This window comes from Pristis pectinata, chromosome 1, assembly GCF_009764475.1.
Source record: "Pristis pectinata isolate sPriPec2 chromosome 1, sPriPec2.1.pri, whole genome shotgun sequence".
NCBI lineage: Eukaryota > Metazoa > Chordata > Chondrichthyes > Rhinopristiformes > Pristidae > Pristis > Pristis pectinata.
Window position 1 is genome coordinate 54,345,418 of NC_067405.1, and position 288,358 is coordinate 54,633,775.

General features: G+C 39.2%; 7 protein-coding genes across 13 annotated transcripts; 4 read left to right on the forward strand and 3 right to left on the reverse strand.

The window, feature by feature from the left end:
• Positions 1 to 9,625: 9,625 nt before the first annotated feature.
• Positions 9,626 to 25,837, forward strand: asnsd1 (asparagine synthetase domain containing 1). Of its 2 annotated transcripts, XM_052015788.1 has the most exons (6): positions 9,626 to 9,733; positions 13,717 to 13,770; positions 18,745 to 18,820; positions 19,800 to 21,363; positions 22,575 to 22,756; positions 23,748 to 25,837. In XM_052015788.1, exons 4-6 carry the CDS (start codon positions 19,927 to 19,929, stop codon positions 24,001 to 24,003), a joined length of 1,875 nt encoding a protein of 624 aa, XP_051871748.1. In that variant the 5' UTR covers positions 9,626 to 9,733; positions 13,717 to 13,770; positions 18,745 to 18,820; positions 19,800 to 19,926; the 3' UTR covers positions 24,004 to 25,837. The 2 variants fall into 2 exon arrangements, with proteins under 2 accessions (XP_051871748.1, XP_051871759.1); XM_052015799.1 differs by lacking the exon at positions 18,745 to 18,820.
• Positions 25,838 to 33,390: 7,553 nt separating this feature from the next.
• On the reverse strand, positions 33,391 to 42,144 carry zgc:136439 (uncharacterized protein LOC678627 homolog). 3 transcript variants are annotated; one of them, XM_052017831.1, is made up of 9 exons: positions 42,084 to 42,144; positions 41,064 to 41,277; positions 39,328 to 39,417; positions 38,172 to 38,251; positions 36,895 to 37,010; positions 36,714 to 36,811; positions 36,411 to 36,479; positions 34,533 to 34,591; positions 33,391 to 34,462 (listed from the first exon to the last, which is right to left on the reverse strand). In XM_052017831.1, the coding sequence occupies exons 2-9, from the start codon at positions 41,253 to 41,255 to the stop codon at positions 34,360 to 34,362; spliced, it is 807 nt and encodes a 268-aa protein (XP_051873791.1). In that variant the 5' UTR covers positions 41,256 to 41,277; positions 42,084 to 42,144; the 3' UTR covers positions 33,391 to 34,359. The 3 variants fall into 3 exon arrangements, with proteins under 3 accessions (XP_051873791.1, XP_051873780.1, XP_051873801.1); XM_052017820.1 differs by having other exon boundaries at positions 41,064 to 41,274; positions 42,084 to 42,114; XM_052017841.1 differs by lacking the exon at positions 42,084 to 42,144 and adding an exon at positions 40,204 to 40,286 and having other exon boundaries at positions 41,064 to 41,212.
• On the forward strand, positions 41,747 to 107,422 carry ankar (ankyrin and armadillo repeat containing). The gene is made up of 22 exons (XM_052029995.1): positions 41,747 to 42,014; positions 43,580 to 43,659; positions 48,060 to 48,672; positions 52,859 to 53,296; positions 55,960 to 56,123; positions 57,662 to 57,777; positions 63,807 to 63,987; positions 66,927 to 67,149; positions 69,275 to 69,476; positions 71,074 to 71,282; positions 73,975 to 74,079; positions 79,785 to 80,029; positions 81,971 to 82,139; positions 86,545 to 86,786; positions 90,921 to 91,074; positions 92,678 to 92,839; positions 97,954 to 98,060; positions 99,790 to 99,912; positions 100,881 to 101,045; positions 102,674 to 102,791; positions 103,981 to 104,090; positions 107,019 to 107,422. Exons 2-22 carry the CDS (start codon positions 43,657 to 43,659, stop codon positions 107,250 to 107,252), a joined length of 4,083 nt encoding a protein of 1,360 aa, XP_051885955.1. The 5' UTR covers positions 41,747 to 42,014; positions 43,580 to 43,656; the 3' UTR covers positions 107,253 to 107,422.
• Positions 107,423 to 108,345: 923 nt separating this feature from the next.
• On the reverse strand, positions 108,346 to 121,075 carry osgepl1 (O-sialoglycoprotein endopeptidase-like 1). Of its 2 annotated transcripts, none has more exons than XM_052019326.1 (7): positions 120,671 to 121,075; positions 119,273 to 119,660; positions 113,937 to 114,141; positions 113,691 to 113,842; positions 112,310 to 112,440; positions 110,795 to 110,866; positions 108,346 to 110,568 (listed from the first exon to the last, which is right to left on the reverse strand). In XM_052019326.1, the coding sequence occupies exons 1-7, from the start codon at positions 120,862 to 120,864 to the stop codon at positions 110,490 to 110,492; spliced, it is 1,221 nt and encodes a 406-aa protein (XP_051875286.1). In that variant the 5' UTR covers positions 120,865 to 121,075; the 3' UTR covers positions 108,346 to 110,489. The 2 variants fall into 2 exon arrangements, with proteins under 2 accessions (XP_051875286.1, XP_051875293.1); XM_052019333.1 differs by having other exon boundaries at positions 108,352 to 110,568; positions 113,691 to 113,839.
• A 2,542-nt stretch (positions 121,076 to 123,617) lies between these two features.
• Positions 123,618 to 125,211, forward strand: adat3 (adenosine deaminase tRNA specific 3). The gene has a single exon (XM_052023582.1). It carries the CDS (start codon positions 124,035 to 124,037, stop codon positions 125,142 to 125,144), a length of 1,110 nt encoding a protein of 369 aa, XP_051879542.1. The 5' UTR covers positions 123,618 to 124,034; the 3' UTR covers positions 125,145 to 125,211.
• Positions 125,212 to 127,528: 2,317 nt separating this feature from the next.
• Positions 127,529 to 135,545, reverse strand: ormdl1 (ORMDL sphingolipid biosynthesis regulator 1). 2 transcript variants are annotated; one of them, XM_052016559.1, is made up of 4 exons: positions 135,462 to 135,545; positions 131,938 to 132,119; positions 130,549 to 130,700; positions 127,529 to 129,130 (listed from the first exon to the last, which is right to left on the reverse strand). In XM_052016559.1, the coding sequence occupies exons 2-4, from the start codon at positions 132,109 to 132,111 to the stop codon at positions 128,995 to 128,997; spliced, it is 462 nt and encodes a 153-aa protein (XP_051872519.1). In that variant the 5' UTR covers positions 132,112 to 132,119; positions 135,462 to 135,545; the 3' UTR covers positions 127,529 to 128,994. The 2 variants fall into 2 exon arrangements, with proteins under 2 accessions (XP_051872519.1, XP_051872527.1); XM_052016567.1 differs by having other exon boundaries at positions 135,364 to 135,528.
• A 136-nt stretch (positions 135,546 to 135,681) lies between these two features.
• pms1 (PMS1 homolog 1, mismatch repair system component) lies at positions 135,682 to 201,989 on the forward strand. 2 transcript variants are annotated; one of them, XM_052018360.1, is made up of 13 exons: positions 135,682 to 135,825; positions 139,669 to 139,825; positions 142,821 to 143,003; positions 146,154 to 146,256; positions 148,942 to 149,105; positions 161,265 to 161,381; positions 169,311 to 169,433; positions 170,760 to 170,906; positions 173,296 to 174,131; positions 193,094 to 193,576; positions 194,121 to 194,251; positions 196,800 to 196,960; positions 199,983 to 201,989. In XM_052018360.1, exons 2-13 carry the CDS (start codon positions 139,694 to 139,696, stop codon positions 200,145 to 200,147), a joined length of 2,745 nt encoding a protein of 914 aa, XP_051874320.1. In that variant the 5' UTR covers positions 135,682 to 135,825; positions 139,669 to 139,693; the 3' UTR covers positions 200,148 to 201,989. The 2 variants fall into 2 exon arrangements, with proteins under 2 accessions (XP_051874320.1, XP_051874311.1); XM_052018351.1 differs by having other exon boundaries at positions 135,760 to 135,849; positions 199,983 to 201,961.
• Positions 201,990 to 288,358: the final 86,369 nt, after the last annotated feature.

Genomic DNA, 288,358 nt, shown 5'->3' on the forward strand with positions numbered 1-288,358 from the left:
AAGTGTTTAATCCCTTTTTAATTAGCTGTACAACTCCAATTCACAAAAAAGCTAAACCCCTGCCCTGGGGCTCATTTTGGGTTAGGAACGTGGAATCATGGGATTTCAGGAATGTGTAACTGTATATGAGAAAACCATCACAATCATGCATATAATAGATACGTGTTACTTTGTATTTGTTGCTTTGAAAGAAAAAAGTGTTAAAGAATTAAAATAAGATATTTTGATTCATTGTTATGTGGGAATTGCTGGCAAAGTCATCATTTAGATGCTCATCCCCAGATGCACTTGAGATTTAACTAGTGAGCCACCTTCATGAACCATTCATAGCTAATTGATGCAGAAGTGTACGTAGGGTAGACCTAAGCAGATACACAGCCACCACCACCACACCCAATAATTATTGCACCTTAAGTACACAAGTGTATGAGTATATGTGTGCAATATGTCTGTTTAATATGTGACTCCAAGAGCAATCAAATTTAAATTCCTGGTCAATTCAGTGTCTTCCCAGACCATTTCAAGGGGTGGTTAAGAATAACCCATGTTCCTGTGGGTCTGAAGCTGCATGCAGACCAGACAAGTAAAGATGATCAGTTTTCCTTTGTAAAGGATATTAGTGAGTCAAGTAAATTTTTACAGCATAATACTGGTTGTATGATTACAACACTTATATCAGTATTTCATTCCAGATTTAACTAATTAACTAAATCTAAATTTGTCAGCTGTGAATGGATTTGAACTCTTGTCTCAAAAATTGTTGAACCTGGTTTCTGAATTACTATCCCAGGGACATAAATGCTATCCTACCATACCCTAAGCATAATTGTAAAATACACCTTGATATATTTACTTATTAAATCTGTTGATTTGTCGAGTATTAAATTAATTAAGATTAACTGTACAGCTCCCCACTGATTTAATACGTTTATAAAGTCAGTGACTGAGCTATACATATCAGAAATGTCTCAACATGATTCACTCATTCATGTTAAAAAAGTGGCTCAAGATAGTTTGGCATGGCTGAAAGCTTGATCAAAGAGGTTAATAATTAAAAATCACCACAAATTCTGGCTATTTCTTAGAAGATTATGGGTTCACAGAGGCGCACAAGAATTAGTTGTAAATTGTTTTTGAACATCCTGAAGTTGTACCAAAAGTGTAATCACAATTGTCATATTGTACAATGGTAACATAGTGGTTAGCATAATGCTTTCCAGCGCCAGTGACCCGGGTTCAAATCCGGCCACTGTCTGTAAGGAGTTTGTATGTTCTCCCCGTGTCTGTGCGGGTTTCCTCCGGGTGCTCCGGTTTCCTCCCACATTCCAAAGACGTACAGGTTAGGAAGTTATGGGCATGCAATGTTGGCGCCGGAAGCGTGGCGACACTTGCAGGCTGCCCCCCAAAATCACTAAGCAAAAGATGCATTTCACTGTGTGTTTCAATGTACATGTGACTAATAAAGATCTTATCTTATCTTATCTTATCTTATCTTATCTTATCATGTGCAAATTGCTGCAACAACTTTGTGCTATGTAAACTCCTGCAATAGAAGGATAATAATCAGTTTTGGTAATGTTGATTGAAGATTAAGTATTGACCAGGTCACTGGAGATAATGTCCTTCCTCTTCTTTGAAATTGAGCCATTGGATTTCTTGCACTCACTTAAGCAGGTAAAAGGACCTTGGTTTAAAATCTTATCCAAAAGACTGCAGAGCCAACAGTGCAGTAGCTCTTCAATTTTGCACCAGAGTGTTAATCTAGACTTTTGTGTTTAAGTTAAAGTGATGCTAACTGCACAACAGCTGTAAAATTGAGATACTGGGTAGGAACCAGATGAGTTTAGCTGCATTCCTCATCTTCTTGATTAGTGTGTTGACACTAGTATAAACATAAACCTTTGCATGTGAGCAAGAGCAGTTTCATGTTGTTATAGGTCAGGCTCCACATAACAATGTAAAGACTATGACAATGGTCAGGACTTTCATTGGTTGAGGAACAGCTCCAAGTAAATGTGTAGCCAAGAGGAAGAAATTGTTTTATCAGTTAAAAAAAATTGTGTTGGGGTGGTGTTGCCTGTTTTGGTCAGGGTTGTACAATGGAATGTTCTAGCACACAGACATGCAAAGTGTGCCACACATAAACTGTGTGTGAGTAGAAAGATCTGCCCAAAAGCACAAACATTGCTGTGCAATCTCTTCTCGTGGCAGGAGCTATTAAAGCACCAGTTCTCAAAGGGAGGCTGTGCATGAAACACACAGGGGTAAATTTACCCAGGAATAGCAGAGGAGAAATGAAGAGAAGCTTCATTCATCTCCAGTGATTGCTGGCACATCATATTGTCAGAGGTAGGCTTCTGGGCCAGGCATTTTGGTGGAGGGGGTTTCCCCACAACAAACACAAGAACAAGAACATAAGAAACTAGGAGCAGGAGCAAACTATCTGACTTCTTAAGCCTGCCCTGCCATTCAATATGACTACGGCTGATCTGTGCTGGCCTCAATCCCTCTTCTACACCATTTGCACATAACCCTCAATTCCCCAGTCTTTCAAAAATTTATCAACCTTCACCTTACATACTTCTAAACTGCAAAGGAGCTTGGGACCAGCTGGGGCAAAGGAAGTCATTAGTACCAGATCACCTGACAATCATCCATGAAGGGATGAGTACTTTAACTAATGGAGGGCGAGGTCATCAGGTCATGTCTTGCTCCTACATTCAAGATCCTTGCCACTTGCAGAGTCAAATGCTCGCAGCAGCTTTGTAATGGTGCATCAATCTTACTTGGCACACTGACTAACATCACTGCTGAGTGTCCAAAAGTCTTTATGGATAAGCACATCACATGCACAGAGGTCAGAGTATAGTGTCCCAAAACACGATGATACCAATCACAAACAGATCTGTTTTCAGGTAAAATTCTATTGCATAGCACATAAAAATTTTGTGTTACACAACAGATTTTTTCCCCAATGTCATTATAACAGGAGACAGAGAAAAATGATGGAGAAAGTTGGATTAAATAAATCATTGAATTGAATTCATGTTCTGACTGAAGCCATTGTAACTGAACTCGCAGTTTAAATTGGAAGAATTTACTTCATCCATCAAAACATGACAGCAAGTACCAGTAGGTACCAAAAACAGAAGTTTGTTTAGGTTTCATAAACAGTTTAGTTAAAGTATTCCTTTGATAAGATTGTAGCCATGTTAGCATTTTATGGTTTTGAGGGCATAAAGTTAATCTACCTAGAAGCAACTTATTCACATTTTCATTGAGACACAAAAGCCTATCCAAATCAATTTGGTAAAAAAAGCTGTTACTTTGCCAACAGTTGAGCATTATGTTACCAGCTGGAAGATAGAATTCCAAACCCCACATGCTGAAAATCTGAAATAAAACCAGAAAGTGCTGGAAAAACTCAGCAGGCCAGGCAGCATCCATGGAAAAAAAACAATGAAGACACAAGCGACTGCAGATGCTGGAAACTGGAGCAACACAAAAGGCACTTGAGGAACTCAACGGATCTGGGAGCATCTATGGAGGGAAATAGACTGTCGGGATTTTGAGTTGTGACCCTTCATCTGGATTGGACAGAAAGGGGGAGATAGCCAGTATAAAAAGGTGGAGGGAAGGGGTGGAGCAAGGGCTAGCAGGTGATAGGTGGATCCAGGTGAGGGGGGTGATAGGCAGATGAGGGCAGGAATGATGTCAGAAACTGGGAAGTGATAGGTGGAAGTGACAAAGGGCAGAAGATGATAGAATATGATGGGAGAGGACAGTGGTGGGTGGAATAAAAGGAGGGAGGTGGGGCAGGGAACCAGTGGGACAAATGTGTGAGTGATGGGCAGATGCAGGGAGAGGGAGAGGGAGGGGCGGGGGAGGGGAAAGACATAGAGTGACGGGGACCAGGTGAATCAGGAGGAGAGAGGAAAAGAAAAGAGGAAACAAAAAGAAAAATAGGGGAAAAGGGACAGAGGGTGAGTGGTTACCAGAAGTTTGAGCATTCGATGTTCATGCTGCCAGGTTGGAGATTGCCCAGGCAGAATACGAGGTGTTGTTCCCCTAATTTTCATTTGGCCACGACCTGGCAGTGGAGGAGGTTGTGGACAGACATGTCAGTGTGGGAATGTGAAGTGGAATTGAAATGGCTGGTCACGAGGAGATCCCGGCTGGCACATCAGAGAGAGCAGAGGTGCTCGGAGGTGCCTGCCCTCATCTGCCTATCACCCCCCCCCCCCACACACCCAGATTCACCTATCACCTGCCATCTTTTATACTGGCCATCTCCCCCTTTCTTTCTAATCCAGATGAAGGGGCTGGACCAGAAACGTCAACTGTTCATTTCCCTCCATTGATGGTGCCTGACCCGCTGAGTTCCTCCAGCACCTTTTGTGTTGCTCCACTAAACAATGAAGGGTCCTGAAAGGTTAACTGTTACTTTTTCTACATATGCTGCTTGACCTGCTGAATTTTCCGGCATCTTCTGTTTTTATTTCAACAACAAGGCACTATTTATTCCAAATATCAGCATCAACGTAGAAGCAAAGTAATTGTGAAAAAATATTTGGATGATCTAATGAGATAAGATAAAATATCTTTATTAGTCACATGAACATTGAAACACACAGTGAAATGCATCTTTTGCGTAGAGTGTTCTGGGGGCAGCCCGCAAGTGTCGCCACGCTTCCGGTGCCAACATAGCATGCCCACAACTTCCTAACCCGTACGTCTTTGGAATGTGGGATGAAACTGGAGCACCCGGAGGAAACCCACACATCTAAACCGGAGACTATCTTAAAATGTTCCAGAAACAAAAATACAAACTGTCTCAGTATCTCCCTCATTCACTTTCTAAGATATTGGAAATAGTTGGCAATTTAAACTGTCAACAGAGGTATTTTATTCACAAAACAACTTCCAGAGAAAGCTGGCATCCTTAAGATGCATTTTGTTTTCAAAGTATTCACCTCCTCAAGTCCTCTGTCTTCATAATCCTTTACAATACTAAGCCAGAGTTGGTGACCTGAATCAATCCTTAAAAGAGTGACTCACATTGAAAGAACATTTATTGTCCATGGGTTGATATCGCATATGATACTTGTTTTATAAAGTCCAAACTCAGGAGTCACAATAAAATAAATGGATAAATTTCTTTCTAGAATTTTTTGAACTGTTAATCTGACAGACTCTTGAACCATGTAAACTATTTTTAAAGGTCATGCAAACATGTTAAGACATGTCTGCCTTGGCTGAGGCAGATCCCAATCCACTCATTTATTTATGTTACAGCAGTGAAATATTCAATTATCAAACTATGTATCAGCTCACAGCAGCTTAATTGCTAAATAAGTTCTATCACATATAACATTTAACACTTATAAAATAGCATGCTACCTGGATTATATTAAATCTCTTTGTTACTACTTCCATTCAATTCATTTTCCATAAACACTGTTAATTTCAAGCAAAAACCTATTCAGGGTTTTTCAATAATCAATTTATTGTAGCATAACATTTTAAACTCCATGGTGTTTCTGTAATGTTTCATTAATATTACAAGATTGACCATAATCCAGGCAGCAAGCTATTTGTATAACATAAAAAAATGAGTGGATTGGAATCTGCATCAGCCAAGACAGGCGTGCCTTAATATGTGTTTTTGTAATGCTCTTTAAAAGTATGTTACATTTTTCAAGAGATTTTGATTTATTCTGTTAGCTTAATTGCAGCTGCTTGGTATTTCTAAAGTATTGCATTAGATTGTCAACCAAGATTGTCTTCTCTAGCCAATGGGCTCAAACGCAATCTGCTTACAAGGAAAATAAGAGAGCTCCCAATTATTTAAAGTTATGCTAATCATTTTGAACTTGACTATTAGCTTCACATTAATTTGTCTTTGGTCTGCAGCACTAAAAGCAAATGTCTGTATCGGCTCCTAGTTGTGTTCACTTCTGCTCATTCACTATTATTGGAGTCAGTAGAACACTAAGTGTGGAGCTGAGTGGAACTGATGGTCTATACTCTTGCATGTATTTAGTGTTAGCATCCAGGGACAAAATTATCCCCCTAAACATTTAGTAGTAGTTACTTGTCTCTCCCAGAAACAATATGTACTTTGGGACAATTTTTTGCAGTTTTAAACTCTTCTATGTTATTTAAATTTATGGAAAGTTTTGAATTTTTTATGAATAGTTATTTCGTAAATAAATAGGACTGGCACGGCCTTTTCTAATTTGACTGGAACGTTTTGCACTACTTAATTTCTAATGCTTCAAGTTCTTTTTCCTTTGAGTATGACCAGGTTAATGCAGCTTTGACCCAAAGACAAACCAATTTGCTTCCTGTTTTTTTCTTGATGATCAAGTGGTTAAGACAATGGATTGAAGCATCATATAGGCGATTCAATTCTAGATTCTGAAGATTGTCTTATTTAGGTGAATTATAACAGAAAATTCTGGAAACAAGTCAGGCAGCATCAGAGGAAAGAGAAATAGAGTTAATGTTCAGGTCAAAGACTGGGAAGCAGAGAATAAAAGAGTATTAAGTTGCAGGGAGGATAGAGGAGGGATGAATAGGATAGAGGGAATATCTATGGTGCTCTGCAGTTCCACTTTATTCTTCATTGCATTTGGTGCTGCAACAAATTACTTTTTTCCTTCCTTTCAAGTAGCAAAGATTGCAAATTCCAACAGCGCTTGAATTCCAGTACCTCTCTGGATCTTTCTCTCTTCTCACTTTCCTCTGACCCCATCTCTCCCCCGTCCCATCCCTTGCTGTATTTTCACTATGCCTTCTGATCACCCCCTCTCTGATCCTGAACAATCAGTTCTCAGCAGAAGCCTTGGCTTCGTTCCACCTCCCTCCTCCCACAGACCCATCCCATCAAAGTGAAATCTGAGTCCAATATGACATTGAACTCTTAAATAAAAACAGAAAATGCTGGAAATATTCAGCAGGTCAGGCCACATCAGTGGGAAGAGAAACAGAGCTAATATTTCAGGTTGAAGACCCTTCGTCAGAACTGGGAAGGAGACAAAAGAAGCTTGTTAAACTGCAGGGAGGGTGGGGGAGAGGATGTCTCTGATAGGGTGAAACTGGGGTGACCCTGACGATAAGCTGTAAACAAGGTTACCTGTTCAGTGAGTGATTGGGAGCAGTTAGAGATTGAGAACACAGACAAGACAACATAGACAAAATAACACAGACAAAAGAATAGAAAATCCTGGAAATACTCACATGTTGGGCTGAATCTGTAGGAACAGAAACAGGGCCAACCTTTCAAGTCAAAGATCCTTCATCCCTTTCCAACCTGAAATGTTGACTCTGCTTCTCTTCCCACAGATGTGGCCTGACCTGCTGAGAATTTCCAGCATTTCCTACTTTTGTTCCAGATTTCCAGTATCTGCAGTTCTTTTTCTACTTTCATTGCCAAAAGAATTTAGGAGTTGCAAAATGCTGAGCGGGAAGCCATGCCCAGCAGAAAAAAAGGGTGGGGGTGATGGGGGGAGGGGGAGGTTGCAGAAAAACAAACAAGCTGAGTCAATATCAAAGATGGGTGATTGATACTGTCAGAGAAATCAAGTTACTTGAAACTGTAGAATTCAATATTAAGTCCTGAAGACTGCAATATGCCCACATGGAAGATGAAGTGCTGTTCCTCAAGCTTGCACTGGGTCTCATTGCAACAGTACAGGAGGCCACAGACTGATGGGTCTGAGTGAGAGTGGGATGGAGTGGCAGGCAATGAGAAGCTCAGGGAGAAACTCCTGAGATCCACAAGAGGGACTGTCTGGGCAGATCCATTGTGTCAGACTGCTCTTGCCCCACCAAACTCATTTGTTCCTACCTGGACTTCATCTTTTCTCCCTGGTCCAGTCCATTCCCACATACATCCATGACATCCCTGATGTCCTCTGCTACTTCAACAGTTTCCAATTCCCTGGTCCCAATCAGCTCATCTTTACCATGGACATACAATCCCTCTACACTTCCATCTCATATCAGCATGATCAGAGGTCCTTCTGCCTCTTCACCAACATACACATTTCACCTGGCTGAACTCGTTCTCACATTGAACAACTTCTCCTTCAACTCCACTCACTTTTTCTTGATCAAAGTTGTAGCAATGGGAACTCACATGGGCTTGAGCTATGTCTGTTTTTCTTATATGGAATACGTGGGACATTTTTTATTTCAGCCCTCCTTGGGCCCCTTCCCTCAATTCTTTTTCTGGTACATTAATAACTGTATTGGTGCTGCTTCCTACACACATATGGAACTCAAAAAGAAAATCAGTCCTGTTGCAGGGTTTCAATCCAAAATGCCAACAATTCCTTTCCTCCCACAGATGACTGACCCGCTGATTTCCTCCAGCAGATTTTTTGTTGTTCCAGTCTCCAGCATCTGCAGTCTCTTGTCTCTCAAAAAAAACTGTTACCTTTGCTGCCAATTTTCACACTGCTTTCACTTTCATGTAGTCCATCTCTGGCTCTTCCCTTCCCTTTCGGGATGTCTCAGATCCATCTCAGGAAAAAGGGCAGCAACAAACATCTATTACAAGCCGGGTCTTCCATCTATGATATGATCTCCGTTTTTCTCTCTCCACTAGCACAGCCTGACTAGTTGAGTATGTCATAGAGCCCTGCACTTCACAACTTTTATATTCCTTTGTCTGTCCAGCTGCCTTTTCTCACAGCCTTTTGTGAACATGGTACTTGTTTTCTATCTTTGACTTTACACATTTAACCCATTCACTGGTTACCACATTTACAGCCTATCCCCAGGGCAACCCTAGTCTCACCCTATCAGTGATATTCCCTTTATCCTAACCATTCCCCCCCCCCCCCCGCCCCCACCCATATTCTCTGCAATTTAAAACCGACTTGTTTTCACTCATTCCCAATTCTGATGCAGGGTCTTCAACCTGAAACATGAACTCTGTTTCTCTTTCCACAGATGTCTGACTTGATAAGCATTTCCAGCATTTTCTGTTTTTATTTCAGATTTCCAGCACCTGTGGTTCTTCTGATTTTTATTTAAGTAATACTTTATATATAAATTTTTGGGTTTTATTCAAATAAAACGGAGATTTATTCAATGAACTTCGTACTTTATATGATATTTTGTATCTTTGACATTAAAAATCTAAGAATGATGAAGAAACAGGCTCAGGTAAAATGATTGACAAGTGTTTCTATAACCAGGATATATATGTATTTATGTGGTTATGTGAATTTTGCAAACCAGAGGCTCTGTCACACTCAAGGGAGCCTGCAGATGCTCGAATCTGGAGAAAAAACGAACCGCTGGATGGTCGAGCAACATCTGTGGAGGCAAAGGGATGATCGATGTTGCACGTCCAGACCCTGCATCTGGACCTGAGGCACAGATGCCGAGTTTTTCCAGCAGTTTGCTTTTATTTTTGCTCTATTGCGCAATTCAGTTTCCATTTCCACAATAAACACGAAATGGTAATCCGGATTGAAATCCGACCCTGCTTCAGTTCGTCACTGCAGCGAGAGCCGTGCATTCCGAGGTAATGCCTCCTCCCGTCCTGCTGACCGCCGAGAGCGCTGTGGAGGTCGGTCTGCCCTCATCGTCTCCACTGCGCTTGCTCGCAGTGGCTGCAAGCACTTCCGGGAGTCTCACATGGGCTCCAGTTGGTGGGAGCGGGGTCTGGTTGTCTGGGGTGATGGAGCCACCTAGGAAGGAAGCGTTAAACAAGCAGGTATGGTTCTCACCCGTGTATCCTGGTCGCCGAAACTAAGGATTGAGACGGAGCACCTGTCCCCTGAGAAGCCTGTCATGGTGCACGGTTGCAAACTGTTTTCGCCAAACAATCTGCTGGAGGAGCTCAGCGGGTCGAGCAGTGTCTGTGGGGGAGGGGAATTGTCAACGTTTCGAGTCGAAACCCTGCATCAGGACCTCTCTCTCTCACTCACTTCCACACACAGATGCTGCTCGACCCGCTGAGTTCCTCCAGCAGACTGATCATTGGTCCAGATTGCAGCATCTGTAGTCTCTTGTGTTTCCATTGCAAACTGTTTTGTCTGACAATCAAAAACTGCAGATGCTGCAAATCTGAGATAAAAACAGCAAATGCTGGAAACAATCAGCAGGTCAGGCAATGTTTGTGGAAAGAGAAACAGGGTTAAAGTTCCAGGTGGAAGAGCCTTGGTCTGTAATTTTTTTGTTGCTCCAGAGTCCAACATCTGCAGTCTCATGTGTCTCTCTTCATCTATAATCAGTTTGAATTGGTTCCTCAGATTTAGCATGTGGTATGACTATTTATTTTTAAAATTTTTCTGGCAAAACATTTAAATCACCAAACGTGGTGGCTTGGATAGTGCACATTATAAGCACAACATGTTGCTGATTCTTACAGCACTTTAGATATCATAAAATACTCTGGTAGTTTGCTAATGATTTTGCAAACAAAATTTGACGTCGAGCAATATAAGGTAAAATTAAGAGAGATGACTAACAGCTTGGTCAGTGAGATTTTTTGTGGAAAGACAACAGTTTTTAAGAAGGGAATTTTGAAAATTGGGACCTGAAATAGCTCCAAGCATATGTAGTAATGGTGTGAAGATCAGGAATGCACCAGAGATTGAGGAATGCGAATGGTTGTAGAAGATTTGAGATTGGAAGAGAAAACCAAGAAAGGATTGGAATACAAAGACGAAAAGTCTAAATTGGAATTGGTTTATTATTGTCACTTGTACTGAGGTACAGTGAAAAACTTGTCTTGCATACTGTTCATTAAGATCAATTCGTTACACAGTGCATTGAGGTAGTACAAGGTAAAACAATACAGAATGCAGAATAAAATGTAACAGCTACAGAGAAAGTGCAGGTAGACAATAAGGTGCAAGGTCGTAATGAGGTAGATTGTGAGGTCAAGAGTCCATCTTATTGTACTAGGGAACTGCTCAATAGTCTTATAAGAGCGGGATAGAAGCTGTCCTTGAGCCTGGATATACATACTTACAGGCTTTTGTATCATCTGCCCGATGGGAGCGCGGAGAAGAGAGAATGGGGTACATGGGGTCTTTGATTATGCTGGCTGCTTTACTGAGGCAGCGAGAAGTATAGACAGAGTCCATGGAGGGGAGGCTGGTTCCCGTGATGTGCTGAGCTGTGTCCCCAACTCTCTGCAGTTTCTTGCATTCCCAGGCAGAGCAATTGCCATACCAAGCTGTGATGCATCTGGATAGGGTGCTTTCTGTGGTGCATTGATAAAAATTGGTGAGTGTCAAAGGGGACATGCCAAATTTCTTCAGCATCCTGAGGGAGTAGAGGCGCTGGTGAGCTTTCATGGCCATGGTGTCTACATGGGTGGACCAGGACAGGCTATTGGTGATGTTCCCTCCAAGGAACTTGAAGCTCTCAACCCTCTTGACCTCGGTACCGTTGATGTAGACAGGAACCTGTGCACCGCCCCCTTCCTGAAATCAATGACCAGCTCTTTTGTTTCGCTGACGTTGAGGGATAGGTTGTTGTCATGACAGCATGTCACTCAGCTCTCTATCTCCTTCCTGTACTCTGACTCATCATTATTTGAGATACGGCCTAGTATGGTGGTATCATCTGCAAACTTGTATGTGGAGTTAGAGCAGAATCTGGCCATGCAGTCTTGAGTGTATAGGGAGTAGAGTAGGTGGCTGAGAACACAGCCTTGTGGGGCACCATTGTTGCCGGAGGTGTTGCTGCCTATCCTTGCTGATTGCGATCTATTGGTCAGGAAGTCAAGGATCCAGTTCCAAAGGGAGGTGTTGAGTCCCAGGTCTTGGTGATGAGTTTGCTCGGAATTATAGTGTTGAAGGTGAAGCTGCAGTCAATAAACAATAGTCTAATGTAGGTGTCTTTGCTGTCCAGATGCTCCAGAGTTGAGTGTAGGGAGATAGCATACGCCATAGACCTGTTTCAACAGTAGGCGAATTGCAGTAGGTCGAGGTTGTCTGGGAGGCTGGAGTTAATGCGTGCCATGACCAGCCTCTAGAGGCACTTCATGATGGTGGATGTCAGAGCCACTGGGATGTAGTCAATAAGGCATGTTACCATGTTTTTCTTGAATACTGGGATGATAGTGGTCTTAAAGCAGGTGGGAACCTCAGATTGAAGCAGGAAGAGGTTAAAAATGTCTGCAAATACCCCTGCCAGCTGATCTGCATAGATGCTTTCCGCGGGTTCACACTCTGGAAGACTGATGTCCTCAACTTACGTCCACAAATTGAAGGTGTTACTGAAGTTTGAATCATAAGCTTTGGTTTTAAAATGGGTGCTTGTATTTTTCTCATCATATGCCTGTGGGGCAATTTTCTGTTTATGAGAATTGTATCAATAGGTAATTTCTAGAAATTTATTGTTTGGATTTTTGATTAAAAGTGCAGGAAGTATTGTTTTAAAGTAATGAATAATTGTATTAGCTTTCATCTTAAAAAGTGGCCTGGATTTTACTGAAAAATGCCACAATCCTACATGAAACTGCTAGCATTTCCCCACATACTCCATAGTCCTGAACTTTCTCATTGCTGATTGCTAGTGATTTCCTTAATGAACTCCTCAAGGAACCCAGTGACAGAACACTTTCCTGAAGCTTTCCAGGAAAATCTGCCCATACAATCTGTGCAGATATTAGATGTGAAGCAAGTACAGCAATTCCGTCATTTCAATGGAGATGAATAGCTTTGGGGAAGAGAGGAACATTTCATGTAACTTACTTTTTTGACAATTCAGTAAAAAATTTAAATATTGTGTCTTCTCATTTTTAACTGTTAAATTGTCTATTGTCTTGGTTTTAACATTTAATAGTATTAATTTTAATGTTTAAATATCTTTGAATCTATCTGCATGCAAGATATATTCAGTTTATGGCCAGAAGGAGTAGGGCTATGCCAAATAGGTTGGAGATGGTTTCCAGGGCCAAGTTGCCTCTGAAAGGTCCACTCAAAGTTAATGTGGACTTAATGCCAATGGGGGAACAGTGACCATAAATGCTGCTGTGAAATTCTGGGCAAATACAGGTAGTTCTGCTATGAAACAATAGTTGTGTTCCTAAGAAACCTTGTGTTACAGAAAATGGTGTTATAAAAACCATTGTGTCAATGGAAAGAAGAGGGTTAGGGACTAAACCGTTGTGGGCTTGCAATAACAAGGTTATTTTCCTGCAGGATTTTCAAATATAAAGGTGTTTCTTAATAGCTCTAAGTTTATTTTGTTACTAGCTAAAAATACTGAAGGCCTTATATTACATTGTTTAATAAAATATCCTTGCACAAGTATCAATAGAAGTGATTGCTTGTTAATTTCCAATGGCTGCCTGCGGTGAAACTAGCAGCCTGTGTCCTTAAGAGACAATGGTGTCTGATTACTGCAGTGAGGTTACATTTAAACAGGTTTTTCTCCCCCAAGAATTTTTTCCAAGACAGCATTTTTTTCTGCTCTTCCAAAGCAGTAATTAAAGTGGTTCTCTAGTTCCTGATTGAAATCGTGTTAGAACCAATTCAGCCTGCATAATATAAATAGTGTTCCCTAATTCATCAGTTGCATTATATCCAATTCCCAAAAAGAAACGCGTGTTATTTGCAGAACTACCTGTATTCTAAAGAGAACTGCTTCCTCTTAAATTAACTAAACTGAATTGCAACATACATGCAATTTTTTTCCCATATGCCTTTCCAGTATCCAATATAACTTTTGTTTTTATAGATAAAAGAACAAATTGTTCTCATTGATGAACTCTCCAACCTGAAGAAAAATCGGGTAAGTTAATAAAATGAAAATCTCAAGTTCAAGTCAAGTTTATTGTCATGTGCACAAGTCCAGTGAGGTACAGGTACAATGAAAAAATTGCTTGCAGCGGCATCACAGGTGCATAGGCACAGACAACACAGAATATATTAGGTTACATTTGTAGAAATTAGATTCTGCGATAACCACAATGATACTTTGTCGTTTTAGATATATGTTATAAATTGAAGTTACCACTCAAAGATGGAATACAATTTAAGAATTAGTGTTAAGTAAATTTTGAACAGATATAAGGAAAATTCTTAAAAGTATTTAATGTTTGGAATGATTTTGCAATTCAGATACGAGGCTAATGCTTTGGACTTTTTCATAAAGAGCATATGATTTTTTCCTTAATCATTACTGCTGAGGATGACAGTTGTTGAGCTACAGGTTTTTTCAGTATCTTTGGGCTTCAGACAAGTAAAAAAATCAGAATTTCAAAAGGTTGTTGTGTGTGTTTTGTTCTGGGCAAAAATTGCAGGGTTCTGAAGGTTATTGCAATCTGGCGTGTTCAAAAATGCATTTCAGAGTGGAATTGTATTCATTCTTAGATGGTTAAAATTTTCAGGTCGTTAGAGAAAGAACATGAGTAAACTGGCTGTCTTCCAAAGATATGGCACAGGATGATAGGCTGAATAGCTTGTTTTTGTGCAATTTCATAAAACTTACTTAAAGCCTGTGATTCTTGAATGGCATTAATGTTGTCATTGAATTTTCTTTTGCTATTCACATGGTGTGATCATTGCTGGCAAGGCTAACAGTTACTACCCGTGGTAGTTTTAGTGAGGTAGATTTCTTGGACCATTGCAATCCTTTTTCAGTGTACTTGGGTAAAGTGTTCAGGGTTTCGACACACTAGCTGTGATGACTTGGAGGGAATCTCAGGAGATAGTGTTCCATTGTGCTTCCCGTCCTCGTCCTTCCAGTTGCTAGAAGCTGCAGGATTTTGGATGCTCTTAAGACTTGCAAAGTGGTAATGTTTTGCATTTTGTAGATGGGACATGCTGCAGCTGCAGTGCACTGTTAGTGGTGAGAATGAATGAATGCATGAAATGAATGCAGCTGTTGGCTCATCTTTTACCTCAGCACTAGTTTCCTCCTCTATCTGTTAATCCTTTGATTCCCTTAAATCTGATAGATTTTTGGATATTGCCTGGAATATACAGAGCCTTCTTGTTAATTTTGTGACTTCCTTATAAGGACCAACACCTATCAATTTCAAACCACTTAAAAATACTCGGCACTTTTATTTTTTTTCCGCCATACTGCATTTCTCCACATGATATTCTTTCTGCCATGTCCTGGCCCAATCACTTAACTTATCTATATTTCCCTGAAGCTCTTTGCATGTTCCTCATATCTTATGCTATCACCCTTCTTTGTATCATCAGCAAACTGGATATATCACACCTGATCCCCTCATCCAAGTAATTAATACATATTGTGAATAGCTTAGAACCTGGCATAACCTCTGCAGCACACCATCGTCACAGTTTCCAGTTCAGAAGCTACCTGTTTATTCCTACTCAGCTTTCTGCCACATTAATCTTCGTGATTCATTTGCTTTCTATGTACTTGTAGAAGCTTTCGTTCTCTTTCCCTCATCAATGCCAATCTCATTTTCCCAGACTTCCCAGTTTTGGCAACATTATCAACCCTTTCACAAGAACACAAGAAATGGTTGCAGGAGTGGGCCGTCTGGCAGGCACAGTAATGTAGCGGTTAGCATAACGCTTTACAGCGCCAGCAACCCGGGTTCAATTCCGGTCGCTGTCTGTAAGGAGTTCGTATGTTCTCCCCGTGTCTGCGTGGGTTTCCTCCGGGTGCTCTGGTTTCCTCCCACATTCCAAAGACATATACGTTAGGAAGTTAGGTGCATGCTATGTTGGCGCCAGAAGCATGTCGACACTTGCGGACTGCCTCCAGAACACTCTACGCAAAAGATGCACTTCACTGTGTGTTTGGATGTACATGTGACTAATCAAGATATCTTATCTGGCTCCTCAAGCATGCTCTGCCATTCAGTATGATCATGGCTTATTTGCTTTGTCTATACATAGGCCTCAAGTGTCCGAGTGCTAAAAAATTTATCCTCCACCTCTTTAAGTACCTCCTGTGATCTAGTCTCCACAACCGTCTTGGGCAGAGAATCACCACTCTGCTAGAAACAATTCCTATGCATCTCTATTTTAAATGACCACCTCCTTGTAATTATGTCGTGGTTTGAGACTGTCCAAAATATCTAAACATATATCCTGTCATATCCCCTTAGCATCTTAATAAGATCACCCCCTTTTCATTAAAGCTACAAAGAATACAGATCCAGTTCTTTTAGCTAATTATGATAGGACAACCTTCTCATTCCAGGAGTTGGCCGAGTGAATATCTTCTCGGCTGCCTCTAGCACTGGTATGTCCTTTCAGAAGGGGACCAAACCCTTATGCAGTACTCCAGGTGTGGCCTTACCAATACCTGTTTTGAAATTCTGACCCCCTTGCAATAGATTATCTTTCCTGTTTTTTTTGCCTTTAAAGGATTGTAAACTGTATTTTAATTACTTAAAATAAAGGTATGACAGCTAATTTCCTGTAATAGCTTTTAAAATAGTTTCCCTATTTACCATAGCCAATTCATGCCTTGTTGCCTTTGTAGCTTTGTCTCAGATTAAACTAAATCACGTTAAATTTTTATGTAAAATTCTATCATTATCATATTAGGCTCCTTAACTCTCAGATCATCAATTAATCCTTTCTTTTTACACAGTACTATTTCTATAAGAGCTTTTTCCCTTGCTAGTTTCTCAATATGTTGAACTAGAAAACCATCTCCAATACTCTCCATGAATTCATCTCCACACTATTATAGCTGATTTGGTCTGGCCATTCTGTATGTAGACTAAAGTCTCCCATGATTACATAGTCCTCTAATTTCCTGATTTAGATTATACCCTGCATTACCATTATACTGTGGGTGCCTTTGTATAACTTCTAGCTCTATTTCAGGCTTTTGCTGTTTCTTATCTTCATCTAAATCAATTCTATTTCACAATTTTTCAGTGCCAAGATTCTTCCTCTCTAAAGCTTTTACCCACTTTTTAATATCAGGGCCACCTTGCCTCCTTTATTTCATTTTGGCCTATCTCTTCTAGAGGTAAAGCATCCTGTAAAATTTAATTCCCAACCTTGGTCGCTTTACAAGCACATCTCTGAAATGGCTATTTATTAAATTATACACACTTATTTCTGTTGTGTTGTTAATCTGCCTATGGTTTTATGAATGCTACGTGAATTCAGTTGCAGACCCTACAATTTTCTTTTTGCATTTTTTTCCCTGCTCTGACTCCAAGTGAAGATTAACTCTTATATTTGTATGCTCTGTCCTACACTGATGGGCTCTGGTTAACATTACCTTTTTTTACCTTGTGCTATAGCTTTGGCCTTTCTCTTTAAATGTTCTAAGTTTCCCATCGCCAGAATCAGCACCTTGCCCACCATCAACTAAAGCCTTAGGGTAGTGTATGATGTGCTTGTCAAGTGAGTTAGTCCTGAATAGTGTCCAGCTACTTGAGTATTTTTGGAAATGCTCTCTTCTCAGCAAGCGGAGAGAATTTCATCACAGCTATAGTTTCTGGATGGTGGAAAGAATTTAGAAAGTCGGGAAGTTGGTCACTTTCTAGAGAATACCCAGCATAGGATCTAGTCTTGTTGTCACAGATTGTATTGTGTTCAATGATGACCCCTAGGAATTTGCTAATCTTGATGCCTTGAATGCAAATACAGGTTGTTAAATTGTCTTATTGGAGATGATTATTACAAGGCACTTGTGTTGTTCAACTGTTTCTTGCCATTTAGTAGCCCAAAGGCTTGCTGCTTGCTGCTTGCAGGGTCGGATTCTAATCCAGTAAGTTGCAAATAGAATTGAACACTCCAAGTTTATTGAATCACCACATGTGATGGTGAAATATGTATTGGCACTTTACATTCAGTTAATGGAATTTCCTTCAGAAATGATGGGGGAGGATTTCACAATAAACCAAATTTCCTTTTTTAAAAAAAGCAGAAAAATAGTTCAAAACAAATGCTTTGATGAAAGTGTGGGGAATAAGATTTAATATAAAGCTTGTCACGAACCAGCAACAAAAGAAACACACTGAGCATGATTTAGTGTTAAAAACTATTTTATTAATCACTACTTATGATAATACGTAAAATAAAAGTAAAAATGTTAGTATGTTAGAATTCAAGAATGTTAAACCTCGAACGTTAACCCCAAAACTAAACTCGTTGTGTGTGTGTGTGACAAAGTCCAAAACTCCCAGTTCCGGAATGGTTCTTAAAGTTCAGTTCCGCAAGCCATAAGGTGAAACATGAGCAAGGGCTTCTTCAACAACCACCGTTGTCTGAAGATAAGATGTAGATGTAGAAAAACATAGAGAGAGTACATACGAAATCCAAATGTTCCACGATGGAACCCAAACGACACTCCAGTGTTTACTCGGTAGTGACTTCCTCACCCCGAAAAGCATCCGAACCGTGGTCGTCCACACACAAATACCTGTTTCCTTCTACAGGTCAGCAACAAAGTGAACTCCACCGGATTACTTCCAACTTCCATACATGGATTTCAGTGGCAAACACAGTTATTGTTTCTCATCCATCGATAGAGAAAACAAGCAGACTGGTGTCTCTCTCCCTTCTCTCTCTCTCTTCTTCTTCTTCTTCAATAACGTCATTACGTCCTTTATCTTCTATTGACGTAAGCACGCCCCACACACACATACACACACACTCTCTATCTTAAAGGGACTTTCACTGAGTCCATAACAAGCTCTTTTAGGGACCAGCTGCATGCATAGAGCCAAATGGCTTGCATTTTTTCATAAAGTGATCCTGTGAATCAGTTTTTGTTTTTTTTAAACAATAATTGTTACCCATTCTATTTCAGAGAGTTTATAAGCAGCAGCCCAATAGCAATATATTTTTTGCGGCAGATCAAACACAGACTCTAAGTGAATGTAAATGTAAGTTATTTGTTTTAAGGATATTTTGTAAAAATGGGGTTGGTGAATGTGATGTATAAGTTAGTAATGTGGAAAATGTGATTCATGTTTTTTTTGTTTCCAAGATTTTTATATTCATTAAAAAGCTCTGTTGTGATATTTTTGTATTATGCATTTCCCTCTTGCATTTTTAATTTCTTTTCTTCCTCACTTCCAAAACAAGTTTTCCCTTTGCTCAGTCCTTTAACTCTCGTTCACTTTTGGTCACCTTCATGAGTGGCCATTGTATCTGCATGGGTGGAATGAGATAATTTAATGATATCCTTGTTCCATCTGAGAGAAGGAAATTACTTTTGCTGGCTGTTTTCTATAACTGAGATGAAGTTTGTGAAATTCACCATCTTGCTACTCAATGGTACTGAATTATAATTTTGACGGGGTCCACCTGATAAATATAGTTGGTTATAACTCCATTTTGTTTGTATCACATGGCTCTAAAACCTGATAAATGTGTCAAATTAAAGTTAATAGCATTTTTTTAACAAAAGATTAACTGTTATAGATATATATTTTAGAAATTATATTGGACACTTAAAAGCTTGAATGTGTTTAATTATCTAAATCTGTGGAACAAACAGAGTACTAAAATATATGGCGCATATAATCCACAAATTAATAAAATTCTTCTCATGATTGGATACTGAATTTATTTATTATTCTATCCAGCCATGGTCCAAGTCTTTTGCCTCTGAGGAGAAAAAAAATTGCTTGTTCTCTGTGTTAATCATAAATTTAATAAGATGGCAGTTTCTATTTTTACAAGAATTTTTTTTAACTGTATGGATGTTTTTAAAAAAAAAACGCATTAGGAAGTTTAAATCAATTTGGTACTACTTTGTATTAAATTTGCTATGAAAATGATAGTTACAGTGTGTTGCTTTGCCACAGAAGGTTAGATGGACTCTCTAAAGAATCTAATTATCAGTGTGTAATTTTACAGGTTCCCTTGATGAGATGAGAAAGGAATACCAGGAATTGGAAAATACTGAGAAAATGAAGAAGTAATCAACAGCAGTGTCAAAATACATGCTATTGATTGATATGGATGGATAAATTAAAAGCACAAAATGTGTGGAATTTGTTGTATGTTAGTTTTAGTTCCCCAAGATGTTCCTGTTATTTTGGGAGAGGAAATGCTCGAAAGCCTTCAACGGAGAGGTCCTAACTGCAGTCAACAATTATCCAAAGTGGTGCCTGAGCTAGGCTATAATTGTTGCTTTTCTGGTCACGTGCTGCACATGAGAGGGTGCCTAAATCCACAGCCCATGCAGGATGCTCAGGGAAATCTCTTCCTTTGGAATGGGGAGGTTTTTGGGGGTATTGAAATTAAACCTGAAGACAATGACACTCAGATTATTCTTCAGCATTTGTCTTCATGTAACAGTGAAGAAGACATTCTATCTGTCTTTTCATCTATTCGAGGACCATGGGCTTTTGTATACTACCAACCATCCACTCATTGTTTGTGGTTTGGTCGAGACTATTTTGGTCGCCGGAGTTTATTATGGCAGTTTAAAAATCCGTGCCTTACTCTTGTATCAGTGAGTGCTTCTCTCCCAAAATGTGTAAGTGCCCCTTGGCATGAGGTACCAGCATGTGGACTTTATAAAATTGACCTACAAAAACAGCCCAATGCCAGCTCACTGGCAATAACATGGTATCCATGGAAACATATGTCTACTGAATATGAATCGGCTTCTCACCTAGAAGCTCAGTTCACTGAAGAACTTCCTGATTTTGTTTCTGTGTTTTTGAATGAATCAAAGAATTTCCTCGTAGCCCCCATCATTCCTATGAATTGCAGTATTCCAGATCCATATACAGATAAAAAATATTCTGCAACAAATTTGACAAATGTTGACATGTATCTTTCAGATGAACACAAGAAAAAAATTGTTCATCAATTTATTGATATTTTGAGTGAATCTGTTAGACAACGAGTGCTTTTTTTACCAAGAAACCAAAATCCATCTGATTGTGCAGCTCATGTAATAAATTCTGAAAAAGCAAAAGTAGCAATTCTTTTTTCTGGGGGTGTTGATTCTATGGTTCTTTCTGCCTTGGCTGACCGACATGTCCCACCAGATGAACCTATTGACTTACTGAATGTAGCCTTTGAGCAGCGAGAAAGGAAAATGCAGAAGATCTCAAAGAAAAAGCAGAGGCAAAGCAATACTTCTGGTGCATCAGAAGAGGAGACTTCAAAAAATGGCAGTGGTGGTATTGAAGAGAGCACTGCTTTTGACGTGCCTGACAGGATCACTGGCCGCTCTGGTTTAAAAGAATTGCAAATTATAAACCCTTCCAGACATTGGAATTTTATAGAAATCAATATCACATTAGAAGAGCTGAAAGAAATGAGACAGTACCGGATTAGCCATCTGGTACAACCCCTGGACACTGTTTTGGATGACAGCATTGGCTGTGCAGTATGGTTTGCTGCAAGAGGCATTGGTATCAACACCAGTAATGGAGAAGTCCAGCCGTACATCAGCACTGCAAAGGTGAGGAGTTACATTTTTTAAAAAAATTATTTTGCACTCTCCATTTCAAATACAAACATTCATCAGATGCATATTTTAATGGAGGAGTCGTGGCACATATCTTGCGTGGTCCCTTAACTCAGCATTTAAAGACAACGTAACAGTAAAACAAGACACTTTCCTGGAAAGCAGATTCTAAGTATTCTGCATCACTTGCTGGAATTCCAGTTCTCCTGACTTTAAAATAATCCTAATCTCAAATGGGGCCTGATGTACGAATAGAATTGGAATAAATTGGTCGAGTATTTTTGCACTTAGAACACAAACAGGTTTCCCTTTGGTCTATCTTGTGAAGGTTTTAAGTGTTTTTAAGCCTTGGGCATTTAAACTTTACATTCTGTAAGGTTAAGTTGTTCTACTGCTATCTCCTGACTATGTTGTTGGAGACCTACCCTGCATTCATTTGTCAGTGATCTTCTCTGGTCAATTATCCTTATTGTGGTTTTTTTTTGCTTCCATCTCTTACTGTATACCCATATATCCTTAAAGCAAATGCTGCTTGGATGAAATACTTTTATTTTCTATTTATTAGATCTTTAACCAAATTCTGCTCTCTATTTATTTTCCAAATGCCTCAGCTACTGATCCACATTGATATTTGCCCATAACACAGACCACAAAATATTACAGATGATAGAAATATGAAATAAATACAGAAAATAATGTAAACATTAATGAGGTCAGGTATCACATGATCCAGTTATGCTACAATTAACTTTTGGTTGAAATGTGATATTTTGTAAACTTAAATTTTATTAGCCAAAATTAGCATTGCTCTTTTTGTCCCAAGTGCATATAGTATGGTTAAATGAGAATTACCTTGATTGTCCAAAGTACAGTAAAATTCCATTAATCAGGCACACTTGGAACTTTGGTACTGGACTGGCAGGTTTTAGGTATTTTATTCCAATTAATATTTCAACACACTTTGAATTAACTTTCTTTTAAATGTTACACAGTAGTATAAATTTCCAGTGAACCTGACATATTAATGGGAGAATGGGAATTGGTGTCCCGAATGAGTTAGATGCTAAACCATCAGGATTTCCAAACATCAGGTAGCAGATTATTAGAGTTTTACTATTAAATAGGACAGGGCAGTGCAGTGCAGTTTCATTTAACTGGCATTATCAGACTTGGGAATGAAAAGCTCTATGAATGTTTGCTTTTAGGTGGTGTTGACTGGGATAGGTGCTGATGAACAACTTGCAGGTTATTCCCGTCACCGCATCCGCTACAAAACATCAGGATTTGTAGGCCTGGTCAAAGAACTGGAGATGGAACTTGGTCGCATCTCCTCGCGTAACCTTGGAAGAGATGACAGAGTCATCGGTGACCACGGAAAAGAAGCAAGGTGAGTTTTGCCAACTTTTTGTAAGTGCTTAGGTATTAAAATGTAATGAACATGCTGGAACAACTCAGTAGGTCAAGCAAGATCTGTGGAAAAAGAAACAGTTCAGGTTGATTTATCAGACTGGGAAAAAGAAAACGGGTTAGTTTTGAGCTGCAGATAAGGTGGGGAGAAGATGCACAGGACAAAGGGAGTATTTGATTGAGTGAGGTCAGGGTTGTCATGGGGATAAGTTGTGCTATCTGGTCAAATGGGCAGGCGGAGAGTGATAATACAAACAAAGAAGCTTAATGTGTTGCAAACAGCAGGGATGTGGCATATGCATAGCAAGTCAGATTGTGCTATTGGAGAAAGAAAAACTAAGCCAATGTCACACACACATGGGTGACTTACGGCATAAATAGCCAATTCTGATGTAGACAGAGAAAGTGAGTTACCTGAAAATTAAAAAAAACTGCAGATGCTGGAAATCTTAAATTAATTACTTGAAGCCAGAGAATTCAATATTAAGTCCAGAAGGCTACATTGTGCCCAGATGGGTGCTGTTCCTCAGGCTTCCATTGGGCCTAGTTATGTCAGTGCAGTGAAAGGCAACTTTAATTCTCCATCCCACTCTGGTATATCAATCTGGAACTCAAACTTCTCACAGTTTTTGTACTTGATTGATTAATTCAAATTACCATTATGTAATGTTGTAAACAAATACTTGATAGCATAATTAGTAGCATAGATGGGAGTGGATTGGCATAAGATCAGACTGCTGAATCCAATATTATTAAGAAGAAAAACTGGATGGGACTGTCACTCAGGAACTCAACTGGCATTGCCTGGTGAATAATGACAGGCTTTTGTTAGGGCCAGTGATATTTCATATTTAACACTGGCTCAGATAAGCATGGGGAAAAGATGTACAAGTTACATAGGTGACCAGGAAATTCTATGTGATGATTGGAGTAAAAGTACTAAAATCATTTTTATATTTTTATCATTTCAGGTTTCCATTTTTGGATGAAGCTGTTGTTTCTTTTCTAAACTCGCTTCCTGTGTGTGATAAAGCAGATTTGACTCTGCCTCGTGGGATTGGCGAAAAGCTACTTTTACGAATGGCTGCAAAAGAATTGGGTCTCTCAGCATCTGCTATTCTACCAAAGAGAGCAATGCAGTTTGGGTCTAGAATCTCAAAGATGGAAAACCATAAAGAAAAGGCCTCTGACAAATGTAGCAGATTATTGCAAAACATGGTAGATTAGTTGTCTTTGTTGTTTAACGTAAAAGTTTTAGGGAAGGTAAAGAGCTACAATAATTACAATATTTAATTATTCCATTAATTCAAAACAACAACAAAAATTGGAGCAGTAGTTACTTTTGCTCGAGACTCCCATATAGTATATAATTATGCAGTTTAAACAGGTGATGAGACATTCTGGAATACTTAATTGTTGAAAAAAGAGTTATAGTTGCATTTTTATGTTTCATTAATTTTTCTTTCTCCAGTCAAGCAACCAGAAAATATTAACTGCCCTCTAAAATAGCTACTTCAAACCAATTTTGACAAAAAGTAATTAAATGTGCTAAGGTTAACTTTATGGCTATCTAAGGAAATCAATTAGTCTTACATTACAATAATTAATGTAATATCTGTACCTTTAATTTGTGCCTTTAATCTGTACATTTAATTTGTGTAACTGGGAAGTCTAGCACTTAGTTTTAAGATATGGTCAAGGTACTTCAACATTTTAATACATTAGTGACACGGATATCCCACTGAACTCCCAGTAGAACTTGAATATAATTTTGGTATCACTATTGAAAGCAGGCAATGTTATCTTCTAACATTAACATTAAACAGTTTCATATTTCCACTGTTTAACAGTACTGAAGATATTTCCTGGTACGCAATTTGTGCTGGGAAATAAATGAAGGTAAGATTATCAGCATTTACTGTTCTAACTAGTGTGGCAAATAGTGTTAAACTACTGAATTTATTTTACAGCTATCAACTAGTTTGCTTAACAGTATCAATACAAATACTAATTTACAAAACTAGCCGTGCATGAAATGTTGGTTCAGATATTGCAGTGGTGTTTGCCATTATTACACTGTGAAACTGACAAACTGGTATTTTTGCACATGCATACTTTAATGCAGAAATACCAAATTAGTTGTCGTAATTCAGCATGCCTTCACAGGCCACACTCTTTGCAACTTTCATTGAAGTGAGCTAAAACCAATACCTGTGACATGAATTTAAGCTCCTTATGAACATATCCCACTGTAACATATCTGAAAATCTTATGTTTAGTTACATGAAGTCTGAGTGAATTTTAGTGGAATACCGATTGTTTTAAACTGCTGTTTAGCAAACCATTGAACCCTAAAAATAGATTTTCTTTTGTGTATTGTTAATTTCCTGAAATGTTTCACATGCACAATTTAAAATTAAAATATTTATTTTAGCTTCTGTTTTAAATGAGTGTCTGTTTCTGTTTATATGTACCTGAAACTTTCTGATCTCCTGTCCATGAGAATTATTTAATGAAATTGGTTACTCAGCCAGCTCAATATCACAGCTGCCTGGTCCTGAAGTTCAATAAAGCTAATGCCAGCAGCAGGCATTGGAGTACAGGAAGTTTTTGTCTCAGAGATTGCTGGATCGCTGTAGAGTTTTTTTTCTGAGATCTATGACAAGTATTATCACATTGCTGATTGTAATTTCTGACCAGTAAAGATGAAATTAGGTTGTAAGTCTGTGCAACAATTCATGCAGCATTTTCCTTTCTTCACATAATTCATAGCTTCCACAAAATAGGATCCAGTACATTTAATAGTAGTGATTCCATGAAGCTGTGTTCAGAGAAGGTGAACCAGAGATGGAGATACAAGATTGTAACCTCCACCTTTCAAGTTCTTAATCCATCAAAAAATGAAAATGCTGTGACTATGGAATCTCTTCTGTATGTCATTTCAGAATAAGGTAGAATATTTGAGTAGGGTGCTTAGATATAAGAAAAGCATTTTCAGTAGTCGGGGTTTTATATCTGGTAGTTTAAAAAAAACTGTAGGTAATATGGTGTCAATAGCACATTATTAGCAAAGGAGCTGCAGTAGGAATTGCTTGCTGACTCATGCTATTACTATTTGTAAAATTTATAAAATAATTAAAATATCTCAACAATAATGGTCTGGAGTTTTGGAAATGAAAATATTGAACTTGTAGCGACTCACCGTCCGGGCAAGCAAACCGGCTCGGCAGTCGGGTCGCATGGCGTCGGAGCAGCGAGGTCCAAGATGGCGGTGGGCCTTCGTCTTCCCCGAGCGACGGGGAGAACCCGCACGCGGGAAAGACTTGATGATGTAGTACATACGTCATTGCCGTTGGGATTGGGCGGGAACAGTCTCTCTTAAAAGGCCCGCGCAAGGCGGGAAAATAAACCAGTTCTGTTCTGAAACTCTACGACTAGCATCTTGTGTTCATTCCGCGGTAGTGACTGCTACAGTGGTGACTCTGACAGTCGAAACGGATTTTGGACCTGCACAATGGACGGCAACGCAGCATCCAATGCGGTGGCACTCAAGCTGCCCACCTTTTGGACGCTTTGTCCCAGCGTCTGGTTTCACCAGGCCGAAGCGCAATTCCACCTTCGGCGGATCACCTCCGACTCCACTAAGTACTACCATGTAGTCAGCTCTCTGGACCAGGAGACAGCTGCCCAGGTCAGTGATTTCATCCAGTCCCCTCCGGAGGAACATAAGTACCCGGCTTTCAAAGACCTTCTGATTCGGACCTTCGGCCTCTCCCGTCGTGAGCGTGCCACCCGCCTGCTTCATCTCGATGGCCTGGGGGACAGATCCCCATCCGCGCTAATGAATGAGATGCTGGCATTGGCTGAGGGGCACAAGCCCTGCCTAATGTTCAAACAGGCCTTCCTCGAACGACTACCCGATAACATTCACCTGCTGTTGGCCGACGCTGATTTCAGCAACCCTTGTGAGGTGGCTGCCCGGGCAGACGTCCTGTGGAAGGTCAAACGCGAGCGCGGTTCGTCCGTCGGCCAAATCGCCAGGCCGCGAGCCCAATGCCCGCCTGAACCAGTCCTAGCAACCAGGCGACCACACCCCAGAAACACAGACAACGACACTGCCAACCAACTGTGTTTCTACCATCAGAGGTGGGGCGCGGAGGCCTGTCGATGCTGCCCACCCTGCAAGTCAGGGAAACGCCAGCGCCAGCCGCCATTAACAGCTACAGCGGCTGGCCACCGACAAAGCCTCCTATTCGTTCGGGACAAGCAGTCCGGGCAGCGTTTCCTTGTCGATACTGGAGCAGAGGTCAGTATTTTGCCCCCGACCGGCCGCGACACTCGTAACAGGCAACAAGGTCCGGCACTCAATGCCGCAAACAGCACAACGATACGGACTTTCGGTACCCATACGCTTCAGTTACAATTCGGCGGCAGCCGTTTCACCTGGACCTTCACCCTTGCCACAGTCGCCCGACCACTCCTAGGAGCCGATTTCCTTCAGGCCCACAACCTGTTAGTCGACCTGCGAGGGAAACGGCTAGTCCACTCCACAACCTTCCAGACCTACCTCCTGGGAGAAACCAGCCTACCAGCCCCGCGCTTGGACTCCATTTTCCTGTCCGGCAACGAGTTCACCAAGCTCCTAGCCGAATTCCCATCAGTTTTGGCACCTCAGTTTACGAATTCTATGCCCAAACACGGGGTCCAACACCACATCACTACCACAGGGCCACTACTTCATGCCCGAGCTCGACGACTACCTCCAGACAAGCTCCGCCTGGCAAAGGAAGGAACTGGGGATTGTTCGCAGGTCAGACAGCCCCTGGGCCTCCCCCCTGCACATGGTCCCCAAAGCCACCAGCGGGTGGAGGCCCTGCGGCAACTACTGCAGGCTGAATGACGCCACCACCCCGGACCGCTATCCCATCCCTCACATCCAGGACTTTGCAGCGAACCCACATGGGGCCCGCATCTTTTCCAAAGTGGACCTCGTCCGGGGATACCACCAAATCCCGGTCCAACCAGATGACGTCCCCAAAACTGCAATTATCACCCCATTCGGCCTTTTCGAATTCCTTCGAATGCCATTTGGCCTTAAGAACGCCGCGCAGACCTTCCAGCGGCTGATGGACGCGGTAGGCCGAGACCTGGACTTCGTGTTCATTTACTTAGATGACATACTAATCGCCAGCCGTGACCGCCAAGAACACCTTTCCCACCTCCGTCAGCTGTATTCCCATCTCCATGATTTCGGCCTCACAATCAACCCGGCCAAGTGCTAATTCAGGCTTGACTCTATCAATTTCCTCAGCCACAGAATCACCAGCGACAGAGCAACACCCCTATCTGCCAAGGTGGACGCTATCCGCCATTTTGCCTGCCCCAGCACGGTCAAAGGCCTACAGGAATTCCTGGGGATGGTCAACTTTAACCATCGGTTCATCCCTGCAGCAGTCCGTATCCTGCGCCCTTTGTTCACGCTGATGGCTGGTAAGGGCAAAGACATCGCCTGGAACGATGAGGCTGCGGCTGCCTTTGTTAAGGCCAAGGACGCCCTAGCAAACGCCACGATGCTTGTACACCCTAGGACAGACGTCCCAACCGCCCTCACGGTGGACGCATCCAACACCGCGGTTGGTGGGGTACTGGAACAACTAATCAAAGGCAGTTGGCAACCCTTAGCATTTTTCAGCAGGCACCTTAGACCACCCAAACTGAAATACAGCGCTTTTAATAGGGAACTTCTAGCGCTGTACCTGGCGGTCCAGCATTTCCGGTACTTTTTGGAAGGCAGGCCTTTTACCGCCTTCACTGACCATAAGTCTTTCTCCTTCGCCTTCTCCAAAGCCTCTGATCCCTGGTCAGCTTGTCAGCAGAGACATTTGTCCTATATTTCCGAATTCACAACGGATGTCCAACATGTCTCTGGGAAGGACAATGTCGTTGCTTACGCACTTTCCAGACCAATCATCCACAGGTTGTCCCTGGGTATCGACTACAAGGCCCTGGCTGCCGCACAGCAAGCCGACGACGAACTCCAAGATTTCTTGGTTGGTCCTGGTCAGCAGACCCTCCTTTGCGACATCGCAATAGGTCAACCCCGCCCTATAGTTCCTGCGGCCTGGCGGAAACACGTTTTCGATTCGATACATGGGTTGGCGCACCCGTCCATCAGATCCACTGTCCGGCTGGTCGCCAGCAAGTTCATCTGGCATGGCCTGCGCAAACAGGTCAGTGAGTGGGCCAGGAATTGTCAGCACTGCCAGACATCGAAAATCCAACGACACACCAAGGTTCCGCCACAGCAGTTCGAGCCTACCCGTAGAAGGTTCGACCACATCCACGTCGACCTCGTTGGTCCTCTGCCGGTTTCAGGAGGGGCTCGGTACCTCCTCACCATCGTGGACCGGTTCACGAGGTGGCCAGAGGCAACCCCTCTATCTGACATCACGACTCATTCCTGTGCCCGGGCGCTGCTCACAACTTGGATCTCATGTTTTGGTGTTCCAGCTCACATCACTTCAGACAGAGGCACACAATTTACCTCCAGCCTCTGGTCCGCATTAGCGAACATGCTGGGGAAGCAGCTGCACACCACCACGGCCTACCACCCTCAATCAAACGGGTTAGTGGAACGTTTCCACCGCCATCTGAAATCAGCCCTGATGGCCCACCTGCAGGGTCCTAACTGGGTTGACGAACTGCCTTGGGTCCTGCTCGGCATACGCACTGCCCCCAAAGAAGACCTCCACGCTTCGTCAGCTGAACTCGTGTACGGAGCACCCCTGGTTGTCCCAGGGGATTTCATACCCTCCTTTCAGGACCAAGGGGAACAACCCACGGCAGTCCTGCAAAGACTGCGCGAGAGGCTCGGCAACTTGGCCCCGATTCCCACTTCGCGGCATGGCCAAGCCCCGTCCTGTAAACCCAAAGACCTACGAGACTGTCGGTTTGTTTTCGTTCGCAGGGGCACACCTCAGGCACCATAGAACCATACAGCACAAAACAGGCCCTTCGGCCCACCGTGTCGTGCCATCCATCAGACCACCCTCACACTACCTAACCCCTTCCTCCCGCATATCCCTCTATCTCACGTTCCTCCATATGCCTATCCAACAAGCTCTTGAACCTGTTCAATGTATCTGCCTCCACCACCACCCCAGGCAGTGCATTCCATGCACCAACCACTCTCTGGGTGAAAAACCTCCCTCTGACATCTCCCCTGAACCTCCCACCCATAACCTTAAAGCCATGACCTCTCGTCTTGAGCATTGGTGCCCTGGGAAGGAGGCGCTGACTGTCTACTCTATCTATTCCTCTCAATATTTTATATACCTCTATCATGTCTCCTCTCATCCTCCTCCTTTCCAGTGAATAAAGCCCTAGCACCTTAAGCCTCTCCTCATATTCAATACCCTCCAATCCAGGCAGCATCCTGGTAAATCTCCTCTGCACCCTCTCCAATGCCTCCACAACCTTCCTATAATGAGGCGACCAGAACTGAACACAGTACTCTAAGTGTGGCCTAACTAGAGTTTTGTAAAGCTGCATCATAACCTCGCGGCTCTTAAACTCAATCCCGCGATTTATGAAAGCCAACATCCCATTGGCCTTCTTAACTGCTCTTTCCACCTGTGAGGCAACTTTCAACGAACTGTGAATATGAACCCCCAGATCCCTCTGCTCCTCCACACTGCCAAGTACCTTGCCGTTTACCCTGTACTCTGCCCTGGAGTTTGTCCTTCCAAAGTGTACCACCTCACACTTCTCCGGATTGAACTCCATCTGCCACTTGTCAGCCCAGCTCTGCATCCTATCAATATCCCTCTGTAAGCTCCGACAGCCCTCCACACTATCCACAACACCGCCTATCTTAGTGTCGTCTGCAAACTTACTAACCCAGCCCTCCACCCCCTCATCTAAGTCATCTATAAATATCACAAAAAGTAGAGGTCCCAGAACCGATCCCTGCGGGACACCACTAGTCACTGCCTTCCAATCCGAGGGCACTCCTTCCACCACAACCCTCTGCTTTCTACATGCAAGCCAATTCCTAATCCACACAGCCAAGCTTCCTTGGATCCCTCGGCCTCTGACCTTCTGAAGAAGCCTACCATGAGGAACCTTATCAAATGCCTTACTAAAATCCATGTAAACCACATCCACCACACTGCCCTCATCAATCTTCCTGGTCACCTCCTCAAAGAACTCTATCAGGCTTATGAGGCAAGATCTTCCCTTCACAAAGCCATGCTGGCTGTCCCTAATCAGTCCATGATTCTCCAGGTGTTCATAAATCCTATCCCTTAGAATCCTTTCTAACAGCTTACCCACCACAGACGTGAGACTCACCGGTCTATAATTCCCTGGCCTATCCCTATTACCTTTTTTGAACAAGGGGACCACATTCGCAATCCTCCAATCCTCCGGCACCACCCCCGTAGACAACGAGGACTCAAAGATCCTTACCAGCGGTTCAGCAATCTCCTCCCTAGCCTCTCGAAGCAGCCTGGGGAAAATCCCGTCAGGCCCCGGAGATTTATCTGTCTTAATATTATTTAACAACTTCAACACATCCTCTCTCTTGATATCAACAACCTCGAGAACATTACCCCTACCAGCACTCCCTTCCGCATCATCAAGACCCCTCTCCCTGGTGAATACCGAAGAGAAGTACTCATTGAGAACTTCTCCCACTTCCGCCGCCTCCAGGCAAATTCTCCCACCTTTGTCCTTAATCGGACCTACCTTCACCCTAGCCATCCTCCTACCCTTCACGTACTTGAAAAAGGCCTTGGGATTTTCCTTAACCCTACTAGCCAAAGCCTTTTCATGTCCCCTTCTAGCTCTCCTCAGCCCTTTCTTAAGTTCCTTCCTCGCTACCTTATATTCCTCACGGGCCCTGTCTGAACCTTGCTGCTTATACCTCACGTATGCTACCTTCTTCTCCCTAACAAGTCGTTCCACCTCTCTCGTCACCCACGGTTCCTTCACCCCGCCATTCCTTCTCTGCCTCACCCGGACATATTTATGCCTAACATCCTGCATAAGATCCCTGAATATCGACCACATCCCCATGGTACATTTTCCTTCAAAAAGGACATCCCAATTTACACTCCCAAGTTCTCTCCTTATAGCCTCGTAGTTAGCCCTTCCCCAATTGAAAAACCTCTTGTCCTCTCTGCACCTGTCCCTGTCCATGACAATTTTAAAGGTTATGGAGCAATGGTCACTGTCCCCCAAATGCTCACCCACCAATAGATCCTTCACCTGTCCCGGTTCATTTCCTAAAACTAGATCTAACATGGCATTCCCTCTAATCGGCCTGTCAACATACTGCATCAGGAATCCCTCCTGGACACATTTAACAAATTCTGTCCCATCTAAACCTTTGGCACTAAGCAGGTTCCAGTCTATATTTGGGAAGTTGAAGTCTCCCATTATAACAACCCTGTTATTTCTGCTTCTCTCCAAACACTGCCTGCCAATCTGCTCCTCTATATCTCTACTGCTACCGGGGGGCCTATAGAATACTCCTAGTAGAGTAACTGCTCCTTTCTTGTTCCTTAACTCCACCCATACGGACTCTAGAGATGATCCTTCTACAACATCCATCTTTTCCACAGCTGTAACAGTGTCCCTGACCAGTATCGCCACCCCCCCACCTCTTCTCCCCCCTTCCCTATCCCTCTTAAAACACCGAAAACCTGGAATATTCAATATCCACTCCTCTCCTGATGTCATCCACGTCTCAGTAATAGCCACGATATCATAGTCCCCCATACTTATCCAAGCCCTCAGTTCATCCCCCTTATTCCTGACACTTCTTGCATTTAAGTAAACACACTTCAGTCCATCTACCTTACTACTTTTACAGCCTGTATTCTGCTTCTCCTTCCCCAAAGCCTCTCTGCCTATTTGATCTAACTTTTCCCCATTCCCTTCTTCCTCTGACCTACTCCTCCGGTTCCCTTCCCCCTCACAAACTAGTTGCAACGACCATATGAGGGGCCGTTCCGAGTCATCAGGAATAATGGGTCCACCTTTATTTTGGACGCTGGGGGCAGGGAACAGGTCTTCGCAACGGACCGTCTCAAACCGGCCTATTTGGATCTGCAACGACCGGTCGAGGTTTCAGCACCGCGACGCAGAGGCCGACCTCCTAAGCGGCAGCTAACGCAGCCCGCAGACCTTGGGGACCGTCTCACCGGTTCTAGGGGGCGGTTGTGTAGCAACTCACTGCCCGGGCAAGCGAACCGGCTCAGCAGTCGGGTCGCATGGCGTCGGAGCGGCGAGGTCCAAGATGGCGGTGGGCCTTCGTCTTTCCCGAGCGACGGGGAGAACCCGTGCGTGGGAAAGACTTGATGACGTAGCACATACATCATTGCCGTTGGGATTGGGCGGGAACAGTCTCTCTTAAAAGGCCCGCGCAAGGCGGGAAAATAAACCAGTTCTGTTCTGAAACTCTACGACTAGCATCTTGTGTCATTCTGCGGTAGCAACCGCTACAAACTATCCCTTTAAGATCTTTTGCATCCCTTGGTTTCCTCTCAATTTCAAATGTATACTAAAGGATAAGAGAGCAGACATCATGAATGTTGTGCTACTATTTTATTTGATCCAAACATTTTTGCATGAAATTTGGCACCTCTAAGGTTGGCCTAATCATATTAAGCATCCCCACAAACTGGCAGTACTCTATGCAGTTGTAAAATAGATTTCATTTAATAAAAATACTGATGATAGTCAAGCATGTTTAATTTAGCTATATACAGTTCGCTTCCAGCAGAATTTAAATGTAGCTTTTACTGGTTTGATACAAAAGGTTTGTTGAAATTGTATCAATAAACCTCAAATTTAGAAGTCTTCCAGTCAATTCTGCCTAAAGAATTTGAAAATAAGTATTCTGAATTTCATTCAAAAAAAACTATCATTGATAATATACAAACATGAAATCTTTCCAAAGTAATCTCAGCAATTAAGTAACAATTTCAAAACAAATTACATATTGTTGCTGTTATAAGCTTATGCATAATGGAAAGTACACCTCAGAGGAAGACCATTCAGGGTTTTACAGGAATGATACAGATTAACTGACTGGTGTTTTCTTCCAACATGAGCCCTATATTTTTTGACTGTAAAGGCAGAAAAACTGCCTTGTATCACTTCATGTTCTCCAAAGAAATTGTCTTATAAAGTGATGTAATTTACAAACACCCTTTCGTTGCATCATTCAAAAAGCATAAGGATTATACAATCACTTCAGAAATGTTATTTTAAAAGCTGAGGATATCTCATCATCGTTTGACATTCTGTCACTGGTCAGCTGAATAAGAAATGCATTATTTTCAAGTTAACTAAGATGAGAAATCTACGACTGTGCATTTCTGGTTTGTATTTGCTCAATGCTGCAATAATAACATCTATTTTAAACCATAATGTCAGAACTTGTAATCAGAAGGTTTCATTAAATGTATGGTGTCAAACCATTTTCTTTGTTTCCACTATTAGACAGTTCTATTTAAAATATTAACAAAATAAATGGTCACCACAAGTTTAAAAAAAAAATTAATTGGAATCGGATTACGTATCACAAGATTTCTGGAAGTATTTGGTACATTCAATGTATGATGGAAGGTTTCCAACATCAAATCGGCCACATACATGATAGACATACACTGGTTTCCTGCAATACAAAAAACAAAAGTAGTAAAATGGCATAAAGTTTAAAAATAATTTAAAATAAACACTCTTACCTTGAGTAGACCCAAAGTAAAAAATTTCCAGGCGCATCTCTCTCTTCCAAGGGTGAATTCTATTGAAGATAAATATTTTAAAGAAATGTTTTTATATAAATTGCTGAAATTAACAATTCTTATATTTTGCCAAGAAATTATAAATTGGTAAATTAAATGAAAAGAAAGTTGGGTCATTTATATAGGTATAGATGTAATCAGCATATTTGATTCAAGCACATCATTTCAATATAGTCTTCCCCATTTACAGTGGCATGCAAAAGTTTGGGCACCCCTAGTTAAAATTTCTGTTACTGTGAATAGCTAAGCGAGTAAAAGATGACCTGATTTCCAAAAAGCATAACATTAAAGATGACACATTTCTTTAATATTTTAAGCAAGATTACTTCTTTATTTCCATCTTTTACAGTTTCAAAATAACAAAAAAGGAAAAGGGCCTGAAGCAAAAGTTTGGGAACCCTGCATGGTCAGTACTGAGTAACACCCCCTTTGGCAAGTATCACAGCTTGTAAACGCTTTCTGTAGCCAGCTAAGAATCTTTCAATTCTTGTTTGGGGGATTTTCACCCATTCTTCCTTGCAAAAGGCTTCTAGTTCTGTGAGATTCTTGGGCTGTCTTGCATGCACTGCTCTTGAGGTCTATCCACAGATTCTCGATGATGTTTAGGTCGGGGGACTGTGAGGGCCATGGCAAAACCTTCAGCTTGTGCCTCTTGAGGTAGTCCATTGTGGATTTTGAGGTGTGTTTAGGATTGTTATCCTTTTGTAGAAGCAATCCTCTCTTTTCATTTTCAGCTTTTTTACAGACGGTGTGATGTTTGCTTCCAGAATTTACTGGTATTTAATTGAATTCATTCTTCCCTCTACCAGTGAAATGTTCTCCGTGCCACTGGCTGCAACACAAGCCCAAAGCATGATCGATCCACCCCCGTGCTTAACAGTTGGAGAGGTGTTCTTTTCTTGAAGTTCTGCACCCTTTTTTCTCCAAACATAGCTTTGCTCATTGCGGCCAAAAAGTTCTATTTTAACTTCATCAGTCCATAGGACTTGTTTCCAAAATGCATCAGGCTTGTTTAGATGTTCCTTTGCAAACTTCTGACACTGAATTTTGTGGTGAGGACGCAAAAAAGGTTTTCTTCGGATGACTCTTCCATGAAGGTCATATTTGTGCAGGTGTCACTGCACAGTAGAACGGTGCACCACCACTCCAGAGTCTGCTAAATCTTCCTGAAGGTCCTTTGCAGTCAAATGGGAGTTTTGATTTGCCTTTCTAGCAATCCTACGAGCAGTTCTCTCAGAAAGTTTCCTTGGTCTTCCAGACCTCAACTTGACCTCCACCGTTCCTGTTAACTGCCATTTCTTAATTACATTACGAACTGAGGAAACGGCCACCTGAAAATGCTTTGCTATCTTCTTATAGCCTTCTGCTTTGTGGGCATCATTTATTTTAATTTTCAGAGTGCTAGGCAGCTGCTTAGAGGAGCCCATGGCTGCTGATTGTTGGGACAAGGTTTGAGGAGTCAGGGTATTTATAAAGCTTTGAAATTTGCATCACCTGGCCTTTCCTAACGATGACTGTGAACAAGCCATAGCCCTAACAAGCTAATGAAGGTCTGAGACCTTGGTAAAAGTTATCTGACAGCTCAAATCTCTTGGGGTGCCCAAACTTTTGCATGGTGCTCCTTTCCTTTTTTCACTCTAAAATTGTACAAAACAAAAATAATACACTAATCTTGCTTAAAATGTTGGAAAGAATGTTTCATCTTTAACTTTATGACTTTTGGAGATCAGTTCATCTTCTACTCACTTAACTATTCACAATAACAAATTTTTTTTTAAAAAATAGATTTAACTTAATCTTATTAATGCCAACACTTGCCTGTTTGTCTTGAAGAAATTTTGCAATTAATGGAACTGTATTTTTTGAGTATATGTAAAAGCATGGGCACTGGAAGACAGAAAATTGTCGATAAAGAACTCGGGTCAATATTCAACAAGACAAGTAGTATTGAATCTGCTAATTCTTAACTGAGAGAAATCAAAGATGAGAATGTTTATTTAGCTCTACAAGAATGCATTAGCATGAAGTGATGTTTTCAAAGTAACTTTTTCCAAAGAGGCTTTTTAAAGAAAAATTATACGTGGTCAAGAAATGTCAGGTCAAGAAAGAGAAAAATCTTACTGCTCTGCGAGATGTTGTTTCAGTGAAGCTGGGTTTTTCTTTAAATCCAGTGACTTGGAATTTTTCATTTATTTCCAATATGCCAAACTTTGCAGTTTCTGCTGAAAGAAGATATTATGTTAGTTTTCTCAAAGATCGGTTCAAGAAAGAAACCATCTTTGTAATAAATTTTTGAATTGACCTTCATCTTTGCATAGGTATGACAAAACCAAACTGCTTTCGCAGTTAATATTCTGAAGCTCATCAAATTTTGCAAGGATATCCGAAAGACTGAAGTCCTCGTAGAACAATGTATCCCTGAGAAAAATAAGTTGTCAAAGTGAAAGCCAGAACAATTTATTAAACATGTAGTGGGTTAAATTTATTGCAGTTTTTTTTGTCATCTCCAAGTTTAACTATTCCAAAATTCTACTCTTCTCCACCTTCTGTGAATTTCAGTTCAAGTTAAATTCTGAAGTCCATGTCCTGACATGGACCAAGTTCTGTTAGCAATGGCCTAAATTGGTTCTAGGTTCCCTTGAGGCTCCAAATGAAAGCTCTCATGCCTCCATGTAAAATCTTATCTGGCTCTATCTCCAATCTGCCCTTTTTTTTCCAACTCCACCCCCTCCAAACTTTTCTCTGACTCTGCTCTGAAACTCATGCTTCAAAATTCATTTGCTTAATCCTTCCTCTCTATTTCTGTCATTTCACCTCCCTCTCCATTTTTAAAACTTATCTTCGACTAAGCTTTTAGTGACATCCAATGCCCCCTTAAATAAATACTTCCACGCATATTGTTGAAATTTTCAAAACATGCTTCATTTTAATCATTTTTCAGAATGTGGTATCACTGACAGGGTCAGCATGTATTGCTCCTCCATAACTGCTCTTGAGAAAGTGGTGGTGAGCTACTATCTTGAACCATAGGCAATCCTCTAATTCCAGTCTATTTTTAGGTGGGGGGGGGGTGGGGGGGAATTCCAGAATTTAGATCAGGGACAATGACAGCCCACTGATATGTTTCCAAGGAGGGTTAGAACTAGCAAAGGAAAATGGACGGTAATGTGGTAATGAAGCAGAAAGGCAGATTATGATAGTAATGGATATCAGACTTTAAGTGATATTTGCATAGGTTAAGCAGACTCTGCCTGTGCTTTCTTGAGTTTAGAAATATGAGAGATTACCTTATTTAAAGATACATTAAAGGTTAAATTAGGAAGAAATAATACAATACAAAAACTGCAATTTGATGACTAACATTTTGTTTTTCAAATTGTTTATCACAGGGTACTACTGTTATTAGCTAATGCTACAGAATAATAGCAGCTACAGAATAATTGATTTTAAATATCAATATATTCTGTAAAAAGTTTATATGATAAATTAAAATCAATGTTAAACATTGCATATTTTAAGTGATTTACCTTGTTTTTAAACCTTTAATAGCCATTTAATGTATTCTTTATTATTGCTTACCCGCCTAGAACCAATATATGATCATTGATGTTAAATTGAGTAATGGCAAGCTGAAGACAAGCAATTGCACCCAAACGTTCCTATGAAGAGAACAAGCTTATTTTTAAAATAAGGCAAGATAACTTTTCCATAAATTTGTAAGATGTATGTACAATGTAACATTTTAATCACAATTTGTTCAATACTTATATGTTCATAAATGAAAATCCTGTAAAGATGGGGACACCCCTTTTATTTCTCTCCTTGGCACTTTGAGAAAAGGTTACTTGGATAATAGAGATTTGCAAAATTCCTTTTGTATTTAAAATTTACAGATATTCAATACGTGTGATGGACTGAACCCAAGACTTGTGTCAGATGTCAGCACTATTACTTTTGTTACAATGATAATCTCCAATCAAAAAATATAGTTAACAAGTTCATAACTACTGCATTTGCTAAGGTGGATACAGAGTCTATACTCCCCTGGTTTAAGTATCTAGAATCAGAGTCCTGTCTCAATATAAGGGGATGATGGGACAAGAGATGAAACTACTTTGAGGGTAGCAAGTCTTTGAAGGGCCCAGAAAACTTAGTTGCTGAACACTTAAGATTTTATCATTGTATAGAACTGGATATATTTTTAGATAACAAACAGAACTGGTTAGTGCAGAAAAGTGGCACTGAAGTAGAAAAGCAACCGTGATCTTATTGAATGGTGGACCAGGCACAAGGAGCTAAACTCTTATTTTATATGTATATATTTAGATATTGGTTGAAGTTCTAGCATTTAGAATCAGCTCAAAGACATCAGAAAGTTGTAACAGATCTACATGTATAAATTAGGTCACAATTAAAATTGATCCTTAGCTAAATTATTGATGTTCTATCCAAGCATTACCTGTATACTAACAGGGAAAAAAATGGGAAACAAATTAATAATTGCATTAACCAGGCATTAATAAATGCATTTATCACCATCATTGCTGATAAATACTTATTTTCTGAACGTATTTCTCACTTTTACGAAGGAATTAAAGAGAAACAATAATTAGTTTAAGCTTAATTGTATCCAGAAAAAGTGTTTGTAATTTCCATGGTGATCCAATGTTTTTGAAAGTCAGCAGTTCCAAATCATTGATTGAAAATCCTGGATATAGCAGAGAAGAATACCCACCTCATTGCTTCTTGTTCCATCATTTAGGACTTTAACTAGTTGGAACTCCTTTGCCCAATCTTCAAATTTTGCATAATAGAGATCGTTGGTCTGCAAAGATCATTAGCAAACAGTGATATAGTTAGAAGGATGATATTTTTGCATTATTCAATAGGTTATAAGAATCAAAAGAAACTTTTAATTAACCCCAATTATAAATGTAAAAATTGAAAATGATTCAATTTTCTAGCACATGATTTCTGCAGACTAAAAAAGATGAACTATACTGGGAATTAAAATGGTGAGTTTGCATTTGGAATAGTTGAACAAAGCACAAGAAAAAAATAGATCAATTACTTCCACGTAATCCCTTATATAATTAAAAATACAAAGTTACCATGAATAGCATCAATTTCCAATTCAGTGCCAAAAATCGTACAATGATAAAATTTTAAGCATTTACAAAAAATTCTCCTTATAAACTTTAGTACAACAATTTAGTACTGCTCTGTGTCATTGTACTTTTGGAAACAATTATTTTAGGCTGGTACCGCTAAATAATTAAGCTCCTGGGCTGGCATCACTGTTAATGTGGAAATCTTTGGTTTTACTTTTAAAAAGGCTCACATACCTTTTTCAAAAAAAAAAGTAGGCACCGATGGTCCATTTTCTATTCATTTTAAATAAGTGCAAAATTATTTCAGTAACAAGTCAAAAACCAATGAAAATTTCAGCCCAACTTTATTCTTGATCTATATCAATCTGAAATTTATAAAATAGGAAAGAGGTATATTTAATAATCTTGGATTTCAGGAGAATTAAAACTTAAACAGCACAGGAGGTAACCCTTTGGTCCATCATGCCTGTGTCAACACGGAGTTAATTTCTCCAACTCACTTTCAGGCCTGCATTTTTTTTCTGTTTCAGTTGTCTATCCATTTCTCTTTCAGAAGTTATTGAATTTGCTTCCAACACCCTTTCTGAAATTGTAACAATTCAGAACATAAATTCTATGTTGTCACATCTGATTTTACAGTTACCTTGTATCTATTTATAAAATGCAAAAAATTCTCCTCCGACATCTCGCCACCGTTATCACACTGCATGGAAATCATCCTGCTTCAGGTGACATTCCAGTTTCTTTTACAGTTACCTTATATCTAACTACCAAATCTGCTATTTATCACAGGTCTTCTTCATTTAGTTCATCAAAAATCTTCACAAAACTCCCCTTAACTTTCTCAGCGTGAACGAGAAAAATCCCATTTTTTCCACCCTTCCTTGATATCCTTTTTAAGGTCTGGCATCCAAAATGGAACTATATTCAGGTGAGGCCGAACTTGTGTTTAATATTTTGTATAAACCTTACTTTGTGTTCTATTCATATTATTTATCGAACCAAAGAACATTTTAGTGGTTCTTTTCAACAATCTACCACCTTCAAAGGCTTTGTATACACACAGGGTTCATGTTGCTACACCTCTCAAAATTGTTCCATTCTGTTTATATTGTCTCTTTTATTAACATGCATCAATTTACACTTTTCTGCAATAAATTTAATCTATCTACCAATATCAAGTCTCGTTCTACATCCATATGATGCATGTTATTATGTTCCTTGATGTTTACTACATTTCCAAGTTTTGTGTCATCTGCAAATGTTGAAGTTATGCCTTGTGTAGTCATAATTTTAGCTGGACTTTTGTAGTCCAAACAGATAAATTTTCTTCAGAAAAAAAATCAAAATGTAGACGTACAATAACATAAACTGCATCAATAGACTTAATCTTATTTATTGTTGTCATCCAATGACTGATGAGTGGCTGATCTCCTACTGGTAAAAGGGGTTTAGGGATGCCATGGAGATGCTTGAAATCTCCACTGTTATCGTTCTGTAGATCACGACTGAACCTTGTGCCATAGCCAGCGGCTAGAATAATGGCCTTCATAGTATCTGTGCAATATATCCTGCTGGAGAAATTAAAGCACAGTGGTTATGCGATGTCACCAATATTTTAAGCAATGTGCTTACTTGCTATAAAAGTTCGCGGATTTTTATTCTAAAAAGGCTTTTCCTATTTATCTTATGTATAAAATGCAAAAGATAATTCCTTAAATCCTCCTCCGGCATCTCGCCACCTTTATCACACTGCGCAGAAATCGTCCTGCTTCGGGTGACATTCTAGGACCACAGCTGGGAAGAGGTGTTTTTGTGCCAGCATCGCTGCCACATTCACAGCATGTCACTTTCACCAAATAGGCCAATCCAACTGGTAGGGTCACAGATTACCCAGAGCAAGATTTACTTCCCTAAAATACGTTAGTGATCTAGATGGGTTTATATCAAGGGTAGAGTACTGGTGACGTTCGCAGGGTATTGCCGAACTTGGTACAACGTCAATGAGTATGAAGAAATCCTGAAGTTAGGAGAATTTTAGCATAGCTGCTGGGCTACTACTGAGATTGATGGTATAATTGAAGCTGAAGGAGTGTTACAATTGTTAGTGTCAATAAGGACAGATGAGTTCTTATGATCAATGCTGCAGAGCCGAACTTTTTTTAATGCAAGTTCGCCCGCTGCTCTGGTGGGAACCGAACTCGTGTCTCCCGCAGGAAAGAGGCAGCAGCCTAGTCTGGGGCGAGATACGGGTTTGCATTGGGAGGAAGCAGCCACGACCAACAGGAAGACGTCGACTTAGAGCCGCCCGGTGGGTAAAGGAGGGGGGGGGGGGGGGGGGAGGAAGCCTGGAACCCAACAGCCCCGACACCGCTTTTACCTTCCACCGGCTGCTCGACGGCGGCCGTGGAGGCGCCAGACACCGGAAGCAGAAGAAGAAGCGGCGGCTTGGCGCGCAGGGGCTCATGGTCGGCCGGCTGCGTTGTCAAGGAGACGGCGCCCGTTAGTAACGGACGGGCGAGAGGAGAGGCGACAGTGGGTGTGGCCGGAGATGCCGGGGCACCGGCTCCGCAGCAGGGTCGGCTCCAGCATTACTGCAAGTTCGGGAGACAGACGGCTGGCTCCTGGGACTTGATCCCCCAGCTCCTGGGTTATTAACCTCAGTGTAACTCTACTCACCTCAGTGTGCTGGTTTCAGCAACGCTCTATCAGCCTCGGACTCCCTCACAGTATAACTACTAATTTCATCTCTAGCAGGCTTGCTCTGCCTGTCTCAAAGACAACTCTACACCCCCACCCCCTTTCCCTCAATGACAAACGTCTGACTTCAGCGACAGTCTGACAGCTACAGGGACAACCTCACCAGTATAATTATACCAATTTCACTGATGGTCTTGTGCAACTCCACTAATTTTTAATTACAGTTTCCTCACCTCAAAGGCAGCCTAACAACTTCACTACCAGCTGCAGAAACAGTCTGTCAAATTCGGTTAACAGTCCACCAACTTAAGTGGCAGTCTGCTAATCTTGGTGATAGACTACTCATTTCAGTATATCTACCAATCCTCTCTGTTTACATCTTCGTGGCATTCTACTAACCTTGGTATAATTCTACCAAACCAACAATATTCTAACTTCAATTGATCTCTACCAATCTTAGTGACAGTCTTCGTTTCTTAACCGTCAGCACCAACTCACCATTTTCAATAACACTTTACTTTCAACAGAATTCCACCAATCTTCAGTTTTACTAAAATCATTGACATTCTCCAGTAATGTTCTACTAACCTTAGCAATTCTCCTACAAATCTCAGTATTGCTCCGTCAGCTTCATTATACACCATCATTCTAAACAGAATTGTGCCAACTGCAGTAATACAACTAACCTCAGCAGAACTCCTCTGTCCTTATTGACACTAACAATTTTAACACTCCTTCAGCTTCAATTATACTATCAATCTCAGTAGTAACACAACAGCTAATTCTCCTAACTTCAGGATTTCTTCATCCTCATTGACATTGTACCAAGTTCAGCAATACTCTGCCAACGTCACCAGTACTTACCCTTGACTGAAATCTGTCAGTCACAGGAAAATGTTGCCAACCTCAACATCACTCTATCAATAGTACAATTTTAGTAACTGCTCCAATAATATTGGTGCTGTATCCAAGAACACCGTTTAGAAGGGCGTTATATCCTACATAATTTCAGCAATCAGGTTGAAAGGGCTTTGGCTGCTCTTAAAGTTAATGAGCACTGGGAATGAGCAAAGATGTTTCGTTTTATCTTCATATTAATACACTTATAATTTGTTATCTTCTGAGTGCTCCTTTTATACCATACTAATTAATCTATCCTGGTATATTGACTCTTAGTGTATGCATAACAAAGTAACTTTCATTGTCAAGTCTGAAGAAGATATCAATTGGAGAACCATTTCTTAAGAGCTTCAATGGTATGTATTTTTGTACAATGTGAGAAACAATATTTATGAACAACACTGGCATACTCTGAGTGAGCCAGATGGCTTCCTGTGTTGTAACAATTCTCGGATTTGGAGTGCAGTTTGATAAATTAGCTGGTTTATTCTGTTGATGATAGGATGTTTCTTTTTCTGTCAGTGAAAACCAAGTTTTTATATATGCTGATGTAGATTTAATTAGCTGACATAGTTTAACAAAATTTATTTTTACTGTAGATAGTCGTGTTTTCACATACAGAATTGGTAGTTTAATATGTGAAGATTTTTGAATTTATGGGATGCAATCATAGATGAGGAACATCTATTACAAGAAAGGGAATGCTGGAAGCACACAGCAGGTCAAGCAGTATCAACGAGGAGAGAAACAGAAATCAGAACTGGAAAAGTGTGAAAAAAAAAGCAAGTGTGTTAAGTTGCAGAGATGGGGAGGAGTGGAGAGAACATTGTCTGTGAGAGGATGCAAACCAAAGTAATCACACTAACAAGCCAAAGTTATCAAGGTAACAATTACTTTAAAAACTGGCAGTTGAGGATAGAGAAAAGAAACAAATTGACACAGGGAGGTACAGCCACATCTGTGAAATGAGAAAAAGAGTGGTTATCTGAAATTGTTTAATTCAATATTAATTATCAAGGTCTTCAATGGAAGATGAGATGCTATACCTCAAATTTACATTGGGCATTGTTGGAGCAATGTAGGAGGTTGAAGACAGAGAGGACAGAGCACGGGTGGAGTGGAGGATTAAAGTGACAGGCGACTGGAAGCTCTGGGTCATCCATGCAGACTATTATAATACAACTTTAAACATTTGCATTCAATTAATGTGAGACCAACTCAAATTGATCATAAAATCAAATTTAAAATCAGGTAATGTATCAAGAGCAGGACGGAGTCATCTGTGGCCTTTCAAAATCTTTCCTCCATTGTATAGGAAGTGTCATGAAGTAATTGCTGTTCATCTGAATGGGTGCAACCATAACTACGTGAAGAGATTTAACACCATCTAAAATAGAGTACCCCACTTTATCATTTCTGGTACGAAACTTGTTATTCATCATTCCCCCAACAAATGCATATTGAATACTGAATGATATTCACTACTGCCACTCACCCAAATATAGAGATACAGGAGACTGCAGATGCTGGAATCTGGAGCAACAAACAATCTCCTGGATGAACTCAGCAGGTCAAGCAGTATCTGTGGGAGGAAAGGAATTGATGCAGCGTTTTGACCTGAAATGGCAACAATTCCTTTCCTCCCACAACTGCTGCTTGACCTGCTGAGTTCCTCCAGCAGATTTCTTGTTGCTCATCCAGGTATGTTTTGATAGCATCTCCCAAATCTGCAAACGTAGCACCATGGACAAGAATGTAATGGTGTGGGAATGCTAGTCCATCCCTTCCCAGATCAACTCCAAATCACAAGCTATTCTGGCTGACACATGGCATTCCTTCATTACTGTTGGTCAATATCCTGAAATTCACTATCTTAGCCCACCATAGAAACTACATGCTCATAAGAACTGTAGTAATTCAAGAAAGAGTCTATTGCTTTCACAAAGCAGCTAGAGGTCAGGGTTAGGTAATAAAAATGCAGTACTGTTTTCATCTGGAACAATTATTTTGAAATGGATAGAAAAGTAAAGATATTTAAGGTCCCAGTGTATTTGTTGATATTATTCCATATTTTAATTAAGGATACCTATCTGCAATGCACTATGTAAGAGTTCCCTAACTTTTTTCACAATATGCCTTGAGAAATGGAAGAATTTTTATATCCCATCTGAAAATGGTTTAATTCCTTGTTAGGGAGTTGAAAGAAAAATGCTAAAACCATTAAATCTCTCTGCTTCAAGCATATCTCTTCCAACTCCATGTAATTATTTTTTAAAATATATAGGTATTTAATATTTCCTTAAATATCTGAAGAGGCAATTTAGGCCATTGAGTCTATGCTGGTTTACAGAGCAGTCCCATCAATCTCATTCCCCCACTTTTTTCCCTGTAACCTATTCTTTCACACACATGCCCATTAATACCCCCAGAATCTCCTATCAACTACCTATACCAAGGGTATTTTTCAGTAGCCAATTAATCAAAGAACCATCATGTCTTCAAGATATGGGGGGACCCCCATATGGCCACAGGAACAACAGGTACATAAAACCAGAAGTCACAATTGAACCTAGCTCGGAGTTGTAAGACTGCTGCACTTCCTGAAACACCACTACACCACCTTAAGTGTAATTTGTTTTTGTCCAGAAGTTTATGCTGGAACATCACTAATTTTCTCTATCTCTTTTCCTTTTGCTACATCAGACTCTTAAGTCCTAAGTTGACCTTGCGGCATTGGCCTTGTGGCTTTTCCTGGCTCTCTCCATAAATCAATATTTTTTGATGGTACAGAACAATTTTTTAACTTAAATGTTTCAAAATGTTCTGTTTGCTTGTCCAATGGATTTTATTAGTTTCTCATGACTTCAAAGTTGCATTGAATATGCACATTCCTCTTTTTCCAAGTCATACATGTAAAAAGGACAAGGAAGATATGTATTATATATACAATTTTGTATATATAGGCTCCAGCTTAAGTATTTCCATGTGTGATTTTTCACATCCTCTCTCATCTAAAAGGTCAAGTGAACTTGATCACAGACCTGCACTAATAATTTCTGAAAGCAGTCATCATGAAATGTATTAGGAGCCCACAGTGAATCAATCTTACCCATTGACATCCCCATCATCCCTTTATCTCACTGCCTTAACTGTTGCATATGGTTTACAAATGTCCCCATATCTGCTCCCACCCCATACCCTTCAACATGTTCCACCCTTGGACTTTTATCATTTGACATGCCCAAGAAATACCATCTGTAGAGTCTTTAGCAACAGAGCTGTATGTGGTGAGACAACAGGCAAGAGTGGACTATAACTAGATGAAGTGAAACTAGATGAGTGGCTTATATACCAGTTCAGCTTAAAGCAAAAACATATACAAGTTCTGTTTTAGAGACTAAGGTGAGAATATAAATGGGCAGTTTATAAGCAAAAGCAGATGAACTTCCACACAATGCGTGGGACATTGTCTAGACTGCACAAAAGTTCAGAGGAGATGTCTAGAAGCATGGAATGGGTAGGCAGATCAGGTTCATCCTTGCACATGGATTTAAGCAGACCCTAGAGCCAATCCTTCCCAGCATGAAAGTGATGACCAGCTCCATGTTAACACTTGTGGACCTATCATGGTGTAGTATTCAAAAGCATAAGTCATGTCCCACTTTGCAACTTAAACAGAAACCTATCAGTATGTAAGTACTGTACTGGTAGCTCTGATTTCTATCATCATGGCTTTGGATTCGATGCAGAGGCTTTGAGGATGTCGGGGTGCTCTAGCTGTGTGCCTTGCAGACATTTGCTAAGCTGGTTGCCCTATGGAGGACAAGTCAATTGACCATTCTCATTTCTGCCAATCTGGCAATGCCCTCTTAACTGCTCAACATGCAACTGAACCAAACTCTGCATAGCACAAGCCAGAAAGCAAAGTTGATGATTAGGTGGTAGTTTGCAAGAATAGAAGGGCCAAAGATGTTCTATTTTAATCTGAAGAGAATGTAATGATGGCAGAGTTGAAATGAAGGGTAACAGTACTAAGGGAGAGGTAACCATTTACAGTATCAGCTGGTATGAGGGCTAGGAAGGATAGTTGTTGGGATAGCAATTGAGTGGGAAGAGGGTCAAGATAGTAGGGGGTAGGTGTTGTGCTAAAAATGATTTTAGAAAGGCTATGAGGGGACATAGGTGAGAATCTATTGACAGTACTAATAGAGATACCTAGGGAAACCATGGGTAGAAGGGAAAATAGTGAATGGGGTGGGCAAGGATACAGCTAAATTGACAAAGAATTCTATAGGAACTCATTACATCTGTTGAAGGTAACAATGATAAGAGCAGAGCAAAATGATGTAAAAAAAAGACAGTGAATGGTGAGGAAAAGAAGCTGAAAGTTAGTTTTGTATTCAATGGGGGTGAGCAGTTTTGGCAGAAGAGAGTTGGATTTAGTGAAATCCAACCAGATATGCTGATGTTAAAGTTGTTATCTGCCACATAAATTCCACAATATTTGTACATAATTGATTAAACATGATGGTCACACTAGGAGAAGTGAAGGAAAAAACTATAAATAAACCTATCAATATTTTTAATTGGCAATAAGTAAACTTTTAAAATATTTATCCTTTTTTTCATAAAGGCCTGTTACAATCTACAGTAAATAGCAAAATAGTGGTTGAGGAAATGTATGGGCATTATGGACACACATTCATTTTAAGCAATGTGTTAATCCAGTGCACTAAAGTGGTACCTTTTCTTGCAGGAAGAAACTCGTAGAAAGAAGAACCGTGGCGAGCTGGATTCCTCTAAGTTAAAAGTGGGCAAGCAAAATAGTGAGGAAGCCAATTTGGAAGTGCTAATGAATGCAAGTGCTAACCTTGGAAAATATAATCTGAATGATCTGCAGGAATTACTTGCCACAGCCACCTGCAGCTGGCTTCAGCCCACTGAAGAATTTCAGTATCCAGTGGACTTCCCCACTGGATTGTCAAGCCAAATGAAAGACTTCAATTATTCCAATGCTATTATTCTTGCTCCAGTGGTACCAGATGCTCCATTTAATTATAAAGAATTCCAACAAATTCTGAGGGAATTAGTTTTGGGTATTTATGTTATGAATCAAGTTCCATCTATTTATATAGATGGCAACTTTGATCACAGTTCCTCGTGCCTTCTGTCACCTGCTTACCATGATACACTAACTGGGCAAATCTTGATAAATGTGGACTACACAATGAAAGCACTTTGGCATGGAGCCTACATGTCAAAGGAAAAAAGGATGCGCTTTTCAGAATACTGGCGCTCCAATGTCAATATAGGTTTTAATGGAACTTCCAAGACAAAGGAAGATATACTTTCCGAATTTCTTAAAGCAGGTAATGAACGTTTGCAGTTGTTGAATATAATATTTTGCCAAATACTGAAAAATGTGCAGCAGTAAATATGGAAAAATCTATTGCTCGGGATAATCTTTAAAGCATGCATACAATTGTGCAATTAATATTTTAGAAAATACAGAAACATTTTGGTTTACACATCTTTCATTTTTAGACAGACTGGAATTCAGATGAATGTGTGCCCTGGAAAATGGTTTTGAGGGGCATTAACTCTGAGTTCATAGCACATTTACCCAAAATAAAAATTCTCACTAAGGCAGATCACAAGAAAGTTAGTGTGGAAAACCACAGAGAGTGATTATGAAAAATTGGGGTTCACAACAGACAGAAAGTTGTGGACTCTCTTATCACAATAAAATATGAATATATCAAAATGCATTAATATATAGAGACATTAAATATTTTACACAGTGCATTAATAAATAAAACCTAGCATGCAATGTCAAATTTTACCACACACATCTGAATAAAACAACTACTGCAGGAAGATAATTCAGATGCATGAGTATTTTTTAATACGTATTTTACAATATACCTACATCACGGCAAATGGTGATAAGAAAAATATAGGCAATACTTATAGCCTCAAGCTCAAGTCTTGATCTTAGCTCCACCTTCCTGCTATTCCCTATTGCCCTTGATTCCCCTATAAACTAAAAATCTGTTTACGTCAGCCTAAATATATCCAGTGATTCAACCATTACAGTTCTTTGGCATAAACAATTCCAAAGATTCAACATCCTTTGAGAAAAGAAATTATTTTGCCCTCTAAATTTCCCCCACGTTGGAAACATCCTTTTGGTATCTACTTTTTCAGCCTCCCTCAGAATCTTACATTTTTCAATATGTAAGATTCAATCCTATCAACTCCAATGAGTAGAGGCCCACCTGCTCAAGCTTTCCTCTTGTCATCTCCTTTATCTTAGGAATCAAGCAGGTGAACCTTCTCTGAATCGCCTTCATTACAAATGTATCCCTTCTTAACAAGGAGATTGAAACTGTCTGCAGTACTCCAGTTGTGTTCTCACCAAAGATGTTGTAAGACTTCTCTGCTTTTATACTCAATTCCGTTAGCAATAAAGACTAACATTCCGCTTGCCTTCCTAATTACTTGATAACTTGCATGGTGACTTTGTGTTTCAGGTACAAGGAGCAGAATCTTTTTGTGGATCAGCATTCTATGGTCTCTCCCTAAACAGCATTCTGCTTTGTACCAACTACCAAAGTGGATAATTTCACACTTCCCTACATTGTAACACCACAGTTTTGCCCATTCACAAAAATCCATATCCCTTTGCAGACTCTGTCATCTTCAAATAATTTCCCTCCCATCTACCTTTGCATTTTCAGGTCATTTGTCTAAAACACAGTAGATATTAATGTATTGCAGTGGCTCAAGTCCCATAAGTCATTCTTCAATTTGCCCTCTTATTAACAAATCTGAATACATTTGATAAAACTGATGTTTTCATAGTCATTGAAAATACTTGACTCTGCAGTTCAGCTACTATTGTATGTTTAACTTTCTGTCCTATCAAATTAATGAATTTAATTTCACAAGTATTTGATGAACGATAAGAAGGATTACCTTTGGTCTCCTGTGCAAATTTAGCCATATGATCAGCTAAAAGTAGATGAAGTTGAGCAAACAACACTGAAGTAAATTGTAAATTGGTTTATTGTTGTCACATGTACCAAGGTACAGTGAAAAACTTTGTTTTGCACGCCATCCATACAGATCATTTAATTACAATAGTGCATTGAGGTAGTACATGGGAAAACAATAACAGAATGCAGAATAAAGTGTTAAAGTTACAGAGGACATGCAATGTAGGCAGACAATAAGGTGCAAGGCCATAACAAGGTAGATTGTGAGGTCAAGAGTCCATCTTATCATACTAGGGTACCATCCAAAAGTCTTATAACAGGAGGATAGAAGCTGTCCTTGAGCCTGGTAGTGGGTGCTTTCAGGCTTTTGTATCTCCTGCTTGATGGAAGGGGTGAGAAGAGAGAATGTCCAGGGTGGGTGGGGTCTTTGATTATGTCAGCTGCTTTACCGAGGCAGTGAGAAGTATAGATAGAGTCCATGGAGGGGAGGCTAGTTTCTGTGATGTGCTGGGCTGTGTCCACAACCCTCTGCAGTTTCTTGTTGTCACGGCAGAGCAATTGCCATACAAAGCCATGATGCATCAGGATAGGATGCTTTCTATGTTGCGTCGATAAAAATTGGTGAGGGTCAAAGGGGACATGCCAAATTTCTTTATCCTCCTAAGGAAGTAGAAGCACTGGTGAGGCTTTCTTGGCTGATGTTCACTCCTAGGAACTTGAAACTCTCACCCTCACAACCTTAGCACCATTGATATAGTCAGGAGCATGTACATCAGTTAGCATAACACTTTACAGCGCCAGCGACCCGGGTTCAATTCCGGCTGCTGTCTATAAGGAGTTTGTACATTCTGCCCGTGTCTGCGTGGGTTTCCTCCGGGTGCTTCGGTTTCCTCCCACATTCCAAAGATGTACAGGTTAGGAAGCTGTAGACATGCTATGTTGGCGCCAGAAGCGTGGTGACACTTGCGGGCTGCCCCCAGCACACTCTACACAAAAGATGTATTTCACTGTGTGTTTCGATGTACATGTGACTAATAAAGATATCCTATCAATGACCAACTCTGTTTTGCTGACTTTGAAGGAAAGGTTGTTGTCATGACACGATGTCACTAGGCTCTCTATCTCCTTCCTGTACTCCGACTCATTGTTATTTGAGATTTGGCCCACTCCGGTGGTATCATCTGCAAACTTCTAGATGGAGTTGGAGCAGAACCTGGCCACACAGTCATGAGTGTATAGGGAGTACAGTAGGGGGCTGAGGACACAGCCTTGTGAGGCACCAGTGTTGAGGATAATTGTGGCGGAGGTGTTGCTGCCTATCCTTACTGATTTCATTCTATTAGTCAGGAAGTCAAGGATCCAGTTGCAGAGGGAAGTGTTGAGTCCCAGGTCTAGGAGTCTAGAAGCCTCCAAGTTTCTATAATATGATGATCCTAACTGTTCATCATGTCTGTGGAGTGCAAGTCCACATTCAATTAAGAATTTGCTAACTGTCACAACATTTTAAGGGACATCGTTCTATTAATGGTGTTTTGATTGAAGTTGCCAGCTTTGTTTTGCATCTATAATGACTGTTGCCTTTACATACTGTATCCATGCCAGTGTACACTTCTGATGTTCCAGGCTTATCTCATTTCCTGATAGGCATTCGGGGTTGTTTCCATTTGTTAAATGCTATGATGATTGCTTGTGCTTTGGTAGAAAGAAATTAGCAGGAAAACCATCATCATTTCAAATAGATCATGAATAAACAAACCAGTCCCAATTTCAAGATTCACCATTGTGCAGTTGACAAAATATTCAGGCAGCAAACTCATCTTCCCTCCAGTCACCCTAGCAGAAGAAGAGAATATTTTACTGTTTTTATTTTGACAAACTGCTGAATCATTAGCAAAACAATAAGTGCTGAAACTATTGACAATAATGCTTTAGTTATTTTGTTTCATCTGCACAATTTGGTCCCAGTTCATCTCTTTCCAACTGTTCGTGGTCTGTGGTTTCAACCTCATGTTCCAGGCCTATCTTGTGAGAAATAGAGTCATACAGCACAGAAACAGGCCTTTTGGCTCATGCTAACCATCGAACCCTTTAGCTGCTGCTCCGGTAAAGCAGCTTTTAGATAGGTCTGTGCCCCTTGAACCCAGTTCCTCGTAGCCTGTACATCTATCTGCCCACAAGGAAGATGGAAGTTTCACATAGATATGTTAGAGGAGCAATTTTTAGCTTGCAACACAGTGGGAAAAGCTTTACTGTGAATCTATACAATATATTATGCTGCAATCATGATCAAATTAATAATATGTCTGACAATACCATGTAAATACCAGATGCAAAATAATTATAAAATGTTATGGAAACTATTAATTAAAATAAACCACAATATAAACAAGTGTAATATAGGTAGTTAAAAGATTTACTTCAACAAAATCTGGGACATTAAACAATACATATGGACTGAATAGCCTCTTTATGTACTGTAATTTCTAATAGATTCTATGTTCAAAAAACATAATACAAATTATTATTTCTAATTAAGAATTTATTCTTTGTAAAATAGGTCTTATAGATATTTCAACTGATCCTGACTTTGAAGGAATCTATAGTGCTGATATATGCGCTGATCCTACATATGATCCCAACAGCTGTGCCGAGGTGGAGTTATTTATGAAATATGTGAACAATGTTTTACTTCAAATCAATCCTTACATCACAAGTGTTAAGCAGCATCAAAATTTGTTCACATATGATGCAGCTTACATTCTTAGTAATGCAGTTAGACTTACAGAAGAAGAAATTGATCTAGTAAAATATCAGAGACTACAGCAGAGACTGACTCTTCACAGGAAGCTTGTTGAGAAGTATTTGACAAGGAAAGCAGAGATCCACAGAGACATCACCTACCTCAAGTTAATTGCCTTCCTTGTGCCATTTTTTATTGCACTGAAGGGGAAGGGGAAAATTCCAGATTTGAGCAGACTCCTACCTCCATTTTCTGGTAAAGGTTACCATTGACATCATGTTTGATAAATTTGAAAACTTTATAAATAACATTAGAAATGGGGGGGGGAGGGAGCATATAACTATCAGCACATATTTTTCAAAAGTAAATCATTAAATCATTAGAACATGTATTTTTAATATTTTCTGTCCATTTATTTCCCAAGATCATTTAAAAGACCAGCCTTAAAGGAACTTAATTAATACATTCAAATGATAATATTAATAGTTTTCCAGATTTTTGATATTAGTATTATTTGAAAATATTTTAATCCCTTTGTTCTACTTCAGCTCCTTCTAGTCATTTACCTCTTAGAAAATGGGACAGGCTGCCCAGGTCCCAGCCCAAAAGAAGTTGCAAGCAAGCAATCTAGCAAATGTCTCCATATGACTTTGCCTTCTGTTCTCTACCTTCTGCAGCAGAATAGCTGAGAACAAGAATGTGGACAAGTCATTGAGTCAAACAGGACAGAATAGGCCCTTCAGCCCACCAAATCCAGGCCAACCATCAAGCAGCATTTACACAAAGTCTAATCCTAATTAAATGAGAAAACTGAAGTTGTATTCCACTATTCTTACATTGCAATTCATATTCTAGCGTATCAGGCCAAAGTTATATCCCAGCTATATTAGTGAGTTCTTACCTTTACAACATTGATAATTCTCCTCATTCAAGTTTGGTCTAAATACATAACAAAGTTAAGAAGAAAGTTTTCAAACCTAATTAGATTTCTTCATTGGTTTTATTTTAGAAAGGCAGCCTGATGAGATTGCTTCTCAAACAATCTCTCATTAATATCATGAGTCAAAATTGACCCTCTTCTGTTTTTATTCACCAAAAATTCTGAAAGTGCTATTGGGCACGTTAAGCTTGTAAACCTCAAATTTGAATGGACCTTCCAAGGCAATCCTGCCCAAATTCCAGAGGGCGAGCAGCTTGTACCATCCACCATGGAGCCTTGACTGTCATGGAATCTCCATTTAGCCAATACACAGTTATCTGTGAAGGAGCATGTGTGCCTAAAACATAAATGTGGAGTCCATCATTGACAAGAAAGTATTTTAGGCCCCTCCAAAGTTGTATACACTGATCTCTATTTTCAATGGCTTGTTTGCTTAGGAAACAGTTTCTTTACACAGATGGACAGAAGCCACTCCCCAGAACCTCTATCACCACACCCACCACAACCAGCCTCAGGTAAATTTGCTAGACTTTCTGGAAGTGTGCTTGAGGCCATAATGACAAAACTGCACTCTTTCTAAATAAGGCATACTTATCAAAAATAAATTTTGCATCTCTTGGACTGAAAACAGTGCATAATGGCACAGATGTTTACCAGTTTTTACATTTCAGGTAACTTTCCATTTATCATGCAAATTTGAGTGAAGTCAGTGACATATGTGAATTTAACCTAGTAGCTCTGAGTAGGATATGTTACTGTGAAATTGAAGAAACTCTACTAAAGTGGTGACTGTGATGAATTAGAAGTTGCCATGTATCTGCACGGCACCAACATTTCAGGCATTAATAACCTCTTATGCTTCCGATTTGGCAGGCAGGAAGTAAACGCACAATTGTAACTGTGAATATGTTGCTCATATTAGATTGGTGTTTTCCGGTGGCATCAAGCATTTAGGCAGAAAAATTGTAAATGAATAATTGTTAGTTAAACTAGAATGCTGCACTTCTTGTCAGATCCATTCTGAGTTTAATGTGCCCCATTGCCATTTTTTATTCATTCACAAAATTTGGGCAAAGGCAAGCATCAACTGTGCATCCCTATTTGTCCCTGAGAAGAACTACCTTCCTAACACAGCAGTGCTACATAACCCTATTTCTAGACTCAAGTTCCTCAGTACTTTTGTCATAAGTCAGACCCCTAACATTGGCAGACTTTTAATTCAGGCATGTAACACTGCACCTGCTCCAGTGCGTGAATGTTTCTTTTTATTTTGGCAACCACAATTGAAAATAATCAAGGTACAATCTGACTAAATTCTGAGTATGTAATTTCCAAGAACTCAAAGCTTAGAAGTGAAATCGGACAACATTTTAAAAATTGGACAACAAGGGGTAATTTTCACATCAATAAATTAAATAATCTCAAATGAGAGAATGTATAATCTTAAAGATGATTTAATATTAATACGGGTATAGGTAATGTTAAAACACTGCATTAGGTTAAACTCTGGAAGTAAAATGAAACTTGTGAAAGGTATGTTAAGAACACATATCGGTCATCTTTTTGACTATGAGTGATTGAAATGTGGAATAAACTTTCTGACTGAATAGAGGAAAAAAGAATCCTGGAAACATTTAGAAAACAGCTAATTCCCATAATGGAGGTCATTTTAGAGTTTAACTGATTGAATTAAAATATTCAAAATCATTTTTCAACTGATAATTATTTGATCTTGCAAATTTTTTGATTAAGAACTGTTTGTAGTTTGATAGTTGCAGAATTAAGTAGTTTAAAACAATGAAGAGCTTTTTTACTTACAAAATTAATTGTCTTTAATTTCATTTAACAATATGAGGAAAATTTAATTTCAAAACAACAATGTGATATTTCAACATTATTCATAGGTTTTCTTCATAATCACCATTTGAATGATGTGTTTGAAGTGCTATCACCATTCATGATTTTTCCTTTATCACAGATGAAAAGTTAAAAACTGAACGTGAGTTTCCACCCCTTCTCCTGGGCCCAGACTTCAAATGTAGACATTTTCAGTACAAAACAAATGAATACTTCCATTTGCATGGTGGAATTGAATTTGACATAGGAACTCCTGCACTTGAGGATATGCCCAGTGCTATAAAGGTACTTGTCTGTAGCTATGGTGTCTTTTCTCTAAGTAAAGAAAATAGTTAGAAGCACGTGACTGGGAAAATAAGTGCACATATCAAATTTCCTGATACAGGTCCTTCCCAGCTTATGAACACCCAATTTATGTACAGTCTGTACATACAAACAAGCATTTGAGAGACCAGCGGGATGGATTTGCCAGCTGCTACAGGCTGTAGGCGACTGTACTTGACACTAGCTTGAATTTTGCCATACTGAACCCAAGAAGAATACATTCTAGTTAACACATTGATGTCCACTTCGCAAATCCTATTTGGTGACACGCCATCCCGGCCAGCAGTAGTGTCCTTTTTAAAACTACCAATAGCATTTGAAACCCTGTCTGCATTAAAATCTTTTGAAAGAATATTATTATTAGCCCAATATAGGCTTGGGCTAAATTTGTTAATATCAGCTTTATTATTAAGAATGGCAAAATGAGATTTAAAATACTTCTCTAGTCTATTGCTATGGGATAACTGACCTCTGCAGGCATCCACTGCTATGTCGGAACTCAGTTCTTGGCCGCATTTCTGACTTGCGAACTGTTTGGGTTAAGAACAATTCTCAGGAGCAGAACCCTGCTGTAACCGGGAGGACCTGTAGTTCAGTGGGTAAATGTATCATTTGGCTTGATACAATGCTACAGAAAATCTAGGCTTATTCCAGGTTCAAAATAGTGCCTTATGCTCACTTATCTGATCTCAGATGTTGAGCTGTGGGGTTTCTTGTTAGAGGAGAGGGTGAGGAAAGTTATCCCAATCCCAACTGAGATTCACTGGTCCTTGCTGAGTTTCTATATACTGTGATTATCAAGTGTTAATTCAAGTAATTTAGGGTGTATTGATCCTCGTAATCAAAATGCTTGCTGATTCTGTCTATGTAGATCTAGGAGGAACAACTAGAGATTTTTTGGTGTCAGGAGTAAAAAGTGGAAATTTCCTTTTTATATCAAATATTTAACCAGTACTTATAATGCTGCAAAATTTCCCAGAGAGATGTGTATTTTAATGCAACACAAATAAGGAAGTCCTTATGTATTACTATGAGAAACTATGGTGTTGTCTATCACACCATAAACCTCTTGCTTTGGAAGGCATGATGAGGCCAAAAGCCATAAAAATTGCCCCTTTTTCCACTGGTTCATTCCAGCTGGTGTCAAAATATGCCTTTCCAACTACGTCCCTTCTTCTTGGGCTTCAAAGGATCAAAAAACCCTCTGGGTAGCGTAAAATGAACCAGCCCAGTCTTGGTCATTGTCCACCAATTTGTTTTAGATTATGAATATTTAAACACCAGATTTCGTACCAATGAAGAACTGAGCTTGAGTGAAAGGCCAAAGAATTATTATTGAATCTATTTAAACATGTAACAATTTTCAAAAGCGACGGGGGAGGGCAAAATTAACAGCAGATAATTATGTATAGAAATGTGATTGATTTTTTGAGTTATGTTTCGAATACTGCAAATAAAACTTTAATATATATTGAATAATCATTGCTGATTTGTTACAGGTTGCCTTTGATGATATCTATTCCCAAGCTGTGCACTATTTGAAACATTTATTCAATCCTGACATGTTACTCAGAGGCCAATATACCATACCTATTATGCAGTTTAATGGGAAAAGGTAGGTGGGAAACTAACAAAAAAAGTTCTCATTTTATTGTAAAAACTGAAATGTACATACTATAGTGTTTACAAAGGTTAATAACTTTTATTCCAGCTCTTTTTTTAGTTTACTTTCTCTCCAGTTCTTTTCTCTCTGTGAACAACATGTTAATCATGTGGCTCTGCTAATACTACTATTAAATATAAATTTTGTTCTGATATTGTGGCACACAATTAAAAAAGAATTACTTTGTGTCATTTTGTCAGCTTAGACAAATGAACACAAAAGATTACTCTATTAAAATAAAAAAATTGAAATGTATTCCTTAATTGTGTGGCACTTTCAAATATATATTTCACTTATTTATTAAAGTTTATACTGATTAGAATATCTCTTCCAAATTGCTATAGTGATACATCACTAATTATACAGATTGGTATGATTTTAATTAACAAGATTTAAAAATAAAATTATTACTGATAAAACAAGTGTGCAACTTTTGTTGAATCAATGTATTTGTTGTTTATGCATTACATCTGCTTCTGTCTAATCCTAATTGTTACTGGGACTGAATTAACTCATTAAGCCAATCTATGTAAATTTACATTTAATGGGAAATTGCACAGAAGATTTCATGATTTATAATCCATCATAGTTACTTTAAATTTAGTCAGTTCTAATCACTGTAATTGTGTATAATGCTATTTAGCATCCCAGCAGACTCAAAGCACTTTTACTTTGAAGAAGTGCAAGGAGCAGAAGATGTTAATTTCTTCAAATATTAGATGCACTTACAAATATAGCTTTCAGAAACTGAATATTACCACCAACACATAACTGCAAAATTCTATCAATCTGTCTTCTAGGTAAGCATTTGCAGATGGTGAAAATTCTTTGTCGACCCATCTTCCAGGATGAATACTGTCAGATGCCTGATTAAATTATTTAATTAATGATGCATTTGATGGCATTATAATAAGGATTAGAATGCTTGTTCTAGGCATTTCTGTGTTAATTGATTCTCCTGAGAATCCAATTCATTCTGGTTGTCATTTTGAAGAATGAACTAACCATGAGAATTATTATGGATTTTCATGGCTTAAGAGAGAATCTTGAAAGTATTATAATGATACAGCAGACCATTGTAATCATGCAAGGATATCACACCCTAGTAGAGAAAGACCCTCTGGCATTCCCACCACAAGAAAGGTAAACTTGCACTAATGAAAACAAGTCACAAACAAGGAAAAAAAATCACACAGCTGGGTGACTGAATTGAAGAAATGATTGATTAGATGTTCCAAGGACAATCTGTCCTAATTGCTGATTTAATTTGGAATCAGGGGGTTCTGCTGCCAGCTGGTTTTAGCTAATACAAGTATTTTTTAACCATTGTTCTAGAAAATTTAAAGATTGCTGAGCTCAAAGGTCTTATTGCCTGTACTGCCAATTTCTACCCTACTCTTACTTTCAAATGGTCCTCGTCTGACAATTTCACTTCCCTTCCTGATTTCTGTGTCTCTATCACAGGGAATGGGTTAGCAAACAATATGCTTTAAAAGCCCACAAACTCCCACGTGTATTCGTCTACATCTCTTTTTCTACTCTACATCCTGTAAGGATTCTAATCCATTCTCCCAGTTTTCAGCTATGTCATATCTGTTTTTGGTTTCCACCATCTGAAATGTCTCCCCTTTACCTTAACCATGACTTCCCCTCCAGCATAATTGACAGTGCTGTTAACTGCATCTGTTCCATTTCCTGCAACTCAACCCTCGACCTTTCTCCTCCCACCAGAGTAAGTACAGGGTTTCCCTTCTCCTCACCTTCCACCCAATCAATCCTCACATTCAATGGATCACTCTCCATAATTTTGCTCTTTGAAGAACTGGTTTGCTCTTCCATCTCCACTAAAATCCTCTACTCACAGCTTCATCCCATGTAACTGCGGGAGATGCATAACCTGTCCTTTTATCTCTTCACCTCCCGCCATACAGGGACCCAACATTCCTTCCAGGTAAGGCAGTGATTTACTTGTATTTCTTTCAATTTAGTGCACTGCAATTGGTGTGTACAATGTGGGCCCCTCTGCACTGGAGAAGCTAAATGCTGATTGGGTGAGCACTTCACAGAACAACTATATTCAGACTAAGGGAGACTCTGAGCTTGCAATCACCTGTCACTTTAATTCTCCATTCTAATCCTACTCTGACCTCTTTGCATTTGGCATCTAATGGTGTTCCAATGAAGCCAAATGTAAATTGAGGAACATCTCACCTTCTATTTAGGCACAGACCTAAATGCTGAAATCACACAATTAAAATAATCCATTATTCAAGTCTGAATCAGACCCACCAGAACATAAGCAAACAGGAGAAGGAGCAGGCCACCTGACCCCTCAAGCCTACCCTGCAATTCAATATGATCATAGCTGATCTTTCCCAGGCCTCCTCCTCCTTTGTAGCAGATCCCCATAAGACCTCAATTCCTCCAATCTTTCAAAAATTTATCTACCTCCACTTTCAAATACTTCTAATGAGCTACCCTCCACAATTCTCTGGGGCAGTGAATTCCAGAGATTCACTATCCTCTTCGAGAAGAAATTTCCATGCACTTTGGTTTTAAACGATCGGCTCCTTATCTTGAAACTATTTCCCCTCATTTGACTCTTTCACTGGTCATTCTGTCTTGTCTATCCTGTCATTCCCTCTTAGGATCTTATATGTTTAAATAAGATCCTCTCTCAGTCTTCTAAACACCAAAGAATGGAGACCTGACCTGTTTAACCTGTCGTGACAGGACAACCCTCTCATCCCAGGTATCAGTCTAGTTAATCTCTTTTGGACTGTCTCCAATGCTACCATATTCTTTTTTAGGTAAGAGGACCAAAACTGTGCACAGTACTCCAGGTGTGGCCTCACCAACATCCTGTACAATTGTAACAAATCTTCCCTATTTCTAAACTCCAACCCCTCTAACATTAACCTAGTTTTCCTCTCTCTCCTCAGGTGCTACCTGACCTGCTTTGTAATTCAAGTATTCTCTTTTATTTCAGATTTCTGGCAACTGCAGTGTATGGATCTCACAGTTCCAGGATTTTTTTTCTTTTTCCTCTGTTATCATTCATCTCCTCGATCAGCTCAAAATACCAACCCTCACCTTCCATACCACTTTCTCTTGGTTGTCCTTCATTTTCTCTTGGTCCCTACCCTATCTCTCCACCCTTTCCCCTTTTCTGCAATTTAAAACATATTTGCTCTCTAGCTTTTTCTAGTTTGATGAAAAATCATTGTTGTTAACTCCTTTTCCACAGATGTTGCCTGACCTGTTAAGTATTTCTGGTATTTTCTGTTTTTATATCGGATCTTCAGCATCTGCATTTTGTTTTGCTTTTTATTTAAAGGTTGTTTAGTTCTTATCACACAAAATTTTCAGTTGAAAGTATATCACTGGGTCAAAGTTTTAGAGCAAAATAATGTGATGGGAGAATTTTCACATTCCAGAGTGCAGCAGTTCAAAAAGATAAGTCACCTGAAATGGATGGCAAGGACATTGTCAGTATGATTTGAATAACTCTTTCAAAGAGTTGGCACTGGCACCTTAGCTAAATGGCCATTTTCCATGTTGTGCAATTTTATTCATTCTATGACAAAGTCAGTGAGTTAGGCAAGGCTGAAAGTAGAGGTTTTCTTTAAATTTCAGATTAATATCATCTTAGCAATTTTACACAAAGGCAGTCACTCATTTCACAAACATCATGTACAATGTGTTGCAACCCTTTATGGCAACTTTGAAAGTACATGAAATAAGAGCTCATGGAGTTGGGGTAATGTATTAACATGGATAACGAACTTACAGAAGAGAAAATAGACTGCAAATAAATGGGTCATTTGTCAGGTTGGCAGGTTGTTACCAGTGAGTACCACAGAAATCATTACCAGGCCCTAAGCAGTCCACTATTTACATCAATGACTTAAATGAAAAAGTGTAATGGATCCAAATTTTCAAATAGAAGACTGAATATGACAGTAACTTGTGAAGAAGACTGAAAGAGTCTACAAAGGAATATGATTGAATGAGAAGGTAACGAATGGAAAATAAGGTGGGAACATGTGAAGTTATATACTTTTATAAGGACAGAAAAACAGTGTATTTTCTAAGCAGCAGGAAACTAATCAGTGCTGATGTATGGAGGAACCTTGGTGTGCTATTTCACAGGGTGCAGAAAGTAAACATTTAGGTACAACAAGCAATCTTGAGTGCAAGTGGTAAATTGACCTCTATTGCAAGGGGGTTGGAGTACAAAGATAAGTCTTGCTGAAATCTTAAAGGGCTTTGATGAAGCCTCATTTGGATTAGCTAAAGAAGGAGGTATTTGCCTTAGAGGTAATTTGATCTAGGTCCAATAAGTTGATCATTGGGATGAGGAGGTTATCCTTTAAAAAGAGATTGACTGTGATTGAAAATTGAAACATTGAAATCTGAACTAAAAAGCAGAAAATGCTGAAACATTCAGCATGTCAGGAAGCATCTGTGGAAAGACAAATCGAATTAACATTTCAAGTTGAAGACTCTTAGTCAGAACCGATTTCTCTGGTTTTATAATTACCCACAGCTATAGTATGAACTAATGATGGGTCTTCAACTTGAAACAGTCATTTAGAACTGAGGTGAGAAGACATTTCTTCATGCAGAGGATTATAAATCTGTGGGATTCTCTACATCAGAGATGTTCAGTCACTGAATATGTTCAACTTTCAGCTCAACAGATTTTTCAACATTAAGGGAATAAGAGGATATGGGGAGCAGGCAGGAAAGTGGAATTAATGTATGTGGAGCAAAAAACAAATCTGCATCTGTGGAGGAAAAGGAATGGTCGATGGTTCAGGCCAAGACTCTACATCAGGATGTGCTTGTGGCTTGGACATAAACTCACATATACATATTTGTCACATATTTATTGGGAGCAAGGAATCTGCTTCTACTTGTACCCCACCTTGCTCTTGCCCCTCAGCTTGTGCATGCTCTGCTTTGTTATCCTGTTCTTTTGGTCGTTAGGAGAGGAAACAGACTTCTCTTAAAAACAGCAGATTGGTGCATTATGGAGAACAAATTTGTCAGTCTTTCCACCTCAGACAAAGCTTGAAAGATAACAATTAAGCTGTGCAGTCTTTGGAAATGCTAGAAGATCCTTAAAATTGAGTAAATCATTTTCTATCGGACTGTGTAGCTAATTGCTTTCCTGCCAAATCTGAGCTCCAGAAATAGTGTTCTTCATTTATTGCCAAGGTCTGCACATGGACTTGGTGATACAGTAGCAGATTTTGTACACCTTTAATGAAACTTGAAATCTTGAAGCCCTTGTTTGATCCTATTCATCATTCTCTACTAGGTCAATGTCATAAACTCTGAAAGATGTCTTCATTGCAGTGAACTATCACTAAACTTAATGAACTTGTTTGTTGGAAGGTTCTTTGATATTAAAGAAGACCACAACTGGATAATAGATATAGTTATACAAATACATGCATTTCAAACCAGATTCATGGGACCTAAGTTTGATTTTTTTGCATCTTCGGTAGCCCAGGGCACTAAAGCTAATAGTAGTTTTGTAATTTCTATTCTAGCAAAGATACTGTGATTCAAACCAAAGACTGAATGTGTGATTTTCTGGTTTAAGTAGTTTAAGGAAACTATGTGCAACATACTTATTTGCTGATATCTTTTTGTTTTTAAAATAAGCACAGAGAATGCTGGAAATACTCAGCAGGTGTAGCAGGATCTACGGAGAGAGAAACAGAGTTAACATGATCAGCAATAGATTTATTGAAAAAATTCAGTCATTCACCTGAAGCATTAACACTGCTTCTCTGCCCACAGACGTTGCCTGCCCTGCGGAGTGTTTTTAGTGCTTCCTATTTATATTTCTGATTTACAGCATCTGCAGTGTTTTGCTTTTCTTTTAGACTTTACTTTGGTTTATACAAAATTTATGTTTCAAATTTTGTTCATGTTTTGAAATGTCTTGTTTTGTGTTATTTTTACAGCTATTATGTAATTTGTATAGAACTAGAAAAACTCCTTCGGACAACTCAGAAATTTCAGTGGTGGGGAAGCATGAGTGAAACAGTCCGCATGCTCAAAGCCAGCAAACTACCATTAAATGAAGACCAGATAACTGAACAAATAAAGAAAAAATTTGGTGCCAAAAAAGCCGCGAAGTGCAAGGTGCGATACTTATTTGTATTCTCAGTTGATAGCACCTTGCCTCTGGGTTGTAGGTTAATGTCACACTTCAGAGACTTCAGCAGAAATCTCTGGTTGACAATCCAGTGCAGCGTTGGGAGTGCACTGCACAGTAGGAGGTAGACTTCTGGATGAGATGTTAAACAGAGTCCAGCCTGCTTTCTCAAGTACATGTAAAAGATCCATGTAAAAAAATATTTTGAACAATGAAGAGCAATTATTTCACATAAATAGTTGTGATGGGAAAGGTAGTGTTGAAGCATTTTCTTGAATTGTTGCAATTTGTGCAGTGAGTTCGTAAGTAGTGTTCCAAGTGTCTCAGTGACATTAGTAATAAATCACAAGATATCGGCCTAAAAATGTTACATCTTTTAATGCACTTGAGTGCAATGTCACCATTGCATTTGATACATCATGCCACAAACTGTGGAGTTCTTTGCACATCACATATGCACTTCAATAGTATGCAGAGGTGGCATCAATTTTGTGCGATATTCATTCAATGTCACATTCAGATCCAAAAATAAGCATAATATAGGCAGAATAACTGAAGAAGCCCTACACTTGTGCTATTTAAAGGGATATTAATTTTTTAGCAAGCATGAGTTTGTGGAGAGCTTGTTGTGCTCAACAAGGTTCAGCTTTAGAACTTTTGAAATTCAGAGCATTTAACTTTCATTGATGAGGTGAGACTGCTATATTTTTTGAACAATAAAGGTGCTTAAATAATGGTACCATTGGGACTCTTGGATGATCAAGAGCTGGAGGAAAGGACCCAAAGGAAAATCCAGATGGACAGAGAATCTCCGAGGTGCAGGAAGAAAAGAGCTCTGGACACATGGATTTCTACCCTATGAATCTTCCTCCCTTTTGTTCAAGGAGCAATGTTTTCAGAGGATAAGATTTTCAAAGCATGTGCTCACTGGGATCTGTCTCCCACCTCAGGCAGATCCTTGTACCCCTTTGTCGATTGCTCTGCCTGTGGAGATGAAGATCGCAGTGGCCGTGAACTTTTTAGCTTCGGCATCATTCCAGTTGGTGGCAACTGATATACACCGCCACACGCTGCAGTCTGTAAAATATCACTGCATTTGTAACATCACAGAGGCTGTCTACTCAAGGAGAAAATTTGTTTCCTCCTCTTTGAACAGTGAGCAGCAGGCAGTACATGCTTCTGGATTTACCTTTATAGCAGGCTTCCCTAAGTTTCCAGGAATGAAAGACTGTGCACATGTGACCCTAAGTCTCCATATATGAACCTTAATCTCTAAACAAGAAAGGATTTTGTAGTGTGGAGTAAATGGGATGTGAGAACGAGGATTAGCATGGTTTTCCACCACCTGCACTCCATTGCTAATCTTTGTAGCAGCAGATCCCATGATCAGCAGCACCCTCCTCAAAATTATTTAGCCTGTGGAGAGGGAAGTAGGTTACAATATGTCTGAGAGATGTGCTTGCAATAACTGAATTGCTGGGTCTCTGTCGACTGTGAGATTTTTTTGTGAGTATTAGAGTGGCGGTAAATAAGTAAGTGTATATTGGGGAATATAAGAGTGTCAGGTAGAAATGATCAGTAGAGATTGTTGTTAAATAAGTATTGAAGGTGTGGTGCATGGAGCAATGTGTAAATCTATTTGTGCAGTCTCTGATGAATGGGTTGTTTGCACTCACTGAGCTTCACCACTCAGATGACGTTATTAAATTTCTGCCAGCAATGGAATCAGTTCCTTGGGGCACGAATCCTGTCAGAACCATGCATAGAGATGTCCAGCATCAGTATAGGCTCCCCTACTCCCCTCCCCACCAATAATGGCCAATCATATGTGTCTGTTTAAATTTCCTGTAAAACTGGTCCATTTTAAATTCTCCTGCATATCTCTGTCAGACACCTTCCTCATTTCCCAATGAGGCTTCATCTCTGATATTGAAGATTTCTTGGCCAGCTAAGTGTACAGTTGTATGTTTTCTCTGCTCAGACATTTAACACAGAGTTTGAGAATCAGAGGTTTTGCTTCCATGCCCAAGTTCAAAAGTTCAATGCTCCTCAAGTTGTCAAATGACCTCCAGCAGTGGTTGCAGCCAGTGATTATCTCCCCTTTAAGAGAGTAGGCATGAATTCAATCAGCTGATGTACAGGAAGCCAGAAATTGCTTCCACAAAAGTCAAAAAACAATGTTATTGCCACTGTTTAAATACTTAGCAAGACTTCCAGTTGTGAATAACAGTAAGAGATCCCTCACATTACCATTTCATTGAAAATCTTCGAGCCCAATTGGCAGTCCTGATGAAGGGTCTCAGCCTGAAATACCTCCATAGATGCTGACTGACCTGCTGAGTTCCTCCAGCATTTTTTGTGTGTTGCTCCAGATTTCCAGCATCTGCAGTCTTTCTTGTGTCTGGATTTTCAGTTTATTGTGCCGAGCTTTAAATACAATCCCAGTTTCAGTCTTCGATATGTCGAAGTGACTGGAAAATTTAAAGTACCAACCCATTCTTCATTACTGCCTACAGTTCTAGAAATGGACCACAGGTTTTTTTCACAGAATTTCCTGATTCACCGAGTCAAGAGTCTTTGCGAAACATTCCTCTCTTCTGTTCCCAGTCATACACATATATTCTGAGACTTAGAGCTGTCCTGCTCTTTGTCTTTCTCCAGTTTATTTTAATTGTACAATTTTTTTAGAAAGCTGTAAACTGATACTGATTCAAGTGATCAGTTGGCCATTGAGGTTTTCTTATATGGAATGTGCAGCACAGAATTAAACCATAACTTAGCTGGACATCAGTATGCCACATCTGCATTCTAAACATATTATTCAAAAATCATTTAATAAACACCCATAAATCTGTTTTTTAAGAGTGTTGTGCTGAAATGTAAATGTCATGAAATTGTGCTAGTTTCTGTATTTTTTTTCATGCAGAATTTGCCCTTTGGTCTACTATCTGTAACTGACAGTGGACTTGCTGCTGTCCTTTACTCATACTGTCAGCAAAATCCAATGCCGCGTCTTGGAGTTGTGGATGAAACTGGTTATGGACTTGTTCATCATGCTGCGATACATAACCATGTGCCAATTATCTGTCAGCTGACCACAATACGTCTGAAAGTCAATCAGCCTCGCAGTGACAATTTTGAGAATTCAGGTGAGCTCCTAAAGCTGTTAAATGTGTACAGAAAAAAGGATATATAAGTATTAATTTTCTATGACTAACATCTTTCAATTAATTAATACTTTCAAAACCAATGTCTGTTTGTACATTTTATTCTAAGACATTATATTGCAAATAATATTAGAAAAATATTATTTTAATGTGTGGTATTACCTAATTAACAAAGTATTCTATAGTATACAGTTAATGTACTTCATATTTTTACCATGGAATAATAGAATCCAGTTGACTTTACCACCTTTAATCCACATGCCCTTCACTCTGTTGAGGTTACATATTAAAAACATATTAAATCCTAGTTTTAGTAATTAACAATGTTGAATATGTATATCACTGGATAGTCTCTTGCTCATAAGTGTTCCAAGATCTTTACAATTACATTTTTTTTAATGTCTGTTTGAACTAACGTTCCTTTATTTTGCTGGAATTGGAGTTCTGAAATTACTTTCCTAGTAATTCCTCAGTGTTGATAGTTTCCTTCATTATCACAGACTAAGGCAGAGATTACAGCTGACTTGTATTAAATTCATATCCTGCATGTGGGAACTTTAAGCATTCTTCTTTGGTTGGTAAACTAATGTCATAATGTTTTGCCTCTGCCCCACATAGAAAAGAATTCCTTTGTTATACATTTGCCTCTCAGCATTTGAGGGCTGACAATAGAATTTGGTAAAATAAAATGGACAGCAAGATAAACAATGCTGTAGAATAGCTATGGCAAGTGTTAAATAGAGTGTGATTAAAAAATTCCAGAAACAGTATACTCTTCTAATAAGAAAGAGCAAATTAAATGCCAATGAGTCATTATGGCTGATGAAGTGGTACTGAGAGTAAAGAAAGAGTTGTACTGTAAGAATATGAAAAACAGAGAAGATCATCAGAAGGGTAAAGGCAGATTATAAGTCTAAAATCAATTAGAAAGAGGACTAGTAAATCTAAATTATCAAGGAACCTGAAATAAAATAGTAAAATACACAATGGGCATTTAGTAATAAAAAGAAAATCTGGATCAGAATAGGACATAAAAGATGGGCAGAATAAAATGCTAAGCAGTGACAGCAAAATGGTAGGTACATAAATTAATTAATTTGTTTTAGTATTGTCCAGGGATATATGCTGGGCATGACATGAAAGATTAGATGAGAACTAGTATTAAGCAGGTATTAAATAAAGTAATCATGGTCCAGACAGATTACGCCCACACTGTGTGCAGATCCCCTCCCTTTCCCTGCAGGAGTGTTCAACTCACACTTTGATGCTAACACTCTGGTGTCAGTTCTTCCACTTTCTCTGTCGGCCACTCACATTTATGCCAGTAAGAATATTCAGTCTCACAGTCTCTGCTCTTATTGCCTTTGTCTCTGGTTTATCCACTCATCTTGTGAATTACTTGCCTGAGAATCCCTCTCCACCCCTTTCCCTGACTCTCTCACTGGTTCTTCCCCCTTAATCTATAAGATATAGACCTTTCATCTTTTTCACTCCGATTCACATTCATGGCTTTCACTGCATTGTTTCCCTCAGGCTTATAGAACAAACTCTGGGGAAAAAAAATAGTTAAATGAGTTCTTAAGCAAAGTTCAAAGGCATACAACAAAACCTGAGAAGAAATATTGGGAGGATTTAAGGTCTTCTTGTATTACCTCTTATCTGCTCCTATGTAATATAACATGATTTCTTTCTGGTACTGTGCGTTCTCCCAATCCTTTGTGCACGTTTTTCTCCTTCCTAATTCTATATTCTCATTCCAAGCCCATGTCAAATTAGTTTAAATGCTCCCCAAAAGCACTAACAAAGCTCGTCGCAAAGATATTGATCCAGCCGTGTTGAGTCGCAAGCTCCCTAGCTTCTGCAGTTCCCATCTTGGTTGCAATCTAAGACCTTCCATTTTGCATCATCTGTCTGACCACTATCCTCCCATTCAATACAATACTGCAGAGCATGGCACTGATAATAGAACCTGGTTCCACAACCCCAAGCCCAAAAGACCTGATGACCTCAGCCTGTTGGTTTCAACCTGTTACAATTCCATTGTAATCTAACCAAAATAAAAATCAGGTTTATTTTCTATTTCAACTTGTAATTGTTTTGCTTGTAGGTCAAGTGGGTTTGCATATGGCAGCAAAGTGTGGGTCACTTGGTGCACTGAACTGCCTCATAGCCTTGCGGGCAGATCATACAAAGGCTGACGCACGAGGGTGGACAGCAATGCACTTTGCTGCATTTTTTGACAATGTTTCCTGCATTAGAGCTCTGCATAGAAAGGATCCCAAACTGTTAGAGTTAGAGACATCAGCCGAGTAAGTGTTCCATTGCCTATCTATTGCAATTAAATAATTTAAGGAAAACAAAATTACTACAACTAATTTGTAATTGCTTGTGCCTTTCTGCATGTTACATTGTGAGTGAAACATCAGTATCATTTTAATGTTTTTTCTCTCAATGTTTCCCTTTCACTGACAATAATGTTGATAAAACATTGGATTTCAAAGGTTGTTGCAATGTACTGAATAGGAATGATGCCCATTCTTTTACTTTGCCATTGTAGTGTTGGCGCTCAGTGACTTCACTTCACACCAGAGCTCTCCTTATCAGTGTAAATACATTCTTACTCTATATTCAATCTAACATGATTTTGGAACAAAATGGAGTAAGACTCCAGGTTCGCAAAACATGAATTTAGCATTGTTATTACATAGAAATGCTCTTGCACAGATGTCAAACATTTAAATATATTTCTGATCTCAGCCACCAGCAGGGTTGGGTGGAGTGGGGGCAAAAGTAATCAAACAGATGTTCTCTCTGAGCTATTTTTGTAACAATACATTTATGTAATTGACTAGAAATTCATCCCCAGTCAGTAGTGTTAAATACATCAACACATTATATCTGCACTGAAATTCATCCTATTGATATCAATAGAGTGTTTAGCAGTTCCATTAAGTGATGAATTAAGCAAATATCTTTAATGTAGTAAGTAAACCAAGGTGCTTCATCAGAGCATTATCAAAAGAAGAATTGACCATGAGTCACATATGGAGATATTTGGAAAGACAATGGAAAAACTTAGAGGTAGGTTTTAAGGATATTCTCAAATGTGAAAATTGAAATAGGAAGATAGATAAGTTAAAGGAGGGTGTTCCAGAGTGGAGAGGCTGGGCAGCTATAAGCACCGTTGTTGAAGGTGGTGTAATTTAATATTGGGGATATGCAAGACCCCACAATTAGATGAATGCAGATATCTCAGAAGGTCATGGGGAAGTGGGGGGAAGGGTGGTATAGAGGAGGCTACAGATATAGGGAGAGGTAAAGCCAGGGTGGGATTATAAAATATCCATAAGAATTTTAAAATTGTGTATTGAAGCTAATTTAGATTAGTGAGTTTAAGAGTAATAGAATAACATGGTGCAAATTAGAACATGGTTGGCAGTTTTTTTGATGAGGTTATTTACAGATTGTGGAAAATAGGAGGCCAGCTCAGAGAGTGATAGAATAGTCTTTTGGAGCTAACAAAGCAGCAGATGTGCTGAGGCAGGAATGAAGGCTGGTGATATTAATGAGGTGGAAGGAGGTGATACTGTTTATTAAGAAATGCAATTAAATGGGAGCTCATTTCCTGAACAAATTCAACAACAAGTTTGCAAACGTAGCAGGATAATAATGGTAGAATGAAGGGTAGTTGGAAAATTCAGAACAGGATATCTATTTTTAAAATGAAATCTGGATTGAAGGTTTATGTCCTCCACCTCCACCATTCCCCTGTGCAATACCTTAAACCAAATGAACATTTGTGGTATTAAGGAAGTTACAAATATATTAACCCAGATAATGATTTCTCCAAATTAAATTCTTTAATTTTATTGCTGATAGATTATGCTAATTTTCTTTTTGATTTAGATATCATGCAACTCCGTTATTACTTGCTGCAATGGCTGGTGCATTTGACACACTTCAATATCTACTATCTCTTGGAGCCAGTATATTAAAGATTGACAGTGAAGGGAACAATATTGTTCATTTAGCAGCACTGTACTTCCGCACAAATATCCTCAAGTTCATAATTGAGCAGAATATCCCAGAGCTGCAAGTCTGGAATCTTCTTAAAGGCATGTATCTGCTGCTTTGTCTAATAATTTCTATATTTTGTATATCATAATAATATAATTGGATTAAGTAAGTATTTTTTTGTTGTAAGGGTGATATAACCACTGTTGTAGGAACATACTGGGGTATACCATAAGATTCCTTATTCTGTTGTCTAGATTGATCTGGATCTCTCTGTAATTCTATCCAGGAAGTGTTGGATACTTGTTGCTATACACTTCATGCTTCACAACCTTGTCATCCAGATGGTTTCAGATCTTACTGGAAGATATCCACAAGAAAACGAGGAGGCGCTTGTTGGCAGAGGTCCTTTCCAGAGCATACTGCCAGGGTGTGCAACAGAGCTTAGAGATTCTCAGTCCATTGTCTCTGCACCCAGACAGGTAGTAGATAATTTGAACCACAATGGCCCATCTCAACATCATGAGGCTATGGGATTCTATGACCAAGGTATTTTGGCAGTAGTATACATTTTTACTGAGCACATCAACTTCAAGTGCAGTAGACAACACCTATCCTTGTTTATCCAAGCCATGAGCAATATTTGTAGTCCATGCTGCAAACATTTTGGAGGACCATGACCATGACAGCATCTCCCAGTCAAATACTTAAGACTCAACAGCTATCTACTGAAATTTGAAAATTCAGCAGTGATAGCATCACTTTCTGACCTTGCAAATTATTCTGTCTATGAAAGAGGTAGACAATAATGATGGATTTGAGTTGATCAAAGTCAATCAGGAAACAGACATGAACAACACTTGGCCTATAATAGCACTTAGACCAGTAGGTCTTATTGAAAGGTAGAACTGGCTTGACGGTCCTTCTACCTTTTCTTAAATTATCTAATGAAGGCTTTTCCATATTCTATGCATTTCTCTCCCTGTCATGGCAGTCTAGTTTGTCGGAGGTTATTCCCTTTCAGTGGGTGTAAGACTGGTTGGCCCTGAAGGTTGATTCCAAAGAGGTCTGGGTCTAGATGGCCCACTAAGGGCCTAACTGAACTGTCTCAACATGAAGGACAACAGTCTGGTCAAGCTGGAAGTGAAGGCATTGTTTCAGTGCCAGTGATGGGGAGCATAGCTGGTGACGTCTGAGGAGGGTGGTTGGTCATTTGGAATCTCCTGTGACTCTGCAATGATAAAGACAAAAGAGCACAGTTATGGTAAGGACAGGATGTTCTTAAAGAGTTGTACACAACAGACATGGCAACATACTTTGGCAGACCATTCTGTACTTCAGGAGGAGGCACCTAAAAGTGAAGGTAAGCTGCTTTCATACCTTTATTCTTGGCTTCTGCAGGTATTATATGCTCTGTAACCAATGTTTGCACCATCCCCACCCCCAATCACAGGAGAGGAATGGCATCACCACTGCATACTCTGAGTAGCATTCATGGAACTGTATGTCACAAGTTGTATGAAGTGTACTATGGTATAATGTTGCCATCACAAATCATGATGGAAATTGATCATGTGGGGATTCATACATAAAAGAAATGCTCTGCTTGATTAGATCTATACCCCATAGCTCCATAATGTGTGAGTACAGGTACATAAGCCCACTAGAATTTTCTGCTTTGTGAAAAGGGACATAGATACCAAGAGTAAAGAACTGAAACTATATTTTGGCCACATTCAATACTGTATTTGATTTTTGTCAGCCCATTGTAGAAAGCATCATCAAGCAATAGGAAATAAATTCACTCGGATACCGCCAAGCAGAGAAAATATAAATAGAGTAAGGAGATAATTATTTTGTTTCCATCAGTGAAAGGAAGGGAAATGGAGACATTTAAATCTTGAAATGCATTAAAAGAGTAAGTAGAGAAAAATATCTATTTAGAGTGTCAGTGACTAAGGGTTAATTTAACATTATTGAGAAAATTTGGAATTTTTTATACATAGGGGTTTGTTAAAACATGGAATTCCTTTCCAATAGGAATTCTTGAAGCATATTTTACAAAAGCACTAGATAAATATTTAACTTAATAATAGATGAAATACTTTTATTTTTATAACTTCACAGCCATTGAAATACTATTAGGTTAAGTCATTGTTTGATGTAGGGAAAAGCAGCAGCTATTTTACACACAGAAGGGGCCCACTAATGACAATAAAATAAAATAGAGAACTAGATAATGTATTTTGCTGATGTTGCCTGTTAGATAAATATCAGTCAGGACAGTTCTCTGGTCTTTTTCAAATAATAGCAGAGGATATTTATCTCTACCTTAAAGAGAAGATGTAACCTCATTGTAAAATATTACCTGATATCAACAGTGTAGCCCTTCCTTGCTATCACAGTGAAGGGTAAGCCCAAAGGTACAAGGCTACAGAAAATATTTGGAGCAGGGAGTTAATTATACATTGATGCCACAAAGAGGCTGCACAGACACTATGACCAAATGTTCTGCTTTTGTGCTCTAACTTTCTGTAGTTTATGGTCTCTTTGTTGAATACCTCTATTTTAATCCATTTTATGCCACATTGAATTTACACCAGAAGTGATTAAGGCATAAAAATAACTGAAATAAAGTAAATGTAGCATTCAGAATTGCAATCTCAATTTCAATGTATCGTTAAATGAGGCCAGTTCTCATCAGCATCCAAAAATTTATAAAAGCATATCAAACTCTTCACTGCATCTTAGACTATGCTTAAAAACAAGGCTCATTGTTTGCTACCTTTCTAGAGATGTTGCAGAGCAATGATTATCGAAAACAGGAAATGGGAGCAAGGTCACTTGAAGTTCTAAGTGTGATGAAGAAACAGTACTGGAAAGCAATTCTTTCTGCAGGTGAGAATGGATAAAATGACTGGTAGCAACCCAATACAATTTATAAGATAATTTCAAAACCATTGTCCTTACTTACAAATCACATCTGCTACTATCTTTCACCCTTTGTTCTGCTTTTTTGCTGAAGTATATCCCTCCAAATTATTAGTGCTGACAGGAGTCTTCATTCATTATAACTGCACTGTGTATCTTCTTAAAGTCTCTGTTTTAGACCTGTATAATAAACTTAAAGGCAACCTCAAAACTTGAAGTTACTTTTGATCCATGTAACCTCCTTTCTCGCTTGATCCTTTATAAAGAGTTTTGGGACATTTTGTCAGAAGTGCATTCATAATGAAAATTATTGGGAGGCATCTATGTGGTTTATTCTAATGGCCTGGATTTTGTGAAGTAGGGCTCAAACTTACCAAGTTCAGGCCTATTGGCCAAACTGGTTTATTGAGAGCTGCCAGGACCCAGTCAGTGATGGTCTGCCTGAAACCAGGGACTTGTATGGTATAGTTGTGTCATATGGTCCCACTTGTGAAACCTGTGAGAAACTTCCAATAAACAGCAAAGACAACCCTTCCTACCCCCAGCCCTGTGCCCAATATCTGTCAATGCTGCCAAGCTTTTGGAATGATTTTGAATATTCCAGATACTCAGAGGTAATCAAAATGTTTAAAAATTGAACAATTAAAATGTGAACTTAACTCAAAACATTTGAAAACACCTTTGAATAATTCTAAAAAAGATTATTCAATAACAAATAATTAAATAATTGTGATTTTTCTTTACCTTTCTTTTTCACAGCTGTCAAATCTCTATTGAAATCAATGGGCTCACGGATTCTATGTAGATTTAACCCAGCACAGTATCCGTGAGCAGATTCCACATGTGCGGTCTAGTGGGAGACTGTACCTCAAAATTCACCAGCTGGGATCTGTCAGCATTCAGGATTTCTGCATTTGGATGCACATGTGCCAAAGTCCCGAACTTGCTGACATTTACAAGGGTAATTGCCAACAGTTTACTGTGGAACTGTTGGTACCTACCAGTAAGATTTGGCTCAATACTTTAAGGCTTCAATAAAACACACAACAGATAGTAGTTGCATGATAGTTTGTCAATTGTTCACAGACATAATTGAAACATCAAAGTAATAAAAATATTGCCTATTTTTCTTCTGATAAATTTATTTCCAGTTTAAATTCTTGATTGCTTAAATGCCTTGCTCTGTTTTGGGAGCAATGCATTTTGGCTCAATGAAAATATTATATTTAAAGGCATGAACTAAGGAATATTAGAACAATAAAACCTCTCCTGTAATCTTGACAAAGTATTCCTCCTTGAATTTAAAACATTGTCAACTTAGATATAAAATACATTAACTGTCAATTTTGAAAGCTGTCTATTCATCTTAAAATACCATTCATAAAGTATGCTACTGCCTGTGTAATATTTAAAACAGTTCCATCCAGGAAGAATGGAATAACTATTATGTAGGTAAACTTCTGACCACATAATATTGACATTCAGATTAAAAGTAATTTTCTCCTAGGGTGGTGTAGTGGTGTAGTCAATTTGTTTCTTGCGTCATGGGCTGATGCATAATGTTCAATTGGCATAAGCCTATGCTGGCTGTACATAGATGAAAAAGACATGTTTTTTAATTCACTTTTTGCAATCTGGGCTACATTGGCAAATCAGCATTTATTGTGCAATCCTAATTGTCATTGAGAAGGAGGTAATTAGCTGCCTTTATGAACCACCACAAACCTGGTGAAGTATTACCATAGTCCTGCTGAGTTGGGAATTCCAGGAGTTAGACATAGCAATGATGAATGAACAACAACTTACTTCCAAATGGTATATGATTTGAAGAGGAACTTGCAGGTGGTGGTGTTCCCATGCACCTGCTGCCCTTGTCCTTCCTGTCGGTAGAGGTTACAGATTTGGGAGGCTCTGTCAGAGTGGTTGATGTGAGTAACTGCAGTGTAATGCATTTTGTAGAAGGTACTGCAGTCAGTGTACAACGATATCGAGGCTCAAGGTGGCCAATAAGGTACCAATGAAGCGGACTGTTTTGTCCTGGATGGCAGTGAGCTTCTTGAGAGTTGGTGGAATAGCACTAATCCAGGCAAATGATGAGTTTCATGTGTGGGACTGGTTCTGCCACCTAACTTGTGCTTTGCAGATGATGGAAGGGCTTTGGGTTGTCAGGAGATGAGTCGTTTGCTGCACAGTAACCAGCCTTTGACCTGCTCTTATAACTACAGTATTTATGTGGCTGGTTCAAATGAGCTTCTGGTCAATAGTGACACCAGGATGTTGATGGTGGGAGAACTTGATGATGGTAATGCCACTGAATTTGAAGGGAAGGTGTCTAGAGCCTCTTGTTAGGGATGGTCATTGCCTAGCACTTTAACGTTAGCTGCTACTTATCATCTCATGTTTAAATGTTGTTTAGATCTTACAGTATGTAATCATGGACTGCTTCATTTGCTGAGAGGTTGCAATTAGAATTGAACATTATGTAATCATCAGTGAAGCACCTCATTTTTTTTTACTAATATGGTGGAAGGAAGATCATTGATGAAGGAAATGAAAGATGTATGGCCTAGGACATCTCCCCTGAGGAACTCCTGCAGAGATGTCCTGGGACTGGGATGATTAACCTCCAACAACCCAACCACAATCCTTTATGTGATGTATGACTCTGTCCACTGGAGTGTTCCCCTATGATGACCATTGATTCGAGTTTTACCAGGGCTTCTTGATGCCAGACTCAGTCAACTGCTGCCTTGATAGAACCATAGAACAGTACAGCACAATACAGGCCCTTTGGCCCACCATGTTGTGCTGACCTTTAAACCATGCCTAAAACTATCTAACCCCTTCCTCCCATATATCCCCCTATTTTAAATTCTTCCATATGCTTATCTAACAATCTCTTGAATTTTACCAAAGTACCTGCCTCCACCACCACCCCAGGCAGCGCATTCCATGCCCCAATCACTCTCTGGGTAAAAAACCTCCATCTGATATCTCCCTTGAACTTCCCACCAATTACTTTAAAGCCATGCCCTCTTGTATTGAGCATGGTGCCCTGGGAAAGAGGCGCTGGCTGTCTATCTATTCCTCTTAATATTTTGTATACCTCTATCATGTCTCCCCTCATCCTCCTCCTCTCCAAAGAGTAAAGCCCTAGCTCCCTTAGTCTCTCCTCATAATCCATACTCTCCAAACCAGGCAGCATCCTGGTAAATCTCCTCTTCACCCTCTCCAACACTTCCACATCCTTCCTATAATGAGGCGACCAGAACTGGACACAGTACTCTAAGTGTGGTCTAACCAGAGTTTTGTAGAGCTGCATCATTACCCCGTGGCTCTTAAATTCGATCCCATGATTTATGAAAGCTGACATCCCATAAGCTTTCTTAACTACCCTATACACCTTGATGTCACATGCTGTCACTCACACCTAACCTCTGGAATTCAGCTCCTTGTTCTATGTTTGGTCCAAGGCTGTGATGAGTTCTGGAGCAGAGTAGTCCTCATGAAATGCAAATCTGGGAATGGTGAGGAGGTTATTGGTGGGTAGGGGGCCACTTGATAACTATATCACAGCTTCCATTAATTTGGCTGACTATTGAGAGTACATTGTTTGTGTGGTAATTAGCTGGATTGAACTTGATCTGCTTTCTGTGAACAGGACCTCTCTGGGCAATTGTCCAATTGTTGGCAGATGCCAATGTTTTGACTGTAAAGGAACAGCTTGGCCAGAAGCACAATTTGTTCTGGAGCGCAGGTCTTTAGTAATACTACTGGGATGTTGTCTAGTCCAATAGCCTCTGCTGTATCCAAAGTTCTCAGGTGTTTCAAGATATCACACACAGTGAGTTGAAGTGGCTGGAGTCAGGTTTCTGCAATGTTGGGATCTCAAGAGGAAGCTGAGGTGGATCATCAATTCAATACTTCTGACCGAACATGATTGCAAATCCTGCAACCTCATCTTTAGCACTCACATGCTGGGCCCCACTATCTTTGATAATGGGTTTACTCTTGGAACCTCCTCATCCCAATAGCTACTTAGTAGTCCACCACTATTCATGTCTTGAAGTGGTGGTACTTCAGAGCTTCAATCAGATCTGTTGATTGTGAGATAATTTAGCTCTATATATCGCATACTGGTTTTTGCTGGTTATTTGTACCTTCACTAGACTGGCATCTCATCATTTTTTAGTATTGAAAGTGCTGCTTCCAGCATTCCCTTCTGCACTGTAATTGAACAAAGGCTACTCCCCTGCCTTGATTGTAATGATAGAATGAGAGATATGATGGGTTATGAGATTAGATTGTATTGGTGTATGTTTCTGCTGCTGCTGATGGGTCCACATGCCTCATGGATGTCAATTTAAAGTTCCCAGTTTTGGGTCCATCCCATTTAGAATGATTGTAATGTTGAACATCAAGGTGAAAGGTATCTCAGTGTGAACACAGGGTTTTGTCTCTATAAGGACTGTGTGGTAGTGATTTCTCCCATTGCTATCATGAACAGCTGCAACTGCTCCAGGTGGAGCAGTGAGGATGAGAAAAAGTAGGTTATTCCATATGTTATTTCAACCACTACCTACCGCGCACCCAGTTCGGCAGCAAAGTTCTTCAGGACTTGGTTAGTGGTTGTGCTTGGGGATTAACATTAGAGTCCATCAACCAGAGTACATTTTATGCCCTTGATGCTTTCAAGCAATCATTTTTCCAAGTGTTGTTCAACATGGATGATCACTGACTTATCAACTGAGTAAGGATGATAGATGATGTGGTCAGGAGTCATTGTTAAAGACTCTCAGTGCTACTCTTTCCCACCTGTACATTACCGTGTTGCCTTCACTAATTAATTTGTACCAGGGATTGTGATGGAGGACTATGGCTACAAGGTATAATTCTCTGAATATGACTATGCCAGGCTGTTGCTTGACTAATCTGTGGGACAGCCGTCCCAATTTATACACCAACCCCCAGATGTTTGTGAGGAGGACTTTGCAAATTGACTGGGCTGGGAACAACGTTGCTGTGTCTGAAGTTGGTGCCTAGGTCCACGCTAGGCTGTCCATCTGGTTCTATTCGTTCTCTGTTTGAACGTAGGGTAATGATACAACTGAGTGGCTTTCTAGGCTATTTCAGAGGTCACTTAGAAGTCAAGCACATTACAGAATGATTAGTATTAGTAATAATTAATGGAGCTTGCAAAAAAAAGTTATATATTGCTACTATTTGGAAGATGTAAATATAATGTGATTTCACTGTCAGAAAAAATGCACTCTTACTCCGATAGGTAGCCATAAAATAAACAATACAAACTCCACATCTCTGACAGTTTAAGTTAAATGAGAACCAAGAGTGAAAGGGCACTGAAGGTCACAGGTTTTTGCTTCGGTATTAATTTATTGGAATCCCAGCAGCTAAACTGAAAATGCTTTAAACTATATTGAAGCAATGCTATGCTTTGTTGTGCTAAATTGAAACATAGAAACTTTTAGTGTTAGAGGTAGCCATTTGACCATCTTATCTATCTGGAATATAATTGCTTTTTGAGAATTGATTTTATCCCTTTCTATTTTCATGATTTCTCCACAATCTTTGCAGAAATATTGAAAGTTGCTTGTATTTTTGAGAAGCTAGATTATGTGATTATTTAACATTGTTTCACTTTTTTGATATAGGTAGCATCCCTCCTCTTATAGATCTGTTAAACAGTAACCATGAGACACTGCAGTGTATTGCTGCTGCTGTGCTGTGTAATCTCTCCATCTATCTGCCAGCCTGTGAATCAGTTATTAATTCTGGTATCATCCCAGTGCTTATTTCATTACTGCACAGTCAACAGCCAGAGCTTCAGTCACGTTGTTCTGTCATTCTGTGTGACATTGCCCAGGTTGAGGATAATGCCAGTCTAATTGCCTCCCTTGTAAGTAATGTTTAATTATTTTATTCTGATCTAGAAAATAAGTATAGTTCACTGTCTTATCGCAGGTTGAGACATCACAAATCTATTGACACAACTTGCACAAAGGCAGGGTTTAGTTTTTGGTTGAATAGCTACATTTTAAAAATTATTTCCTCTCTTTAATACCACTGCATGCCAGAATAGTTTCCACAAGACTACGATTGGCCAGAAGAGCAAAGAATTTTAACAGCAAATATGTCCAGACCAAACTGAGTCTCCACAATCTTGTACACTGATTTTTTTTTAAAAAATCTATGCTCACCTTCTCCATGCCTGTCAGTCAAATTAATCACAATATTTCATTTTTTTAATTGTTTTCATTTGAGGTCCTTCTCAGATTTAGGATTTGCAGCCCTGTGAAACAATTGAACCAAGAACTGACATGTGTAATTTAATTTAAAATCCATTATTGGCCAGTAGAGAGATAATACTCCACATGGTCTCTCTTCTGTGATTTTTTTTTGTTTTTGAACCTCTGCTAATCTCTTCTTCAAGCTAGACTCTGTAGGGAATCATGGACAATAATTCATTATTTATTTTTCTGTAGAGCAAAATGTCAACACATTATCGTTTTGTGGAACCAAGCACAATCTAAAATTAATAATTGGTGAATCATATAATTTATCAAGTGCCATAAATTCCATGCCCATTTTCTGCCATGTACATTACTGCATCTTAAGTTTATTCAAAAATCATTCACCCTTTGTTAATCAATATGCAAGTTTCCCTGTTAAGCGTCCACATCCTCCAATTTAACCAGTTATTAGGAGCAGATGCAGCTAAAGCAGGACTTCATTGGAAACAGAATCTAGACCTACTAGAGATTTTCCAGCAGCACTTTCTAAGCTTTCATGGCAAATAGTGGGAAACGGGGGAGGAGGAGGAGGAGATTGATCAAGAATGCTGCTAAATTACTGCTCCATCAGTAACTTAAATGGTCTTGTGCTTTTAAAATAGTGTGCTAATAAGTTAACATTGTATCATTATAAACCCTGTTAATGATAGTGCCTTTGTGCCTAATTATTTTCTGCTTCCAATTCTTATTTTTGAGGAAATGTTGTGACATTTAAATTTATGTTTTCTTTAGCAGAAAATTAATTATTTATTCATTCTCCTTGGCATAGACATGCTAACTACTATGCAGCTCCCTGATATCTTGCACAAATGATATTTTAATAAGTATTGGACACTATTCTGATAAATTACTCAACAGCTGAGTCATTTCTGCTCTAATCCATTTGGTCCCAATTTTCGCTCATTAACTGTCCATTATAACAAAGCTAATTTCATAGTTCATGTTATGAAAATTATTTGGCAGACAACTAGGAACTGGAACCGGATGATATTTCTTTCTCTGGAGTGGGGACATTAAAGTCAATTATAGCTATCTATTACCACAGCTGAAACCAGCTAGATTTGCATAGATTGGGAACCATATGCAGATATTTTAACCAGCATTCTTTGATTTCACTGGTTGAGGTTGTGGTTGAGACGGTGGCCACTAAAGGGTGGTAATGAATTATAAATAAAATTAAATTAATCCATTTGAACTAGAGTTTAACAACCCCAACATTAACCCAGCTGAGTCAGTCAGAACATCCTGATGTACTACTAGTTTTAATCTGAAACATGACCAGAAATTTAGCTTAATTTATAAGATAAAAAAGAATCATGTAGATTAAATGCATCTTGGCACAAGATATTAGGGCAAAGATTTGAACAAACTGTGGAAGATACTTGAAACATTTTTGTTAAAAAGGTAAAATATTCCATATATGTATTAATTAATAGGTATATATAGGTTCTGTTGTTATTTTAGCTTTATCTTACCAGATGCTTTGCAACTTCTTGTAACTATGAGCAATTTAACCCTTTGGAACACCCATCATTTTTATTTCCTAGGGTGCAATTCCTCCTCTAGTGAAGATTTTAAATTCTGAGGTTGAAGATGTGCTTATCAATGCAATTAAAGTCATTCAGATATTATGCACCAACAATCCAATCAATCAGACCTTAGTAGCTAAGGAAGGAGCAATTCCTCTATTGGTGGAGCTTTTAAGTGTGCCATCAGGTAATCTTCTTTAAAGTGTTCTTCCAAAACTTAAGTTGCAATTTTCTTTTGCATGAACACAATGCCAGCTGCAAGGATAGGGGGACGCAATTTGTGCCTGCTTGACCAGGACTGAACTTATCCCACATTGGTTTCCAGGATTTGCTGAATTAAAGACCTTAAGTTACAAATGTTGGAAATTAATTCAGAACCAAAATCAGGTTTATCATCACTGACATATGTCGCAAAATTTGTTGTTTTCCAGCAGCAGTACAGTCCAAAGATAAAAATTACTATAAATTACCAAAAAATGAATGATAAATATTGCAACAGAGGAATAATGAGGTAATGTTCATGGGTTCCTGGACTGTTCAGAAACCTGATGGCGGAGGGGAAGGAGCTGTTCCTAAAACATTGAGTGTGTGTCTTGAGGCTCCTGTACCTCCTCCCTGATGGTAGTAATGAGAAGAGGGCATGTCCCAGACGGTGAGAGTCCTTAATCATGGATGCTGCCTTCTTGAGGTGCCGCCTCTTGAAGATGTCCTCAATGGTGAGGATTGTTGTGCCCGTGATGGAGCTGACTGAGTCTACAACCCCCTGCAGCCTCTTTCGATCCTGCACATTGGAATCTCCATACCAGGCGATAATGCAAAAATTTGAAAGAGTCTTTGGTGACATACCAAATCTCCTCAAACTCCTCATGAAGTAGAGCCGCTGGCATGCCTTCTTCATGATTTCATCTATGTGTTGGACCCAGGATAGATCCTCTGAGATGTTGATGCCCAGGAACTTGAAGCTGCTCACCCTTTCCACTGCTGACCCCTTAATGAGGACTGGTGTGTGTTCTCCCGACTTCCCCTTCCTGAAGTCCACAATCAATTCCTTGGTCTTGCTGACGTTGAGTGCGAAGTTGTTTTTGCGACACCACTCAACCAGCCAATCTATCTCACTCCTGTACGCCGTCTTGTCGCAAATTTGAGATTCTGCCAACAACAGTGGTGTCATTGGCAAATTTATAGATGGTGTTTGAACTGTGACTAGCCACGCAGTCATGAGTGTAGAGAGAGTAGAGTAGTGGGCTATGCACGCATCCTTGAGGTGCGTGTCGATTGTCAGTGAGTAGGAGATGTTTTTACCGATCCGCACTGATTATGATCTCCTGAAAAGGAAGTCAAGGATCCACTTGCAGAGGGAGGTACAGAGGCCCAGGTTTTGAAGCTTGTTGATAGTATTGAGGGGATAATGGTGTTGAACGCTGAGCTGTAGTCGACAAACAGCAGCCTGACATATGTTTTGCTGTTGTCTAAGTGCTCCAAAGCCAAGTGGAGAGCCAGTGAGATTAAGTCCGCTGTAGACCTGTTGTGGCGGTAGGCAAACTGCAGTGGGTCCAGGTCCTTGCTCAGGCAGGAGTTAATTCTAGCCATGACCAACCTCTCAAAGCACTTCATCACAGTAGATGTGAGTGCTACCAGGCGATAGTCATTGAGGCAGCTCACCCTGCTCCTCTTGGGCACCGGTATGATTGATGCCCTTTTGAAGCAGGTGGGAACCTCCAGCTACAGCAGTGAGAGGTTGAAGATGTCCTTGAACACTCCTTGAACACTCCAGCCAGCTGGTCGGCAAAAATTTTCAGTACCTGCCAAGTATACCATTGGGGCCTGATGCCTTGCGAGGGTTCACCTCTTGAAGGGCGTTTTGTCATCAGCCTCCGAGACAGAGATCACAGGGTCACCAAATGCTGTGGGGATTCACACAGGTGTAGTGTTATTCTCCCTTTCAAAGCATGCATAAAAGATGTTGAGCTCATCAGAGAGTGAAGCATCACTGCCATTTATGCTGTAGGTTTTGCCTTGTAGGAAGTAATGGCACACAAACCCTGCCACAGCTGTCGTGCATCCGATTGTGTCTCCAGCTTCACTCAGAATTGCCTTTTCGTTCTCACATGGCCTTCTTATAGGTCGTACCTGGACTTCTTGTAGGGTTCTGGATCACTGGTCTTGAACGCCACAGATCTAGCCCTCAGCAGACTGTGAATCTCCTGGTTCATCCAGGGCTTCTGGTTTGGGAAGACTCGGTATGTTTTCGAAGGCACACACTCATCCACACAGGTCGTGATGAAACCAGTGACGGCTGTGGCATATTCATTTAGATCCGAAGATGATTCCCTGAATAAGGTCCAGTCCATCGATTCAAAGCAGTCCTGTAAACGCTCCTCCGCTTCCCTTGACCGTACCTTCACAGTCCTCGCACCTGGTGCTGAGGTCCTCAGTTTCGGCCTATATCCTAATATGCAGCTAATGTATTTAAAGTCTAAAAGCAGTTTACATATGCCAACATCACTGAGAGTGAAATTTAATTACCTTAAGAAGGTACCTTTTTACTTACCGTTTTACTTCCTGTGTTTGCACTGGTTCCTGAATAACTAGGTTCATTGACAAAGGTGAAAAGTTGCTTCTGTATGATATCAGGGCGAGGAAGGAGGCACTATTTGACATAGAATGGTGGAGGTTTTTAGATATAAAATAATAATAAAGCAAAGTAGCTATAACTGGAGATGCCAAGGCACTTTCAATCAACTCAACCATCTTATGTACAATATGGAATGGTTAACTTCTATTATCCGTCATCACCCTCATTAGGGTCTGCATTAGACATTTAGACTTGATTAGATTCCATTCATATTATTTTATCCAATTTTTCATTGAATAGTAGTCAATATTAGGTCCCAACATTAGTGGGCTGAGAGGAACAGGCATGCAAAATGCCACACTCTCAGAATAGCATACAAATGGGACTTGAAGACAAAAGAGACTGTATATGCTGAAATCTAGAAAAAAAGGACAGAATGTTGGAAGAACTCAGCGGGTCAAGCTGCATCTGTGGATGCAAATGATATAAGTTGAAGTTTTGGGTAGAGTCCCTGCATCAGGACTGAGAGGGAGCAGAAAAGATTGCCAGCTGTATGGAGGGGGGTGGGATAGAGGCTGATAGGTGGAATCAGCTGTGAAGGGGATGATGGGCAGATGGAACCAGATGGGAAGAGGAGATGGAAGGGATGAACAAAGAAAGAAGAAAACTAGGTAGACAGGTGAATGTGTGTGGGAGGAGAGCACCAAGTATATTGTCTTCTGTCAATATCATTCCTGAGCTTCCTCCCAGAATAAACATAAAAGCAGCTGGGAATAGCTTGTCTTTTGATTTGCCCTCCCTTGCTATAGCAAAATGTTGTGTTTAACTCAGTATTCAGTAACTTATCACATGGGCAGTGTAGATTTGGAAGGGTACCCTACCATTCCAGTAGAGTTCTCGCTTTTCCAATAGTTCCTGCAATTCCAGTAAAGTTCATTATGAGTCAGATAGAAGAAAAATGTGATAAAGAGCTACCTCCTCTGAAGCAATCTTCCCACCACACATAATTTCCTGATTATTTCCAAAATGTCTGTTTCACTATTAGAAAAAGAGTAGATACTTCAATTGAGGAGTCCTGTAATTGGAAAAATGGCATGAATATAGAGAAAGTAATTGATAATTTTAACTTCCAAGATTTTCCTTCTCTTTTAATTAGATTTTAACAAATATTGCAGCTGCATGTTCTCACCATGGTATCATAACCCCACAAGTTCAAGAAATTGGAAATGCGGGACTCCCTGGGTTACAAATGACCTGACTTATGAAAATTCAACTTCACGCAAATTCTCCCATATATTTTTAAAGAATTTTCAAGCTAGTAATAATAATGTTTCATGGCATTTACTAATGATTGGATACAGCATATATTCCATTAGTTTAATTATGGGTAGCATTAGGATAATTATTCAATGAAATGAAAGAATTATAGCAAGTGTGTGTAAAGCGATATATGGGTAGCTATAGAAAATGGATGTTTCTGACTTATGGAGAAATCAGCTTATGGACAGTTCTCAGGAAATGAACCTTTATGTAACCCAGGGACTGCCTGTATAACTAGAAAACACTGGTCAGTTAATGTCTGAAAGAGACAAAAAAATATTTGTATCTCAATTGTTTCATAGGGCTGCTGTATATTTTCAACACTGGGTAACATTAGTTCTTATTCCAAGTCAGAGACACAAGAAACTGCCACTGCTGGAGGAACTTAATGAGTCAGGCAGCATCTGTGGAGGCAGAGGAACAGTCTACATCAGGACTGAGAGCGTAGAGGGGAAATAGCCAGGATAGCCTCTACAACTCTGTCTTGATGCAGGGTCTTGGTCTTGACTCAAAACGCCAATTGTCCTCTGCCTCCACAGAAGCTGCTTGGCAGGCTGAGTTCTTCCAGCAGTTTGCTCTTTTGCTCTTTATTCCTAGCCAGTTGGATATACTGCCAATGTTCATGGGTAAATGATTTAGAATGTGTAGTGAGACTCAGATTCCTAACCTTTTCATGGAATTACTTCCTGTTATGTAGAAGTTCTGATGGGCTGTGCTTCAGTTGCTTTGGCTGAAATTGGTCGTGGACATAGTTTGAACCAGGATGCGATTGCAGCTGAAGGGACAATTCCCCCTCTGGTAAAAATCCTCAGTGGACGGAAAATCAAGATGCAACTAAAGGCTGTAGCGGCAGTAGAGGTTTTAGCTGACAAAAATGCTGCGGTACAAAAAGAATTTCTTGAATTGTCTGCTGACAAACACATTTTGAAGCTTCTTAAGGTATTTTATAATCAAGATCTTGTTTGTGAAATTTAAATTCAGTAAAAACATTCATCAGTAGCTTGTTCATTGTGGACCAACAGTTGAAAAGTTTGAAAGCTTCTTAAATGTGGAATGATTTTCACAGCATTTTATGGTGCTTCTAATTCATTATAAAGAGAATTGTGTTAACATTTGTACATAGATTTACTGCCTTCAAATTATTTGAAAAAAAAGTAATCTCCCATTCAGTTTATTTAAATCCTATCTTGACACTCATCTATTCCTTCTCCAGTGGCGCATTGAGAAGAACTTTTCTTTCACAGCTCCAGCAACTAAGGTTCAATCAAGAACACCAATGTTGTCTGTTTGGAGTTTGCTCATTTTCCCTGTGACCCCTTGGGTTTTCACAGGGTGCTCCAGTTTCCTCCCACATCCCGGGGACATGCTAGTTGCTGCTTTAATTGGCCACTGTAAATTTCCTCTAGGGTAAGGTATCTGGTACATTCTGGGGGAAATTGATGGGAATACGTTACAGGGAAAATTAATGGGGGAATGGGATTGCTCTGTGAGCCAGTATAGATTTGTTGGATAGAATGGCCTCCTTCCTTGTCTTAAAGAAATATGAAATATTCTTCAGCCTATGTTTATTTGTTTTTCACTTTAGTGCATCTATGCTTTTTACCTTATCTTCTCAAAGTGGTGTCATGCTTTTGCCATTTTTTGGTGAAAGAAACTTCTAAATATTCTTTTGGGTGTATTAGTGATCATATTAAATTTGCAAGGAACACCAGCTTCATGCTGTCTGATAATTTGCATGGTTGCTTATATTTTGAAAGGCTATTTTTAAAAGTAGCCTGGATATTTTTGTTTGTTTACTTAGAGGGTGTGTGCATTTCCAACATTATCAAGGTTTATTGCTGAGCCCCTACTGCCTTGGGTAGCTATTGATATTCACTCATGGGGGAATGAAACATCACTACCATTTACTCTATTAGGCTTCTCCTTATAGGAAGTAATAGCATACAAAACCTGCTACAGCTGTCTTGCATCTGATTGTGTCTCTAGCTTCACTTGGAATTGCTTTTTCATTCTCACAATGGCCTTCTGTAGGTCATACCTAGACTTCTTGTAGGGTTCTGGATCGCTGGTCTTGAACGCCACAGATCTAGCCCTCAGCAGACTGCGAATCTCCTGGTTCATCCAGGGCTTCTGGTCTGGGAAGACTTGGTATGTTTTCAAAGGCACACACTCATCCACGCAATTCATAATGAAATCGGTGACGGCTATGGCATATTCATTTAGCTCCGACGATGAATCCCTGAATATAGTCCAGTCCACCTTGAACACCTGCAGTCCTTGTGATGATAGTGGTCTCATAATGGCACTAAGTTATGACTCTAGTATTTAGACTCAGCAACAATGAAGAAACAGCAATGTATGTCCAAATAGTGTGAATTAGATGGGGGAGGGGATGATGCAGATAATGGATTTTCATGTGCCTACCGCTCTTGTTCTTATTGGTAGTAGAGGTCATGCATTTAGTCAAAGAATCCTTGGCAAATCGCAGCAGTGTATTTTATGGATGGTACACGCTGCATCCATCTTGTGCCAGTGGTGGAGGAAGTGCAAGTTTAGGGTTGTGGATTGAGTGCCAACCAAGTGGCTGCTTTGGGTCAAGTTTCTTAAGTATTGTTGGACCTGCACTCATCCAGGCAAGTAGAGAGTATTCCATCTCATAGTTGGCCTGCTGGAGGGAAGATATTGGGGAATCAGGAGCTGAGTCACTCACTGATAATATCTCTCACTTGCTCCTGTAACCACAGTATTTGTTATTAATCCATTTAACTTTTTGGTTAGTAGTAAACCTCAGGATGTTGATGGTGATAGACTCAGCATCAGTAATGCTATTGAATGTCAAGAAAAGTAATGAAACTTCCTTTTGTTGGAGGTAGTCATTGCTGGATACTTTAGCAGTGTGACTTTTACTTGTCTTTTTCAATCATAATCTAAATGTTGTCATCTCATACTCCCTTGAGAAACTTTTGCTTCCATGTTAGTCTTGCATAGTTGTCCTCAAACAAACACAACCGTCTTCCCTTGGGCTAGGGTATGACTCCATTCTTTGGAACATTTTCACTTCGATTCCCATTGTCTTCAAATTTGTGGAGTTCAGCATTCATTCTCACCTTACTTCTGGAATTCAGGTCATCAACCTAAAATGTCATCACAGATGCTGCCTGACCTGTTAGGTATTTCCAGCATTTTCTACATTTATTTCAAATTTCCACCATCTGCAGTTTTTTATGCTTTTCAGATTGCCTGATGTTTGAATTCTGTGATGACCAGAGCCTTAAGAGAAAGCCAAGATGAATATCCACTTAGCACCTTTCAATGTGGTTACAAATGTCTCAGTCTTGTCATTGGTATTTGTTTGCAGTACTTTACCATTATTGATATACATGGGAGAATTCAATCCATCAAATGTTTGAATTACCACCATTTGCTTAATTATAGTTAAAATTGTTTAATTATACCATTTATGACAGGATGTGGTAAGTCTGCAGAGCTTTGATCTGACTTGATGCATGTGAGATCACTTAGCTATGTCTAGAACATGTGGCTTCCACTGTTTCACATGCATACGCTCCTGCTGACATTCAATAGCACTACTGTTGCTGAGTCCTTGAAACTTCAGCAGCTTAGCACTGAACGTTTAGGGATGTCTGGTGTTGCAATTGATTTGCTTGTCTACATTTTAATGAACCAGTGTTGTTCTTGATGGTAGTGGTAGAGCAAGGAATATTCCACACCTTGAGATGACTGATATTGCTGGAATGGAATTGTGTTGTTGCTGAAGCCCATTTCGCCCATGGGTGCCCAGTGTTCAGCTACTAGGCATATTTTATTATCTAACTCACATGACATAACATGGATTTGTGGTGCTTCTTCCTAATGGTGTTCAGTATGGAAGAGCCCTGATTCAATAGCTGTCAGAAAGCAATAGGATCCTAATGGAAGAACCTGGGACATTGACTGAAGGTTTGATTCTGAGTATGACCATGTTGTGTGTGACTAATCTATGGTTCACTTCCCTTGATTTAGGCATGTCTCCAGATGTTCTTGAGGAGAACATTACTGGGCCAACTAAGCCAAGTGTGTCTTTGTCACATCTCATCAAGTATCTAGGTCAATGTCAGGTGGTCCAATCACTTTAATCTTACTTGTTTAGAGATACATTCATGATCACTGGTACTAAATGCACATAATTTAGTAGTACTGGTGTGATGGAATACACAGTATGTCTGGAATACATTTCAAGGTAGAGTTCAATTTTTTGCCACTATTGTACATCAAAGATAGAACTTCCAACTGGGATGAATTTCTAGTAATTGTGTTGTTTATTTTTCAAAAATATTATTTCATTCATAAAATTTGCAAATATATAATACAGTACATTCATATGTTATCGTTCTTAATAAATAACATTATATCAGCATTACATCAATTTTCCTTCACATATCTTCCTTGAGCAAACATTCCAATAGTCCTTACATGGGTTCCAGCCTCTGTGTGCCATGGAAGCAGGGCATTAAATTGTGGATTTTCCCCATAAAGCCTTTGCAGCAGCTACACCAAACATCATCACATTCCTCAGCACATAGTTCCGGACCATAGAATGGGGTTATCCACAATACTCTGCTTCTCCTTGCACTGGAAGACCAGCAGGTTTTGGGCAGAGCAGGGAACACCTTTCACCAAGATGATAAACTTCCAGCAGCAGTTAATGTTTGTCTCAGAGTACATCCTTGGGAACAGTCCCATGGCGCACAGAGTCCTACTTTGCACATTTGCTTGGGATGAATTTAAGTAAAGACCATTGCATCTGATTCTAGACCACCTTGGCAAACATACGTTCCAGAAGTAGAAGCTCCCGCTCCTTCTACCCCCATCAAGAGCAACATGAATGTACCTTCAACACTTGAAGCACAGTGATTGAAGAGGAAAGCTCACCACTGCCTTCTTTCTGAGGGCAATAGGGATGAGTAACTATTAGTAGTCTTGCTGTTTCCTTGTGCGTAATGCTCTGAAGTGTGATGATGTACAACATACAGGCAAACTTAAACACTGCCATCTGTAATTTTTTTTCTTCAGGTTTTTGAAATGGAGATCAGAGAGCAGGCTGCAACAGCTATTTGGGCACTGGCAGGACAGACTCTGACACAACGAAAACATATGGCCAAGGAAATTGGTTATAATTTGGTCATTGATCTTTTATTATCTTCATCTGATAAAATGCACTATGTTGGTAAATTGTTGTTTTCTAATAAGTTTAATATTTCATACATTGAAAAACATAACACCAAGCATAGATTTCTAACATGATTATAAATTGTGCTGAGATACAACTGTTGCTAGGATGCAAATGTTATTACCTTTACAAACCAGCTCTGAACCTTAGTTCTGTTTTCAGGATGGAAGGGAAAGTTTATGAGAAGAAAGACCCCATGTGCTCTTTTTAGTGCCATTTACAGTGACCTGGTTACAATTTGTCTGATCATTCAGCTAGCTTTAGATGCTGCACTGTGGTGCAGCAAGTGAGGGCATCAAGAAATTTCAATTGTTTAGAATTTTTCTTGAAAATATTTTTTTCTATTCAAATGTCCATGTTGATGAGCTGTCTCTTCCTACTTCCTGGATCAGTTCGTTCCTTCTAAAAAATGTAATTTTAAACCATTAGGATTACACAGAAAACAGCTGAGATTGTTCTCCTTGCAACAAGTATTGTTAAAAGAAAATTTGGTTGAAGTGTTGGAAATTGAGGGGTTTTCTTGAGATGAATAGGAAGAAACTGTTTTCATTGACAGAGAGTAACCAGGGATACCTATTTAAGACAAAAGGCAAATAAATTGGGGGAAGTGAATAGAATTTATTTCATGCAACAAATTTTAACAATCTAGAATGCAAGGATGGATAGCATTGTCACATTCAAAAGAAGATTAGGTTTATACATTTAAATTTGCAAGCCTTTTGAGAAAGAACAGGGCCACTGATAATAGGCTGAATGCCCTGCTACAGTAGTGTAGTATTCATTGGCAGTGTAGCTGTTAAGCAGTTGCATAGATGATAATTCAGTTGCAATAGAAAATCAAAATGGAATTCCTATGGAAATGATGGAGAAATTAGTAATTGACTTGAATTAGCCTCCTCCAAAGAGAAACCTACACAACAACTATCTGCATTTATTAGTTTATATCATCGTCTGCAGAACCTCTGAAAATATAAAATCACTTTACGTAGTCATCAAATGGAATTAGCAAACTCAAAAGGACACAACTTATTTGCTATCTAATGCAGGAAATTTTGATAATTCTGCAAGTTAAGGTTTACTTAGGGTATAACTAAATGAACTTGCTTTTTATTCAGGTATATTGCACATAACTGTAGTCTTTAATTCTGGACTTAGAAGTTCTGCAGAATATAAATATATAAAATGTGCAAACTCAGTAAGTATCATGTTAAATTGCAATCATTTCTGAAACCTAAATAGTTTTCTAAATATTTGGGTTAATAATTTTGCTCCTTAAAATATTTGTAGGATATTAGTGGTTGTTAATCATAGCTTTCTTTTTCTTAAGCATTTTATTCAATATAGATTGAATGGTATTGCTACTTCATTGCTTTTCATACAATATATATAAGGGACAACATTATGAAGTACAGTTCATGAAACTACAAAATGAGTTTTGACCTCTCTGCCTTGGCTATTAAATCTTTCAGTATTTTTATGAATCATTTTGAATTGTATTTTGGGAGAATGTTTATGTGAATCAGGCATCTTTTTACATAATTAGACTCTTTACTGTTCTCACAGCAAACATTTGAAATAAAGCAGTTGTTTATTTACTTAGCTTGCCAGGCAATGATTGCCCTGAGTGAGTGCAACAAGGAACAACAAAACAAAATATGTGCAGAAAATGGAATCCCTCCCTTGATTCGACTTTTACGAAGCTCAAAAGTATCTTTGCGTACATTGTTGAGTGCCATCACTGCCCTGGGTACTATGTGTGTTGGTTAGTATACTTTTATTACTAGATGTTCAATCAAAGACACTTGGAGATGTACATCAGCTAATGTCATAAAAATTCACCTTGCATTGAAAATTATTCTCCCTTTTTCCATCAGATTCTTTAAAGTTCCTTCTAAGAAACTTTGATTCATGCAGAAGTCCTCAGTAATCTAATACCACACTCAAGTTTCTGTTTGTTTGATGTGAGTTTAGACAGTGGAGGTCTGGTGTTGGTCAGTTTGTGAAGAAAATAATGTAAAGCTTTGTTCCATAGTTTAGCAGAAACACTAACAAGATCATAGTATGAAGCATTTCTTTCCTCTGATTAGGATAAATATCAATTTATAGCAGCAATGCTCTTGACCTTATAGAAGTATATAAAATCATGAGGGGTGTAAATAGGGTGAATGCAAACAGTCTTATTCCCAGGGAAAGGGAATGAAAATTTAGAGGATATGGGTTTAAGGTGACAGAGGAAAGATTTAAAAGGGACCTGAGAGTCAACTTCTTCACGCAGAGGGTGGTGTGTATATGGAAAAAGCTGCCAAAGGAAATGGTTGAGGCAGGTACAATAACAACATTTAAAATACATCTAGACAGGTACATAGAGAGAAAAGATTTATAGGGATATGGGCCAAACACTGGCCAGTGGGACTAGCTTAGATGGGCGTCTTGGTCAAGTTGGGCCAAAGGGTCTTTTTCCGTGCAGTGTTACTCTATGACTCTATGACACAGTTAACAAAGCTGCTTAATACCCATGCATTTTGAAAATCAGTATTTAGTCAGTATCAAAGGAAAGGGCATATAAATTCCAACTCATATACCTAAGGAGAAGAAGACACCTGTAGCCACTATCAGGCTCAATGGAGTCCCCGTTGCTTTGCTGGCCTGAGCATCTTATTTTCCTAAAAGCTGTTTCACATTTTCATCAGATCACATCATCAGATATTGAAAGCCTGATGAGCTTCTGGCAAATCTCTTTGGATTATTTGTCAAGTATTCCAAGAATGGTCAAACTGACTAGAAGGACAGCAGCAGTCAAAGATAAATTCCAAGCACTGGTTGACCATTCCTGATATTGAATGTTCCAGCTATAGATTTTACAGTAGCTGCAGGTGTATTTTGCAGTAGTGACCTTAGCTTTTCACTTTTCTGTGATCCAGAACTTGATGATTTCAGGTGTCTTTTCTGTGTTAGCCTCCACCCCAGTAATTCATTTCTTCGCGTATCACCTTCTGCACGTATATCCTTTTACAAACTGATCCCTGGGCCTCTAATCCAAACTTAAATCAGCTGCAGCTGTTTTTCAGCTAATTAGATATGGTATCCTTGGCAATTAATGATTTATGCAAGAAATCCTTATTCTGCAAATATATTACCCCAATTTTTCAGTTTTTTACTGATCATGCTCTGACTGAACATCACCTCAGACATTTTTGTGCAGCAAATATGCCTTTGTTTTCATTCTACCAAAGAAGAGTGAGGCATCTGTATAATACTTATTTTTTCTTTTATTATAGACAATTCTTTTGTGCAAACCAAAGTAATTATTTTTTGATGAAATTATTACTAGCAATAGCATATCTATTTTGGGATTTGAGTTTTGGGAAAAAACTCCATCTTCAATTCAGCTTACTCTCATTATGTTTGCTGGCAACATTTTAATTAAATGCACGACTAATGCATACTGACAGAAAAAAAACTAGGCATACCTTCTCAGGATCTGATTTACTTTCACCTGTTTTAAGCCAGTTTGCTCTCTAAGTAAAGAGGTAATGCTGAGGTATAGGAAGCCTGAAGGGTGAATAAATGAATGTGAGCCTAAGGCCCATCCTCCTCAGTTTGACTGTGAGTAAATGAGTTCCCTTCAAGTAGATTCTTTGTGTGGAAAGCTTAACAACAACGCCAATTTGAAATGACAGTTAAAGCTCTTTAAAATGAGCATTTCTATGCTGAGCTGCCAGAAGATTGGAGAATAGATAATGTTGCTCCTTTGTTTAAGAAGGGCAACAGGGACAAACCAGGAAATTATAGGCTGCCGAGCCTTATGTAAGTGGTAGGGAAATATTAGGGGAATATTCTTAGGGACAGGATTTGCCCACATTTGGAAAAGCATGAACTTATTAGGAAAAGTCAGCATGGCTTTATGCGTGAGAGGTGGCAACACAGTGGATAGAATGTTAAAGAAGGCGCATGGCATACTTGTTTTCATTGGTCAGGAACTTGAGTATAAAAGTAGGGAAGTCATGTTGAAGCTGTGTAAAACTTCAGTTAGACTACATTTAGAATACTGTGTGCAGTTCTAGTTGCCACATTACAGGAAGGATGAGTAGGCTTTGGAGAATATGCAGAAGAGGTTCACCAGGATGTTGCCTGGATTAGAGAGTTTTAGCTAAAAGGAGACACAAGAGATTGCAGATGAACGGTCTTGACCTGAAATGTCAACTGTCTATGTCCCTCCCCAGGTGCTGCCTGACCTGCTGAGTTCCTCCAGCATTTTGTTCGTAGCTATAAGGAGAGGTTGGACAAAGTTGGGTTATTTTCTCTGGAGCATCGAAGGCTGAGGGATGACCTGATAGAAGTGTATAAAATTATAGAAGCATAGATTGGTTAGATAGGCAGAGTCTTTTTCGCAGGGTGGAAATGTCAAATGCCAGAGGGCAGAGGTAGAAGTTTAAAGGAGATTTCGAGGCAAGTTTTTTTTTTAATTACACAGAGAGTGGTAGATGCCTGGAACGCTCTGCCAGGAGAGATGTTAGAAGCAGATATGAAAGCAATGTTTAAGCGACATTGAAACAGACACACAAACAATTAAGGAATAGAGGGGTGCAGACCATGTGCTGGCAGAACAAGGGAGCATAATAAAATTAAAACTAGGTCTTTAAGGACTAAAACCAGAAAGCACATTTCACACCAAGTGGAAATTGGAATTTGCTTTGGATGTGAAGTCAAGTAAAGTTTTGAAGACAACTCAGGATATTGTTGTTGGATAGCTTGTCAAAGTATATGGAGTATACACTGGGAAATTGAACAGAGGTACAAATCAGCCATTATATCATTAAAAACTCAAGAAATTTAATAATCTGATCCATTCCGATGTTCCTTCAATACCTTTTTTTGGTAATAATAACCATGTACAATTTTAAAGACATCTCCTATTTGAAATTTCTTATATAATGCTTTGGATTTGTTCAACTAGCACTGTCAGACAACCCTAAACAAAGAGATCTACACCTTTTTCAGCCATAGTTCCTTGCTGCTTCTCAAAAATCAAATAGTCCCTTCAAATAGACATTTCAGATATTACAAATTACATTGTCATGATATGTCCAATCTCTAAACTGAAAGCAAACTCTCATTATTTTGCCTCAGCCAAATTAGAAGCTCCTTATAAAGATGCAACATTTAGGAGATCCTGCAAGGTCATTCCAGTAAAATATAAATCAGAAGAACTCCCTCTGATCAAAGGGCCTGTCAGTAGAGCAAATATTAAATTTTTCCATTAATGTTATGGAATACAAGTAAGATTTCTATTTTTTGAAAAACTCTTTCTTACTACCTCCATATTCTTGCTCTAAAAACAAAACCTCATAGATTAGATTAGGTTAGATTCATAGAATTATATTTCATTGAAACAGGCTCTTCGGCAATTCATCTATGGCAATCAAGATGCCTACCTAAGCCAATTCCATTTGCCTGCATATGATGCATTTCTGTCTAAATCTTTCCTATCAATGTATCTATCCAAATGTTTTTTAAGTATTGTAATTGTACCTGCTTCTACCTCCTCTGGCAGCTCATTCCATATACCTATCATCCTCTGTGTGGAAAAACCTGCCCAACAGATCCCTTTTGAACCTTGTCATGATCTGTTTTGGGGTGAATGAAGATTTTCCATGGCTTATTTTCTACAAATCCTAACCCTAACCTCTCTCACCTTAAACCTAAGCTCTCTAGTTTTAGATTCCCTGAGAAAAAGAATGTGACTATCTATCTGATCTATGCCCCACATAATTTTATAAACCCCTCACCCCTCCTCCGTTCCTTATAACTCAAGCCCTCCAGTCCCAGCTACATCCATGTGAATCTTTTCTGCACCTCTCTAGCTTAATCACATCCTTCCAATAGCATTGCAACCAGTACTGCACACAATACTCCAAGTGTGGTCTAACCAACGTTTTGTACAACTAACTCTCATCATGTTACGTAAAACCCTAGACTAAAATACCATTGCCATTTTACCTACTGTAACAAGATGGAAATTCAACATTGAGTCCAAAAGGCTGCGACATGCCCAACTAGAAGATGCCACTCCTGAAGCTTGTGCTGGGCGTTATTGTAACAGTGCAGGAAGCCTCAGACAGATGGGTCAAAGTGGGAGTGGGATGGAGAATTAATGTAGAGAAGGGCTTTGTCAGCATTGATAGAGGGGAAGCCATATTGAACGGTTCCCTTATACGATGAGATGGACTCTTGACCTCACAATCTAGCTTGTTTGACCTGGCACTTTATTGTCTACCTGCAATGCACTTCCCTGTAGCTGTGACACTTTACTCTTTACTCTGTTATTGTTTTTACCCTGTACTGCCTCAATGCACTCTGTACTATCTCAATGAACTGTGTAATGAATTGATCTGTACGAATGGTATGCAAGACAAGTTTTTCACTGTACCTAGGTACAAGTGACAATAATAAACCAATACCAATACCAATACTTCAGGAAGAAGGAGAATATATCAGAAGCACCTGTGTGGAAAATCTGAAAATTGGAGCAAATACAATGGAGATACAATACAACCTAGAAAATGGAATGGAGTTCTTACAGGAGGCAGGGTGGGAGGAAGTATAGTTAAGATGATTGTGAGAGTCAGTAATGGATATTTATTGCTAGCCTTTCCCCTAAGATGGAGATGGAGGTGGAGTGATTCAGGGAGGGAATGGAAGAGCCAGAGAGGAAACATGTGAAAGAGAGCTGCCGATTTCCACCTGCTCTTCCCTGCAAGTGATGACCTCCGACACTTATTTCACATTTGGGAGAAATCACAAAGTTATTAATGTATACAATTATTTTCCTAAATCATGTACTAAAACAACTATAATATTTGTTTCTTTTTGTAGGTGTTGCACACAAAAATAATCCAATTAGTCAACAGAAGATTGCAGAAGAGGGTGGCATAGATGTACTTCTCTATTTGCTTTTTTCCACACATTCTCCTCAAGTGCAGGTAACAGTCAAGGGATTATTAAAGTGGCAAGACTGCATTTACTCATGGTAACTGGAGCAACTTACATTAGAGGAAAAAAGTCTCTTATTACTGACAAGACTGCAGTGCTTAGATCATTGCATACATGTCAACCATCAGATTTTTAAGCTGATGCTGCTTTGAACCATTTAATTGCTTTTCATTGTATCAGGAGAAAAATATCAGTTGTTTTTACTAAAACAAGAGGTAGTTTGTGAGAAGAGTAAGAAGAAAGGTATCAGAAGCAATCAATTAGAAGCGATGTTCCTCAACTGTTAGTTTAACACAAAAATATTATAAGGGATCCAACCTATTTTACAGGCTTAAAGTAGATATACTGATATCTAATTTAGCAGTGGAGAGGCCAACACCTGATCTGCATTGGATCATTATTAAATTGGCCAACACATTTTATTTAGGGGCTCCAGGAGCTTCTTGAAATGACTGTTGGATTTAATTTCAATATTAAGGTGAGGCATCTATGTTCATTGCAGGCCCAGAATCCTAAATTAATTAGCTTGAATTAAAAATTGCGATGCTAAACCTCCATTTGGTACTTTTCAGTCTTGAGCAGCTATCTGGCAGTCCTATAAATCAATTAGAAGCAATGTTCCTCAATTGTTAGTTTAACACAAAAATGATATAAAGGGTCCAACCTATTTTACATGCTCAAAAAGAGCAAAGAGCTTGGAAAATGTTTGGCATTTTGAAGAGGCAGAAATAAAAAACACCAAAAGAACACTTACATACTGCTACAGGTCTGTCCATTCCCTCCTGAGCATCCTTATCAGTTGTGGTCATAATCCTCTGCATTGGCTGAAATTCATTTAGCCTGTCAGGCAAGCACTTTGAGGGTATATTGACCGGTACCTGCAACTCAACTTGTTTATCCTGAATTGGAACAAGTTATATGTTTGTTGTACCTATTTTGAAGCACAAATAATTTAGCCCCCAGAAAGTTTAAGGTGAAAGGTTGGCTATAAATATGAATTCAGAGAAAATAAAACATGGAAACTGGTCATTCATCCCAAAACAGATTATGACATGGTTCATTCTCCACAAAAATATCTAAAAACACTCAAATCACATATGTTTATTTAGCAGTCAGCACCAAAAGGAGGAGACTGTTTGGGGATTTTATGAAGCATTATCAATCCCCATGTCTAAGATTTTGCCATAGTGGACATGTGATGTTTGATGCAGACTGCTGCCCCATTTTGTGTGTTAGAGTATCTAGCTCTGCTTCATAACATTTTGAGAGCTCCCTTTCAGCTTATTTTCACATAGCTAATTGAGATTTATTTAGTATTTTGTAAGATATGGGGAAAACTTCACTATATTAGAGCATATGGAAATGTAAGGATCACACTTCTTCGACAAAAAAGCAGGAGGTTGCAACTTCATGTGCAAGTCTGTGTACCTGTCCTGAACTGCTATTTTCATATTCCAAGGATAATAAATGATCTCCAGTGAACGTCAGTTAAATCCATAATGTATGTAACATTGACAAACTTTTGTTATCTTTTCAAACCTCTACTTTCCGAGGTTCATATGACAAATGGTTCAACTCTTTTTAGGCAGTAATTTAATTAAAAATAAAAATATGCCAGGAAAACTTCCCTTAAATGTACTCACCATGATTAAATTATGCGGAGTAAAAAAACCCTCAAATATTACTATCAATAACATATCAATTTATTTTTGTGTATAGGTAGAAGTGATCTATAGCTTGGCTTGCATTATGTTGGGAAATATTGAACTACAGAAGTTGTTAAAGGAGAAAAAAGGCTTGAGCTACAAGATTGTATTGAATCATCTTAAAGCTGATGATAAAGTAAGCAGCAGTTAATTGGTACAATGTAAATGATTTTTAATTGGATTATGAATAATTTTGCATATATTCTCATGCACGAATGGAATGGGGATTGCCCAATGTTTTACCAATTTAAATGAATTATCTCATTCATTAAATATTTTATTTATATTATCAAATTTTATTGTGGAAAATCCCTGTAACAGTAGTTCTTCCTTGCATAGTGTTAAAGTTGGCTGCAAATAAACAAAATATTAACTGATAGTGTTATGAGCCACAGGAACTGAACTATAGAGATTGGATAGGTCCCAGGTTAACTCCCTTTGATACCTGTGTTTGATACCTGACCTTAGTCAAATTGCTAGTGGAGACACATTGTTTAGTTTCAGAATTTTTAGCTGAAGAAAGAGATAAAAGATAATTTGTTGAGAATAACTCCCTTTGTCAATATGCATAAGTAACATATAAACAGAATACAAATTTACCTAGGGTATCCACAACACTTGAATAATCCATTTACTGTCTAGAGTCAGCAATAAAAATGGCCAGTCATGGATGAGTTATGGCTCGTTACCCAATGTTCAAATTAATATGTAAGGAGAGAAAATTGTAAAAAAAAAAGTATGAAATATAATCATTCGTATAAAATGAAATATATAGTGTTTTAATTGAATTCATTATTTATTTACTAAAAAAGCATTCATGGAAAAAACACAAAGAACTAAATAAGCATTTCTTTACCAGTTCATCAGCCATGACACAAGATGAAAAGGGAGTGTGCAATACTTTAATGGTGACATGCATATTTCAGTCATGTATAATTAAAAACATCTGTACTTAAAAAAAAAACATAAGGTACATCTTTTGTAACTAAGTAGATTTAAGATGTATACTTCCTTCGTGTACAGTAGATAAAATTCTTTATAATTCGTTTCCATGATAACAATTGAATATAGAAAACTCATTGCAGTTCTTGTTTATCCGTCAAGTTTCAGGATGGTATTTTAAGAGCAGGTGGTGCTTTAGCCCTCTGTGCTTTCAATAGTCCAAAACAGCAGCTTCTGATACGTGAATCTGGAGGCATTCCTGTGTTGGTGTACCAGAATTTTCTACAGTCCAGAAAAGAGGTGGATCAGGCCAACGCTGCATTTCAGGTATCCATCCAGGGGAACTATCTACAAAGCCAACCAGATTAACATAATCCAATCATCTCTACACTCTAAAAAATTATATCCAGAATGCACCACCAACCTTGGAGTCATAAAGTTATACACCACAGAAAAAGGCCCTTTGGCTCACCATGACCATGCTGTCTGCTGTACCTACTTACATTAATCCCATTTGCCTGCATTAAGTCTATAGCCTTGTGATTTCTGAGGGCCCAGGTCCAGGCCAGTCCCTGGGTCCCTGGCCCAGACTGGTCCCTGGTACTCAGACCCAGACCATTATTAGATAATGTTTATTTGGTGATATCTAAAGTGCATTAAAGTAGATAAAAGTGGTGTGAGGTAGTGAAGTAGAGACCTGCAGGATGTATTTCTGATTTTGGCCTTTCCACAGTATAACCCTACGTACTGGATTCAGCAGCAAATTATGGCTCTAATTGGCAGTGCAGCTCCTCGTCAAGGCTATTTACTCTTATTTGCCATCAAAAACTTACAGATTGTAGATTTTTGTTTTAAATTACTGTTTAACATCTGGGCCTTCTTCATTTATCTTTTATAACTCATGAAAATTTACTTACGGTCCAAAGAACAAGATTTTGCTGGTACTTCTGGCTGCCTCATTAATAATCTGAATATGGTTATGGGTGATCTAGTAGGGTCACCTCCAGAGCTGAAGGAGGTGAGGGACCAACAAGGAATTTAGCAGAAAAGAATAGCAGTAGCAGCTATGATTAGAGGGGAGAAATGCGCAGAAGGCCATATTCCGCAGTATGTCAGTTTAGCAGTTTGTCAGGGAGCAGAATAACTATATTAATTTTACTGAGAAGAAATGTCTGAGGTGCTCTTGTTCACCAAGCTATATCACCTGTTATAGTCACAACTTAAGCTTCCTCCCCACACATTCTTGACCTTAACACAGTAAACTCTTTTCAATAAGGTTATATATTAATGATGTATTATAGTTTGCAGTCCACCACTGCATTATGGAAGTCACCAAGGCCATCTGTCCCAGAAAGAACACACTCTTTCCCCAGTTCAAAGCAGAACAAGAGTGTGCTAGGTTCTACTCACCTGATGGGCTTCCCCTGAGTGAAGTGTGTTATCATTCTGCATCCACATTGTCTTATTTCATCCCTATTCTTGCAGGATTTTCTTGTTATCATTAGTGACTTGTTTATTTGACAGTGTCTTTTATTAGAAATGATAATATTTCTGGTGGGCTAACCTGAAATGAAAAAAATGTATGGATTCATAAAGAAGCACTCTAACTAAAGAAGAATAAGTCACTACCCTCCATACTGTAGTGGGCTTCATTTTCTGAATTTAAAACTCTCCTGGATAAATTTAATTTCTGGCAATAATGACTTAATGTGCTATCTGGGACCAACCACATGTTCAAACAATTAAATACTTACAATGAAAAATTGTGATACTATGAAGGTTGGTAATAGATGACTAACAGCCTTACATAGATAGAAGTCTGTATATGAGTAAAACTTGCAAAACCTAAAGAATAAAAGGTTGCATAAAATGAGAAATAACCTGTTAGTTTATTGACACATGAAATACATGCCAAAAGACCTGATAGTAATTTCTTTCTTTTCAAATTGACACAGATGATAATACTGGCGAAGGTGATTGTAGATATGGATGAGGTCACACTAACAGCCACAGGCATTGTAACTTTAGTTAATCTTCTTAAGTCAGAGAAGCCATCCACGATCATTGTAGTAGGTAAAATGGATGTTATACTAATTTTTTTCAACAATGTCACTAATATCTATAGATATAATTCTATATTTAACTAAGCCAAAACAAACAGAACACTGTTATGAATCAATTTATTAAATTAATAGAATTAAGACTGGTGGAAATATTCCATCTACCCTAAGCATTCACTGGTAGCTAATTGCAGGTTGGTTGATGCTATATATAATGTTAATTGTGCATCAAGGTCATCAATAATCCAGTTAATTATATTTCAACATATTTCACCTAGCCAGTGGCCCCCACATCCTGTGGAAGAAAGGAGTGAAAATTCCATTCCCCATTATTTGGTCCCTGCATGATAACTTTATGCTAGTCTTTTTTCTAGGTTCTCAACACTTAAAAGTACATTACTAATTGTATTCCTTTGTTTACCCTATTCCTAAAGTTCATTTTATAAGTGGGAGGAACTTTGTTTACTGAATTCCAAAAGCAAGTATTAAAAATTGCATACATAACCAGATCAATCGCTACTGTTTTATTTAGTAATCAGAAATGACAGATGAGTAGAAAAGAGAAAATATGATTATTGCCCAAGAGGAATGAAGTTAAAAGCTTTTTCCATGAATACTCTCCTTCACTGTCCTCAAGATATTAAACTTTCTTCAGTATAATGCAATTGAAAATCAATTTATGTTTCCATCCTATAACTCAATAATATCCACAATTTGTCAGTGCTGGACTCCGATGGCTCCCCCCTCCTCACAGGCCAGGTACAGCACTAGATACAGAGCAAAGTAACAGAATATCAAAAATGTCAAGAAACCCCTGAATGAAGAAAATCCTTTCCATCTCAGTTCTGAAATGCTGATCCCTTATTTATTTATCCGGAGAGTATGAGCCCTGTCTGCTTAATCTCTCTTCAAGACATAATGGCCCCAACTCACCGTTCCAACCCAAGAAATCAATCAGGTGAACTTTTGTTGCACTCCCTCTGTCCCAACCATATCCTTCCTTAGGGAGGTAGACAATATTCAGAATTCTCACCAGCACCCTATATAATTGTAATAATTAGTTCTTGATTATCCCTTTAGTTCATCCAAACTGTTTTTCTCAAAATGTTTTTCTTTTTAATATGTTTTGCTTGTCTTTTCATTTCATATATATAAAGATAATTGACTGAACATATTCTGGTATACAATTGTTTTCCTTGCAGGTCAACTGCTCTCTTCCCTTACACAGACTCGAGCAGGTATTACTGATGCCATGATTACAATGGGAGCAGTGGAGAACCTTTGTCCACATTTATATGCTGAGAGGGAACAGGTAAAGGAAACACAAACGAAAGTAAAAACTTTGTGAATCTGTCTTTGCCTCCATTAAGATACTAAAGTTACAAAGAATATGATGTCTTTTTCATAGATTTCCAGTCATAGGACTGATGCACAGGAAGACACAAGCCCGTTTTATACAATATGTTAAAACATGCAGAAGTGACAGTTTCTCTCAATGTTAAACATGGACTTAATGTCATTTCTGACTTTGATCATTGGCAATTAATGAATAATTTATCTTATTCCAGGGAGCATGTGGTTTTATATCCAATTTGGAGGTGAAACTTTGGAAAAAAAAATAGAATGCCTGTTTTAACATATTGATATCTACATTTAATTGCAGTGGTTTAGCCTACAAACGTCTTTACGTCCTCCAATAATAGATTCATGGAAAGACCCTGGAAAAGTGAACCATTTGTCATATCTCAGAGCCACCACTCAGCAAAGGCAGACATCATTCAAAAAGATTCACCATTGCCATTAAAGTGCTAACATTGGCTGTGGTTGATTGAGGAATACTTCAAGATCAATACTTCAAACCTGACACAAAACACATGTTCTTTCAAGCAGCAATAACCTCTACCTCCTACATGCTTCTGGGACATAGAGTCATAGAGTTACATAGCACAGAAACAGGCCCTTCAGTACAACTCATCCATGCAGATCAAGGCACCTTCCTGAGCTAGTCCCATTTGACTTCATTTGACCCTTATCCCTCTAAACTTTTCCTATTCATGACCTTGTCCAAATGTCTTTTAAAAGTTAAAATTGTACCTGCCTCTACCACTTCCTCTGGTAGCTCATTCCAAATACCCACCATCCTCTGTGTGAAAAACTTGCCCCTCAGGTCCCCATTTAGTTTCCCCTCTCACCTTAAACCTGTGCCCTCTAGTTTTAGACTCCCCTACCCATGAAAAAAGGCTCTGACTATCCACCCTATCTATGCCCCTCATAATTTTGTAAACCTCTATAAGGTCACCCTTCAGCCTCCTTCACTTCAGGGAAACCAGCCTATCCAGTCTTTTCTTTAACTTGAGCCCTCCAGTCCCGGCAACATCCTTGTGAATCTTTTCTGCACCCTCTCTAGCTTAATCACATCCTTCCAATAGGACACCGACCACACCTGCACACAATATTCCAACATCTTGTACTCATTTGGTGCAAGGGGCTGCAGTTCCCATATCGGTCTCTTCAGTCATCTCTGAACCCACAGATCCAGAGCGGATGCAAGTCATGATGGATGATGAAAGTGTGGGGAAGAACGAAAGGGATTAATGTAGGATTAGTTTAAATGGGTGATTGATAGTTGGCATGGGCTAGGTGGGCTGAAGGGCCTGTTCCGGTGCTGTATGACTCTGTGACTCATACTGAATCCTGAGTGACTGTCGGGAAAATATAACTAAAGCAAAACATCCCTAGTTTTTTATTCAATTCCCCCATAATAAACAATAACATGCTGACAGCTTTCCAAATTATTTCCTGTACCTGCATTCAAACCTTTTGCAAATTGGACCCCCCCACCCCCCCCCCCCCCCACAGCTCAGAGCTCTGCAATCTCTATCAATTTAGATTAATTTTTGTTTTTCCTGCCAAAATAAAGAATTTCACATTTTCCCACATTGCTACTCCACTTGCCCAATCTTTGCCCACTCAGTTAACCTATCTATATCCTTTTGTAGCCTCCTTGCTTCCTCTTCACAACTTATTTTCCTACCTATCTTTGTATCATCAGCAAATTGAGCAAGAACGCCTTTGGTGTTTTCATCTGAATCATCCATACAAACCATAAAAGTTAAGGCCCTAGCAACACTCCCTGTGGCACACCATTCATTACATCTTACCATCCAGAGAAAGACCATTTAAGTCTTCCTGTTAGTCAGCCAGTCTTTGATCCACACCAATCTCATATCACAAACACCAAGACGTTACAACCTACATGACGAGCTTTTATTTTTCCCAATAATCTTTGATGCAGCACCTTATCAAATGCCTTCTGGAAATCCAAGTATAATACATCCATCTGTTTGCATTTATGCACAGCACTTGCCAGCTTATATGCACAACGAGTCTCCTCTCAGCTCTTTTCATTATACCCTAAATAACTGTACCTACATCCTAATGTATATACCTTTTCAAAGTCCCTCATTCTGCCTTCTTAAACCAACTCGGAAAACCTCTCCTTATACCAACTTACACTGCAGTTCACACATCTCTCTAACTCTGTACTTCTTCACATCCCCACATTCTTTATTTTCTATTCACTTTTCTCTAGATTTCCCCTAAATCCCACAACCTATTTACCCAACAATGCATGATCTACATTTACATCATATTCAGAGTAGTTCCTCTTTAATTCTCTATTCATTAGGAATGTTTTTGACTTCTGATTTTTGCCCAAAATATTGAAATGTTAAAGTATTGTTGGGTTGTGTAATTTGTATGTGTGTTTCAATTCAATGAACAATCATTTGCAAAAGAAAATCATAAGCTGACTGTGAGTGTTTTCCTTACATATTCTCTGTGCGTCTGATGCATTACCACAAAGGAACTCAGGCATGTGCTTCTGGGTTTTGGGATTACACGTGTGACTCTAAGGTGGTGCAGGCCATTCGAGCAGAAGCTGGCATTCACAGTTCTCGTGTGGCCTGCTTTGGCATTACTTAAAAGAGCTCTACCTGAGCAGGTTTCAGGCTGTGGAGTCTGATGCCATATTCCTGACCAGTGATTTTTTTTTCACCCAGCCCTTGCAGTGATCCTGTACCAGCAAGTCCGGCCTAACTCTTGCCTGACACTTCCCTTCACAGATGCAGTGTGACTGGCTGACTATTTATAGCATCTTGTTTTTTATTTCATTTTACACTATGTCTCTCACTTTAATGAGCTTTAATATAAAAAGACACCAAATGTCTGGCTGTTTCAGGTCCGTGAGTCTTGTGCTACAGCTTTGGGATACTTGAGTTTTAATCGAACTGCTCACCGACGCCTATTGGTGGAGTGCAGGAATCATCCAGAATTATTTGATCTTTTAATATCTAACATAAGTCCAGATGGCAAAATCTGCCAAGAGTTTATAGATGAATTCAACGTGCAAAAATTAGTTGGCTTGCCATCAGAGAGGTATAACGTTCTGTTGTTGACAAACATTAAAAATTAAAGCAGCTGTTCTTAAATACAGCTTTACTGGGATTAGTGAGCTCTTAATATGCTGTTTTACTTTTTGAAACCCAGATTGCAATTAATTGAAGGACAACTGGTTGTGGTCAGAGGAGAAGAGAAAGGTAAATCCTATCAATACTCTTGAATTCAGTGGTGATTCCTATAAGGTAACTCACACCTCCATTTAAATCAAAGGAACAAAATTGTTCCAAGTTTATAAATTATATAATTGTGAATCAATAATTTTATCACAAGAAAAAAAATCAAAGGACAAAAATTTCAAGAGACACTGATTGAACAATTCACAACTGGTAAAGTGGAAGGGTATTGAAGCCCGAGTTACACCAAGACACTCCTGTCAAATTAGCTCTTTTTGATGCCCTCTCTCCTCTCCAGAGACAGAATTTAAACTCATTATCTAGGCACACAGTCCACTGTAGTACTGAGGCTTTATTATTACGAGTGTTGGCCTGAGGATGAAATGTCTAACCAAATGCTATCTGACTATGTCAGTCAACCCAAAAACCAAAGAAGAACAAGGAGTTCTGACACCTAAATCAATTCTACAGTATATATACCAACTGATATAAAAATAATTTATATTTTTATGTTTCTCACAACTGATTAAATATCTATTCTCTTTATCTCTTAAGTGCTAATGATATAAAGGCAGGTTCTAGATGATTTAGTTAATGTAACTTCCTGTTTTAATCAGAGAGATCAAGAACAGCCACATGTCCACATGAAAAGAAGAAAGCTTTGGCTTTATGAATGAGATCTGCTCCAAGATGAAACAGCTATGACTGCTGAATCTCAGAATAAGATATTACCCACGGTTTCTGAAATAAAACCCATTCATTTTCAAAATGAAATCAAAGGAATTCATACTGAAACTCTGACCAGGCTATATATCTCTTGCTTTAGGATATAAGTAGAATGTAGAGTTTGATGCCCTCTTACCTATGCTCACATTTTCATTTATTTCCATTTTTAATTCAGGAAAATGTCAGGTAAAGTGATAGTACTGTTGTGATTTTTTTTTAAAACACTGTAATTTATCTTTCCTGCCTGGTAATGCTGTAGCAATTAAAATGCCATGCTTCAAATTTATCTATCTGTTTATTTTGGTAGATGGTAGTTCCTGGGATAACACAATATGTAGGGGCCTCAATGTACCAAGTGTGTCACATGACAGCCAAGTAATTTGCATTTAGGAGAATCAAAGCATCTTTACAACTTCTCATACTTCCAGCAGTAATTTTACCATCACATTTGAAATGGAAATATTAACTTCCTTCATGGTCAAGGTATAGAATGGGAAGACCCTTGGAGGTGCACTTCAGTATCAATGTAATTAAAAGGGATTGAGAAAAGTTAGTGAGAATATTTTAAGAATTAAACACATATTTAGTATTTTTTTTGTGGAACAAAAGCTACTTACAAAAGTATCTAAAAACACAAGTCTAGGAGTGTTTCCATTGTTAAGCTTTGAATATTTAAGATTTTAACTTGACATTATCCTGCCTACTATTTAAGCTTTTGTACACCACATTACAGTGGGAATTACAATACAATGTGCAGTACGGAAAAACATAATTTAGTTCAATCAGTACCATTCCTGGGTCACATTTCTCCTCCTTTCTGCTTCATCTACCATCTAGCATCCTATTGAAAGCATCTAGCCTAGCTATCTGTGATAGGGAATCCCACACTCTGACTTTCTGAGTAAAGAAGTTTCTCCTGAATTCTCCACAAGATTTATTTTATTGTTCTGATTATGTATTTTTTCCAGCACTTATTTTGGTCTCCCCTCCTGCATGATTGCTTCACCAAATACTTCTGCATTCTTAAAGTACTTCAATAGGTCACCACAAGTTTCTCTTTTCCAGATTAAAAAAAAAAGAGACATACCCATCACAAAAATGTTGAAAAAGCTAACCTCTCAGTGCTTATATCATCCCAGTATATTTTTGCAATGTATCCAGTGCCTATATTCAGCTCAGAACTGTACATTGTTCAGTCTAATGAAGATTCACAGGTTTAGTATCTTCTCTGCTTGTCAGTCTATTCCTCTGGAAATAAATCCCAACATTTTGCTTAACAACCTTGTCATACTATTAGATCCCCAGGATTTACCCCTTCACCAGTCTAGAACAAGTTATCTAAAGGCTCCTTAATCTTTCTACTAAAATGTGTCACTTCACACTCAATAATCCACCAATTACATGCCTATTCTTTAAATTTACTATCTTCTATTTTGCCACCATCTTTCATAGTTTTTACAATAGTCTCCAATTTGACATCATCCTCAAATCTGTATGTTTTCTTTGTGTTAATGCATCAGATGTATGGTGAATGTATAAGGAAAATACTCATAGTAAGTTCATGATTTTCCATTTCCAAAGACATTATTTATATAATCAGTAAATAACAAAAGTACAAGCAGCTACCTTCATGGAATACCACTAATCAACTATCTACCCATCTGTGCCTTAACCAATATTGTTTGTTTTCTGCAGCAATGCTCAATCCATTCTGCTCCCTATCCCCTAACTCCGCATGTTCTAATCTTAGTAACGAGCCTATTTTGCAGTGCCTTATCGGAAAGCCAAATATTACTTTCACTGTATTATCCTTATCCACTCTGTTGTTATTTTTAATGAATTCAATAAGAATGGTTGTGCATGACCTTTTCTTCTCAAATCAATTCAATAATATTCAGTAGATTAATGAACACTCAGCAAACACCAATGTAAAGGATTATTTGCTCTAAAACATCACATAAGCTGATTTTGATCAACTTGGTGAAAAGGTTATGTCACAAGTTCAAAATCTGGGTTTCTTTGGGTTCAGTCTTCACGTTAAAAATCACAGAAAAATCGAGGGGGGAAATTAGAAAAATTTAAAACTTGTAAAGGCAATAAAACTTGTAAAGGCATTAAAAATGTTCATTAAACAGAGGAAAGATCAGAAGAGTTTTCTGATCCTGGTTGTTATCATCGATCCTTTTTGAATTAAATGCTAGTAACTTTGCAAGATTCCTTCACATCAGAAATTCACTCACGCATTCAATGAACTTATTAGATGTCTAATATTTCAAATATACACACTTTAATATTGTAAATTATAATTAGCAGAATCTAAAATGTGCATATTTCATTTAAAAATCAGGCTTATTGGAGTTCTTCAGTTGTTGATTCTTAAAATGGCCAACCACCAAGTGAAGTCCCATTAATCATATCTTCAGTTTAAGATAAGGGACTTTGAGTGCTGCTTTCCCGACTTGTTCTGATAAATTAATTCCGAGAGGGGCTCTACAAAACAAAATGAGCAAGATTAAGTTAACAGCAACAATGCATTTTCATTTTAATTAATTCTGTATCTGCTCACTTTAAAATGGTCTTACTATTCAGTCCTGGTTTTCCCATAGGTTTGAACATAATTCTTAAACAGCATTAGCAAAATATGTAAAATCTATACATTACACAAAACTATTTAATCTGTGTGATTTTTAAAAGAAACTAAAAATCTGTCACTTACTTTGGCTCATAACGAATTGCTTTTGGGTTATGTAGAACACCAATTCCTGCTCTAAGCCTCTCAATACCATTCCTGAAAAACAGAAACATGTTGTGCATGTGTGCATCATTTTTACTGTTGTATGTCACCTGATACATGACAAACATTATTAGAATCTGTTTTAATATCAGGAAATGGGCAGCTTATAAGAACTAGATATTAAGTTAAAATCAATGGAAACACAACAAAGGAAAAAATAATCTATTTTGCATTTATAGCTTCCCATTACATTAGGTGAATGATGTGAAATAAAAGTGATCAAAGTAGGAAGTAAATAGTGATCTATGCAGACAATACAGTAGGGTACAAGTCAGAGGACAAAATGTTTAAACTATAATCTTGTCAAATCACATAACTGAATCTTGTACTCAGTACCTGAGTGTGTGGTACAAGGAAGAAAGACACTCAGGCTGAGAAACACTGCTGAGACTAATTATGAGAACGTTATGGAGTAACTTTTCAATCACACTATTAAAAGAGATCCTGCAGAAGTATTTTTGTTAGTAACAGCCTTGGGGCATAAATTCACATCAAAACATGATAGTGTGATAACAGGACAGAATTCAAATCAGTATAACTTTACAACTGATCTAAGGAACCTGTTCATAACTGATGGACAGAACATTTGGTAAGGACACAAGGGTAGGAGGGAGGGTATGGAGAGGTCGTGAAGGAGTAAATCCTGGCATCAGTTCAAACAACAGTTAAGTTCTGTGGTGAGCACACAGCAGGATCTTTCACAATGGATGAGCCAAGATGTGCCAAGTGGCCTTCCTCTTCTGTCCTTACCTTGTGCCAAGTTGAAAATCAGACACTATTTTCTGCCTGTATTAACATATTTTCTACATTAAAAATGTTGAAAATTATGTAGCCATGTAGTGGAAAAAAATGCATGTTCACGGGCTGAAGTAATAATTTTACACCTTGAGATTGAATAAAATGATGAGGGAAGAAATAATTTAATATTTATTATGCAATGGCTGCACATTCAGTCTCCGGAATGCTCTCAGTGCCTTCCTGAACTACCTTGAGTTAAATGTCCCAATTTTCCTTTTGCTATTCAGTGTCCTATTTCCCCTATTTATAATGGACTCTGCAACGTCACCTTATATAGAGAGGTGTTAGAAATTATTGCTGATGCCGTTTGATCTAACGAATAGACATAAAAGCTAGCTGAAGAAGGTGGTGAAAGTACACCACCTCTTTCACCACTGCTGATGGAAAGGGGAAAAAAATTGACGATTATTTTCAATGCTTTTGGATCAATGCTTTGAAAATTGGTCCAGAGTCCAGCAGAAAACAAGGTCAAACCTTGCCCAGATGAATTTCCTCCACTTCCTGGAATATTGGAGATGAAAAGCTGTCACACATTTGTGACCAAGAAACAAATCTGGGAAATTCACATTTTTTTTTTAATTCAAGTTTCCCACAAAAGAGCCAAGCAATAACACTTCAAATTAAGAAAAGCACTCTCACCATGCAATCATGATGCCATTGTCTGTGCAAAGCTTAGGAGGAGGACAATTCAGTGAGAACCCATTTGCTTCAGTTACTATCTGCAGAATTTTTATGATGTATTTATTGCTGGCCACTCCGCCTGACACCACCTGAGGTGAAGTAAGGAATACATGTGAATAAATGTTACATAAATAGAAAACTAAGATGTTAACTGTGTCTTAGAGAATAGAGCAATACAGCATGAAAACAGCCCTTCGGCCCAAATTGTCCATACTGACAAACATGCCCACCCATCTAAGCTAATCGCATTTACCCACGTTTGGCCTGTATCCCTTGAAATCTTTCCTATCCACATACCTGTCGAAATGTCTTTTAAATGTTGTTACTATACCTGCTTCAACCACTTCCTCTGGCAGCTCATCCCATATACACACCACCTTCTGCGTGAAGAAGTTGCCCCTCAGGTCCCTTTTAAATCTATCCCCTCTTACCATAAACCTATGCCCTCTAGTTTTTGATTCCCTTTCTCTGGGAAAAAGACTGTCTGCCTGGATTGGAGAGTATTGATTATGAGGAGAGACTAAGGGAGCTAGGGCTTTATTCATTGGAGAGGAGGAGGATGAGGGGAGACATGATAGAGGTATACAAAATATTAAGAGGAATAGATAGAGTGGACAGCCAGCGCCTCTTTCCCAGGGCACCAATGCTCAATACAAGAGGGCATGGCTTTAAAGTAATGGGTGGGAAGTTCAAGGGAGATATCAGAGGGAGGTTTTTCATCCAGAGAGTGGTTGGTGCATGGAATGCGCTGCCTGGGTAGTGGTGGAGGCAGGTACGTTGGTCGAGTTCAAGAGATTGTTAGATAAGCATATGGCGGAATTTAAAATAGGGGGATATGTGGGACGAGGGGGTTAGTTAGTCTTAGGCGTGGTTTAAAGGTCGGCACAACAAGGTGGGCCGAAGGTCCTGTATTGTGCTGTATTGTTCTATGGTTCAAACTAGTCGCTAACAGACATACACAGCAAACCAGATGACTCTTCATCTAACAGTCCCTTCCTGTGTAGAAGTACTTGGATTCATCAACATTTCCCAATGGAGCCACTGTAGATTCTGATAACTCAACAAAATGGAAACTTTACATAAGTGTCAACTGATACGCCGCAAGGCTGAGCTGAGGTAGATGGAATGGGAGGAGGCTCATGTGGAGCATAAACATCTGCACATCACTGGGGCTGATGGCTTTTTACTGTGCTGTGTATTCTTTGTAAATTTCAGTTTAGTGTTTATATACTTTTCCAAAGCAACTTCCTTCACTGTTCCATTTAAGCAGCAGTCCATATCTGACCACGTCTCACCACCTTGCCCAACACATAGTATAGGTACAGAATAAGATACTAACCAAGGCTGGGTTTGATTGAGGCAACAAGTTTTCCTTCTTACAGAAGAGAATAGCTCGATGTGTACGCTTTGCTAAGTGAACTGCCACTGTATGTTGTACAGCAGCAGCGATGTCATTCACACACGACAGCAACTGTCCATCCTGGATACCTGCTTGAGAAATAGATCTAACTTACGATACACAAGAGAGTACGAGAGTAAATCAGAATTGAGCCACATAAAGTATAAATCTAAAAGACCAAATAACCTTCTTCTTTTTCCTTTTTCATAATTATTTGATTGACCTGATTGCGGAGACCGGAAAAGGAAAAGTCACAGTCTAAGTGGCGGCTCATAGGTTGTGTTATTTCAACACGCAGTCGATTCCCCATTCTGGCCAAGTATTCAATGGCTTCACCCCCACTCATTGTACAGCATGCTGGGTGATTTCTCAGCGAAAGTCTTCTCGCAACCTGCAAAGAAAGAGCATCGTGGTTTAAATTGGCTATTATCAGAAAAATTGCTTTATGTCATAAGGCCTTTTGAACTGTTTTCGAACATTTCTAATGATTAGAAACATTTAGAAATGGTTGAAAATATTTAAGTATTTATAGAAACTACCAATAATGAAAAAAGAATAATTTCACTTAAAAACATACATTACTGACTAACACCCAATGTAGAAAATCAAAGAAACACAGCTGCAACTCAACAAATGAGTTCACTCCAGTTAAGTTTCCTCACTATCTTTCTCTCCCCTCAAATGCACATCAGCTCATTGCTGGATAAGCCAACAACAGCTGCATGTGAACTTCCTGCAAAAGCGTGGAAAATTTAGCCCAAAATCTCAGATGCAGCAAGATACAAAGTTGATTTTCATTGATTAATTGAATTTTTCTGTTTGTTTTTCATCTGACTTAAACTTGCACTGTACCTTCCGCTTCTTTGAATGCTTTCTTGGTATATCAATATCTCATAGAAAAAAAACTGAAAACTTTTTCAATCGCACGGTCTTATATATGCCATGCCTAGAGTGAGTGAGAGATGGTTGGATGACAGGAAGCACATGTGTTTACACAAGAACATTAGAAGTTGGTAGGACCTTGTTCCACCTCAAGCCCTGATCTGCCAATCCATAAAATCATAGCTGATCTGTCGCTGGCCCCAACTTCACTTTTCTGCCTGATTGGTATTGGTATATTATGGTCACCTGTACCGAGGTACAGTGAAAAACTTTTCTTGCATACCGTTTGTACACATCAATTCATTACACAGTGCATTGAGGTAGTACAGGGTAAAACAATAACAGAATACAGAGTAAAGTGTCACAGCTACAGAGGAAATGCAGTGCAGGTAGACAATAAGGTACAAGGTCATAATGTGGTAGATTGTGAGGTCAAGAGTCCATCTTATCGTACAAGGGAACCATTCAATAGTCTTAGAACAGCGGGATAGAAGCTGTCCTCGAATCTGGTGGTTATGTGCCCTCAGGCTCCTGTATCTTCTGCCAGGTGGGTAGGGTCTTTGATTATGCTGGCTGCTTCACCGAGGCAGCAAGAGGTATAGACAGAGTCCATGGAGGGGAGGCTGGTTTCTGTGTTGTGCTGGGCTGTGTCCACAACTCTCTGCAGTTTATTGCGGTCCCGGGCAAAGCAGTTGCCATACCAAGCCGTGATGCATCCAGATAGGACGCTATCTATGGTGAATCCAGAGACTGATCCCCATATCCTTGGTTCCATTAGTCCAACAATCATTCACGTTCTAAATATACATAAAGATTCAGTATCTGCACCAAGGCAGGGAATTACAAAAGATTCATAACCCTGTAGAAAAGAAAATCTTCCTCTCCTCAGTCCTTTAACCTGAAACTAGATTCTGTGACCACCGAGTCTGCACAGTTCATGCAGATTTACAGCAACAAACAATCTGCTGGAGGACTCTCTTGTGTCATGCGGATTTACACCCATTGTTACATTCTGTCATATTTTTATTGACCCCAGAAATTTAGCTGTATTTAGATATCAGTAAAATGGATATAATTCCACTTGTAATTTATTAACTACTGCTCTATATAGATTTTGTCCATGATACACAAGATTTAATACAAGTATATGAGATGAGGTCTTTGTAATGACTAAAATTGCAATTGTTTGTACAACGTCTAACAATTAGATATACATTTTTAGGCTTGCTGGTTTTTCTCATGGTGTTGAAAATTTTTAATTAGTCAGATTTTATTCAGTGTAGTAACTCACTAAACATTTAAGATAATAAGGGGTAACTTTTTCACACAGGGGATAGTGAGGATATGGAATGAACTGCCAGAGGAAGTGGTTGAGGCAGGTACAATTTAAGAAGCACTTGGATAGGTACATGGAGGGGCGGGGCTTAGAGCGATATGGGCCGAACGCAGGAGATTGGGACTAGCTGGGGGGGGGGGGGCACTGTGGTCGGCAGAGAATGGTTGGGCCGAAGGGCCTGTATCCATGCTGTATTGCTCTATGACTGAAAATCCTAGAGATAAATTAATGTGCTTTCATAAGTTTTATCATTTCATGTACAGTATACCCTTTTTGATTTAAAATAACAGTTCCATTAACTGATAGCTCAATTTTTTACCAAAATTCACTCCTTGAATTTTGGGATTTGCAATACTAAATCTAATTGACTGGATAATTCAAAACATTTTCTGTATCATAATTAAACAGTACATTAGTTGATTATTTGCTTCAAGCTGAAGTTTAAAAAGTACACATTGTTCCTGATCCTTGGATGTAGCTTGAATAACTGGTAAATAATACATTTTAAAGATTTTCAGATTAGTGTTAACATTCTGCTGATTTTCCATAAGACATAGGAGCAGAATTAGGCCATTCGGCCCATTGGATCTGCTCCGCCATTCAATCAATGGCTGATACATCGTTCCCTCTCAACCCCATTCTTCTGCCTTCTCCCCATAACCTTTTGACGCCTTTACTGATCAAGAACCTATTAACCTCCGCTTTAAATGTACCCAATGACTTGGCCTCCACAGCTGTCTGTGGCATTGAATTCCACAGATTCACCTTCTGGCTAAAGAAATTCCTCCTCATCTCTGTTCTAAAGTGATGTCCTTCTATTCTGAGGCAATACCCTCAGGTCCTAGACTCTCCCACTACTGGAAACATCCTCTCCACATCCACTCTATCCAGGCCTTTCAATATTCAGCAGGTTTCAATGGGATCCCCCCTTATCCTTCTAAACTCCAGCAAGTAAAGGTCGAGAGCCATCAAATACTCCTCATACGTTAACCTTTTCATCCCCAGGGTCATTTTCGTAAACCTCCTCTGGAGCTTCTCCAATGCCAGCACATGCTTCCTTAGATGTGGGGCCCAAAACTGCTCACAATCCTCCAAATGCGGTCTTACCAAAGCCTGATAAAGCCTCAGCATTACATCCTTGCTTTTCTATTCCAGTCCACTTGAATTAAATGCTAACATTGCATTTGCCTTCCTTACTACCGACTCAACCTGCAAGTTAACCTTTAGGGAATCTTGCACTAGGACTCCCAAGTCCCTTTGCACCTCCAATTTCTGAATTCTCTCCCAGTTTAGAAAATCGTCTACGCCTTTCTTCCTTCGACCAAAGTGCATGACCGTACACTTCCCTACGCTGTATTCCATCTGCCACTTCTTTGCCCATTCTTCCAACCTGTCCAAGTCCTTCTGTAAACTCTCTGCTTCCTCAACACCACCTGCCCCTCCACCTATCTTTGTATCATCTGCAAACTTGACCACAAAGCCCTCAATTCTGTCATCCAGATCATTAACATAAAATGTGAAAAGTAACAGACCGAGCACTGACCCCTGCGGAACACTAGTCATCGGCAGCCAACTAGAAAAGGCCCCCTTTATTCCCACTCTTTGCCTTCTGCCAGTCAGCCAATCTTCTATCCATGCTAGTACCGTTCCTGTAATACCATGGGCTCCTAGCTTGTTTAGCAGCCTCATGTGCGGCACCTTGTCAAAGGCCTTCTGAAAATCCAAGTAAGCAACATCCACCAACTCTCCTTTGTCTATCCTGCCTGTTACTTCCTCAAAGAATTCCAACAGATTTGTCAGGCAAGATCTCCCCTTAAGGAAACCATGCTGACTTCAGCCTATTTTATCATGTGCTTCCAAGTACCCCAAAACCTCATCCTTAATAATAGACTCCAAAATCTTACCAACCACTGAAGTCAGGCTATCTGGCCTATAACTTCCTGTCTTTTGCCTCCCTCCCTTCTTAAAGAGTGGAGTAACTTTGCAATTTTCCAGTCCTCCAGAACCATTCCTGACTCTAGTGATTCTTGAAAGATGACTACTAATGCCTCCACAATGTCTTCAGCTACCTCTTTCAGAACCCTGGGGTGTAGTCCATCTGGTCCAGTGACTTATCTCCCGTCAGACCTTTCAGCTTCCCAAGTACCTTCTCCTTAATAGTAGTGACTACACTCACTTCTGCACCTCCACCCCAACTCTCGAATTTCTGGCACGTTGCTGGTGTCTTCCACAGTGAAGACAGACGCAAAATACTTATTCAGTTTGTCCACCATTTATTTGTTCCCCATTACTCCCTCTCCAGCATCATTTTCTAGCAGTTCAACGTCCACTCTTGCCTCTCCTCCTAGTTTGTGCAGTATTTTATGCCCTCTCTTTTGCTTTTATGCTGTCTTTGATTTCCCTTGTCAGCCACAGTTGCCTCATCCTCCCTTTAGAATGCTTCTACTTCTTTGGGATGAAATGATCCTGCGTTTTCTGAATTACTCCCAAAAACTCCTGCCATTCCTGCTCCACCGTCATCCCTGCTAGGGTCTCCTTCCAATCAACTTTGGCCAACTCCTCTCTCATGCCTCTGTAGTCACCTTTACTCAACTGCAATACTGATACATCTAATTTTAGCTTCTCCTTCTCAAACTGCAGGGTGAATTCTATCATATTATGATCACTGCTTTCTAAGGGTTCCTTTACCTTTAGCTCCCTAATCAAATCTGGTTCATTGCACAACATTAAATCTAGAATTGCCTTTTCCCTAGTGGGCTCGACCACAAACTGCTCTAAAAAGCCATCTCATTGGCATTCTACAAATTCCTTCTCTTAGGATCCAGTGCCAACCTGATTTTCCCAATCTACCTGCATATTGAAGTCCCCCATGACCACCGTGACATTGCCTCTCTTATATGCCTTTTCTATCTCCTGTCGTAATTTGTACCCCAGATCCTGGCTACTGTTCGGAGGGTTGCATATAACTCCCATCAGGGTCTTTTTACCTTTGCAGTTCCTAAACTCTACCCACAAGGATTCTACATCTTCTGATTCTATGTCACTTCTTTCTAAGGATTTGATTTCATTTTTTACCAACAGAACCACTCTACCCCCTCTGTCTACCTGCCTGTCTTTTCGATAGGATGTGTATCCTTGGATGTTTAGCCCCCAGCTGTGTTCTTCTTTCAGCCACGACTCTGTAATGCCTACAACATCATACCTGCCAATTTCTAACTGTGCTATAAGCTCATCTACCTTGTTCTGTATACTGCATGCATTCAAATATTCCACTGCTGATTTTAAAATTTTACCCAGTACATACCTTGTCTAGTGTGTCTCCTGGGGCTTCATCCAATGTTTGCCCGAGAAGAATAAAGTCATCGACTCCACGGGCAACGGCGAGCAAACTGTGACCACCAGAGATCAACAGGACCAGGAAGGGAAACTCTACCAATTGTAGCATTCTAATGGTCAGTGCATGGGCCTCCATATGATGAATAGGGATAAAAGGTTTCTTATATTGTTCTATTAGTTTCAAGCTGTACTCTAGGCCCACTTGTAGGCTTAGTGCAAGTCCTGGCTTTATAGTAGTTGCTATTGCTGTTAGTTCATTAAGGGAGACTCCACTGTTATCCATAGCTTCCTGCACCACTCTGTCCAGATGCTCTCTGTGTAGCCTCTGAGCTACAGGTGGAATTATTCCACCTGCCCTGAAACAAAACATAATAAGGCTAAATTATTTCTGATTTAAAAGTTGATAAAATATCCAAAAAAAAGTATTCTTCCTTTTCATAGTTAAGACACAAGGCCAAAGAATTTTGTTTGAATCTTTGGTTATTCACAAGTTGTGGAAGTCACTGGCACATAAGCTATTATTTATAAAGAGTAGTAACATCTGAGTGTTTTAATTCAAACATGTCATGTGACTAAGTTCCCTGCTGTAATTTCCACACAGTTCCAAAGCAGTAAATGATTTACATCTTAGCAAAAAAAAACTGCTCTGCATACACCTTCTGCCCAAGGAACATATCGAAAGAAATCAGTGACCCAAACTGTATCATTTGAAGACGATGCAAATGCTTTCTTTTGATACTGAGACATTATTTTCATATTTACATGCATTACTAGCATGTTTTTGAAAGTTTATTCACAAACAAACACATTTTTTGTATGTATCAAGCAATCAGAAATCAATATTAATTTGCACTTTGGAATAATTATTCTGAGCAAACAAAATAGGGAATTATCAAAAGGTAACAAGCCACAGAAGTGCAAGTGAAATAGTTCCTGGGAAAGTGAAATTTCTTTCTGGGAATGATTTTTCAGAAAAGTGTTACATTGTTTAGAATCAATTTAGCACTGGCTTATAAGTATCAAAGGAAATACAGTGTAAATAATACTATAGATATCTAGCACTTGGCAAAAAAAATTGCAATTGCGGAAATTTGACCCAAAAACAGAAAATGCCGAAAACTTTCAGGTCAGGCATTTTTCTACTGATGCTGCCCGATCTGCTGAATGTTTCCAGCATTCTCTGCTGTGTTTGCAGCAAAACAAAAACTTGAATTTCTAGGCAATTGCACTGGGCGCAACAAATATGGCCTTGATTATTAGATGGGAAACAAATGCATTAAATTCCACTGCAAGGCCATTACATATCTTGCAAATAGAAGCTCCAGGATTTAATAACTGGTGGAAGCATTTCCATTAGAATACCTACTTGAGGTGAGTTTCTTTCTGAGAATGTAAGGCTTCTCCTAAGACTCTCCCTGTCTCGCCCACCACGGCCGCGGCAGTGTCATCGCAGCTGGTTTCTATGCCCAGCACCAACCTGGGCTCACGCCGGGACTGACCGAGGACCCCGCGGGCAGCGACCGAACTCAGGGCTCGGGCACGCAGACAACGTATTGCCATGGCAACGCAGACCCGCGCAACATTCGGTTTCCGAACCAAACGACACGGAGAGCAGCAGCAATCGCTGAAGGTGAGTGCACTGCCTGCTTCCACTTCACTTGCACCGTGCACTGTTCACCCAAATTACCCAGCAGATTAATAACCACGCGGGAAAGCAACCCCTCCCGCCATATCTCCCCAGGCCGGACTTCCACAAGGGTAGGACGCTTTCTGTGTCACGACTGGCTGCTCCCCCAGTCTGCGGGAGTGCAACTATAATTCCGTCACTTGAAACATTCCGCCTTCCAGTTGAATTATTTCCCGTAATTTCGAGCTGTGAGATTTGCATAAATACATTCATATTTCTCTTTTAGCCCCGCTTCAGTTGGTAGCATTAAACTGAGAGTGTAGAGGGAAGATAGCCAGTATAGAAGTGAGAGGGAGGGGTGAGGCAGGGGACTTGGTTCCGCCTATTGCTCACCAGCTCTTGTTTTACCCCTCCTTCTCACCTCTTTACACTGGCTGTTTTCCCTCTGCGCTCACTCCTGATGCGGGCTCTCGACCCAAAGTGTCGACCATCTCTTCGCCTCCACGGATGCTGCCTGACCCGCTGGCTTCTTGAAAATCAGAACTGGTGTTCACCTTCAACTCTCTTAGACTAATTCTTGGAATATCCTTCACACATTTGAACAGTTTCCTACTTTTCTCACTATTGAGAGCCTTTCAATCCTCTGTTCACTAAGGACTGGCTGTTTTTGCTCTGTAAAAAGAAACCTTGAAATATTAACCACACCAAAGGCACTTCATTTGTAACTTATGTTTTGTTAAAAAATCGTGAAACATTTACCTTCCATGTACATTAATACCAGCAAATACAAACATTAGGGGTACCATAGTAGATGATTATGTTACTAGTTTAATAGTCTAATAATTTCCACATTGGTGGCTGAAGAATTACTACTTTGCAAATAGTAATCCCCATATTTTTTTAAATGACCATAAAGCTAATGCATTTTTGCCAAAAAAAAACAGCTAATTCACTATGGTCTTTTATGGAAGGAAATCTATCATCCTTTCCTATTCTGGTCATGTTTTGTTTTTCAATGACACTGGATCAAAATTCTGAAACTTCCTTCAATTGTACAGTGCTTTTTGTTGCGGTGACTTTTCATGTGATGTCCATGGGACAATCCAGCCCACTGCAAAAAACAGCAACAGGAGCCACAAATTGGGTAAGCAACAACCAAAGTTTTTCTGTCTTGTATTCTCACTGAACAATAAGGTACATTTTATGTATTCTTTTAATAGTTCTTGTAAAGAGAATAGAATAACTTTTTGACTTCTATCTTTCAATTTATGTGAAGTCCTAGGATTTGGAATGTAATCCCAATTAAGCCAACACTTATGGTAAGAGATATGATTCATTTACAGGCCTACATGTCAGTTCACACAACTGTGGCAGGAAATAATATCGTCTGATGACTCATGCTCACAAACTGCTGAAGACTTATTAGCAGTGAGGAACATGCAGACTCATTTGATTGATAATCTAGCTATGTGTAACCAAATTTACTTTATTGCAAAGTATTATAATAAAAATGTTTTTTTGAGTGGTGATGATGGAGGAGTTGGCACATTGTCAAAGCCTTGTATAATTCAACAGTGGAAAACTAAATAATTTCTTAAATGTTAAATCTCCTGCAATATTTGTCATTTTGATAAATTCACTATTACTCTATTTCTGGTTTTATATAACAGCCTGGTCAGTCCTTTCATTGTTTACTATATTGGGAGTAATGACTACCTAAGTAAAATATACTATAAATATACTTCAATAACTCATTTTGATAGATGCACGTCAGTATACAACAGTTCTTCCAGGATACTTCCAGTACACTTTCATTCTGTGAGAATCTTTCCAGGACCCAACAGTAATTTATAGTCACCCAAGGCTGTTGGAGGAATTTCATAGTTTCTCCAGTGCACTGACCTTTTTTTGGAAATTTCCAATGTATACTGCAATAAGTTGATTTGGTGTAAAATTTCATTTTAGATCTTATTTATGTTCCATTGTAGCTTCAACTCTGTTTTACTGTCTGTACAGCACTTTATTTACAGATATTTAAAAATTAAAGGGCAAATTTCATGATTGTAATGAGGGTGAAATTGTCAGCGTTCAGGATTTCTGTTTGCAATTTAACATGATAATCCTTAAATTGCTGCTGGTGGTTCAACCCTCCTCCACAGGCTGGCTGACTTTGCAGACTTCCCCGGTGTAATCAAAGTAAATCAATGAATTTGTGAAAATCTTAGGTGTTTGCAAACTAGTCTTGCTACAAAATGCCCTGGAGATGTTTTGCTTTGTTGCATTAGGCACAACCAGTCTTTTTAATGGTGCTCTAAGCCATAATTCTGTCTAGCAACTACTTTGAGCCTAAATCAGAAATACGTGTGTGCATTATAATTCCCTCAGATGAGTATTTCAAAATCTCATGGATGTCAATAATATTCTTTTAACTTTTTAAAATAAGTTTTTATATATGAGATCTAATTACATCAGAAGTAGTGACCTACACAGAGTGTAGGGAAAAGTTCATAGAGAAAGTTTGGACTGGAATGACGAAGAAGAATTTTATTTCAGCCCAAGCACAATGACTAACTTCCCGAACCAAGACAAGTGACGGTCCTGCGGGTGACCCCCCCCCCTCCCCCCGAACTCAGGGAACTGTCGGTGGGGACTGCAAACTGTGGAGCGGAGCGGGGAATCAATTAGCGATGGCACGCCGGAAGTGGTGGAGGCCGAAGAGGGGAGGGGGGGGCAGAGGAACGGTCTGAGAGGCGCTACCGTTGTGACGTCAGATGCAGCGCGGGCCGCGCGTAGCGACCGGTCCCGGGGTTGCCTTGGTTACCGCCCGGCGCCGCAGTGCGTGGATCGCGCCTCGTCCTCCCACCGGCGGGGCGGCTGGGTCGTGCAACCCCTCGCCGCGAACTCCGGTTGCACGCTGCATGTGGGCATTTGCTGATCGTAGGCCGTGCATTGCTGTTGCCAACCAGTTGCAGATGGTTGAAGAATAATTGTTGGAAAGGCGGTGCCTGCCTTTGAAACATAAAACGCTGGAAGCTCTCGGCATGCGTGGGAAGAGCATCAGTTAACGTTTCAGGTCAGAGCCGGGGCTTTGGAACTGTGGCCAATGCTTAATTGTTTCCCCGATCCCGACGTCGGAGGCAGCATGGAGCCGCCGTGCAAAAAGAGAAAAACTGAAGCATTTGGCACTTTCACTTGGGAGCTGATGCCTGTACTTTCAGACGAGAGGTCTGGTGAGGTTGAACTTCTAGAAGCATATGCAGCCCCCATTATTAATAAAAAACAAACATCTGCTCTTGTTAAACGCCTGGCTGAAGTCTATCCCCTGAGTAACCTTCCACATATCAAGAGGGTACGGCCATGCAAGGACAAGAAAAGCGATCATCCTTTAGAAATCATTATATGCCTACATAGTGACTTGAATAGTACAGATGCACTAAATGGAAAAGTGTCTCTAAGTGATCTCTTCCCTGAAGGAAATGTTGACGTCACTGGACTTGGAGATCCTTTCCAGGTCAAGATACCAGCAGAGCAACCATTGACTAGGCTGCAGTTTGAAATAGCAAGCCAGCACTGGCCTACATCATTCCATGAAAACAAGCAAGTGACTGAAGCCCTCCGTGGCCAGCTGTTTAATATTGAAGAGAAAGCAAAGATGCAGACTTTTATGGAGAAAGCCATTGAAGTGGCAAAAGTGGGAAAGGGACTGGGTATGGAACCAGTGGGTGCTGTGATGGTTAATCCGGCATCTGACAGAATAATTGCTGTAGGTCATGACTGCAGAAATGGACCAAATCCTTTGCTTCATGCAGTTATGGTGTGTATTGATCAAGTTGCTTATGGGCAAGGTGGTGGTGCTTTTAATCATGACAAATATCCTCAGTGTTATTTTAGGTCTGCAGAACCTTTTCTTGGTGATGATGTAGTCAGCACTGCTAAACCTTTGCTTCTGTCAGATGATCATATTCTAAAAGGAACTGTGACAAATAGGTTGCCTTACATATGCACTGGGTATGATTTATATGTTACCAGAGAACCTTGTGTAATGTGTGCAATGGCATTGGTACATTCCAGAATACACAGAGTTTTTTATGGAACCTCTTCACCTGATGGTGCTTTGGGAACTAAGTATAAAATACATACAAGAAAAGATCTTAATCACCATTATGTTGTCTTTAAAGGACTGATGGAAAAGGAATGTCAACTTCTTTCATAATATTGAGTAATGATTTCAGATTTACTTAAATAACTGGAAGGAATATTTTTCTAGCATTTTATTTTGATTGGACTACACCTAATGGAATTTTGTTACTTATTAAACATCAATCTTTCTTTCTCATGCTGCATGACTCTCAATCTATTAATGTACAAAACCCATCTTGGCCTCATTCTGAAAACAAAGCAAAACTTGTATGTTTTTAAAGTGATATGTTATTGTAACCAATAGATCTGGACAGGCAACAAAGTTTTATATATTGCGGTAGGAATTGCCTGAGGTTGGGAATTGACTTTAAACCATGTATAATGGTAGCCTCTATTTGCAGAACCTTTGCATAGAAAAATGTTTTGTGCTTTATCAGGCAGTGATTGAAAACTGAGTGGAAATAGTTAAGAGTCAGGAGAAGGAAATGTTAAGGGACCTTCGAAAGTAAAGTGGGAGATGAGGTGACAAGGAAGGCAAGTATCCAAGAGAATGGAAATATGGGGGTTGAAGGAGCCAGCAAAATAAGCAAGGAAATAAGAAGTTGCCTGTCAAAAGGCACTGCAGGGAAGAAGCCCTTGAAGTGACTGAAGGCAAGAACATGGATCTTAATACTTGTGGGAGGACATTAAGTATGTAAATGTAGGGATTGGTTGAGGTGATAATGTACACAGAGCAGAAATGGATGAAACCAACAATGAGTGTTGGAGAAGTTTTCTCTTTGGAATGGAGGTAATGGCTGAGAGTGGGTCAGTACCGAACAGTGAGTGGTATTTAGGTGATGAGAAAGGTAGCCACTGTAACAAATCAAAAGGAAATCTGCCACATAATATGGCGGGGTTTTCCCATTTGAGTTAAGCTGTTTGCAGATTGTGATGGCCTTTATCTGCTGAAGTTGATAGACCCAGATTTGCACAATGCTGCATTGAGTGCCTTTTTACATATTAGGTTTGTAGGTTTTTAAGAAAGTGTTTTATGTAGAACTTTTCACCTTAAGGCACCCAGAAGTCCTTTATTTCATGTCCTTAAATGGACATAAGCACCATTGTAAAGTAGGAAATGTGGAAATAAAATTGCACAGCAAGTTCTATTTGAAAATCCCAGAGCATTTTATATCTATATTAATGTCAAGGTTACTAGGAAAAATGTAGAGCCCAATAGGGACCAAAGGGGCAATATGTGCTTGGAGCCCAAGGATATGGGTGAGGTCTTAAATGAATAATTCTCATCTGTATTCACTGAGAAGGACAGTGCAGCTAGAGATTTGGAAAGGTGGATTGTGAAATTCTAGAACGTGTTATTAAAAAAAAACTCATGCTTTTAAAAATGCCCTCCTCTCCCCCCCCCCCTCCATTCATCATTTACTCAAGGGAAACCTGTGATTTAGTTGATTAACAGTCACCCCTCGAAAATCAGAAGGTTCAGGCCTCACTTAGGGACTTCAGTGCATTAGAAGCACCAGGACGCTACCTGGATTAGAGAGTATTAGCTATAATGAGAGGTTGGACATACTTGGATTGTTTTCTCTGGAGCATCAGGGGCTGAAGGGAGACCCGATAGAAGTGTAAAATTGAGGTATAGATGGGGTAGATACTAGAGGGCATAGCTCTAAAAGGTGAGGGGGTAAAGTTTAAAAGGAGATGGGCAGGGTAAGTTTTGTTATTTTAATAGTAGTAGGTGCCTGGAACAAGCTGCCAAGGGTGGTGGTGGTGGCAGCAGCAGCTGACATGGTGACATCTAAGGGTTTTTCTTTTAAAAAAGAGAGACATGAACATGAAGGGATAGGGATCATTTGCAGATCAGATGGAATGAGTTTCATTTAACATCATGGTCAGCACAAACATTATGGCTGAAGGGCCTGTTTCTGTACTGTACAATGTTCAAAGCAGGCATTCATTAAGATAATTGCCTATTCCCATCTACTTTTCACAGCCAAAGATTTCTCTCTGCCTTAAATTAGAAAACACTGCTTCCATCATCCTTTGAGGGAGGGCCAAGCCAAAATTCAAAACAAAGTGTTTTTAAATTATTAAACCATTGTTTTTTTAAAAGAAAATGACACCCTGGTTCCAGATTCTCCCAAGAGGAAGCATCCTTTTCCTCATCATGCCCCCTCCAATCCTATGCTTCCATAAACTCAGTTTATCTGAGTCTTCTACTTACAGTAACAGGATGTTACACACACACTATGCCAGATTAGGAAACAGCAGCCCAAAAAACTATGCAAATTCAAAAACTTATGGAATGGAAATTGATTACAGCAAAATATAAACATTTCATATTATATTGATTTGTTGCTGCTTCTTCAAATGTCAAAAGGAGGCAACCATTCAAAATACAAACATTAAATTTCTATAAGTCAAATCAGTTTTTTTTTTAAAAAGCATGGACCACAATACTGCAAGCTCAAAACTGTTTTATTTGTTTAAAATCAACTTCCCCACCAAAGACAGTTGCATAGAACATACAGCTGGTTTGCATTCTGGAAATACCTACTAAACAGGAAGGGCAAATTTTCCAAGCATTTAAAAATAAAAAGATATTTTCACCAGTTTCATAAATCACAGGTTCAAAGAAAGACTAGATTTGTGGTCTCTGATAATGATGTGCTTAGTTTTTTTTTTGTAAGCACTTGCTACAATACAGAATGGTAAACCAACCTCAATTGACATTTGTGCTGTTGATAATCTCCAGAAACTTGCTGGGAGATTGTGCTGTCAACAAACACAAGCTGAGTCAATATTTGGGCTGCTTATGCAATTCCTTAAATTAGCTGCAGAAGTCATGAAGATGGAAGGGGAAAATTATATGGGTGAGAAGGTAACCATAAAAGCTATTCCCACCATAAAGTGTCACTATTGAGCTAGCTGCTAAGAACTGTGCAATGGCAGCTAGGGTGACAGGTCCTCTTCACATATATGCAGTTAGCTCCTGCTTAATACATTTTCCTGAAAGCATGCAAGAGATTGAGAAATTGCCATGGCAGTTCCAAGTACATGAACAATGGCATTTTTAATCTTATTACCAACATTAAAATCAAGTTGATCAGTGGTACAGAAGAGCTGAGGAGCCTTTGGTATCAAACAGCCTCTTAAAAAGATGTCATTAACCAAAACAACCACAAAGCATTACATGCCACATCAATTCCCCCCTCCCCCAAATACTATTTTGTAATTCTGGCATCCATAAGCACACTGGAATACAAAAATTGCTTTTATACAATTAACTGTACTCTGGCAACTTGGAAACAACATGCCATGTAAAAAATGTTTCACCAACTAGACCAATTTGATAAAAATGAAACCATACCACATACATTAATGAATTTGCTGTTTATAATTCACAATCTGTATTCACAATCCTGTACCATTATTTGCTTAATCTTCAAAGAAACAGTATGCTTTTAATCAAAACATGACAAAAATAATAAGTCAAAAACTGCCACTCATTTTAATATGTGACAGTGCCCCAATCTTCTGTACCTCAGTAAATAAGCTTTGCACTGTGTCCAAAGTTGCAATACTTCCGTGCAACTCCTCTCTAATACAGTTGGCCAGCTTTGTAAAGCTGTGACAACGAGTATAATAAAGTTCCTTCCCATTTCAGAGCTGGGCCTGCCCAGATTTTTCCTGAGAAGCTTTTATGGGATTAACTATACCTGTTCTAATTACCAGATTTCATTTGTTGTTTATCCTATTACAAAACCAAGATACGTCATATTTTGGAATGGATACAAACAATGAAAATGGCAGAGACAGACTGCTCAGTACATCCTAGTAATAGTTAACAGTACAGCAGATTACCAGTTTTAAGTCTTCCCAGTAAATGCAAGAAGTTAGTTAGAACATGGGTGGTGCCTTCTAATTCAGTATTTATTGATTCCAAGGATCCGAACTCCATGTAGTTGAGGCAGCTTGGGAATCAATACTGTTAAAAGAGATACTGTATTGACAAAAAAATGTGTTGGGTCATATTTTGTGTAAAAACTGGCCAGAAAATACCTACAAAAGAACAAAAGATAGCAAAGTGAACATCAAACTCAAATGCAGCACTAAATGCATTTCTTTACAAAACTGTACAGTTTAACAAAGTTCCTTAGCCAATACCATAAAAATACTTGCTCATTGGATTTTTTTTTAAAAAACCAAGTTTGTGAAAACTATAGAATTTGTGCATCTCCCCTTCCCCACCATCAAAAAAATGGATTTTTTAAAAAAAAAGTTTAATTTAAACATTTCATTACTCTTCAATATATCCATCAGCTACAAATTTATAGTTGGCCTGTTCCCAGATTCCCTGGGCTGGGAATTGATACAAGTGTGCTGCAAGATCTTATTTTTCTATTTCCTTCAGGGAAAGCACTTGGATTTCCTTCAAAATGAAGGAAATTAAAACTAGAGGCAACTCTTAATCGATATGCTAATGCACCAATGCAGCAGACTGGCTGCTGCAACCTTGGTTGCACTTTGAACCACTCACATCTCACTGCCACTCAATCAAGCTCAAGTCACAGGGGATGTGAAATTTCCACCTCCATCACTCCCACCTATCAATGCAGAATCCTTCACATCGTAATTTCATCATGTGCCCACTTAAATTCACAATTTTGTCACTATTAACCCTTCAGCCTCCATGACTTTTTCTTGTCCAAACTTTGATGCTCATTTACTGTCCTGCACCAAGTTCTGGTTACCTTTCCTCTTATCCATATTCTCCATGATCTCCAAGAATTAGTCCTCATCCTTGTCTTTAATCCTTCCACAACCTACCTGAACCACCCACTGCACCTTGCCCACACCCCCCCACTGATCTTAATATCTGACTGCTGCATCAAGACCTCTAATAATGGAGGAAATACTCCAAGGCATGTTCCCACACCCAAATCTCTCCATTATACTTTGTACATCTACCAGTTCACAAAAACAATGCTGAGAATAGGCTTCCAACCTTATTTTGAACCAACCATCTTAACAGAATAGGAGCAAGGACACAACTATGATTGAGAACAGTAACCCATGATATTTGCATCACTATTTTCCCTTTGGTATTTGATAATGAATTTAAAATTCACTATGTTCAATACAGACTGGTTCACTTTCCGAGAGTGAATTAATACAATTGCACTCTTTGCAGTATAATGGAATTACTTCACTCAGAAAGTGCAAGGTTGGTTTAAGAGTCAAGTTTACATTCATTTTCAGTGCATTCAGACTAGAAAGCAGTATCACAATAATTGATCTTGTATCAGTCTGTCATTATTAAAAGTCACAATCCATGTAGTAATGAAGATGCCTTTTGGTATTACTACCAAAGCAGCATCCAAGTTCAAGTGTCAGGAACACTGTACAATGGTTTAAAGTTAATCAAAAGTTACCAGAGCAGAGAAGTTTCAAGGACACTTAAAGGAATAGGTTCTTACAGAATAATTGGCGATATAGTGAGGAATTTTCTCGAAGATGTAAACTGTACTCCATAATCCAATTGTTCCCAGTGAGTCAGAAGTCTAGCTTTCCCTTGATCAGGTGTTTCAAAGGGCGTCCCCTTGACTGCATGCAAAAACACATACATTCCCTGCAACAAGAGAACATCAGTTATGACAGTAATACTACAAAAATCATTCTACCCCAAACAGAAGATCAGAAACAATAGACTTGAGATTCAGTGCAGTTTAACAATCATCTCAGGAAGAAAAAAAAAATCCAATTACCTTGGAACTTAATTTAAGGCTTCCTACAATGACCAAGTAATAGGGAAAATGGGACTGACAGGTTTACTCTACTAGGACCTGCATAGACTCAATGAGTCAAATGGTCTTATATTTTATAATTTTTTGATTCCAAGTGATGTGACTACTTGGGGAATAAATTAAGATAAATTTTTAAAAAACAAGCCAAGTCAAGATAAATACACAGGGTCACAAGCTTTAAACTATGCTTGATCAGACCTAACCTAGTTTCAGTAGGTATGAGTTGGTGACCAAATATCATCCAATAATGTCAGCTCACACTGTTTGAAGCCATAAAATAACTGGACAATGAACATGTACCACATTTGTCCAGGTATCAGTTTGAGGAGGTACAAGCACATTGTGAAGACAAATGTGCTTGATACTTGCATTTGATGTCCAAAATGGCAAGCATTCCATTCCTCAACACTAACATAACTCACTCAATGGGATACAAGATTCACTAACCAGCAGTATAACCTGAGAGCACTGCCTTCAAATGTCCTTCTCCTCAACTTAATAGTCATTAAGCCATTGCAATGTACAGCAGGGAGCTACAATCATCAAAACCAAGTACAGATGTTATAACACTTATACAAAATGTAGATTGTATTTCTCCCCGTTTCTTGATCAAATGCTAAACATGCAGATTCTGTCCTTTGTTGAATTGATAGTATTCATTTTCTTTATTAAAATGTATTCATGTTTTTTAACCCAATATCAACTTATAATTCCCATTTGAAAATACAAATGTATTTTCACAAATTGATCATGAAAGTACAAAACTTGATGCAAACATGCCAGAATGTAAAATCTCAGCAAGTATTCTGGAAAATAAACTTCTTAACCCTTCCCATTTTCACATTAATCATTTTTAAATAAATAATTAAATTTCATCCAAAGCAACATAATAAATAAAGTGAATACAGACAGTAATTTGAATGGCAAATTTGGGTGAATATATTGAATAGAGCCGTCTAGATTTTGTTTTATCTACAGTCTTTAAAAGAGAGCCCTACTAATGGCAACATGATCAAGAATTATTGTACAAAAATGTAACAATGAAAACCATCAGTTACTCACCAGGTTGTGGATTACGTTGGTTAATGTCCACACAACAGGAACAGTGAAGAAGGGGATGCTCAAGAGCACAATATGAAGTATTCCAACACCAAGCGCGTAGGTCAACCATATTCCACGGCTGTTCATTACCCTCGTGTTGGGATTCACTTCACTGTGTGCAACACCAACGTTCATCTTTTCACCTGCAAGGACAAATGTCACTGAGGGCTATGAAATGGTCATTCAATATTTACCTGTTTTGGAAAAATGTTCACTTTCCCACCCAATGGTATAAAATTCAATGTTCCAACTGTCTGCAAAGAAACACTCCTTTTCCCCCCCCCCATGCACCCCCCAAAATCTCACTGGTAAGTTAGTGACCAAATTAATCTCTGGAACTCAGGCCCTTCAACTTGTTCACTCCCAGCTGCCTCACAATGGCTTTGGAGGAGGGCAAAGTAAAAAATCAAACAGATGGTACAAAGGCACTTCAAATTTAGAAGCAAAAAGGTTTAGAGGAAATGGTTGTAGTTTGGATTGTTGGGTTAGTAGTGGGGCACATCAGGGATTAGTGCTGGTCCATGTGTTCAATAGACATGTTAGGCTGAGGGGGGGTACAAAAAGAGGGGGAGAAAGTAGTGAAAAGGCAGAACAACCTTGAAATGTTTTGATGCAAATATGATAGTATTAACAAAAGGTCCCTCTTCATTGCTGCAGTTTCCCACCCTTGCTGTCATGCCAGTGAGTTTGTGTCTTAAATATTCTTTCTGTAATTGGGTATCCAAAACTGCTTAGTGATCCAACTGGTTTATCCAGTCTTTGGTGCAGACTTATCTTTATCTACGCTTCAGGTATGTTCTCATTTACAAACCCCAGTATGTTGTACTTTAAAGCTCTTGGCCTTTCTGTACTTGCACAGTCAGGGAGCTTTATAGACAGGTCTTTTCCCCCAACCCTCTGTATATTCAGCATCTTTTAATTTGTTTCTTTTCTCCTCTTCCACCACCATGTACACCATCTAAGTTTTCTCAGCAAGCCTCATACTAGACATTTTATTGGACACTGAGGTTTTACAGCATTACCATTCCATTCCACCCCCACCCCCCAAGAGCAAGAGGTCAGATTCACCAACGTCTGATCTAGTGTGTGTCTCCAACCTCAACATTGCAATCACTGGCAAGAAAGTCAGGTGAGGTGACCCATTGAAGAGGGAGTCTCTGGCAGTTCCACAAGATTTGCCAGCAAAGGGCCAGTACATTTTACCTCTGGGCATTCTCACAAATTCAGTGATCAGACATTGGAGATACAGCAAAACAGCAAACCCTGTGGATTTACAGGGAATCAGTAACAGCACCTCTTTGGGTTTTTTTAAAAAAAACTCCAGAAGTTGCTATCAATTTCAGTGTTCTGACATGGACACTGACCATTCTTGCCATCATTACAAACAAAATAGAGGCCACTGTTGCAACATTGGAGGAACTCAGCAAATCAAGCAGCATCTGTGTAGGGAAGTGGATAGTTGATGTTTCAGGTCAAGACCCTTCATGTAGATTCACTATTACCAACCAGAACTGCCCAACCTCCCTACAGCAACAGTTCTCAATTAATTCAAATTGCCCTAATACACAACAAAGTGGAACTGTAAATACAAAGGCTGAAGAGAAAGTTTAAACACAAACTTATTGGAATAACTTCTATCCAATTGCCATTCTCATCCCACTTCTTGAAAAAGGGATAACTTTTTAATGCCAGTGTATTTGTGTACTGTGCCCAGAGCTTCTCCTACCACATCTCTGTGCATCTTCAATAGCCTATGATCAAGACCTGAAGATTTATCCAGATGATGTTCTATTTATTCTTTTAAAAAGCCTTAAAAATTTCTTGTAATGATTCATATGCCACTCAAGTATGAATTTCAACTACATTAAAAAATTTAAATACACACTTAAATGTATACACTTATAAAAGCCATTGCTATTTGTGTTATATGTTATTATTTCATCATTTATCTTTTATAATTTGCTCCAATTTAAATGTTCTTCATTTTATACACCAGGTCTTTACCCAGTAGAACTATCACCTGCAATCAGAAGGGTGTGGATCAAGTCCAGCCACAAAAACTTGAGTAATTAAGCCACATCTGAGCAGTGCTGAAAGAGTACTACATTGTCAGGGATGCCAGCTTTTCGCCAAGAGATTAACAGAAGCCTTGTCCACCATCTCAGTTGGATGTAACCAACTCTAGAGCACTAGAAATACTTCCCAACCAATACATCAAATAATTTCATCTCCAAAGATCTGGTTATTCTGTTCAGAGATTGTCTGCTAACATTTAAAAACATTGCAATACAGTCAACACTTCAGTATCATCCAGAAAATGTTTTAGAATAGAGTTGTGAAAGCCACTGTATAAATACATGTTCTCCTGCATCAGATCTTCAACAGAAATAGAAAATGCCAGAAATATTCAAGTCAGGCAGCATCTACAAAATGATAAACAATTAACGTTTCAGGTGGATGACCATTTAGAATCATTTTCTAAATTATAGTCTTCCAGTAGCTGCAGATTTTGCATTGAAGACACATCTCCAAGGTCTGGTGGCATGCAATGTCAATCAAGTGCATCAGTCTAACCACCTGCTCTCTTCTCAATTATTATTTAAATAAATCTTATTTTTAAAGCACAAGTGTCTAAACTATTATAACATTTAACTCAAATTATCCTAACCATTTTCTTACCCTCCACCTCTCCAAGACTTGATTTGAAACTTACTTTATGTTCTAACTTTACCCCCGTTATACCTATTATTACTCCAATTAATGCGTCAAAATATTCAACCTTATATCAGATGTTGTATATTTATATACATATCAATCAACCTGGACTGCAGAGTGCTACTTTAAAACAAAATCTCCAGACCCTGCATTTTACATTAAATGTTATAGATTTCAAACTCTGGTCAGTTTTAAAGGTCGGGGTAATATATAATGCATATTCAAAGTGTCAGAGCAAGAGACTTCAAGTTTAACTGAAATTTAGCAGATTGAGTCATTACGGCAGTAACATTGGGCGAAAAAAACTGAAGATTAGCTTTATTGATTAGCTTTTACTTAAACTAAAAAAACTCCTTTGCATCTGACCCTTGGACAAGGTGCACCGCTGACCTGACAACTCACAACTTCAGTTATAGTCCTTTTGTTTTGCAGCAACAATGCCCTTCTTGAGAATGTTGACAGCGTCTGCAGCGGAGCGAATTGCGACCGTACCTCGTTTCTCAGAGCAAACATCGACCCAACCCAACAAAGCATGCCGAAAGCCATCAAGAACGTTACATAACTCTACAAAACATTACAAATAATCCAACGTTTTTAAAAAAAGAGGGGTGGATTCCTTGCAAGTAGGCCACAAAGGAAAACGAGAGACGTCCAGCACTATGTTCACTGTACCGTTCTATGTACGCAGGGGGAAACCATAGAAGAGGCAGTTTTCATCTGGTGCTTTGCAGCAAACACCAAAAGCAGCCCCAGCCCAGTGATGGTCTTACCAAGCCCGGAGGAGGACTGATCCGACCTCCCAGCTCCACACCTGTATCACCGTCCACTGAATTCCCCAGTCCAGTACGCACCCTCCCCTTTAGAACGGAAGCATTGTGACGCAATTTGAGCGACAGCCGCAGCGGAGCCGTTCGCCCAATGGCCAGCCAGCGCTCCCGGTTGGGAGGGCGGGATTTCCACGAGCAGGCCGGGCGGACGTTCCATTCCGCTGGGCTCGGCGCGCGCGCGCGCGCACATGCACACTTCGTTCCGGGTCGCAACGCTTTTGATGTGGTGTGGGGCAGCGTGGCGCAAGTGCATCCCGTCCTCCGACAGAGCTGGTCTCAAGAAGTAGTGTTTTGGGGGCAGATTGAGGCAAGGATATCTCCCAAATTGAATGTAACGTGAAAAGTTGCAAAATATTTATTTGAAGCACTTGGTTTGGGTGTTCAGAGCTGCATCAGCTTAGCTCCGCTACAGAGAAGCATTAGGAAGGATTTTCCTCCTGTGTTCAATGCATGGGAAGGAGGGGAGGAATTGGAGCTTATTATTCAGCTGGCTGCAACTTGAGGAAATGTTAATAATATAAAATCATGTGTCAGTTTGCAGTTAGCCCTAAGAACACCAAAGAACATTTTTGTAGGTGTTTTATCTGTTGTTTCAAGGCGATATGAATAAAAGTGCAAGTTTGTAGTTGTGACTACAGATTTAGCAGAAACGATTGCAAAGCAGGAACGCTCTTCAGTTTAATTTGGTGCTGGAGAGCCCTTCAGTGTAGAACTGGCTGCACAATTTCTTAAATTGTTCTTAAAGTTGCAAGCTTCAATTTTTTTTCTGCTGCCCTTCGTGAATGTTTTAATGCAAGAAATTTGCTTTTACTTGCAATATGAACTCACCATTCAAATTTGCTGTACAAATGCAATGCCTCTAGGTTGATCAATTTGTCCAAGGTCTTTAGCAGTTGCCTTTATAATAAGTAACTTTCAATAACTCTGCATAATATTTCTTTCGGCCTCTTTTTCAGAAAGCTGTATTCATCTATCTGTGTTTTCATATCTATTGCATGGGTTCTGCTGATTGCTTTCTGCACCAAGGTTCCTAAAGAGGAACTGCTGCTCAGTTTTCCCTCTAGTAGAGGAAACATCTGGCTGTACTTACTTCTACCTTCATTCTTAAATATTTTCACTCTCTACCTGACCATCTACTGTATTTCCATTATAGTGTCACCTTTCAAAGTTGTCTTTGTTTTCCAGAAGAACTGTGATACACTGCATTCTTCTCCTATCCCCATCGCCGGTTAACCTTTTGATATTTTCCAGAGAACCGCAGTCTATGTACCAAAAAGAAAGAAATATACAGGTATTGGAGGCAGTCCTGAAAAGATTCACTAGGCTAATTCCTGAGATGAGAGTGTTGTCCTATCATGAGCAGCTAAAGAAAGTTAGTTCAGTTTTCTTTTGGAATTTAGAGAATGAGGGATGATCTTCTTCAAAGATCCTGAGGTAGCTGTTGAGACATTTCTACCAGTGGGAGATAAGGGAACAGGCATATGAAGCTGAGGTATATCGGAATTTTTTCTCACAGAAGGAGTTGAATCTCAGGAATTCTCTGCCCTGGAGGATTGTGGAGGCTAGATCACTGGCGATACCTAAGCATAAGATCAGGGAATTGAGGGTTATGTGGAACTAGCACAGAAGAGGAGTTGAGGCCTGGGGCAGATCAGCTACAATCATATTGAATGATGAGACAAGCTTGAGGAGCCAAGTCCTTTTCCTGCTCCTATTTACTTTGTGTGGTTTTGATCCATCCAGTGTGAAGTTAATTGAGTCACTTTACATCATAAATGATTCTTCAGTCATTGTTACCTTGTGCCACTCCATTCCTATCTGTATAACATTCACAAAGCTCAACCCTACAACAATTTCAGACCAAGGCATTTTTTTATTTGGCAATTGTCTTCCATTTAAATTTCAACCTAACCCTTTCCACTGAAGTTACTTAATTGAAATCTTGCCCTCCTCATGTCTCTGAACACCTTGGCTGAGTTGCCCTTCGTGAATGTTGAGCAGTTTACTTCTTGCACCTGGTTGTAGGCTAATTGTCCATTAGCTATCTCTTTGTGATAGATATTTGTGCATCTGTAACCATTATCTGTTGTACCACCACTCTTTCGTTTTATTGGTTGTTTGAAGAGCCCTCGAGTGATCCTAAATCAAAGTCTCCAATTGAAATATTACCTTGCGTCTGGTTTATCTTTTTGGATATTTCCTGGCCCAAGTATTTCTGTGCGTCAGACAAGTGGTCTGGAATGTGTCTGCTCGATTTCTTAAATTTCATCCTAACAAATATGCCACATAAATGTTAAGGTTTGATTCTTTTAAAGAACATTAATCAAAATGCACATTCCTGGGTCCCTCATGAGGAATTGAATATTCTACTCCAGTTAATCACGCACAGCAGCCTACTTTGGAACTTAAATTCTTGATGAAACTGACAGCACTGAATTTGTTTTCTGAGTGTTCTTGTTCATTGTCATCGAGCTGACTATTAAGTTTTTAAAAATTTTTTTCCAGAAAGTTCTGTCTTAATGGAAGTTCTACTTTGTCAATCACTTTTCTGTCAATTTCTGAACCATATTGAAGTCAGCACGCCTGACAGCACAGGTGATGCCTTGCAGCTTCTGATGAGCTGGTTCACCTTTGAGCTTGTTTTTAAGACAACAGATGCAGTCATTTTAGTTTTGAAATAAACCTCTAGGTGAACAAATCGCTTCTGCGTTTTAGCTGTACTGTTTACAGTGCTGCATATTTTGTAAGATATTTATGTCACAAAATGCTAAAATTGAGAAATTAAGTCCTGTTTTAAAAACGGCAAACTATCTTCATTCCTGTACAATTATCTTACTGTAGTTTCGCACCTCTTTTTCTATGTGCATCTGTAACCATTATCTGTTGTACCACCACTCTTTCATTTTATTGGTTGTTTAAAAACAGCAAACTGTTTTTAAATGCATTCCTGGCTGGTCTCCCTCATTCTTTTCTTCATAAACATTGATGACCTAACTTGAACTCAGTCCTGTTCTCCATACCCTAGTGCTTGCTAACCCATCGTATCTCCTGTTAAGCATCATCTTGATCTAAAAATGTCCTTCCTTGTTTTCCTTTTCTTTCTGAGGTCTCACTCCTCCCTATTTCTATAATCTCCTCCAGCTCTGTAATTCTTTGAAATATCTGCTCTCTGCTTACTTAAGTAGCACTAAATACAATTGTATACTATTGGTTGCTCTGTCTTCAGCTGCCAAGGGCCAAAGCTCTGATATTCTCTCCTGCAAGTTCTCCTGCTCTCTACCTTAGTTTCTGTATTTAAGATGCTCTTTATCCAAGCCATATGTTCTAACATTTCCTCGTGTAGGACTGTGTCAATTTTTCATTGCTCGGAGGTGTTTTGTGTCAACTTGTTGCTACTTGTAAAGGAGCTATCTAAATGGAGGTTGTTGTTGTTGCACATGAAAAGGATCAGTTTGAAAAATTCTAATCTAATTAAAACAACAAGCACTAAACCGATCTATAACTTTCCCAATATTTACTGGAGACACATAAAAGAACTTAGGGATGGGAGCAGGCTATTCAACCTCTCGAGCTAGTCCCTTCTTTTAATTAGATCACAACTCTGTCTAAACCCAATCTACCAGGTAGGTTCCCTAAGCCTTTATACCCTCATCTAACAAAATAGCAGTCTAACTTTTGAAATGTTCCTTTGACTAAAGCTCAACAGCCAAATGGGGAAGAAGTTCCAGAAGTAATAAGAACAGATGAAGGTAGAAACACTCGGCAGGCCAGGCGGCATCCGTGGGAAGAGAAACAGAGTTAATGTTTCAGGTCTAATACTCTTTTGTGTGAAGCAAGTTAGTTTTAAATTGTAGAAAGGGTGGGGGAGGGATGGGAAAGGGAATATCTCTGATTGGGTGAGGCCAGGATTTCCATGGCGATAAGCAATTGCTGAAGCTATCTGACTGATACATTAATGAGGACAGTTGGAGAGAAGAAGAATAAACAAAAGGATGTGCAAAAGTTGTGAAATGCAGTTCAGAGCTGTAGGAAATATGGCTTGATCTGCCGAGTATTTCCAGCACTTTCTCCTTTTGTTGCATGTTGTTTGTTTCCCATTGGTAATTAGAACAAGACCTTATTTTCTAGTAACTGACGCATCTCGTTACAGGTATAAGTTCATCCACCGAGCCACCATGCAACAGCTACCACCCAGCACCATTAGACTTCTTTCAAGCTCTCAGTCAATATCCTCTGTTGTTAATGTTGTGAAGGAACTTGTGGAAAATTCATTGGATGCGAACGCAACAAGCATTGAAGTCAAATTAGTAAGTGACACGTTGTTATTTTCCTTGTCATTACCTTTAGTATAACAAAAAGATCCCAAGGAACCTCTCAAATGGATTAGATAAGATTGATGCTAAGTCACATAAGCAGATGTCTATAAGCTTTCTAAGACATAATTTTTAAGTAGCATCTTATAGGAGGAAAGAGTCATAGAGAGGTGGGGAGGTTTACAGAATTATTTCTTGTGCTTAAGCCTTAGAAACTAAAGACACTACTGCCAACAGTGGAGTAATAAATGTGAATGAACAATGGACCAGAAATAGAGGAATATTTTATATTTTGTGAGGATATAGGGCTGAGGGAAATTGCAGTGACAGGAAGGGTGCGAGTGCATGGAAGGATTTGGAGTTGAGAGTGCTTATTTCATAATTGAGATGCTATTCAATGAGGAGCTGACGCTAGTAAACTGCATTTGCTGCAATGTTAGACAGAGGCAGCAGAGCTCTACTTCATGGAGAGTAGAACTAAGGGAGACCGGTCAGGACTGCACTGGAATAGTCAAGCGTGGAGAAAAGATGGCCATGAATTTGACAGGCTACAATGTGCGCTTTGAGAAGATTGACAAATAAAGGGATTTTTGTGTGTAAACCGATAGATTGGAGGTTTTTTGAGGGCAGGAGTGAAGGAGCGGGGGATAGTGCCTAAAAGTATAATATCAGCTCCTGTGGGGACAGGAGGGGAAGTTGTGTGGTCGGCAAATTAATCATACACAAGATCATTTTGGATTGCAGGTGAGGTTAGATATGAGGGAATGATGCAAGTCAAGGACTTGGGACCGGGGGGATTACTGGAAGTTTGGACTGATGGGTGCAGGGAAGGGCAGAGGCAGCAGACCAAACGGTTTTGATCTTAGTGACAGAGGTCCATGAGTTCCTCATACATGTCACTGATGAGGGTGGAAGGTTATAAGGAGATGGGTTAAAGAAAATGGTTACTTTTGCATTCCATGATAATCCTAGTATAGTGAACTGAAAAATAAAAATAATTTTCAAAAAAAAACTTTTGTTCTTCCAGTGTCCTGTCTCGAATTAGTTCATGTATGGTCATTTGAAAAGTGCCTAAAATCAGTATGAATATTACTGCAACTGTGGAGTGAAAATCAGGTTTTGTAATATTTATACTTAGAATGTTGACTCTTGGAGAAAGTTTAATGGAAATTACTTACCAACTCTGAGAGCTCTCAGTCACTGACTTTAATAGCATGATAATCCAGATAGGCAGACATTAGCTTCCCCCTCATCCTGAGTACATCACAGTTTCCTTGGGACTACTGAGGATTGGAAGCAACCATCTCTGACCGATTGTCTGGTCTCAGAAGTTACAAACATTTCATCCATGTTGACTCAGTAGTTCCACCATATACACTGGGCTTCCATGTGATCCCAACAAATGGATGTGATTCTCAATCGCAATCCAAATGCTCTTTCCCTATTTTGAGTGGTGTTGAATGAAGGATTGCTAAATGTCTTTAGGATGTTACAGTTTTTGATGGATACTTGAATCATTTCAATTGTTCACCTGGTAATTTCTTATCATGAAGAAGTTTAGGAAAGAGTGTCTGTTTTGGCAGTCTGTTGTCTGGCAGGCAAATGATGTGTCCGGCCCATCAGATTGACCATGTCTGAATGCTGGGAGTATTGGCCTGAGAGAGGATGTTAGTATTGATTCACTGATACTGCCTGTGGGTTTGGAGGATTTGCAGAGGTGGCATTGATGGCATCTCTGCAGTCCTTTGAGGTGCCTCATAGGTGGTCCATGACTCAGAAGTGTGCAGGAGGGAGGGGATTATTGCGGCTTAGAAATTCTGGTGGGCCAGAACTCTTCATCTTCAAATGCTTTATCCCTCTGATGGCCAAAGGCTTTGCTATTGCGGTGGAGGTGATGGTGAATTTCTTTGTTGCTGTCTGCCTTTGTTGAAAAGTGGCTACCAAGATATGGGAAGTGGTTCACATTTTCCAAGGTCTCACTGTCAACCTTTATTGCCGGGGGGCAGTGTTTTACAATGGAAGCAAGTTGGTGTGGGACCTTGGTTTTGCGGATGTTAAGTGCAAGGCCCATTCCCTCGTGACCTCAGTGAACACGATGACAAAGGCCTGGAGCTTGGCCTCTCAGTGTGCACGTACGCAGTGTTGCCTGCATACTGCAGCTCTGAATGAATTTGGAGTGACTTTTGTTTTGAAGTGGAGACAACATGGGTTCAGCAGTTTCCTGTTAATCTTGTAGCTTTGCCCCACTCCAGTGGAATCCTGTTAGAGGTGAGATGCAGTATTGCAGAAAGAAAGGTTGAGTGAAGTTTTGGAGTGATTATGCAACCTTGTTTGATGCCATCTAGACCAAGATTGGATCTGTGACAGGCCCATTGGTTAGGATCATGGCTTGCATGCATTCATGTAGCAGATGTAAGATGGAGGCAAATTTCTGCAGGAAGCAAAAGGATGCCTTGCAGTCCCTCTTGACTGAAGGAGACAAAGACTTGTGAGATCAAAAAAGCCTATGTTTAGTTCTGATGCTGCTCCCTGCATTCACTTGGAATTGTGCCCAGTGAGGATCATCTCTATTGTGCCTCTAGATGGACAGATTCCACAAGGTGATTTGGGGAACAGTTGAGAAGGACCCGGCGATGACTTCCCTGTAGCATACAGCACAGAGACCTCTCTTTAGTTAACACAATCGGATTTGTCTCCTTTCTTGAAGATGGTCACCAGTGTAGCGAATCTGAAGTCCAAGGCAGGTGGTTCTCTTCACAGATGTGAGAGATAAGGCTATGGATTTGTGACACTGGGTGCATTTATCCAATCCGTCCTGCAGCATTCTGCATCACAGTGCATCTTTTTAGCAATGAAACATCTCTGCTGTTGATCGAATGATATGTTTAACTTTTTAACAAAAGCTCATTTGATGGAGGCTTTGCATCTGTTCTGGATAATTTAAATCTATAAAATTAAAATCAGTCATAACCTTTTGTTTATGAAATAGGAAAACAATGGGTTTGACAGGATCGAGGTGAGAGATAATGGTGATGGGATCAAAGCTGCCGATACCCCTGTCATGGGATTGAAGCATTACACATCCAAAATTACTCATCATGAGGACTTGGAAGCTCTAGAAACGTACGGGTTTCGTGGTGAAGCTTTGGCTTCTATCTGTGCTGTATCTGAGGTAAGAGAATGATATTTATCAAACACTATCAAGGCCACCACATTCACATTGCTCTGGCAGTAATTCCAGGTTCGGTTGTCAATAGATTAAAAACTAACATGCTGTGATGTAATGGTGATAATATGAATTGTTTAAAAAAAATTCAGTTACTCCATTCCACCAAATGACCAATCCTATGGCTTCGAAAAGAAAATGAGAAGGAAACACTTAGCTTCCTGTAAGGTGTAAATGAAGATTCACAGGCCTAGGGTAAAGAGGTGAGTAATTTGAAAGAGCCTATACTGGCACAATGGACCTAATCGTCTACTGAGAAAAGTTCACACAGGTAGTTACATAACCATCCCTGGTGCAGAGTGATACTTTAATAGCATAAGGGAAGCAATGCAGTTGGCCTGTGCTCTGGTAACGTTAAGAGTTGGCTATGGAAACATAGAGTCGTACAGTATGGAAACAGGTCATTCAGCACACCACATCCATGCTGGCCAGTCTGACTCCTGTCTTCCAGCACTTGGCCTGCAGCCTTCAATGTGTAGGTGATTCAGATGCTTGTCTAGATACCTCCTAAATGCTGTTAGCAATTCCACTTCCACTGCTCTCTGGCAGCGCATTCCAGGTACTCGCTTCTCTCTGGGTAATAAAGGTCCCCCTCGGATCCCCTCTTACCCCATAACCCTAAATCAAAGTCCTCTAGTTTTATTCACCTCTCATAAGGGGAAAAGATTCCTGCAGTCTACCCTACCTATACCCTGATAATTTTACGTACCTCAGTCATGTCCCCTTTTAACCTTCTCCGCTCCACGAAAAGCAGACCCAGCTTAAAAGTTGACCCCTTTGCACGAACCGACATGTATGACCAGTACTTCATTACTACTGAGCTAAACGTGAGCAGACAGCAGTGTAACTGGGCATGCTAACTGTGCAAAGCAGTATACACTGTACACGTAGTGATATCACACTGGCCACTGTGGTACAACAGCAATCTAAGGCACCACTTCCATTACGCAAAGGATTGCATTCCAGTCTGGAGAGTGAGTAAGGAGTCAAGGTTGCTTTTAGATATAGTCTACCAGGATAGACTTGAGTATAAGAAAACAGCTCCTTGGCATCCAGTCACGGAATTCTTAGTGAGATATTCCCTCATTCTTCTGAACATTAGCTCGTAATATAGCTGCCTCATCCCAGGATAGTTACTTCCTGACCTCAGCCACACTACTTTGGCAGCTCACTTAGTTAAATGCTTCCAGAAGAGAAGGTTTTAATTAAGGATAAAATAATTGTTAAACATAACATCATAAACTCAGGAATTGAACCAAAATAAAGCCTAACATTGGAATTGGTTTATTATTGTCACATGTACAGAGTACACTGAAAAACTGAGTTTTGCAAGCCATCCATACAGATCATTTCAAAGCAGAAGTACATCAAGGTAGCACAAAGGAAAAGCAATAACAGAATGCAGAATATAGTGTTACAGTTACAGAGAAAGAACCGTGCAGGTAGACAATAAGGTGCAAGGGCCATGACGAGGTAGATTGTGAGCTCAAGAGTTCATCTTTAATGTACAAGAGGTCTATTTAGGAGTCTCACAACGGCAGGATAGAAGCTGAACTTGAGCCTGGTGGTGCGTGTTTTCAAGCTTTTGTATCTTCTGCCTGATGGAAGGGGGGGAGGGTGGGAGAAGAGAGAGAATGTCTGGGGTGGGAGAGGTCTTTGTTTATGTTGGCTGCTTTACCAAAAGATTCCATGAAGGGGAGGCTGGTCAAGCAATACTTTCATGAGATGTATGCCTTACACTACACTGAACAGATCACTTTCCCTTTTTGATATTATCAGCTTTGATGACATGAATCTTGGAGATTTTGCAAAAAGTAAAGAAGCAATTATGTCAAAAATTCTTTGAATTTTCACATTATTTTTGAATCATGTCATTGTTTCATGATAATTTGACATTTTTCCAAATAATTTCTAAAATTATACTCTAATCTGACTGCTCTAATCTGCCATTAGAGTTTTGTTTGTGGATAATCATTCTTTTGAAGGTGTGGCTAACTTTCAATTGAATTCATTTTCTTCATAAAGCAGGTGATGTGGAGCCACAAATTGCATTTATATAGCGTCTTTCAAGGCCTCTGGTCATCCCAAGGTGCTTTACAGTCAAGGATGTTGTTCTTAGTGTAGTTATTTCTGTAAAAGCATGATGGTCAGTTTGTGTGCAGTAAACTTCTGCAAATAGCAGTCTGGTAATTACCAGATAATTTGGTGATGTTAGTTTGGGGATGTATCTTGCCCAGGGCACCAGGGATAAACCTCACTTCTCATCAAAGTCATGCCATAGGATCTTTTATGGTCACCTGGGAGGACAGATAGGGCCTTATATTTCGTGACCCTCCCTTAGTGCTGCACTGGATTATGAATGTGATCTGAACGTACAACCTTCAGACTTAGGCAACTGAACCATTGCTGAGACTGTGAAAATAGCAACTGATTGGCACGTGGAAGCTTCTGCAAGTACTTTCAAATGATTGAAGATTTGCATATTCTCTGTAGTCTAGGAGCAATTAATGTAATTTGAAAGCTCGTATCAATTTACAGCAATATTTTTTTAAAGCACTGCAGGGCTTGAAAATAATCAGAGATTAGCCAAAGCTGATAAGAGATTAAAAAGTGTTTTGGATATTTCTATCCATTACCCTTTCTGGTTTTCTGTTTGCAGCATGTACAGATGCTGACACAGATGGAGAACATTCCCAGAGTACCCACAATGAAGTGTACCACATGTGTGCTCAAACCAGAGAACTGGCTCAGGCTGGGGATAGTTTTACATTGTTCATGCATTTGATTTGGACAACATTCTTCTATAAAGAGATTGGACAATGACTGTTGGTGGACTGCTTGACTAAGATGGTGGCACACAGCAGGTGACATCGTCTCTCATACAGTGTCCATGTTTATTTACTTTCGTGATCAGGGTGAGACTACCAGCTGATTTTTGTTTCTGAATCCTATCCTGAGGTTAATTTCATCCCAGCATTAACCTGGGATCCTCATGATTTATATGGCAAAGTTTACATTGACACATTGAATCATTCAAGATTGTCATCTGTAAAAGTTTCACTGTATAAAATACCATTTGGATCCACTTTTACACAGGTTATTGTCACCACTAAGACCGGTGTTGATGAAGTGAGTACGCAGTATACCTTGGACAGTGCTGGACATATCATTTCACAGAAGCCTTCTCACATGGGACAAGGTATTCTAAATTCTTCTTACATTAGGGGTTGTGAAGATATATGTGCCTGTCTTTATGGCCAGGTACTAAAGGGTTGAGGTTTCAATAATAGATCTCCAAACCTTGTGACAAGAATTAAAGTGGGGAAAAAATAATTCATTAATTAGAAAGTACAATAACAGATAAAAATATTCCAAAGCAATGAAATAAATCAAATTTATAATTGGAGTGTATAGAGGAAGTTGGATTTATGATTGGATTTAAGAAATCTTGAAAATATTATTGAGCACTAATTTATAAATCTCATATGAGGCCAGAGATTCAGTTTTATATTTATTCTCTTAAACTGTCATTTAAAAAAAAATTAGAAATAATTTGAATTTACATAATAACTCTGACAACCTCAAGTCATTCCAAAGGGCACTTTAAGTATATTTGTTATGAACAAAATGTGATCTATTTGCACATTGTGAGGTACGGGAAGAGCTCCCATGATCTTATTTCAAATGGTGCCACAGAATTTTTTTCATCCTCTTGAGAGACCAGTCTCTTCTGACGATGCAGCGCTTTCCCACCGAATACCAGCCGGTGATCGTGACTCTGGAATATAACAACCTTCTGACCTATTTTGCTGCTGTTGACCCAATACTGACATAAACATAAAAGTGCGTAAAAATGTGAAAGATATTGAAAGATGACACAGCAATTATATGCACAAGAATTTAGTAGGCAAATTATAAAGGAATTAACAGGCTAATTACTCTTCAACTTGGAAGCGTTCACTTTTGTGGATATTGAAGCCTGGAACTTTTGAACATTTCTATTTGGTTTTATGTTTGTGTTTTCAATTTGTACAGTACTCATTTGAAGTCATCATTCTATTATAGCAATGTTGCAACTTCCTACTTCTATCACTAGATGGAGCCTCTCAAATCCAGGACGTCTAGATAGCCATTGAGATTCCAGCAGGGTTATTCACTTTGTCCTTGCTCGATTGGAGATCTGCTAGTTCAAGAAGATAATTTTATACTATAGCTCCTATTCCTGAAGCAATTTCTACAGTACATAAACATTGAAATTTCACAAAAGTGCATGGACTCTTGGGCAGAATGTATTTTGGATTTTGCATGACAGATTTGACTATAATTTAAACATTAGCATTAAATGAATTTATTTATTTCCTCATTATCTGCAATTCTTTCCATAAATGTGCTGAACTGAACACTTATTCAGTCAGAATATGTGTGACTAGGGTTTGACATCTTCGGTAATGATGTATGGTTATAGTTCCAATCTTGGTCCTATCCACTCAAATTTGTCAATGAAGATGGCTGTGATGCCACTGGAGTGCAAAAACCTGATGCCAAGGACTATAAATAACTATCTTCCAGTATCCAGTTTTCAGTATAATTTGTGTTTTTTTTTAAAGTTCTTTTTCATTTTTTATCTGTATACTTTTGGATACTTGGATTTGAAGACTACTCCTGAATGAATCTGCAGCTTTGGAGATATTTTTCCTAAGATTTGGGTAGCATGCAGCATTTTGGACAGAATGAAAAGAAGCCAGTTCCTTCTCGGACCTCCTTTGTCAATGCCAAGGTCAAATCAGCTTTACACACAGATTAATATCATGATCTGCCAACTCTGGAGTTTTACTGCATTATACTAAAGTGGCACCATAGACTTCATATCACAGTTGTTCATCTGCTCTGTGGATGTCATTTGGAACCCCAAGCCATCACATAGCACCCCAAAAACCATGCAGCTGGGGCCAATTTCATGCCATGATCTTTATTTATAGCTAAAGTCAAGTAAATGGTAATATTTTTCTACAGCAAGATGCAAAATGTCAGAGGAGCTCAGCAAGTCAGGAAGCAGCTATTGAGGGAAATGGACAGTCAACATTTTGGGTTGAGACCCTTCATCTGGACTGGAGGGTCTCAACCTGAAATGTTGACCACCCATTTCCCTCCATAGATGCTGCCTGATGTGCTGAATTCCTCCAGTGTTTTGTGTGTCGCTCCAAATTCCAGCATCTGCAGTCTCTTGTGTTGTCAGTATTTTTCTACGCCCTATTCTTTGCCTTTTTAAAGTAGGTCTCCCAAAAAGGGTGTAAATTATATTCTGTGTGTGTTTATAATTGACTCTGTTTCAAAATTGCCTTTCCATTTTGAGAATCCATTTCACAATCACTTCTGCTTTGTTCTGTGCACCAACCTTCTTTCAAAGGACTCTCAGATGTCAGCCATGGCTTGCGTTTTACAAATCTGTGCTCTCTGTCCTTAGTTGGCCTACTTATTTCTAATGAGTATTGATTTTATTCAGTACTGTGGCCTGTGGAAGTTTGTCTATCACTGCTAATTCTAACATCACGTTGGCTTATTTCTTTTTCTCTTTTTCAGCAAAGGTGCTACCTTCACAACCCTTCAGTCTTCTCGAATGATGTCTAATATCACAGGATAATGGGGAGGCTTTCTATTAGCTCCCTTCTAACTTCTCTCAGAATGTAGGCTATCAAATTCTTATTGATTCACATGTCAGATTATGCTCCTCAATAAATAATCTTGCTCTCCTCAAAACAAAAAGGAAAATTTTAAAACATGCTATAGAGTTCAAGTCATTTGAAATGTTTTTAATAGTACTCTTTTGTTGCCTTTTCCCCATTATTGTGTTTTGCTAATTTCAATTTACTGTCATATTCCAAAGGAACAACTGTGACTGTGCTCAAACTTTTTAAGAATATCCCTGTGAGAAAGCAGTTTTACTCAACTGTCAAAAAATGCAAAGATGAGCTGAAAAAAGTTTATGACCTCCTAATGGCATATGGCATAATAAAACCAGATGTTCGGATTATTTTCACACACAATAAGGTAAGAAAAAACATTTTACATTTTAAAAATTGTTGGAAGGTATAAAATTTTGTTTATTACCGTAATGATTGTAATGAGCTTGAATTATTTGGCTATATAATGACAATTTTGGAAACTCAAGATTTCAATTTCCTTTTTTTTGTTGTTTCCCCATTTCCTCCTCCTTCCCTTGGAAAAAAATCACTTGGGGTGATGCTTGAAACCTTCCTGCAAAGGCATAGCCAAGATTGTGAGCATGGTGCTGTATGTGTTCCACTCACTGATAGTATAAGAACACTAGAGCACTTATGTGCTTCATTCCAAGATAGTACTGGGATCTTGTCCTGTTTAGCAAGTCCAGAACATTTTTACTAGATAAGAAATTTAATTCCACAATTTTGCCTTTATTTGTTTTCACATTTTCTTTGATCTAGAGATGCAGTACATTTTGGAAGATATTTGTTCAAAAACACTGCGATTAAATCATTTTTTTCTGTATACATTAAATACATGTATTTTAAATACATATGTCAATTTAAGTCTGTGCACATATTTTTTAAATGGGTCCTTTCAGATTCTGGGATGCTCGCAGTGTTCTCAGACTTCTGTTTATATTAACTTATAGACACTTGTGCCTCAATTGTAACTTATGCAGTGGTTCTGGAGCTAGTTTGTATCTCTGGTCTGCCTGATTCTACTCCCTTGTAATTTCACACAGCTTCTCAGCCATCTTTGATGTCTTGAGTTGGTGCCCAGCAAACCCGTAATGTGTATTATGGAAACCAGATCGTTAGTTACCTTTCATTTGCTAAGTTTTTTCATTGTTATTTGCACATATTGTTTGTTGGTTGAACAGAATAAGTATATTGATGGTAACTCCTGAGGGGTGGGGGCGTGTGGTTTAAGATCTTCATGATTTAAATATTGCAACCATATTGACGTGATTCCACAAGTTGGCTACCTATGTTATCATTATGCACAAATTGGAAAAAGTCTGTTAGTTGCTTGCCCTAATGTATATAATACAATGTATATAACAATTTTCCAGATATTCGAGGCCAGCTGCTTTTTCACGTTTCAGAGCTTTCACTTTTATTTTGACATGTTCAGCTGTGCATTGTAAAGTTTGCTATGTCTGGGGAGGACACAGTTTCTGTTTGAATTGCTTTGCTTTGCCCTTTTGGCTGGTTTGCCATTTAGAGTGCTTTTGATGTGCACATTTGGTTGGTTTCTCATGGAACCATCCCCAGACCATGGGTTCTGACTGTCTTTATCTATTTGTTCTGAACATCTAGTTAGACATGATGTCCAACTTTTGGGCAGTCTTCACACTTTCGAACTCTTCATCATAGTAATATAAATGAATTTATCCAATATTAAAGTCAGGTCTTCCCAGTATTCGTGAAGTTGAATCTCAGCAAGTACTTTGTTTCACTGGGTTGAATGATTGCATTTTTTGGTACTTGCACTGGTCTCTACCGTGATCTCATGGCTAACAGACTGTGGTCCATCCTGCACTTTTCAATTAGAGAGTGATACAAGTTTGTTGGTGTACTTTCCCGCATTGTGACTCTTGAAGTTTCATGTTCTCCTGGCCAGTCACTAAGTGAGTTATAAACAAATCTGCTGCTTTTTGGTTAATTTCAAAGTTGCTGAGTTCTGTTACTCCATTGTGTTAGAAAGTATTATTTCTCTTCAGCACCGTTTGAGGGCTGCAAGAGGTGAAGGATGGTGGCCATGTGATTGGTTGTCCTACTTCTGTGATCCTTGACATCATCCAAGTCCCAGGCTTGCAGCACAACACCCCATCAATCAAATGGGTGAAGATCAATGACACATTACAAGACCTTGGGAAACTTGATTGGCACTTAGAAGCAAAAAGTTGAAATCAAAAGAAAAAGAAACTGGAAACAGTTGGCAGATCAGGCCGAATCTGTGAAAAGAGAAGCAGAGTTAGCATTTTATGTTGATGACCTTGCATCAGAAATGGGAAAGGTGAGAAAACAATTGTGTTTTAATTTGCAGAGAACCAGTGGGGGGGGTAGGGGACAATGTGTCCAGGAGTGGAGAGAACAAAGGAAATGTCTGTAATAGGGTACAGACCAAGAGAATCCAGATGACATAGAGGGTTTTGGTATCATTAGGGAGAGCGATGTGAAGGCTTTTTAATCATTTCTGTCTGATGGAGGTATAGAGAGAGATAAAGAGAATGGAGGAAAGGAAAAGTAATGTTGGAATCATTAGATATGGAACTCATCAGTTGCTGGAAGTTATAAATAAAAGAGAATCCTGGAAATACTCAGCAGGTCAGGTAGTATCTCAAAGAGACCATCATCTTTCAGGTGCCAAAGGTGTGGATGAGGGTTAGAGTAGCGGATGAGCTGAGACAGGGATGGAGTGGGCAGTGTTACTGAGGTGGTAATAAGCAGCCATGGTGATGGTATGGATGTGTGGTCTGAAGTCCAGCTCAGATTCCAATGTGACACCAAAGTAGCAAACAGTTTGGTTCAGTTTCAGACTGTTTCCAGGGGGAGAGATGGAGTTAGTGGGTAGGGAACAGAATTTGTGCCAGAGACGAGAGATGATGGCTTTGGGATTCCATAAATAAATTTATGCTTATCCACTACTGGATATGGGAGACCGGTATGACTGGGAGATAGTAGAGAGGTCGGGAGTGGTAATGGTCAGTCTGAGCCATGTGTCACCAGCATATATGGGGAAGCTGGAGCTCTGTTTTCAGATGATGTTGCCAAGGAACAGCAGGTAGATGAGAATTACAGAAGAATTAAGGATGGATGCTTGGGGGATACCAGAGATAATGGTGTGGTTTCAGGAAGGTAAGCCCGTTACAGATGTTTCTTTAGTGTGACTGGAAAGGTGCAAGTCGAACCAGGTGAGTGCGTTCCCACATAACTGGGCATATGTGGAGAGGGGTCGGTGTTGACATGGTGTGGTCAAAGGCTGCAGAAAGATCAAGAAGGATAGATAACCTTGATGTGGATAGTTTAGTGAGAATGTAAATAGCTGAGCAGGGGGTGGTATATGGGTTAAAAAAATTCTCCGAGTGGATGTAAGGAGAGAGAAAACTGCAAGCTCAGGGATAGAAGGAAACCTTAGAATGAGCGAGGGAAGCCTCAAAAGCGAGATGACAGGATGATCTCAGTTTTGGTGACAAAATAGTCTGTGAGTTCGTCATACTTCCTATTAGAGGTGAGGGTGGAGGAGAGAAGAAAGGGCTCAAAGTTCATGGGTGTGCAGCAGAGAAGAGAATCCAGGTTCATCTTTGCATTCCAGAATGATCTTTGGATTCCATGGCAACTCCAATTACCTTGACCCCTCTTTTTAGCATCTCTTTTAAAAAGTTTTTTAAAAACACACCAACAGTACAGACAACTCTTTGGTCCTCCAGTAAAGGATAAAGAGCAGCTCTCTTTTTTCTCACTCTACAGAGACTTCTGCTGATATGATTTCTGTTTGTGTACCCTGTGTTCCTGTTAAGTGAGACTACCAGCTTGTAAAGCTTTGGGGCTACATTTGTGCTCTATACCTACAGTAAACTCCTTTTGCTTTTAGCCCAAGAGGAGGGGAGGCTTTTGCTGGAGCAAGATTTTGGTTTAGATGTTAGGGACTTTGTTTTATGCAGAACAGTTAACCAATGGATCAGATGATGCAACAGATGGTCAAGGGTTCCTACTGTTCTTCAAAAGGGAGTTAGGCAAAATCCTGTAAAAAGGATCACATTGCAAGTTAAAGCAAATAGTTAACTAATTAGCTGTGATTATGAAGTTTTTTGGGCCGCTGGAGGCTTCTGCAGTTGCTTGATTTCTTCAATGAGATGGTGAGGAATTTCAGAAAGATTTTGCTAAATTGTCGTCAGTTTCTTTTTGAAGCCTAATTCTGCTTGTTTCAGGAAGTGGCCTGATTGGGCTTTGGGGTTGATGGCGTTAGTGGCTGTGCCCTGCATGGATGCAGTAATTTTGATAGAGCTAGTCATCCTTTCCTGCCTTTCCTTTCTCTGCTCGATCAAAACAAAATTGAAAATCAAGAAAACAGCAAGAAAATCACAAGATGTGGGGAGAGGGCGAGGAATGGAATTAAGAAAAAAATCAGGTTTCAAGTTTCTTGTCATGGGCATATGTACCCAGTTTTAAATACCATGAAAATTAGCTTTTTGCAGCAGCAGTACAGTACAAGTCTGACAAACATGACTTAAATACATTTAAATTAACATAAATTATACATAACTTACAGAACATAATAAACAAAAGTAACATAACAACATTTGTGCAAGTTGAGAGAAATAACCAAAAGTAGTATTAGGGTTCTTCAGGTCGGGTCGAGAATCTGATGGCAGTCGGGAAAGAGCTGTTGTTGATCCTTGAGGTGTGGTTGTCAGGCTCCTGTACCTCCTGCCTGATGGCAGCAATGAGAAGAGGGCGTGGCCCAGATGATGGGGGGTCCCTGGTGATGGATGTTGCCTTCCTGAGACATCGCCTCTTGTAGATGTTGTCAATGGTGAGGAGAGCTGTAGCTTGTGATGCAACTGGCTGAGTCCACCACTCTCAGTAGCCTCTTCCATCCCTGTGAATTGTACTGAATGGAATTCGTGATAAGAAGAACTCTACCCCTGCTCTTACTTCTGTCTTTAAAACATTTGCCCATCCAGTCATGAATATTTGGTAATTTATTTCTAGAGAATCAGCATGTCACTAATTAAAGCCTCATGGAAACACTGCTGGTGTTTTGATAATTGTGAAGGCACTTCTTTCAGCAGGGAAGAAAACCCCCACCTAGAATCACAATGCAATTAAATAAAATGTTGTCAAGAAAGAATGGTTTGTGCTGCCCTGAGCAAGAATTTGGTCAGCAGACATTTAAAGAGCTTTTCACCAAGTTTATGCTCAATTTCCATTCATAAATCACTGTCTTTAGTTTGTTGACATTCCATACAGATCATTTCTTCAAGCAGTTAATCTATTTTTGACAACTCATTTTTAAGGAGTTCTGCTGCCAAGAGATTGTTAAAATGCCAATTTTTTTTGTTGTCAGCAAAGCAATGCAAGAAAAAATAACTTTATCTTAAATCTGTCTTCCTCATCTTGATAAGTATATTTTAGTTCTGGCATTTTTAAAAACAAAAATGGGGGATAATTATCTCCGTAATAGATTAATATTTATTTCTAACCTTATATAAAAGAACAGCAGTGCCAGAAACAGGGATTCTTGAAGCTGTGAGCACTCAGTTTACAATGAAGGACTGGACTGGCATTGCAGTGGAGCACCAAGTCCAGTGTAGGGGTATTGGGGGTGAGTCAAGTCCTGTGGCTGTAGACAGACTTACCCCCCAGTTATTGGAACCCGTACGGGGTCAACATAGGATGGGATGGTGGGGACTGGTGAAGCAGAATAATTGGGACCTGTGCTGTAGTTTGAGATGGGGAAGAACAGCTTGGGTTTGTGCTGTGGTCAGGGAAGAGGAGAATTGGGGAAGAACAATTGGGGCCTTTGCTGTGGTTGGAATGGGGAATGGGTGGGGAGGGAAGAACAATTTGGAAGGGATGTGTCAGAGTCTGATTTGATCAAGGGTGGTGATCAGTTCAGTGGCAGTGATGGGAATGGGATGGGATTTGGAGATTGGTGACCTTGGGGAATTGCAGAGTTACTTGTCGAGGAGGATCGGAGGATTGAGACCACTGGAGAATTTTTCTTGTTGGGGTTGTAGGTAGGAGGTGTTGGTCAGGGCCCACACCTTGGGCTGTAGGAGGGGAGGGGGTTCAGTACGTCGTGCTGAGGGCAGAGCAGAAGGATAAGAGGCTGCTCAGGCACTTACCTTACTGAGGTCCGCATTTGTGCGTTTTAGTCATAGAGTTGTACGGCATGGAAACTGGTGCTTTGGCCCAACCCGTCAATGCTGATCAAGGTGCCTACCTTAGCTAGTCCCATTTGACAGCATTTGGCCCATATCCCTCTAAACCTTTCCTATCCATGTACCTGTCCGAATGTCTTTTAAACCCCCACTTCCTCTAGCAGCTCATTCCATGTACCCACCTCCCTCTGAAGATGCTGTTATCCAGGATATGACCAACATAGTGTAGTGGTTAGCGTAACGCTATTACAGTGCCAGCGACCCGGATTCAATTCCAGTTGCTGTCTGTAAGGAGTGTGTATGTTCAGCCTGTGCCTGCGTGGGTTTCCTCCGGTTTCCTCCCACATTCCAAAGACGTACGGGTTAGGAAGTTGTGGGCATGCTATGTTGGCGTCGGAAGCGTGGCGACACTTGCGGGCTGTCCCTAGAACACTCTACGCAAAGATACATTTCACTGTGTGTTTCGATGCACATGTGACTAATAAATAAATTTTATCTTAGTTTGTCTCACTCTGTAGAAATCTGATTTGTTTTTTGCATGAAAAACGGGTGTTAAGTGATAGGATTTCAAGGGATATGTCTATATTGCTATGTCAAAAAAAACCATCTACTAAAGGGTGATTGTTCTGCTTTCTATGCTCTCTCTCATCCTTATCTTCCTGAATAATCATGTTTGTGTCACACTGGGCAATCACTTCTGCTATGGGCCTGCACCAACTTAAAACTAAGGGCAAAGACACCATAAAACTAAAAAGAATAAAAATAAGGTAAATCCAGAGGCAGCAATATAAATGGCAACAAACTTGAATTTTAAAAGCTTGAAAGTTATGGAGGGATTGGGATAGGAAAGGTAGGAGCTTAGTGGTTCCTGGAAAGGAGTGGGTCAGAGCTCAATAAGTCTTGCTTTCAACACATTATGGATCAAATCAGGAGCAACCATGGTATTTGCAGTTTGTGGAGAAGAAGAATAAGTGATTCAAAGTGGCATTGAAGTAATGCAATTTAAATTGGAAAAAAGAACTAGAAAAGTGGAAAGACATCTGGCTAGAGTGGCAAAAACACTGCTGGTTTGGTTGGGATTTAAAACTTCCTGTACTTATTACAGGAGGGTCATTCCAAGACTGAGAAACCTAACGAAATGTTTATCCTTATAGTGAGAAGTGAATTCAGAACTCAGTCCTGGAGAGAAACTAATAATGTAACTGTTGTACAACTATGATCATCATTACAAGATTGCAACCAAAGCAACAGCTCTCATTGATACGACATCTTTAGCTGGAAATAACAGTTGCAAGTTTCCTCGTAGGAACATGACAAGAGGTAGATTCTGAGCCACATAAGGAGGTGTTCAGGACACATCACCCAGTGCTTGGCCATATGGTAGATTTTAATGAGTGCCTGAAAGGAAGTAAGGGAGGTGAAGTACTAGAAGGGAATTCTAGACTTTGGGGTCTTGGTAGCCGAAGGCCTGGGTGTCGTTTGTGCAGCAATTAAATCGGGGTTGTTTAAGGGGCCAGAATTTGATTGCTCAGATATTGTCGGATGGGTTGGTGAAGTTGGGTTGGCAGAGACAACAGAGGGAGGGGCAAATTTGAAAAGCAAGAATGAGAATTTTAAAGTTGAGGTGTTCCTTAACTGGATCCACTGCAGGACAACAGGCATTGGGGTAATGGATGAACAGGGTCTGGGTGAGTTCAGACATGGGCAGTGGATGACCTCAAATTTACATATGGTAGAGTGAAGAGACCAAACTGGAGTTCATCAGGATAGTCGCATCTAGAGGTTTCTTGTATTTAAAACAAAGCATGGATGAGGGTCTCAATGGATGAAGAGCTGAGGCAAGGCCAGAGTCTTCATACATTGATAAGACAAGATATTTTTATTAATCACATGTACATCGAAACACACAGTGAAATGCATCTTTTTGCGTAGAGTGTGCTGGGGACAGCCCACAAGTGTCGTCACGCTTCCGGCACCAACATAGCATGCCCACAACTTCCTAACCCATACGTCTTTGGAATGTGGGAGGAAACCGGAGCACCCAGAGGAAACCCACGCAGATATGGGGAGAAAGTACAGACTCCTTACAGACAGCGGTGGGAATTGAACCCAGGTCGCTGGGGCTGTAATAGCATTACGCTAACTGCTACACTACCATGCCTGCCGTGCACACAGAAATAGGCAGTTCTATTGAAAGCGAGGTGATGAGGTGTGAAAGTCAACTCGGGCAGGTGTGAGACCGGAATTGTGGATGGTGTGGTTTTTCAGACCTTATTAGAGAGAGAGATGGAGGTGGTGGCTGGAGAACAGGATTTGTGATGCAGACTGAAGATGGTGTCTTTGTTTTTCCTGATATTTAATTTGGAGGAAATGTCCAGTCCTCTATTAGAGCAGCCTGAGCCTTGGAGATGGACAGAGATAAGAGAGGTGGTGTTTTGTTTTTGAGGTCTCAAAATTTATTTTATACACTTTGGGTTGTGTCACTAAAATCTAAAAGATGAATTTATCTGAGTAAAAACCAGCATATTTGTATTTCACATTTTTCAGTGAAATTTCACTGAAAAACTGTAGGTGGCAGCAATACTTCAGTGCAATCACTATTTTGAATTGTTTGAATTGGAAAACTTTTTTCTAAGAAACTTGCTGGAAGTTTCAAGAATAAGTGGTTACCAATTAATTCTTTGTCCAGGTAATCAAATTTCTGGCATTTAGACCAGAACAGTAATTCTTTGGCACAGTTTATTTTAAACTATGCAAAACTATATGTGTAAGACAAAAGCAAAATATTGCAAATGATGAGGAAATCTAAACTAAAAAAAAACAAAATTCTGGAAGTACCCATGAAAGGAACTGGTGTAAGATCATTGCCCGGAAACATTGACTCAGTTTCTCTCTCCACAGATGCTGCCTGGTATGTTAAGTATTATTTGCATTCTCTTTTTGTTGTGTGGTGGATACATTTCTTGTACATTGACATAATTGAATTACAAAATTTTAACTTGTTTGTTAGCATGTATGCAGGGTGTCCCAAACCTCTAAGATTGAAACACCCTGGAAGTTCAGTTGGGTAAACAGCATGCTGTGAATAATGCTTTTCCCAATGGATTGGTGGGTCTTCTTTCCCCAAAGAATGTGGAAGTTGCTTGCACAAATTATTGCATTTAAGGGAAAATTAGATAACCACATGAGAGAAAAAGGAGTACAAGGATATGCTGACAAGAGTTAGGTGAATCTTCAGTGTGTTGAGGTTAGTATGGCGTATAAACTAAAACCTACACCATCTAGGTGAAATGACATGTGTCTGTGTTGTAAATTCTGAGTAATCGTGTATAATTAAAGAAAAAATACCAATATTATTTGCAGTTTTTTTAATTTGAAATTAATTGTAGGATATATTTTGTTCATTGGTTTTCTCCTGCTATATTGCACAACCTTGCATGGATTGTTTAATTAATTTTTTAGAATGCCAGAGCAAGTATGTTCCAGAAGCCAAAACCAATTTAGTGTCTACTCAAGCATTCTAAGAGCATGTGCTGTTCTCTATTCAAGTCACATGGGGAGATCACTAGTAAGTTAAACTGTTCTGTTAGTGGTACTGAGAAAGCAAAGTGAAGGCATCTTTATAGCAATGTTGCTAAAAGTAGACTGTCTTCTCTCTCCTTATAAATTGGATGCATATTCCAAAACGGAACATTCGAGAACCATAGGTTAGTGAAGGAAAGAACAATTGCCAATGCCATTCTTGAAGTCTCTGTCAACAGCAACCTTTTGAGTTGTGTTTTTAACTTTTCTTGATATGACACAAAATTTTTCATGAAACAAAATTGATCAGCTAAATGGATCTGATAACTTTAAGGTTGCTTTTCATGCACTGATGATGAAAACCAACAAAACTCTATGATAAGATGGTACACTTCTGGCTAGTTACTTGCATTCGAAATAAATTGATCTCCGTGGGGAATAAATCATTCTTTCTGTCATGGTGACACTGCACAAATGTCAACCGGTAGTAAATGTTGACTGAATAAGTTACTAATGTTTCTCTGAAAAACTGGTAATATGCTTTGCCCTTCATCTTAGGAATTCACCAAGTGTTTTAAAAACACCAACATTTTTGTGGAATGATCTCAAGAGATTAGAGGGAGAATATTCATACAGTGAACCTTTGATTAGAAATCCTTATTTCATACCAAAGCTGTCATTCAGTAGCCGCAAGCAGATCTTGTTTCATGTGTTTTGATGATCAGGTTTCAACATTGCAAATTAATATTTGGATCATTGTCAAACTAAATCCAATAAATTCCACTGATTAATCTTTTAACAAAATTATTCCCTTTGTTGCTGTGCTTCATGTATGTGTGTGTGCAATCTTTTTACTTTTATGGTGCAGGATCTGAAATATACTAATGCAGTAGTAGCCAGCAATGAGGTTGGTCAATTGAACAGAGCAGCTCGCTCTATAACTTTCAGAATGGTTTGCACAATGAAACCATAATTCAGAATTCCTGTATATTTCTTTGGGTGCATTCCAGGGTAAGATAGTTCTGTCATGAACCATATTGTTCCAGAGATTATTATTTTGAGTGAATGTATTGAATTCTGGCAGAGAATGTAATTTTCCCTTTCCTTTATAAATGGATGTAATGTGAACAATCAAATGGTTGTACTATGTTTATTACTTGCAAATAATTTGGAAAGATGAATGAATAATGAAAAGGACAATACAACACTTTGTTTTGTAAAAGTTCATGGAAGTCCCAGTTTACACTGTAATTCTAATTCCACATTGCGCCAGTAACCTAACGCTGATATCCTGCACATTAGAATATGGTTTCATGTTATGCACATATCAAAGCTATTTACTTATGCTTTCCGGTTATGTTTTCCTCAATAGAGACCCATTCACTGAGTGACTGTCACATGGTCCTGGGTGGCTTGTAAATGCCACAGTGTATGAATGACATTATTCCTTTTAGTACGGGCATTACACTTTGTCATAATACTATTTTTTTTTAATTGCCATGGTCAGAAAATGTGCAAGAATTGCTTTGATTTTAAAATCTGAGGAAACTGTTGATGCATTTATACGTATATTTTAAGTTTTTTTTTGAGCTATATTTATTGAAGTGCTATTTTTATTTCCTGAAGTCCAAATGACTCAGTAAATATATCAGATGAATACATGATATCGTACAATGAAACTATATACGCAAGGCCAGTTTAACTATATGCAGAATGAAGGGCAATATTTTATGATTTCTCCCCAGTCTTTGGGGTATGAAGTACAGTGACTTAATATTCATAATATGCACAATCTACTGAAGCAACATACAGTAATACTCCATTAATCCAGCACACTCAATATATTTTAATTCACTTTTTTAAAAAAGATTTTATACAGTAGAATAATAAATTTTCTAGTCAACCCAGTAGGTTTGAAGGAACTGTTGGAAACAGAAACAAGTGAGTTTAAAGGAATTCCGAAAACCAGGGCCCTAGTGAATGGAAGGACAAGTGGGAACCGGGGCCCCAGTGAATGGAAGGGCAGGTGGGAACTGGGGCACAGTGAGTGGAAGGGCATTGCAGCAAACATTACCGAGTGAGCCAGATGACAAACCATTGGGATTGTTAAATGGTCAGATAGTGGATTATTGGAGTCTTACTGCATTGCATGTGTAACATAGCAAAATATTCAAAGGTGCTAATTGGGAGCAATAGCAAACAAAATACTGTGGAAAGTGATATTTGGCCAGATGATCAAAAGCTTAATCAAAGAGATTGGTTGAGAAGAGTGACAAAGGAGGAGTGGAAGGTAGTGATTTTGGGAGGGAATTCCGAAGTTTGTGCTCTAGGCAGCTAAGCCAAAGCCATCAGTGGTGGATCAATTTAAATTGGGAATGTGCAAGAGGCCAGAGTTGGAGGAGTGTGGAAAACTCAGACGGTTGTAGGGCTGGAAGAGGTCACAAGGTGAGGAAGGGGGCGAAACCATGGAAGCATTTGAAAACAATTTTAAAATTGAGGTGTTGCTGGATTGGGAGCCAGTGTAGATCAATGAGCACAGAGGGCGTTGCTGCTGCTGAAGTCCTATCTTGTGGTTAATGCAGAATTTCTTCTTAACTGTTGCATCCACATTGTTGAGATAAACTACCTTGGTGTGTACATGCATGTATATTTGCAATGTATAGTGAAATGAGTATTTTTGTTAAGCGCAGAAAGCCTTTGTGGAGCCTTCAATTTTATGAAACTGCATATGACTTGACCTAAACAGACCTAAATTTAGTGACAGAATTTGATTCTCTGCCATTATATTTCAGGCAGTTGTATGGCAAAAAGCCAAGGTGTCGGATCACAAAATGGCCCTGTTAACAGTTCTGGGAACTGCTGTGATGGTCAGCATGGTACCTATCCAACATCATGAGCAAGAACCTGAGGTTAGTATAAGGTTACACTGATTATACTGGGGGGGTGGGGAGGAAGGAGAAAAAAAATCAATGCTCAGCAATTTGATGCAATTAGTTTTCCTTATCAACAACTTCGCACTTTGTCTATTATATGAATTGTTTGAAAGTGTTAATGAATAAGTAAGATAACATTTCCCTAAACATTTTGATCTTATTTACAAAAATGGAAAATACTTGCATGCAAAGTTTAATGCAAATTTTAATTTTTTTTAAGTGTTACTACTTTGTCCTTTACTTCCAGACATAAAGTTTCACATTTCTGAACATCCACGAACCTGAAACTTCTTCTGATTCTTTTTGTTTTGGGAAAGAAGTTTTTCCTGAACTTATCAAGTACTTGAGAAATAATATTATGACTTTGCATTCCCTATAAGGACAGGATTTCAGAGCAGACATGTGCTCTCAAAATTACTGACCAGATGATTAGGAAATTGCGCTCAATATGTGGCTGCATTCCCAATACGTGTTCCTGTTGGGCAGAATCTTCACTGTTAAGTGTGGAACGAAAAAATCATTCTCTTAATATATTTCCAACATGTACACTACAAAAATAAATGTTTTTAACTGCTATTAGAAAGTAAAACTAGAAGTGTAGAGAGTCAGTACTGAATAGAAATTTACTATTGTACTTTTTTTCAAACAAAGTCAGGTGAGGGACCCAGGGTTATCTATGATCTCCTGTCCTGGCAACTGTTGTTATTCAGTAAATTTAGGGACTCCCATTTCATGCTGTGTTATGATTTGCATTTCTTATCCTAACATTAAAGTAGCAATATCATTTCCTTCAAATACCTTGATCTTGACTTTACCAATATACTTGTGCAGGCAGAAGGGATTAGTTTAATTAGATGTCATTAGCTGAATTAGTTTGGCACAATGTCGTGGGCTGAAGGGCCTGTTCCTGTGCTGTACTGTTCTATGTACTTGAGATTTGTGGAAGGTATTCATTGTTTAATAAGTTCACAATGCTTCCTTTAAATGATTCAAGCGAAGCCTGGTGAGAGGAGGGGTTTATTGGGTTTGGGTTAAGGGTAAAGGTGGACATGGCAGATTGGGGCAGGCAGTGTTGAAGTGTTCATGTCTCCCAGCCAAGAAAGAAAAATGGACAGAAGAAAGTCTTAAAGAAATAGAAGCATGTAAAGGATTATTACTTTCAGTAGCACTGCATTAATTTCAACAAAGAGGGAAAATGGTTTTCAGGAGGGTACCGCCAGCAAGGTCAACATTTATTACCCACTTCTACTTCCCCCTTGATAGTGAGTCGACACTTGAACCCTGACATCCTTCTGGTGCTGTTGGATAGGGAGTTGCATGATTTAGACCCATCGATGATGAAGGACTGATGATATATTTCCAAGTCAGGATGGTGTATTAATTTATTTAAATCTCATTTCTCTGTTCTTTCATCATACTCTTCAATATTTTATCCTTGACCCTTTTGAATATCATTGCTTAACTTGGACTTGAGAGTCATATATGGTGATAACTTCCATAGACAAGTAACTCTTTGTTTGAAAACATTTATCCCAATGTTTCTTTTTTTTTACTTACTAATCCTACAGTTATGACTCTTATAATTCAACAACTGTTTGAAATATTTTTTTCATTAATTACTACTTCAAATCTTTTTAACACACCTTCCTTCCTCCTCCTACCTGTTTCCCTCCACCAAGAAGACTTAATGAATAAAGTCTTAATTTTTCAAGCTTCTCTTTATAAACTAGCCTCTCACACTTGATACATTACTAAATCAATTTGTCACGGTATGTGGATCCAATGTACTTTTCAGTGATTCAGTATTCACAATGTTACAGCTATGGTTTAACCAGCTTATCAGTACAAATGTATACCATATTTTTGAACATGCTAGGATCATTCATTTATTCCTTTGTTACCACTTTTTTCTTAAGTATACAAGTCCCTTCATTGATGAATGGAACAGCATCCTTTCAGTTTTTAAATGAATATATTCCTTATCCTGGAGCAAAAAACAAACTGCTGGAGGAACTCAGTGGGTCAGGCAGGATCTGTGAAGGAAAATGGACAGTTGACATTTCATCTCGAGACCCTTCAGCTGGACTGAAAGAGTACAGGGGAGATAGCCAGTATAAAGAGGTGAGGAGAAGGGGTGGAGCAAGAGCTGGCAAGCAATAGTTGGATTCAGGTGAGGAGGGAAGGGATTCCAATGTCTGCAGTCTCTTATGTCTCCATATTCCATATCCTGCTTGCATTAGAATGGAAAATAGTAGCTATTTGCCTTTACTAATTGGAACTACCAGCCGACCAGATTTCACAACAAGTTAACAATGTTTTACCATTGTTGTGAGTTTCCATAAAATCAAATATGGTCGGATTTTTTCCAAAGAGGTTTGAGGAAAAATGGAAATTAGTCTTCATATTGCACTGAACTTCATAGGTTTTGATACATAGGATCCTTGCCCAAAGGGTTTGTGGGAAGGGACAGTACCCACCCGCTGGACCACAAGATGTACGTTAAATATGCCAGATAATAGGGCTCCTTTGACACTGACAATTTAATTTTACTTATAATGGAGTCTTATTCTTTCAGATTATAAGTTTTATAAATATAAAATTTCACAGCTTTGTCTTTTATCTCATCATACCAGTCTAAGAAATAGAGGTAGGAGCTTGCTCTGCCATTCAATAAGATCTTGGCTGATCCTGTGCCTCATGTGGACTTTATTGCCAAGTTTACGCATCTCTTGATTTCATTGTTGTCCAAAAATCTGTCAGTCTCTCACTTGACTATACTGAACAACTGAGCATTAGTCTTCTGAGATAAAGCTCCAAAGACTTACGACCCTCTGCTCAAAGAAATATCTCCTCCTCTCAGTCCTAAATAGTTCATCTCTGATCTATCCCCATTTATTTGGGTTTTCCACCAAGAGTAAACAGTTTCTCAGCACCTACTTCCTCAATATCCCTCATCCTTCTGATATCACTTTCTCAGGCCCGCATATATCCACAGGTCAAAACTGGATCTAGTTCACCAAAGACCTGTACAATCCCAGTAAGACTTACTTACTGTTGTTCTCCAACATCTATCCAAATTTGTCTTCCTAATTGTTTGTTGTATCTGCATGTGTGGTCTCCATGTCTCCAGAGCACCAGGTTACCCTCTACAGAAAAGCTTACAAATCTCCCATTGTTTAAAAATCCAGCTGCATATTCTTCTCACAGAAGTGCACATCCTCAGTTTGCCACATTGTACTCCATCAACTACTTTCATGCCCACTTGCTTAACAGCTCACTTTTCTTCCTAACCTGTACCATCAGCTAGCCTGCATTCATTTTAAAAAAAAATCAATTATGTAAATTATGCCCAATACTGATCTCTGGCATTTCACTGATAACATCTGGCCAACCTGAAAAATACCTGTTAATTCCCAATTACTGCTTTTAGTCCTTTAACCAATTCTCCAGACACACCAGTATATCAGCACTAAATTTCTTTCCCTCTACTTCACTTTCTGTACACAATTTTTACATTGAATTGAATGTTCTAACTCACACTTCCTGATTTAGACTGTGTGCTTCAGTGAGGATTCTTCAGTCGGATTGATTGAAAAGATGTGCTATTGCTTGGACTGTTCATATATGCCCCAGAAACCATGCTGATTTGAACTCCCAGTGACTAAGTTGACACACAGAAGCCCAGATCGAAAGGTCTAGCAGTGCAAGAACAGTAAATGCTGTTTGATCACTGCTGGCCTAAGTTGGAACCTGCTTATATTTGGTGAAGTTGTGTGATAGCTGTTCATGATGGCTTTTATGGAAGATGAATATTGTTCACAAATCTACAGCTTCAACCCCCTCACCCCCCAGAAATTCTGCTCTTAAGCTGCCAATGTACATATCCCTACACAGCAGTCCAACTGCTCCCTAGCAGGTTGGAAAACAAGTTATTAGGAATTGACAAATGTGTTCTGACTGTAACATGGAACCTTCACTAATTGCAAAAATAACTATGGAAACATTGAAGCCTGTCATTTATTTTTTAATTTGGTAATTATTTCCAAAAATATATAATGAACAGTGACAGGTTGCTTGCACAAAGTGTGTAAGCAAATTATTTTTCAACTACTAATGGCATGTTTTTTTTTAAATAGGGGTTTTGTGGAACAATCGTTTCTATTTTTCTGTTCTCTAAGTAGTTGGATAATCATGAATTCAATTGCACTCCATTGCACTTAAATATGCAATTCTACTTTTACTTTTTAAAAAAAAGCCTGGTTTCTCTCTGATTGACATTTTTTGTTACAGATATAATCTTAAATCAATACACTCAATCTCATTATAATGCTAATTTGTTCAATCTTTTGACACCACATGATTGAAACATTGTTTTATATTCTCTTCATTGGTTTGAAGCAGCATAAATTTTAAACTTAGCTTCTAATAGTTTAAGTTGGAATTTGTTTCAAAAAAGTGCTTACCCCTACTGGGAAACCTTTGACACTGCCCTCTAACCTGCAGTACAGTCAATTTATACAATTTTTCCCCTAGGATTTTTTCAACAAAACTCAACACTGCTGGCATTTTTCTTTGCTTTAAAAGTGGAGAGAAAACTCAGTAAATTTCTTCATAGCAGCACTTTGTTTTTAAATCAAGGAGAATTTATATAGTCATTTAAAAGGTAAGTTGAAACCATAAATAGATTTTACACGGTAGCAGGATAACTCACCAAAATATGGTACAGTAGCCCAATGGTGAAGTTATTGGACTAGCACACGGAATTCTGAGCCATTGGTCCAGAGGCATGTTCAAATCCCACCATTGTAATTAAATAAATCTTGAATTAAAGCAAGTCTCCGTAACAGTAACCATGAAACAAGTGGACCGTGATTAAAAACTGATCCAGTTCACTAATTTTCAGGGAGAGATATCTGCCTTCTTTGCCTGGTCTAGCCTGTACATGAATCCAGACTTGCCTCCTTTTAGGGGCAGTTACAGATGGAGAATAAATATTGGCTCTTCTGATGATGTCCATGTCCTGGTTAGTGAAAACATTTTAAAAAAAAATCAAGGATTGCACAGGTAATGTACAGTAACCGGAAAACTGGTAATGCCAGCTGCACTGAATTTGGTACAAAATGTGCACATCACAACAAATAAGTACACATCCCTCAAGGACATCAGTATTAGATGCATACCAGAATTAGCTCATCAGTATAACATCTTATGAGTAATATTGTGTTACTTTTCAATGATTCCTTAAACTATAGAAAATTAAAGGCCTAGATTTAACTGCCAGCAGGTTTCTGTGCTGGAGACTTAAGTTCTCACCTGCTGCAGCAGAATAAGAGGCTGATTTTGACAATTGGCCTCATTTAAACCTCACTGGGTAACATTCCACCAAATCCTGGATGTCGTTGTGTGGTGCTCAGATATTAGTATGTGGCAAGATCAGCTGCCACACAGTCATGGGAGTACGCTTTCCCAGTGGAGCACAAAAGAGTACATCAATATGTCAAGTGACAGAGAGGTGGAGGTTAGTGTACTTCTTACAGGGGGAGGGGTGGTAATGGCCGCTTGTTGGTTCATGACAGCAGATTTGAAAAGAGAGGGGCAGTATCCAAGACAAAGGGACCATATGCAATAGCAGCTTGCATGGGTGTCAGCAGCTCGGTGGTAATACATGGGCTATCCCAATGACAAAATGAGCTTGGAGTGGGCATGAGGGAAGATTGGAGAGAAGTTGATATAGATATAAGATATCTATATCAACTTCTCTCCAATCTCATCGAAACACACAATGGAATGCATCTTTTGTGTAGAGTGTTCTGGGGGCAGCTGGCAAGTGTCGCCATGCTTCCGGTGCCAACATAGCATGCCCACTGCTTCCTAACTGTACGTCTTTTGAATGTGGGAGGAAACTGGAGCACCTGGAGGAAACCCACGCAGACATGAGGAGAATGTACAAACTCCTTACAGACAGTGGGCGGAATTGAACCCAGGTCAATGGCGCTATAATAGTGTTACGCTAACCACTGCACTAGCTTGATAGATGTTAATGTTCATAGATGTTTTCAGTCAGTAGCCCATCTGAAACACTAACAAGTCACTCTGACCATCAACCTGGTTGTCCTGCCAACCTCAAGTACTATTTGTTTGGAAGAGATTTCAATGTTCGTACCTATTGTAGTAATGCTTTGTGATTATTTGCTGCAGGTTTTGTATTTGACAGCAACCCAAAACCAGTTCTATCAGTTGGTATTTACTCTTTCTGCCCTAGTAAAAAAAATTTACTTGCCCAAATGTCTCACTACAGGAAATATGTGGAAGCCATAGAGAGGGTGCAGAGGAGATTTACAAGGACGCTTCCTGAAATGCGGAGCATGCCTTATGAAAGCAGTTTGAGGGAACTCGGCCTTTTCTCCTTGGAGAGACGGAGGATGAGGGGGGACCTGATAGAGGTGTATAAGATGATGAGAGGTATTGATAGGGTAGATAGAGGCTTTTCCCTAGGGCTGAATTGGTGGCCACAAGAGGACATAGGTTTAAGGTGCTGGGGAGTAGACATAGAGGAGATGTCAGGGGTAAGTTTTTTTTACTCAGAATGGTGAGTGCATGGAATGGGCTGCCGGAAACGGTGGTGGAGGTGGTTATGATAGGGTCTTTCAAGAAACTGTTAGATAGGTATATGGAGCTGAGTAGCTGAGGGCTGTTGGTAAGCCTAGTAATTTCTAGGGTAGGGACATGTTTAGCACAGCTTTGTGGGCCGAAGGGCCTGAATTGTGCTGTAGTTTTTCTATGTTCTATGTCCAAGTCGGTTTGTACCGTGCTTAGGGATCAGCCAGACTCATCCACTTCTTTTCATCCAGAATTGTACATTGACATTGGCTATTAGCTTCAGTTTGTAATTTATGAAACTAAATATAGAGCAACTTTAGTAACATTTATTTAAATGTAATGGAAATTCCATGGTTACAGCAACCTGCAAAACAATATTTAGTGAAACATTATTTTTCTTTAAGTTAGAAAAACAATGTGTGCAATGTGTAAAGCCAGAGTTGCTCTCAAAGGGGAAGATGAAGAGCAGAGGGGGAGGTCATTTTGAACAGAATCTGTTGTGCAGGCCAGAAAATGACAGTCCAGCTGTTATTTAAAAAAAATCTTTCACGATTAATGTATCAGTCACATTGTAAACCATTGGTTCATAAAATCTAATTTATCACTTCTGACAGATGTTTTCATTCTGACCTGCGTGTTTACTCAGTAAATAGTTTTTGCCTGTACCCTTTGCCTTGCATACATTCCAGCATTCAGTCACATGGTGGTAATTACTACTAACGTAGACAAATACTGATTTGCACAATTAGGAAAATTCTCAGATAATGGTAACCTGGAGCAAAATAATATTGGAGAAAATATTGGGATAGAGGTTAATCAGTGGTATCTTACTGGAACTTAAAATTGTACTGCTGGTATACGTATATAAAATCTAGTCATCATCAGATTCATAATTCTGTAAAATGATACATAACCCTTTGTAAATGTAACAGCCACCTGCATTGCCAGTATAACTTAAATTAGATGAATGCAATATTTTGACTTTGTTCCCTTTTTTGGCACAATGCACATTTTCTATATCGGGGAAAAGAAGCAGCTCTTTCACCTTGCCATTCTCAACTTGCTTGCCAGGTTGTATCCCAAGGAAGGAGTTCGATAATTGGTTCACTTTGTGTGTTTTTTTATTTGCTTTCCCCAGCTGAAGGGTCTGGGCCTTTGCTTCTGAGTCCCCATTGTAGTACATGTGATTCAGATAGCTCCCGGTGAACAATTTCTGCAAATGAGTTTCTGCTCCAAAACACTATGTTGTGATAGCAGTGCATTTACTAAATTTGTATGTGTTTTCTTTTTCTCCAATGTTTACAGATTTTCCTCAGTGGTTTTCTTCCCAAGCCCAGTTCTAATCCCTCTTCGATGAGTCTCACCAGCCCTGACAGAAGTTTTATCTCTGTGAACTCCAGACCTGTTCAGCACAAGGAAATATTAAAGGTAGATGAACAACTTTGCTTTACCTCATTTTCTAGTATGTAATAAATGTGCTTTAAGAATATTTGTTATGTTATTATAATAGTTCAATAATCTTCTTTGGATTGTGCTATAGTATTATTAGCAATTCTTGTCAATTCGTGCCATTTTTATTATTTGTATGTCGACTTACAGGGAGCAAAAGGGCAGATGCAATCTTGTTGATATTGGGATTTTCAATTTTTCAAATGCCAACTTCATCTCAGTAGTAATCAAGTGGATGTTATGGGCATTGTTTTTTTTCAGAATCTTAGTTCAAAAACTCAATGAATTGGTAATGCATAAAAATACACAAAGACACAGCCGATTGTATGTGGTACTTCAGATTTTCTTGCAGTTGCAACAATCCCAAGTTTGAAATCTATTGGCTGCAGTTTCTATATTTATCCTGAAGACTAATTCAAGTGTGTCTGATTAAGAAAACAATAACTCAGTAAAGTATGATGTTGCTAATTATTTCTGCAACAGGTATTAGAGATACAATGTGGCTGCAGTAAAATTTAATCATTTTTTTTTGTATGTTACTACTGAAAGAGTAAAATGTCCATGAAATACTGTAATCAAACACAGATGTGAGGTTAAACTGATTGGATAAGGCGGATTTTAACAGAGTTGCAATTTTGTTTTGTAAAATATTGCTTCATTTTGTGCTAAATCAATTGGTAGGTTGGTCACTACTTAGCTGTTTGGGAATTACTTCATCTATTATTTGATCCTTTCTATTTCAAAAGATATGTCTAATTATTTAAAGCTACAGTATGACATTCAGGGTGAGAATGCAACTAATTTTCAAGTGTTTCCAGATCCATGTCATTTACCCTACAGTGAACTGATTTATGGTTATCATTTAGGTGTAATAACTTTTTAATAAACAGATTATATGATGTTTATTTGCTGGTTTTAAGAAATGCAGACTGGATCTTAAAACTGAGAATACAACATTCACAAATTCATCTTGCAACATTTTGTTTCTGGATGGATTGATTTTGGATGGAAAGGACTTCACCCAACCTCCTCTGTACAAGGATGACAACATTAGACTAAGTTTCAACATCTAGTCTCTGTTGCAATTGTTGGAACATTTTAGTGGAACATGTTGAAAGGGCAAGGTTTTAAAAAGTTCCTTGCTAAATGTTTAGTGTCAATAAAGATGAAGGTAGAGTTAGCATTTTAACATAATTACAAATTTACTTCAACTTAACAGTTTTCACTATTCTGGTCCAAATTTATTATTACATGGATTGTCCTGGAAAGATTTTTTTAAAATTTCTGTTTGCTTTAATTTTGCAGTTGGTCCGACAGTACTACAGCTCTCAATGCCAGAAGGATTCTTCACATATTCGTTATCCAATTTTCTTCTTAAATATCTTGGTTCCAGCCTCAGTCATAGATGTCAATTTAACACCAGATAAATCCCAAATAATGTTTCATAACAAGGTAAGACAAATTAAAAATGTCTCATTGAATTGTCATAAACAGTTGAAATAGTTGTTGAAATGGAACTTGTGAGATATTTTTGCAACAAACGTAGCATGTTCATGTTCCCAAAAATGTCAGTCCCCAAGCTGTGATAATTGGTGGAATAAACAAACTTAAAATTTGTAAACCTTCACAAGTTTAGGTAAGTACACTGTATAACATTTGTTGAGATCATAAAGTTTTCACATGGCAGCTACAGATTGGATCTAACCCAAATTTGCCCTGTAGATGTCAGTGGCAGGAGCACAGGAAATTGACAAGCTATTCTAATCAAATAGTACTGGATAACACTGAGTGCCAGTCAGGAGCCAGAATCACTTTGCTAGTTGCGCTTTATAACTGTGCTCTTCCTCGAGTGCCTTATCCTGTCGACCACATCACTGCAACATCCCACTGACATTGTCTCATGGGTAAGGTACCGGGCATTTCACTGTGTGTTTCGATGTACATGTGACTAATAAATAAATATCTTATCTAAATGGGGAAGAGTGCAATTATAATGTGCAATCAGGAGGAGTATTCTGAGCACTTCTGCTGCCACTTACTGCTGTGCTACTGCCACACCCCTTTCTTTTATTGGCCAGCTGATTGGGCTGTTGTCTAGACATTGTGCATTAGAGAATAGTCTAACCATTCAGGTGGCCACCAATATTCCTTCCTATTCCTATGTACCTGTGTGTGTTTCATTACCATGTGCTGACCTCTCTACTTCATTCTGCAACCTAGAGAAATGGGACATAAATTAGGATCTTGGAGGGAGGTTGCACAGTTGCAGAAGATGTGTATCTCAGTGTAACAACATAGTAAAGTAGGTGGTATGTTTTCCATTGATTAGAATGGGGTATACATATTTGCCAGAGACCCAGTTCAATGACTACAAATTTGCTGCAGCTTAGTTTGAACCACGTTTCTCATTTTCTCACTGACATTATTTCTCACATTTCTCACTGACATTATTCCAGACCTGGCTCCCACACTACTAAAACCCCTAGCTGTCTTAGTCCTCTTATGGTTATTCCACATCATCTAGAGTTAATAAGCATCAGCGAGTGACTACCGATAAGGAATGCACGTGTTCTAGAAGGAGAGGCAGACAGATAAATAAAGAGCAGAACTTAACTTTGATTGACCAGGGAGGTATTTGAAGGACTTTTTGAACTGTATCCACTGGTGATTCACTTGGAGCTGACAATCTCTACATCTGTTTCAAGTCTGAGGAAGAATGGGTCTGGCAACCATCTTGGTATTGTTGAGGAACAGGAGTCTCCCTCCTTCTGGAAAAATATGGTGCCTGCCTCCATCTCTTTTGCGAGTAGGTTCTTCCATCACGTTGTAAAATGGGCAATGCAACCTCTGATTCAGAGGTGCACTCTTGCTTTAAAAATACCTTTGGCTGACCATTCAAAACCATATCCATGAAGTATGGGGTTTCCCATTAGCTCAGACAGTTTGGTTAGAAACTCACTGGTGGGATTTTACTTGCTGCAGGAAATAAGTTTTTGGACTGAAACAAAAACTGAAGTTAAAATTGGAGCTGCACATACTTGGCAAAGAGATAATTGTGTTACAAATATATAAATTAGGAGCATGAGTGAGCCACTCAGCCCCTCCAGCCCACAACTTCTCAAGGTGGTGGCTCCTTGGTCTCTGTCCTCAACTCCTCATTCCCATATAACCCTGTTAACATTTCATCCTTACATATCAGGTATCTATCCATCTCTGCCTTAAAAATATTCAATGATTTTGCTTCAACCACCCTTTGAGATAGTTGGTTCAAAAGTTTACAACCCCTGGAAAAAAATATTGCACCTCACCATGTCTTATTCATTTCTACCAGCGACCCCTTAGTTCCAGGTTCTCCCACAAGAGGAAGCATCCTCTCCACATCTACTCAGGATCTAATATGTTTCAATCAAATCAACTGTAACTCTTCTAAACTCCAGTAGATACAAGCCTATCTTGTCCAAATTCTCCTCATAAGGCACCCTGTGCATTCCAGATATTGATTCAGTAAGACTTCACTCAACTGCTCCCAAAGCATATACATCCTCAAATAAGGAGCCTAATGCTACACACAGTACTCTAGTCAAGGTCACACGAATGGCCTAGATAACTGAGGCATAACCACACATCTTTTGTATGAATGCCCTTGGCAATAAACAATAACAATCTGTCAACTAATTATTGTCACAATTTGTAAATCATGATCCAGGACACCCAGCTCCCTCTGCGTTTTGGAGCTGTTGTTGTTTTTGTTCTGATTTTTGGGACTAATCAAAGCCTCATCTATATTAATGACATAAATGATGCTTTATGCAAAACCTTACTATATTTTCCCTCTCACCAGGAAGCCATCTTGTTTGTGATTGAGAAGGTGTTGATTTCGGTTTATGGACAACTTGATGAACCATCCCCTGAATGTTTACCAGAAACTGGACTTCCTAGCAGTGGCGAAGCAAAGAAGTCTGGTACCTCAATGTCAACAGAAACTTCTCTGGTTGCTGACACTGTAAATACGTGTCCTGAAACCATCACTTTTCCTAACAATATCTCGGAGGTGGTGGTTGATAAAAAGGAGAGTTTTGATGGAAACATAGCTAAGAACAAGTCCAAAGAGACACCTTCTCCTGCGAATGTGGAATCAACTTTTGTGCCAGAATTTGATGTGGCATTTGCATTAGATGATGACTGCATTCTTTCCAAGAGTCAACCTGATATTAACAATGAAAACGCTGGTTATTCATCTTTGGTACCTGTGACATTAAGTGAACAGATCTCAGTTGTAAAAGATTCCAGTGAACCAACTGCTGATGACTGGAGTAAGGGTGTGATGAAAGATTCTATGGAGCAGGCATTTGCACCCGTAAAGCTTTTGGTACCCAAAGACACATCTGGTCAAGATCAAGTAGCCTGTGATGAAAAAAAGCAACACAGCCCAACCAGTAACTCAAACAACAATCTGAGTACAAATTCTTCTAATGTGGTGCAGGATAAAATTGGGCAGATCACATTATACGACTTGATCAGTAATCGCACTGTCAAAAAGTCTCTGCCGGCTTCTGCCCTATTCATGCAAGAAATTCGACCCAAACTGTTAGCAGAGAACCCAAGAGCTAATCTGCAAGATGTTAGCATGAAACTTGAAGAGATGTGGAAAAATCTGAATGAGGATGAGAAAAAGAAGTAAGTTTCCGGATTAAACCTTTTGACCTCATAACCCAATAGTTTCCATTCTCTGTGACTCATTGGGCGCAGAGAGTAAATCCCATTACTATTTGAAATATAAAGCGGAAAATTCTTTTGGCATGTTAGAGATGCCATGCAGGCTGTATTGTTAAATTATATTATGCGCATCTTCTCCAGACTTCTGCAATTAATTGTTTTAGTGTATGTCTTACATTTTCCATTCACTGTTTCCCTTCAAGCATATTTCTTTATAATGAAGTGATTATAAATTTCCCAGTACTTTTGAGCAAATTTTTAGCATAAATTAATGACCTGTTATCATTTTGCAAGACAGGAGATATTGTTCATTATGCTTTTCATAAAACCAGATTTTGTTGAATGGTAATTCATGAAGCAAAGTAATTAATTTTAAAGCTTTTTTATTTGTTCATTTATGGAATGTGGATGTCTCTGGCAAGGCTCACATTTACTGTCCATCCCTAATTGTACATTAATAAGTGGTGGTGAGACAGCGTTGCTTTGTTGGTTTTTTTACCAGACAAAAACTTCTTTTATCTCAAGTATATTTTTGCTATTTCAGCAGTCTCTTTCAGGACATGAGAAAAACTAAGGATTTTTTATTCACCCAGTCTGGTGAGGCACTGGAACTCAGTGCCTGAAAGGGTGGTGGAGTCCCTTAGAGTCCCTATGTTTAAGAAGTAGTTGAACATGCAGTTGAATTGCAGTAACATACAAGGCTGTGGACTGAAAGCTGGAAAGTGGGATTAGGATGGATAGCTGTATCAGCCAGTAGGGATATTGTGATTTCATGTATAAATGGGTTAAACAAAGGAAACTGATAAAATATTGTGAAATAAATGAAGCTGAAAATTGTTTATAAAATGCCAAGATGCTGCAGTTTCTACCCCAGAGAGTTGTGGAGGCTAAATCAATAGAGATATTTAAAGTGGATGTAGATAAATTTTGGAAAGGTTGGGGGTAATTGAGAGCTATGGGGATCTGGCACAGAGGGGGAGGGGTAGATCAGCCATGATCATATTGAATGACAGGACAGGCTAGAGGGGCCAGGTGGCTTATTCCTGTTTCTATTTTCTTGTGTTCATGTGTTAAACTCTAAAATCAAACCACCCTTGTGACTCAATAAATAAATGTGCCACTGAACCGTAAAGATGAAGAAGATCCCAGATTTAATCCCCAATCCTTGCAGAATATGTCAGTCTGTACTGGGGCGAATACAGTTGGAGTGTGTTTACCAGAGGAAACAAGCAAATGCTCTTGCTCTAGATAATTGAGCAATAGGTGTTGAATATTAAGGGAATCTAGGAATTTCAGGTTAATACAGGAAATAAAAGATCAGCAATGATCTTGTTGAATGGTGAAACAGGCATGAGAGCCAAATGGTCTGCTCCTGCTTCTATTTCTTATGTTCTTGTGACTATACTGCAGCAGTATATGCATATGTGCATTTGTCTAATGTAAATAGGATTGGGCATTGATGTCACGGGAATTGAAAAGTGTTTGAACACCAGTTAGTTGGAGCACTGTTTCCTGCAAACCCTCCCACTGTAGAATAGTACAGATAGCATTGGCTATCGATCATGTATAAGACAGAAACCTACACATTAAAATTGACAGCTGTAGTCTACTGAAATACTGTAAACAAAAGATTATTATCTGCTCAGCTATCTAAATTCTTTTATACCACCTTTCTCTCACTGTCTTCTACTCTTCCCTATTCCCCACTAGAAAAACAATTGGGTGTGAGAAAGCTTTCTAAGTTTGTAGTGTAGGTCATGTGGATGTGTGCAATGTTGGATATCCTCGACGGGGTAGAGCTATAGCCAGAAGGTTGTATTCCAGAGTTGGGCAAGTTGGCATAATGTTCCCACAGTGATGTTCCTTAATGACTTTCTGCCCATTGTGGCAGATTCAGAAACCACAACATACATCATGTACAGGAATGCAGAAGCTAAATGAGTAGATTATTTGCAGTTAGTTTGGGCTGAGCATCGACATATACAAATAAAAAGAACTGGTGTTTGCCCCTTGCTGATTCCACCACTCAGCTTTGACATTTACTTGTTGCCACTTCTAAACTCAAGCCCTTACATTTCATTCAAAATTTCTGTATGTGATCAATTGTCTCCAGATGCCGTACTCAATATATTATCAATAGTGTCTAAGGCAGGGCAATCTTTAATTCTTTTCACTTCTCTCTTAAAGGCAGCATCTTGGCACCTATCTACAGCATAAAGGCACCAATCTACAAACACCAGTTGCCTCCAGTATCTTTGCACAAATTACTTTATCATTTATCAGCCTTACACAGTGATTGTCAGACTGTCAACAACATGAGACAGGCACAGGTTCAATCCCGACATCGAGCGTTATCGGTGTGAGTTTGCATGTTTTCACTGTGACTGCAGAGGTTACTGTCGGGTCCTCCGGTTTCCTCTTGCATCCCAAAAACATGCAGGTAGGTTAATTAACTGCTGTAAATTATCCTTAGGATAGCTAAGTGGCAGATGGAGTTCAACCCAGCCAAATGTGAAGTGTTGGACCTTGGAAGATCAAATGTAAAGAGACAGTGCACTGTTAATGGCAAGGCCCTTAACAGTGTTGATGAGCAGAGGGATCTTGGGGTCCAAGTTCATAGCTCCCTGAAAGTGGTTTCACAAGTTGATAGGGTGGTAAAGAAGGCATATGGCATGCTTACCTTCATTAGTTGAGGCATTGAGTTCAAGAGTCAGGAAGTTATGCAGCAGCTTTGTAAAACTTTAGTTAGGCCGCATCTGGAGTATTACATTCAGTTCTAGTCGCCCCATTATAGGAAGGATGCCGAGGCTTTGGAGAGGGTGCAGAAGAGATTTACCAAGATGCTGCCTGGATTAGAGGGCATGTGCTATGAGGATAGGTTGGACAAACTATGTTCTCTCTGGAGCAGCAGAGGCTGAGGGGGGATCTGATAGGGGTTTATAAGATTATGAGAGGCATAGATAGAGTAGATGGCCAGTATCTTTTCTCCAGGGTTGAAATGTCTAATACCAGAGGGCGTGCATTTAAGTTGGGGGGGGGGGGGTGGGGGGGTAAGTTCAAAGGAGATGTGCGGGGCAAGTTTTTCTCTTACACAGAGAGTGGTGGGTGCCTGGAATGCGCTGCCTAGGGTGGTGGTGGAGGCAAATACGATAGAGGTGTTCAAGAAGCTCTTAGATAGGCACATGAATGTGAAGGAAATGGTAGGATATGGACATTATGTAAGCAGAAGGGATTAGTTGGACATTTTGTTACTAATGTCATTGGTTCGGCACAACATTGTGGGCCGAAGGGCCTGTTCCTGTGCTGTACTGTTGTATGTTCTATGAATCAAAAGGGAGTTGATGGGGATGGTGAAGGAATAACTTGCAGGACTGCAGAGAAAATAAGGTAAAGGAGATGGGACTGATAAGATTGTTCTACTGGATTTGATGGGCTGATCGGCCTCTTTTCATGTTGTAATAAGTATTGCAATACTTTGCAGTCAACCATTACCTGTCCTCAACTGATATCCACAGTGTACTTTCTGGCAGGAGTCTCCAGTCTTCCCCTCCCCCTACTCCCCACCATCTGCCTGCCCCAGACCCTGTGGCTAATTGTGATGTCTTAAACAATCAGGCTAGTTGAAATCTGTAAATTACCTCAGACTCCATCAAATCTGTTTGGCTCTGTTCCACACCGGTTGATGTATTATCAACATTTTCAGGGAGAAATTATATCCTTTGCAATGGAACTGTTCCTATTTACCCTGAAGCTTGGAAACATCACAAGCAAAAACATGTAGCTCTCCCATAGCAGAAACATATAAATGTCTTCCACTAGTCTTAGTTATTACTCTCTTACCATCTTACCCATTTCTTTTTCTCTCATACCTACCATTCTTCAACCTGTCGTTTTTTACTGTTGAATTTCTTTGAAGTTCTGTCTCACCTCCAACTCATCTCTGGTACTGAAACCCCTGGCTTCTGTGTTGATTACTGCAATGCTCTCTGCATGCCTTGCAGATCCCACCCTTCAAAAATTGCAGATTGTCGCATTTCCCACTGCCTGCATCTTATTACTCCTTTTCACTCCAACCTTCAGTGTAATAACTTTCAACAAATATTCTCTCCTGTTCAAGCATCTTCCCGGCATTTGTTCCTTCCTTGTTATGTAAACTACCATCCCTTATCAATCTAACTCCCACGCTATATGATATCTGAGATGTTTAATTATGTTAAAGGCACCATTAGCAGTCAAACTGAGGAGGATTCAACTGAAGTGGAGATGGGAAGCCCCAGTAAAGTGATGTCAGTGTAGAAAAGGGAGAAGCCCCCTCTGGCTGGGGTAATAACTCACAGAGAAAGATGGCTGTCCTTTGTGGAGGCCAATCATCACAGCCCTGGGGCATTGAAGCAAGAGTTCCTTAGGCCATCTGGTTGTTTCTGCTGAAGAAACAAAGGACTACAGATGCTGGAATCTAGATGAAAAACACAATGATGCTGGAGGAACTCAGCAGGCTAGGCAGCATCCGAGGAGAAAAACAGACGGTCAGTGTTTCGGGTCAGGACCCTTCTTCAGGACTGAAAATAGGAAAAGGGGAAGCCCAATATATAGGAGGGAAAAGCAGAGCAGTGATAGGTGGACAAAAGAGGGGAGGTGAGGTGGGCACAGGGTGGTGATAAGTAGATGCAGGTAAGAGATAGTGATAGGCAGGTGTGAGGGGAGAGCGGATCCACCGGGGGATGGGTCAAAGGTAAGAAGAGAGAGAAACAAAAAGAGGCTAAGAAAGGGAAGAAGAGAAGAAGCATGGTGGGGGTGGGGGGGCGGGGATGGAGTTTGTGGGGATTATCTGAAGTAGGAGAATTCAATATTCATGCAATTAGTCTGTTCCCACACCATTTCCATTTCTGGTGTTTTATCAATGACCGTCAACATTACATCTGAAGTGGGAATGTTCACTGATTACAGAGCATTCTGTTCCATTCTCAGTTCCTCAGAAGTAGTTGTTACCCCCAGGGACCAAGTACTGGACAACATTCAGGCATGGGCTGATGTGTGACAGAAATGTTACTTCCTAATTAAGTGCCAGTCAGTGACATTCAACAAGAGAGAGTATAACCACTCTCACTTAACATTCATTGGCATGCCATTGCCAAATCTTTAGGATTGCCATTGACTAGGAACAGACAGTTAAATACTGCAGATTCCAGAAAGCGTATATTCTGTGATGGATGGCACATTTCTTGCCTGCCTAACACCTCTCCATTGTCTGTAAATCTGGAGTATGATGGAATATCTTCACCTGGCTGAATGAGTATGCTGTCACTCTGCTCAGCAACATTTGGGACAAAGTAGTCAAGTGCATGGCGTACCTGTAGTCCTAAGTGTTCAATCCCGCCACATGACCGCAGTGAATACAAATCATCAGGCCTCTTTCAACAGAAGGTCCCAAACCCGTATCCTCCAGCATGGGAGATCACAAGAAGCCATCTCGGGGTTATATTTCAAAAGGTAAATGGCTTTCCCTATCTATAATGATCCATGAATTACATGGATTTATTTTCTCTATTCATGCAGGAGACGTTGTCAATCCTTAGTGTACTTTAAACTGAGTTCTTTCTTGACAATTTCAGCCAGTAGTTAAGGGTGAACCATAGTAGTCCAGTGATATGCATGCCAGTGGGATAGAGGCATATTAGTGGATTTGTTTGTTCTGGAGCTGGTATTTCACCACACCATGGCACTGTCATAGGCCAGGAGTGGAGCGATTGGACCTCATTTTATTGAGGTCATACTGACATTGCTGACTGGAATGCAAAATACACAAACCTGGTTCCTGGGAAGTAGGCAGCTTCTTCTCAGGTACTTTTATTGTTCAAGGTGTAAAATGTCTCTTGGCTGGGGAAGCAGCCACAAAAATCTCATACTGTGTCCAGCTACTGTACTGTGCGTCAGGGTTTTTGCAATGTGGCATGAAATGGAAAATTTGTTGAATTTTACAATAATTTGTGTTTTTAGTTTAATATAAGTATAGTCTGCATCAGTGAGCACATTTAAATTTAAGACTTTTATTGTAATTGCAGTGAGGTTCTAAATAACAGTGCAGTTCCAATTTTCTATATGTTGCTTTCCAATAAGATATACAAATGCATTATAGCTGAGTCAAGAGTGCTTACACTAGTTCAAAAATATACACAAATTAAACAATGACAATATTTCACCTTTCACACCAGTTCAAAGACCAGAAAAATATTGAGGGTGAAGTGGAACTGCAACAATGCTGGGGAAGATGTAAAGCAAGGTCATGGCTTCCGATAGATTTTGGGGCTATGCTCCTTATCCAGTAGATTTCCTTGTATCTCAAAATTTTTCATCACGAAGAATTAGAACAGGTTTATTATTGTCACTTGTACCAAGGCACAGTGAAAAACTTGGCTTGCATTCCGTTCATACAGATCAATTCATTACACGGTGCATTGAGGTAGTACAAGGTAAAACGATACAATGCAGAGTAAAGTGTCGCACCTACAGAAAAAGTGCAGTGCAGGTAGACAATAAGATGCAAGATCATAATGAGGTAGATTGTGAGATCAAGAGTCCATCTTATCATACTAGGGAACCGTTCAATAGTCTTATAAGAGCGGGATAGAAGCTATCCTTGAGCCTGGTGGTACGTGCTTTCAGGCTTTTGTATCTTCTGCCCGATGGGAGAGGGGAGAAGAGAGAATGACCCGGGTGGGTGGGATCTTTGATTATGCTGGCTGCTTTACTGAGGCAGAGAGAAGTATAGACAGAGTCCATGAAGGGGAGGCTGGTTTCTGTGACATGCTGAGTTGTGTCCACAAGTCTTTGCAGTTTCTTGCGGTCACTGGCAGAGCAGTTACCATACCAAGCTGTGATGCATCGGGATAGGATGCTTTCTATGGTGCATTGATAAAAGTTGGTGAGGGTCAGAAGGAGACCATTTGCCCTGTTGAGTCTGTACTGGCTCTATGTAAGATCAATCCATCTAGTCACACTCCCCCCACTCTCTCTCAAATTCTTTCCTTTCACTACAATTGAATCTTCCTCCGTTAAGCCAGCAACTGCATTCCAGACTCCAACCCATGTGAAGAGAAACATTTGGTTATCATCGTTATTCTATGCCCCCAAATTCATGACCCTCTGCTAATGGGAACAATTTCTTTCTATCTACTCTATCCATAACATTCATGACTTTCAATGCCTCTACCAGATCTCTACCCGACCTACTCTGTGCCAAGGAAAACATTACTAAGTTCTCTAGTCTGAACACTTGGAATCATTTTAATAAATCTCTTCTCCAAAACTTTCACATCTTTCTAAAGTATGGAACCCAGAACATTGCCACAATGCTCCAGTTGTGGATGAACCAGTGTCTTATAAAGGTTTATTGTGACTTCCTTGCTCTTGTACTCTACGCCTCTGCTTATAAAGCCCAGCATCCTGCTTGTTTTTTTAGCTGCTTTCTCAATCTGCTCTGCCTCTTTAATTGAACCAAGTAAATATACCCCTGGATCCCTCAGTTCTTGTACCCTTTTTAGAACTTTGTGCCCCTAGTTTAAATTGCCTTTTCTCATTCTTTCTACTATAGTGTAACATTTAACACTTTTCAGCCTTAAATTTCAACTGTCACCTGTCTGCCCTTCCACTAGATTATCCTCGCCTCCCCCTCTCCATAATTTGTATTATCTGTAAAGCTGGATATTGTGCCCTGTACACTGATGTTATATACATTAAAAAGAAACAGTGGTCTTGACACTGGACCTTGGGGAACCCTACTCTACTCTTCACTCCAGCCCAGAAAGCAACCTGTCACTGAAGGTCTTTGTTTACTATTAGCTAGCCAATTTTCTATCCAATGTGGGATCTTATGAAAAGCCTTTTGGAAGTCCATATGTACCACGTCAATGGCAGAATTGGACCAAACACCCCAGGAAACTAAAGCCCTCCTTCCCAAATCATCTTCCAGCCTTACTTTTATCTGTCCTGCCCTGCCATTAATGCACTGACTGGTGCGTGGCATCGGGAGTGATATAGAGGTTACATCCTTTCAGAACTTGCTACTTAATCTCTTTTTTATCTCCTTAAAATGCCTTCAGGACTTCATCCCTTTTTCAAGCTATGCTATTGGCATGTTCCCCTCACATTTTCTGACTGTACTTTATGCACCTCAGATCTATAGTTAGATCAGTAATATGTTGAGAATCCTGTATCCATGCAACTTTCCTGTCTGAGTAAATTGACTTTCTGGTTCAACTTTTGTACCTATAATTTCCTTGTTAAAGTAAATGTTTATTTCAATTCTGGCTGCATAGTTGGTCCACTGGTTTCCTCTGCTGTAAGAAAAATCCTTCCCTGCAATTTTTTTACCTTAGCAATTAAAATTTCTGGGCCTACTTATTGTTGGACAGCATGCCAATGACTATTTTGGTCATTGGGCAACGTGATGTTGATTGTTTTGGTCAATGAGCAGAACGAAGTTGACCATTTTGGTCATTGGGTCGTGTGACTTGACCGTGATGGATGTTGGGCAGCGTGACGTTGACTGTTTTGGTCATTAGGCAGCACATTGTTGACCAATTCGGTCATAAGCCCACTACTGCATAATTGCCATTGTATATTTTCCTTCAGGCTGTGCAACACCCAGAGGAAATGTTGACATGTGTAATAGAAGCTGCAATTGAGCGGAAGAAAAGTCAGCAGTTTCATCATGTCCTGGGAAAAGGGGAGATTCATCCTTTGTAGGATTGGTGGCTGGTGTTGGGAGTTGGAGAGAATGAGGTTGACCATCACAAGTTGAGACCTGCTGGAAGAGGAGGTTCTGCTATTGAAGTATCAATGCACAAGAGGGAGATTGCCCATCAGAGAACTGAGTATCAGAGAATCAGAGTGGGTATGGAAATTGGATCTCCATCATGGTGTTTGGAGGATCAGAACTTAGGGCAGTCAGGACATTGGAGTTTGAAGCCAGGTGTAATTGGAATTGGGGATGAGATTTAGGGTTGGGGGTTGTTGGAAGCAATGTGCAGAAAGTAAAAATTAAGTTGCAGTGTGGTCCCACTCCAGCACAGACATGACCAACAGCAGTCACACCCAAGACAATGTGAACAAATTCCTGCTACAATGATTTCAGTTGTGAGGACAAACTGATTAAGCTGGGTTTGTTTTTCTTGGAACAGAGGAGGCTGAAAGTGGACCTTTTAAGGTATACAAAATCATGAGGGAGCACAGATAGGGTTGAAAGTGAAAAACCTTTCCCTATAATGGAGACATCAAAAGCCAGAGGGCATAAGTTTAGGTTAAGGGGTAAGAAGTTTAGAAAGAACTTTTTCACTCAGAGGTAATTGGAATCTGTAAGGTTCTGCCTGAGAGGGTGATGGAGGCAGGTACTCTTACAAAATTTAAAAGGATATCTGTTGAGGCACTTGAATTTCTAAGTCACATCTCCAGCTGGACTCCAGCAATCTTTTCCTTTACATTTCATTTCAGCCTGGGATACATCTTATTAGACCCCAAGGGTACTTCCAACTTTAAACCTGCCAAGATATATAATACTACCAACTTTTTAACAAGAACATGTTCTAGAATTTCATTGTCACCCTACCCGAATTCTCCAACTACAATGTCCTTCTCCTTGGCCTCTGTCTTTCCCTCATTGGCCTCTTGCCCTTGATATTACTCATAAAATACTTTGGGATTATCCTTAATCTTATCCCCCAGTGATATTTTGTGACTCCTCTTTGCACTCCTAACTTTTTAAAGTACCCCTACACTTTCTACACTCCTGAAAGGCCTCACTGTTTTCAGTTCTCAACACCTGCCATATGCTTACATTTTTTTCTTTGTCCAACCCTTGATATTCAGGGTTGCTTGGACTTGCTGTCCTTGTCTTTCACCCTTATGGGAACATTTTGGCCACGAACCATCTTTGTGAATGACTCCTATAAGTTGTATGTAGACTATATGTAAGTAGTTGCTCTTTTGCGAGGCCTTCTTGTACGATATTGAAATCAACCTTCCCTCAATTCAGGGCATAATTCCTTGGACAATCTTATCCCTCTCCATAACTACCTTGAAATTTACACAGTTATGGTTACCATCTCTGAAATTCTCTCCCATTGACACTTAAACTACTTGCCTGGTTACTGCCCCTTCTCTAGTAGGACTATCCATATACTGTCTCAAAAGGCTGTCCTGAACAAACTTTAAAAAATTCACCCTGTCTACTCTTTTCGCACTAATGTGATCACAGATCTTACTCTTGCATCTCTCTGTGATTTGTATACATACCTTCTTCATCTCCTGCTGACCTTTAGATGGCCTGTGGTACACTCCCTATTTGTTCCTAAGCTCTACCCATATGGACTCATTTGAAGAGCCTTTTTGTACATCCTCCTCATTGCTGCAGTCATGGATTCCTTAATATCGCAATGCCACCTCGTCTTCTACATCTATCCATGCTCCCACTAACCCCCTCCCCCGCAAGTCATGTTTTAAGATTCTGTACCCCAAAATGTTGGGTTGCCTGTCTTGCGCTTCTTTCAACTTTGTCTCTGTGATGGCATCGATGTCATATTCCTAAGATTATGTTTCTGACATATCCTTGGTGGGGATAAGATAATTTTTGGGCAAGTGTAGTTTTACATAGATGGAGGGCAGTGGAATGCTAGTGGAAAGGATGATGTGGTTGACCTTGTCACAGACTACAGATAAGTCGAGAACAATATGAGATAAACTACCTTTGTCACAGTCGCAAAGCAGAAGGCGGAATGGAAGGAAACTAGGTGTCCAGAGAAAGTGGGCTCAGATCTGGGAAGTGACAGATGACTTTGCCCCATAGCCTTTACTAAAAAGAAACTTCGTCCTGACAAACAACTCTGCCACCAGTGTTTCTACACAAGAGAATGCCCAGTTAAGGCTTGGGGCACTGTGCCTGTGATTTCACCCACCTTCCAACATCCATGGGTCTGCATCCGTAATTACCCCGTACGGTGAAGAGGTAGGCATCTGAATCCACAAATAACAGCCAGTCAAAGGATTTGTATACTTGAAAAGGAGAGGATGTATTTCTCATCTTAATCCGGTTTATCATCTCTGGCCCTTGCAGCCCAAACTACACCTGGTTCTGCGTGTTGCTAGGGAGAGGTTTAAAAATACAATTACTGTTCTATATGTCTCTGGCTAATTTTAGTATAAATTGGGATAGGTTGCTGAACTACACAGTACAAAATACTTTCCATTTTTTTTGATGATTTATAGTGTTCACAAGGCACCATAGGGAACTCCTGCACAAAGAAAAGCGATCCATGCGCAGGAAAAATTGTTAGCTCTTTGACTGAGTCATGCTCTCCAAAGTGTTGTGGTGAATTTGGATCTGTAGTTGATGTACTCTGCCAGCATCCCAACCATTTACACGTTTCTGATCTTTGCTGCTTTTCTAGCTCCAAGGAAACACATTTCGGTGAATTGTGAATGGCAAAAGTTTGCAATACCATTGTTTCCCACAAGATGGCTTTCAACCATTTGGTTTGTGGATACACTTTTGTAACTGTGTAGAATTACATTTTATTTAAAGCACCTATATGTGACCAATTTTGTAAACATGTGAATACTTTACAGATGGTTTTGATTACTTTATTATGTTTATAATGTATTATCTACTCACTACATATTTTCCAAAACTTATAATCCCTTGTCACATTAGATCATGCAAATAATTTTCTGCTACCCTTCAGTTAGATGTCCATTATGCTGCTATTCCTGATGTCATGCACTGATTGTTCTTCATTCTCAGTGGGCTTCTGACCCGTGAAGTTATTTTACCATGACACAATACTTGGTACTCTTCAGAAACAGAAATTGGGGGAAGGGAAGTGTGAGAAGTAACCTTGTTTACAATTTACTGAACAAATGGCAATCAAAAATTATTTTCTGTGATTTGGATAAAAGCTATCTGCTGAAATATAAAATAAATAATGTTAAATCCTACTCTTTCAAAGCAGACCCTTCACTAATTACATCTGTCGTGCTTTTTAGTTGGGAATACAGGAAAACCATCAAGATGACAGTAATTTTTATAAGATAGGAGCAAACTCATGTGGAGCACAAAAACTGGCAATGACTTGTTGGGCTGAATGTCCTAATTGTCTGCTGTAAATACTGAGTAAATGTTTGGAGTAGTGAGCAGGATTTGTCTGATACCATCAGCAAATGAGCTTTGCTTGATTTTAAAGGTAAATACTGTATTCAGTTCTGGATTTATTTGGCTTCTCTGCTCTTTTTTAATCCTTGCCATTTCTATCCCCTTCACTTCTGCCTTCTCTGTAGCTACCTTTCTGACACTTGTATTCATCTCTTATGCATTCTTTTTCTGTTTCTTTCTTACTGTTTTTGTTTTGCCTTTTCAACTTTCCCATGACTTGCTCTTCTGCTTCTGCCTGTCTTATCCTGTCCTCATCTGCAAAACTGAAGACATCAAAAGGCAGCAACATCAGGGCTCAGTCCCAACAGGTCAGAAACAGCTGCATCAGGGGTTTGATGAGGAGGCTGCTTTAGATAATTAGGTAGGGAGATAGGAATCTGAGAAACCTTGGACTTGCAGGCACCAGAATGGCAAGTTGAAGCGTTCCTGTGAACCCTTGCATCTCTTTCTTTCTTGCTAAACCGTTGCACAAGTCAGCATAACCAAGCAGTAATGAGGACTTTCCCTGCTGCTGAAAGCTTGGATCATCTGAGTGATGATACGAATCTAAATGTTGGTCTGACTGAACTCCCTGGAATCAGAAAATGAGGAGCATAAGAAATAGAAGTAGGGATAAGCCATTCAGTCCCTTGTTCCTGCTCTGTTATTTAATAGGATCATAGCTCATCTTATTAATTGTATTGTAATTGCAATCACCGTGTTTAATTCACTGCATATATATTCCCTGAGTTCATAAATACATAGGTGTTCTAAAAATCATTCTGCAATATAATTAGAGGTTTTCAGAGCACTGACAACTTTAGCGCTTCATAGGAAAATGTTCTGCAATATTTTTGGGAAAGTTTGCTGTTAAGTTTTGTTCAGAAAAAGGGCTATATATTTATCTTAGCCTTTTTTTGAAGTCAGGTTGGAAGAAGTATTTTGCAGATAAAATTATGAATCTTTGCAGACAATATGAGGGCAACTTTGCCAATATTATTCACTTTCTAAGAATAAAGGCAGACTTGGAGATCTTTGGAACATTTGGTTTTGACACTTCAATACTTTGTTCCCTTAAAAGGCAATGGGTACCTCATTTATTCCAGTGTTGCACTGTCAACCGTGCTTCCTTCCATTCTTTCACGTCCATTGTACACGGACTGGAGAAATTCCAAAAAATGCTTTTATCAAGAGCAGTTGCTTGTGCTTATGAATACCTATTATTCAGCAACAAATTGTTTTAGTCTTACATTTTCCTTTCACTTTTCCCCTTCAAGCATGCTCCTTTATAATGAAGTGATTATAAACTTTAAGGACTTTTGAACAAATGTTGAGTGTAATCTGTTGTTCTTTTGAGATACAACACTCTTAGCAGGATATGTTATTCCTTACGCTATTCATAATACCAGATTTTGTTGCAGGGTAATTTGTGAAGCCAAGTAATTCATTTTAAAGCATTTTCTTTCTTTCATTGTAGATGTCTCAGGCAAGACCAGCATTTGTTGTCCATCCCTAATTGTATTCAACTAGAGGGTGGTGAGCTGCCTTCTAGACAGTATTAATAAGAATAACATTTATTCCAGCTTAAATATATTTTATGTTCTATTACTGCAACCTCTTTATAGAGACACAAGGAGAAGAATTAGGATATTTATTTTTCGCCCACAATCTGGTGGGGGAACTGGAACTCAGTACCTGAGAAAGTGGTAGAATCCTCACATTTAAGTAGTTGGGCATGCAGCTGAATCGCTGTAACCTGCAAGGCAGCGAACCAAGAGTCAGAAAGTGGGATTTGGATGTATAGCTGTAATAGCCGGCATGGGTGCTGTGATTCTATCAATAAAACTAACAAAGAAAGGAACTGAGAAAATATAGTGAAAGAAATGGAAGCAAATAGTCATGTAAAATATAAGAATGCTCAGATGCTGCATTTTGCTTTAAAGTTCCAAAATCTGACCACCCTTGTGGCTTAATGGGTCACTATATACTGCTAAACCATAAGGACTAAGAAGGTTCCAGATTTAATCCTCAATCCTTGCAGAATATGCCAGTCTGCACTGGGATCAATACACTTGGAGACTGTTTGCTGATGGAAACAAGCAAAGGTCATCCCTCTTAATAACTGATCAATGGAATTTTGGGATATGAATCAAGGGATATGAATGTTAATATTAAGATAAGATATCTTTATTAGTCACATGTACATCGAAACGCACAGTGAAATGCATCTTTTGCGTAGTGTTCTGAGGGCAGCCCGCAAGTGTTGCCACGCTTCCGGCGCCAACATAGCATGCCCACAACTTCCTAACCCTTACGTCTTTGGAATGTTACTGAATGGCCTACATATGCTTGATTTGTGAATTGATGCTCCCATTGTAATTCCATTATCGTGTTCATGCAAGACCATTCATTGCCCAGAAAAGTCCTATTTGCTTTGTGAGAATTTCTCTTTGCCATACTCTGTAACGTTGGGGCAAGGAATTTAGCCTACAGATATTTCACCTGCTACTCACTAATCCTTTTGATCAAGAAATTAGGTGTGGTTGTTGACAGCCAGATAAAGTGGAATGAGAGAAACAATAGGGAATTCAGGCAATCAACTTTCAAGCAAATGGCATAATATTTCCTTGATTTAAAACTATTGGCTCCATTAAAGTTTATCTTTCTGAGGATTGGATAAGCATTTCAGTGCTTCCTTAACTACCTTGTATAAAGTGTATTACTGAAGAAGCCTTGTGCCTATATCCTACACAGTTAGCTATTTTGCAGAGCTCTCTCAAGTAAGCCAGAGATGAGTCTATGCTGTATTTTGGTACTTGGTTATGTAAAGTGGATAGATCCTTTACTATGCTGAGTTAGCACATGTTGCAGAAAATGTTGTCTGTTGTCCATTTTGTGGTAGGGGATCTTTTGGCCACATCAAGAAATTTCCCTTCCCTTGGAGATGGTGAATAGCAGTCATATGCCTATTTAAATTGTGAATCTCAGTGTGGATCAGGAACCAAACCTGAGATGTTCTGGACTATCTGGTTTACTGCTACTTTGGCTACCTTTTGATTTCTCAGTGGCATTACTTAAAATCTGTTTCTAAAATCTGCACATTCTCCCCTTCTTCCTTATTTAAATGTCATTCTTCTCTATTAAAGAATCATTGTGTATCATGTAAAATCTTGCAATTTGTTTTCTTTGAGCTATTGAAGAGGAAGGTAAGTGACTTGGTGCTTAAGTAAAGTAATTATGGTTCCTTGATTGAGGCACTTAGTGGAATCTTAATGATTGAATCCTACTGTGACAAATGTTACCTTATCATGGTGATTGTAGATGGAGTCTGTAGTACCTTGAGCTGCACCTCTGGTGGAAGAAAATGAATGGGGAGTTGGAGGATAATTAGTAAAAGGCCTAGAGGTGACCACACCAAAGACTTGCATAATCCAAAAAGAAGCAGAGTTTTTAATTGGTAACAGTACATAACTCAGTGGTCAGGTCAAAGCTGTAACTCTGTTAAAGGATTATGTTTCTGTTGAAGAGATTTTTCCCCTCCAGCTGTACAGGTAGCAGATGGTTTCTATCTCAATAGTTATTGTTGAGGCAGTCTCTCCTCTACTTCTTGAATATGATTTATTGCTTGTCCCAGGAACCCACTTAGATTCAATAGGTTGAACAGAATAAAGGTACCATATGTGAATAGGGTAAATCATAATTAGTTACAACTGTTGAATAAAAGGTCCATATTTTTAAATCTTTAACTATATCTGTGACTAATTGACTCTGAATGTTCAAATAAAATGTGATTATCTCTCAATGCTTAACAGGAAACAGTAAAATGTACTTCACAATAAAAGATATTTCCTTAATAGGAGAGATAATTTCTTACGATTAAATTTGCCATGTAATGGCATTGTAATGTTTTTTTTAAAGTTACAATATAGATGCTAAATTTTATGTCAGGTTAATGAACTCCAGCTGTAAGCATCATTAGCCAGTTTTTGTGGATTTTTTGGCAAGTGCTCTCTTCAGGTTCAGTGTATTGATTGGAGAATGTGAATACTTAGTGACAGAAAAAAAAGCAGATTTTACCAATATCTAAGTTTATCATTGTTGCAAAATATAATTTTTTAATATGCAGAGAAGATGCAGCTATTCATGGGGCAGCTTGTAATTATAATCACATGAATATTTTGTACTTTAAATAGAAAACTGAGAAATATCTATTTCCTGTCCCATCAATAAAGATATGCATAGTAATCCAGAAATCCCCTCACTGCAATAAAACCTGATAATGTTTTTATTCTGTTATCTTAGCTCCATAAAAATAGTATTAAAACACTTGCATTTTCATATAAGAGCTGTGTTTTACAGTGATTCTTGGCTTACAGGGAGAGGTATTATTACCAGCTTCTTTACTTTTTGATTATACTTCTTTAAAGCATGTTGGAAATTATTAAATTATCTTTAAGGCATTTAATAGATGCAAGTTATTGTTCCTCCTTTCTCTCTACACTAGGGATGGGAACACATTTTAGAATTGTTCTCCAGGGAAGACAAATTTCTTTGTATGAAATGGAGAGTCCCATTTTAGGCATTTTATAAGTGAGGTTCTCCTAATAACACAAATTAGGGAAAGACATTTTTCGCAATAGAGGGATACAGACCACGTGTGGGCAGATGGGATTAGTTTAATTTGGCATCATGGTTGGTGCAGACATGTTTCTGAGAGTCAAATCGCTTTAAAAGCAGTTAGTTAAACATGTTGAGAAGCCAACTATATAAGTATCTTTTTCTTTCTGTAAATAATGTAAAGATGTGGTGATTTTGAAGTATGTATATCTTTGGATCTATTGGTAAGAATGCATCCCGAATAATGTAGAGTTCTAAATGTGTGTATTTCTTTAGTTTTAGTTCATTAAAATGATGCATAATTCCATTCCAAAATGTTAGCACAAAAATGACACAAGAAAGTTTTTTGGACTGTGGTTTCAAAGAGCTTTAAACAATGTGATTTCAATTGGCACATCCCAACACAAGAAAAGTATTTAGTGTTTTTTTTGCATGTGTCCATTGGATGACTATCGTTACTGTTTTTTTGTAGTAATTTTGGAAAGAACAAACGTGACACTTGATTTCAGTACTAACTTGAAAATGACATTTTATTGTGAGATACTTGACCTCCTTTCTGGCAGAGTTTTTCAGTTTATCATCTTGCTTTAGCCACATTGCACTGTTACAATAAAATGTTTTTTGTAGTTAGCAGTAATTCCACAGACACAGCATTGTACCGATGAATATGGAAACTTTATAGTGTCTATGATCATCTCAGTGTGCAGGACAGTAGGTTTAAAAGAAAAAAGATAAAGCTTTAGATCCAAATTTCAATGTTGGGACATACCTCTTTGTAGGTTGTGTCTGCGGTTCCTTTGAGTTTTCATTGGAGAATCCATTTGAACCTCCAGTGAAATTTCTGGGCCTGTATCCTCAGCTACTTGTGTGCATTGCTGATCTCAATAATGCTTCATAGGGCAATGTACCATGTGGCTCAACACAGGTGAAGAGAAATTTGAGTATCATCACCTAGGAAAGGAGGTGAATGGCATGTTTGCCTTTATCAGTTGGAGCACTGAGTATAAAAGTTGGGAAGTTATGTTGCAGCTGTATAAAACTTTGGTTAGGTCACATTTGAATTCTGTATGCAGTTCTGGTTGCCATACTATGGGAAGGATGCAGAGGGTTTGGAGAGGGTGCGGAAGAGGATTGAAGTGTATTAGCTTCAGGGGGAGGTTGGACAAACTTGAATTGTTTTCTCTTGAGTGTTGGAGGCTGAGGGGTGACCTGATAGAAGCATATTAAATTATGAGATAGGGTAGATAGAGTCTTTTACCCAGGATGTAAGTATCAAATACTAGAGTGCATAGGTTTAAGTTGAGAAGGGGAAGATTTAAAGGAGATTTCCAAGGCAATTTTTTTTTTACATAGAGAATTGTAGGTGCCTGGTATCTGCTGCCAGGGGAGATGTGAGAAGCAGATATGATAGCAATATTTAAGTGGCATTTAGACAGACACATGAACAGTAAGGAATAGAGGAATACAGACCATGTGCAGGCAGATGGAGTTAGTTTAATTTGGCATCATGGCCAGCGCAGACATAGTGGGCTGAAGGGCCTGTTCCTGTGCTGTATGCTTTCTAATAGTTCTTCTTGTGTTTAGTGAAATTGAGCTTTGGTGACCCAGCTTTCTTACAAATATGTGAAGGTACATTATTTTGCATACTAATACATGGAGGAGACATTGCTCACTACAGTGGTCCAGACTTGCTTGCTGAAAAATGGAGTTTGATATTTTTTGTTGAAGTTTGTGTATACAGATGTGAATTAATGTATGTTATAAAATATTAATATCCTGTGAATAAATAAGACATCTTGAACTAAAATGATAGATCCTTGCTAATTACATTTTTCAAGGTTAATGTGCTAAATCTCAATAAAATTATTCACTGTTCATAATGATTTTGCTGCTTTTTACAACCTGCATTTAAAAGAAAATGCTTTAGATTTGCCCTTGTCTCTGGGCAGTTTGGAGTCATAGATGTTTGATGCCAATTCATGGGGTTAGTCAAATCCTAGTTTGTGCACACTTTGAGTAAGCTAAGCAGTGTTTCTGAGTGTACAAAAATGTGTGACATAACAAACCTGATTTAGCTTTGCATGTTTTTCAATCTGCAAGTCTAAATAAGACAATATTTCTTTAGGTACGAGGACAAAGCAGCAAAAGACCTGGACAGATACAATTTACAGCTGAAGAAAGCCATGGAAAAAAATCCTTGTCACAATGAAGAGAATCAGCCAACATTGGCCCAAGCATCTAAGGTTGCTAAGAAGCACAAACAAAATGCACCACTTTCTAACCAGCAAATATTGGATAAACTTTTTGAGTCACAGATCCATAACAAAACCAGCTTGGAACATCCTTGTAAGGCAATAGATGTTCCATTTTCTTTAAGTGTTTTAAAAAAACAACTTGAGCAACTTTCCAAAAACCATGAAACAGGTGGTGAAAGACTTCATCTCATTAATTGCTTGACTTCCCACAATGGATGGGTTGTTGCCTCTGAAAAGAGGCTGATGTTACTAAACCCTTTTCGAGTGGAGGAAGCTCTACTCTTTAAAAGACTGATGGAGAATCATATTTTTCAAACAGAAATCCTTGATACACCAGTTCCTCTAACCAGCAGGTAAATTGAATGCAATCAAAATGTATTAGCACCTTAGATCTGTAGATTTGCACTACTTTTAAAGTTCAGCATCAGTGTAATTTTGATATTACATCTCTGATAATAATGTCATGTATTTAATTTTATCAATCTAGTGTGCTCCCATTCATGTATTTCAGCTCAAATGAATGATTAAAATTAAGGCATTGTACAAAATTTTAAATATATTCTCTTGCCAACTATTTTCCATGATAAGTGTGAATATATTAAACACTTCTGGATTGAAACCGGTAACAAATAATTAGCACTGAATCCTAGCTGTAATTTCAAATTATTAGCTTTGCATTTTTCAAGAATTCCTTTTTTTTTCCCTCTGTCAATGTTGGTTCTTTATTCAGAACTGTTAAGCATGAGTTAAGCATGAGTTAAGCAATGATGATGACGTTAAGTGTTTTAATGACCAGATATTAGGAAGTTTGATGGCACATGAACTATTGTATCAGTTATCTGCTGTAGTCTACTATTCATCACTACCATGACTAACCTGTTGTCTGATTTGTTTTAGCCAGCTTGGAGGACCCCAGTATGTCGATTGTCTCTATAATATGCAAAAAGAAAGCACCGCTATGAGGGGGATAACTTATTTTACAGATCCCAGACTTGTCTCTAATGGGTTCAAGATCCAGCTAATCATAGGTATGTTGCAAGTGAACTGTTATATTCCTTAAAATATAGCTTCCTACCAATAAAGCAAACAAATTATTACAGTAACATGAAATTAAGGCAAGTTCCACTTTTATTTTCCCCAAAGAATTTAATTGTGCTACAATGTAGTTTTATTAAGTGCTAAGAATTTTACATGCAGCGCACCCATTTCTAAATATACAGTTGCAGGTTTTTCAAACTTCTGGTTAATTTGAGTGTTTGATTCAAAGCTTAGCTGTTGTTCAAAGGATTGAAATGGATGAATTGTTAAAATCTTTGCAGGAGGATTTGCTGTCTTCTCATAGAGGTAACTTTGTAGGAATAGCATTGTTTACATGAATGCTATGGGCTGACAAGTCTGATTTTTTTTTCATTGATTTAGTTAACTGGTACCTAATTACAAATGGCTTAGGGCATCTCTGGAGTTACTTGTAAATTATATTTACACTTTTCAGATCCATTAATATTGAGCCAAAGCATTCCATATGCAATTCCTCTGAATGATGGCAAGGGTGGGAATCTTTATCGGGTTATTTTTCACTATAACCCCCAGTCCTTTGTGTATTTTCCACCAGCTGGTGAAACTGGAAGGTTACTTTAGCCTATTAAACTATATTTAAGCCATATGGTGTAAAATGAGCTTTGAGGTGTAAAGGCACCCGCTGTCATGACCTCCTTGCTGCTAAATGCAGTTTTTGGGTCACCAGCAATCTATACTTTACATAATCATCCATAAAACATACAAAATGTGTCAGAGATAAGGCGTTCCACCCAATAATAGCAATAAATTATTCTGACAGAATTGCTGTGTCAGTAACTGGTCAGTGCAAGAAAGAGCATGAGGTTTTTTGCAGGCACACCTTCCTCACATGGAAAAAATTTTAGGGGTATAACCTTTGCAGCAGATTTCCAGTGACAGCACATCAAACCAATGCTGTGCACCTGGGGGGAAAAAGTTGAATTTTGGCCTTTGGCACAGGCACAAACATTTCCATTGACAGAACTGCATTGCATTAATCTCCCATTAACAAATGTTGAATGCTGAAAGATTGTCAGTTTTCCCAACTTCAGAGCTTTATAATCTACACACCATGTTTAAGATTTTTGCAAAATATGTTTAACAATTTTTGTTTACTTAGATACTCTGAAGCTGATATTCTAAACAAGTGCAGCAATGGATACCTGATCTGGTCTGCACAGGTCACCAAAAGACAATACCAAGGATTCCATTAGTGTTGTACAGTCAATTTCTTTCTCCATGATAAAATGTAACACTATCCCTTCCTCTGGAGAAGTTATGATCATCATTGGTATTGTTTTTTTTTCATTGTCTTTTTGTAGATTTAGTTTAGGCAGTTAAATCTCAGTGGGCATTTAAAACAACTTGGATTTTTTCATATATATAAAAATGCCACTTTAGTGGTCTTAATTTTGAAGTTAATCTTGAATAACTCCAAAGGTGAGGATGGAAAAAACACTTCAGTGTGTCTCCTGATGCATTGACAAGGAATGCTGCTAACTCTATCCATTGGCAATGTCTACAGAGTGGACTGCACCATCTCCCTTCTTACTTAAGGGGGTTATTAGTGAAAAGGAAGAGAGAGTGAAGGAAGTGACAGAAGTAAATTATTGCCTGAATTATTAAAGTATGACTTTGTTTATGTTTTTAAACAAAAACTTAAATGAAAAATATAGCTGCTTCCGTTATATTAATTGCATCCAAGAGTTAAATTGTAATCCTTGATGTTGAAAAATAGAACTTCTTGAACAAGTGCTTTACTTTTATTATGAAACTCTGAAGCCCAACAGGAGTCTCCCTGTAATAGAAAAATTAGAAAAAAAAACTGGAATAAAATTATAACTCTTACTAATGGAAGTAGATTCTCAGTGGATGGAACAAGAGAACATTTCCACTTGAGACTCTTTAAAACAGAATGGTTATTTCCAAGAAAGGTCACCAAGTGAAGATTTATTTTCCTCTTGCTGAGATGATGGTTTTTCAGTGTCCCTGCCAGGAAGATCTTCTAACATATATGTGCAATTCAGCAATACGTCACTCACACATTCCACTGGGGCTTGCTCCTTGTGCAGGGTGATGCAGGCACTGACCCTGGATGAAATTTGTTATTAAACATATTTGACAACTGATTCCTTTTCTTGGGGAAAGACACACTGCCTTGTTTAAATCTGCTTAGTATGGCCATCCCCGAGAGGTTGCCAAATGTCACTCAGGCCATGTGGGAATTGTTAACACAAGGAGCAAGTCAGAGCCTGAGGCAACTTTTGATAAACCTTGCAAAGGTTTGCAGCTGTAGTTAACTTAAGCTGAAATAGCTATAGCACTTCAATTTCAAAACATAACTCATTTATACTTGTCACTTCATTGTGGTACAGAAGGAAAGTTTCTTAAGTTACTAACTATATTTAACTTTTAAGTCACTATATTAAGTTAATATGTAAGAATTATTTGCACTGCATACAATTTTAAAAAAAATAAAATCTGTCAAATCTACAACTATTCTTTCTTTTTCATGATTAGGTGGTTCAACAGGAGAGCATCATTTGGAAATTCAAGAAATGGCTAGGTGTTTACCTTTCTACGGTATATCAGATTTACGAGAGATTCTGACTGCAATTTTAAATAAAAATGCTCAGCATGTGCACCAGTGCAGACCTTTAAAGGTTGTAAATTATTTGGAGGTAAGACACTTGTGGAAAATACCCCAAAAAGTAATACATCAAGTTAGCAGGTGGTTCTAGTGGAAGACTAAAGATTTTTAAAACAAAAACCTAATTATCTTAGAAAATGATAGAAGTGCTGTTAAGGCAGTTTTCATTGTTTAATTTACATTGATCTTCAGTTGTAAAATTAGTTAATTAGGATTTGACAATATTTGCAAAAATTATATTTCTCTTTTTTGTATTAAGTATTCTATGTATGTTGTTCTTTATCCAAAATTGGGGGAAGGGGCATTGATATGCTCCTTGCAATGGTGCTATGTAACTTGACAGCTTGGGAATGCTCGTAAGCAATGGAATGTCTTCCTCGCTCTATTTTTGCCTCCTTCCTCATGGGAAACTCATTCCCTCTACTCTGCCGTTGATAGCTCCAAGTGAAATTGAGCAATATAGGGAATTGCGGCACAAGCCTGACTATAATATGTTGGTGCATTGACTAAGAGGCCTCTTTGCTTCTAAATAAGTGGTTTAAAGTTTTCAGTACATTCAAGCCATCTTAAACAACAGGCGTTTCCCACCCATTAGTTTCAAGCAATTGCATCTGAACTGGTTTGAAATGAAAATATGACAGCATAAATTCACAAATACTAGAAGGATTATTAGGGAAAATGAGATTTTTTTTTAAATTATCAAATATTAGTGAGGTCATGAAAGAATGGTAGAGGCAGAAGCCGTAATAACATTTGGAAGGTGGACAAATGAGGACTCGGAGCACAGTCACCTATAGTGTGTGGACAAAGATAAGGGAAGTTGGAAGCAGCCTAAATAGCACATTTTGGCCAGATGGACATGAAGGGCTGAATGGCCTTAATTTGGCACTGTAGACTTCTAAGATTAAATAAAGTGAAATAATGGGGGGGGGGGGGGTTAGTTGATAGAATTGGTCTGATGTAAATTACTTTTATTAATGCTGTAAATTGGTATTTGGAACTGGCACAGCAATCCCTAAGTGTTTGTAGTATAATGTTACTTTCCTACTAAAGCTGAGCACCAGGAAAGAATAAATGCCTTGGACCTAGAAATATATTTCTGCTACTCCCTTCCATTGGCTATACCTAAAATAAGGTGGTCACCTTTTTCCTATCTGCAGATTGGCATCATAATGTCTGCTTGAGGCCCCCATCTCAAAGTTAAGCTCATTTAGAGGCAGCTGGTACCAGGCCAGCTGCAGTCAGGATCACCAAGCTTCAATGCAGCCTTGCGTGCAGTCTTTGAAAGGACAGACGGCAGCTCACGGTCAATGTGAGCTGTGTCCTTTCCCAGATATGAGACTTCTTATCTCTTTGACTGTTATTTCCTCACTTTTTTTTTCTAACATAAACAGAAGGTGCTGGAAATCCTCAACAGGTTAGGAAGCATATTTGAACAGAGCAACAAAGTCAACATTTCAGTCACGGTCAGAGGAAAGGTCAACGTAACATTAACTCTGTTTATGTCTCCAAAGATGCTGCCTGACTTGCTGAGGATTTCCAGTGTTTTTTGTTTTATTTCAAACTTCCAGCATCTGCACTAGTTTGCTTTTGGATCTCTTTTCTCATCCCCGTTTCCAGCTCTACCACAAGATGGTTTACTTTATGGATGGCAATTAGTGCACCCTGTTATTTAGTTTAAACCTTGCCTTTGTGTGAAAGATAACTGAAGGTTTGACCCTTGGTCTCTGCCAAGTCGGCTAATCTCAACCAGTACGTTAGCTGTCAGCCTGTGAAAGGGCAAAGTTCCTACCTCTTTTCACTCGTTAGCATTTGCTGAAATGGGAGCCAGTGTTGATGGATGTCAAGTTGCAACTGGATCAGGTTGGGTGAGGTTCCTTGGATGATGATATTCATAATCCAGGTTCATGTGAAAAATGGTCACTTGACTGATGTAGTAGAAGGCTATCCGGGTAATAGGTACAGGAGTAAAAACTAGGGAGAATGTAACAAAAAAAAAAGTAACTTCAGGTGAGATAAACCACAGCTAACTAACTCAATAGAAAATGCACACCGAACCTGTGGAATAAATATACATACACTCCTGGTGAATATCATCACCTGTTCAGCTACGTGCAAGTTTTAATTTACCTTCAGGACCCTGAATAAGGCAGAATTATGGTTCACTGATTTAAAACATGCCCTGCACTACAGAAAACCTCCAGCCACAGTCAGAACCTCATTAATTCATTGTTGATTTTCTTCGATGTGAACATAAAGTATGATTTTTTTTTCCCACTACACTACCTTGCTCTATAGAAAGCAACTTTAAAGTTTCAGGCCAGCTAAGAATTTTCATACATTTCCTGTCTGTCCTCTTATGCAACTTACCAGACCCTTTTATGAAGGTACTCGAGCTTTCAAAACGGAGGTCAGTTTCAGGAATGCCTGGTTTGTCTACTTGTGCTCTTGACCTTTGTCCTTTGCCCCTTCGTTCCTGCCAGTTACAGGTCCAGAACCTAAGGGCAAAGAGCAAAGTCCAGTGACGTGTATACACAACCCGTTTGTTCAGCATATTTTCATAATAGATAAAGCAAGGAAATAACTGTCCTGAGTGCACCATCAGACCAGGGAAGGACAAAGACATTATTTCCTATTAACTCTGGAGCACCTTAGCTTTTAAGGCAAAGTGGCTCACAGACTGTTAGTCTCACAATTTATCTTAATAATGGGTTTGCCATAGAGTAGTTAGGTATACATTAATATCAGTAGTTCCTTGATTTGATGAATACCCGATATGTTATTTGTTATTACTTACCATACAAAAGGAGTTTGAAGCTACCCACAGTGAAGAAAATTCAGTGGAAGAATTCATAAACCTCTTTGTACACTTCCTATTCTACTACATGCTGTGAGGCACCTGTATGAGAAGTATAAAGGGAAAGAAATGGATGGGGTGAAAACATTATATGTTGCAAAATGCAATTCTGTACTCAACCTTGTATTTGACAGCACATTGATTACAATTTTGCCTAAGTACTTATTCAAATATATTGGTGTATTTTCTTGTGAAGGGAGAGGCTGTTCGTCTGGCTCGACAGTTACCACTGTGCTTTTCGAGGGAAGACATAGAAGATACATTGTTAAGGATGCAGCAAGAACTGGGAAAAGACTGTAATAGCTGTATTCATGGCCGTCCATTTTTGCATCATTTAGCAAGCATTCCAGAAATGAACTGACTGGGCGTAACATACACCAGGGCTAATTAACGCCAATTGTTACAACTGAGGATGCAATATGGAGGTGCAGCAATAATAATCTTTCAATGCAAGCAAAAAACATTTATTATGAAAGCATATGGTCCTGTTGTCTTGATTCATAATTTTTGAATTCAATCAATTCTCTGCAATTTGGAATATTCTGTTTTCTAAACACATCTAGTTTCATGAAAAGATGAATTTCTTCAGAAATTGCATTTATTTCTGAACTCAGTAGCCTGTGGTAAAATACAACACATATTTCTGATAGTATGCCCTACTCTTAAAGGGTATATCCAGAATATTGTTTGAACTACAGAGTATAACCAATTAAATAGTCTTGGCAGATCCATATTTCAATCCTTGTATCTTTGCTTTCTCACTGTAGATGCAAAATAAAAGTTGAAGAATTTCTCTTTTCTCCTTTCTCATCATTTTCCTTTGTTTAATGGGGAAATTGAACACCCCATCCATTCCTGAATCCCATTTCTCTAAATCAGCAACTGCAATAAGGACAAGTGTGTCAAGGACCAGTTTGTTTCTCATCCTGTCTTCTTCACGTGTGAAGTCACTTATCCCGTGAGTAAACCAAGATCAGAAATTCCATAATGTTGATTTCTTATCCTGCCAGTACTTAAGACTGTCGATTCTTAACAGAGTGAGAAGAGGTATTGTATTTTGCATATTTAGAAATAAAATATTATTTCTATTAAAAGATTCTGAATAATTTTACCAACAATTGAGACCTTTGTTTTGTGTGAAACGTGGTATTTTTTTAAACAAAGTACAAATCTGTAATCAGTTTTTTAAGGTCTTCCTCAAAATCCTGTGTTTCTGATTCTATGCTTTCTTTTCCCACAGTGAAAAGGGTCCCATTGTGTTTTGCCCCCCACAGAAACATGATCCTCTCTGATCAATGCTAAGAGTTATGTTCTTCATTCAGCACAATAAGACTTAACTATATCACTTCCTTGATTATTTCCATGAATCTGGAATGGAAGAAGGATTATTGTCTCGTTATATTCTAGTTTATTTTTAATGTTTCTTCATTTGCACACCCATTGTTAGACTGTTGCAACTGAAATGGTATTATTGCATCTGAAACTAAGCCAGAAAAAAAACTCAGTAGGTCAGGCAGTATCTGTGGAGAGAGAAATTGTGTTTTGTTGTATGTTTTGATGAATGGTCATTGAGCTCAGACTTAACTCAGTTTGTCTCTCCACGAAGACAAGCTGACCTTTTCCAGCAATTTTCATTTCTATTTCTGATGTCTGGGATCCAAAGTGTTTAGCATTTTGCTCTTATCCCTGAACTAATTACTTTGGTGCCTTGATACTGTCTCATAACTTAGATTAAGAATCAAGCCCTGCTACAAATGCAACATAAATTGTATACTCACAACAAAAGCAGAAAATGCATTGTTAATCCATTGGCATTAAAAGAGCAATATTCTATTACAAGCAATGAAGGTTCTGTTAAGATCTGACCATCATAATTTATATTATTTTCTGATTATATGTCAACAACGCCCAGAATGTGTGGTTCTTGACATTCCTCTGAGTGAATCACTGCAGAAGCAGCAGCTGATTCTCTTAAAAATGCAAATTGAAAATACACAAACGTCTTGAAAGAAGACAAGCCTATAATTCATCATTACAGGTTTCTCTTTTTCATTTTGTGTCATCTATATTCTTTGAAGTAAAGATAACAAGTCTACATGTTTCTAATTATGTATTTGATACTTCTGAGGGGTATGCAGGACAATAATTGCATGTATGTGTCTTCCCTAAGTCTTTCACTAATAAAACTGTACATTTATACCTGTAGGACTGGAATGTGTTATTTTGGCAAATCAGATATGACTTTCAAGTTTATATTTCTTTTCTACTACTTTGCATTAAAAATCATTGTACCTTTCACTGGTGGCATCATTTTGCATCTTGGATCATTGGTATTCCTCAACTGATGGCCTAAGTGCCAAGGTTCTTTGGACAAATCTATATTTCTAAATACCTTCCAACAAATTGTTATATTTTTGTTTTCCATTTCATATATTTAAGTATCTAGAGCACAATTTCATGACTTTTTATTGATCAGGCTTAAAACTGATCCTAATTGTGTGTATCGGTTAGGTCCAATCTACAAATGTCCAACTATAATTATTATTGCAATTCCTAATCCTAAAAGACTGTGAAGTAGCATGCATCACATCAGCTCCCTCAGCCATTCCACACTGAAGCTGTCAGCTATTCCTTTGTCATCTCCAAACATGGCTACTGAAATGGTTTGCTAGTTCTATTCCTATTCTTCACAGTGTCAGCACATCCATTATACATTGTTCATATATTAATGTGTGTGTGTGTATATTTCTTTATATATAATTATTGCTGATCAGGTGTACCAGGCGCAATTTTCATACCTGTAGCTAGCACAAAAAATTTGAGGCCTGTGATCTGTGAGGGGGATAGTAATAAATTTAAAGGAGATTATAAACAGGCTGGTGGAATGGGTTCAGATGAAATTTAATGCTGAGAAATGTGAAGTGTTACAATTTGGTAGGAAGAAGGAGAAGAGACAGCCAGAAGTAGTATGTCAGATATCTAGGTCTATATGTGCATCATTCTTTGAAACAGGCAGGGCAGGTTGAGAAAATGGCTTTACAAATAGAGGCAATGAGTGCAAGAATGCAGAAGTCATAATGAATCTTTAAAACAATGGTTTAGACATTAGTGGAGTAGCATATACAGTTCTGTGATCTACATTTTAGAAAAGATTTAAAGGCTTTGGAGAGGATACAGAAGAGTTTTATCACTAGGTTTCCAGTGATGAGGGATTTTAATTATGTGAATAGAGTGGAGAAGCTGGGTTTATTGTTCTTTGAATTCAGGAGGTTGTGTAGAGATCTCATGGAAATATTTACAATCATAAAGGTGAAAGACAGAGAAGATAGACAGAAACTGTTACCATTAGCAGAAGGCTTTTTAGTACATGGAATGAAAGTGTTTGGCAAAAGAACCAAAGATGATGTGAGGAAAATTGTTTGTGCACAGTGAGTGTTTAAGGTCTGAAATGCACTGCCAGTGATCGTAATGGAAGCCCATTCAATTGTAGCATTCAAAAGGGAGCTGGATAGGTAAATAGGAAGAATTTGCAGGATTGTAGGAACAAGTGGGAGATTGGGACCAGCTGGATTTCTTTTGCACACAGACTCAACAGACTGAATGGCCTTCTTCCATGCAGTAACCATTCTGAGAGTTTTGTAAAACCTTTCTATCCATTATCAAGTCCCACTCATCAATCACGCATATTCTTGCTGACCTCCATTGACTCCTGATCTCCACACATATAATTTAAAATTATAAACAATTTCTTCATGGCCTCCTCCTTACATTTTTTTAAAAAATCTCCACTCCTATTCAGACACATGGTCCATTATCCATTCTAATTTTTGTTGCAAACTCTGGTTTGATATATTCTTGAAGGTTTAATCACAAATCATTTTATCTTATGAGATTTGACCACATCATCATTTTCCACTCTCCACCTCTCCCATTAACCTTTCACCCCTTGCTTATCAAGAGTCTGTCAATTAATGCTTTAAAATAAAATTCCAAAACTCTGCTTCCTCTGCCTTTTGAGGAAGAGTTCCAAAGACTCATGAACTGAGAGAAAATAATTTTGCCTCATCTCTTTCTTGATTGAGTGATCCTTTATTAGAAACAGCGACTCATAGTTCCATATTCTTACATAACAGAAAACATACTCAACACATCTACTCTGTGAAGACTGCTCAGGATCATGGGTTTCAATCCAGTTGCTTCTCACTTCTAAACTTTAGTAAATACAAACCTAGCCTACCAAACCCTGCACCCACCACCCATTCCATATCCCTTTTCAGGTTATGTTGCTGTGTCCCTGTTTCTTCACCCATGCATATGATGCTCTCTCTCCAGTCTGTGCTACTCCTTGCCTTCCTCCATCTTTTTCCATCTGCCAATTTGTGTTTCAAACCCCCCAATCTATTGTTTGCTTGCTACCCGCAGTGTTAGTTTCTCCCTCACTCCCTTCCTCTGTGGTTTTAGCTCCTTTCATCTTCTCAGGTACAGTTTCCATGTGATTTACGTTGGCTCTAGTGTCGCCAGCCCCACTAAAGCAGTCCTTTTATGAATAAAAGAAAGGGGGTGAGGCAGTAGGGTTTGTCTTACCTGCACTGGCCACTAGCCATGCAGGCCGGTATGTGCCCAAACACACATACAGCCAACTCTACACCATCAGCAGTAGCAGTGCTCAAGAGATCACATATTGTGTGATATATTCCAATACATTTCCACTGAGAGCTGAGGGTTGGGAATAGAAATTCTTGTGCAGCTTACCTCACCACCACTCCAGGGTATGATCCATGGACTTTAAGGAGAGAATTCTCCATGTTCGAGAACACTCTCCTTAAACTCCTCTATTTCCTGTTTGTTCAGTTACATCACTTCTTTAAACCCATTTTTTTTGAACAAACTGTTGGTGACTGCTGCTAATTATTCCCCACCTTGGTTTGGAACCCGTTTTTGGCTGATTACACTCCACTTGGGATATCTTTTTACAAAGTAAGCTGTTGTACCTGCCTGAGTCTTGCTGCATGTATTGCCCTTTCTTGAGCACAGACTATCTTTTATGTGTTTTTCAGCACTCTGATGACTTTTCTAATGTACCTTACATGCACTTCACAAATTTCCTATCTATTACCCTAAATTTCTTTGCATTTTGTACTATTAAAACAGTACTCATTAAATCTTTCTCTTTAATCTGATAGCTCATGCCTAAATATTTCCTTCTGCCTTGTACTTAGTGCAACATCATACCTATGTGTTTGTTATTATTGAGAGACAGCCAAGCCAGGGTCCACCAATGTTTCTTTCCACGAAGACCCGAATTGTTCCTAATTATTTCAGGATCACTTAGTTGGCTAGGACTATTAACTTTTTTGTATTCCTTTTTTTGTTCAAATATTTCCATCCACACTGGGTTACTTTAATGAGGTGGTACAGAGCAATTTTCCAAAAGTAGTTTCCCATTGTTGCTGTTGGAAATTTTAATGAAAATACGTTGCAGTAAATCTTATTTCCTGGATGGGTCTATTATTTGAGTGACACTTAAATCATTCCCAATAAATAGGAAAATCCATCTCCCTTTTGAACCCTTCAGCTGTAATTAATTTTTTTTGCACTGCCCCATGGTTTCAGTCAAGATTTCATTATGTTATTTTTTTCCCCATTCACTCATCATTTTCATACAATCCCATCTTTAGCACTTGGCTAGGATTTTTATCTGTAAACAGTATCTGTTTTCTACTGCACTGATGTTCCACTGTTGTCTGTATTAGAAATGCTGAAATATTCCATTAGCTGCAGTTTGCCATGAAGCAGAAGAAAGGAAAGAATAGCACAAGTGAAAAGCAAAAGAAGGACATCTGGCCCGGTTGTAAAGTGTGGGCTGGAGTGGGAAAGTTATACCATTTATTCCACAGATCTCCTTTGCTGTCTAGTGATTAAACACACAGCTGTAACACTGTCCGGCTGACATGATCCTGGAGAATACCCTGGATCATAAATTCATTCTATACTTTTCCTTTTTTTTTGCCCTATTTTGATTTAGAATTTCTTGGGATGTTACAAGTTGCCAGTGTTCTCTTTCACAGCAATGTATGAGTTTCACTGTGAATTAAAGGGTTATATGGCATTTACATTTAATCAAATAAAACAGACTCATCACTATTTATGGTTATCTCTGCTAAACTTTGACATTACAATAAAGATATCTGATCAGAAAGATAACCATCTATATACTAATTGCAGCAGTATCTTTACTAGAAAATCCCTGAATGATTTTAAATTACAATTTGCTTGTAAAAATAATCACAGCAGGTAATGGCAGATCTGTTCAAGTGTTACTGTCTCAGCAATTGGCTGTTTTTCTTTAACTGGGTACTTAGACAGTCATTTGTATGAAAAATTGGCAAGGCTAATTCAAAAACAAATGGTATTTAGCAATTTTGTTTAAATATCATGAAGTTTATAATCTGGAGAACAAGGTTCACAAGTTCAGAATACAATTATAAATACTTTGAGTTTTGAATTGACTAAAGTTTTTAAGATGACTTTATACTGTTATAACAAGTACATATGCTCGTTAGGCCTCTTTCTTGTTGATGAATTGTTCCACAATATTGAATGAAAAATCCAAAGCCCAGATGTCACCATATGTTTTATGAAAAATGTTACACCAATTTAGCTCAAAAATTATTTTATAGCTAGGGCAGCTAGTGTTTAACAGCATTACCAGAAATAAGATGTAGCAATACTAAAGTAATTCAACGTTTAAAATAATATAATGGAACTTCTTTTCTATCCCAATTTGCTTATACAACCAAAATGAATGAAGCTGTTGTTGCCATGAAAACTGGGGTCCAAATCTCCCATTGTTTAGTCCACACAGAGCAGTGAAAGGCATGTCACAGATCAATGGAAACTGCTGCCTCCGTCCATAATGGAATTAAGTTTTGTACAATGATTTTCTTAATTTAACTTTCAAATACGTTCGTTTCTTACAGCTGAACTTGAATCGGGTCTGAATTACAATCTTTTTGAATAGCATTTATTGAGTTTTAGGGCAGGCAACCTGAAAAGGTAGAAAATGCAGCACTTTGTTTGAATTAAAGAGTTGAATAATTACGGAGAAAGAAACACTTATAAGATTCCACTGACTATTTACTATAACTGAATCCTTGACTTGCTGATTTTCTTATGCACAAAGCTATCTGTCAATATAATTCAGTACGTTTGCTTCTAATAGGCTAAGATCTTTAGCTGGGTTTTAGCATTAAACATTCTTTTCTGTGCACTTAAAAAGCATAAAACTGAAACATCTAACCCCTTGAGCAACCAGTACACACTTTACTTGTCTTAGGAGCTTATAATAACATTTGACAGTGGATCTGAGCCTCCAAACAAAAGGAACAATGGATAAGATAGCACAGCATTCTAGGAAAGAGAGCATTATGAGAAGTGAAGGAACTGGCAAAGCTTTCTTGCAGTACAAACAGCCAAGCTCTTGAAATATATGTATGCTTGTTCAGCTTACACATCTTGTTGACTTAAATGTCTGTCTTGACCTGGAGAATTATCCAAAGATGGAGCACCCTTCTGCAAATAGACATCAATAGCCTTGCCATTTTGTGAATTTTAAAGGTTGTGGAACCAAATCAACATCAAAGCTGAACTTCTTTAATTCCATGAACTTCATAGGGATAGTTTGCAAGTCATCAGGATCTACAGAGTATCTTATTTCAGCTAACACATGGGTCATCAACTCCATGAGAATATAGTCCAGTATATTTTGTATTTTGTGCTTCCATTGTGTTTATAGTTCTATGTCAGTAAATGTTGATGGTGAACATTTCACTGCTGAAGAAATTATTTAGAACTGACAATCTTATACAGGATCTAGATGTTTTAGTTTTATTCTAGATTTTAGTTTCACACATTTTACCTTTCTTTTGTTTTTTTTGTCTTGATTTTTGTGTCACACTACATCTTAAGCAATATCCATTTAGGATTAAGAAAAGAATCCCACTCCAAAGTAAACAAAACTCTTCTCCAAAAATAAATAACAATCTAAATGAAAGAACAGCAGTGATGTGTTGCCAATTTTAAAACATTACCCGGTGACACATTTTAAGCTACTCCGATGTCAATATTTTTATCCTTCTAATGTGGCAGAGATTAATCATGGAAGCAATAAAAATAAATCAATTGTGCTAAGATGAATGAGAATTTAGAGACAACTTTAAAGTCTCAATTTACTGCAGAATATTTTTATTCTGTAGTAAATATGACACTGCTAATTTATAAGTAATATGTAACAGATTATCATGAGTTGACTATAAAAGAATATCACCATTAACAAAAGTCTTTCCAAATTGTTCTTCAAAGTAAGAGCATGGGAAATAAGGAAAGGTTTTTCAGTTTATTAAACCTGCTTTTGTCACCCAGTTATGTACACCCAGTTTGTACTGTTATGGATTCTCCCCAACTTGTATAGTTCATTGAGGTGTGAGTTACTGTAATTTGCAAGATTAAAACTTAAACATCTTTCTGTCCCTAAAGTTTTTTTTACAATGAGTTCATGGAAATCAAATTAGTATCCTTCATAATTAAGCAAGATAATGGATTTTTTTAGTCATGTCAGCTGCTGCTAATGACCCATAACACCTCATGGATGCCCATTTTTGAGTTTCTAGATCAGCATGATGGTAGTACCCCACATGATACAGGGCATACTCATTTTGAAGGTGGGATTTTTCTACAAGGACATGAGGTAGTCATTCCCACCAATATTGCTTTGGCAGGTGTAGCTCTGACGAGTTGTTGTTTGGTGCATAGAAGGATCACCAGCTGACGATTTTTATCGCCGCCACCACCACACTTCTGCATCGAGCTACACTTCATCCAATATAATCATTGATTCACAGGCACCAATGGGTAAAAATCCAGGTACATCTGTTAGTTCTCTTATCACTTGACATAAGCTCGCTCTAGCACTATATTCCTCAGGATTCAGACAATTCAGTCCATATACTTATGCAAGATACTCAGTTATAAATATTGACCTATAGGGAAGTACGTGCCATCCCCTTCCTATCTCCGTGCTTCTTCAAAACATTCAATACATAATACTGATTGATCTGTTGAGGGTGTGTGTTTTTTTCTTGTCCATGTTGGATATGCCATGTTAATCCTAAGGATTTATAGTGCCACTTTATACCATATTTCAGATCATTTACCACTCTGCTTACATACCCAGGTCGTACTCAGGTATGCTGAAGGAGTCCAGAACATTGCTGAAAGGTATGAATCTGTGAAGATGACAATGTCAGACTACTAACTGGCCAGTCTGTAAAATATTTCTCCGAAGATTAGTAAATCTCCAGAATTTCAAGAGGGGTTTACAGAGCTGAATGGGTTGGTCTTGTCTTTGTCATGTCCAAATCTGGTGCCCTTATTAATGTTGGGTAGTCTGCCTGATTTTATTCTTAAGTGTTTTTTGATGTCATAGTTTTGTGCAAATGAGTAGCATGCGAGGCCATATTTCAAAGCAATTAAAAATTGACAACATTGTTATGGTTCTGGAGACTGGATAAGCTCTTCTGTAAATTCCTAAAGAACATTAACAGACCAAATGTATATTTATGACAACCTGGTATTTTGTGGTCAGTGTTGTTGCTGTAATCCAGGTTTACACAAGTAACTGTTTTTAAAATCTTCAGCTCCTACTGTGGGATTCGGACGTATTTTTGGACATTTGTCCAGATCTCTGGATTACTCAAGGAGAACCAAAATATAGTCTCTCCATATCCCTGAATGTTGAATTGGAAATCTGGGGCTACAGTTTGCTGGTTTAATTCTAATCACTTCACTCCTGAATAAAGTTAGTATTTGGCTAATGGAGCCCAGAAGTCTGATTCTAATTTACCTGGTGAGAGGTGAGACAGATCAGTAAAATACTTTATATTTGTGAAGTGTGCTGCAGATTCCACTTCTGCCACATCAATACTGTATTCAATCATTTTCACACCGTCATTTTCCTATATTTCTAATGAACTTATTTAGATTATGTTCTCATTGATAAGTGATTGATTATATCTTCTATGTTGGGTAGAAGTTCTATTTTAATTATTTAAGAAATTATTTATAAAAGAGAATTGATTCTTCATCTTTAAATATTTTGTCCTGCTTCACCAGCAAAACAAACAGAGCATTTATGCTGAAAGAGGCTAACAATGCCAACATTTCACCAAATTCATCACAGCATTTACCTGAAAATACCATTAAGTTTAATTGAGGAACTAAAGAACAGCCACTCATTCATCCCTCGCCAATTGTCAGCAAAAACTTGCATACCTTGTCTTGGGCAACATCTCCAATACACTGGTCTGGTGTTTAGGAAGATACTAGTAAAACTGAATAACTAATTACCTACGACAATGAAAATATCTGTTGGTTTTAAATACTGTGCAATACACTAAGAAATGATAACACTGGATAAAAATAGATGCACACACATTTCATTTGCAGTGGGATAAAGAAGCTGGTAAATCTTGGTAAACTTATAAACCAGCTCAGTTATTTAGAGAACTCTGTATGCTCACAAATTAATTTTAGTGAGCATCTAGTGAGAATGATGAAGTGCAATGTCTCTTATGAAAAAAGAACTAATGACCAGTTTTGCCAAAGTTTGGTTTGAGAATGTTCTGGCTTAGCTGGACATCATATCAGTTGTAGAATCTGGTACCAGTCAGATACACACAAAAGGCTGGATTTGTGGGTGAAGAGCTATTTCCTCCAGCCTTGGCTCTTTGCCCTCTTTGGGCTCCTGCCCAGTGACAAAGTAATTAGACCAAGATAGGACAGATGTCTGTCAATGCGAGGATACCCTGTAGTAATAGACAGAGAGGGCTAATTTTGTTTTTAAATCATTGTCTGCTGCAAGCCCTACAATCTAGGTGTTATAAGGCCACAGCCCTCTCAGCAGCAACAGAAAGAGGAGAATCAGTACCATGTCAAAACCAAGAGCAATGAAAAGTCCTCTCTAGAAATGCTGCAATAGGACACAACTGCATAGGTTTAGATTGCTCTGGTCCCACATCTGTCTTTTCACACAGCACACAAAAGTACAGTATATAATCCAATTTCTGGGCAATGAAATGATTAAGTAAGCATATTGGAAATGTCTGAATTATACCATCAGTACACATATAATGAATGTTAATTGGCCTAAAAGAATTACTTGAAATACTTGAATATTTTGAACAAATGGACCAGAAACAAAATTATTTTTTGTTAATAGATAAGGAGGCAAGAAGCAGAGAGAATATAGTAACATCATGTGCTGGAATTTATGAACTCACCATTAGGTAGTGAAACAGCCAATTTGTTTGAAACTTTAAAGTATGGAATCCAGTCAGTTAGAACAGTTCAGACACTGAGCAAGAAACTCACTTTGTTTAACTAGGATTAAGATTCCTGAACTGTCAAATCACAAGGCTTGAATTTTCACTTCATATTTGACTTTCAATTAATAACCTTTACTGTTTGCTGAGGGCCCTTAACACGACAAAATATCCCAATGAGTTTCACAAAATGACAAAAGATTGACACTGAGAAGGGGTTGGAAGAAAGGTCAAGGAACATCACAAAATAGCAATTTTGAAACAAGACAGAGAACTTAGGAAAAGAATTTCCAATGATTAGGACGATGATGTTTAAATGTAGAAGAGAGGTGTTTGTAGAATGTACAAACCTCCTCGTTCAAAAGAGTAGGCAATGTGTTGGTACAATGGCACAGATAGAAGAGCTGCTGCCTCACAGATCCAGAGATCCAGGTTCAATCCTCATCTTGGTACTGTCTGGGTGGAATTTGCATGTTCTCCCTCTGACTGCATGGGGTTCCTCTGAGTGCTCCAATCTCCAAACAAAATGTATGGGTTGGTAAGTTAATTGGCCACTGTAACTTGCTGCTAGGGTATAAATTAATGGTAGCATCTTTGGGGAGCTGAGGGGAATATGGGGAGAATAAAATAGGACTAGTGTAAGTGGGTGCTTGGTGGTTAGAATGGACCGTGAGCTGAAAGACCTGTTTCCATGCTGTATGAACCTATGGTCCTAAAAAAAGCTGTGGAGGTGGTATGAAAGTGGAACATTTGCAATCAGCACTTCAGAGAATGGATAGCCAATGAAATTGGTAAGATTGGGAATGATGGGTTAGATTTGCACAACACAGGTTAGGATGCAGGCAGCATAAATCTGGGCCATTTGCAATCTTGCAAAGACATATCTCAGAAGGTTGGTGAGAAAAGTTTAGGAAATAATAACACTGCAAAGAAATAGATGCACATGAGTTTTATTGGCAGCGGGATACAGAAGCTGAGCTGAAAACTGGAAATTTTGGCAAATTTAACTAACTGAATAACTGCTCAGTTTTTCAGAAAGCTTTTTACTACTCCACTGTACTCTTTTGTCTCCATTTTACTACTCCACTGTGCTCTTCATGTCCCCATTCAGAGAACTTTATTTGCTCAAGAATTAATTTTAGTAAATGTCTTGTGAGAATGATAAAGTGCAATGTCTAGTTTTGCCAATGGTTGGTATGAAAAGGTTCTCGCTTAGTTGGACATCCCAGCAATAGTTGTGGAGGCTGGTATTGGTATAGTACATACTGTAAATTGTCAACAGATTGATCCAATGGAAGCAGATGGTGTCTTTGAAAGGTAGCATGTTTAAAGGAAAAAAAGTTAGAGAAGAAAGGTTGGGTTGATGGCAGAGATGAAACCTTAAGGGAGCCTAGAGATGCCCAGGGATCAAAAGGCATTAAACGAGGGGCTGGCCACATGGAATGAAATCATGAAAGGGGATTCACCTGGAAATGGGCAACAGAGAAGTGATGAAATTGGCTGGAAGCTCATCTATGGAGGTCTGCAGAAAGATAATGACAAGGAGGAACTAAGTTTCATTGACATGCAAGTTGGCATTGATGATTTTGATCAAGAGGTCAGGATGTTGAAAACCTCAATGATTTTAATGTATTTCGACAAGTGGGGGAGATTGGGAATATGTCTGAAAACTAGCTGACCCTGAGACCATTCATGTTACAGGCTGCAAATGAAGTATGTGCACATCCAGCTCTATGGGTTTCAGCCTGCAATAACCCACAGTTCATTCTTAAGTGTCCAGAGGATTACCAGAGATTTGGGGATAATTCTCTATGTTCCATCACTAACTTTTCCAAAAAAATTTTTTTTGTAAAGAGCAAAACTTGAAATGGAACAGCAATTGGAGAGGGCAGAGTGGCCCAAAGGCAAGAATTTTTGGGGTACCAGAATATTTCGGCAACAACACATTACAGTACTTGGTGGGCATCATACACACAGCCCTGTTGCCTTTTAGTTGCATCTGTAGCCTGACCAGGAGCAGTTCATGGCCCTGGTTGGTCAAGTAGGAAGGCAAGTGGGAGTAAAACAAGAGCCACTGAATGTCCTGGGGCTTAAATTAGACTGTTGTGTCACATAGGTACTGGTCTCAGAGCACCAGCAGGAGTAGCAGAGGGGTTGAACCATTTCATGGGTTCACTCTGCTTCCAGCAAATACCAGCAGGAAAGTGGAATTGCCAGGGTGGGGAATGTATCATGGAATAGGGCATGGTGCAAGGCTTGGAGTGTGGTGCAAGCCAGGGTCACATGACATTTATTCCACTGTTGCAATAGCATGCGAGAAATGGGTGCTTCAGGAGTAAGCTACCACATTACACTCTTTTAAATGGAGCACCTTTTAAAGATAAATTCCAAGCAAGCCTCTGAGTGGGGAGAGGGTGGTACTGGTAAGGAATGATGGGAATTCTGTGTACCTAGTCTACTACAGAAACACTCCGTCTCCATTCCCTGGGGTCGAAGAAGTGTATGTGACTTCACAGCAATAGACTCGCTCAAATTGTGGGAGTCTCCTTCAAGTATCCAAACTCCTTGCAAACATTATAATTGAATCTGCTTCTGTCAACTTTTCAGGCCTTGCATTCCAGATCAAATTTTAAAAAATCAAAATTCTTCTTGCCTCTGGTTCACTTGTCAAATATTTTAAATGTCTCTTTTGGATACCGATCCTTCTGTCAGATCCTTTTGGATACCGATCCTTCTGTCAGAGAAAATAAGCTTTATTTCTGCTTGCAAAACCACCATGTTTTTGTACATTTTATAAAATGCTACTAACCTCAACTTTCAGGCTAGTCTCTCCAGGTAATGAATTTCTATGTCCCTTGCTTCATTTTAGTCCTCTTCTTCACCCTCTCTAAGATGACATATAGTGCAGTGTCCAAAATTTAGGCCTACCAAGTAATTATTGGCCTTCTCTCAGCATTCAACTAAGTACATATTATTGATAATCGTAATGATAATTACAAGTTACAAAGCCACATTACATCCTCATTAAAATTGAACCACAGCCGTGCAAAATGCAGTAGTTGTTTTGTCCAACTTTCTCCTTTACTTATTCTTGACAATGTATATGAAATGCAAGAAGGTCAACTAGTCAGTCAGCTGTTCCTCACCCATCTTCGTGCAGCATTTCAGTCAATTTGTTTCATATTCCTGTTTTACTAAAGGCAAATCTACAGCATCCTCTTTGCCAGGATATTTCAATTTATACAATCCTACAGAGCTCTCACTGAAAAATGGTACTAAGAATCACGTTATTAGTACTAAAAGCATAATTGTTCTGTGTGTGTGAAACCTTATTCATTTTTCAGAGTCCATACATCCCCAGAGTTAAATTAAAATATGTACTGCATCCATATTGGAAATGCTTACCCTGATGGTAAATACTCGTATGTATGTGAACCACGAAGAAGCAGCACGGGCTACAAAGAATGGGACTCCTCACTGTGTGCTGACAGAGTCTATCATTTAATTACATGCTGGAAGTTTGCGTGTTTTGTACACAGTCATCCCAGTGTCTAAGTCATATGTTAATGGCATAGAAAAGCAGCGGCATATCCATGAATCATTGAAGTGCTTCTGTGTAGATCAGTGTTACAAAAGAGCACAATAATAACGTGTATTTAAGATAAGAGCTGAGCTAGTCACTGGGATGATCAGGAAAAGGTTGTGGTGCTTGGATAGATCTAGATTGCTTTGCTGTATTTGTCTAGCTCTTTCTTGTAATGTGCATGCAGTTATAACTATTGCTGGATAGGCAAGGACAGACTCATTTCACCACATCTTCACAGATGACTGAGCACTATTACTTGAAAGCCCTACCCCCATCAGAAACCTTCCTCTCCCCTATTCTCTAATCTACCTAAAATCCTCCTTCCTGTGACTGGGAATCATACCTTAACCCAAAAGCTAATTGGGAACATTAGCTTTGTTGCTGGAAGATGTGAAATGGTAAATGAGTGCATCCGCACTCTGAAGAAATACAGGAACTATATTTTTTAAAAGCAACTTAATTTTGTATGTGGAAACTCATTCTAACTATGCAAATAATTTTTCTAACATTGCATTACTTCTTAATGGCTTGGATTCTGAGCTGTGGCTGCTGCTGAAAAAATACTGACAGTCTCCTGAAGTGAAGATGTTTTTCTCTCATGTGCCTCCTTCAAAACCAGGAGTGATGAGGACCATGGTGACCAGGGCCTTGAGCTCTTTGGATCTCTGTCTGTAAAGATGAAGACCAACATTAAAGAATGCTCCTTTGTGCCACAGCAATAGGAGACATTGCCTCCAAGACATGTGCAAGAGCTGCTCCTTCATTGCCAATCATCAGAGGGAGAATGGACTTCCCAGTACGGAAAGATCCTCAAATCAGTGAGGGAATTTCCTCTTGTAGTCTTCCAGAACAGCTAGGCTGACTAGGACCCTACCAAGAGCCCTACACTTCGTCTGTCCACATCAAGTTAGATGACTCCCTTGGACCTCTCATTAAATGGTAGGAGGATTGCAAACAGCCTCCATTTGATGAGATAAAATTCTCTTGAATATTAGCACACACCAGTAGAACGTTGGCTTACTTCCACTGTGGATGTATTACACGTCTTGGGGAGGCCAAGCAGAACCGTCATATCATTCTGACAAGCTGACAAGATCTCATTTCTGCTTGCAGATGATGTGCTTTATGCCTGCACCCTAATGCACCAGGGCCTTTTGCCACTCCTTGTATGCTGCATCTTGCCAGTATTTCCTGCCCTGCCTATTGTCCACACGCCTAGAATTGGTATCTGAACTGTGGAGTGAATGGAAGAAAATGAATAATGGTTTGTGGGTGTGATCACCAGTGTTGTTGCGTACAGATGTGACAACAAAGTTTTTCTCTAAAGCAATCCCAATGATTTGCAGGCTCTGAATGAAAATAACAACTTGAGCAGCATTCTACCTTGATCAGATTTACTAGTGTAAACACACTCGACCGAGATCCTGCGAGAGAGGTGTGATTCATCGGATGACAAAAGAAACCGTAAAAGTAGTTTATTTTTCCACATTAATTTCAAAGATTGAGATCCCTTTAAAAAGTTTCTTAAATTTCCCATTGTGTCTCAGGTACATTTTCAAGTAAAGATATATTGAACCTGGTCAAGTTGCCCACTTTATTCAATTAACACAAAGGATGTGTTCAAAACCAATGTCCTCTCTTATAGCCTGGGAATTTGAAGCTTCATGACCCAAGATATTAATATTAACTGAAAGGTTGAGTGGAGCTATTTCCCCAAATTAGAAAGTCTAGGATTGGGATTGAGAGTAGGGATCGAGGGAGATGGTGTAAAAGTTAGAGCCAGGCCTTTCAGGATTTAAGTTAGGAAACATTTCTACCGGCATTTGGAACTCTTCTCTCCAAATAGCAGTTGCATCTAGGTCAATTGCTGATTTTAAATTTGACATTGATATATTTTTGATAACTAGATGTATTAAAGGACATTGGAAAACAGAGGGTACTTGGGGTTAGGCCACAAATCAAACACGAGCTCACTGAATGAGAGTACAAGGTTGAGGGCAAAATAGCCTGCTCCCTGTTTAAATTTTGCTGTTGAAACTAAAGTAGGCAACAGAAAAAAATGTAATTTGTTAATTTTAAAGCAGAGAAGCAACATGTGGTGCTGCAGGATGTTGTGGATGGGACTTTATTCTTGTCTTTATCTGAAATAGTTTTAACGGCAAATGGAACAGGAACTCAGTTTTATCTTGGTTATAAAACAGAACCTACCATTTGTGACTAGAAGCAGAAGATAATCAAATTTTGAAAATTGCAAGAAAATGAGGTGCACGCAGGCACTTAAATTGTCCAAAATAGTGGGCCTGATTAATGTGGTTACAAACAGCATCTTTGCTATTTGTTCCAATGGAAAATAGTTAACTCCACCTGTCTGATATGGGGAGCAGACTGAAAAAAGAGTATGTTTAAATTGACGGGATTATATCCCTAGCTGTATCTTGTAAAAATGTTAAACGTAATTGTAGGCTCTTCTTCTTGCCTAGATTGCCTGCTAGTATAAAGGTTGACTTACTGGGTTACCATCTGGAGTTCTGAACCATTGATCCAGAGACAGGGGGGAAAAGTTCAGTTGTACGGAAACAAAGAAGTGTATGAGGTACTTTTAAAATCAATACAATCATAATGGATAAAGTGATCCTTATAATAGACAAAATAATCTCAATGGCTAAATAAGCTTGTAGTTCATTATTTGTGGATTGATGGTTGTCATTTCAAGAAATCTGTACACTATATTGCATTTATAAGATAAACTAATGACCCTTTAAAATGCAGTATAATGTACAGATTTCTTACAAATAAACAACCTCCTGGATATTATGAATTTGTGATGTTTAACAGATAAAACCAAGTTCTTCCTACAAAAGAGATCATATATTTAATGCCAGAGAACTATGGGATGAAAGTTTCTACCTCTGGGTTATCTGTCATTGCAATTATTGATCTGAGCAGCTTCAGAATGGAAAAGTGCATGACAGATGCCACATTACCACCCAGATAGCCCAATGGGACAACTTTCATGTTTGCCTAGAAACAGTTTTCTGTTGGATGGTGAATCATGGTGTGTTAACTGAGAGCATTAGTCAAAGATTACTTGTTGAATGAAATGAAAATTAATTATCAGCTATCTGAGACTTGTATTTCAGAATTGCTTAACCATTCTTTTATATGTTTTCAGTCTTCATTAATGATTGAAGCTGTGAGCTGCCTTGTCGCTAGGTCTGATAGCCTATGGTCTTTGAAGAAGTGGCTATTGAGATAGGTATTGCATTGATATTAATTTATCAAAATTCCATAGATCTGGGTAGGTGTTTGTTAGATTGGAAAATGGCAAATATGACTCCTTTGTACAAAAAAGGGAGACAGAAGACAGGAAACTAAGATCAGTCAGTTTAATATCCATCACAGGAAAAATGTTAGAAGCTGTTATCAAATGTTAGAAGTTAAGATTAGGACACTTAGAAAAATTCAAGGTAATCAGGCAAAGTCAACATGCTTTTCTGAAAGTGAAATCATGCTTGATCAAATTATTGCAGTTGTTTGATGTAACACATGTGGTGATAAGGGGGGATGGCTAAATATACTATTCCTGGATTTCCAGATGGCATTCAAAAAAAGTGCTGTATCAGAGGCTGTTGTAGAAAATAAAAGCTCACAATGTAGGAGTTGATGTATTAGTTTGGATACAAGATTGGCTGGCGAACAGAATAAAGAGAGTAGACATAAATGCATCATTTTCTGGTTGGCAAAACTATAACAAGTGAAGTGCCTCAACATTTTACAATTTATGTGAGCAACACTGAGGGATTTGTAGCTAAAATTGCTGATGATACAATGTTGGGTAGGAATGTAAGTTGTGAAAAGGACACAAGGAGGTTACAAACAAATTTGGATAGGTTGTATCAATAGGTTATACTGTGCCACACAAGTAGCAGGCATTGATGATATCCAGCAAGAGAAAATCCAGCTATCACTCCCTTACATTGAATGGGATTACCATCACCAAATCCACCACTATCAATAGCTTGGGAGTTACCATTGACCAGAAACTGAACTGGAGTAATATACACCACATGGCTATAAGAGCAGGTCAGAGGCTAGGAATCCTTAGGCAAGTAACTTAACTCCTAACTCACCCAAGCCTGTCCACTATCTACGAGGCTCAAGTCAGCATTCCACTTGCCTAGAGGAGCGCAGCTTCAATAACATTCAAGAAACTCTACACCATACAGGACACAGCAGCCTGCTTGATAAGCACCCCATCCACAATCATTCACTCACTCCACCAATGAATCACAGTAACAACAGTTTGTACAATTTACAACAACTCACCAAGACTCCTTAGACAGCAGCTTCCAAATCAATGACCTCTACCAGCTAGAAGAACAAGGGGAGCAAAAGCATGGGAACACAACCATCTGGAAGTTGCCTCCAGGCTACACACCATTTTGACTTGGAAATATATCGCCATTCCTTCACCGTTGCTGGGTCAAAATCCTGGAACTCCCTCCCTAATAGCACTGTGGGTATACCCATATCTCAAGGACTGCAGCAGTTCAAGAAGGCAGCTCACCACCACCTTCTCAAGGGCAAATAGGGATGGGCAATTAAATGTTGGCTCAGACTGTGAAGCCCACATCCCTTGAATGAATGAAAGAAAGGCTAATTGATGGTACATAGATCTGGCAAATGTGAAGTGGCCCATTTTGACAGGAAAACTAAGAAAGAAGCACATTATTTGAATGGTGAGGGATTGAAGAGATTTGAGATACAGAAAGATCTGGTTGTCCAGTGTATGATTTGCAAAAGGGCAATGTCCAGTAAAGCAAATAATTAGGAAAGCTAACAGAATGTTGCTGTTTATTACAAGGAGAATTGAATACAAAAGATGGGGGGTAATGTCCATTTTATAGGACACTTTATAAGTCTATTGAACAGACCTCTTGTACAATAAGATGGAATCTTGACCTCACAATTCACCTCATCATGACGTTGCACCTTATTGTCTGCCTCCACTGCCCTTTCTCTGTAACTGTAACACTATTTTCTGCATTCTGTTATTGCTTTTCCCTTGTACTACCTTGATGTACTGATGTGATGACATGATCTGAATGGATGGCATGCAAAACAAAGTTTTTAACTGTACCTCTGTACATGTGACAACAATAAACCAATTTACCATTGGTGTGTCCACATTTGGAGTAACATGTACTGTATTGGCCTCCCTATTTAAAGAAAATATAAAAATGTTCGAAGCAATTCAGAAAAAGTTTTGTATATTGTTATCTGGAATTGGCAGGATTTCTAATGAGGAAAGGTTGGAGAGGGCAAGCTTGTGTCCTTGGAATTTTGAAGAACTGATTGAAACATACAAAATCCTGATGGGTCTTGACAGCGTGGGTGCGGAGAGAACATTTCATCTTGTGGAAGAATCTTGAACTAGGGTCCACTATTTAAAACCAAGGTGTCACCCATATAAGATAGAGAGAAGGTTAAATGTTTTTGCTCAGAGGTTCATGAAACTTTAGAATACACTTCCTCAAAGGGAGGTGGAAGCAGAGTCTTTGAATATTTTATGCATTAGGGGAAGTTAAACCAGGACAGGACATACAAAGTGAGTGGCAGAGCTCTGGGGAGTGCTGTAGAACAGAGAAACCTAGGGGTACAAGTATATAGTTTCCTGAAAGTGATAAGACAGGTAGATAGCGTAGTGAAGAAGGTATCTGGCACACTTCAGAGCACTGAGTACAAGAGTTGGGATATAATGTTACAGCTGTACAAAATGTTAGTGAGACTGCAGTTGGAGTATTGCATGTAGGTCTGGTCACCATGCTATAGGAAGGATGTGATTAAGCTAGAGAGGGTACAGGAAAGATTCACAAGGGTGTTGCTGGGACCGGAGGGCTTGAGTTATAAGGAGAAACTGGAGTAGGCTGGGACTGTATTCTGTGGAGCGATGGAGGTTTAGGGGGTGACTTTATAGAGCTTTATAATGTCACGAGTCTTTTTCCCAGGACAGGGAAGTCTAAAACTAGATGGCATAGGTTGAAGGAGAGAGGGTAAACAATTAAAGGGGACCTGAGGGGGAAGTTTTTGCACACAAAAGGCGGTGGGTATATGGAATGAGCTGCCAGAGGAAGTGATAGAGGTGGGTACAATTACAATGTTTAAAAGATGTTCAGACGGGTACATGGATAGGAAACGTTTAGAGGGATACGGACCAAACGCAAGCAAATGGAACTAACTCAGGTGGGCAGCTTGTTCAGCATTGATGAACTGAGTGAAGGGCCCATTTCCATGCCGTATACCTCTGTGTCTATCAGACTAGTAACAATAACGGGCCATTTGCTCCTTGAGAGTGAGATCTTGGATTGGATTGCTGTTGGACAGAACATCATGCATTCTCATGATACTTCTCTAACTTTTGTTAATAAATATCAATTCATCACATCTGCTCGACCTGCTGAGTTCCTCCAGCAGACTGTTTGTTGCTCCAGATTCCTGCAGCTGCAGTCTCTTCTGTCTACATAGTAGAAGAGGCTGGTTAAGGTAAAGGAAACATGGCTAAGAGTTGGAAGATTTATGCTTTTGGAGAGTTTGCAGGGAAAATTGGAGGTAGCGGTTGCTTTATCCGTCAGCACTGTCTCTGTAGAATCCTCCAAATTCACTGTAATAACAAGCAAACCAATGTCAGTTTCCTCTCTGAAGTCAACATCCCCAGCACTGAGGCCATAATTATTCTCAAATCGGCTATGTTGGTTGGACTGGCTGTGTTGAAACACTCTACTCTGAGCTCTGTCATAGGAGGGCATTACCAGGGGATCAGAGAAAAAGATTCGGGGATGTGCCCAAAGCTTCCTTGGAGAAGTGGAATATCCCCACTGACTCCTGGGAACCTCTGACCCGTGACTGTTCATAGTGGAGAAGGAGCATTTGAGATGGCATTGAGAGCCTCGATCATGCATCGGGATCAAACAGTAAAAATGGCAGAAGAAGTGCACCATGTCATAAGCTACCCACCCAATCACCTTGTCAATCATTTCCTGCCCCATCTGTGGAAGGGTCCACAGTTTCCAGAATGGCTTCACTAGCCACCTCAAAATCCAAAGTCAGCTGGAATAAAGTCATTGTTCATCCCAAGGGAATGCCCAAGAAGAAGAAGAAGAAAGTAGAAGTATCAGACTTCAGAATCAACAAACCTTTGCCACATGGTTGTGCATCTTCTACGGGTGTATGTGCTCCAACACATTTAGTGAATATTTAGGTTCGGGAATGTGACGCCAAACAAATGGTCTCAAAAGTATCAACCTTTTTGTGAGATACTGGAGCTGTAACCATCTGGGTACCTGAGCTCCATTTACTAAACTCTACTACATAAATCACATTTCCAGAAATCTTCCTTACGGTTAGATTTATCGGTTGAAGAGAGTGTAGCATTTTGTTCAGGAAATGCTTCATAATACGAGTGACCAGTCTGATTTGAATTTCTAATTTTGACAGGATCACTAAAGAAAATGGACTAACAGAGTTGGTAAGAAATCCTTGTAGGTAAATTACCCAACTTGCAGACCATCTAGGCTTGAATGTACTCTGCCATTAGTTCATCAACTTGAATCAAAAGATCTGACGCAACTCAACAAAAGCAGCTTGCATATATAGAACCTTTAATAAAAATTGCATTTCTGCGTGGCCTAATTGACACAAAGCACTTCTGAACAGTGTTACTAAAATTTTACAGTAAATAGTTACTGAGTTTAGGTGATCAAGGAAGTAGATTTTCACAGAAGTCCTTAAGGGAGGTGATACAGACAGAGTGGTAGGAAATTCTGGAACTCATGGTTTCCAAGTGAAGGGCAGCCATTGATTTTGGAGCAATTGAAAAGCAGCAATTTCAAGAGGCCATAACCGGATTATTAGGAGGTCTGTAGGCAGGGAGGGGTTACAGTGATGGAGGAGTAAGGCCATGGAGGGATTCGAAAATGAAAACAAGAATGAACATTTTAAAATTCAGGTAGCTGTTGAGTTAAGACAATGATCAGAGACGTGTGATGTTTTGAATTTGGAATCAGTTTGTTTAAGTGATGTAGCAGTACATGGTCCAAAAATCATCTCAGTGTCAGACAGAATGCCAAGACTGCAAGTGGTTTGGTTCAGACAGTGGTCCAGGAGAGAGATGCAATTGAAGTGTGGTGAAAAACAAAATGTTATAATATGATGGGAGTAGTTTTAGAATAGGTCAGTGCTACTTTCTCAGAATGGACAACAAATGAGGCTTTGTTAATTTCATCCATTTCAAGAGCATAAACATATATTTTATAAAGTGGGTAACACAGAAGTAGAACAGGTAACATATGAATATAGATGTGCACAGCAGAATTTGATTTTTATTTTTTGGTGATTTTGACAGATAAAATCTAAGTTTCTTTTTGGCTTTGTTCCAATTTTTACTGATGTTTCAAGATGATATATAATCAGAAGTGGGGAGAGATAATTTATCAATGACAGTGACATTAGAAGCTTTATGTAATTATCTGACAAAATATGGAAAGCAAATATGTATAAATAATATAATCTAGTTTAAATCATTCTGTTCATTTGGCAATTACATTACATTGGGAAAAAAAAATTGAACAATACCAGGATTGTTAGGTATTTTGTAACAGTTACTGCAGTATATAGTTCAGCAAATTAATCTAGATTCTAAAAACTTTCCCAGTGATGGAAATACCTTTCATTGATCTGCAAGGCCGAGAAGAAATAAAGATCTATCATCATTTACAGTTAAAAATCAAGGCTAGCTGTAGGCTATCTTAGCTTTCTGTCAGTGAAAGATGAATGGCTGAGGGAGAAAATTTAATATTTTAGACTTAACATAATGAAAGACCTCCTGGATTAGAAAAAATACATTTTTCCTCTCAGCACTTAAAATGTCTCAGGAATGAAGCTCTTCTGTCATCACAACACTCCTCCTCCACAATTATCCTCAACACTGGTGCCTTGTGAGGCTGCATCCTCAGCCCCTTACTTTACTCCCTACACACTCACAACTGTGTGGCCAGATTCTGCCCTAACTCCATTTACAAGTTTGCAGATGACACCACTATAGTGGGCTGATTTCAAACAATGTTGAGACAGAGTACAAGAAGGAGATAGAGAGTCTAGTGGCATGGCATAAAGACAACAACCTCTCCCTCAATGTCAGCAAAACAAAAGAGCTGGAAATTGACTTCAGGAAGCAGGACAGAGTACACGCCCCTGTCTGTATCAATGGTGTTGAGGTGGAGATAGTTGAGAGCTTCAAATTCCCAGGTGTAAATATCACCGACAATTTGTTCTGGTCCAACCATGTAGATGCTATGACCAAGAAAGGTTACCAACACCTCTACTTCCTCAGAAGGCTGAGAAAATTCAGCATGTCCCCAATGACCCTCATCTACTTCTACATTTGTATCCTATCTGGATGCATCACAGTTTGGTATGGCAACTGCTCTGCCCAAGACTGCAAGAATGTGAACGCAGCCCAGTCCATCACACAAACCAACCTCCCCTCCAATGACTCTGTCTACACTTCCCGCTGTCTTGGGAAAGCAGCCAACATAATCAAGGACCTCTCCCATCCTGGTCATTTTCATTTCTACCCCATCCCATCAGGCAGAAGATACAAAAGCTTGAGAATAGTTTCTATCCCACTGTTAAGAACAGTTTCTATCCCACTGTTAAAAGACTCTTGACTGGACTCTTATATGATAAAGTTGAACTCTCGATCTCTCAATCTACCTTGTCATGGTCCTTGCACTTTACTTGTCTACCTGCATTGCACTTTCTCTGTAACTGTAACACTATATCCTGCATTCTGTTTTCTTTCCCTTTTGTACTACCTCGATGTACTTATGTATGGAATGATCTGGCTGGATGGCATGCAAAAAAAAGCTTTTCCCTGTACCTTGATACATGTGACAATAATAAACCAATTACTAAAAGGGACCTCTTAACGTGCCACCAAGACACTGACTCTGCTGTTCATCTTTATGGCAAGAGCAAAAATAGCAATTTTATACTGTCCTGAATTATACTCTGCGCTGTGGCCAAGTATTCCAGAAGGCACAACAAAGTCAGCAGACAAGAAATGACCATGCCATTGATTTTCACTGGATTTGAACAATAGTTTATGTCAAGAGTATGGACGCTATGCAAATCTACTGCATTACCTGGCATTTAATATGAAAAATCCCAGGCTATGGAAATATTTGTAAATAATCAAAGTTACATTTCATTGAGGTAAAAAAAGCTCTGTGGTTAGTTCATTCTTTGGCTAACTTAAGAAGTTAAGGACTTAAAAAGTAGCTGACATTGTGGCAATAAAAGTTGGATTGGGAGGATTTTTAAAAAATCAAAAATAATTGATAAAAATGGAACAGATTAAACTGAGAGTAGACCAGTGAGTCCAGTCCAGTGAGTAAAAGCAGTTTATTTATGTTTCTTCATGTATGTGAAAAAAGTAAGAGAGTCATCAATGTAAGTTTGGGTTCCTCAGTGGTTGACAGAGGAGCAGATGTAAAGAGGAATAAGGGCATTGCTGAGGAGTTAAATAGATGCTTTGTATTTGTCTCTAATACTCTTAATATTTTCTGACAACACAGGAGGCCATTTGGCCTCATGAGTCTCTCACAGCATTCCCATTAGTCCCATTCCCCTACTTATTTCCCTGTAATCTATACTCCCTCAAATACCCATCAACCAAACCCGATGCTCTGCCCACTCACATACACAGGGGGCAATTTACAATGGTCGATTAACCTAGCAGCATGTCTATGGGATATGGGAGAAAACTAGAGCACCCAGAGGAAACCCATGCAGCTACAGAGAGAAAATGCAAACTCCACACAGATAGCACCCGAGATCAGCCAAGAGACCAATAGGAGTGAGGAAGATTCAAAGGAGAAATCTGCTGCATTACCTAGCACTTTATACAAAAAATCCCAGGCTATGGAAATATTTGTAAACAATCAACAAAGTTACATTTCATTGAGGAAAAAAAGCTCTGTGGATAGTTCATTCATGGCTAACAAAGGAGAGTGAAGAGTAAATAGTATCAAAGGAGAAAAAGTACAAGAAACTCTAATTAATGCAAAATTCAACCAACCACCTGGAAGTGATGGCCCACATCCTGGGGTCCTAAGGTGGTTGCTGAGAAGCAGAGTCATAGATAGAGTCACTTCACGTATGTTTTGGTCCTGTCCTCTTTTGGAAAAATATTGGAAAGACATTATTAACATTATTTCAGACGTATTGAAGATTGATTTACAACCTCACCCTATCACTGCAATTTTTGGATTACCAAGGATAGAGTCTGGCCATTTATCTGCTTCCACTAACCATATGATTGCTTTTGTTACATTAATGGCCAAACGATCCATTTTGCTTAAATGGAAGGATCCAAAACCCCCTACTACTTTTCAATGGTTTTCTCAAACCATATCATGTTTAAAGTTGGAAGAAATTAGGAGTGGTACTGTCGATCCTTCGCTTAAATTTGAAGATATTTGGAGTCCATTTATTCAATATCTTCACATGATGTAGATCCCCTTTCAATAACTTTCCAACTTGGAGGAATGGAGTTGATGACATAATATTGCTCTATTTCTACAGAGAAATTTTAGCCCAGTGTTTTTCTTTTTTTTTGTTGTTTGTTTTTTTTTGAAATTTTTTTTTGTTTAGTTTAGTTTATATTGTTTGCAATTTTTCTTATTGATTTGGGTTTCTTTTAATTTATATAATAAATCTTTTTCTTTCCTTTCTTTTATATTATATTCATTTACTAAGAGATCATTGGATCTACAGATTTTTTTTATATTTTATTGTTCTTTATGATTATCTATGCCATGATTGTTATCCTGATCTCTTTGTATTACATGTATAAATATTGATGCTATATATCAATCTGTATTAATTTGAAAATTAATAAAAAGATTGAAAAAGAGTCACTGAGACACATAGCAAGTCGACAGGCACTTTGGCCCACTGAGTCCATGCTACCCATCAACACTAATGCTACGTTAACCCCATTTTCATTCTCCCCACATTCTCATTGACTCCCCTCCCCACGTTCTACCAGTCACTGAGGGGAATTTACCTAACAACCCACACGTCTTTGTAACGTGGGAAGAAACAAGAGCGCCTAGAAGAAACCCATGTGGTCACAGGGAGAATATGCAAACTCCACACAGACAGCATCCAAGGTCAGGATTGAACCTGGGTCTCTGGCATTGAGAGACAGCGATGCTGCTGGTTGTGCCACTGTGCTATCCTATCATTATGACCTATCAAAACTCCCTTGGTTCTAGAATGGTTCCAGCAGATTGGAAAACGGCAAATGTCACTCCACCAAATCTACTGCATTACCTGGCACTTAATATGAAAAATCCCAGGCTATGGAAATATTTGTAAATAATCAACAAAGTTACATTTCATTGAGGAAAAAAAGCTCTGTAGTTAGTTCATTCATGGCTAACTTAAGAAGGACTAAAAAGTAGTTGGCATTGTGGCAATAAAAGTTGGATTGGAAGGATTAAAAAAACAACAAAAATAATTGATAAAAATGGGAACTATTAAACATGAGAGTGGACCAGTGAGTCCAGTCCAGTGAGTAAAAGCAGTTTATTTATGTTTGCATCTGCACTAAGGTAGGAGAGAGAAAATGGATTACAAGCCAGTTGGTTTGACATCAGTTGTTGGATGAACAATGGAGTTCATTATTAAGGAAGTGACAACAGGGCACAAAGGAAAGCAGAACATGATTAGGCAGTCATCTGCCTAAGAAATCATCCCCCATTAATAGCATTAAATGTGCTAAATAGTTGCAACAACTCAATGATTTTAGCCTCTAAATTTTACTTCATTGGCTTCAATGCAACGAATTTTAGAAATAGAGTATGCAATAGGTTGCAACAATACTGAATGGAGACGAATTTCTTGGTAAGCAGTTTTGTGAAATGGAAATCATGTTTGGCAATATCATTAGAATTCATTGAGTATGTTTTCAGCAAGATACATAAAGGAGGACCCAGTGGAAGTAGTATTTTATAATTTTCAAAAGTTACTTGGTAATGTGAGCTTTGAGAGGTTGTTGCATAAGGGATCTGGGGTTGGAAGTAATATATTAACATGGATAGAGGATTCTTAGGTTGTGAAATGAGTGGAATATCAAGAAGGTAACTGTTTGCCCTCAGCTTTACAATTTACATTAGTAACTTGGATGAAGGAACCTAGAGTAACGTATCTAAAGCTTGCCAACAATTGTAAATTGTGAGCAGCATTCTGAAGGGGGAGGGCAAACAGCCAGAAGTTGTGGTACGTATTGGTACCGATGACATAGGTAGGAAAAGAGACGAGGTCCTGAAGAGGGAATATAGGGAGCTAGGTAGGAAGCTGAAAAGCAGGACCTCAAGGGTGGTAATCTCTAGATTGCTGCCTGTGCCACGTGCCAGTGAGGGTAAGAATAGGTTGATTTGGCAGATGAATGTGTGGCTCAGGAGTTGGTGCAGGTGGCAGGGTTTCAGATTTGTTGGTCATTGGGATCTCTTCTGGGGAAGGTACCACCTGTACAAAAGGGTTGACAAGAGATGTAGAATATCTTGTGAAGAGGAAGAATGAGGCTTACCTAAGGTTTAGAAAGCAAGGATCAGACAGGGTTCTGGAGAGTTACAAGGTAGCCTGGAGGTAGCTTAAGAATGGACTTAGGAGAGTTAGAAGGGGGCATGAGAAGGCCTTGATGGGTAGGATTAAGGAAAACCCCAAGGCATTCTACATGTATGTGAAGAATAGGAGGATGACCAGAGTGAGGGTAGGACTGATCAGGGATAAAAGAGGAAACATGTGCCTGGAATCGGAAGAGGTAGGGGAGGTCCTTAATGAATACTTTGCTTCAGTATTCACCAGAGAGAGAGACCTTGATGTTTGTGAGGATGGCGTACAACAGGCTGATATGCTAGGGCATGTCGATGTGAGGAAACAGGATGTGCTGGAACTGTTGAAAAATATTAGGATAGATAAGTCACCGGGGCCGGACGGGATATATCCAAGATTATTACGGGAAGTGATGGAAGAGATTGCTACACCTTTGCCTATGATCTTTGCACCCTCACTGGCCACAGGAGTAGTGCCAGATGATTGGAGGGTGGCAAATGTTGTTTCTTTGTTTAAGGAAGGGAGTAGGGAAAACCCTGGGAGTTACAGGCCAGTGAGTCTTACTTCAGTGGTGGGCAAATTACTGGAGAAGATTCTTAGAGACAGGAGTTATGGGCATTTGGAGTAAACAGGCTGATTAGGGACAGTCAGCATGGCTTTATGAGGGGCAGGTCGTGCCTCACGAGCCTGATTGAATTCTTTGAGGATGTGACAAAGCACGTTGATGAAGGTAGAGCAGTGGGTGTGGTGTACATGGATTTTAGTAAGGCATTTGATAAGGTTCCTCATGGAAGGCTCATTCAGGAAGTCAGGAGGCATGGGATTGAGGGAAACTTGGCTGTGTGGATTCAGAGTTGGCTCGCCCATAGAAGACAGAGGGTGATTGTAGATGGAGCGTATTCTGCCTGGAGGTCAGTGACCAGTGGTGTTCTGCAGGGATCTGTTCTGGGATTTTTGTGATTTTTATAAATAACTTGGATGAGGATTTGGAAGGGTGTGTTAATAAGTTTGCAGATGACATGAAGGTTGGTGGTGTTGTGGATAGTCTAGAAGGTTTACTGTAGGTTACAACAGGACATTGATAGGATGCAGAGCTGGGCTGAGAAGTGGCAGATGGAGTTCAACCCGGAAAAGTGTGAAGTGATACACTTTGGAAATCGAATTTGAAGGCTGAATACAAGGTTAATGGTAGGACTCTTAGCAGTGTGGAGGAACAGAGGGATCTTAGGATCCATATCCATAGATCCCTCAAGGTTGCCGTGCAGGTTGATAGGGTTGTTAAGAAGGCATATGGTGTGTTGGCCTTCATTAGTCGGGGTATTGAGTTCAAGAGCTGCAAGTTAATATTGCAGTTCTATAAAACTCTGGTTAGACCACACTTGGAGTATTGTGTTCCGTTCTGGTCACCTCATTATAGGAGGGATGTGGAAGCTTTAGAAAGGGTTCAGAGGAGATTTACCAGGACGCTGCCTGGATTGGGAAGCAGGTCTTATGAGAATAGGTTGAGTGAGCTAGGGCTTTTCTCTTTGGAGCGAAGGAGGATGATAGGTGACTTGATAGAGGTGTAGAAGATGATAAGTGGTATAGATTGAGTGGACAGAGACTATTTCCCACGGCAAAAATGGCTAACACGAGGGAACATAATTTTAAGGTGATTGGAGGAAGGTATAGTGGGGATGTCAGAGATACGTTTTTTTTTACACAGAGAGTGGTGGGTGCGTGGAAAGCACTGCCGGCAGAGATGGTGGAGGCAGATACATTAGGGACATTTAAGAGACTCTTAGATAGGCACATGAATGATAGAAAAAAGGAGGGCTATGTGGGAGGGAAGGGTTAGATAGATCTTAGAGCAGGATAAAATGTCGGCACAACATTGTGGGCTGAAGGGCCTGAACTGTGCTGTAATGTTCTATGTATCTTTCTATGTTCTAAATGTAGATGGAACACTGAGCTATGAGGAACCCATAAAGAGATCACAAACAGGCAGAGACAAGTTAAGTGAATACTGAAGATGACATTTCAAGTAAAATATGGAAAAATATTGTTACTTGCATAGATAGAAAAGATAAACAATTTGAACAACCAGCAAAGAGCTGAGCAGGCTGATAATCTGCATCCCAGAGCATCAAAAGAGGTTATCATAGAAACAGTGGATGCCATTCTTTTTTGGTTGTACTTACAATGTTCTTACATATCCAGAAAAATATATGTGACAGTAAGTGATCGAAAATATTTTCATTTAAGATGGAAATGGGAGAACTTAAATCTTGACTGTATTTTGAGTTTACAATTATAATTTTAACTCCACCATAGTTCAATGGATATGCTGTGGAACAGTTCTATTTTACAGTCGGAGAGCTTTAAAGATGAACATTGCTCTCTGCTGCATTGGTCACTCTCAAATGGAATGATGCTTGAAGTGTCACTGTGAACAAACCACTGTCAAGGTGCCTGCTTATTTTTGCCCAGTGACCTTAGCTGGCCATAAGCATGACTAAATGTCAGACGAACACAGGTGCAATTGTATTACCCACCCTAATTGAATATTAGTGAATGTGCTACACTTACACTCTGGTTTATCTTTACTAATGAACATTCCATTTGCTGAGGTATTGATGCGGTAGTACATTCAGCATAGGGTCAGCTACAAGCTCTGATCTCATTTGCACTTAATGAAGTGTAAAACATTATCTGTTCGCTAACTTTGGAACTGAATTGATATACAATCCTTCTTAATAAACACCCTTTGCTCTCCTGTCCTGTTGCCAAATCTGAGTTTGTTTTAATTAATCATAAAGATGTGTGACAAAGCTGGATGTTTACATCATTCCTAAACTAATATCCTTGATCGATAAATTATTATAAATGTGGAAACCAAAAACTAGAGTAAGTTCTCACGAAATTTAATTAACATGTTAGTCATATATATCAATATATGGAAAGAATGGGACAAAGTGAAATATTTGGCCAAAATAGTCCATGTGTTTCCCCTTCTTAACTGCATCTGATCCTACCGATTGTTACCAAGCCTCAAACTATTCTTTATGGTAGTGAATTCCATACTCCAACCATGCACTGGGTATAAAAACATCTTCCAAATTCCTTGTTGAAGTAATTAAAGTTGATATTGCACTTATGGTGCCTAGTTTTAATAAATCAAAATACAGAGATTGGATAGAATAAATCAGTAGAATCCAAGAGATCAGTGGTGTGAAAGGAATCTCTAAAAGTAATAGAATTGCTAAGATTTGTTGCACATATGTCAGCTGTACAAGTAACATATTTGCAATTTCAGTCTCCATCTGGATTTACTAATATTACAGACTTGCTTCTTTGATAGGGATAAAGGATGGGAAAAGAAGTTTCAGTACAATGGAAACTAAAGTAAAAGTGAAGAGGCATGTGACTTTACTTTAAAAAAAGCTTAGTTACTGTCACTTTCTCTATGTTATAATTGATAGTGAATGCTAAATCTACAAAACCAAAACCATTGAAGAGTTTCAGGTACCATAGAAATCAGCAGAACCACAGAGAGTTATTTTGCATAATAGTATTATAGTAGATTTATTACTGCAAATTAATATAAGCTTGAATATCAAACATAATTTTATGATTTAATCTACAGAAAGGACTGATATACTTTTTTGTTACTTTTAAAGTAGCATATTGAAACACTACTCTTTCAGTTGTAGTCATTCATATTTCAAAATTTCAGATGAAAATATATACCATTGAGGTTTTAATGCAAGATCAGCCTGGTGTTACAAAATATGCTGTTTATCAATAGCATTTAAAATAGAAGATCTAATTTGGGTAGCTGGACTATGTGATGAAATGCTAAGTGATTCCTGTATAAAGTGCTGACAGGCCTATAATCCATTCAGATTGTTGTTCATTCCACTGTGGCATGTTTACATCAGTGGAATAGCAGATACTAAATCAACATTGTTTCAGTGGCACGTGTAAGCCTCTTGATGGAGGGAACAGGTGGTGTATTTCATTCCTGCTAATAGAAAACATGAGCAGGTGTGTGAATGCTTTAAAAGAAAATTCCTTGTATTCAACAATGGTTGAAAAAAAAGTTTTGCACAGTGATTTTAAAATATATAATGGGCTTTGTTACAGATTGTGGGAAAGCTTTATGGCTAAGTTACATCTGAGATGTAGTCACTGCTTCATTATAAATGATGGAAGATTTTATTTTATACATCAAATCTCTACAAATAAGAACATTTTTAATGCTTGAATTAAATCAATGTAACACTGATCAGTTTACATTGTGTATATATAGTCACTTCATTTGTTCAGATGATTTGTAGTATCTTCATTAACTTCATTGTTTCAGCTGTACCATATTATTCCACCTTTAATAGTTCACTTGCATGACTTAGTTATTGTTACTGATCACTGAGACAAGAAAGTCAGCAGTGGGGTGGTGCAGTGTTAGAGGGTGATACGCTTAACATGATATATATTCTTTATATCCTGAAGAAGATTGTTTGCAGCATATACTCAAGCCCACTCTTGATTGTAGATTGCTACAAATATAAAGTGAGAGTGGAATCAAGCAATTTTGTCACCATGGCTAATCCCCTGAGTATGCTCTTTTTTTGGGTAGATACAATTGATGCTAAGTACTCGGCAGAAAATGAGCAATCCCCTGTTTTCTCTTCTTGTGATCATGAAATAAACAAAGTTTTATTTAATTATCTAAGGAAAAGCATCGTTTTGCCAAAATTAGGAAGAGTAATGATTCTACTAAGAATGTGGCTTATGATTGTGTATCTCCAACATTAGGATAAATTGATGAATTTTGTGGCAGAGACAATAATAAATTTCACAGGAATTACCCTTAAAAAAGCGATTCGCTGAAGCATTACACAAAGCCTAAGAAAAGGAAGTTATGAAGGAAGACAGGAAGTTTGCTGAAGACTTGGATTTTAAGTACAGAAAAGAAAAAGGAAGCACTGGACTTCAGGGAAGAAATTCCAGAGAGTGGGAGCCAGGTAGCTGAAGGCTATGATTGGTGATGTAAAGGGAAGGGGAAGTGTCAGAGATTGGCGAGCAGCGAGTTTATTTGTAGGGTGGTGGGTGGTGGCAGGGGTATGGTGGGATTTGTAAGGCTCAAGAACATTAGAAACTCAAGAACATTAGCCAGAAATGTAACCATAAAAGGAATTTAATTATTTCAGATGTGTTAAGGTGGAGAAAGGACAGATTATTGTCTCATTTTAAATAGGCAGTTTTTTAAAAGGGACAATGAAGAGTGAAGATAATTGAAGAGTGAAAAGGGAAAGAAGTGGTCAGGAGGCGATGGAGCAGTTTGAGCTAGCAGTTGAGTGTAAATTTACCTCAGCTTTTCATATATCATTGTGGTATAGATTGAAGATAGGGAAGGCGAGGGAGCCAAAAATGCATATACAGGTAAGCTAGTGCAGGAATGGCAAGAAAGACCATTGCCTTTGGGTATAATTGTACTAGAATTATCAAGTAAGATCAATTTCATGGAGCTGGACAATGGGAGAAAGGTTTAACTATTTTGAAAGCCTCACAGACGTTAAGGAGGAATAATCTATCTTGGAGTCAAGACTTAACAGACCCACCCCTCCCCACTTCCTCCCCTCCCCCAACCCAGGTTGAGGATAATTTGCTTCTATTCCAATTCTGCGGGTTCTTCGGTGGCTGATGCGGCAAATGTGGGATTTGTAGACTCTGCTACAGGTGGGGAAGGAGATGCTTGATGGGGGATTGGCTGGATAGTTAGGGAGGTGCTCTGCTCCATCTAATGTTTTCACCTAGTGTTCATGGGCTTCTAAGAGACTCAAGTTTCTCAATACCATCCCAGATCCTCTCTGTCTACTTTCAGCAGTCAAAGCCTAGGATTCCCCAAACTGATGAGGATGTCATATTTTTTCAAGGAGGCTTTGAGAGCATTGTTTAAGCATTTTCTCTGTTCTCCTGGTACCTCTCATCATGATGGAGCTCAGAGTAGACCGTTTCATTTGGAAGTCTGGTTTAGGAAGTATGCAAACAAAATGCCTTGCCCATCAGAGCCAGCTAAATTTAATTAGGGTCTCTTTGGTGGACATATTGGCAGGAGAGAGGACAATCACATTGGTTTGTTTACTCTGCCAATGCATTTGCAGGATTTTGCTCTCCAGTGCTTTGACGTGCCTTCTTTAAGACCATGTCTCCGAAACATACAGGTGTGCAGAATCACCAATGCTTTGTAATGATGGTTTTTATGTTGGTATTGGTAAGGTTTATTATTATTGTCACTTGTACTGAGGTACAGTGAAAAGCTTGTCTTACAAACCGAGCGTACAGGTCAATTCATTACACATTGCAGTTACCAGATCTTCCAACATTCTTTTCCTCAAAAGACTGATTATAACAGTCATGCAATTGGTTATTCATTTACTTGGCTGATGTTGATTAGAGGCTGTGGGAGGTACCAGACATATTGCAATAAACGTTGGCAGGCATAAAAGGGGTGATGGTTGGGCGGGGGCGGGGGGGTGGGAGGGGAGGAAAATCGGTTTCTTAAGTGATAAGAAAACAGGAAGTTTATGATAACAACACTTGCATTTATATAATACTCATTCTTGTAAAATAATATTTTTTAATATGGTAAAAGCCTGGAACATAAGATTGGTACAAATAAAATTGCCACGAATCTCCTGGTTTCCAATGTGAACTCACAAGTCCCCAGGCTTGCTGGCAACCACTAATCAATGATTTCTCTCCATGCACCATTACTGAACTCTTGGAATCCTGTGGCAAAGTCTCAGCTTTTAGCAGTTTCACACCACTTATACAAGAGAGCAAGCGAAGTATTAGGTAATTTTTTTAATTAATTGTGTTTAGTTATACATTTTTAATTCCTTCAAAGTGTTTCAAATGTTTTAGCTTCGGTCTACTTTTTGAAGTGTGTTTGCTTATTTAGTAGTCTTTTATTGATTCTGAATATATGAACTTGCTGAAACTTTTAACTTCTTAACAGCCAGCTAAGCCAGAGGCATGGTTCAGACAGCAGTGAAATTATTTTTCAGCTGTTTCCTGGATGGAGTTTGCTCTTCCTCCCCCAACTTCCCTCCCCTAACCTCCACACACCTTACAAGGTCCTATTAATGCGCAGGGCTTTGCCACTGAGGATCTGGCTGGTTCAGAAGCACAAATTGACAAGGACAATTACACAGGTGAATGGGGCTAGCTTAATTAGGAAATTTGGTCGGCACAGACAAGTTGGGCCAAAGAGCCTGTTTCTGTGCTGTATAACTCTATGACTGAACACAGATCTGGGAAAAATAGGATCAAACTTACCTCAAAGTCAGCTGCGAGTACAGGTGCTTTACCAGGTGGCAAGCAGTTCTGACCCACAATATTCACTTACTAAATTAGTAAATATTTTTGGTTAGGAGTGTTCTGTGATCATTTTGTGCATTTTTTCCTTGATTACTGGTTTGGTTTATTATTACTGTCACATGTACCGAGGTGCAGTGAAAGGCTTTGTTTTGCATGCCATCCATACAGACCATTTCATCACATCAGTGTATTCAGGGAGTACAAGGGAAAGTAATAACAGAATGCAGAATAAGGTGTTACAGTTACAGAGAAAGTGCAGTGCAAGTGGACAATAAGGTGCGAGGCCATAATGAGGTAGATTGTGAGATCAAGAGTCCATCTTATCATAAGAGGTGACCATTCAATAATCTTATAACAGTGGGATAGAAGCTCTCCTTGAAGTTACAAGAATCAAGAATGTTTGCACCTTATTAGTTTCTAGTATTTTTCCAGTAAATGAGAGTGAAACTTGAACCTTCTTGGATCAGTGAGGATGTGGAGTCTTACAGTGAGACATGTCAGACCTACTTATGTTCTCCATCTGGCTTTTGTATCCTCTGCCTGATTGGGGGGGAGGGGTGGGGGAGAAGAAGAGAGAATGTCTGGGATAGGGGAGGTCTTTGATTATGTTGGCTGCTTAACTGAGGCAGCAAGAAGTGTAGACAGAGTCCATGGAGAGGAGGTTGGTTTCTGTGAGGTGCTGAGCTATGTCCACAACGCTCTGCAGTTTCTTGCAGTCTCGGGCAGAGCAGTTGCCATACCAAGCTGTGATGCATCTGGATAGGATGCTTTCTATGCTGCATCCATAGATGCATCCATAAAAATTGATGAGAGTCAAAGGGGACAGGCCAAGTTTCTTTAGCCTCCTGAGGAAGTAGAAGCGCTGGTGCCCTTTTTGGCCATCGCGTCTACATGTTGTACAATATACAAGAAAATGCCACATTAGAATTTTGGAAACAATCCAAACAACTGTACAACCAAGCAGGCCAGCAGAGCACAGACAAGCCAAAAATTAATGAACACCTCCAAGTATGTACATTGTGCCAATTTCAGTATAGATGGAGAACATAAGTAGGTCTGACCTGTCTCACTGTAAGAGTCGACAGCCTCACTAATCCAAGAAAGTACAAGTTTCACTCTCATTTACTGGAAAAATCCTAGAAGCTGTAATAAGGTGCAAAGATTCTTGTAACTTCATGTTGGAATTCCAAATATTTTATGAAGGAGAAAGAATGCAAACATTACACCAAATAGTGAACATTTGCAATGAAGAACATGGGTTATATACAGATGTGTAATGTGGTGATTATAAGGCATCTTCCATTATAGTAAGTGCAGGTGACCATAGGAGTTATTATAGCTACACCTAATATTACCTATTACTAACACTGGTCTCTTACATAAGTGGTGAGGAACTGCTGCCATAGGTGTTCAGTGATGGTGCATGGAAGGAAATCATTGATGAGCAGTTGTCAGCAAGTTTGGGAACTTGTGAGTCACATGGAAATCTGGAAATTGGTGGCAATTTTATTTGCTACAGACTTGGCCTTCTCCCACCAAAAATCCTTTACTACCAATTAAAAATGCAGATTTTGGTAGTCTTCAGGAAGGTGACCGAGCCACAAACATCTTCAGCTGCTTCATCATTGGCTTTCACTCCATGATTACAGATAGAAGCAGGGAATGTTTGCTGATGATTCTACATTCATTTCAATTCACAACCCTTTCTATAAAGAAGCAGTCCATCTCGACCTGCAGCATGAATTGAACAACATTCAGCTAAGAAGTGGCAAATAGATGGCATACCACACAAGTGTGTAGCAGCGATAATTTCCAGCAAGTGAAAGTCTAAACACTTGACGGTGATATTTAGTGGCATTATCATCACTGAATCCTTCACCATCAATATTCTGGTGACCAGATGCTTAATTATACCATGCATATGAATACAGTAGTTATGAGCACAGGACAGAGGTTGGTATTCTGCAACGAGCGACTCACCTTCTGACTTCCCACTATCTTTCAAACAACTACGAGTCACTCACGGAGTATGATAGATCACTGCCCCCTTGCTTGGATGAGTATACTTCAATGACAGTCGGGGATCTCAATACTGTGAGATTCACTACACAAGGCATTCACTTTCACTACTACAGGGGCACTATGGTTGCAATGTACTCAGCAAGTTCCCTTTGAAGTTGCACAACATCCTTAGTTGGAAATATATTGCCATTCCTTTATTGTTATTGGGCAAAATCCTAGAATCCTGTCTAGCAACATAATGCTTCCATTATGCTTCCAATTCTTCCAGGTGAGGCAGCACTTCACCTGTGAGTCTGAGGGGGTCATTTATTGAATCCAGTGCTCCCGGTGCGGCCGCCTGTACATCAGTGAGACCTGATGCAGATTGGGTGACCGCCTCATCAAGCACTTTCACTCCATCTGCCGCAACAGCCTGGACCTCCCAGTGGCTACCCACTTCAATTCCACATCCCATTTCCATACTAACATGTCTATCCATGACCTCCTCTACTAGCACATTGAGGCCAGGCTCAGGCTGGAGGAACAATATCTCATATTCTGCCTTGGAAGTCTCCAACCTGATGGCCTCAACGTCGATTTCTCTAACTTCTGGTAACCCCACCCCTTCTTTATCTCTGCCCCCCCCAACTCCTTTGTCTTCCCTTATTCTTATGGTTCCCTTCCCCCGCCTTGATACCTGCCCACCTCCTCTCCTCCCCTATCCCTTATTCCATGGTCCACTGCCCTCTCCTATCGGATTCCTTCTTCTTCAGCCCTTGGCTTCTTCTACCTATCACCTCTCAGCTTATTACATCTTCTCACCCTCCCCCACCCACTACCTTCACCCTCTCATCTGGACTCACCTATCACCTGGACTCACCGGTCACCTGCCTGCGTGTACTCTTCCCCCTCCCCCCACCTTCTTATTCTGGCTTTCTATCCTCTTAATTTCCAGTCCTGATGAAGGCCCGAAACATTGACTGTTTATTTCCCTCCATAGGTGCTGCCTGACCTGTTGAGTTCCTCCAGCACTTTTTGTGTATTGCTCCAGATTCCAGAATCTGCAGAATTTCTTGTGTCAACATTATGCAAATACCCTGATTGCATAGAATGCCGTGGTTCAAGAAGGTGCTACTGGGTGGGCTAGTAAGGCTTTTGGACAGGTCTTTGTATTGGAGTAGATCTGAGATGTTCTCATTTTTCTTATAATTTGATCTTACTTGAACATAACAGTTAATGATTAACTGAAACAAAAAGTATCATCCATGGCATTTTGTTCACTTTTAGCAATCTGCATTGTGGATTTTATAGAGTGATACCCAAACCATAGACTCTGTAACTAGCAGCTTCATTGGTGGTTCTTCAAACTGTTCACAGGTGCTAGCCAAGTGGGCATTGGAGTTGTCAAGTATACATCTATCAAAGGATGAGGATTCAGTGACAGATTAAGTATGGCAGGAGGAGAGTTATATAGAGTAGATTTGAAAATAGATGATTTTAATGATGACATACAATGCGATCTGAAGCTCATTTCAGAATTAAATACAGAGTCAAGTTTGTGAACTGTCTGTTTCAGTTGCAGACGGGGAGAGGGATGGAGTCAGTGGCTGGGGAATGGAGCTTTGATATTTAGCCAGAAGAAGTTTTTGCTCCTTGGTACTAGATGTCAAACAATCTGATAAATTAGGGAGAATGGAAATCGATGCTGTGAGTTTGGATGAGTTACTGAGAGCAACATGTGGATATGAAATAAGAGAAGCAAGGATGGATCCTTAAAAGGAAAAGAAGGGTAACAATGAGAGGACTGAAAAAGAGAAGTTGTGGGTGGTGAATCTCTGGCTATGACAAGAATAATTAGAACAGAATCAGATGCATGCTGAACAATGCTGGAAAGGCATTTAGAGGATAGTTAGGCACTCATGCCATTGGTGGCAGGCCGGCTGGGAAGTATAAGGAGGGGTAAAATATTCTTAGTACAATCACGTAATAGGTCATCACTAAAGATTCTTCAAGGATTGATGCCTTAGAATGCTTATTGTCAGTGTCTTCGGTAGTTTAGAATATGACTTGGAATCATTCAGTTCAGAAGGAAGCCATTTCATCCATTGTGCCTGTGCTGGTTCTTCCAAATATCTATCCAATTCAAGCCATTGCACTGATCTTTTCCACAAAGACTTTCCTCTCTATAATTATATATTTACTTTTAAATGACACAGTTGAAACTACTTCCACGACCCTCGTAGGCAGTGCACTCTAGATCTTATTTAGTCACTGGATTATAAAAAATGACAAAGATAAATCAAGGTCACTGTTTCTATGTTTGGAAACATATTCGGTCAAGAACATATAGCTTAAACTAGCTAAAGGAAAGGTTTCCAGAATAACCTGCAAAGTGTGGGCGACACGTCCAATGCCTTCCAGTTAGGGTAATGGAGAAGAAAACATTAAATTCACTCAATTAACTGATGGAAAGGGTTTATTTTTAAAAATTCTATATGGATGAGCCAGCGTAAACCAAAAGATCTCTCTTATTTGCATCCATTTTATGCAAACCAAGTATCTCCTAATTGGTGTTCACAGGTGCTATCTATTCATTCTGCCTCCTCATGTACAGAAAGAAAATTCACCTGCCTCAATTTCTCAGCTTCCCTGCTGTGTCTTCTTTTAATAAGCTATGAAAATCCCTATTTAAATTATGGTCACAGCCATAGCTATCTACAAATGCTAATTGCGAATGTTTCCCCTGACATTTTCACTGTCTTTGTGCTTAGAGTCTCCAGTATTTGCTGCCATCAATTCTACACTAAAGCACTCTTGTCCTTCTCCCAGAGTCTTTTATGTAGGTGTCTCTGCAATTAATTGTTGCTGCAGTTGCTTTCATCAGCAGTACAATTGAAGAGATTTCACTAACCCCATCAAGGCTTCCTTTATTGACTGCAGCTGATTTTGTGGATACTGAACCCGAGCAGTTAATTTAGATTTAACTGAACTTTCCAGCAATTCTGGAGCATGGTTCTGAAGACAAACTTCCAGCAGTAATCAGCCTGAGCAGGCTACTTGTCTGAAAATGTTGTTTCATTTGTAAGGGATAAATGTCAGTGACAGGGACATGCAGATGGAACTTGGTGTGTGTGAAAGAGTATTCTTATTTAGGCGGACCCTTCCTTTCTGACCTCAAACACTACACTGTTATGTCTGCCATCACCCTTAAGTAATGGTCTAGCGTTAATGGCTGTGGGATTTCCACACATGTTCAGTTTTCAGTCTTTGTAGAACTTTGGCTGAGACAGATGATAGTCAGCCAGAATTTATTTCAGTAAGGCAACTAATCTGGACAATTACCTTGTGCTCTTCAGCTCAAAATGTATTTATCCGCAATATTTGTTGGAAGTCAATAACAATACATCAATGGAAACAAGACAATCAGCAGGGTATCTATGTATCTAAACAGATTTCAGAATTGGGAAATAAACATGGTAGGTCTCAATGAACTAAAAGGAGCAGTGAGGGAGGTGGTAAAGCCAATCTAAAATCAGATATCAAAAAAAGACTAGATTATGGGACAGAAAAAAAAGTGCAAAATTAAAATTTGGATTTTTAATCAGTTGGTTTGTTGGGACATTGTCCTGCAATTCCCAATTCACCTATTACAAACTTTGCTTCACTTAAATATGTGAAGCCAGAATCTGGCCTTCTGAAGTATGTAATAACCAATAATGATTTCTGTTCATTTTGCCTTATTTACCCTATCTCTTTCATGATCTCTTGACTCAACATATCCACAGAATACATGAAATAATATCTTAATTTGAAGGATTAGCTTGCTTTATGAATATCAGTTCCTGGGTAGGCAAACAGATTTTTTTGGTATAAAAATATGTATCTGTCTCTGCAACATTATCTTGTGGTGCAAATCTAATACAATTGCTTTTGAATTGAAATGGTTGGTACAGATTGAAAAAAAAATTAAATAAGCCTTAACCATGCATCTTATGCACAAATCCCTTTTCATCTCTGGAAGTATTCTTTATCATACCATGTGCCTTCAAATATTTTGATTTCATAGCGAACAGGAGAATAGAAATTTTATATACAATATAAATGTACAATGGCCAGGAAATTCCTTTGCACAACTCCAAAAGGAAACAAGCTGCTTTAGTGCAAAATTAGCTTAACGAAGAGAAGAGTAATATTTCCTCTCTTCTGGGCTGTCCTAATACCCATTGGAGTATGTGACTCCTGACTTTTCAGCAGAATTTTATTTGCCCAGCACCCTTTATTTTTGTGTAAAGCTTCCCCAAATGACATTAACAAAAGTGCAACATGCAAAGCTAAGCTCCATTGTGATCTGTAAACACCCTGGTCTAAAACTACAATTCTTATTTACTCACAGAACAAGAAAGTTTTATTAATCCATTCCCCTGAAACTGTGGTATTTTAAAGGTCCAAGACTCAAACTGCATTCTTTGTCCTCAATGAGATCTGTGATCTCAAATATCACCTCAATTGGGCACTGACTGTTTTTCCTATGGAGGGTAGGGTAATGGTCACTCTAAAGTTAAGGCCATTCCAGACTGCTGATCTCTTAAGACTTCATCTACTTTATCTTCAGCCCAAACTAGTAGGAAGACTGCAAGAAACTGCAGAGAGCTGTGGCCACAGCTCAGCACATCACAAAAGCCAGTCTCCCCTCCACAGATTGTGTCTACGCCTCTCACAGCCTCAGGAAAGCAGCCAACATAATCAAGGACCCCACCCACCCTAGACATTCTCACTTCTCCCCCCTCCCATCAGGCAGAAGATACAAAAGCCTAAAAGCACGTACCACCAGGCTTAAGGACAGCATCTATCCCACTGTTATAAGCCTATTGAACGGTCCCCTCGTACAATAAGATGGACTCTTGACCTCACAATCTACCTCAGCATGAACTTGCACCTTATTGTCTGCCTGCACTGCACTTTTCTGTAAATGTAACACTTCATTGCTGTTTATTCTGTTATTCTATTGCACTTTATTCTGTTATTGCTTTTCCCTTGTACTACCTCAATGTACTGATGTGATGAAATTATCTGTATGGATGGCATGCAAAACAGAGTTTTTCACTGTACCTCGGTACATGTCAATAATAAACCAATTTACCAATTTAGGTATGCATTGCAAACTTCCCAAAAGTGCAAGGCATGCAGATAATGCAGTTATATAGAATTACTCCTTACAAAGGAGTCAAAGCCCTTGAGGGACTCTGTGGCCCCCTTGTACAAAGAACTTCCTTCCTGTGGGTATTGTTCCTCAACTGGCTGTCCAGGTCCCTGTGACCTCCTGAGGCTACAGTCAGATCAGCCATGATTTTATGACATGGTGGACCAGGTTCAAGGGGCGTAATGATCTCCTGTTGCTCCTAATTCATTTACTCATATGTTCATATTCTCATTCCCCTCCTCCCATCATTCATTAAGTAGCCACACTACTCTGTAACTGGACAAGTGCATATATTGTACGCCTTTTTAACAGATGGCAGCAGAGGTTGCTCCTGCAAGCCCTTGCAAGAAACTTCAATAGATTGAGAGAACATATCTTGCTGAAACTGACACAGTGTAAGGAAACCTGACAGCCTTGTCCTGGGGCCTCACAACTGAAAACCTCCATCTTTATCTGACTTTCACAAACAGCAATAAGGTGACATCAAACACTCTTTTACTGCTATTACACGATAGTAAGGATATTTCTAAGTTCATTTGATTTATCATTCAGTTTTTAAGTCCTCGACTAAGGTACACAGGCAAGAAGGTGTAAAATAAGTTTGGAATTGTGATTCTTCCTGTGGGAATTTTAAATGACATTGAAGTAAATTTGAAGTAACATTCCTTATGTGTTTATGAACTATAAGATTAACTAAACATATTTGGATTCACTCTTTTTGCACCATAAAATGAGAACAAAATACTTTGCACTTCAGCAACATTGAATATTTGACTTCTTCATGATCACAATGATGTGTATACTTTTACCTTCAGAACACAATGTTTTTGAGCAGCAGTGTTCAACTATTAGAAAGAGGTGCACCATGTAACTAGTTTCCATAAATATCCACAAAGATTGAATGTAATTATTCATTCAGTACAATAATTACACAATTCCTAACAAAACTTAATATAACATCAAAACTGAGGTCACACGTTCATTAAGCCATGAAGTTATTGAACTGGCTAGTTTCATGATTAGTTCAAATGCAGTTTAGCATTGAATGAGAAAATGTAAAGACCTACGTGGTTTATTATGCCTAATAGCATTTCTCTTGCATCCGTCATCTTCCAGCAGCTTACTGTTTGATGATTATATAAAACTTTGAATCTGTGAAATGTACAATTTCTGATCATTAACACTCAAATAAATTCAAACCAATGGAGACACGAGAGACTGCAGATGCTGGAATATGGAGCAAAAAATGAGCTGCTCGAGGAAAATGGACAGTTGATGTTTCAGGTCAAGATCCTTCATCTGGATGAAAGAATAGAGGGGAGATAGCCAGTATAAAGTGGTGAGGGGGAAGGATGGGGCAAGAGCTGGCAAGCGATAGGTGGATCCAGGTGAGGAGGGTTTGACTGACAGGTGGAATCAGGTAGAAGAGGGAAGGGTGGAGATAGTGACAGAGGCTGGGATGTGATAGCTGGAGGCAACAAAGGGCTGCAGATTATGAAATCTGATGAGAAAGGAAGGCAAAGAGTAGAACCAAATAAGGAAGGTAGGGTAGGCAGATGGGAACTGTCCGGGGAGGGGTCCCAATAGCGGTGGGTGAAAGTTGGTATATTTAAATTGGTAAATTGGTTTATTATTATGACGTGTACTGAGGGACAGTGAAAAACTTTGTTTCACATGCCATCCGTACAGAACATTTCATCACATCGGGACATTGAGGTAGTACAAGGGAAAAGCAGTAACGGAATGCAGAATAAAGTGTTACAGATTACAGAGAAAGTGCGGTGCAGGCAGACAATAAGGTGCAAGGCCATGATGAGGAAGATCGTGAGGTCAAGAGTCCACCTTATCATACAAGGGGGCCATTCAATAGTCTTATAACAGTGGGATAGAAACTGTCCTTGAGCCTAGTGGTATGTGCTTTTGGGCTTTTGTATCTTTGGAGTAGGTGGGGGAGGGGAAAGAAACTGGGTGACAGGAGACTGTGGGGAGGGGGTTGGAAAGAACGGTGTGTGTGAGACAACCTGGGTAGATCAGAAGCAGAGAGAAAGGGACAGAGGGGGCACAGGTTACTTGAAATTGGAGAATTTAATGTCCATGTCATTGGGTTGTAGACTAACCAGGCGCTGTTCCTCTAGCTTGTGTTTGGCCTCACCCTGGCAGTGTAGGAGGCAGAGGACAGACAGGCCAGTGTGGAAATGGAAAGGGGTATTAAAATAGCTTGCAACCAGAAGCTCCAAAAGGCCATAGCAGACAGAATGCAGGTGCTTGGTAAAACAGTCACCTAGTCTGCACTTGGTCTTACCAATGTGGAGGAGGACACATCGAGAGCACTGAATGCAATAAACAAAGTTGGAGGAGGTGTATGTGAATCTCTGCCTCACCAGGAAGAGCTGCTTAGGGCCCTGGATGGAGGCAAGGGAGGAGGAGTAGCGACAGGTGTTACATCTCCTACCACTTCAGGAGAAAGTGCCTGGAGAGGGAGAGGGATGGGTGGGGAGGGATGAGTGAACCAGGGAGTGATGGAGAGAGTGGTCCCTGCAGAAAGGGGTGGGGAGGGGAAGATGTGGCTGGTGGTGAGATCACATTGTAACTGGTGGAAACGTCAAAGAATGGCGTGTTGGATGCTGAGGCTGGTGGGGTGAAAGGCAAGGAACAAAGAAACTCTGTCCCTATTCTGTCTGGGAGGAGGCAGGGTGAGAGCAGAGTGCCGGAAATGGAGGAAAAGTGGGTGAGGGTTCCATCATTGGTGAGACCAAGCGCAGACTAGGTGACCATTTTGCCAAGCACCTGAGCAATAAGGTTATGGATTGTAGTGGTGTACGTTGCTGCTGCTGCTGCTGAGGGCCACAGCACCTCATGGATGCACGGTATTTAGCTGCCAGATTTGTATAATTTAGTACCATTGTAGTGCCATACCAAACACTGGAAGGTGTCCTTGATGTAAACATAGGACCTGCTCTTCACAAGGACTATGCAGTTGCCAGTTCAAAATTGGACATCACAAAGCACTGTGCGCCATCATCAGCAGCAAAATGTTTTCTTTTTAAATCGGGATCTGCACGGCATGTCCCTTATTCCAACATTCTAATCAAGTAAGGGGGCTAACCTTGATTCAATGACGAATATTGAAGAGCAAGGTGCATCATCAGGCCTAACAAAAATTAGGTGCACATAGATCGAGGATGTGGCACTGGATTACAAGAGCTTAGAACCTCTGCAGCAATAGAACAGATCATAGCCATATAGTTCCACCACATAGAGCCGTGAAAGTTGTTTATCAATTAACAGCTAATGGAAAGAGATTCCATGGGCATATCTATTCTTAATGATCCAAATGCAAAAGTCAGGGCTGAAATAGTTGCAATCATTTTCAGGAAAGTGCCAATTGGAAGCTTCTTCCAAATCTCCATCATCACAGAAGCCATTCATCAACCAATTTGATATGAGATCTGACAATATTCTGGCTTTATTGCTGAAGACCTGTTGCCCAAAACTAACCTGTTGCAGTACAATTGAAGCAATGACATCTACCCAACAGTGTAGAAAATTTATCAGGCCTTTCTTGCCCACAAAGAGCAGGACAAAACTTAACCAAACAATTTTCATCTCAGCAGTGTACATCAGTTAGCCACAATGTTGGAGTCATCTTACACATAGGATGATGATTCCGGTTATTGAAGTACAATCATTCCAACCCTAAGACATTATTGCAGGAGTTCCTCAGGGCAGCATCCTAGGCCCAACCACAACAGTGCATTGAATGATCAGCATATAGAATATGCTGAAATTTTAGCTTAAAGCTTGAGCTGCTGCCTGTATCAAGACTGTATTGAACACAGTTGACTAGAATGAGCCTGGGAAATATCATGAGTCCTAATCACCTTATGAAGATTTCAAAGAAAAAAATATATTAGTGAATAATGGAATTCAGTTGTGGCAAGAAATAAAATATTACAGGAGTTTGCCATGTGACAGGAATGTGGTTCCTGAACTTCTGTTAAAAGGTACAGATGTTTAATTTTGTTCATTCATACATCCCTTATTCAACTTTCAGAAATGCCTGCAATGCATCTGTTGGTTTTATTGATCTTTTTTAAACATAATGGAAGTATATGACAATAATTGATTTTCTAGATTCTTTTGGGTCTAAATTGTTCATATCTTAGCTGGTAACCACTGCAGTAAAAATTAAATCTGGAAGCAAGATGAGAAAATGTAGTCACCTTTAGAACTTTTAATTTGCAGCCTTCATTGAGTACATAATGCAAGAAAGGAGAAAAGGGTCTGGCTATAATGGGTGAAGCATCTCATAGCAGCAAGAAATAATTAGCAAGCCATTTTTAACAACCTCTCTACCAAGTCAAAGCACTTCACAAAGATGAAAATATTGAGCACTGCAAATTGGAGAGAAAAGAAAAAGAGGCAACAGTCAAAAGCAAGGAATTTGAAAAATTCTTCTGTGGTTGGGGAGTATGCAAGCCTGTTGAAAATGAGAATACAACATGCACTACACTGTGTACATCTGGATTTTTAGCTAATTCCAATGAATTGGTGGTCAACTGGATTATGGACCAACATATGGCACCTGGATGTTTGTTTGCAATACTGCATAGAGGTCAAGCAATCTTTCCATTGTATGTTCCAACGAAGAACCTGTTAGGAGATGGATGGAAGTTTCATTCTTTGAAAATACAGGAAACAATAGGAACCTCCAGAAAAGAATTAAGAATCTGTGAGCTTGGATCAATTGGTACTTCTCCTGTCTAAGTAGAAATCTGTGTGTACACTCTACCTCACTTGAACACTTGGCACCTCAGAACCATAATTAAGGAGTGCACTGAAAAGATGTTTACTGAAAAGATGTTTACTGAAAATTTGGCATGGATTTTCCTGTGTGGGATGAGGCACTTGCACCCACTCTCCATGTTCACTGAATCTACCTATTCTGGATCCAGATGGCTGATGTGGCTGACCCAGATGGTGCTGGAATCTCAGCAAGCTCCTACTCAGCTATCAGGTTCCAAGGCAGTTCAACTTTAAAGTGCAGCCAGGGAATGGTCTGCAGAGCTCAGCCAGCAAATTCCAGACTTCAATGAACTTACAGGTATTAAATGTTGAGAAAAACCATTAGTTCTATGCGGAACTGCTGACAAAACCCATTAAAATCTGAGTTCTTAATCTTCTGATTACATTCTAAAGTTGATTAGATTCCATTACTAGTCACCACCCATAACCAAATCTGTTTTCTTTTTCAACTTTTGCCAACAGAAATGCACCTTAATGACCAAGTCTGGTATTCTTATAGTTATCCACATTAAATCTCACATGCCCCATGTAAAACAAATTACTTATTTGCTGGTTTGCTGATGCTGCAAACTTGAACCGCGGCATCACAAGCAAATATAATATTGCTCCAAAAATAGGGTGTTTTTCCAAAACTGTCTATAAACAATCTAAATACATGAGGCCTATTAGTATTCCTTATAGATGAACATCTGGAAACTCATCTTCTACAGCTATGCATATGGGTACCATTAAACAGAGCAATCTTTTATCAGTATAAACATATTTTCCATACAACTGGTTTCAGTTATTTTATATAATTTTCCCCATGTAATCTGCTGAAAATGTGATTAAATTTCCTCAAATATCTGTTTCTATTTGTATCAATTTGTCTTTGTCTTTTCCTGAGGTGGCGATGATAGGGGGTGAGAGCAGTGGTGAAATAAATCTTTTTTTCTATGAGGTGACAATACACAAGTAATTTTAATCACATCTATTTTAAGTTATGTACTTTTGTTTTAAGAATCTATTGATTGTGTGCCAATTAAAAATAAGATTGCTATACCTTCTAGTGGTAAGTCGGTGAAAACTTGGCACAGTAAACTGAATAGCTTCCATCAAGTGGTATCATTCTTTGAAACTATAAAAATGATCTAAAGCAATATTTTTATTATAAGCTAATGAAAGCTTTCACATGGACTCCAACTTTAACAAGAAGGAAAAAAATAATTGGAAAGTAAGAAAATCCTTTGATTAGTTTTAGCAGCAATTATTCTATTAAGCTGTAAGTAGAGATCTTTACATCTCAGGCATTTCAACAAGTTGGCTGTGACTTCTGCTCCTTGATCAGGTTCCAAAAGCATTATATGTATTTGTATGGATTTAGGTCCATATCCAAGGATGGAGTGCCCTGATGTCATTAGCATTTCATTTGGTCACCCATTTACAAGCCAGCAAAAATCATTCACGGACCAAAATTGAGTTTGAAAAGCATTAAACTTTTTGATAGGAGGCTAACAGATGGCTGAGGAAAAGGTTGTTTTTAAACAATAGCGACATCCAAGATGGTAAGTATATACCACTATGTCACCCAGTCAGGATGCACCATAAAGTGATCTGATACAAATTTATATAATGCTCTAAAGACTGCAAGCTATTGGGCTAGATCATGTGGTGGTTTCCATTCAGAAATACCAGCTATATTCTGGGGATTGTTTGATTCAACATCGATTTCCACACCTACCCATAGCAATGCCAGCACATCTGGCCTCCTGCTCCACTGCTCAACTCTGCACTGAATTCAGGGATGGAGCGTAAACAGACTGGACTGAGGAATGGCTGGTGTAAGTAGAACAGTCCCAATGGGGTGGCCAATCTTGACTAAAAAGCTAAGAGAAAGCAGGTGTTTCTTTCCTAGTTTTATTTTCCTTTATCCTTATATTTTCTAATTAATTTCTGGTAGTATAAACTATTTTTAAAGAAATGTATTTCTTTTAGTTATTTAAGTCATTTTGAAAAATCTGATTTTATCTGATAATCAGGATCATTTAAAAACATATCCAAGACCTCTGACAGCAGCAAGCTGTCAAAAGGGTATCAGGGAAGTCCAGGAGAGAAAACTCGGGATCCAGTGCCTGAGGCCTTGACATGCTTGTAGCTCACTCTGCTGCACAAGGTGGCCGTGACAGCCAGGCCTCGAGGTCTATCAGTGAGTACAGGCAACAGGCCAGATCGAACAATAACTGACCCAATGTCATTTTCCAAAAGTGTGGGGAGGCACAGAATTTACTTTATTAAAATTTATTGTTGCCGCCTTGCTCTTTATGAATATATAAATGTATTAGGCACATACATTAGAAATGGGTAATGAAGCCAGCAAAGATGATCTGTAGTGAAGGTCACTTCACAACTTTAATAAGTTGCATGGCTAGTATTCTCCAAATATTTTAGAAACACGTTTGAAGGGTTAGATTCTGTTGTGATAACGTCATAAGTGAAGAATGCAACAACTTGAACATCTGTAAGAACTAATGTTTCAAAATGACAAGAACAGCTCAGTAAGTTTAGTGTCTCAAATATTTAAACCATCAGGCTCTGTGCAGATGTACAACTCATCAGTAGTGTATTACTCAGAAATATAGCAGAAATGATATTCACAGCTGCTAAGCAATGATTTTTCATTTTAAGACATACAGAATTAGTATAGCAGTACTTCTCTTGTCAAAATAATATTTGAAATAATAAGATTAATATTTTAACTAAATGACAACTTTAAGTTAAGATTGTATAGTTATTCTTTAAAAATATTTAGCCTGTCAAATGCTTATATTTACTGAATATAGAAAAGTATTTTAATTGAACATTATTTATTAAATATTTAAATGATCAATTAAATATTAAATCTGTTGATTCAAAATGTCAAAATGTTTGAATACTAATCTAATACTGTAATTTAACAATATATAGTCATGTTTTATAATTAAAATCAACATGTTAACTGTACTTTATTGTCTATTGATATCTCACAATATCCCATGGATAGGAACCAAGCCTGTTATTTTCACCAAGAAATGTACAGCTGAAAATCGACACTGAGACTAGTTAGTAAATATTGTTTCTAGAAAATCACTTATAATGGAAGATTCTGTTTGTAAATACTTTGCATATCAGAAAATGCATCAGAAATATTTACAGTTAAAAAAGTAAGGCTGTGCATAATAAGTCAGCTAAGACAAATGTAATGCCCATTAAAGGCAGATGAAACAATTTACTTCGTTTGTTATTAACCTCCCTTTTTTTTAAAAATGTGAACTGACGGAGATTTAAACTTTCATTCTCGAGAATATCCTGATGAAGACCATGTCAGGTGATGGGGTTGGATGGAGGAGACGTCACATCTTAAAAAGAGGAGGAGCTAAGGGGGGGGAGGGGAAATCACTTCTAAGCTACTGTCAATCATCCATTTACAATGGCCTGAAATAAATGTATCTGTTCTATGCTTTGTTATGCAGGCCAAAGCTTGGGAGCGCAAGAGATTAGAGAAAAAATATATAGTGAAGAGATGGCCTTCGCCTTTTATTGAAGGATTTCAAGAAAGCCTCCTGCAGAAACACACAATCATGTGGTGGCAGGAACAAAGACCTTCTCAAAGGTCACTTTGGCATCAGTGCACTCCACACTCCACCATTGGATTTTGTGCTCCTGTATGGATTGACTGTTGCTACGCCAAGAATCTGCTATGCAACCAAACAGTCCATATCATTACCAAATCACTGAAGTCATTAGCCACCAGCTAGCGCTGACAGTGGTGAGTGCAGCTCCCCTGGACATCTTGAAAGATGTGTATGTTATCTGTTTTGGCAATCACATCTTTGTGAACACCTCACACCCAATCCACTGCAGTACAGAAGGTAAGACAAGTTCATGGCACAAATCACCAGAAGCACCAGTAGAGAAACACCGATGATCCACCTTGTTTCCTAGACAGGAACAGTGGAGATCTTAGCAATGTCCTGAACAACAGCAATGTCCTGAACAAAGACACTGATCCAATGGAGCAAATACCTGGACTAGAACTGCCACACAAAATGTGGAGGGATTTGAAGTCATACAGTACTACGGCACAGAAACAGGCCCTTCAGCTCATCTAGTCCATGCCAGCCTGGTTTTCTACCTTGTCCCAACTACCTGCACCCAGACCATAGCCCTCCATACCTCTCTCATCCATGCACCTATCCAAACTTCTCTTAAATGTTACAATTGAACCCACATCCACCACTTCTGCTGGCAGCCCATTCCACATGTACCACAACTGAGTGAAGTTGTTACCACTCAGATTCCCCTTAAATATTTCACCTTTCACCCTAAACCTATGATGACCTCTAGTTCTAGTCTCACCCAACTTGAGGGCAAAAAGCCTGCATGCATTCACCCTATCTGTACTCCTCATAATTTTGTATACTTCTGTAAGATATCCAGTCATTCTCCTGTACTTCAGGGAGTCCTAACCAATTCAACCTATTCCTGTAACTCAAGTCCTCAAGTTTGGCCTCACCAATGTCTTATACAACTTCAATATAACATCCCAACTCCTTTACTCAATGCCCTGATTTATGAAGGCCAATGTGCCAAAAGCTCTCTTTACGACCCTATCTAACTGTGATGCCACTTTCAAGGAATTATGGATCTGTATTCCCAGGTCCCTTGTTCTACCACACACCTCAGTGCCCTGCCATTCACTGTGCAAGTCTTACCCTGGTTTATCCTCCCAAAGTGCAACACCTCACACTTGTCTGCATTAAATTCCATCTGCCGTTTTTCAGCCCATTTTCCCAGCTGGCCCAGATCACTTTGCAAGCTTTGATAGCCTTCCTCGCTGTCCACTATGCCCCCAATTTTGGTGTCATCCACAAATTTGCTGATCCAGTTTACCACATTATCATCAAAACCATTAACATAGATGATAAACAACAATGGGCCCAGCACCATTCCCTGCAGCACACCACTGGTCACAGACCTCCAGTCAGAGAGACAACCATGCACTACCACTCTCTGGCTTCTCCCACTAAGACAACTTTGAATCCAATTGACTAATTCATCCTGAATGCCAAGCAACTTAACCTTCTGGACCAGCCTCCCATGCGAGACTTTGTCAAAGACCTTGCTAAAGTCCATATAGACAACGTCCACTGCCTTCCCTTGATCAACCTTCCTGGTAGCCTCCTTGAAAAGCTCTAGAAGATTGGTTAGGCATGACCTGCCATGCACAAAGCCATGTTGACAAAGCCCTGTCTATCCAAATACTTATATATCCTGTCCCTCAGAATACCTTCCAATAATTTACCCATGACTGATGTCAGGCTCACCGGTCTATAATTTCCTGGCTTATTCTTAGAGCCTTTCTTAAACAACGGAACAACATTAGCTGTCCTCCAGTCCTCCGGCACCTCACCCGTGGAGGACATTCTAAATATCTCTGCCAGGGCCCCTGCAATTTCTACACTAGCCTCCCACAAGGTCTGAGGGAACAGCTCCTCAGGCCCTGGGAATTTATCTACCCTAATTCGCCTCAAGACAGCAAGCACCTCCTCTTGCGTAATGCAGATACGATCCATGAGCTCACACTCTTTTGCCTCAGTTCTATGGACTCCGTGTCTGTCTCTGGAGTAAATACAGACACAAAAAATACATTTAAGATCTCCCACATCTCTTTCAGCTCCATGCATGGATGTCCACACTGATCTTCAACTGGACCAATTTTGTCCCTTGCTAGCTTTTTACTCTTAATATAGCTATAGAGACCCTTGGGATTCTGTTTCACCTTGTCTGCCAGAGCAACCTCATATCTTCTTTTAGCCCTCCTGATTTCTCTCTTAAATGTTCTCTTGCATTTGTTATACTCCTCAAGTGCTGCATTTGATCCTAACTGCCTATGCATCATATGCACCTCCTTCTTCTTCTTTACAGGGCCTCAATATCCCTCAATAACCAAGGTTCCATAAACTGTTAGCCTTGCCTTTTATTCTAACAGGAACAAACAAATTCTGTACTCTCAATATTTCACTTTTGAAGGCCTCCCACTTACCAAGCATCTCTTTGCTGGAAAACAACCTATCCCAATGCATGCCTGCCAGATCCCTTCTGATGCCATCAAAATTGGCCTTCGTCCAGTTTAGAACCCTAGGACCAGTCCTAGCCTTCTCCATAATTATCTTGACACTAATGCAATTATGATCACTAGATCCAAAGTGTTCCTTCCCCTGCACATACTTCAGTCACCTGCTCTGTCTCATTCCCTTAGAGCAGATCCAGTATTGCATTCTCTGTAAGTGCGACCTCTACATATTGATTAAGGAAACTTTCCTGAACACATTTGACAAACTCTATTCCATTCAATCCTTTTACAGTATGAGGGTCCCAATCAATATGTGGAAAGTTAAAATCACCTACTATCACAACTTTATATTTCCTACAACTGTCTGGTATCCATCTACAAATCTGCTCCTCTAAATCCTGCTGACTATTGGGAGGTCTATAATATAGTCCCATTAATGTGGTCATCACTTTTTTATTCATCAGTTCCACCTAGATTGTCTCAGTAGTTGAGCCCTCCAGTATGTCCTCTCTGAGCACTGCCGTGACATTTTCCCTGAGTAATGCCATCCCTCCCCCTTTGATACCTCCCCCTCTATCATGTCTAAAACAACGGAACCCCGGAGCACTGAGCTGCCAGTCCTGCCCCTTCTGCAACCAAGTCTCACTAATGGCTACAACATCATAATTCAACATACAGATCCATGCTCTAAGTTCATCTGCCTTACCCACAATACTCCTTGCATTCAACTAGACACAACTCAGAACATTAGTCCCACCAAGCTCAACCTTTCAGTTTCCATCTTTGCTTGAACTAGAAAAATAAACAGACAAGGATGACATGGCGATCTCTCATATTGATGGACACTCAAATTGAGTCCTAGTAGCAACTTCAGCCACATAAATCAAACGATGGTACCAAAAAACAACCCCATCCAATTTTTTTCATGGGACAAGGCTGACATACATATAGAAACACCAGATGCCATGATCTGACTCTAAATCCTAGATATCAATTTATAAGTTGCTATTATAGAAGGGCTTTAAATAAATCTTGAAAATTTATATTTTACAAATTAATGAAGTGTAATCTGTGGCTTATTGAAACCTTAATTCACAACATTGCTCGGCTGCTGTGTGCCTCTTCTATAGCACTGTGGCTTGCATTTTTTTAAACTTTTATCATTTGACTTGTTTATTGTCCTCTAGCCTATTCTAAAAAAATGCTACATAAATTATAAAGATTAAGCAATTTTGATAAAAGCAGTTTATTTTCTGTTCATTTACTCCACTGAACAAAAGACCCTCACTGAAGCTTAGCAAACCTTCATTTACATAATCAAGTTATGTAGAAGTAATGAGCATAAATTTGAATCTTCTAATTGTTTTACTTTATTTATTAACTTCCTCCTAATCATGTAAGCTGCAGTTTAAAGTTAGAGTATGAAAACTTAGAATATATTGGAAGCATTAGATATAAAGATGTATTTTTCTGAGGGCAATATTCTTAAACTTATAATGCTGCTTCAAATCCTATTTCACAGTGATTTGAAAAAGATGCCTTCTTACAATTAATTAAACTAATTTCACAAGGAACATACGAATGGAAAGGGCATGCTTTATATATTTCAGGGAGACTGCTTGGACTTAACATTAGCATTTATAATCAGTGAAACGTTAAGGTAGTTTTTTTTTAAAGTACTCTGGAGATTTTAGACCCCTAAGGCACTTTACAAACCATGGCAGTTCATAAACTAAAGCAAAGCTTTTTAATGTTATATGACTGTGTCTGCTTCAATCTGCATTCTCAATAAGTTCAGGATTTACCACTCAGAGCAGACCTCTTTGCGTGCATATAATCACACATGCACAGAGCTCTCTCTTGGCAACAGGACTAGAATTTGCAGCCAAGTCCAGCCCCAAATATAACATGGATCTTGCCAGTTATGAAATATATTCTACAGTTATTGGTCTTTGAATCTTCGTACAATGTAACTACAGGCTATTGATTGTAGATCAAGCAAAATGTAAAACTTGCCACACTTCTGTTGGCTTTGCTCTTGCCATGAAACTTTAATGTTTACAGTGCAAGTTCGAAGTCAGGATTCTCACAATCATATTCTGTTTTGTGGTGCAAACCAGTGCACTCTCATACCCATCTTGTGAGCTGTGGCCCATTTGGTCCTGCTGGGTATTTTGTAATCTGGTTCAACCTTGTTTTAAATATTTAAACAGAGTGAATGCTCTCTCCCCACTTTTTCAACCATTTAAAACTGTAACTAGTGGGAGGATAGAATTGTAACTAGTCTAACTAGTTACACACAAGCAACTCTCCTTTGGGCAAGGTAATTATGGTCCCAACCTCCAAATATAAAACAATAAAGAACAAATGAGTTTCTGCCTGGTTGAAACTCAACCATAGCTGCTGAGCTTGGAACAATCAGTGAAGATCCTATTTGGAAAGTTTAACACTGATTCTAGAATTAGCGTCACGGTATTTTATAACTATTCCATGTATAATGTACTTTGTTAATTTCCACAAACCTTGGCTTTAAGTACTTTTAACAGCATGTAATACCACGGGTCCCTTCCCCATACAACCCAGTACTCAAATCTGAACAAATAATCATGTGGGAAAATGTTACACTCAATGCATTTTAACAGTTAATTAAATACGCTGAAGGGATTAGACATACATATTTACTAACGTGGTAATAAAACCATCTGTTGGAAAATGCCACAATAATATCCTAATAGTTTGTAACTAAAAATTTATTATTAAATTCTGTGTTAATAATAAGCACTTTTCTTACTGAAAATATTCCAAAAAGAAAACTATTAAATGCCAATATGTATTGGCCAAATATTTTGTATCAGCATAAACTCTTCTATTGCATTATGATAATTTTTTCAGGAAAACCTAGCTTTGCATTCTCTTTTCCAGATGCTTTCTGTACTTTTATTAAACTGGATATCCAGTTTAAACAAAAACAAGTTGTTTGATAGTTTTCATAGCAGCTGCAAGAGTGTAATGTTACTGTTTCGAATTGGAAACCCTGCCTAATCTCATGAAGTGACTTACAGCAAATTTGAACTATGTACAGTGTGAACTATGGCATTAGTATCATGGACAATATTTACAAACTTAGCTCTGCATGTATATGTGTATTTCTCCTTATAGTATTTATTAAAACCACCAAATATATTTGTTCCATTATTCAGCAGTATTTGGAAAAAATCTCATTAATGGAAACAGTAGATAGCTATGTAGAATTGTATTCTCGATTTGAGAAAATAATATTATGTCAGAGAATTAGCACAATAAGTACTGCTATTACAGCAGTAAGGTAGGACAATGGTGTGTCAAAGCCCTCTTTTTTGTGAAGAAGTTTTGCTTTATAAATAATGGATTTCAAATCACTGGTGAGAAATTGAAATCATTAGCATCTGTCTTTTGGATGACATGAGTGCCTTTAGAGCTCAACAACGGCATCCATGCGTCACGTGTACATATGTGTTGAATATCTGGCTATATTCCTTTGCATGCCTGCATGTCAATGAACACTGCCTAAAGTATGCAGAGCAGGCAGATCATGATTTCCATCACCATGCAATGCTGATTTGATGCCAGCACTCCCATTTTGCAGCTCATTCTTGTGCAACTGAGCATGTATCTTCAGCGGGAAGGACCTTCCACCAGTGCAATTCAAAAGCATCACTCACCTCTGACTGGCTATTCCAGCAATAATGCAAGTATTTCAATGGTTGTTTCATACTGCAGATCTCTACAGACAGTGCAATCACAAGTTCTAGACTACTTTTTGTTTACATTAAGAATTTTGCACAAATCATGAATGTTATTGTGCATTCCCCTTAAAATACAAAACGTCTTGAGAGTACAAGCAGAAGGCATGTAGAGCACTGTCAGCTGCTGGAAGAGGAAGGTGAAAAGGCCTTCAGTAGGAGGCCATAACCCCCTCCAGGTAAGATGCAATTCTCCATCTGAGCATCAGCAGGAAACAACGTGTGAGACATGGACTTCAAAGGACATCCTCACTGGAATCTGCTGTTATCTACTTTGGGACAACCACATCACTGGTTGCTGTGAATGTGATAAACAGTAATGTCCATGTGTTGAGGACCTTTCAAGCTGAAGCTGGAAATATTTGCAGTGACCTGTATTTTGCTGTCCTCTGCTGGGTAAGGATTCAAGACCTTCAGTGTCCAACTGCTTGTAGCGTTAGGCAGCAAATTGTACAGATCTATGCCCACTATCCTGGTAGCAGCAGCAATCGCTTCATCCCAAAAAGGCACAGATTCTTTAAACAGTACCTTCCAAACCCACGATATTTGCCAGCTAGAAGGACAAGGGCAGCAAAAGCATAAGAACACCACTAACTGGAAGTTGTCCTCCAATCTGCACACCATCCTGACTTGGAAATATGTTCCTTGACTGTTGCTGGGTCAAAATCCTGGAACTTTGTCCCTAGCAGCACGGTGGGCATACCCGTATCTCAAGGACTGCAGTGGTTCAAGAAGGCAGCTCAACACCATCTTCTCAAGAGCAATTAGGGATGGGCAATTAAACGTTGGCTCAGCCTGCAAAGCCCACATGCCTTGAATGAATGAAACAAAGATCTGCAACTGAACACAATGTTGGCTGCCTACGAATCACCACAACAAACCAAAGGATGGCTACTAGCTGCCAAGGGCAACCAGCTGATGCCAAAAGGTAACCATATACACATAGCATTCACAGAATAAACGCCATGCTGCTACACAAAATCTGATAGGGCATACCACTGTTGTGCTGAAGCAATGCTTCTGTTCCTTGGACCACTCTGGAGGATCTCTGCAATACTCAGCAGAGCAGGTGTTTGGATTTGTGAGGGAGGGGAACAAGAAAAACTATTCCATATTGCATGTAAATATCAACCAATCATTTGTCCATTCCCTTAGTGTGCCTTTACTTGCCTTTAAGCAAAGCTGGTGCCTACAACATGGTTGCTGAAGGTTACTGACTTTCAGTGAGAGTTGTAGATATCCTTGAGCAGCTCAGGCGCTCCAAGGAGTGGCTGAAGTACGGGGTGGCTGACTGATAGGCGCTAACAAAGACACAAGAGTAGGGATGTGAGCATGGATGCAGTCATCTTGAGATCACTCTTTATGGCATTGTTGCCATTTCTCTATGAAGTCAGCAATCCTAGTAATTGTTGGCCTGTGATGACACCCCATATTGTCCTTTGTAGGCTGCAGTCTATAGCCACAGAGGCAGCAGTCTTAATTTGCATGGCTGTAAGCTGCTGCTTGTGGTAATGTTTAATGTGCAGAATTGTCCATCAGATGCTGTCTCTTGTCAGATTCACCAGAGGGCCAAAGGAGTTGGTCACCACTTCCATGCTGGCAGAGGTCTGGCTGCAGGATTGTATGCAGCACAGTTCTAATTCGGGATCAGACTCCTCTACGTTCCTTAACAATGAACATTCCCAATGCACTATATATGTGAGGTCAATGAACTTTCAGTACAACAGCTACTCCAGGCTTTATTCTAGCCATTTAATTCCATTGTTTCTGTTCCCACTGTGCATTCAGTTAGAGGGGCTTCTACCTTCCATCAGATGTAACCAGCCAACAAACTGGTGGCACTGCCTTAATCTAAAAATCACTGAAATGAGTACACAGCATGAAGATACCTTACTGGCATGTGCTTTAGGATTCCCACATCCATTGGGTGGGCTATTCAATTTAGTCCTTCACCCATATCTCACACCATTGTTCCCTTACTCTTATCGCTCTTCTATGTTAGAAGGTTCTGCATGAAATGAATTTGATCTGTCTTAACTCAGTTCTTATTCAGCTTAAGCTTGGAAATAGGTCACTGCTCCTTCATAGTTGCCAATAATTCACTGCCACCTGCATCTTATCCCAAAACCATTGTCAGGTTGTGGTGCAGGGACCCTTTCAAGAAAAAGGTGATCATAAACAATACATATATTGAGTATTACCTTCCTTCCATCCCTTGATGAACACAACCTGTGAGCTTGATGCTGACACTAGTTGCAAAATGTGCTCCATTCTCCAAAACAATGTTTAAATCTTGAGTCCAAAGACAATTCAACAAAATATAAAACTAAATCAAACAACTCCAGTATCAATAGCAATATTCATTCTCAAGACTTGCATGCTTTCTTGATGGTATGGGAGGGGCTGTTAGAGTAGCCTTAGTGAGCAACTGCAGTGCATTGTGCAGGTGGTACACTCTACAGCCATTGTCTACTGGTAGTGGAGGGAATGAATGCTTAGGGTGGTAGATAGGGTGCCAATCAAGCAGGCTGTTTTGTCCTGGATAATGTTGAGTTTCTTCTGATAGTCATTAAGGCGAGTGGGAGTATTTCATCACATTTCTGGCTTGATCCTTTTAGCTGCTAGGAAGGTGTTGGGGTGTCAGGAGGTGAATCACTCTCCACAGAGTATTACCTGCTCTTGAAACCACAGTATTTATGTGGATAGTCTGGTTAAATGTCTGATCAAACGTGATCCCAGAATGTTGTTGGTGGAGCATGGAATAGTATTGCCATTGAGTTTCAAGTGTAGGTGATATGATTCTCTCCTGTTGGAAATGTTCCTTCTACGGCACTTGCATGCTACTAATGTTACTTGCCACTTACTATCCCATGCCTGCATGAAGACCAGATCTTGTGCATGGAGGCACGGACTGGGTCATTTCCTCAAGAGTTGTGAATGAATTGAACATTTTGCAATCGACAGTGAACAAGCCCATTTTGACTTTACAATGGAAGGTCATTGATGAAACAGTTAAAACTGATTGGGCCCAAGACAACGTCATGAAGAACTCTAGCAGCACTGTCTAAGAACTGAGATGACTGGCCTCCAACAAGCATAGGTATTCTTCCTGTGTGTGAGACATGACTCCAGCTACTGGAGTGTTTCCTCTTTGATGCCCATTGAGATCACACATGTTCAAATGCATTCAAATATCAAGTGCACTGGAATTCAGTGATATCCAAGTCTGCAATCAAATCTGGAGCTGAATGGTCCTGATGAATTTCAAACTGAGCATCAATTAGCAAGCCTTTGATGAGAAAACATTGCATGAAATCAGTGTTCATGACATATTCCATCATTTTGTTGATGGCTGATGGGGTGGTTATCAGCCAAATTGGATCAGCCTGCTTTTTCTTGACAGCAAGTACCTGAGCAAATTTCCACATTGGCGGGCAAAAGTCGGTGTTGTAGCTATACTAGAACAGTTTGGTTGAAGGCACAGCTAGATCTACAGTTGATAAAATCTTTGCAAAACCAACTAACATAACTCAGCTTACAAATTTTCCTGTACTTGTGTGAGGAGGAGTAAATCAGGTAACAAATGACGGATGTCAGGAAGCAGTCGCAAGGTGGTAAATTATTAAAGGTTATATATTCTTGAAACCCAAAAGAGATGTTAAAAACGCAAAATAAATCCTTGACTTGCATGTGTTTCTAATATATGAATGCATTGTTTGATTTACATTTTGAATTTTTCTTCCATTTGTTGAGTCATGTATCTTACCTGACAGTATTACGACATTCATATGTGACATTCCCACCAAGTTTCACTCAGTAACCATTATTGTGGTTTAAGAATATAACTAATTTTGGTTTTTGATCTACTTTGAAAAGAATTTTGGTTGAAGATTTTAAATAGCTTTGAAATCTGTTACTACTGGTAATCATTATCAGTTCTCACATTCTCCTAATAATAGTTTTGCCTGTGATGCTGAGAAAAAAAGATATTGGTCCAGAAATTGAAAGCCATCTGTTGAGCAGGTGGCTTGCAGGCCCAATGTAGGTTTGGTTCACATGTCTGGCCACAATCAAGGGCTTTTCCTCTGCACAATATGGCATTGCAGAGCATGGGAAGGAAAAGCCAATGCTAGGGCCAGGGATGATAAATAAGAGAGGACATGAGAGGAAGAGGATACTGGAGAGTGGCAGGCAGGTTGGGACTGATTGAAGGGTAGGATGGTTGGCAAGGCAGTGGGGCCAAGGTTGGCTGTGGAAGTTGATGCAAAAGCATTACTATCCAGGATCTCTAGGTGGCGAGGGATCAATATCTGGGGCAGGGGGAGGATTCCATCAGATAAGCAAAGAGAGTCATGTGAGGGCAGATCAATGGCTCCAGGAGTGGGATTCACTCGTGGAGGGGAGGCCTGAGAGAGGGTTGGGCAAGTACATAACTTAAGTCAGGTTTCCAGTGCCACACTGGGACCTGCTCGGGTATCAGTGGTCTGTGGCATAACTATATACAAAATTCCTAGAAATGTTGTATCCTGGACATGTTGTATCCTGGACATCACTCTGTACATCTAGAATTCTCTGTGCATTCGTTATCATTTGCAAAAGGGTTCTGGAAGGGAAGTGAATGGACTTTCTGCAACTTGAAATAAATCCCCAAATATTCTATAGCATTTTATTTTTCATTGAAATTGACCACACAACATAGAAAAGATTGGTACCACCCAATCTAATTTCTAGGTAATTAGACTGTGTTTATGCATCATCACTGTTACGAAATGCTGGGTATCAACAATAAAAATGTACCAATTAAATATTTGGGCTGGGTGAGCTTTTTAAACAAAGAGTGAAATGGGCAGATCATCCTTTTTGCCAAATGCAGATAAAGCTGAGCAAGCACTGAATCTTATTTTGCATAAAGATACAAATTAAATCAGAAATTTGTTCAGCAATTTTTTTCTGGAACGCTAGTGTCCAGCTGTACTATTAATGTGTTTATTAATAGGTAGCTAATAATGAAGAAAGGCTTGAGCACAATAATCCATTGTTTTTACTTTATTAGCTTGAGAAATGGATCCAGCGGTGATGCTCATTTTTCCATTGAGCTTAATCTCCAAATCAGAAACAACTATCTTCCTTCAGAATATTTAGTAAAGCATTAAACTATAGGTTGCACATCTTAAAATATGCCTGAAAGCCTTTGCAAAAATATTATTCCAAGGGACCAGAAATATTAATCAAGTAAAATATAGTGGGTCCTAGAAAACTGAAACAAAAGCAGACATGCAATGAACAGTGGAGCAGGCTCGAAAGAGCTATAAAGCCTACACCTGCTTCTGTTTCTTAGTTAGAGACATATTGGATTTTTTGCAACCACAGAGACAAAAAAAACGTGGTTGCAGAAAATCCAATATGTCTTTAACTAAGAAACAGGAGCAGGTGTAGGCTTTATACCCTCATGCCTTCCATTTTATCAGACTTTTTTTTTGTGCAAAAAAAAAGTCTGATAAAATGGAAGGCATGAGGTTAAATGCCATAAGGGATGATGGAGCAAACCAAAAATGGGTGCTAATGAGATGAGCAAAGAAATAAACATTGAATCTGAGGAGGTGTAAAAGTGAATAGCAGTGCCATTATTAATAATTGCTTTCCAAAAGAAAGAGGAGCACTGTTTATGATCTGGAATTACTGAACTAAAATGTATTGCCCAGAAGGCTGTAAAATGTCTAATCAAAAGGTAAGGTACAGTGCCCTTGAGCTACCATTCATCCAGTGTAGAAAGCCAGGAATGGTTGGAGTTTTAAAATGACAGGCAACCAGAAATTCAAAATTCAGGAAGATTGTTCAATCATAAGTGTATTTTCTTCAACCATACAACAAACAAATATTATTGGGGCCGCCACTTTAATGTTTACATTGAGGTGAATAAATATTTAATACAATCCTGACCTAAGCTCCTATTAACATTGCAACTATTTTGCATAGTGATTTCTGCATAAAAAATTCAATAATGAACAGCAAATGCTGATTGATGATTTATGAATAACGTTTGCTTTCTGGAGCAAGCTGGACAACTTCATGTTGTGATGGAGAGCCAGCAGGATTGATCAAAGCAAAGCCCTCAATTTCAAAAGGGCCTTCCATGGTATAATGGGACATGTATTGGAGGCGGGAAGGAGGGCAGGGTGAAACAAACCTCACCCTTTTGCACCCCCACCACCGCCCAAAAAGGTAGAAAGACGACTGATTACCACCAACCCTTGTACAGGCTTAGCAGGAATAATCAAAACAGTAAAACAGTCTGAATGTCTCAGATAATTGAACAAAAAGTTTAAAACTATTAAAACTTATTGAAGACTATAAAAAAAGATAATATCAAAAGTACTTGGAAATATCCAAACAGTTAAAAAAACTCTTAAATTAACTAACATTTAACTCACAGCTGTTCCCTCCAATGAAATTAATGGTACACCACTCCCTGGACTAGTTCCAACCTGGCTTGGATGCTTGTGTGGATTCCTCACCATAAGTGGTGGGGAATTACTGAAAATTCAGGCTCCCTTGTTGGGTTCCACTCACAGTGAGAAGAATAATAGCAAACTGCTCACCACAACTTTGGGATTTTGCACTCACACTGAAATCTTCCTGTCGCCTACAGTAATGAGGGGAACTATCAGCAGTTACATGGGAAAATGCCAATATTTCCCATGAAATCTGGTTCATCATCTATCAGCAAACTTATGATAGGCATCTGATGCTTCAGAAGCTACTGGGGCCATATAAATTCCCCTCCAGCAAGTGGAAGTTGTAAAATTACTAATTCACTGCACACCTGGTTTTCCAAGAAACACAAAATAACGTTTCCCATGCCATAGCTACTTGAGAGACTGTGAGATAAGCAAGGGCTGTGCAACTGTTGGGTGCCGCTCCACAGAACTACCAAAGTCTCCAAACAGATCACCATCTTCCAAGTGCCACAACATTTACAAAGCAAGATTACCAGGGAACTGGAAGATGAAGAGGAGGAGGTATTAACAGCATTCAGGCAATGACATTAGCCTGAAATAATAGGAAACCACTTAAATCAACCTGCCCTCTTTCCTCTTAATGCTATTAGTCACATTGAAGATGTTTCAAAAAGGTAACACTTCCTTTTCTCACGTTGATTTGGTGGGTCATCTACCATTCCCTGTGATTATGACTTATGATTCTCCCCACCATTCCTCCTGTACCAACCTCTGTTGGCACTGTAGCACAAAAGGGGAAAGTAAAATTTTGATTTATTTACACCTATTCTTCCCCTTGGTCACTAGGAAATACGGTAGGTTTACTTCATAATCTTAAGCTGAGGAAGTGCTTTCTGAGTGGAAGGAGCAACTGTGGTAGCATTAAGTGTTGTGAGGCCCTTGGGAATCTCATGTCATGATGATCCTCTGGGAGCAGGGACTCCAGATGTTACTGGAACAGCTGAAGCCTTGTGTGAAATGCTGCCAGCACATGCCCATTCTCAGGCACTCATTCAAACTTTGATTGGATCTGAATAGCAAGTGTGAATGTGCAGCCACTTTGAGGGGAAGCCACCTTATTGGATCTCCATGAAGCCGCATGACTGCTTTTGGACATTGCAGCTGGGGTCTTGCTGCTCCGGATGTGAATAGACCATAGGGTCAGTAATGTGGGTAAAAGCCACTATTTTTGTTCTTTCCAAATCATCCATAATTCTTTTCAATCTGACAGAGACAAATTGGTATAAGTACATGCCAAAGATCTTGATGACAGCAGTCACAGCTGTTGTGGGGGAATGCTGTGCTACACTTAACCCCTGATTACTTTGGGGACTTTCCTGCAGATGGCAGTGAAAGTGCTCCTTGCTCAACACTACTCTGTATTTAAACAGAGTTCCCACAAAACTAGCATTCTCCTCTCTGCTCCCACGATTTGTCTTTTCCCACCAATCAATAGCTTATCAATAGCTTCTTCTGCTTCCCATTCATCAAACCTGCTAAACATCTGCTCTGGTGTTGAAGCAACCAGTCTGGTGTGTTGCAGAGTGCTTCACACAAGTTATTGATGCAATTTTGGCAATGGGCCAGTGCTTGGGAGAGAGTCAATCATTTACAAAGTATCCCCAAGGTAATGAATTGAAAAAGAGGTAAAAATGAAAGAGGACTTTGGAGGAAACTCTAATTATTGCAGCAGAGTTCCATTTTCCATGTACCCGTCCATCCATCTTCCCAGATTGGGATAGCTATGCGTACACAGTGAGAACTCTCCCATCAATACTAAACCAGTTAGCACAAATGTAGAGAATCCTGGTGGGGACAACACTGCAATACCAGAATAATCAGTAACATTCTTAAAGGTGTTTACGTAATCCCACAAACCAAACAGATTTTGACTGAAACTTAAGCAAACAAGTGCTGAAGCAGAATGGATGAAGAAGAGAGAGCCACGAAGTCCCCTCTCCCTTTATCTGGCAATCATAGTTTCAGGAGAAATGGGGGAGTTGGAGGGGGGAACTGAATGAGATTCACCTTCTTGAATGGAGCAAAGTCCTTTGATGTTACAGAGCTTCATAGCCCTCATTCAATAGCTTTACACAGGCTGATTCCACAAAAAAATTTCAAGAGTATTACAGGAACATATTTTATAAACCAAGCTTCATAAATGATACATCACTTTGCAGCATTGAAGTACCAAGATGGAGTTGTACTTCCATGTGCTAAATATGTCTCGACCTGCAGAGAGTGACTAAGTACAGGTGGATCCTGTACCATCGTTAGAAGCAAAAAAATCATGAAAGGATTCATATCTGCTTATCCTAAATTCATAAGGAAACAAAGGAGTACCAAATCCTCTCCAATCAGAAAATTTGTGAAAATATACATATTGGCAATTTTGTAGATGCCTGCAGATTTCTTAAAACCAAATTAGAAGGAATTATTAATCTGTGCCACTTCATACAACTTGGGCTGCTGCCTTGGGAATGGAATGAATATGCAAAGATGCTTTGTTGTGTATCTCCTGCAACAGGACTTCTTTGATGTCGGCACTGAATATGAGCATATTGACAGTTTGTTTATAATTTTTTAGCCAAGATCGTGAAACCACACTTTGGCTTTCCACATTTAAAAATGTTCTCCTCTTTAAGGGAGAACACTTATTCAATGGTCAACTGATCCAATTTTATGACTGGCAGCCCCTCAATCAGCCTGGAGATCTGATTGCCTATAGGCATTTTTCATATACGTTAGCCTCGGAAAGTCAGGGGATGGGTGGATGAATTATTATAAGATTCAATATAGCTTGGCTCACAAGCCAGACAGATGCTTACCCATATTTATATCCTATCACATAAAGAAGGATAATGCATGCCCCAACATTTTCCTCGAGTGACTGGTCCCAGAAGCACAAGGACATGTCACCATACAAATTATACTGGGACTTTCAATACATGCTCTCAAAAGAGTGCAAATGTGTGTGCAGACTTCAATTACGTTCCAAGGTAAATGAACATGTTTTGACTCCACTTTTGATTCTTTTTGCTATTAATCTACACTATGAGGTGATTTACAGATCACTAATTAACCTTCCAATGTGTCTTTGGGAGGCATGAGGAAATCCACATCATGCAAACTCCACAGAGACAGCATTTGAGATCAGGATCAAACCCAGGTCCCTGGAGCTGTGAGGTATCACCATGCAGTTCGAGCTTTTACTGGAGATCTCTCATTAGAGATTTTGAAACAATTCTGGTTTAGATTAAAACATCACACAAGAACACAAGCAAATAGAAGCGAGAGTAGGCTACCTGTCCCCTCAAGCCTGCCCTGCCATTCAATATGATAATTGCTGATCCACTCTACATCTCAACTCTTCTTCTGTGCCAGTTCCACATAGCACTGAATGCCATAATTTTTCAAAAATGATTGATTAATTATTCTGAGAATCCAGATGGAAAAAGAATACAAAAATGGTGTAGAGAAAGATACCACTTGCCAAAACTGTAATCCTGACTACATTTCATAAATTAAATATGATAACAGAGTGGCCATCTTTTTTTTGCATCTAATGGAGAAACAGAATACTTGAAGTTGTATCTTCTATTAGCTTTGATTCAAACAGTGTAATTGGCACCACTTTTATTTTGCCGGTAACAATTTAAAAGTTTCACACATTCTTTCCAATTCATTAAAATACCCTGGTAAGATCTGGATTTAAAAAGTACTGTGAAACAACTGAGGATTCCATGTGGTGAGCATCATTTTACATGCATTATTTTTACAAAGTAATGATCACTATGGTGTTAATGAATAAGGTGCAAAAAAACAAAAGAGGAACTTTAAAATCACTTCTTTTAAATTTTTTTCCCTCAGCCTTTAGAACATTCTGGTGAGCTCCTTATTAGCTGTTCTTATAACATCAAGGCTGCACTTCATTGCTTTCTAGATCAAATATAAAGATGGTGACCTCTCAACAGTAATCGCTGACCCACAAAATTACATTCAGTGGGGCTATAAATTTTTAGCTATTTTAGAAAAAAATCACCACCTGCAGCTTTCGCCACCAATTCATAGTTCAAATCCGTAAAGTAAATAAGAATGAAATCAAGTGCCTTATTAGTAAGAACCGCACCAAGGATCTCCCAATTACCAGATACAAATGAAAAACAGATGTTCTTGGAAATAAAATATTCCATCTTAAATGCCTGCAAGGACATATGGTGAGTAATGAAAATGTTTTATAATGTCCATCTGCAGAAGCACTCAAACATGTTCATGTATCATAAATCACCAGAGGACATCAGTGTACCAATATAACTTTCCTGCTTCTGCTTAAAAACTTAATTCAGCTAGATTAAAGCTTTTCTGGAATATTCCAAAGGGAAAGCAAAGTCAGGAACAACCTCCATTGCCTTAAAAAGTTGCATTTAAGAGGTTCATATTTCTTCAGTGCAGCCTTTCTTATACCATATGAACCTGCCTTCTTTGCTCAAATGGTTAAGGATGCAATAGTGATTGACTGAGGGAAAGCTACAGTTTGCAATAATAAAATCATTGAATTGTTTTTCACAATCTGCATTTACTAAAAGGAATGAAGATATTTGTAACTTTTGCTGATTTTCAGGGATTAGGCAAATTATTTTTCTGTTAATTGTTTACAAACCAGTGCACTTAATTTTTTATATTTTTATATATATATATAATATATATATAAAGAATGGAATAGAGCTGATTCTGCTGGTATGTGCATGCAAGTTAAGCAAATGACCTACCCATGTAAATGGAAGGTTAGAGGCAAAAAGAATGCTGTCAAAGATACATTGAACATTCACCTGTAGTTCCCTTGGAAAATTATTAGACCATTTTCTTCAAAAATCAATAGCATTAGTGTCCCAGGAAATTCTAGAAAACTGATTGATTGATGTTAAAGATTACATCTCCAAGCCAATAATGTGTAAGGGAAACTTGTGCAAATCTCCCAGTGTTAACTTGCTGCCAAGTTTTATCCCAATCCCCAGTGTGAAGGCAATGTACAATGGTAGAGCTTTCTAGTAAATATCATCACATGATGTAAATACCATCACATGGGGGTGGGCTCTGAGGCAGAGCAAACCCCACCCACAAAACAGATTTAAAAAATTGACAGCCAGCTATTTCATGGCACTTGCCTCAGCCAGCTGTCAATTTTGTCAAACGTTTTGAATGGTGGTCGAATATTTTTGAACATTTATGACACTCAAATATTTTTTTAAAAGATTACAAATAAAACAGACTCTTAAAGACACAAGAATAAGTTCACTCAAAAAATATCAAAAACATCTAATACAAGAAAGTAAAAAAGTATTTACCTTGCTTCCTCACCACCATTACTTGCCATTCAAACAAATGGAGGCACTGTTTCTGAGTCAGGTCTAATCAGACAGATCCCCCAGCATAATAATTGTTGGACATTGCCATGACCTCATGCTCTGTCAATGGACTCCACAAGAAGGCCAGTGTTGGAGCACAGCTGGGAAAATACAGCCAGCAGGCTGGGGCTTCCATGTTTGCTTTCAAATTCCAAATTTAGAGGCATTTACATGCAGAAATACCAAAAGTTTTGTACAGAGTTCTCCACAAAATCCAGCAGGGAGGTGGAAGTGGTAGTAGAGAGAGAGGAGTGCAGGCAGCAAAAGGGAAGAGATGGAAGAGAACATTGATTTGAGAAACCGTGGGAAACTGTAAGCAATCAAGAATCCTTTCTAGTTCTTAATAAACATATAACTCCAAAAAGCTGTTCAGTAATCAAAGAGGTTAACTGGCAGCGTTATTTCAGGGAATGTGTATAAATGGCAAAAAAAAAAACTGTTTCTTTCATACTCCCTTTTGTAATATCCATATCTGCCATACCTTAAGTTTCACTTACCCAAAACAGAGTTGAGAATGATCCTTTGGGATATGGTAAAAGGAGAGTACCAGAATTAACCAATGGGAAATGGGCAAGGAGTATTAAATGCCCTTGGATATAAGGGAGGAGACAATAGACTTGAAGAGGCTGAGAGGCAATATAAGTAACAGATTAATTGGGTTTCAGAGTGCCAGGCTGAAATTGAGGGGACAAAATTCCAGTGCAGACTAGATAGATCAAAGATGAAAATGGCAAAAATAAACTGGGAAGAATGTTCCTTTGAATTGAGTCAGGAGGGTCTGGAGAGGGTGCAATGTCTTTGTGAACTGGGGTGGTTAGAAGGGTAAATGAGTTTAATGTAAGTGGTTAGAAGTTTACTGTAATTTAGTACCCAATTGTTTTTCCTTGATTTAAAGTGCAACAACATTGTTTCTCCCACTTGACTGCAATATAAATTTAATTTATAAATGGTATGATAATATAAATAAGTCTATGGGCTATTATTATTACCTGACTCAGTTCTGACAATGGGCCATACACACAAGCCTGCTCTGTCATATTCAAAGCTTTGCCTCCCAACAGTTTAAAAAAAATCAGAGTAAATTGGGACAACTCATTACTATTTTATGCATCAGGAGCTTCTTGAAATAATCATCCACAGTCCACTCTGCAAACCCAAATCCACACACACCCTCTCTACCAGAGCAAAAATAATCCCAAATTAAGGAAATTAAGGATCTCACAAAATTAATGATGGCTACCCAAGAACAGCCATTCAGTTGTATATTTACACACTATATGTGAAGCTAATTAAATCACTCAAGTTTACAGATACTCCATAATTGCTAGTAGCAAATGTATAAGTGAACAGCAGAAGAAGAATATTATGCATGCAAATCAATAGGAAAGCTGAGTAAAATAAAAACCGGCATAATTTTTTTCTATATCTGTACATCCAAACAATAATGGATTGAAACTTTAAAACGAAAATGGAAAGAGAAACTAGATTATGAGGGAAAATGACAAAGGACAAGTTAAAAAGAATTACTTTATAAAATCTCCAGTAATCGCTGCCTGGTGGAATGAAACTATTATAATAGTTCATTTTCACATCACACAGGTGAATAATTAATACACTACATGGCTATATGGATACGTAGGTTGGAGTCCAAAAGACTTATCTTTCTGTTAAGTATATACTTACTGCAGTGAAAGAACAGATTTATGCTGTTCAATATGCACCAGACAGAGAGATGTTTGATTTCTCAGTTCAGACTGAAATGTTAGCTCTTTCTTTCTTCACAAATGCTTCCTGCCCTGCTCAGTATTTCCAGTGTTTGCTTTTTATTTCAGATTTCCAGCATCTGTAGCTTTTTTTTTTGCTTTTCAAATATAATCTAGCTATCTGTACATGCATCCTTTCTCCAGGTCTTGGATCTAGTCAATGGTTATCTCCATCTTCCTCAGGTGAGGGATCCAATCATCTGATAATAATTTGATCTCTATTGCTTCAAGTTTTACACAAGTCTTAATGTATATTGCCAAGTTTATCCCAGGTCTCTCTGTTCCAGTGAAATACTTAATTTGCTTCATTAGAAGCATGTTAAAAAGTTCTAAACAAAGCCATTCTTTTCTTATTAATTGGACTATGTTGGCACAATTTCAGCATCTTATTCTGAATCTGTACGCAAGTGTAAAGTGAGTTTCTGCCAAAAATACCACCCCTAGCCTTTAAAACACAGATTCTATAATGATTATAGAATGTAGTTTCATGGACTAAATTAAGAAATTAAACAGGAGCAGGGCAGGAATAGAAAGACAGAATAGATGAATGTGTGGCTGAGGAACTGATGCAGGGTTTCAGGTTCTTGGATCATTGGAACATCTTCTGGGGCAGCAGTGACCTATGCAAGAGGGACAGGTTGCACCTTAACTGGAGGGGAACCAATATCGTGGCCAGAAGGTTTGCTAGTGCTACTCGTGAGGGTTTAAAATAGTTTGGCAGGGGGATGGGAACCAGAGCACCAGCTCAGAATGTGGAGGGATTGAGGGGAAGGTAGATGTCACGACCAGCAAGAACAGGCAGGAGCAAGGTAACAGACACAATGGGACACACGGGTTGGAGTGTGTATTACTAATGCTAGGAATATTATGGGTAAGGGTGATGAAGTTACAGCATGGATCAGTACGTGGAACGATGATGTTGTGGCCATAACAGAGATTTAGTTGAGAGAGGGACAAGAATGGATGCTTAACGTTCCAGGGTTTCAATGTTTTAGAAGAGACAGAGAAGGAGGTAAAAAGGGAGGTGGGGGGGGGGGGAAGAGTTGCACTATTAATCAGGGAAACACAGCTGCACTCACAGGGGACATAATGGAGGGCTCATCCACTGAGTCTATCTGGGTAGAACTCAAAAATAAGAAAGGTGCAATCACTCTGATGGGATTATACAACAGAGTCCCCAATAACCACTGAGACATTGAGGAACAGATATGCAGAGAGACAGGGAAAGGTGTATGAACAACAGGGTTGTTGTACTGGGTGACTTCAACTTCCTTAATATAGATTGGGACCTCTTTAGTGCAAGAGGCTTAGATGGGACAGAATTTATTAGCTGTATCCAGGAGAGCTTCTTAAATCAATATGTAGATAGTCCAAAAAGGAGGGGCTTGGTGTTGGGTAATGAGCCTGGCCAGGTGACTGACCTTTCAGTGGGAGAACAGTTAGGGAATAGTGACCACAATTCCTTAAGTTTTAAGTCAGTTACAGATAAGGATAAGTATGGGCCTTGCTGAAGATTATTAAACTAGAGCAGGGTAAATTATGCGAATATTAGGCAGAAACTAGGGAGAGTTAATTGAGAATAGCTGTTTTTGGGCAAGTCCACATCTGACATATGGTGGGTATTTAAAGACCAAGTGCACAGAATACAGGACAAATATGTTCCAGTAAGGAAGGACAAGGATGTCAAGGTAAGGGAACCTTAGATGACAAGACAGGTGGTGAATTTAGTCAAGAAGAAAAAGGAAGTGCATTCGAGGTATAGGAAGCTAAAATCAAACAGAGCCCTTGAGAAAAAGAAGCCAGAAAAGAACTCAAGAAGGGAATTAGGAGAGCCAGGAGGGATATGAAAAGTCCTTGGCAAGTAGGATTAAAGAGAATCCCAAGGCATTCAATACATACATCAAAAGCAAGAGGATAACCAGGGAGCAGGTAGGACCACTCAGTGATAAAGGAAAGAATATGTGCTTGGAGGCAGAGGATATGGGAGAAGTCCTAAATGAGTACTTTGCATCGGTATTTACTAAAAAGGACATGGAGGACAGGGAGATCAGTGTGGAACGTAATAATATGCTAGGGTATTTCGAGATAGAGGAGGTATTGTTGGGTTTCTTAAGGAACATTAAGGTGGATAAGTCCCCAGGGCCTGATGGGATATACCCCAGGTTATTGAGAGGTAAGAGATGAGATTGCTGGGGCCTTGACTAATATCTTCGTGTCCTCTCTAGCCACAAGTGAGGTCACAGAGGACTGGCAAGTAGCTAAAGTTATTCCATTATTCAAGAAGTGAAATAGAGATAATCCTGGAAACTATAGACTGGTGAGTCTCACTTCAGCAGTAGGGAAGTTACTGGAGAGAATTCTTAGGGATAGGTTTCAAGAGCATTTGGAAAACCATGGCCTAATTAGGGATGGACAGCATGGCTTTGTGTGGGGCAAGTAGTGTCTTACTAACTTGATTGAGTTTTTTGAGGAGGTGATGAAGGTGATTGCTGAAGGTAGAGCTGTAGATGTTGTCCACATGGATTTTAGTAAGGCGTTTGACAAGGTCCCGCTTGGGAGGCTCATTCAGAAGATTAAGATGCATGGGATCTACAGTGAATTGGCTGTTTGGATTCTGAATTGGCTTGTCCACAAAAGACAGAGGGTAGTAGTCGACGGGACTTATTCTGGCTGGATGTCTGTGACTAGTGGAGTTCCACATGGATCCATACTGGGACCTCTGCTGTTTGTAATATATATAATTGACCTGGATGAAAACGTAGATGGGTGGGTTAGCATGTTTGCAGATGATACGAAGATTGGTGATGTTGTGGATAGCGTAGAAGACTGCCAAAGGATACAGTGGGATGTAGATCACTGCATCCTTTGGCAGATATGGACAGAGAAATGGCAAATGGAGTTTAACCAGGCCAAATGTGAAGTGTTGCACTTTGGGAGATCAAATGTAAAGGGCAGAACACTACTAATGGCAAGACCTTTAACAGTGTTGATGTACGGAGGGATCTTGAGGTGCAAGTCCATAGCTCCCTGGAAGTGGCTACACAGGTTGATAGGGTGGTAAAGAAGGCATATGGCATGCTTGCCTTTATTAGTTGAGGCACTGAGTTCAAGAGCTGGGAAGTTATGTTGCAGCATTGTAAAACTCTAGTTAGGCTGCATCTGGAGTATTGCATTCAATTCTGGTCACTCCATTACAGGAAGGATGTGGAGGCTTTGGAAAGGGTGCAGAAGAGAATTACCAGGTTGCTGCCTGGATTAGAGGGCATGTGCTACAAGAAGAGGTTGGATAAACTTGGGTTGTTTTCTCTGAAGCAGTGGAGGCTGAAGGGAGATCTGATAGAGGATTATAAGATTATGAGAGGCATAGATAGACAGCTGGTATCTTTTTCCCAGGGTTGAAGTGTCTAATACCAGAGGGCATGCATTTAAGGTGAGAGAGGTTAAGTTCAAAGGAGATGTGTGGGGCAAGTTTTTCTTTTATACAGAGTGGTGGGTGCCTGGAATGCGCTGCCAGGGGTGGTGGTGAATGCAAATATGATAGAGGTGTTCAAGAGGCTCTTAGATAGGCATATGAATGTGCAGGAAATTGGAATTGAAATTGGTTTATTATTGTCACATGTACTGAGGTACAGTGAAAAGCTTGTCTTGCATACTGTTCATACAGACCAATTCATTACACAGTACATTGAGGTAGTACAAGATAAAACAGTACAGAATGCAGAATAAAGTGTCACACCTACAGAAAAAGTGCAGTGTAAGTAGATAATAAGGTGCAAGGTCATAATGAGGTAGATTGTGAGGTGGACAGTGGGGAGAAGCTGTCCTTGAGCCTGGTGGTCCGTGCTTTCAGGCTTTTGTGTCTTCTGCCCGATGGGAGAGGGGAGAAAAGAGAATATCTGGTGTGGGTGGGGTCTTTGATTAATGTGGCTGCTTAGACAGAGTCCATGTGTGTGGGGGGGGGGGGGGGTGGAATGGCGGGTGGGGAGACTGGTTTCCATGATGTGCTGAGCTGTGTCCACAACACTCTGCAGTTTCTTGCAGTCCCAGGCAGAGCAGTTGCCATACCCGGCCGTGTTTCCTCCAGATAGGATGCCTTCTATCGTCCATTGATAAAAATTGGTGAGTATCAACAGGGACATGCCAAATTTCTTTAGCCTCCTGAGGAAGTATGTGGACATTGTGTAGGCAGAAGGGATTAGTTTAGTTGGGCATTTGATTATTAATTTAATTAGCCTGGCACAACATCGTGGGCCAAAGAGCCTGTTCCTGTGCTGTGCTGTTCTGTGTTCTATCCCATAAACCTGCTCTGCCATTCAGTGGGATCACCCCTGATCTCTGAACCCGTCCACTTTCTCACCTGATCCCTTAATTCCCTCAGCAGTCCAAAAATTCACTGATCTCAGCCTTCTGTATACTCACCTGCAGCATAAATAGACAGTTCCAAATATATACAATGCTTAGAGTAAAGATATCAGTACTAAACAGCCAACCTCTATTCTGAGTTGATATGCACTAGCTACAAATACTCAGCCATGGGAACCAGCTTATCACCATCTTCCTTTCTCAGAATCTTATATTTCTTCTAAACATTTTCAGTATTAAACAAAAGAATGTAAAGGGCAATCCTTCAAGTATTTGACATATGCCTCTGTAATTAATATTACTTAAGCCAGTTTAGTCATGAAATCCATACAACCTGATGATTTGTGATTGATGCAAAATTGAAATCTTCATGGCCTTTGTTGTTTTACAGAGCAGGTGTATAAAATAATCATAATAATCTGTACTAATTAGTCAAAAGTCCATTGCATGAGACAGCTCGTCTCACAGCTAAATATTTTTGCGTCTGAATTTTTTAAAAAATAAAACGGAGTCAAGTGTAATTAACAAAAAAGCAATTTTTAGCAATTTGAAGCAATTTTTAAAGGAGCAGCATTTTTAGGTTAATATTTCAAAATCCAGCAACTGCACAAGCTTTTCTGAATAATCTTGCAGTTTGAGAAACTATGTGTACTCTGGCTCATCCCTTCACATACGTGCTGTAATACAGTCTAACTGTCCCCAGAGATCTCCCAGTGGTTTAACCTTTTCATTGGCTAGTGATAATATTATTTTGACTACACTGTTTGCATATTACCAAGGAGTTTATTGCATGAGAAAATATTCAAAGTAATGAGCTTAAAGTAAATGTAACATGTAATGAATGGGCTTTTCCTGTGTCACAAACAGTGGGGTCAGCCATAAGCTTAGGCGTAGACAGTTAGGTATTAGAGGTTAAAGAATACTATGATGCAAGGTGAACATGACATAAAGCAGGTCACAACATAGTCACAATGTTTTGGGATGCTTTTCGATGTTAAAAAGTCTAAAAATGCACATTATTTGCAGGTGAATGAAGTCACACTTAGGGAAGTTTGGATGATGAAAGACACCAGGCAGAAAGGCACTGAAATAGCTGAGGCTGGAGAAACAGAAGCATGGATTGGGGTTCACTAGCAGAAACTACTGAGACAAGACTAAAGTGGCCAGTTTCACAGAGGTAGGAATAGGTGGCATACACGCTGGTGAGGGATACAGTCTCAATCTCAGTTCTGAAGCAAGTATCATGCAGTTGTTTTCTATCATTTTCTGCTTAGTCTCACCCAGCCTGAGACAGCGGCCAGGAAGAGAGTTAAAGTCAATGGTCAGGGGAAAAAAAAATTGTGGTGGGGCCAAAGATTACATCTTCAGTGTTTCTCATAGTCAACACATTGGAAAAGTATAAAGAAGATGTAATCTTTTTTCTGCAAATCATAAATTCTCATTTTCTTGTGTGTGATTGCACCAAGAAACCTTCTAGGCGTTGATCATTTAATAAAGAGAATGCATAATTTGCACTAGATCACAACAAATTACATTATCTACATTGCCTTCTACTAACTCGTTTTCTCCCCACTCTGCTTCAGGCAGCTGTATGTGATGTACTTTTCCTTAAGTAGGAAGACAACTAAGTAGCTTTGTTTCAGAATTCTGCCACCAGAGCTATTGCAATTTTTCCAATAGGAAGTGTAGAAGATGACTTAAACTTTTTTTGCGCCAAGCTCAGCTCAAAACAGGAATCCAAATTTTTCCAAATCATGATACAGCATGAACCTCAGTACAGCCTTCCTTGTAGCATGTTAGTTCTGAAACAAAATTAACTTTGCAAACAAATTCTAATTAAGGAATGTGGTTGTGTGTATCCAAAATAATAGTGAATGCACTTTGCTGAAAATTAATTGTAATTAAAGTGAAACAACTTCAGCCATGAAATTAATTTCATGGTTGATTCATGTCATGCATAATCTCTACTTCAATAAAAACCAGTAACTAATCTAAAACTGTTTAAATTGTACTAAATAAACGGTACATAAAAACATAAGAGTTAAGAGTGGAAGGCAGCCAGCTGGCCCTTCAAGCCTGTTCTGTCATTCAGCAAGCAGTTAGAAGGGCAAATGTTGGCTTTATTGCAAGAGGATTTGAGCACAAGATAAAGAGGTCATACTGCATTAATGTATGGCTTTGGCGACAGTACCTGGAGTATTCTGTATAGTTTTGATCTCCTTACCTATAAAGGATATATTACTACTGAGAGAGGTCAGAAAAAAATAATCACTAGACTGGTTCCTGGGAAGGCTGATTTGCCATTTGAGGAGATATCGAGTAGCCTAGTCATGTATTCTCAAAAGTGAAGAATGAGAGGAGATCACATTGAAACTTATAAAATTCTTACAGGGCTTGAAAGGGTACAAGGACACAGAAGTCCTTCTGAACATCAACATTTCCCAACCTGTCCACCATTTAAAAACTACTCTGCTTTTCTCTTTAATGTACCAAAAGGAATGACTTCACAGTTTTCACATTACATTCCATCTACCAAGTTCTCGCTAACTCACTTAGCTTGTCTATAGTCTCTTAAAGCCTCTTTACATTCTCCTCACTTGGAAATATGACCCCTCAGCCAAATCACTGGATAGATTACGAATAGCTCGTGATCAACCACCAGTTCCTGAAATACCCCTTCAGTCACAGCCTGCCAACCTGAGAAAGACCCATTTATTCTCATTCTTTATTTCTAGCTATTAATCAATTTTCGGTTCATGCCAGTACATCAGCCCCAAGCTTCATCTTGTTGTACAACCTCCTGAGTAGAGCCTTATAGAAAACCTCCTGAAAATCCAAAAACAGCATACCCACTGATTTCCCCTTATGTATTCTACAAGTCACATCCTCTCATTGATTAGTCAACATGACTTTCCTTTCAAAAATCTATATTGAATCTACTCAATCCTACTTTTTCTTTTGAAGGTGTTCTGTTATTACTTCCTTCATTGCAGATCCATCATTTTCTCTGCTAATGATGTTAGGCTAACAGTTCCTCATTCTTAGTCTCCCTTCTTTCTTAAATAGTGTTGTCATATCTTCCAATCCACAGGAACAATTCCAGAATCCATAGAACTTTCAAAGATGATAACCAATGCATTCATGGCTCTGTTACATTACAGATTCCAGCACTTTTTTTCCTACTACTTAAGTTAACAGGTTGATAGTTTCCTGTTTTCTATTCACCCCCTTCCCTAAACGGTGGGGCAACAAAATAATCTGAAGAATTAACAGGCAATGCTGGAAACACTCAGGAGGTCAGGCACTATCTGAAGAGAGAAAAGCATAGTTAATGCTTCACGTCTTTCATCCAGAAAACTTATGCTGTTTTTTATTTGTTTCCATAATTAGGCTCTTGATTCAGTGCCAATAAAATTGGGGTACACAGGCTGGGGTTGAGATTATATTATCAATTAGTATCTTTTGACCAATTAATTTCTGGACAGAAGTGGATCTAACCATGCAATTTGTTTGGCCCCTATCCCCATAACATGACAGGGAAGAGGAGGAGGGAGCCTGCTGATTGAGGGAGATTCCTAGAAGAGGGTAGGGCAGATGGACTTTCACCAGTAAAGCATATGGGGAATGTGTCTTAACAAAGCAATTGCCCTTAGTTATCCTAGGTGAAAAGCAATGCCTATGAACATAGCTGGAAAAAAAGTGTTATTAAGCTGGTGCTAGTGAAGTCAGTAACACATAACATTTTGTAATGCATAGTTGGAGGTAACAGAGGCTCTCTCTTTAAGGGGAGAAACTCATCTGCTCTTTCTTGGCAAGAAAGGTGCACATAGATGATGTTTGCCAAATATGTGGCTTCAACAATGGTGCAGAGTGCATCTGATGGCACCCGCAAGCTCTCATGCCAAGAAGCATTCTGACATTCGCAATGCAATTGAGCAGACAATTAGTTTGTTGAAGCAACAGTTCTGCTGGCTGGACTCTTTGAATACACACTTCAACACACTCCAGTGAGGGTTACCCAATTCCTCATGGCTTGCTTTACCTTCTTCAATCTATATATGGGCTTAGTATTTTTCCACCAGCTGCAGAACAAAAAGAGGAGAGAGGATGTGACGTCAAGTGGATCTTTCTAGCTGTATATTCAAAGAGACTTATGCCTTCCAACTTCAGCAAAGAGAACCTTATAGCAAATCACTACAGCTCAGGGACTGTATCAGTCAGTGGTCACACACCACAAGATCTGGACAACATCTTGGCTTATGTAACATTGAGGCAGATTGTAAATAGTATGGAAACCATTAGAGTTGATAGAAAACAAAGTGATTTCAAAATTGAATAGATTAATAATCAAGACGTTAACATGAGTATTAACACTAATTATTAACATTAAAACAGCTGCTGACTGCTCCATTATGAGAAAGAATATGCAAGGCCAGTACATAGTGAGGTGCTATTTGGAAGAAGAACATTACTTGGAGAATATATTCCAGCAAGACCCTGAGAATACCGCAACAAATGGAATGTGCGTTGCTCTGTAATAAGCAAAAGGCAAGGCTACTGATTATAGAGGCTGATTATGTGAATGAACAATGTCTGTTAGGAAGATGAGGATGGATTGGGAAAACTTATTTAGTGTTAATATTGTAATTGTGCTTAAAGAACAGTATGAAGATATGCTTAAGTTAACACACTAGAACTAAAAATGCATAAGATCACATTGGTATAAACCAAATAACAAACAACATTGACCAGGATATCCTTAGTGCAAGGAGCTTAGATGAGATGGAACTTGTAAACTGCATGCATGGAAGGTTTTTTGAAGCAGTATGTAGAGAGTCCTACTAGGGAGGCTCTGTACTTGACCTTATCTAAGGGAACAGGGATGGGCAGGTGACAGAAGTGTCTGCAGGAACCCTTGGAAAACAGTGAACATAGTTCAGTCGGCTTCAAGGTAGTCATGGAAAAAGATAACATTGTTCTTCGATTCTAAACTGGATAATGGTGGATTTCAGTTGTGCAAGTCAGGACCTGGGAGAAGTAGATTGGGAACAGCTGCTCAAGAGGAAAACTACATCTGATAAGGGGGGAGGCATCTAAAAGCAAGATGGTAAGAGTTCAGAGTCAACATGATCCTGAAAGGGTAAGAGGCAAAGATCGTGTCTTTAGGAAACCTTGGTTGGCGAAGGATATTGAAGGCTTGATCAGGAAAAAGGAAGTGTATATCAGCCATAGGAAATTAGTATTGAACAAGACTTTTGAGGTTTATAGGGGATATAGGGAAGAAACTTACAAAAGTGGACCCTGAAATGACCCTGGCAAATCGGATTAAGGAGAATCCTAAAACCTTTTATGTATATTAACAGCAAGAGGGTAGCTAAGGAAAGAGTAGATTCCCTCAGGGACCAAAGGGTAACCTATGTTTGGAGCCAGGGGATATGAGCAAGGACCTAAATGAACACTTTTCATCAGTATCCACCAAGGAGAAGGATGTGGAGGCTGGAGAGTTAAGGGAGGGGCATGTTGATATTCTGGAGCACGTCTGTATCAGGAAGGAGGAAGTGTTAGAAATAGTTTTGCACATTAGGATGGACAAATCCCTCGGACCTGATGTGATCTATCCCAGATGCTAAGGGAAGTAAGGGAGGAGATTGCTGAGGCTCTGATGGAGATGTTTGCATCTACATTAGCCACGGTGAGATACCAGAAGGCAGGAGGATAGCTAACATTGTCCCATCATTCAATGACAGTGGGGATAAGCCTGGAAACTGCAGGCCAGTCAGCCTTACATTGGTGGTAGGGAAGTTGTTGGAGAAGATTGGGGAAGATGGAGAATTTATGATTATTTGAAAAGGCAGAGGCATATTAGGAGTCAGCTCAGGCTAAAAGAGGTGAGCAAATTGGAGTGGCATAGGATATTGAGGAGAGTATCACAGGGAGTGGGTGAAACACATCATAGTGATATATATGGCAAATAGCACCATCTGGCTCTGCGAAAATTATAAAGTGACCCTTTTGCCATGTCTCATGATTTGAATGCCAAATTGGCAACAGGAGAAAGATCACTAAAAGAGGTACAATCTTGTAAGAAAAGCATTAGCAATGTCCTTTTCAGTGCATAATATCACCAACCAAATGCTAAAACCTGGTTATGATGCTTCCAACAAAGGAGCTGGGATAGTGATCAGTGACATTAGAGAGAGTGGCCACGAGAAGCCTCTTGTTTGTGCATCATGTGTGCTAGTCACTATGCTCAGATAGTGAAGAAGGCATTGGCAATTATACTTGGAGGTACAATATTTCATCAACTCTTCTTTGAAAGAGCATTCACACTTGTTACTGACCACAAATTTTTCCTGGCCATTCTGGACTGAAGTCAGCTTTTCCTATGATAGTGACATCAAGAATGCAGAGATGGACCATCTTTCCAGCTCAAAAAAAACATGACATTGAGTACGAAACATCCAAGCAAAGTGCTATAATGGATGCCTAGTTGAGGCTACCTGATACTGTACAGGTGATAGAAGATGATTTCAGATTAGTGATCAAAGAAATTGCAAAGAAAGATTGTAAAGGAATTCCATGCAGAACACTTAGATGCAGTGAATATGAAGACAGTGGTTAAAAGATTTGTCTAGTGAGCAGGCACAGACATAAAAGACCAAGTTAATTAACGTACAGATTGCAGAACACAACCTTCTCTAATTCCACTTCAGGTGTGAAAGTGGCCTACAGGAGCATTTCAGCAAGTGCACATAGATTATTGTGAAAAAGGTGGGAAAAATCTTTTTTTGCATCAGTCAACAGCCATTTGAAGTGCCTACAAATAAAACAAGTAGGGACGTACTCCACAACACAATGCACAACACAGTGTTCCAGAATAATTGTAAACAATAATGGTACACAGTTTATGAATAGCAATGAAAAACCATTTCACTTCTCCTTACCACCTAGCTTCAAAAGAGGTGGCTATGGAGAGTGTGCACGCATTGGTTGTTATCTTGCAAAATTACAAAGATTCCAGAATAATTCCCACAGATTGGACGATAGCAAATGTTACTCCATTTTCTCAGAAAGAAAAGGGAAAAAACAACAACCAGTAGACCAATTAACTTCACATCAATAGTTGGAATGGATGGGGTAATAGGACACCAGAAACTGATATCAGGCATTTATGAAAGAGAAATTATATTATTTTTTGAGGTTGTAACTAGAAAAGTAAAGAGGGATGAACCAGCTGATGCTGCACGTTTGTACTTTAAGAAGTCCTTTGATAAGATGCCACACAAAAGGTTGTTAAACAAAATGACTGCTCACATTTTTGGGGGTAATACACCAACATGGATTGACACTTAGCTAAAGGACAGAAAAGTGAAAGGATGAATCAACAGGTCATTTTCTGAATGGGAGGCTCTAAGCAGCTGAGTGGGGAAGGGGTGGAAGAGGAGGAGGAGAGAAGAGGGTGGGGGGGGAAAGAGAGGAGGGTGGGGGGGCTGCTCAATTGTAGAGGAGGAACCCATAGACATTCTTGCAGGATGATCTCAAACAGCACTGGGGCTAAAAGTTCCAGCTCCAGACTGTATTGTTTTGCAATGTTCAAGAGCAGTTTGAGATGGTTTGCTAACACACAACAGCAAACAAGTGGATGGAATGCCATTGTTGAGATCCTAAATGCTGCCATCCTGCAAGAGGATAACCAAATCAATGCTGCAAAGAGAAACAGACAGTTCCCCAGGATACTGCCTCAGAATTCTTGGTAAGCTGTTGGAATGCTTGTACATTGATAGTGGTAGCAGCCTTTGTTTACATGGTAGCAAGCTCAAATATTCTATCTGATGTTTCAGCTTCCATTGCAGCACTCAAACACTGGGAAGCTAACAGGTGCTGCAGTAGTAGTTGAGATACAACATTATCATTGGGTCTGTGACAATGATTGGACCTGACCACCACTTTCTCGTTAGAACAAAAGGGTTCAGGCTCTGGGCAAAGCCACAGTCAGGGTTGGAATTGGCCTTCTCCATGCTACTTGAGATTTGATGCATGGTTTTCACCAGGCTTTTCACTGTGAATATCCATCATCCTTTATCTGTATGATGCCTCATCCGAGTCCTCTGGAGCTTAACTCATATGATCATGCCCTCTGGGGACCTAGCACCTTGGCTATTCTGTTTTCCTGAAATGAAAACAGAAAATGCTGCAAACATTCAGCAGATCAGACAGCATACAAAGAGAGAGAAACAGAGTTAAGGTTTTAGGTCATTGACCTTTTTTCAGAACTAGGAAAGGTTACAAATAAAGTAAGTTTTAAAGTTGCAGAGAAGTGAGTGAGGGAAGGAGAAAAAGAAGAGGAAAATCCGATAGAAGGTGAAGACAAGGAAAGACTGAAGCAGTGGTGATGCCAGAAGAGAGTACTGGAGGCGAGTGATTAACATAAACTATGCTTGGACAAAGCATAAACTGGAGAAGACAAATGAAACTCAAAGTACCAGATGAGGAGAGAAGGGAAAAAAAATGAAAACAATGCTAGAAAAGTGAGATGTATGATTGGATTGACTGACTATCTGAAAGTGTTGAACTCAGCGTTGCATCCTGAAGGCTGTAATATAATAAATCAAAAGCTGAAGTTCTGTTCCTCGAACTTGCATTGGATTTCTCTGAAACGGTTGTAAGAAGTGGGAGTGGGATGGAGAATTAAAGTGACAGGCAACTGGAATTGCAGAGCCACTCTTGTGGATTGAAGAGAGGTGCTCTGAAAAGTGGTTAGCTTGTGTGAATTTGGTTTCCCCATTATTAAGAAGACCACATCATGAGTTAAGGATGCAGTACATTAAGTTGGAAGAAGTTCAAGAGGAATGCTGCCTCATCTGGAAGGAGTGTTTGGATCGCTAGATGATAGAATGAGATGAGATAAAATAGCAAGTGTTGCATCTTCTGTGGTTGCATGAGAGAGTGCCATGCAATGCAAGGACCCAGGGTATTGATGGAAATGGAAGAATGAAGCAGAATATTGCGAAATAAACATTCCTTTCAGATTGCTGAAAAAGGAGTGGAGGAGAAGATGTGTTGGTGGCAGCACTGTTTCTTCAGCCCTGTTAGCAGCTCATGTGCTTGGTGACTCTAAGATCCTGCCTCTAGCTATCCTCAACAGTATGTGAGATGCCAATAACCAAGATGGTGGCTGTGATCAGACCAAGCAATGGGCTACCTTAACTTTTCTTGCTGCTCAACTGCTGCCTGGACAGGTAGAGATCTTAGCCAACCAAAATAATAAAGTAGGGTTATTTATTATTAACCCTAATAGTATAGTTTCACCATCTACAGATTGGAACTCAGAAGATATTGTGGATTGGGTGTGAGGTGTGGTGGGAATGGCATGTCAGGAGTAGAAGTAGGCAAGGGTATAAAAGCATCTTCAATGATCTGTGCCGCTGTTGGTCACAGAGACTTTGTTGTTTACTCCAATAATTGTTGACACAGTCCCCTCCAGGTCGGTGAGCCATGCACACAGACTGGTCTTCTGGCAGTTTGTTGTTACTAGTGCTGTTTATGTACCACCTTGATTGCCAAGGACCATCAGTAAGTGTCTTGCAGCAGGTCTGGCTGGCATGCCTGCCATGAATGAATAACTGGCATGGCTGGAAAGCTGTGAGAAGTGAGTGTGGGGCTTGGACTAATGGCATGTATGCAAAGATACGATGGCATAGTAGGACATTAGGTAAGAGTTCAGAATTAATAGAGTTAACTGATCTTGGGTGTAAAACATAGAGCACCACACACAAAATGCTGGAGGAACTCAGCAGGTCAGGCAGGATCTATGGAGAGAAATAAACAGTCAATGTTTCAGGTCAAGACCCTTCATCAGGACTGGAAAGGAAGAGGGCAGAAGCTGGAATAAGGAAGTCAGTGGAGGGGGAGGAGTACATGCAGGCAGGTGATAGGTGAGTTCAGGTGATAGGCGAGTCCAGGTCAGGGGGGAAGGTAGGAGGTTGGGGTGGGGGTGGAGGGATATACCTGGACATAGAGCATTGTGTTGTAAGATAGAACTGACAGCATCTTCTTCATTCATCCTCACTCTGCCTGTAAGATCATTGTATTTCTTGTGTCATGGTATCCATGTCCTTAGGTCTACATCCTGTGGCTGACCTCATTGGCAACCTCCTCCCACTGCTACTGGACTAAATGGCTGTGCAGCTGGTCATAAGAGGACCACTCTCTTCCTCACAAGCCAAGAATCTAGAGCCATATTGGAAAACTGACGTGATCAATCTTCGTCCTCCTCAACCAGAGTTTACTCCACTTGTAAAAATCTGTAGGGTGCCTTACCATATGAATTCAGCTTTACACGTTGGAGCCATGGTTAATTGGCTGCTTAGGATATTGGATCCAATGGATGTGTGTCAAAGAGAAATGTGCCCACTTTGTGCTGTGTGGACACTAAAATCATGACAGCAAGGTAGAAGCACAAATTTCACGTACATCACCAAGAACTAATCACCCATCAGAATACCTGGGCATGGTTTCCAGCAATATTCAGTTTTTCCCCCCAGTGAATTTCACAAAACATTTACATTTTGTTCATTGGGTATTTGTTGGAAAGTGATTTAATACCAATATTAGATTAATTGATCCTTATGTGAACAATCACAAATGATAACTGTAACCTGAAAGTGCTGGCTCTAAATATGCCCACATTTAATCCTAAAAACTAAAAATCAATGAAAAGTGCTTATATTTAAATAAAGTAAGGCTTATACAATCTTTCCTTATGCTATAATCTTACAATTAAATGGATTTGATTAGATGACCTTAGTGCTTTTTTTGTACTAAATATACCAGTTCTTTTAAAAGCAGTGAATTGCTAGTTGAAAATTCAGGTGACGTCCAAAATTCCAAGAAGATGTAAAGGCTTTGTAAAATTTTGTTTCCCTGAACCTTGTTAAAAGTTCCTCCAGCCATCTGCAAGTATCTGTCAATGCTCCTAATTTAATGAAGGCATAGAGCGCTAGCAGTAATTGTAAACTTAGGAATGTGGGACCAGCTAACAGCTAGCTGAGTAGGCACTGACTATTTCCAGGTGTTAAATAAATGTGCCCCTTCGCCCCCACCCCCTCCCCTCGCTCCCCCAGGTTTCTCTTTTCTCTTTATTTGCTCATTTTCTTTAGTCACTGACATCACTGCACAAGTTACGTTTGGAAGTTATCACAAGCAAGTAATAACACACGTAAACATATTTCTTTCTTCCATGGTATCATGACTGAGGGTTGGTGTGAGGCAGTCAGTACGACTGCTCTTGAAACTCTTGCAACATTTGTTATAGCCTAGATAATGGTGTAGGCCTAGTAACCATTTAGACAAAAGTGGTTGCTTTTTGTTTTTAAAGAACATGGTAACTCTTTCTTGCAGATGTTTGCATTAACAGGTGAGCTGCTCAATGTCTTAGCAGAAGCATTCCAAGCTGCCCTGCTGGCATGGCCTCTGCATGGGTGTTTAAATTTCGCTGTGCAGGCTCCTGTTTCAGCTTGTTAAGGCGAGTAGCAGCTGCTCAGCTTCCGCTACTGTGTCTCCCTGATGCACATCACTGACCACAGTCTCATAATAGCACTCTGTTTGCTTTTCTCTGCCCTGCCATTGTCACCCTTCCATGCAGCTTATTGAAACCAGAACACCTGCTGCTCCAGCTCATAATTATGGGCTGTCAGCTTGCCCCATTTCCTTAACTATTGGTCCTTCATTCTATGACTAATATAAAACCAGAAAAAAAACTAATGCTTGTGTTTGCTCAATTTCCCATGCTAGGTAATGATTACATAATTGTCAAATCTGTTGGAAAGTGCCTCCAACACAAGGGAAACTAATACTGATGTGCCATTTTTAGACACCAGAAGCTGCTCAGAAAATTGAGTTTTCTAATTGCCACTGGTGTTCTTTGAATACTAGGAACTAAGAAATATTTATGAATTTATATTCAGAACACAATTTCCTTATGCTTCCAAGTAAGAAGCTGAGAGCTTTCCTTAAGGCATAACTTTAAAAAAATTTGATTGTAAATTCATAAAATTAGTTATCAAAGTATAAACTTTAAAACTTAAAGTGAGTGAAATCATTCTACAACATTTAATACAAACATTTTTCCTTTGATGTAGTATAATGTCTATCAATATTTTCCATAGAACCACATATTTCATTCACAGTATTACCTTTTTAAGTCCAGTTTACAATACTGTAGCAGGCCCTAAAAACCACAAGATAGCCAGGGATTATTCAACACAACCCCAGTAAAGAGAAAACTGACTTTCCAAAGATTGGAGATATTTGTGAACTGGCAAAATTGCAGGATGCACTTTATAAGTAATGCCAGCATTATCAATCCTTCTTAACATCTGTAAATGTTCAATAGCCTTTTTACTGGCAAAGCTGGAGAAGTTAATTCAGGAAAACACCGTTACACTTGCAAAACAACAAGCTGTATTTATATCACAACTTTAAAGTAGTAAAACACCCCAGGTAGTTCACAGGGCAATTTACAAATAAGGTTTTACATTATGCCACAAAGAGGTATTACAGCAGATGATCAACAAGGACGTAGTTTTAAAGAATGTCTTAAAGAAAGAAAGTGAAGTGGAGAAGTTTCAGAGAGAAATCTAGAGCTCAGACTCTCG

What these genes read in the sequence shown, in the direction of transcription:
- ormdl1 (XM_052016559.1), bottom strand. Translation starts at nt 132,111, where the DNA reads ATGAACGTTGGTGTTGCACACAGTGAAGTGAATCCCAACACGAGGGTA. An exon ending in CCAACGTAATCCACAACCTG is followed by an intron (nt 130,701 to 131,937) that starts GTGAGTAACTGA and finishes CTCTTGTTGCAG; the next exon opens with GGAATGTATGTGTTTTTGCA. An exon ending in ACTATATCGCCAATTATTCT is followed by an intron (nt 129,131 to 130,548) that starts GTAAGAACCTAT and finishes GTTCTTTTGTAG; the next exon opens with GTATTTTCTGGCCAGTTTTT.
- ankar (XM_052029995.1), top strand. An exon ending in CCAGTCTAATTGCCTCCCTT is followed by an intron (nt 80,030 to 81,970) that starts GTAAGTAATGTT and finishes TTTATTTCCTAG; the next exon opens with GGTGCAATTCCTCCTCTAGT. An exon ending in TGATAAAATGCACTATGTTG is followed by an intron (nt 91,075 to 92,677) that starts GTAAATTGTTGT and finishes TTATTTACTTAG; the next exon opens with CTTGCCAGGCAATGATTGCC.
- osgepl1 (XM_052019326.1), bottom strand. Translation starts at nt 120,864, where the DNA reads ATGGCAATACGTTGTCTGCGTGCCCGAGCCCTGAGTTCGGTCGCTGCC. An exon ending in CAGAAAGAAACTCACCTCAA is followed by an intron (nt 119,661 to 120,670) that starts GTAGGTATTCTA and finishes GTTTTGTTTCAG; the next exon opens with GGCAGGTGGAATAATTCCAC. An exon ending in CAGGAGACACACTAGACAAG is followed by an intron (nt 114,142 to 119,272) that starts GTATGTACTGGG and finishes CTTTCTTTGCAG; the next exon opens with GTTGCGAGAAGACTTTCGCT.
- pms1 (XM_052018351.1), top strand. An exon ending in TTATTTTCACACACAATAAG is followed by an intron (nt 149,106 to 161,264) that starts GTAAGAAAAAAC and finishes ATTATATTTCAG; the next exon opens with GCAGTTGTATGGCAAAAAGC. An exon ending in AATGAGGATGAGAAAAAGAA is followed by an intron (nt 174,132 to 193,093) that starts GTAAGTTTCCGG and finishes ATATTTCTTTAG; the next exon opens with GTACGAGGACAAAGCAGCAA.
- asnsd1 (XM_052015788.1), top strand. Translation starts at nt 19,927, where the DNA reads ATGTGTGGAATTTGTTGTATGTTAGTTTTAGTTCCCCAAGATGTTCCT. An exon ending in CGTACATCAGCACTGCAAAG is followed by an intron (nt 21,364 to 22,574) that starts GTGAGGAGTTAC and finishes GTTTGCTTTTAG; the next exon opens with GTGGTGTTGACTGGGATAGG. An exon ending in GACCACGGAAAAGAAGCAAG is followed by an intron (nt 22,757 to 23,747) that starts GTGAGTTTTGCC and finishes TTATCATTTCAG; the next exon opens with GTTTCCATTTTTGGATGAAG.
- zgc:136439 (XM_052017831.1), bottom strand. Translation starts at nt 41,255, where the DNA reads ATGAAGGCCATTATTCTAGCCGCTGGCTATGGCACAAGGTTCAGTCGT. An exon ending in ATGGAACAAGAAGCAATGAG is followed by an intron (nt 38,252 to 39,327) that starts GTGGGTATTCTT and finishes TTCTCTTCATAG; the next exon opens with GAACGTTTGGGTGCAATTGC. An exon ending in ATACCTATGCAAAGATGAAG is followed by an intron (nt 36,812 to 36,894) that starts GTCAATTCAAAA and finishes TTCTTTCAGCAG; the next exon opens with AAACTGCAAAGTTTGGCATA.
- adat3 (XM_052023582.1), top strand. Translation starts at nt 124,035, where the DNA reads ATGCTTAATTGTTTCCCCGATCCCGACGTCGGAGGCAGCATGGAGCCG.